Source organism: Scyliorhinus torazame, chromosome 18 (assembly GCF_047496885.1).
Source record: "Scyliorhinus torazame isolate Kashiwa2021f chromosome 18, sScyTor2.1, whole genome shotgun sequence".
NCBI classification, from domain to species: domain Eukaryota; kingdom Metazoa; phylum Chordata; class Chondrichthyes; order Carcharhiniformes; family Scyliorhinidae; genus Scyliorhinus; species Scyliorhinus torazame.
In genome coordinates, this window is record NC_092724.1 from 161,437,660 (window position 1) to 161,672,861 (window position 235,202).

The window sequence follows — 235,202 nt, forward strand, 5'->3', positions numbered from 1 at the left end:
GGTAAAGGGATGTTCCCGCACAGAAAGAATAAGGCGGGAAGACAGGCGCAAGGCGGATGGGAGTTCCCCACATGGGGGGGGTCGAGGAGTGAGCAGGAGTAGCCGGGGTCAGTTGAAGTTAGCTGACTTACGGAAGTAATATGGGGGGAGCAATCAAGCTAGAAAGAGATCTAGCGGGGAGGGGAGGAGGGAGGGAGAAGGGGGGGGGGGGACAACTGGGTTTGCTGCTGCGGAAATCCAAAAGGAAATGGCTAAAGAGTGGGTGGGCGGGGATGGTGTGCGACGCTGGGGGAGCGAGCGGGGAGCGCGGAGGCGGGATATGGGACTGGCCTAGAGAAGGTAATGGCTAGTCGACACGGGAGGGGGGCAGGTAGCCCCCTAGTGAGGCTGATCACGTGGAACGTGAGAGGCCTGAACGGACCGATAAAAAGGGCCCGAGTGCTCGCGCATTTGAAAGGACTAAGGGCAGACGTGGTTATGCTCCAAGAGACGCACCTAAAGGTGGCGGACCAAGTTAGGCTAAGGAAAGGATGGGTGGGACAGGTGTTCCACTCAGGACTGGACGCAAAGAATAGAGGGTTGGCCATTTTGGTGGGGAAACAGGTCGCATTTGAAGCAAAGAACAGCGTAGCAGATAGCGGAGGTAGATATGTAATGGTGAGTGGCAGGCTGGAGGGAATGGAGGTCGTGTTGGTTAACGTGTATGCCCCAAACTGGGACGATGCGGGATTTATGAGACGGATGCTGGGGCGTATACCGGACCTGGAGGTAGGAAACTTGATTTTAGGAGGGGACTTTAATACGGTGCTGGACCCGGGGCTAGATAGATCCAGCTCAAGGACCGGAAGAAGGCCGGCAGCGGCCAAGGTACTTAAGGGGTTTATGGACCAAATGGGGGGGAGTGGATCCATGGCGATTTCTTAGACCTAGGGCTAGGGAGTATTCCTTCTTCTCCATGTCCATAAAGTGTACTCCCGGATAGATTTTTTTGTTTTGGGAAGGTCGTTGATCTCTAGGGTGGAAGAAGCTGAGTACTCAGCCATAGCGGTTTCGGATCATGCCCCACATTGGGTGGACCTGGAATTAGGAGAGGAAAGGGAGCAGAGAACACTCTGGCGATTAGATGTGGGACTGATGGCGGATGAGGGAGTGTGTGCAAGAGTGCGGGGGTGTATTGAGAGATACCTGGAGGTCAATGACGACGGCGAGGTCCCGGTGGGAGTGGTATGGGAAGCACTAAAAGCGGTGGTCAGAGGAGAGCTGATCTCCATTGGGGCCCACAAAAGGAAAACAGAGGCCAAGGAAAGGGAAAGATTACTGGGGGAGATTTTAAGGTGGATAGGGAATTTGCAGAGACCCCGGAGGAGGAATTGTACAGGGAGAGGAGACGACTCCAGACGGAATTTGACCTTCTGACCACCAGAAAGGCGGAGGTACTGTGGAGGAAGGCACAGGGAGGAGGTATGAATATGGGGAAAAGGCGAGTCGCCTGTTGGCTCATCAATTGCGAAAGAGGGCAGCAGCGAGGGAAATAGGAGGAATTAGAGACGAAAGGGAGACACGGTGCGAAGGGCAGGAAAGATAAATGAGGTGTTCAAGACCTTCTATGAGGAACTGTATAGGGTCTCAACCCCCAGAGGGAGAGGAGGGGATGCGGCAGTTCCTGGACCAATTGAGGTTCCCGAAAGTGGAGGAGCGGGGGGTGGTAGGCCTGGGGGCACCGATTGGGGTGGACGAGGTTATTAAGGGACTGGGAAGCATGCAAGCAGGGAAGGCCCCAGGACCAGACGGGTTCCCGGTGGAGTATTACAGAAAATATGTGGACTTGTTGGCCCCGTTGATGGTGAGGACGTTCAATGAGGCCAGGAAAGGGGGGACTCTACCCCCGACGATGTCGGAGGCGACGATATCGTTAATTTTGAAGAGGGATAAAGATCCGTTGCAGTGCGGGTCCTATAGACCATTTCATTGTTGAACGTGGACGCCAAATTGTTGGCAAAGGTACTGGCATCGAGGATAGAGGACTGTGTCCCGGGGGTGGTGCACGAAGACCAGACAGGGTTCGTAAAAGGGAGACAACTGAATGTTAACGTGCGACGACTATTAGGGGTGATAATGATGCCCCCAGTGGAGGGGGAGGCAGAGATAGTGGCGGCAATGACGCAGAGAAGGCATTTGATAGGGTGGAGTGGGAGTATTTATGGGAAGTGTTAAGGAGGTTTGGGTTTGGGAACGGGTTTATTAGCTGGGTTAGACTTCTTTATGGGGCTCCAACGGCAAGCGTAGTTACAGGTCGACATAGATCGGAGTATTTCCGACTATATAGGGGAACAAGACAGGGATGCCCGCTGTCTCCATTGTTGTTCGCGTTGGCAATTGAACCTCTGGCCATGGCGTTGAGAGACTCCAGGAAATGGAGAGGGGTGATTAGAGGGGGAGAAGAACACCGAGTCTCGTTATATGCGGATGACCTATTGTTATACGTGTCGGACCCAGCGGGGGGAATGATAGAGGTTATGCGAATTTTGAGGGGGTTCGGGGATTTCTCGGGGTGTAGGCTAAACATGGGGAAGAGTGAATTATTTGTGATACATCCAGGGGACCAGAGTAGAGAGATAGAAGGCTTGCCTCTAAGGAAAGTGGAAAGAAACTTCCGATACCTGGGGATTCAGATCGCTAGGAGCTGGGGAACCTTGCACAGACTTAATCTGACACGGTTGGTAGAACAAATGGAGGAGGACTTCAAGAGGTGGGACATGCAGCCTCTATCGCTGGCGGGCAGGGTGCAAGCAATTAAGATGATGGTCCTCCCGAGGTTCTTATTTGTATTTCAATGTCTCCCTATCCTAATCACTAAGACCTTTTTTAATAAAATAGACAGGAGCATCACGAGCTTCGTGTGGGCAGGGAAAGTTCCGAGAGTAAGGAGGGGGTTCCTTCAGCGTAGTAGGGACAGAGGAGGATTGGCACTACCGAACTTGGGCGATTACTATTGGGCCGCCAATGTGGCAATGATACGTAAATGGATGATGGAGGGTGAGGGAGCGGCGTGGGAAAGACTGGAGAGAAAGTCCTGTAAAGGGACGAGTTTAGAGGCGCTGGTGACGGCGCCGCTACCGATCTCACCTAAAAAGTTTACCACGAACCCGGTGGTGGCGGCAACATTAAATATCTGGGGACAGTGGAGGCGACAGAGAGGGGTGCGGGGAGCCCTGGTGGGGTCCCCAATCAGGAACAACCATAGGTTCGCCCCAGGAAGAATGGATGGAGGATTTCAGAGCTGGTTCCAGTTGGGAATTAGGAGGGTGGGAGATTTATTTATAGATGGGACTTTTGCGAGCTTGGGAGCATTGGAGGAAAAGTATAAGTTGCCCCGGGGAAATTTCTTGAGATATATGCAGGTGAGGGCATTTACTAGACAACAGGTGAGGGAATTTCCATTGCTCCGACGCAGGGGATACAGGACAGGGTGCTTTCAGGGGTGTGGGTCGGAGAGGGCAAGGTGTCAGAGATTTACCGAGAGATGAGGGAAGAGGGGGAGGAGTCGGTGGGCGAACTAAAGGAAAGTGGGAAGAAGAACTAGGGGAGGAGATAGAGGAGGGTATGTGGGCTGATGCCCTAAGCAGGGTAAATTCCTCTTCCTCATGCGCCAGGCTTAGCCTGATTCAATTTAAGGTGCTACATAGAGCACACATAACGGGAGCAAGATTGAGCAGGTTCTTTGGAGTGGAGGACAAATGTGGGAGGTGTGGCGGGAGCCCGGCAAACCACGCACATATGTTTTGGGCATGCCCGGCACTGGAAGGGTATTGGAAGGGAGTGAGGGAGTGATTTCGCGGGTGGTGAAGGCCCGGGTCAAACCAGGCTGGGGGTTAGCTCTATTTGGAGTTGCGGAAGAGCGGGAGTGCAGGAGGCGAAAGAGGCCGACGTTGTGGCCTTTGCGTCCCTAGTAGCCCGGCGCAGGATCCTACTCATGTGGAAGGAGGCGAAACCCCCGGACTGGAGGCCTGGGTAAATGATATGGCGGGGTTCATTAAACTGGAGCAGATAAAGTTTGCCCTGAGAGGATCGGCTCAAGGGTTCACCAGGCGGTGGCAGCCATTTCTCGACTACCTAGGGGAACGTTAGAGGGAAGACAGATGACCAGCAGCAGCAACCAGGGGGAGGGGGGGGGGGGGGGGGAGAGGGGGGGTTTAGTTTAGGTCAAAGATAAAGGGGTTTTGTTACTTGTGTATTGTTTAAAATTTCTGTATTGTTATTGTTGCGTTTGCTTTGTAAGAGGGGAAAAATTGTTGTTTGGGGAAAAATTTTCAATAAACATTATAAAAAAAAAAAACGAATACAGTGTAAAATATTGAAAGTACAAGTTGTTACAATTCGGTTAGGGGCAAGTAAATTTGTGTTTCAAAGTGGACAAAATTGTAGTCCCTGGTACTCAGAGAATGAAGCCACAAGATTCTACTGGTTTAAACAAACAAAAAATTACACGAGTTAAAAAAACAATCAACACTATAAAACAAAATTGTTTTTGTTTTATCAAACAAAACAATGTTTATTCTATGAACTCAAGTTAACCTTTCTAAAACAAACAGTGAACATCTTAGCAACCAGTAAATCAAATACACACCCCAAAGAATACAACACTAAATAACCTGTATGCTGAACTTTTACCATCCAAAAGACTTACCAAACCTCCAAACAGGAGCACATCAGGGTTTACATTCAAGACTGAAAACATTTATACTTCTTCTGAATTCACCAAATGATCCATAGATAGTTTTTGGATGGCAGAGATCAACAGCAGTGCAGCTCACAGACACCCCCAAGTTCTTTCTCAAACTGAAACTAAAAAAGCAGAAGTAGAGCTCAGCTCCACCCACACTATGACATAGAATCATAGAATCATAGAATTTACAGTGCAGAAGAAGGCCATTCCGCCCATCACTCCAGTAACATGAGCAGCTGAATTTCTTAAAGGTACATTTCTTAAACACCCATTTCTTAAAGGGTACTCTCACGTGACAACTCTCCCCCCCCCCCAAGAAAAAAAAATAAACCATCAACTTCAAGATGGTTTCATTTTTCACCTTTTCACCATCCTTTAAGAAATGCACACAGTAAATATACTTTTCGTTTCAAAAAAACAACACACGCAAACAGGTGCAATAATATAGTCCATTTCGTTTTTCGTTCCCCTTCCTCCAACTGAAATCCTTCTCAATTGACAGTCTCTTTGAACAAGAAGGTCTCTGCACGATCTGTCCATTGCTCTACGCCTCGGCATTTCTCTTTGAAGTCAGATACTTTAGTTCAATCTGATCACAGAGTCCCTTGCAATACTCCAACACAGGAGCATTGGTTATCACAGTTTTCAGGCAGTCCAATGCCTGTCGAAAGTCTGCTGTCCATTGAAATTTTTGACGTTTCTTCAGCAAGTCCATCAGTGGAGCAATCACGCTACAAAACATTTGCACAAATGATCGATCAAATCCACTCATGCCAAGAAATCGCATGATTTCCCTTTGTCTCGAGGGTATCGAAAACTCCTCAAGGAAAGTGATTCGGGCTTTTCCAAATTCACTTTTGGCTAGGTTTATCACCAAACCCGCCTCCAGAAGTCGATCAAATAACATCATCAGATGTTTCAAATGGTCTTTCCATGTCTGGCTGAAAATTACCAGATCGTCAATGTATACCCCACAATTGGGGAAGCCTGAAACGACTTTGTCAGTTAACCGTTGAAATGTGGCTAGGGCGTTTTTCATGCCAAATGGCATAACTTTGAATTGGTATATACCATCTGGAATCACAAAAGCTGAAATCTCCTTTGCCCTTTCGGATAAAGGTACCTGCCAGTAACCTTTAAGTAAATCCAATTTGGAAATAAAAACTGATTGTCCCACTTTCTCAATGCAATCCACCAAACGTGGGATAGGATAAGAGTCCATTCTTGTAACTGCATTAACCTTTCTATAGTCCACACACAACCGTTCGGTACCGTCTGGATTTGGTACCATCACGATGGGTGAGCGCCATTGGCTGCAACCCACTTCAATTATGCCATTTTTAAGCACACTCTCAATCTCTTTGTTAACCTGTGCCAATTTTAAAGGGTTAAGTCTGTCTGGATGTTGTTTGATTGGAACAGCATTTCCCACATCTACATCATGTATAGCCATTTTAGTACTTCCCAATTTATCTCTACAAACTTGCCCATGTGATATCAATAACTCTTTCCGGTCAGTTCGTTTTACCTCTGGAAGATAACCCAACAATTTATCCCAATTTTTAAGAACATCCTCATTTTCCAATTTAATTTGAGGTATGTCAAATTCACAGTCATCTGGATTTGGTTCCTCACTTTGAGTTAGAATCATTAAAACCTCCTTTTTCTCTCCTTCCCTTTCAAAGTACCTATTAAGCATATTCACATGACACACTCGGTGAGTCTTCCTTCTATCTGGTGTTTTTACCACAAGATTCACCTCACTTAATTTCCTTTCAATCTGATAAGGTCCACAAAACCGTGCTTTTAAAGGTTTACCTACCACTGGTAACAACACTAAAACTTTAGCTCCACTGGCAAAACTACGAACTTTGGATTTCTTGTCTGTGACCCGTTTCATCACATTTTGTGCAACTTTCAAATGCTGTCTAGCCAATTCACCTGCTCTATTTAATCATTCCCTAATATTTGACACGTAATCCAATAGTGTAATTTCCGATTTCTCACCCACCAATTTTTCCTTAATCAATTTAAGTGGTCCTCTTACCTCATGACCAAAAATTAGTTCAAAAGGACTAAATTTGGTTGACTCATTAGGTGCATCCCTAATTGCAAACAGTGCGAATGGAATTCCTTTATCCCAATCCTCTGGATAATCGTGACAATAAGCCCTCAACATTGTCTTTAATGTCTGATGCCACCTTTCTAATGCTCCCTGCGATTCTGGATGGTACGCAGTTGATTTAAATTGTTTTATTCCTAAGCTATCCATTACTTCTTTGAATAACCTCGAGGTAAAATTTGATCCTTGATCTGATTTATTTCTGTGGGTAGTCCATATCTCGTAAAGAATTTAACAAACTCCTCCACAATCTTTTTAGCTGTAATATTACGTACTGGAATGGCCTCTGGAAACCTAGTAGACACATCCATTATCGTCAAAAGATATTGATTCCCACTTTTTGTTTTAGGAAGCGGTCCTACGCAATCAATTAGGACCCTTGTAAAAGTTTCCTCAAATGCTAGAATGGGTATTAAGGGTGCTGGTTTTATCACTGCTTGAGGTTTCCCTATCACTTGACATGTGTGACATGATTGACAAAATTTAACTACATCTTTATGTAGTCCAGGCCAATAAAAATGTTTCTGGATTTTAGCTTGAGTTTTCCTTATCCCCAAATGACCTCCCACTGGTACCTCATGTGCAACTCGCAACACCTCCTTTCTATATCCTACTGGCAATACTACTTGATGAACTTCTGCCCACTTTATATCCGCTTGCATGTAAAGGTCTCCATTTTCTCAAGACATCACTTTTACGGTAATAACACTCTGGTATACACTCAGGTTCCTCTTCCGTGTATGCTTTCTGATACATCCGTTTTATTTCTAGATCTTTTTAGTTGTAACTCCGTCAATTTTCCTGAACTAAAAATATCCGCCTCATCCTCCACCTGTTCTTGTTCTTTTTCAACCATCTGATCAAAAATCATTTCTGACAATTGCACTTCAATGTCATCTTCACTCTGATTTCGCCTCTTGTCTTAACCTGTGACTTTGAGACCTTGTTACTACACAAACCAGAAAAATCCCAGGATATTCGTCCTTCAACACTTCAGTTGTCTGATTTTCCACTGGCTTATCAACCACAGTAGGCATCACTCCCACTTGCGATCCAGCTGTATCATTGCCCAAGATAAACTGTATTCCTGGGCAAGATAGTTTCTTTATTACTCCTACTACCATTTCACCGCTCTTCACTGGACTTTCCAACCTTACCTTATATAATGGAACACTACTCCTCTCACCCTGAATTCCACATAGGGCAGCACGGTAGCATTGTGGATAGCACAATTGCTTCACAGCTCCAGGGTCCCAGGTTCGATTCCAGCTTGGGTCACTATCTGTGCGGAGTCTGCACATAATCCCCGTGTGTGCGTGGGTTTCCTCCGGGTGCTCCGGTTTCCTCCCACAGTCCAAAGATGTGCAGGTTAAGTGGATTGGCCATGATAAATTGCCCTTAGTGTCCAAAATTGCCCTTAGTGTTGGGTGGGGTTACTGGGTTATGGGGATAGGGTGTAGGTGTTGACCTTGGGTAGGGTGCTCTTTCCAAGAGCCGGTGCAGACTCGATGGGCCGAATGGCCTCCTTCTGCACTGTAAATTCTATGATAATCTATGATAATCATATTACCACCTTTTCTGGCAACATTCTTCCCAAACCACATAACTCCTCATCTCTTACCATTAAAGATTGACTAACTCCCGTATCTCTTAAAATTGTGATTTCTTTACCTGCTCCTCCTGATACACATGAGTAAACTTTACCCACACAAGTAAATTCTTTAAAGACATCTGGCACCTTCTTCACAATTACAGCCTTCCCAGTGCTTTTCTTCAACCACCAACACTGTGACTTTACATGGCCTAGTTTATTACAGTGAAAACATTTGAAACTTTTCATTTCTTTTCCACCCTCCTGGATTTCTTTCTTAATCTGAGGTACACTCTCCTTATTATCTCCCATCAGATCACCTTTACCTTTACCACTTGAGTATTTCTCATGTCCCCAGTTTCTATCCCTCACAGGCTGAAACTGATGTAAGAAACCAAGCTTTCATTTATGAACTAATTCATAATCATCTGCCATTTCTGCCTCTAACCTCGCAGTTTTAACCCTCTGCTCTTCCACATGATTTCTCACTGCATCAGGAAATGAATTTTTTAACTCCTAAAAAAAGTACAATTTCTCTGAGAGCTTCATACGTTTGGTCTATTTTCAAAGACCTTATCCACCTATCAATATTACTCTGTTTGAGACTTTCAAACTCCATGTATGTTTGACCAAATTCTTTCCTTAAATTTCTAAACCTTTGTCTGTTAGCTTCAGGCAGTAGTTCATATGCACCCAAGATGGATTTTTTTCACCTCCTCATACGACTCAGATACCTCCTCTGGTAGTGACACAAACACTTCACTTGCCCTGCCTACCAGCTTTGTTTGAATCAGTAATACCCACATGTGCTGTGGCCATTTCATTTGTTTAGCTACCTTCTCAAATGAAATGAAAAAGGCTTCCACTTCCTTCTCGTCAAACCTTGGCAATGATTGGACATATTTAAATAGATTCCCACCAAGCCTTCGACTTTGGCGCTCTTTCACACTGTCCTCATCACTATCATCCAACTGTACGTTTCCCTTTGCGTCTGCCAATTTTAACTGACTGTCATGTTTCATGGCCATTTTCTGAAGTTCAAACTCTCTCTCTTTATCTTTTTCCCTGATCTGTATCTCCCTTTCTCTTTCTTTTTGTTCTGATAGGGCTATTCTTTCTTTTCTCCTTTCTTCTCTCTCCTTTTCTTTTTACTCTCTCTCTCTTTCTCTTTCCGCTCTCTCTCTTTCGTATTAAGCTGCTTTAATTCTTTCTCATGTTCCATTTGTTTAATTTGCAACTGAATTTTTGCCATTTCCAATGAGTCAAACTGTATCTCAGGCAACTTTAAATGCTTAGCCATCGCCATAATTACCTCATCTTTTCGTATTTTGTCAGGTAATGATAACTGCAATGTTTTTGCCAAATCTAACAGCCTGCTTTTAGTCTCTGTCCGTAAAGTACTGTGTGTGACCGTCTCCACCCCCAAAAAATTTCTGAGCCTCTGAAAGAGCCATTGTCCACAACACACACCCCACTTAAACTAAAATACCACACCTGAAAAGTAACCACAATATGCTCACCCCTCACTGTCTTTAAGTTCACTAAGCCAATCCAACAGATAGACTTTTATCCCGGACGAGCCTCCAAATTGTTATGGGCCAGGGTTTAGAGAATCCCAAAGTGTATCATGGAGTTCACCTGACCCACAACTTTTAATAGATTGTGGTATGGGGAGCACCCGGCTCACTTTACAGGTGTGGTACAGCAGAAAATGGACCAGTGGTTTTTAAAATAAAACAATATTTATTCTATGAACTCAAGTTAACCTTTCGAAAACAAAGTGAACATCTTAGCAACCAGTAAATCAAATACACCCCCCAAAGAACACAATGCTAAATAACCTGTATGCTGTCCTTTTACCATCCAAAAGACTTACCAAACCTCCAAACAGAAGCACATCAGGGTTTACATTCAAAACAGAAAACATTTATACTTCTTCTGAATTCACCAAATGATCCATAGATAGTTTTTGGATGGCAGTGATCAACAGCAGTGCAGCTCACAAACACCCCAAGCTCTTTCTCAAACTGAAACTAAAAAAGCAGAAGTAGAGCTCAGCTCCACCCACACTCTGACATCACTCCAGTAACATGAGCAGCTCCATTTCTTAAAGGTACATTTCTTAAACACCCATTTCTTAAAGGGTACTCTCACGTGACACCACAAATATTCTGATCAGCCCACCCAGAAGTCAGTGATCACTGAGTTACAAATTAAATCCTCTAAATTCTAATTTCCTCACAATGGATTTGTGCTCTTCTCCTTCAAGGATTTTGCCACTGATTTCCTTTCTGCACCAGCTCCAAATCAGCCTGGATGCCTTCTTGCTTCTTCTGCCTGAAACTGGTTGTCAGGCAACAGGGCTGCAACTTAGACTGTCCAATGACTGCTCGCCTCCAGTTGCTTAATCTTTTCTCCCAAAGCTGTGTCCCACTGGATTTCCAAACGTCGTTAGATTTGGGAATGGTGCCATCCGATTGGAAGTTAACACTTATCAGGGAAGGAGGGAGTGAGAAAACAGTGAACTACAAGCCAGTTAGCCTAACATTGGTTGTTGAGAAAATGCTGAACTCCACTATTAAGAAAGTTTTAACAATCCACTTAGAAAAGCATAGTATAATTATTCTATAACCCCCACAGAGGTCACAGTATAAGGACAATCCGATTCCCTTTGATCTCCATGGAATATGAACTTCCCCAGTAATGGGGGCGGGGCTTTCCATTAACTCAGGGAACCCTAACTTTTATCTTAACCCCAACCCGAGTGCAGGTTGAGGAGGGAGATCCTTCGGGGAATGGAGATTGATTGTATAACCTAGTTATTGTTTTCTACCGGCTGGTTCATTTGTGCTACTTTGGCTGTATCTACATTCGCGACAAGAATAAAGTGGAGCTGCCTTCAGCGCCAAAACTACGCACCGAAGAAACTTTGTCTCGGCCTCAGGAAGTCTCTCATGAAACAGCCTAAATGCTGCACATTGGAAAACTCGAACCATTTCAGGCAGGTATAGATAACTTGGGACAGTATGTGGAAGGCATGCAACATTTGTTTCAGACTAACGGGACCTTCAGGGATGAATGGCAAATACTGGCACTATATGCGGCATGCAGGGAGCCCACTTACAGCCCCATAAAATGCCTCACCCACCCGGAAGCTTCGGATGCTCAGTTATTCAACGCTTTGGTGACCGTGGTAAGGGAACACTTCGACCCAAAGCCACCATTGATCATCTGGTGCTTCCGTTTTCATACCGCCGCCGAGGCCCAGTTCGAGTCCATCCGCGACTTCCTGGCCTGCCTCAGAAAATTAGCCGAAACATGTGAGTTTGATGCTGCACTCAACGAGTCCTTGCGAGACCGGTTTGTATGAGGAATCCGCAATACCGATACACAGTGAAAACCTTTGGCTGTGACTGACCTAACCTTGCAGCGCACTGTTGAAATTGCCATTTCCTGCGAGTGCACGGAACAAGGGGTCCAGAAACCATGAGCCTCGGCTGCCAAACCATACGCCGCTCAAATCCCACCTGCGACACAGGCCCCCAGTAGTGGGACGCCCTCCACGGAGACGTTGGCCACCAGGCCCAGAGCACCACCAAGTGTTATCCCAACCGCAACAACCCGGAATACGGGTACCGCCCAGCGGCCACTGGCCGCAGAGCCCAGGAGGGTAGTCAGCCACGCAAGGAACCGACCGCCCCGCCAGGCGCAACAGCCGTCCTCGGGATCAGACCCACTACATGGAGGGAGACGACATTTCCTATCATTAGCTACACTGCATGGTCTCACCATGGGTCGCTCTGATACAGTTTTTGCTGCAGGTAAATGGGCATTCCATTCACATGAAGTTAGACACCGGAGTTGCGGTATCCGTACTCAGCCACCGTACCTTCAATCGGATCCGGTCCGGCCCCCAAACGCTGACCTTTCAGGACACCAACGCACACCTCACCACGTATATGGGGAAATTCTGCCAATTACGGGTACCTTGATGGTCCCGGTCGAGTATGGACAACAAGTGACAAATCTACCTTTGCTAGTTGTCCAGGGAAGCGGACCACGTCTGTTGGGGCGGGATTGGTTGTGCCACCATTGTTCGGACTGACAGTAGGTTTGCCAGATTCCAGGAGGGTTTGGGCACCATAAGAGGGGCAAAGGCCCCCATTAGTGTTGGCCCAATAGCACAACTGTGATACCTTTGTGCCTGGCCAATCCCATATGTCTTGCGGTCAAAGGTGGGCGCAGAACTGGACCGTCTGGATGGCTTGAAAATCATGTGGCCCGTTCAATTCTCCGACTGGGTGCACCTTGTCATGCCTGTTATGAAACCTGATGGCTCCATCTGCCTATGTGGCGACAATAAACTGACGGTCAACTGTGCCTCGCGATTGGATCACTACCCCGTCCCTCGTATAGAGGATCCATACACCAAGCGAAGTGGCGGATGCTCCTTTTCAAGACTAACTCTTGACTCCATCGCATTTGCATCTCGGACATTGGTCGATGCTGAGAAAAACTATGTACAGATAGAAAAAGAGTGTTTGGCCGTAGTTTTTGGAGTAAACAAATTCCATCAATATGTCTACCGGCATCCTTTCACTGTTTTCACAGTGGATCAGTCGCAGAATGCTGGAATGCAGAGACAGCAGACGGTGAGGAAAGCTAATGGCATGCTGGCCTTCATTGCGAGGATTTGAGTAGGGATGTCTTGCTGCAGTTATACAGGGCCTTGGTGAGGCCACACCTTGAGTATTGTGTGCAATTTTGGTCTCCTAGTTTGAGGAAAGACATTCTTGATATTGAGGGTGTCCAGCAGAGGTTCACCAGACTAATTCCTGGGATGGCAGGACTGGATATGAAGACAGATTGGATCGACTGGGCTTGTACTCACTGGAGTTAAGAAGAATAAGGGGGGATCTCATAGAAACATATAAAATCTTGATGGGACTGGACAGGTTAGACTGGACTGGCAGGAAGAATGTTCCCAATGTTGTGGACGTCCAGAACTAGGGGTCACAGCCTAAGAATAAGGGGTAAGCCATTCAGGACTGAGATGAGGAAGAGCTTCTTCTCTCAGAGAGTTGTGAACTTGTGGAATTCTCTACCACAGAAAGCTGTTGGGGCCAGTTTGTTGGATATATTCAAGAGGGAGCTGGTCGTGGCCCTTGCGACTAAAGGGATCAAGGGGTATGGAGAGAAAACGGGAGTGGGAGACTGAATTTGCATTATCAGCCATGGTCATATTGTCTGGTGATGCATGCTCGAAGGGCCAAATGACCTACTCCTGCACCTATTTTCTATGTTTCTATGTGACCCAGTGACAGGATTAACGCTGGCAAATTTGATTAATTTAAATTTATGATATGATTCACTCAAGCTTTTCTTTCCATGGAAACAGGTTGAAAGTCGAGAAAAGTAAATTACTGGGGATGCTGGAATCTGAAACAAAAACAGAAAAAACTGGACAATCTAAGCAGGTCTGATGGCATTTGTGAAGAGTAAAGGGAGCTAAGCTTTTGAGTCTGGATGACTGTTTGTTAAAGTAGAGCTTTAAACTGCAAGCAAACAGCTCTCAAGTCTTTGCCTTTCTTTCATTATACATAGACCTGACTGACTCAAGGTCCTCTGCATTTTCTTCATTGTTGTGAAGAATTTTGCTTCTATTTGAGATCTCTCTGGTACACGCTGTTTGATGTTGGGAATTTACCTTCTGTGGGAATGCAGGCACCCAGTTCTGCCATGCTGGTTCATTGTTTAGTGACACAATTGTACTCCCTGAAAATAGCTGCTGGGAGGTTCTTATTAAAACTATATTGAAGGACTTCCGGTGACGGCGGGCGGGAGGCGGCCGCACAATGGAGAGCCCCCGCTCGGGAACGGCAATTTCGGGACTTTAAGCCCGGTCCCAGGGTCCGCGGAGGCGGCAGAAGAAGGGAGAAGGCACGGAGGAGGCACTGAGAAGACACAGGAGAAAAAAAAAGAACAAAGAAAAATGTCGAGGGTGAGCAGAAAAACGGCCGGAAAAAAGTCAGCTGGAGGTCCGTCGGGGAGTGGAAAGGTCACCGCGGGGTCACCAGAAAAAATGGAGGCTGGAGCACCAGGGAAGGCCGCACTGCTTACGGCTGAAGAAATAACCAAGGTGATGGCTGCGGAATTTGAAAAGCAGTTGGCGCAGATTGCGAAATGCATGGAGACGGCGAGGAAGGAGATGAGGGAGGCTTTGAGTGTGCTGGTGGAGGAGGCGGTTTCCCCGGTGAGGACGGAGGTGGCGAGCGCAGTGGCGGAGGTGCGAGAGCAAGGGGAGGCGCTGAAGGAAGTGGAGGAGACGTTATTGCAGCACGGTGATCAACTTGCCTCGATGGGGAAAGAGATGCGGAAGGTGATGGATACTAACAAGGATCTGCGAGGAAAAATGGAAGACCTGGAAAATAGATCCAGGCGACAGAACTTGAGGATTGTGGGGCTGCCCGAAGGAGTTGAAGGACCGAAGCCGACTGAGTATTTTGCCGCGATGCTGGCAAAACTACTGGGGGAGGGGGAGGACCCCTCCCGATATGAACTGGATCAGGCTCATCGGTCGTGGAGGCCTGTACCAAAGGCGAGTGAGCCGCCAAGGGTAGTGACTCTGTGCTTCCGTAAGTACAGGGTGAAGGAGAAGGTCCTGAGCTGGGCCAAGCAGAAGCGGGTGGTGCAGTGGGCTGGAGCTGGTATACATGTATACCAGGACTTTACGGTGGAGCTGGCAAGGAGGCGGGCTGCTTTCAACCGGGTGAAGAGGGCACTGTACATTAGCAAGGTGCGGTGCGGCATTGTATATCCAGCGAAGCTGAGGGTGACTTACAAGCTCAGGGACTTTTATTTTGGAACGGTGGAAGCAGCGGAGGAGTTTGCGAAAGCAGAAGGACTGTGGCAGAACTGACAAACTGAGGAATGGCCATGTGCCGATGTAACCTCATGACTGTATTTTCTTCTTTTTTGTATCACTGCGCGCGGGTGTAGAGATTAAAGGAGCCAAGGTGGTATATATTTGGACGAGGGAAGGGACGGGACTTTCACTCGAAATGAGAGTTCTTTGGGGTGTAGGTGGATAGGCGGGGTTTGTGTGCTCAAAGGGGATCTTTGGGCTTTCCTGGGGCCGGGCAAGTGGGAAAGGGACCCGGGCGGGGGCCTCCACGCTGGCCGGTGTGTGCCGGCCAGTGAACGGGAGTGAGGTGGGGGGAGGGGCTGCGGCCATCGGAGCCTGGCAGAACAGGGTCCGAGTGGTCTAGCCGGAGTGGAAAGTTGGGGGGGAAGGAAGCGAGGGCAGGGGGAGGAGTTTTACAAGAGGCAGTGGACGGGAGGAGCTGGAGGTCTGGGGTGGGGGGGTGGGGGGTGGGGAGCTGTGTAAGATTAAGGGTGACTACGGGTAATGCCTGATTTATTTTTGTCATTTGTTTATGTAAACATGCGGGTTGAGGTTTGGGGGTTGGTGGGTAGATGGGATCGTTGTTGTTATTATGGGGACTGACATATCTTGCTGATTATTGTTTATTGTTGATGGATGTAAATGTGGGAGAAAATGTGAAAATGGAGAATTTTTAAAAAATTTTAAAAATAAAAAAATAAAATTATATTGAAGGATCATTGTCCTTGTAAAAGAATGTTGGAGGGCGGAACGATGGCACAGTGGTTGGCACTGCTGCCTACGGCACTGAGGATCCGGGTTCGATCTTGGCCCCGGGTCACTGTCTGTGTCGAGTTTGCACATTCTCCCCATGTCTGCGTGGGTCTCATCCCCACAACCCAAAGATGTGCAGGTTAGGTGGATTGGCCACGCTAAATTGCCCCTTAATTGGAAAAAAATAATTGGGTACTCTAAATTTTTTTTAAAGTAAAAGAATGTTGAGCATTTTTTTCATATGTGAGGGAGAAGACGTTTCTTCATTTACATTACACTGATGACAGATGCAAGTGACATAATGGTTTGTCTGAATATAATTTACATTGTTGCATTGTGTGTATTGTTAGGAAAACTATACTTGTTGAACTCGGAGGTCAGGAACTTCAACTCCTGACAAATGTTGGGATTTCCTGCACATGCGCAGACTGGGAGCAAACTGCACATGTAAATTCAGCAGATCTACATCTTGAGGCCCAGGGCAGACCCAGCATGCCTGTACATAAAGAGAGAAAGGAAACAGTGCAAAAACCCAGCTCAGGTGACTGGGGTCAGAAAATCATTAAAGACTAGTGTCTCAGGTAGGGGACAGGGAGAGGTCCCAAAAGTGAACTGAAACAGGTCTCAATTAAGAAAGGAACACGAACAGGCTCCTAACAGAAAGAAAGTTGTGGAAAAGGCAGCCAAAGGTTAGTGAATCTGTGCTGCAGGCTGTTGGGGCACTACTGACATCTGAGTGGGTTGTTGAGAAAGCCATTGAATCTGTTTGGCCTTGTACCTCATGCTTATCCTGAATGTTAAAACTATCAGATAGATATTGTAAACTGATTTATCTTCCTGACCTTGTAAACTAAAGTTTACTAAAGTGTGGTAAAAGTTTGAAATGTTCTCCAACAAAATGCAGGCGTGAGCTCAATTGATCATTTTAAATCTCAGTGACAGTAATCAAAGTTTGTTCCAGTATTTCCTAGACTATCTGAACAATGTGTTGTCAGTTCACATTACCGCAAAATTACCAGGAAATGTTTTCGTTTTGTTTACGGACTGTGAGTGATGGTGAAGAAGCCACATTTATTTCTCAGCCCTAATTGCTCTGAAAACACATTTGTGGATGGATCTGCTATTTGATTGCGCACTTCCTGATCTTGCTCACAGAACACAGGGGTGTGTTTTTTACCATCAATTATTGGGCAATAATCTGATGCAGTGGATCTCCCACATTTCAGTGGTTAGCACTGTGGCTTCATAGCACCAGGTTTGATTCCCGGCTGGGTCACTGTCTATGTGGAGTCTGCACATTCTCCCCATGTCTGCATGGGTTTCCTCCAGGTGCTCCGGTTTCCCCCCACTAGTCCCGAAAGACGTGCTGTTAGGTAATTTGAGCATTCTAAATTCTCCCTCCGCGTTACCGAACAGGCGCCTGAATGTGGCGACTTGGGGCTTTTCACAGTAACTTCATTGCCATGTAAGCCTACTTGTGACAATAAAGATTGTTATTATTTTACAATCCCTCCTAATTTGTGTTTCTTTTTTTTTTAATAAACATTTTATTGAGGTATTTTTGGTATAAAAATAACAACAAAATAGACAATATACATGAAACCATAAACATAGTGCAAAAACCGTTTACCTTTTGTACAGGTCCCACCCTTATTACCCCCCCACTCTAACCTAAACTACTCCCCGCCACCCCGCCCCCCCGCCCCCCCCCCCCGCCCACCCCGTCTGCTGACGATTAATTTTTCCGCAAGGAAGTCAACGAACGGTTGCCACCTCCGGGTGAACCCTAACAGTGAACCTCTCAAGGCGAACTTAATTTTCTCCATACAGAGAAAGCTAGCCATGTCCGATAGCCAGGTCTCCGACTTCGGGGGCTTTGAGTCCCTCCATGCCAAAAGTATCCGTCTCCGGGCTACCAGGGAAGCAAAGGCCAAAACATCTGCCTCTTTCTCCTCCTGGATTCCCGGATCTTCCAACACCCCAAAAATCGCCACCTCTGGACCCAGCGCCACCCTTGTTTTTAAAATGTTGGACATGATGTCCGCAAACCCCTACCAAAATCCCCTAAGCTTTGGACATGTCCAAAACATTTGGACATGGTTCGCTGGTCCTCCCGCGCATTTTGTGCACCTGTCCTCCACCCCAAAGAATCTGCTCATCCGGGCCACTGTCATGTGAGCCCGGTGCACAACCTTAAATTGCATCAGGCTGAGCCTGGCACATGTTGCGGACGCATTGACTCTACTCAACGCGTCTGCCCATAAACCATCCTCTATCTCACCTCCCAGCTCCTCCTCCCACTTACGCTTCAGCTCCTCGATCTGTGTCTCCTCCGACCCCATAAGCTCCTTATAGATGTCCGAGACGCTCCCCCACCCTCTGGAAATTACCCTGTCCAGAATCCCCCTCAGCGGTAGGAGTGGGAAGGTTGCCACCTGTTTACAAAGGAAGTCCCACACCTGCAGATATCTGAATTCATTTCCCCTCGCCAGCCCAAACTTTTCCTCCAGCACCTTCATACTGCTCCCACATGCCGCCTCCACTGCCCCAAACTCTCAGGGCCGCCACCACGACGGGGGCAGGTGCAGTACCGCTCCAGCGGGAGGAGCAGAGGCGCAGTTACCAATGCCCCCAGACTGGAGCCCTTACAAGAAGCCGCCTCCATACGCACCCACGCCAATCCCTCCCCCACCACCCACTTCCTGATCATGGCTATCTTAGCCGCCCAGTAATAATTGCTCAAATTTGGCAGCGCCAGCCCGCCCTCTCCCCAGCTCCACTCGAGCATTACCTTCCTTAGCTGCGTATCGCCCGCCCAGACGAAGCCCGTGATCACCCTGTTGACCCCCTTAAAAAAGTACTGTGGAATAAAAATGGGGAGACATTGGAATACAAATGGGAACCTCGGGAGGACCGTCATTTTCACCACTTGTACCCTCCCGACCAGCGACAACGGGAGCGCATCCCATCTCCAGAAATCGTCCTTCATTTGGTCCACTAGTCGGGCCAGATTCAATTTATGCAGCTGGTCCCATTCCCGCGCCACTTGGATGCCCAGGTACCTAAAACTACCTCCTGCTGACCTAAACGGCAGCACCCCCAGTCGCCCCTCCTGTCCCCTCGCCTGAACCACAAACATCTCACTCTTATCCATGTTTAGCTTATACCCCAAAAACTGGCCGAATTCCCCTAAAATTTTCATGATTTCCTCCATCCCCTCTATTGGGTCCGAAACGTTCAGAAGCAGATCATCTGCATAGAGCGAAACCCTGTGCTTCACCCTCCCCAGACCAGTCCCCTCCAGCCCCTTGAAGCTCTCAGAGCAATTTCCAACGACTCTATAGTCAGCGCAAACAACTGTGGGGAGAGGGGGCATCCTTGTCTCATCCCCCGGTGCAGTCTAAAATAATGGTCACAGGAGCCTGATGCAGTAACCTGACCCAGTCAATAAAGCCCCGCCCGAATCCGAACCGTTCCAGTACCTCCCACAGCTAATCCCATTCTACCCAATCAAAAGCCTTTTCTGCACTAATTTGTATTTCTAATGAAAATTGAGTGAGTTGCATAACAGATAGATCCATTCTACCAGTTAGGAGATAGTGGCAATTATTTCTCTGGTATTCCACACACTTGTTTTCTTGAGTCCTTTTGTCTTTACATAAGCAAAAGTACGTGCACAAATTGTTCTGTTTTTACTTCCAGGTCTTGCACCATAGTATTTAATTGTCTTCTGCAGATATTTTTACCTAATAGTTGCAATAAAATTGTTCCTTGTTTGCTCAGTGGGTAAGGGTTATTCAGACTGTTATAAATCTTTGGATATCTCCACCCCAGCGGGCTGTGGGTGCTCAGTCATTGAGTTCAAGGCCGACACTATGGACTCTAAGGTAGTCATTTTCAAACTCAGGGTCGTGAGCGGGTGTCGGGAGGGTCACGGGGCCATGCGTCACGGCGTTCCCGATCGAGGGGCCATGCAATTACCGATCGTGGGAAATGGTGCCCAATGGCACAACCAGCTTTTAAAAATGCCGGCTACAACCGGTTTTCAGAATGCTGACCATTCTGCGCATGCGTGCCCCCTCAGCAGTGTGCAGGCCCGCAGCCCAGCGGGACAGAACGTCTCCAGAAGTCAGCGTGCTGACCCAGGAGCAGATTTTATTTTTAATTGCTGGCGTCTTCCTGCCTGGAGCAGCGGGAGAGAGCAGGTCACGCGCCTCTTACGCTGACGTTACTGTCATGATATGCAGACATGCAGATAATGATATACAGACAGGCACAGACAGGCAACTAACGAACACAGAGAACAGGAAATGATCAATGAGCAGGCAGGACACTCAGGGGTGGTATCTCACTATTAAAGGCACAAGGCACTCACACTCCGCCTCTTTCCACTGATGAACATCTACAGAGTGAGTCAGGGTGTATGTACTGTATCACGCCTCCAGCACATGGCTAAGAGCTAGTCTGGTTCAGTCAGACAGAGTAACCACCCTTAGGTTAGCAGAGAGTCGAACTCATAGAGAACTGTGCTAACTGTGCTACTGGTTCAATAAATCAGATTGAACTAACTTCAAAGTCTGGAGTATCTTTGGGTTACAGCTGCATCCAGTTGCAGCCTATGTTATCCCAGAGTACATAACACATCATGCTACCAGGAGACTGCTTAATCTAGGTGGTTGACCTCAGTCCATTCCATGACGATCAGCGAATGTATCCCGGCACCATGGAGAAGATTCAGGCTCCTCACCAGCTCAGGACCTCTGGCAATCTCAGTGCCAACTGGCAGACATTCAAGCAAAAGTTTCTGCTGTACATCGAAGCTTCAGACCTCGTGGGCGCGTCTGATGCAAGGAAGATCACGCTTCTCCTCTCAACAGCAGGTGATCAAGCCATCAAACTCTTCAACTCTTTTCACTTCACCGAAGGCCAGGACAAGACAAAGTTTCAGACCATCCTGGACAAGTTTGACAGTCACTGTGAAGTGGACACCAACAAAATCTTCGAACGCTACATATTCAAACAGTGTCTACAAGGTAAAGATGAATCTTTCAACTCCTTCTTAACTAACCTCTGCCTGCTAGCGCTTTCCTGCAACTTTGGTGATATTGCTGACTCCATGATCAGAGACCAAATCGTTTTTGGAGTTCACTCTGATCCTCTGAGAGAGCAGCTACTGAAAATCAAGCATATGACCCTGCCAGTCGCGATTGAAACATGCACAGTGCATGAGCACGCCAAAAATCGCTATGCCCAGTACAAATCGGCTGAAAATGAGAAACTTGCCTCCCACGAGGCAGAGAGTGTGCAGGCCATCTCCCGGATGCAGTGCCTCAGCATTGATGAAAGCGGCCATTTTGCGCGCTTTTCCCGGGGCCCCACGCATGCGCGATGCGAACGGGATAACGAAGCGGCCGACACCCGCACTGCGCATGTGCGATGACGCGCGGAGCGCCAGGACGCCAACGCATGACGTGCTTGAACTGCGGCAACGCCCACTTAAAGAAACACTGCCCTGCAAGAGGCAGGCGATGTTTAAACTGCGGAAAGCCTGGACACTATGCAGCCTTGTGCAGGTCTGCACCACCAGTCAGGGGCCAGCGCTCCCAATTCCGACGACGGCACGTTCAGAGTGTGCAACAACGATTACAGGATTCTGATCCTGGCAGCACAACGGATCCAGAGGAAGAATGCCTGGACTCCGTCTACTGCATGGGCATCATTACCAAATATGAATATGCCACATCCAACTCATCACAAATTCAATCCATCCTCGCTGTGGATTCTGCGGACGAATGGTGTGCAGTGATGCAGGTCAACCACTGCTCCATCCAGTTTAAGCTGGACACAGGTGCTTCAGCCAAACTCCTCTCACAGGCAAATTTCAAACGATCAAGAAGCCCCCCCAAGGTCCTTCCAGCAGCCTGCAGGTTCCTGGACTACAACAGAAATGCCATCACGGCACTGGGATCCTGCCATCTACTCGTCTCCAACCGGAGCACTCATGCACGGTTACGTTTTGAAATTGTCAAGCCAGACAGCATCCCTACTTGGCGCGCATGCCTGCAAGCAGCTGAACCTCGTGCAGCGGGTTTACACAACGACATCCTCCAATGTGGATTTTCAGGCCGGCATTGACAACATCCTCACTCAGTATCCGGATATGTTCGACAGGATGGGCACGCTGCCATATCGATACAAGATTCTGCTCCGACCTGATGCCAAGCCAGTGGTGCACGCACCACGCCGGGTCCCGGCTCCGCTGAGGGAGCACCTGAAGGCACAGCTCAAGGATCTTCAGCAACAGGGCATCATTTCGAAGCTAACCGAACCGACTGACTGGGTCAGCTCGATGGTATGTGTTAGAAAGCCTTCGGGAGACCTGCGCATCTGCCTTGAAGGATCTCAATAAGAATATAATGCTTGAACACTACCCCATCCCGAAGTGGGAGGAACTCACCAGTGAGATGGCACACGCACGTTTTTTCGCCAAGTTAGATGCGTCACATGGATTTTGGCAAATCCAGCTGGATGAGTCCAGCAGAAGACTCTGCACCTTCAACACACCGTTTGGCAGATACTGCTATAATCGCATGCCGTTTGGCATTGTCTCAGCATCGGAGATCTTCCAATGCATCATGGAGCAGATGATGGAGGGCATTGAAGGGGTTCGTGTGTACGTGGACGACATCATCATATGGTCCACGACCTCTGAAGAGCATGTTTCCCGTTTCCAGCAGGTATTCCGCCATGTCCATGCCAATGGCCTGAAGCTGAACAGGTCCAAATGTTGCTTTGGCATGTCAACACTCAAGTTCCTAGGTGACCAGATCTCTCAGCAGGGCGTGCGCCCGGACACAGACAAGGTCAAGGTCATCGAAGCCATGAAGATCCCTGAAGACAAGAAGGCGGTGTTGCGCTTCCTGGGCATGGTCAATTTTCTGGGCAAGTTCATCCCAAACTTGGCCTCACACACCACGGCCCTACGAAACCTGGTGAAAAAGTCCACTGCCTTTGAGTTGAAGGCAGCACATCAGGCAGAGTGGTTGGAGCTGAAGGCCAAGCTCACCACTGCACCCGTCTTGGCATTTTTTGACCCAGACAGGGAGACGAGGATCTCGACAGATGCGGGCCAGGATGGCATCGGTGCGGTGCTGCTTCAACGCGATGACACTTTGGTAGCCTACGCATTAAGGGCCATGACACCCACCAAAACAAGGTATGCGCAAATAGAGAAGGAATGTCTGGGTCTTCTCACTGGCATTCTCAAGTTTCACGACTATGTCTACAGCCTGCCGACATTCACTGTCGAGACGGTCATAGGCCTCTGGTCCACATTATCCACAAGGACCTGAACGACATGACGCCTCGGTTGCAGCGCATCCTCCTCAAACTCAGAAGGTACGACTTTGACTTAAGTGTACATGCCTGGCAAGGAGCTCATCATCGCTGATGCATTGTCCCGCTCCACCACATTGCCGAGTGAACCGCTGGAAATCATCCGGCAGATTGAATCACAGGTGCAGCTGTGTGCTAGCATACTCCCGGCGTCTGATGAGAAGGTGGTTCGTATCGCGAGGAGACAGCCAAAGACCCCCTCTTGCAGCGTGTCATGCACCACCTCGCCAATGGCTGGCAGAAAGGGCAGTGCCCTCAATTTTACAATGTAAAGGACGACCTGACGGTGATTGATGGTATCCTCCTCAAGCTGGACCGGATTGTCGTTCCACTGTCTCCAGAGCTTGGTGCTCCGCCAAATCCATGAGGGACACCTGGGCATCGAGAAGTGCAGACGCAGAGCCAGGCAGGCTGTCTACTGGCCCAGTATTAGCCAGGACATCTCGAACATGGTCCTCAACTGTGCAACCTGTCAACGCTTCCAGTTGTGCAGAGCAACAACTCTGTGCCGGCACACACCGGCCAGCGTGGAGGCCCCCGCCCGGGTCCCTTTCCCACTTGCCCGGCCCCAGGAAAGCCCAAAGATCCCCTTTGAGCACACAAACCCCGCCTATCCACCTACACCCCAAAGAACTCTCATTTCGAGTGAAAGTCCCGTCCCTTCCCTCGTCCAAATATATACCACCTTGGCTCCTTAAATCTCTACACCCGCGCACAGTGATACAAAAAAGAAGAAAATACAGTCATGAGGTTACATCGGCACATGGCCATTCCTCAGTTTGTCAGTTCTGCCACAGTCCTTCTGCTTTCGCAAACTCCTCCGCTGCTTCCACCGTTCCAAAATAAAAGTCCCTGAGCTTGTAAGTCACCCTCAGCTTCGCTGGATATACAATGCCGCACCGCACCTTGCTAATGTACAGTGCCCTCTTCACCCGGTTGAAGGCAGCCCGCCTCCTTGCCAGCTCCACCGTAAAGTCCTGGTATACACGTATACCAGCCCACTGCACCACCCGCTTCTGCTTGGCCCAGCTCAGGACCTTCTCCTTCACCCTGTACCTACGGAAGCACAGAGTCACTGCCCTTGGCGGCTCACTCACCTTTGGTAAAAGCCTCCACGACCGATGAGCCCGATCCAGTTCATATCGGGAGGGGTCCTCCCCCTCCCCCAGTAGTTTTGCCAGTATCGCGGCAAAATACTCAGTCGGCTTCAGTCCTTCAACTCCTTCGGGCAGCCCCACAATCCTCAAGTTCTGTCGCCTGGATCTATTTTCCAGGTCTTCCATTTTTCCTCGCAGATCCTTGTTAGTATCCATCACCTTCCGCATCTCTTTCCCCATCGAGGCAAGTTGATCACCGTGCTGCAATAACGTCTCCTCCACTTCCTTCAGCGCCTCCCCTTGCTCTCGCACCTCCGCCACTGCGGTCGCCACCTCCGTCCTCACCGGGGAAACCGCCTCCTCCACCAGCACACTCAAAGCCTCCCTCATCTCCTTCCTCGCCGTCTCCATGCATTTCGCAATCTGCGCCAACTGCTTTTCAAATTCCGCAGCCATCACCTTGGTTATTTCTTCAGCCGTAAGCAGTGCGGCCTTCCCTGGTGCTCCAGCCTCCATTTTTCCTGGTGACCCTGCGATGACCTTTCCACTCCCCGACAGACCTCCAGCTGGTTTTTTTTCGGCCGTTTTTCTGCTCACCCTCGACATTTTTCTTTGGGGTTTTTTTCCCTCCTGTGTCTTCTCAGTACCTCCTCCGTGCCTTCTCCCTTCTTCTGCCGCCTCCGCGGACCCTGGGACCGGGCTTAAAGCCCCGAAATTGCCGTTACCGAGCAGGGGCTCTCCATTGTGCGGCCGCCTCCCGCCCGCTGTCACCGGATGTCCCCACTCACTGTCATGAGTGACAATGGCCCGTGCTTCAACAGTCACGAGTGGTCTATGTTTGCCAAGATGTGGAGATGCCGGCGTTGGACTGGGGTGAGCACAGTACGAAGTCTTACAACACCAGGTTAAAGTCCAACAGGTTTGTTTCGATGTCACTAGCTTTCGGAGCGCTGCTCCTTCCTCAGGTGAATGAAGAGGTATGTTCCAGAAACATATATATAGACAAATTCAAAGATGCCAAACAATGCTTGGAATGCGACCATTAGCTTGATACAATTCACACCTCTTTAACCTGGGGTTACCCCATCTCTGGATCTGTAAAGATTTAATCACCTGCTAATGGTCACATTCCAAGCATTGTTTGGCATCTTTGAATTTGTCTATATATACGTTTCTGGAACATACCTCTTCATTCACCTGAGGAAGGAGCAGCGCTCCGAAAGCTAGTGACATCGAAACAAACCTGTTGGACTTTAACTTGGTGTTGTAAGACTTTGTACTATGTTTGCCAAGTCATACCATTTCAAACATGCCACTTCCAGCCCACACTATCCATAGTCCAATGGGAAGGTTGAAAAAGGGGTGCACATTGTGAAACAGCTCATCCGCAAGGCCGCAGATTCTGCTTGACATCTACCTTGCGCTGCTTGCATACAGGGCGACCCCACAGTCCACTGGCATGTCGCCGGCTCAACTCGATGAACAGGGACCTGGGGTTGACACTTCCAGCAATACACTTGCCCAACCTGGAACACCTCAAGGTGCTGCAGAAGGTGCAGCAGCTCCGAAACCACCAAAAGCAGGGCTATGACGCTCATGCCACCGATTTGCCCATGTTATCCCCGGCAGACACTGTCAGGATCAAGATACCAGATGGTGGCTGGTCTGCTCCAGCTGTCGTTGTTCGACAGGCTGCGCCCCGCTCGTATGTTGTACGTATGGCTGATGGATCTGTTGTGCAACAAAACAGACGGGCACTGCGCAAAGTTGCCTGCCCGCAAACGCTTTCTTCTCCGTTTCCGTCCGTTGTTTTGCCACCTCCAGATACCTTGAACTACAAGGCAACCAGTCAGGCTTCCTTTCCGCCTGTCAAGGCGCCGTCATCCCCAACACCACCTCTCCGGTGGGCGACAAGGATCAGACGCAAGCCCCAGAGACTGGATTTATGAACATTTGTTCTGTTAACTCACATTAGACAGCTGTCTTCACATGTAAATATCTTCACATATGCCACCGCTTGTAAATATGTTAATATATGCCACCACATGTAAGTACGTTCCCATATGCCAACAAAACATTTAAAAAAGGGAGGTGTCATGATATGCAGACATGCAGATAATGATATACAGACAGGCACAAACAGGTAGCTAATGAACACAAAGAACAGGACATGACCAATGAGCAGGCAGGACACTCAGGGGTGGTATCTCACTAGAAAAGGAACGAGGCACTCACACTCCGCCTCTTTCCACTGATGAACATCTAGAGTGAGTCAGGGTGTATGTACAGTATCATACCTCCAGCACTTGGCTAAGAGCTAGTCTGGTTCAGTCAGAGAAACCACACTTAGGTTAGCAGAGAGTCGAACTCATAGAGAACTGTGCTAACTGTGCTCCTGATTCAATAAATCAGATTGAGCTAACTTCAAGGTCTGGAGTATCTTTTGGTTAAAGCTGCATCCAGTTGCAGCCTATGTTATCCCAGAGTACATAACACAACAGTTGCATGATCTGGGCGCGAAAGAGATTCCTCCATTTTGCAGCTGCCAGAGGTGCTGGTGTGAACTCCAGGGCCTCTGGTGAACAACCCATGAAGAAGAAGCTGAAAACAGGAGCAAAGCAGCAGAAAGATGATTACGTGAGGTGTGGATTTATTAATTGTGCTGACGCAAATCAGGATTCAAAGCTCATGTGTGTTATATGCAGGGAACCACTGGCAAATGAAAGTTTAAAACCCTCACAACTGCAAAGACATTTGAAGACCAATTCGAGGACAAACCTCTTGATTTTTTTTCAACAGATGCAGTGAGATCTTAAATCAGAGGAAGTCATTTTCAGAAATGTAACATTGAATGACAAAGCCCGTGAGATGGTGAGGAGCGAACAGGCTCACCTGTCACATTAAAGGCCAGTGAAAATGGTTGGGTCGCGAAGATCGCCCGGCATTGATCCCGAAGGTCGGCCGGTTGGTAAAAATGGGTCCCGGGCGAAAAAGTGTGAAAACTGAGGGAATCAAACATGGGGATCCAGTGAGGGAGTGGGAATTGAGATCGACGACCTGCCATTGATCCGACTGAACAGCAGAGCAGGCTCCAAAGACCGATCGGCTCCTGTTCCTGGCGTTCCACGTTGACCTAAACCGGCCGTCAAGTCGGAGGAGGTTGACCGCGACGAGCAGGCTGCTCGGGCGGACGGGCTGCCTCGCACCTCGGGGCTCTGACGGGGCGAACGGCCCTTGGTGGGGTTGGGGCGCGCGGGCAACGGCCGTTGGTGGGTCTCGCGCGTGCGTGGGGAGCGGCAGGGCGCGCGGGGAACGGCCATTGGTGGGGTCTCGCGCGTGCGTGGGGAGCGGCAGGGCGCGCGCGCAGGGGAACGGCAGTTGGAGCGCGCGCGCGCAGGGTACAGCAGCCGGGGGCGCGCACGGCGGGGGCGGCAGCGCGGCGGGGAGAGGCGCGCGCGCGCGCTAGTGGGTGGGAGCGCATGTGCGGCGTGGCTGTCAGCCGCGTCTCTGAGGCTGGAGAATGGCGTGAAGAGGAGCCGGGCCGCTCGGGGGGGACGTTTCATCCGTGAGGGAGGCCCGACAGTCATCCCGAAATACCGCCGCCGGCAGGAGACCTTCCCTCGGCCCCGGAAGGTGGAGGAGCAGCGCGGCCTGTGCCGTCCTGACTCCCTGGGCCTAACCCCCACCGCCGGGAGACACCCCCCCCCCCCATCCGCAGCTCCGCTCTCTCCCTCACTCGGGCCGGCACCGGAGGCAACGATGAGGAAAGATGTGAGGATCCTGCTCGTCGGAGAACGTAAGCCTGGCTGCGCCGGGGAGGGAGGGTGGGGAATGTGCAAACGGCCCCCGCCCGCCGGGCCGGCTGCACTTGTCGGGGGTGAGCAGCCTGAGGCCTAGGCACGGGCTGGAGAGTGAGTGCGGCCCGGGGCTGGGGTCAGGGAGACAGGCCGCCCACACTCGCTGCACCTCTGCCGCTTCGTCAGTTGTCGTCTATCCGAGAATATTGGCCTATTGGCACTTCATTGAGGCGGCGGCGACCGCGTCTGAAATGTACCCGCTGCCGTGACCTTCCCACTGGAGGGTGGGAAAGGACCGGGACTGGGCTGCAGCTGGGTTAGTGTCTGAAAGAGGAAATAACATCTGCTTCCAGTGGGATTCAACAGAAATCACGGATGCTTCTCGCGTTGTGGCCGTCGCCTTGCAGCGGTTAACATAGAACTTACAGTGCAGAAGGAGGCCATTCGGCCCATCGAGTCTGCACCGACCCACTTAAGCCCTCAACTTGTGCCTGATTATTTCTCTCCCCCAAATTCCTTTTAATCTCCAGTTTTGTTTTACCCACCGAGTGCCTTCTGCTTGATCCCGGTGTCTTCCACTGTGTGTGTTGCACTTTCTCTGCCATCCAACTTGATTGATCAGGCGTTGAAAAGGTGAATGGTGTGGTGGTACTCGAGGTTGCCCTCTCTTGAATCTTGTACTATCCCAAGTAAGAAGCCTTCCAACACCCTATCCCAAGTAACTGCACGGCTGCACAGTCCAGCTCTGAACTCTCCAATGTTGCAAGCCAGCCCAACTCTCATGAATTCTCAGAGATAGTTGGCACGGCTTTCCACTTTAATGGTTGGAAAACCGACAGATCTTAACCAGTGGCTCTGTGAGGAAGGACATTCATACATATTTACAGCACAGAATTCGGCCTATGCTGTCCTCACCAGTCAACAAAGATCTGGCTGTAACTAATCCAGTGCTTGGCTCATGCCCTGGAAATCACAACAGCGCAAGTGAATATCTAATATAGAGCATTATAGAATCCACGGCATGGAGATAGGCACTTCTCTTAAATGTTACAAGAGTTTCTGACTCAATCAATCCAGACCCCACCACCCTCTGGGTGAAAAGGTTTCTCCTCAACTCCCCTCTGAGCCTTCTACCTCTTAGCTTAAATTTTGTCCCTGGTTATTGACCTCTACTAATGGAAAACATGCCTTCCTATCCACCCTATCTATGCTCCTCATAATCTTATACTAGGTACCCCTTCAACCTTCTCTGCTCCCAAGAAAATACAGCCCCAGCCTTTCCAATCTTTCCTCATAATTCAGACTCTCCAGCCCAGGCAACATGCTGGTAAATCTCCTCTACACCCTCTCCAGTGCAATCACATTCTTCCAATAATCTGGTGACCAGAACTACACACACTGCTCCAGTTGTGGCCTAAACAGCCAATTCAAGCATGACCTCCTGCGCTTATATTCTCTGCCTCGGCTAATAAAGGCAAGTGTCCACTAGACCTTAGCCACCTTATCTGCCAGCCTAGCCACGTTCAAGAACCTGTGGATATGCATTCCAAGGTTCTTCTGATCTTTACAGAGTCCTATCATTGATAATGTAACTTTTTGCCTTGTTAACCCTCCCGAATACATTACTTCACACTCTGGGTTGAATTCCATTTGCCACGCTCTGCCCACCTGACCAGTCTGATATCCTCCTGGCAGTCTATGACTATCCTCACTATTTACCACCCTACCAATTTTCGTGACATCCACAAACTTCTTGATCATACCCCTGATACTTAAGTCCAAATCATTAATGCACACCACAAATAGCCCTGATGGAAACAGACTTCCAGTAACAGAAACGTTCCCTCTACCATCACCTTCTGCTTCCTGCCCCTCAGCCAATTTTGGATCCAATGTGCCACTTTGCCTTGGATCCCATGGGCCCTTACTTTCTTGACCAGTTTGTCATGTGGAACCTTACGAAAAGCATTGCTAAAGTCCATGTAGACCAGATTAAATGCATTGCACTGATCTATATTACTGGTTACCTGCACAAAGAAAATTTGATTAGATTTGTCAAACACGGCCTTCATATTCATTTTTATTTCGAAAATATTTTATTACGGCATTTATAATTTTAACATTTTTAAATAAGGAGATCCAACAAACACAAAAAAAACATAATGCCTTGATATTCATGAGATACCTCCCTCATCCTTCTAAACTCCATCGAATACAGACCCAGAATCCTCAACCGCTCCTCATATGACAAGCTCTTCATTTCCGGGATCATTCTTGTGAACCTCCTCTTGACCGTCTCCAATGCCAGCACATCCTTAGATACGGGGCCCAAAACTGCTCACAATATTCTAAATGGGGGGGGGGGGGGTCTTAGCAGAGCCTTATACAGTCCTCTTGTATTCTGGTCCTCTCGAAATGAATGCTAACATTGCACTTGGCTTCCTAAATGGCAACTGAACCTGCGTGTTAACCTCAAGGGAATCCTGAACGAGGACTCCCAAGTTCCTTTGTGATTCAGATTTCCAAAGCCTTTCCCCATTTAGAAAATAGTCTATGCCTCTATTCTTCCAACCAAAGGGCACAACCTCTCACTTTGCCACATTGTCATAGAATAATCATAGAATTTACAGTGCAGAAGGAGGACATTTGTCCCATCGAGTCTGCACTGGCCCTTGGAAAGAGTACCCTACTCAAGCCCATGCCTCCACCCTATCCCTGTAATCCCACTTAACCTTTTTGGACACGAAGGGCAATTTATCATGCCCAATCCACCTAACCTGCACATCTTTGGACTGTGGGAGGAAACCGGAGCACCCGGAGGAAACCCACGCACACACTGGGAGGATGTGCAGACTCGGCACAGACAGTGACCCAAGCCGGAATCGAACCTGGGACCCTGGAGCTGTGAAGCAATTGTGCTATCCACAATGCTACCGTGCTGCCCGATGTAATTCTCTTCATCCCCCCCCCCCCCACACACACACACACAAACAAACAAATGCCTTTGCTGCATCCACCTTCTGTTTGTCTTGTTGGTTCAGCTAAGGTATCAGTTAAAGTGCATGCACTTGAAGGTCATAGGTTCACACCCCACTCCAATGACCTGAGTACACAAACTAACTGACATTTCTTTCGGGAGTCCTGCACAGAGTCCTGGTCTTCCCTCTTGGGTTAACACAGGCTATCCCATGGCACTGTTCAAGGAAGAGCAGGACGTTCACTCTTTTTAAAAAATAAATTTAGAGTACCCAATTATTTTTTCCCAGTTAAGGGGCAATTTAGCATGGCCAATCCACCTGCCCGGCACATCTTTGTGGGGGTGAGACCCACGCAGACACTGGGAGAATGTGCAAACTCCACATGGACAGGGGGCTGGGATTGAACCTGGTCCTCGGTGGCGTGAGGCAGCAGTGTTAACCATTGCGCCACCGTGACGCACCCACTCAGTATTCTAGCCAGTATTTATCCCGAAGGATCTTTCAATAATCTTTATTATTGTCACAAGTAGGCTTACATTAACACTGCAATGAAGTTACTGTAAAAATCTCCTAGTTGTCACACTGGGGCCTGTTCGGAGGGAGAATTCAGAATGTCCAAATTACCTAACAGCACGTCTTTCGGGATTCATGGCAGGAAACCCATGCAGTCAGTGACCCAAGCCAGCAATCGAACCTGGGGCTGTGAAGCAACAGTGCTGACCACTGTGCTACCGTGCCGCCCTCGACCAACTCCAGTGGAATAACAGTATAAATTCTCTGAACCTTCTTCCCTTTTCCTGGATTTGGATTTGATTCATTATCATGTGTACCAAGGTACTGTATTGTTCTGCGTACAGTCCAGACATTGTTCCATGCATGAAAAAACATAGGACGTACATAAAAACATGATGTAAATACATAGACACAGGCATCGGGTGAAGCATACGTAGTCTGGTACTACTCAGTAGAGACAATGTGTGAAGAGATCAGTTCAGTCCTTAACAGGGTCATTCAGGAGTCTGGTAATAGCAGGAAAGAAGCTGTTTTTGAACCTTTTAGTGAATGTTCTCAGACTTTTGTACCTCCTGCCCAATGGAAAAGGATGGAAGAGAGACTAAGCCTCGTGGGAGGGGTCTTTGATTATGCTGCCCGCTTTCCCAAGGCAGCAGGAGGTGTAGACAAAGTCAATGGATGGGAGGAGGTTTTGAGTGATGGACTGGACTGTGTTCACAACTCTCTGTAGTTTCTTACGGTCTTGGGCTGAGCACTTCCCATACCAAGCTGTTTGCAGCTAGATGGGATGCTTTCTATGGTGCATCTGTAAACATTGGTAAGAGTCAATGTGGACATGCTGGATTTCCTTAGTTTCCTGAGGAAGTATAGGCGCTGTTGGACTTTCTTGGTCGTAACGTCGACATTGGAGGACCAGGACAGATTGTTGGTGATGTGCACTCCTAGGAATTTGAAGCGGTCGACCAACTCCACCTCACCACCATTGATGCAGACAAGGGTGTGCTCCCTGAGGTCAATGACCATCCCCTTCGTTTTTCTGACGTTGATGGAGCGATTATTGTTGTCACACCACGCCGCTAGGTTCTCTATCTCCCTCCTGTACTCTAACTCATCGTTGTTCGAGATCTGACTCACTACAGTCATCTCATCAGCAAACATGTAGATGGAGTTGGAGCCAAATTTTGCCACACGGTCAGGTGAGTATAGAGAGTATAACGGGGTGCTGGTATTGAAGTCTATCGTGGAGGAGGTGTTGTTTATCCTTCCTGACCCATAGACCGCAATCAGTAAGTCGAGGATCCGGTTGCAGTGGGAGGAGCCAAGTCTTAGGTTTTGGTGTTTTGCTATGAGCATGGCTGGGATTGTGGTGTTCAAGGCGGGGCTGTAGTCAATGAATAGGAGTCTGAATAGGAGTCCTTGTTGTCAGATGTTCCAAGGATGAGTGTAGGTGTTAGGTAATGGGTTAAGAGACATTGCAATTAGTTGTCTCATTTATGTTAAGTATCCATTAATTGACGCTGATATGTAAAGGGGCTTCATGTGGCCTCTGTCAGGTGGTGTTGTTAAGAGTTTTGTGCAGAGGCTGTGGAAGTGAAATAAATGGTGTTTGGTGAAAAGGAACAAGAACTTTAGACTCTTCATTTCACAGCAGTAAAACGTCTAACAATGGAAGCAGAGGATGGTTGCTGTGCAAATGTGAAAGTTTGAAAGATACAACTTTTCCTGATCAAATCAAGGAGTGTGTGAGAAGAAAAAAAGATACATGGCTGAACCCAGGATAAAGATGACTGGATATGATTATCCTCCCTTATTTTCTGAAAGGGAATCGTACGACCAATGGAGAAGTGCAGTAGTTATGTGGACTAAAGTAACTGCTTTGGGAAAGAGAAAACAAGGTATGGCATTGGCTCTTTCTCTACCTTATGACAGTAAAATCCGAAACAAAGTGCTTTCTGAGCTGGAATTGGAAGAGTTAGACCCAGAAGGAGACTTTATTACATTATATGGATAAGATTTATAAGAAAGATGACTTGTTAAGTGCGTATGAAGCATGGTCGGATTTTGATAAGTTCCGGAAAATGGGGGATATCTCCATGGAAGACTATATAATGGAATTTGGCAGACTATATAAAAGGCTGCAGAGACACAACCTGGAATTTCCACAGTCTGTGTTGGCCTTTAAATTACTTGACTGTGCTAGAGTGAGCAACATGGATAGGCTCCTGGTTTTGACAGGAGTTCAGTTTACTGAGAAGGATACCTTATTCGAACAGATGACAAAAGCTTTACAAAGTTTCTGGGGAAACATTCGATTCTGATGGCTCTGATGACCCAAATAGGTCAGCCTACAATAAGGCAGAATATGGAAGATACACTAGTAACAGGATGGCGAAATCGTATGGCTACGGACAGGGCTCAAAACGATAGACCGAGACAAGGAAATCCTGAAGACAGAAACCCAGTTAGAACCTACAATAGGAAGATGAACCCCAGAAATGCACAGGGCATAATAAATCAATGTTTTCGATGTGACTCTCAATACCATCATGCTTTCAACTGTCCAACTCGTTATGATAGTGTTTGAAGCGACACATGACACGGAAGAGTCAGAAGAGGAAAAAGATAGTGACCAGAAAGAAGGCATTGTCCTATTGACGAGCAGTTTTACGCCGGTAATGAAGATGTTGGTTGCAGAATCCTTCAACTGTGCTGTATTGGACAGTGGCTGCACATCTACTGTGTGTGGAATTGACTGGTTAAAATGTTACCTGGACTCTTTGAATGCTGAAAATCGTAACAATGTTAAGGAATTTGAAGTTTCAGGTTTGGCGATGATAATACTCTGAAGTCGCTGAAAATAGTGGTGATCCCTTGCAATATTGCCGGAGTAAAGCATTTCATTAGAATGGATGTTGTATCAAGTGAGATACCTTTGCTTCTGAGCAGACCATCGATGAAGAAAGCACACATGAAACTGGATATGGAACAGGATAAGGCAACAGTTTTTGGAAAGACTGTGGACTTACAATTTACACAGTCGGGACACTATTGTATTCCATTACTGACAAATCATTTTTCAAGTAGAGTGGTTAAGGATGTGTTAATGGCAGTTGAAAATGGGACTTTAGCTGATAAAAAGCTTGTGTTAAAACTGCTTAGGCAATTTGCACACCCGTCTCCTTGGAGGCTGAAAAATGTATTAAAGGATGCAGGGGTAAGGGATGACGACTATACTAAACTGATAAAACAGGTTAGTGACCACTGTGAAGTTTGTAGGAAGTACAGAAGGACACCAGCACGACCGATAGTAACCCTACCTTTGGCCAGGGATTTTAACGACATTGTGGCCATGGACCTTAAGATCTGGGATAAAGCCAATAATATATTTATTTTACATTTTGTAGCTTTAGCAACCAGATTTAGTCAATCAACGATTGTACGAGGTAAAGAAAAGAGTAATTCTGGATCAAATCGTGGAAAAATGGATAGCGACAGGATTGGGTCCAGCGGCAAAATTCCTTACGGACAATGGGAGAATTTGCAAATGATGAGTTTAGGGATATGTGTGAAAACGTGAATATCAGAGTTATGAATACGGCTGCAGAAAGCCCATTTAGTAATGGTGTCTGTGAAAGAAATCATGCTGTCATCGATGCCATGCTTCGGAAAATGTTGGCAGATCGACCAAATTGCAGGCTAAATTCAGCTTTAGAATGGGCAGTACATGCAAAGAATTCATTGCAGATGGTTGGGGCTATAGTCCTTATCAATTAGTGTTTGGTAGAAATCCTAAAATTCCGTCCATTTTGGATGACCAGCCGCCAGCTTGGGAGGGGACTACAATTAGCTCTGGTTTTGCTGAACATTTAAATGCATTACATAGCAGTAGAAAAGCTTTTTTGGAAGCAGAAGTCTCTGAAAGAATTCGCAGAGCTTTAAGACATAACGTACGGCCATCAGATGCCGTTTTTCAGCAAGGAGACATGGTATACTATAAGAGAGACAGTTCTAATGAATGGAAAGGCCCAGGGAAGATCATAGGCATAGATGGCAAAACAATTATTTTGCAACATGGTAATCAAACTGTTAGCGTCCATTCATCAAGGATAATGGGTACAGATTACAAATTTTCAAATTTAGACAGAGCGGACAGACATGACGAGGAGCCAGAGTCATCTGGTACGCATGTGTTACAGAACTATGAGGACCAATTAACTGATATAGACAGGGTTTCTGTGGAGGAACACAACACTTCTGGTGAATTAAAACAGGCCATTTTTCCGAAAGGGCAACTGCCAAAAGTTGGGACCAAAGTGACATACTTGCCTGAAGGGTCTAGTCAATGGAAGGATGCAACTGCTATTAGTAGAGCAGGGAAGGCCACTGGAAAGTATAAACATTGGGTGAATGTACAGCATTCAGGGGAAGGAGTCAAGACAATGGATTGGGAAAACGAAGTTCAAAAATGGAGGGCACAGAAACGCAGTGCCAGTTCAGATAGTACATCGGATCGGATAGTGAACAGGTGCAGGAAAAGGTTGAGAACTATTGAAAGGACATCCCACAGCAGAAGGGAAGGATCAAGCAGTAGCAGTACAGAACAAGATACCAGGCGGGAGAGGGGACGTAGTTTGTCAAGATCTCGGAACATGAGTAAGACTACGAATACTAATAGGAGTAGAAGCCCACATGCACGTGAGATTTTGGTGGCTTAAAATAAATTAGATGAAAAAGTTATTAAAGAAGCTAAACAGCAAGAATTGCATAGTTGGAGTGAATTTAGGGTATACACAGAAGTACCGGATAGGGGACAAAGAGCTCTATCCCACAGATGGATTTGCACGGAAATTGTTCTTCCAGTTGGAACTTATAAGGCAACGGCCAGGCTCGTGGCAAGGGGATTTGAAGAAAACTTAGAAGATCAGGATTTAAGGGTAGATTCACCTACAGCAGGAAAGGTTATTTTAAAGATCTTCTTGGCTCTATTAGCCACAAAAGCATGGGAATGCAAATCTATAGATATAAAAGCTGTCTTTTTGCAGGGGCATCAGCTCCAGAGAGACATTTTTCTCTGTCCTCCTAAAGAAGCAGCTAACACAGAAGGGGTACTCTGGAAGTTGAACAAATGTGTATATGGATTAAATGATGCATCTCGAGTCTGTTATTTTTCGGTAAGGTCAGTTTTGTTATAGTTCGGCTGTTGCCAGTTGAAAGCAGATCCTGCAATGTTTTACTGGCACTATAAAGGAAATCTTTCTGGCATTTTTATGATGCATGTCGATGATTTTTTGTGGGGTGGGACTAGTGATTTTGAAGGTATTGTAATTTCTGGTTTGAGGAAAGAATTCAGGGTTGGAAGTCAGGCTTCCGGTGCATTTAAACATATTGGACTGGAAATTGGACAGACTAAGTTAGGGGCAACTTTATGTCAGCAATCTTATTTGGAAAGCATCACCCCAATAGCAATTAGTCGTGGCCGAGTTTCACAAAAAGACGCAATGGTTTCAAAGATAGAAAAAGAGCAACTGCGAAGTTTAATTGGGCAACTGAACTGGTTAGGTAGACAGACCAGACCGGACGCGGGTTTTGATGTCTTAGAGTTGAGTACAAAAATGAATGATCCCAAAGTGGAAGACATAATAAGAGCAAATAAAGCATTGGCCAAACTAAAAATGCAGGAGTGTATAGTGATGCGTCCTACGCAAATTTATGTGATGGGGTTTCAAGCGCAGGAGGTTTTATAATTTTCCTTTTGGGGAACAATGGTAAATGTTGCCCACTTGTGTGGGAAACAAAGAAAATAAGGAGAGTGGTAAAAAGCACTTTGGCTACTGAGACGTTAAGCCTTGTAAGGGCGGTGGATATGGCTTTTTATATAAGTATGATATTGACAGAAATTTTGGGATTAGGGTAATATACCTATTGACTGTCACATTGACAATAAATACCTGTGGGAAAATGTGCACTCTACAAAAAGTGTCAATGAAAAGTGGTTACGTATAGACATCGCAAGTTTGAAGCAGATGTTGGACAGAGGGGAAATAACAAAAATTAAACGGGTCGACAGGAGCTATCAACTGTCAGACTGTTTTACGAAAAGACGGGCAAGTTCACAGAAACTTTTGGATATTGTTAATGAAGGGCGCTTGTTTCTGTGACTTTTCTTTCTTCTCGTCCAACAAAGAAAAGTGGGGGACATCATGTGTGTGTTTTTGAGTTTCTTGAAATTTTGTTTTCACCTAATTTTTTTTCTCCAAGGAAGGGGAGACTGTTAAGTAATGGGTTAAGAGATATTGCAATTAGTTGTCTCATTTATGTTAAGTATCCATTAATTGACACTGATATGTAAAGGGGCTTCAGGTGGCCTCTGTCAGGTGGTGTTGTTAAGAGTTTTGTGCAGAGGCTGTGGAAGTGAAATAAATGGTGTTTGGTGAAAAGGAACAAGAACTTTAGACTTCATTTCACAGCAACTAAAACGTCTAACAGACCACTTATTGGAAGGATTTTTCATAGGTGGACTTGTACGCTGCAATCTACAGTAATTTTCCTCAAGTGTTTTGTTTGAAAAGTATGGCGGAGTGGAAATACCAGCAACTTTGTAAGCAGTGTTATCATTGGAGAGTATTTGTAGTTCAGAGTGTTGCAGTTTAAGCTGTCTTGATTTCTCACACTCTACCCGTCTGTAAGCATGTGTTTCTTGTTTTTGATTTTCCCCTTAAATTTGGAATGTCCCTATGTTAACCTACACAGCAAATATGAGGTAAGGTGAAATGAAAAGGCTTGGTTTATTTTCATACACACGCACTTGAGAGGAGTTTTGTTTTGTCCACCCCATTTGCGCATTCACAATAAATAGGGGATAAGGAAGAGGATTCCGGGCACGTCCACAATAAGATAAATGCTGGGATTTTACATGTATCTAGAATCCCGAATCAAAGTCGACTAGACATGTTCCTTCTGAGGAGAGGTTGACTGATTGTAGAGCGATCTATCTTTCGGGTGGCACGTTAGCACAGTGGTTAGCACTGTTGCTTCACAGTGCCAGGGACCCATGCTCGGTTCCCAGCTTGGGTGACTGTCTGTGCGGAGTCTACACGTTCTCCCCGTGTCTGCGTGGGTTTCCTCCGGGTGCTCTGATTTCCTCCCACAAGTCCCGAAAGACATACTGTTGGTGAATTGGACATTCTGAATTCTCCCTCAGTGTACCCGAACAGGCGCCAGAGTGTGGTCACTTGGGTTTTTTAACAGTAACTTCATTGCAGTGTTACTGTAAGCCTACTTGTGACACTAATAAAGATTATTATCATGAGCGAGACTTCCAGAATGGGAAGAGCCGTGTAGAGTGAGGTGGTCTGGAGGCACGAGTTCCAAGGATCCAGCAGTTGGCAGATCTGATGAGGGCCATGGTTTTTTCTGCTGCCACCGGCTTGATGGTAAACAGCACAAGCTGTCAACTTATTAATGAGCACTGCGGTTCCCCTTGTCTTCATGTCAAAGCTCAAATGGAACACCTGTCCCACCCCTTCCTCAACCTAATTTGATCCAGAACTCTCGGATGTGTCTCCTGCAAGAAAACTACGTGCACCGTCAAGCTTTTTAAATGGGGAACACCCGAGATCTATTAACCGGCCCATTTAACCCCGTTAGGTTCTGTGTGACCAGTCCGGTCTGGGGCCTCTGCCCCCCACACCCCCAATCAGCCATATCTTATACGCAAGAAAGTCCCAACAGGGCCCTACCTCGTCCAGATTCCAGGCCCGCCACTCCCCTCCACCCAGTAGCTCAACAAAGAAACCTTCACTGACCGCAGCCCGCTACCCAAACCAATTGTCCATCACCCTCCCCCATCCCAAGCAAAGAAAAGCCAACCGTTACCCCAAAAAACAAAACAATCCCCCCGCCCAGATAACTAGAGTCTCTGCCAGCAGGGTTACCCCCACCTGGGAGAAACGCAAATTATATACTCAAAAATCCCATACACAGCCCCCCTACCCGGCCCCAAATTTAATCTTGAATCACACAAATCCAGCTCGTATTCATTTCCAACCATGCTTTAAAATACTGAAAAGCCCATATCCCAAATGTAGGGTTACAAATATAACAGAAACATGAAAAATATAAGGGGAAAACCAAGAGAAGAAAAAAACCAAACCCAAATCCAAAACTTCACCACGGTGATGAAACCATCCATTACATTCAAATGTCCCCCCGTATATGCTCCTTGACAAAGTTGTTCGCCTCCTCCGGCATGTCAAAATAATGGTCTCCCTCCATGACCCACAGGCAAGTTGGATTTGCCACTCCAAATTTCACTTCGCTCTTGTAGAGAGCCAACTTGGCCTTATTAAATCCCGCTCACATTTTCACTAGTTCCGCTCTCAAGTCATGGTAAATTGTAACGTTGTGACCTTTCCATCTGCACTCTCATAGAACATGCAGTGCAGAAGGAGGCCATTCGGCCCATCGAGTCTGCACCGACCCACAAGCCCTCACCTCCACCCTATCCCAATAACCCCTCCTGACCTTTTTGGTCACTAAGGGCAATTTATCATGGCCAATCCACCTAACCTGCACGTCTTTGGACTGTGGGAGGAAAGCAGAGCACCCGGAGGAAACCCCACAGACACTGGGAGAACGTGCAGACTCCGTACAGACAGTGACCCAAGCCGGGAATCGAACCTGGGACCCTGGACTGTGAAGTCACAGTGCTAGCCACGTGTGTTTCCTTCACCCACCTCAGGGTTGTTTCTTTGTCTAACTACATGTGGAATCGACTATGATCACCTGTGACGGCTCCCCAAAACTGGGCTTCCTTCTCAACGACCAGTGGGCCCAGTCCGCCTCGGGAAGGTGTGCAAATACCCCCTCTTTCCCCCCCCCCACCAGCTGCCTGAATATTTTTGCCACACTCCCTGTGGCTGTCGCACCTTCTATGTCCTCCGGCAACCCAACGATCCTCAGATTTTGGCGTCGAGCAATTCTCCAGGTGGTCGATCTTGGCCTTCGTTGTTTTTGCCCCACCGCCAACATCGTCACTTCTGCCTCCCAAGGAGGCAATCTGACGATCATCACGATCCAAGATTATCATTTCCACCTTCTGGATTGGCGACTTATGCGCTTCTAACCGCTATTCCACGTTTTCCAGATTGCCCGAATTGCCTCAGTCACTTTTGCCAGATTGTCCATGACAGTCTGTCGCCGCCTTCTGCATTACTCTGTCAAAACTCCACCAACCTCTGTCGGCCACTCAGTGGGCAACAACAACACTGATTCATCGGCCATGTTTTCCCTTCCTGCGCCACACATGTCTTTTGAGTTCGATGAGGGCCCTTTACTCGACACACTACTCATATGGTAACCTTTAGACATCTCACACCAGAGGAGGACTCCAAACTCTTCACCTATATCACTTTTCACCTGCACAGCACCCATTAAACAGGCAAAAGGGGCCAAGAACCAAATCCTCAGGCAGGAGCTACCTTATGTCCCACTGTTCACTTCATGGCGTTTTCAAAAGAAGTAGCCTTAAAAGCTTTTATTTTGTCCAGTTTTTTTGGTGAAGTGGGCATTGTATTTGGTACTTTGTGGATGAGGCTGCATGGTTGACAATGTATTGCCTTGACTTTGTTTTGTGATTATTTCAGTCGTGCTTGTGTGCGCAACAAAAGAACATGCAATCTAGAACAAGAAAGCTCATTCAGTTTATTACTTGTACCTGGTCTAGAATCTATGATAATTCTATAACGGACTTCCCTTGTTTTAAGGAATAAGATTTCTTGATTTGATTTATTATCACGTGTACTGAGGTACAGTGAAAGGTATTGTTCTGTGTACAGTCCAGACAGATCATTCAGCACATGAAAAAACCTAGGACATGCAAAAATGCACAATGTAAATACATAGACACAGGCATCGGATGAAGCATACGGAGTGTAGTAGTACTCAGTAGAGAAGATGTGTGAAGACATCAATTCAGATCATGAGAGGGTCTTCAGGAGTCTGGTACAATGGGGAAGAAGCTGTTTTTGAATCTGGCTAGTGTGTGTTCTCAGACTTTTGTGTTTCCTGCCCAATGGAAGAGGTTGGAAGAGAGAATAACCTGGATGCGAAGGGTTTATGATTATGCTGCCCACTTTCCCAAGGCAACGGGAGGTGTGGACAGAGTCGATGGATGGGAGGCGGGTTTGTGTGATGAGCTGAGTTGTGTTCACAACTCAGTAGTTTCTTGGTCTTGGGCCGTGCAGTTGTCATACCAGGCTTTGATGCAGCCAGATAGGATGCTTTCTATGGTGCATCTGCAAAAATTGGTAAGAGTCAATGTGGACATGTCTTATTTCCTTAGTTTCCTGAGGACATATAGGCACTGTTACACTTCCTTGGTCTTAGCATTGACGTGGGTGGACCAGAATTGTTGGTGATGTGCACATCTAGGAATTTGGAGCCGTCAACCATCTCCACCTCGTCACCATTGATGCAGACAGGGGTGTGTATGACACTTCGCTTCCTAAAGTCAATGACCAGCTCCTTAGTTTAGCTGACGTTGGGGGAGAGATTGTTGTCATTACACCACACCACTAGGTTCTCTATCTTCCTCCTGTACTCTGGCTCATCGTTGTTCGAGATCCAACCCACTAAAGTCGTGACATCAGCAAACTATTCAGTCATCTACATAATCTAACTCAAATAATGATCTAGTTCCTTCTCAAAGCTGCCAATTGGTTTCACAATGGGTGCATTCTCTGGGAGTTTGTACCACAAATAACCATGAACTGTAGTTGGGGATTTCTAATTTCCAACCTTGCTCAAACTTTGTGAATTTTAGATTTGCGTCCCCTAGTCTTATACCCATTGTCAAAGAAGTTCAGCTCATATACATAATCAGTTGAAATCCATCTGCTCAATAATTACCTGCTCACAGTGGTTTGTTGTCAGCAAGTTTAATACTACTGCTACAAAGTAGAATCCTCTAACTGCCTCATCCACAGATGTTGCAAATAGCAAAGGGCACAGAAAAGATTCCAATGCTACAGCACTGGTTGCCTCCTTAGTATTTGGGCATTTTTATTTGGTCACTGCCCACTGTATCCTGTTGCAAAGCCACGTTTTTACCAACATTAAACTTCCTTACTAGCTCCACATTAGGACCTTGAGTTTGGAAAATATCCTCATCTATTAACTGAGAAAAAATCCAGTAAGTTTCTAACACTTAAATGTGTTACTTCTGAAACTTGTGCTGACTGCCCCCACCAACTAAATGTCCACTTATGGCATTCCCTAGTATTCCCTTCAGGCAGTTTTAACATCCCAGATGTTCACCAACTGGCCTATAATTAACAGTCTCTTGCCATAATCTTTGTATCTTGATTGACATTTCCATTCTTCTGTCTTTGGACTTTCTGTAGCATTTTTAGAACCCTGAAAAATATCAAGCAACGCACAAGTTAATTCTGCAAGTGTCCCAGGATGTTTCTTCGAACGTTTTGTCAACCAATCTTTCAAGCATGGTTTCCTCTTTGCTCAGTCACTGATACATTCCCAATTTATATAGAAACAGCAATATTTCATTCCCAATTTATATAGGAACAGCAATATTTCATTCCCAATTTATATAGGAACAGCAATATTTCATGAGTGTTTATTCACAACAGTGTGTAATATTTTACTTGTTTATATCAACTTTAGAGTCTAAAATCATAGATACATTTGCTTGAAGCAGTTTTAGACATGTGTTTTATCATTTTGTTGACATTCGGTCTTTCAAGGTCAATTCAATACAAACACAAATGGATGAAGCATATCAGTTATTCCGGTAAGATTGCGAGGGAGCATAACAGCTCCTGGACTGAATTTAAAACCTTTTTCTAGGGGTGACAAGACAGAACTGTGTCACATAGTTGTACAGTTTAAAGCCTTTTCTTGTTACAAATTGAAAATTGCTGACCTTGTGGATTTTTGTTATAAATTATTAAACATTGATACCAAATAATTGATATTTGCATACCATTGACAGCAGTGGCAGGCTTGTGGCAGCCACTTAGTGATATATTTTAGAAATTTGTGTAGGAGATTCACTTGAATATTGAGCATACCAGCCTGTGAATCAAGGGAATGTAAAGAAGCTAGATTTTTATGGAACTATTTCTGTTCTACTGAGTGACTGAGGTTTCACAAATCCTGGAATGGCTTAAATATAGGCTGTGTTCTATACTGACAGACAATATAGATATGGGTTGTGTGGAAACTATTAAAAATCTTATAAAGTCTGCATTAAGCTACCACTTATGGTGCCAAAGTGGTTCTGGATCCGCAATATAATTCAAAGACTACTGGGCTCACCTGGGAGATCCTCATACTGGTTTGAATTTCCAAAGGTTCAGTGTCAATCTGGTCTCAAGAAAGAGAGAATTATTTTGTCCACAAATTAGGAATGGCCTTGTAATTCTTTTCTTTGCAGTTCTTTGACTACTGGGCGGCACAGTAGCACAATGGTTAGCACTGTTGCTCCACAGCTCCAGGGTCCCAAGTTTGATTCCTGACTTAGGTCACTGTCTGTGCGCAGTCTGCACGTTCTCCCCATGTCTGCGTGGGTTTCCTCCCACAGTCCAAAGATGCGCAGGTTAGGTGGATTGGCCACGCTAAATTGCGCCCTTGTGTCCAAAAAGGTTAGGTAGGGTTACTGGGTTAGGGTGGAGGTGTGGGCTTAAGTAGGGTGTTTTTTCCCAAAGGCCAGTGCAGACTCGCTGGGCCGAATGGCCTGAGCTGTAAATTCTATTAAGTAGGGTGTTTTTTCCAAAGGCCAGTGCAGACTTGCTGGGCCGAATGGCCTGAGCTGTAAATTCTATGATTCTGTGAAATTTGCATCGATTCACCAACAGACGTTCGTAATTTTCAAGTTGGCAATTCATTCTCTAAGAAAGATTAGTTCACTGTGGTGGTAAAGTTAATTCCGAATTTAATCCATAATTTTGCGAGCTGCCAGAGTCAAATTAATTAGATTCGGCAGATGCAAGGGAAGAGGGAAAAGGAGTAGGCTTCTGGGCCACCTGAGGAATCACCAAGGAAATTGAAGATGGATTGTATAATGGATAGTGTCTTGGAGAATGAAGAATTAAGCCATATCCTGCTTTAGACAGAGTAATAATGTATATATCACCCATTTGGAATTGGGATAATGCTGAGGGAAAATTGAAAGTCTGGTTTTACTGCAATCGTTTTGAGGGAATGCATTCTTGCATTCATACAATTAGGGGCAGGAGTAGCCACTCAGCCCCTCAAGCCTGCTCGACCATTCAGCATGATCATAGAATCATCAGTGAACAATGTTCAGCACCATTCATGACTCCTTGGATACTGAAGCAGCCCATGTCCACATGCAGCAAGACCTGGACAACACCTAGCTTGGGCTGACAAGTGGCATGTTATACTCGCACCACAAATGTACCAGGCAATGACCATCTTTAACAAGTGTTATAGGCCAGGGTTTAGAGAACCCCAAAGTGTATCATGGCGTTCACCTGACCCACAACTTTTAATAGATTGTGGTATGGGGAGCACACGGCCCACTCTACAGGTGTGGTACAGCAGAAATGGAAAAGTATTTTTTAAAGCAAAACAATGTTTATTCTATGAACTTACGTTAACCTTTTTAAAACATAGTGAACATCTTAGCAACCATCAATTCAAATATAACCCCCAAAGAATACAACACTAAGTAATCCTTAATAACCTCCCAAACAACATCCAGAAGACAAAAGAAACACCTTTTAACAGAAGCACATTAGGTTTACATTCACTACTGAGAACATTTATAATTCTGAATTCACCAAATGATCGAGATAGTTTTTTCATGGCAAAGAGATCAGCAGTACACCTGCTCTGTCTGGCTTCAGCTCCAACACTGAAAAAGAAACTAAAACACACCCTGCAGCAAACAGCCTAAAACGAAAGTAAAAAGCTGACAGACCGCCCAGCTCCACCCATACTCTGACATAACTGATAAACACCCATTTCTTAAAGATACATTTCTTAAACACCCATTTCTTAAAGGTGCATTTCTTAAAGGTACTCTCACATGACACAAGAGAGAATCTAACTCGCCCCCCTTCCCATTCAAGGCATTACCACTGCTGAATCCCCCACCATCAACATCCTAATGGTTACTATTGACTAGAAATTGAACTGGACTAGCCATTTAGATATTGTGACTAGGGCAGAGGCTAGGAATCCTAGACCAGAAAGTCACCCCTGACTCCACATAGCCTGTCCACCGTCTACAAGGCACAAGTCAGGAGTGTAATGGAGTACTCTCCACTTGCCTGGAGCGTTGTAAGAGTGCAGGACAAAGCAGCCCGCTTGATTGTTATGGCTTTTACAAACATCCAATCCCTCCACCACTGACTAACAGTGGCAGCTGTGTATACCATCTACAAGATGCACTGCAGGAACTTATCAAGGCTCCTTGGGCAGCACCTTCAAAACCCACAACTGCTGCCTCCTCGAATAACAAGGGCAGCAGACACATGGGAACACCACCACTTGGAAACACCCTTACAGGTCACACACCGTCCTGACTTGGAAATAGATTGTCATTTCCTCACTGTCGCTGGGTCAAAATCTTGGAACTCCCTCCCGAACAGCAATGTAGGTGTACCTACACCACAGAGACCTTCAAGAAGGCAGCTCACCAACACCTTCTGAAGGGCAGTTAGGGGTGAGCAATAAATGCTGGCCTAGCCAACGACACCCACATCCCGCAAAATGAATATATAAGAAAGTAACCTTTGATACGGCATCTTACCAAATGTTTTCTGAAGATTTTAGTACAACACATCCAATGGTTCCCTGTTATACAAGTTGCTCGCTACTGCCTCAAAAATCAATAATTAATCAAACCTGTTGGCTCTGTCTGATTGCAGATTGACTCTTCGTAATTACAATTAAGTGCCTTTCTTTAGATTTTAGAATGGTTCAGATTGGCCATTATGGCCAGAAAATATTTAAGGACTGAAAGAAATTGAATGCTTAAAATAAAGACAAAATTGTTTGATACATAAAAGTGGCCTCCCAGCATTGGAGATAGAAAACTATGTGAATGCCTTGAATTTAGGTCCATTGTCGGAACCAGGGGAAAACATTTTGTTTTATATTTGAAAGTGACAATTTAAATGAGGTTTGTGGATTTATTTCAATGTTGATATATTTTAAAACTTGCATCCAGTATATTTTCTACATTCCAATCAATCTCTTGTGGTGCTGTTGAAGTAAAATCAGAAGATATATTTTGGAAGAACACCCAAGTAGAATATAGATGTATGACCAATTCAGGCTAAAAGGTTCAATGATTCTGTGCACTTATGAATAGTCGGGTCACATTGTTGTCAAGTTGCAGGTGATGTTGGTTTGTTTGGCAGATCAGGTAGCAAACTGGATACAGTGTGGAAGTAGATTGGAAAGAGGGAGCTGAAACATGAGATGTTTGTGCACTTGTCAGAACGTCAAGTGTTGGACGTAGAAAGTATAAATTATCCTATTGTAAGGACAGGGCTAAAACAACAATGTTCTATTTGTACCTAGCTTGACTGTACTATAGCTTTTTGTTTATCTTTGGACTTCTATGAAGTCTGCTTAGCTCTTGAAAGTGATTGTCAAGTTTGGGAGTCAATCACATGGGCAAACCAACTGAATCATGGGTGATTGGATAAATTCACCAGTGGTTATTGTTACAACAGAAAAGGTTCTGCATCAAGTGCATGATGCCCACTCAGACTTCACACTTTACTAATACAAAATAAGTTCATGCTTGGTATTTTGGATCTTGAGCCAAGATTAACAAGCAGCTACAACAGCTCAAATTGACTCTCACGTACGTGTGTTTGTGCGTATAATTGTCCATATGTCAAGTTTCTACTTCCTGGCCGATCACTGGGTAATATTGAAATCAAATCTAAACTGTTCACGTGAAGGGGAGAGAAACTGGAGTTAGTCATGCAGCTGCATTTAGGTTCAGATACCACTAGTTATATTCTCAGTAACCTGGTGACCGAATGGCAATGTGTCTGCACCATCAGTATTTTTCACCTGTGACATTGCATTTGCGGGTAAAGACCAAATATAGTTTCATGGGGAAGCTAGTGGGGAGAATGTGCAAACTCCAAATGGACAGTGGCCCAGAGCCGGGATCGAACCTGGGACCTTGGCGCCGTGAAGCAGCAGTGCTAACCGCTGCGCCACCAGAACAGAATTCATTATAGAAAGATAGAAAGCAGGAGTAGCCCATTTGGGCCATCGATCTTGTTCCGCCATGCAATGTGATCATGGTTAATCCTCTATCTCAATGCCACACTCCAGCTGTCTCCCCATACCTTTGTCGCCTTTAGAGTCCAATGGTAAAATTGAGAGATTTTGAATATATTTGATGTTAATGACAACTGTTACCAACCCAATTGATGACTGGACGGGAAGATCCCAGAACAGAACCCTAACTCAAAAATCATACCTTTTATTTATTTAGAAAATGCGAAGGAACAGAGTAACTGGACCGCTAATTAGCTTTTTAACTAGAAAAAAAACATTTATTAAACATGAAAGATTGGATTATGATACTATACTCCTTTACTTCTCTCGCCCACCCCCACCCCCCAGCTTCACAAATGTATACAGATTTTAAGGCTAACACTGATTACAAAGCAAATCTTAGAATGGTCTCAGTAACACAGTCCCTTTAAACACACACTGGCTGTGTCAAACCACATACTCCATTCTAAACCTAAGTTAGTATCTGTGGATTTCTCCTCCAAAACTCTTTCTCCCCCCCGCCCCCCCCAACAGATGATGGTGACATGAGAGTTTCAAAACTCCCTTCCCAGAAAAACAAACTTTAAAGTTTTCTTTCATAACACTGCTTTCCATCAACGGTTTGCATTTCGAAATCCAGTCCAGGTTTTCCAAATGACTTCTCTGCTCCACTTTTTTTTAGGGGCAATTGAGCGTGACCAATCCACCTACCCGGGACATTTATGGGTTGTGGGGATGAGACCCATGCAGATTTGGGGAGAATGTGCAAACTTAATATGGGCCGGGATCGCACCCGGGTTCTCCACTGTGCTGTCCTTTCCACTTTTTTTTTTTTGAAAATCTTTTTATTGACTTTTCTATTCCGGTTTATTTTTAGCAATGAACCTAGCATCCAGGATATTCAACTCTCCCTTTAGGATTTTTTTTGTCCTAATTGCTTTAACTTTAGATTCCCAGACTCTATTAAATTGGCATCAAACCTTTGATTTATCTCTGAAGTCTGCTTTCCCACTTTAATTCTGGTAACTGCAACTGTCTCTTTAACTCAGAACACTTTGGTTACTCTCCCCTTAAATCCTCCTGAGCAATACCCTGTTTTCTGTTCTCTGGACTTCAGTCTTCGTGAGACATTCTTTCTGTCCCAATCCCTGATATCTGGGTCTTTGGGATGTCCTGTCCAGTCTGTCTTCTCCTGGCAGAGTTGAGAGATGTTAACTCCTTGGTGTACTATCTTCAACCACAAACAAATTCAGCCAAACTAAGAACAAAAAACCCTCCTACCTTAAAAGGCCCCCAGTTGCTAAGCAACACTGCTACTTCAGCCAGCCTCTATTTACTCTTCATGCCATAATCCTCTCTATACACCTCAAATTGAGGTATTCAAGATAATAAAAGATATGGATAAAGTAGACTTGGAGAGCGGATGCTTCCTCTTGTGGGGCATTCCAGAACGAGAGGTCATAGACTTAGGATAAGAGATTGAAAATTGAGTTGAGCAGAAACTACTTCTCCCAAAGGGTTCCGAATCTGTGGAATTCACTACCCAGAATGTGGTGAATGCTGGGACAGTGAGTAAATTTAAGGAGGAGTTACATATTTTTAATTGGTAACGGGTTTAAGGGTGATTGAGAACTGGCAAGACGATGGATGAGATCAGCCATGATCTAATGGTGGAGCAGACTCGATGGGCCAAATGACCTAATTCTGCTCCTATATCTTATAAACTTTGTCCAGCATGAATCTAACTATAGGTTTTGCCCTTCCAGGCACACACATGTTAAATTAAACCTACTTAAAATTATATTAAAATTAAATTATTTATTTCTAATGTTTAGCAATGCAAATATAAATCCCTTAAAATTGCCTGTGTTTTCTGAACTGGATTGCCTGAAAAAATGTGGATAGTTCCCTGGTGCTTGAGACACAAATCTCTATTATGTTATTTGCATGTTGGTTAAGACTTCTTCACTAAGCTCATGCCTAACTCCTTGTGTCTGATTTTTGACACTCATTCCAGACGTGCCAGTGGTTCTTCAATTTGACAACACCTCATTCTTTATTTTTTTGGGGGGGAGGGGGGGTGTTAGGGAATATATTTACAAAATAACTTACTTCAAATCCCCAATTACAATATTGTCCACTAAAAAATTCTTCACACAGGGCAGCACGGTAGCCTTGTGGATAGCACAATTGCTTCACAGCTCCAGGGTCCCAGGTTCGATTCCGGATTGGGTCACTGTCTGTGCGGAGTCTGCACATCCTCCCCGTGTGTGCGTGGGTTTCCTCCGGGTGCTCCGGTTTCCTCCCACAGTCCAAAGATGTGCGGGTTAGGTGGATTGGCCATGATAAATTGCCCTTAGTGTTCAAAATTGGCCTTAGTGTTGGGTGGGGTTACTGGGTTATGGGGATAGGGTGGAGGTGTTGACCTTGGGTATGGTGCTCTTTCCAGGAGCCGATGCAGACTCGATGGGCCGAATGGCCTCCTTCTGCACTGTAAATTCTATGAATGCTGACTATGATTTCTTATCTAATGTATATTGAAATTGTATGGTTCTTATCCAGCATGTTGGGTAATAACAAATCAAAGAGCTCCTGGAGAACACCCTTATGTGTTAAAAGATGGTCGTGAATCTGTAATAAAGCTGTTTGTTTTCTATTCTACAGCTAAGGTTGGGAAGACATCTTTGATTATGTCTCTGGTCAGTGAAGAGTTTCCTGATGAGGTAGGTCATTTCTTTCTATCAGATATATTTTGTTTGTCTTACTTTTATTTTGCCAAGATTGATTTCAAAGGAGAAAAGATGCTTGCAATTTTGGTATTCTGTAGAATTTACTTTAGATTTCAGCATTTGAACACCTAACTATCTCACCATAAACTTGGGATGGGGCGGGTAGTGGGTTTGCAACTGAACAACTCTTGCTTATTGTGTTTGTTTTTTCTCTTTAAGTTGGACTAGTTAATTCTCTGACTCTTCTTTCAAAAGTTCCATGGTTTCACTTATTTCTATGTTTCCCTCTTCTGCATCACTTATAATTGACCTGCTTCCAGGTCTCTACCAATTTATTTCTGTGACTGTCCTTCAGCACAAATTGGGAGCAGCTCAATGTCCTCTCGCCTCCAATTCACTTGCATATTTATGTTTAGAATGCGCCAAGCTGGAATATTGTGGCAGATATTTCAGTGAATTATCGTGTTGCTGAAATGTGACATTGACAATAAAGATGTGATATTTATTCAGAGTGTACATTGGAACGAAATGGCAAGCAGCAGACCAGAAGAGGGACAATCTTATCTGTTTCAAGTAAAGAGCACAGTATGATAAAGCTGTGTACTGACGCCAAAATTATTCAATCTATACAGAACATGTATTCAGTGTTAGATGTACTTCCAGAGGTATTCCAGGGGAATTCGGGACTTTGTCTCCAGAATGGCTGGTGATTATTCTTAGTAATACGGCCATGGATAAATGCATCTGTGACAGGTGGCTTGGTGAAAATGAGGTCAACGCGGTAGCACAGTGGTTAGCACAGTTGCTTCACAGCTCCAGGGTCCCAGGTTTAATTCCCGGCTTGGGTCACTGTCTGTGTGGAGTCTGCACGTTCTCCCCGTGTCTGCGTGGGTTTCCTCCATGTGCTCCGGTTTCCTCCCACAGTCCAAAGTTGTGCAGGTTAGGTGGATTGGCCATGCTAAATTGCCCGTAGTGTCCAAAAGATTGGGTGGGGTTACTGGGTTATGGGGATAGGATGGAGGTGTGGGCTTGGGTAGGGTGCTCTTTCCAAGAGCCGGTGCATACTCGATGGGCCAAATGGCCTCCTTCTGCACTGTAAATTCTATGATATAAATATTAGAGACAACTTGTGGTATGCTGACAACACCACTACTTGCAGAATCAGAGAGACCCTGCAAAATATCGTAGATCAAGCAAAATCTAGAAGTTTAGTGTATGAATGATAATGAACACCAAAAAGATAAAAACAGTGGTAGTTGGAATTAATACATTGGAAGAAACCAGAGTGAAGATTGAAATGGATAGTGTTACTACTGAGTGAGCAGAAGAGACATTGGTTTAACATCTCATCTGAAAGACAACTCCTCAGATACTGCAGCATTCCTTCAGTGCTGCAATGAAGTCTCAGTCTAAATTTATGAACTTAAATTTATGCCTTTGGGACTTGAACCCATGGCTTTTGACTTAGGCGAGAAGTTTATCAACTGATCTCTGAGCTGACACAGAAAATAACTTGAAAATATAATACCTCACAGTGGATGGGAATTTCAATGTTTTCTAGCGTTGGGACTAAAAGTACTTTGCCTAATTTTTTTCTTTCAACCTTCTCTCCTCCAAAATAAATCTGTGTATTTATGACTATTTTCTGCAGAAAATCTGTTTGAAGATACAACATCCTAGAATTGCAAATGTTTGTTTTAAAACTGTTTTTCCTACAATTATTTTCACAATCTTAGGAACGTGCTTCCCTGCAAATGAAGTATTTTGGAAATATATTTATTGTTCTAATGTGGGAAGCATTTATTAACTAAGTTACATTAGGTTCGATCCTTGCCCCCCTGGATCACTGATCGTGTGGAGTTTGCACATTCTCCACATAACCACGTGGGTCTCACCCCCACAACCCAAATATGTGCCTGGTAGGTAGATTGGGCATGTTAAATTGCCCCTTAATTGGAAAAAAAAAAGAATTGGCTACTCTCAATTTTAAAGAAGAAACTAATTTACATTGTTTTTTATCTGTGCAGTGCTTAAATGTCTGCTGAAAACTACTGGTCAGTGGCTCCAATGAAAGAACATAGACCTAAAATGTTACCGGCCTGACTGGCCAAGTGGCAGAGGAATTTTTTTCTCTTATCAATTCTTTCTTTCTTATCAAATTAAGGAGCAATTTAGCATGACCAGTTCACCTGCCCTACACATCTTTGGGTTGTGGGGGTGAGATCCACACAGACATGGGGAGAATGTGCAAACTCCACATGGACAGTGACCAGGTGCCGGGATCGACCCAGGTTCTCGGCGCCGTGAAGCAGAAGGAATAAATTTTGATGTGGAGTATGTGAATTAATCATTACCTCTGGCTGCATCTCATTCTGCAATTGTGCTTTGTTTTGTTAAAGGTTCCTCTGCGTGCAGAAGAAATCACTATCCCCGCAGATGTCACTCCTGAGAAGGTCCCCACGCACATAGTAGACTATTCAGGTAAAGAATAGTGCATCTTCAGAGTTGGTTTTAATCCGAGCGAATGAAGTGTTATCTGAAGCGAAATTCCTTTGAGGAAATTGCTGCTCTGATCTGTAGGTGACCATGTCTACAATATGAACAGTAAGATCTCGCTAACGCAAATGACTTTAGTTGTCTGATAGCCCAGAACTTGAGTATTTTTTTTTAAAAAGCAACATTTTGTCAAATCGTTTCATCTTGCACTCATCAGGACAATTCGCAAGAATACAATGTAAGGGAAAACAACAACTTTGTACCTTGGGAGAAGAGACTGCTGATTAGGTGGCAAGTGAACTCTGGTAGAGGCATTGCCGTGGAGAATGCACCAGTTGATGGTGACTGACAGTTAACTGCCGAGCATTGTTTGAAATTTAAAGCATGCAGCTTGATTCTGATTGGTCACGACATTGCCCAGATGAATGAACCAGCGAATGGCTGTCAGCTATTTTGATTAGCTGAAAAAGGTGCAATGTGTGTACATGTTCTGTTTGTCTGCAAAGAACAGAACCCTATATGTATTATATATGGGCAGCACGGCAGCATTGTGGATAGCACAATTGCTTCACAGCTCCAGGGTCCCATGTTCGATTCCGGCTTGGATCACTGTCTGTGCGGAGTCTGCACATCCTCCCTGTGTCTGCGTGGGTTTCATCCGGGTGCTCCGGTTTCCTCCCACAGTCCAAAGATGTGCAGGTTAGGTGGATTGGCCATGATAAATTGCCCTTGGTGTCCAAAATTGCCCTTGGTGTTGGGTGGAGGTGTTGAGTTTGGGTAGGGTGCTCTTTCCAAGAGCCGGTGCAGACTCAAAGGGCCGAATGGCCTCCTTCTGCACTGTAAATTCAACGATAATCTATGATTAATCTAGGACAAAGGTTCGGCACAACATCGTGGGCCGAAGGGCCTGTTCTGTGCTGTATTTTCTATGTTCTATGTTCTAATACAGCATATATTTGTTATTTTTCCTTGTATTGTATTCTTGTCAATTATCCTGATGACTGCAGGATGAAAAGCTTTGACAAAATGTCTCTATCAGCAATGCTCAAGTGAATCTTTTAATTGGTATAAACTTAGCCAGTGGAATTTCTTTTACACCTCATTGCATCTTATGGGTTCCTTCTGCATCTAAATGTTGGTTGTGTGAGGGAGAGAGTATTTTGAGCTATTGTTCGAAAGAACAACATTAGTGTTCGCATATATACTGACTGCTGAAACAACACCCAATACGGATGAGAAGAAATTTCTCCTAATGAAATATTAGGAAGAACAAAAGTCATTGTTTTTTGGCCCGTCCTTAACTCTATTCCTCAGCTCCCAGTTCCATCCCTGTCCCTGATAACTGTCTGAGACAAAACCAAACTGTTAACAACTTTGATTATATGTTTGCCCAACAATACACTTCTGACCACCTATTCACGCCAACATGAAGACCCACCTATTTCCATCCCCTGTAATATATCTGGCTTACCTTTGCAGGGATGAGAGATGTCCACTAAATAGTGAATTTGTATTATTTGCCAAGCTGGTTTTCCAGTGGCTCTGCCTGATGCTGTCTGTTCCTCGTTCCTTCATGCTGATAGATCATCTCGTAAAGTATTTTGCTTTGTGTGGAAAATTGAATAAGATCAGCAAGTGTATGTGTACTGCTGAGGCCTTTCTTTTGAAGCTGTCATGTTCTCTTCCCTTGAAATTGCTTTATGCTTGTTGAATCCAATCCATTGGGGAAACCAATAAGACATGACAATGCTATGCATTCAGTATTGAGGTTAGCTATTGCAATCACAGGTTCCACTTTTTCTAATCTTTCCACTCTTCAAGAGACAGAATCTGTTTGGAGGGTAGCAAGGGCAGGAGAGAGGGAATGCATGTTGGAGGAGCTGGACTAGTTATTCTGGTCTGTTCGACTGCTGTCACCAATCACTCTTCGACTGAGGCACAGCCTCCCAATCAGTTTAATGGTGATGAACCTGAATATGTAACAGGAGCAGGCTGGAAAATGGTCGCACTCGCCAGAAGAGCGAGGCTGCTAACGAGGTCTTCACTATCAAGTTACAAAGAGGACCTTGTGGTCTGGGTCTGGTATTAGTGAGTGAACTGAGAACCCTGTCAAATGAGCAAATGTTGCATAAAATCCCTGGCAGTGGTACTTGCTGAGGAAAAACCACCAACCACCTACTGTCATGGCAGCAGTAATGAATGAGGAGCTGAGTCTGAGGAAGTGGGAGAAGTTCCATTTGGGTGGGAGAGGGTTGCGAAAGGAAGGGATGAGTGAGTCAGTCTGGATGGAATGGGCGGAGATGAGTCAATGGGGAGGCTGTGGAGGGAGGGCATGAATGGCAGATGGGCTGAATAGAGAGGGAGGACATGTGTAAGTGTGTGTTGAGCTGATTCTAACATGTGTCTGAGGAAGGTGATACACTTGAGTCTATTTGATTAAATAAAATGATAACATTTTTACAAAATACTTAAACATGGATTTTCATATTTATGTTATGTTGATCTAGAATATGTAAACTTTAATAATAATACACAATGCTACTATGCTCTTTTATTGTTTAGTTTATTTTTGCTAGCATTAGGGCCTTGTATATATTTATGGGATGTGGGCATATCTATCCCTCGAGAAGGTGGTGGTGAATTAAAATTGGGTCACATTGAAAATAGTTTGCAGATCACTGCCAAAATCTGTTGTTTCAATTCACATGTGCATAATCCAGCATTGTCATGTTCTGTTGTTAGTATGGACTTCATCCTGTATTACATGCGCTAACTGCTTTAAATACTGAAATGCTGATGTCATGAGACAGAATCTGTTTGTAGGGTAGCAAGAGCAGGAGAGAGGGAATGTGTGATTGGAGGAGCCCCCTGGGAGAGGGACAGTTTTATTCCCATGCAATGGACACGGCCTTGACGAAAATAGATAGTAAACAGAAAACAAATGTTTCTACGCACTTAAAGTCTAATAATTCCACCCATTTGAAGTGGCCTAGAACTTTTTTCATTTTATAAAATTAGATGATTCTTGGTCACAAAGAAAATTTCAAACATTTTTTGTCCTCCGCCCCCTAATTTTCAGACTTTTTTGACTCCCCTCTACTTTTGTCTTCTCTGAACGTTACTATTCTTCCACATTCCTGGCTGGTGTCTCATGAGCTACCCTCATCTGAAACTCTTCCCATTGTCTAACTCTCAAAAGTCCCATTCCCCAATCACCCCTGTGCTTGTTGATCGATGTTGGCTCCCAGTCTTGATTTTTTAAATTCCCATCTTTGTCTAAATCCTTCATGGCCTCTCCCTGCCCTCCTATATCTCTAATCATCTCGAACACCACAACTATCTTAAGTTATCTGCGCTCCTCTAATTTGGTCTTTTGAGCATCCCTAATTTTAATTGCTCCCTCATTGTTGGCTGTGCTTCCAGATTCCTTGGCTTTGGAATTTTCTCCCTACGTTGCCACCTCTACTACACTTTAACTCTTCTCAAAACTCCTTGACTAAGCTTTTGGTCTGACCTAATATCTCCTTTTGTGTCACGTTTTGTTTTTATAATACACCTGTGAAGCGACTCGGGGCACTTTATTATGTTACAGTGCTACATGAATACAAGCTGTTGTTGCTATAACACCTGACATTACTGATCTGTTCGCCTTGCTTGTAATAATTGAGTAATTTGAACTGATTAATTTCATCACAACAGAAGAATGTTGGCTTAAGTTCATTGTGTGCTTGTTATTGAGTATTATAGAAACAATAGGAATTGCTACTGTGGTATACTGATAGTTACTACACTTCCTTTCTGATTTTATGATAGTAATATAATCGGACCTTTTAAGTTCACACATGGAAGTTTTTAATACAAATGTACACTGCATCTCTTTGTTTTTTAAAAAAAAAAAATTTAAATACCCAATTTATTTTTCCAAATAAGGGGCAATTTAGCGTGACCAATCTACCCTGCACGGGGATGAGACCCACGCAGATATGCGGAGAATATGCAAAGTCCACACAGACAGTGACTTGGGATTGAACCCGGGTCCTCAGTGCTGTGATGCAGCAGTGATAACCATTGAGCCCATGCCATCTCTTCGTAATATAAGTAATAATCTTTATTAATGTCACAATTAGGCTTACATTAACATTGAAATTAAGTTACTGTGAAAATCCCCAGTCGCCACATTACTGCGCCTGTCCGAATATACTGAGGGAGAATTCAGAATGTTCAATTCACCTAACAAGCACGTCTTTCAGGACTTGTGGGAGTAAACCAGAGCACCCCGAGGAAACCCACGGAGACATGGGGAGAATGTGCAGACTCTGCACAGACAGTGACCCAAGCGGGGAATCGGACCCAGGACCGTGGCGCAGTGAAGCAACAGTGCTACCTTGCTACCCCAAAACCTCTAATTCTTTCTACCACAGTGTTTTAAAATGTTTTAATTTTATTCAATTTTGGATATTGATTTTTAATATAATACAATGGTTTGTTTCCAATGCAAATCAGCCAACCAGATCTGATTGGTGAATGGATGTGATCTGAATGTATTTACAAGCTTTCTAGTAAATAGTTTCACATATCCGATCTCTAGCCATTTTACCAATGTGGTGTGTTCAATAAGTGATTGCCATTGTTACATTTGAGCAGTTTAGTTACTCTTGTGTGATGAAGTAGGTTGGATATTTTCTCAAACTGGTTGATTTAACATACATGTACTTTGAGGTGGAGGTTGGGGTAAAACGGTCTTGGACTAGATTGCATGGTATGGCTGGGCACACAAGAGTGTTTATATCTGAATGTAGATTATCAGTTTTCCCAAAATGTTTCCAATTCATTCGACTTCTACAACAGTGATGGTGAACACAAACTTGTTGCATGGTTTATTGCTTAGTCCAGAAGACTGGCATAGCGATAATGTCAGTGGACTAGTGAATCCGAGACGCAAGCTAATGCTCTGGGGATTCGGGTATAAATGCCACCACAGCATCTGGTGGAATTTAAATTTAATTAAGTGAAAGCTATTCCCAGAAATGGCTTTTGTATGGTTTCTCCCAATTTTTACTCCTTTCTGAAATTAGAGAAATAATTTTAAATAATCTTTCTAGAAATGCCTTTTGCACACTCATGGAAATTCTGTAGCCTTAGCCTAACAGTCTTTTCTCACCAACAGAAGCAGAACAGACCGAGGAACAACTTCACAATGAAATTTCCAAGGTGGGCTGGAAATAGATATACTTCGTGCAAAAGATCGCTATAGAATCCAGTGTTTGTTGCACTTTCTGGTTAGGTTTGAAAAACCCTCATTCTTGAGATTTGTGGGTTTTTTTTTTATAAACACATTCTAGCAGAGTGTATTACAAATTTTGACTTATTTCAGGCATTATCTCGATTCTTTGATTCATTGTTACGAAGGTGGGAAATATTAAATAATTAAAGCACACCCGAGTGTGCCAATTTATAATTTGCTCTGATGCGATGCTAAAGGTGAAATTAATACTCGTCTAATTTTCAAAAACTACACGTACACAAACTTTGTAGTTTTCAAGTTTGCCCTCTGAGTTTCCCTTTGTTTGTTTTGCATATTCATTCATGGATGTGGGCATCACTGGCAAGGCCAGTATTTATTATCTGTACCCAATTGCCTTTGGTGATAGTGAGCCGACACCTTAAACTGCTGCAATCAGAGTGACGGAAGGACTTCCGCATTGTTGATGGGGAGAAAGTTCTAAGAAAGTCCCCGGAGGGGGACTCTGATTAAATGATTTGTGGACGGACTGGACTTCTCAGTGGTCGAGGGGACCAGGACTGGAAGCACCGCTGGGTCTGGAGGAGGTCATGGAGTGCATCAATTCCATGCAATCAGGGAAGATGCCGGGACTGGATGGCTCCATACTCACTGGGAATGTTCAATGACTCGCTGTCGTGAGGGACTTTTTGGTTGTACAGGGGCACAAGGCAGGGATGCCCACTGTCCCCGCTGTTGTTCACTCTGGCAATTGAACCACTGGCCATCGCGCTCAGGTCATCAGATGGGTGGAGAGACATCAAAAGAGGAGGCAAAGAGCACAGAGTGCCCCTCCATGCAGACAATCTGTTGCTGTGCGTCTCTGACCCACAGCCAGCACGGAAAAGATAATGGAGCTACTGAGGGAATTTGGAACTTTCTCAGGATACAAACTAAACTTGAGTAAGAGAGAAATCTTCCCGATTAATCCCAGTGGAAGGGAGACGGAGATGGGAGCATTGCCGTTCAAGTTGGCCCAAACTAAGTTTAGGTACCTAGGGATCCAGGTTGCCCATGACTGGGCCCGGCTCCAGACATTGAACCTGGCCAATTTGGTGGAAGGGATGAAAGGGGACCTGCGAAGGTGGGATTCACACCCACTCTCCCTGGTGGGAAGAGTGCGGACAATGAAAATGAATGCCCTGCCGATGTTCCTGTTTGTATTTCGGTCGCTTCCGATCTTCCTCCCAAGTCGGTCTTCGCTAAGGTGGATAAATTGATCTCTGCCTTTTGTGTTGTTGTGGAAGAATCCTAGGATTCGGAGAACAGTCCTGCAGAGGGGATGGCACTGGGTGGTCTGGCATTGTTAAACCTAATGTATTGCTATGAGCGACGAACATGGAAAAGGTGTAGGGATGGCTTGGAGAGCCCGGATTGAAGTGGGTGCAGATGGAGGTAGAGTCATGTATAGGGTCAGCCTTGGTTACTGTCCCTTTCCTGTTCTCCCCGGTCACGTTTGCAACAAGCCCGGTGGTTGTGGCTTCATTGAAATCTGGAATCAATTCAGGCGCCATTTCAAGCTGAGGGGCAAGGATGGGCGCTACTTAGAAAACTTGGAAGAGGAAAGAGGCAGTGCGGTTTAGCGACATGGAAGTGGACGGTAGGTTTGAGAATCTGGAGAAGCTGACCGAGAAATTTCAACTACCGAAAGGGAGCGAGTTCAGATACCTGCAGATTCGGGACTTTCTCTGCAAGAAGGCCTCTCTGTTGCCAAAGCACACTCTGCTGGGCAGAATGCTATCACAGGATGTGTTGGGAGAAGGGAACATTTCAGACATATACGGGCGGCTGCTGAAGGAAGTAGGGCCCCGTTGAACAAAACAAGGGAGAGGTGGGAGGAGGAATTGGGCCTCGAGATAGAGGGAGGACTCGAGTGAGATTCTGTACAGAGTGAATTCCTCCACCTCTTGCGTCAGGCTGGGCCTGATACAACTGAAGGTGGTACACAGGCCATATCTGACCAAAGCGCGCACAGTGGGTGGGGACATGGAGGAAGGGGCTTTCTCGAAGGGATTGGGGAGGAGGGGGCCTGGACATTGCCATTTTTGGTATATCAGAGTTAACAAACTGCACCACATTTGCCCGTTATACTGCTCGTGAGTTGTATTGTCTTTGTTTTGCTACGTTTGGAATAAAAATATATTTTGTTTTAAAAATTAGAAATCTTGTGGCCTAATTTTTTTAGTTAATAACTGGAAGTTCAGGGCGACATGGTAGTGCAGTAGTTAGCACTGCAACCTACGGCGCTGAGGACCCGGGTTCGATCCCAGCCACTTGCGGAGTTTGCACTTTCTCCCCGTGTCTGCGTGGGTTTCACCCCCACAAGCCAAGGATGCGAAAGTTAGGCGGATTGGCCACGCTAAATTGCCCCTTAATTGGAAAAAATAATTGGATACTCTAAATTTATTTTTAAAAATAACTGGAAGTTCATTTTTAAAATTAATGGTCTCCCTTGAAATAATTTTTTTTTAAATTTAGTGTACCCAATTATTTTTTTCCAATTAAGGGGCAATTTAGCGTGGCCAATCCACCTACCCTGCACATCTTTGGGTTGTGGGTGTGAGACCCACGCAGACACTGGGCGAAAGTGCAAACTCCACACAGACAGTGACCTGGAGCCGGGTCCTCAGTGCCATAGGTGGCAGTACTAACCACTGCACCACCGTGCCGCCCTCCCTTGAAATCATAACAGTTGTCAGTGAGGACCGTATATAATTTACTTTAATAATCCAAACTCAATTTACTCTTTGAGATGCATCTGTAAACTATGTTCTCCTAAACTGTATCCTTCAGTGTCATGATAACAATTTATATCTTAAAAACAAGCTGACTCATACATTTTTCTGCAAGCTGATTTAAGCCTACCTGATTTGTTTTATACTTTCTCTTGCAGGCTAATGTAATCTGTATAGTGTATGCAGTCAACAGTAGAAATTCCATTGAGAAGGTGGGTGTAATTCAAATGATAAACTAATCTCAAATATTGGATTGAAAAAGTATTGTAATACGTGAATTTCATAATAAACCAGTTAGTTAGATATGTTTGGTTGCTGGCCAAATTTGCATCCTAGTTGCAACAAAAGTTTATATTTAACTATTGCAGGTAACGAGCCGATGGATTCCATTAATAAATGACAGGACTGATAAGGATAGCAGGTACTGTGAAGTTAGTTAAGTACTGCAATTTGTATTGGAAAGTGGAATGATTAAAGATAATTATTGCTGTTGAACTTGTATGCAGCTAGCTGGCAAAAATTATCTTGCTGTCTGTCTTCCATTTATGAAAAAAGATTCACCTAAATTACTGTAGAAAATCAATTTTTTATCCGCGGTTAATCAGATGTGTGGGTCAAAATTAATTTCTATAAATATATCCTTTATTCCAGAATGCCCCTCATACTGGTGGGAAACAAATCTGATCTTGTAGAACATAGTAGCATGGAAGCTATTCTTCCCATAATGAACCAGTACACTGAGATAGAGACCTGTGTTGAGGTAGGTCATGCTTTCTGAAGGACTCTTGATTGATTTGCAATGTTGAATTGCAGCTGTACTTGGAAGGGCATTTCAATTGTTTTAATATATAAAGTTAAGCAGGCAACCTTGAATTAGTATGCAAGTCCCGCTTTCTCTTCCCCTGACTGACGATATTTCGAATTGTTGCTGCAAGTGGATACTGTTCCAATGCCGTCCCAAAGTCCGTGCTGCTTTTACCATAGTTCTAATGTTAGTTTCTGATGAATACACTTTTGTTTCAATGTCGGTCTTTTTGAATCTTTTGTAATTTCATGCTCTGCCTGCTTGGCAGATTTAGACAGAAAGTGTTCTTTTACTCCAGGGAATCACTTTTTTTCAACTCATTCATGGGATGTGGGTGAGTGTTGCTGATAGAGTGGGGGGATATTACGGGCCATGAGGTTACACATTGTGGTTAAATACAATTCTGATCGCCCAAAGAGCCTCATGGTCGCCTAGCCTTGCATTGCTAGATCTGTTTGAAATCTTTCATGGTGGCAGTGCCACTCAACACGAAGGTCATCTGCAATGGGAATTCGGGACTTTGTCTCCATAACGGCTGGTGATCACTCTTACTAATACAGTCATGGATAAATGCATCTGTGAAAAGTAGGTTGGTGAAAATGAGGTCAAGTATTGGTGAAAATGGGGGCAGCACAGTTGTTTCACAGCTCCAGGGTCCCAGGTTCAATTCCTGGTTTGGGTCACTGTCTGTGCGGAGTCTGCACGTTCTCGTGTCTGCATGGGTTTCCTCCGGGTGCTCCGGTTTTCTCCCACAGTCCAAAGATATGCAGGTTAGATGGATTGGCCATGATAAATTGCCCTTCGTGTCCAAAAAGGTTAAGTGGGATTACAGGGATAGGGTGGAGGCATGGGCTTGAGTAGGGTACTCTTTCCAAGTGCCAGTGCAGACTCGATGGGACAAATGTCCTCCTTCTGCACTGTAAATTCTATGATTATTCTATGACAATGTGGCAAAGTGAGAGGTTGTGCCCTTTGGTTGGAAGAATAGAGGCATAGACTATTTTCTAAATGGGGAAAGGCTTTGGAAATCTGAATCACAAAGGAACTTGGGAGTCCTCGTTCAGGATTCCCTTGAGGTTAACACGCAGGTTCAGTTGCCATTTAGGAAGCCAAATGCAATGTTAGCATTCATTTCGAGAGGACCAGAATACAAGAGCAGGACTGTATAAGGCTCTGCTAAGACCCCTCCCCCCATTTAGAATATTGTGAGCAGTTTTGGGCCCCGTATCTAAGGAAGGATGTGCTGGCATTGGAGACGGTCAAGAGGAGGTTCACAAGAATGATCCCGGAAATGAAGAGCTTGTCATATGAGGAGCGGTTGAGGATTCTGGGTCTGTACTCGATGGAGTTTAGAAGGATGAGGGAGGTATCTCATTGGAACTTAAAGAATACTGAAAGGCCTAGATAGAGTGGACGTGGATAGGATGTTTCCACTAGTCAGAGAGATTAAAACCCAAAGGCACAGCTTCAGACTGAAGGGACGATCCTTTAAAACAGAGATGAGGAATTTCTTCAGCCAGAGGGTGGTGAATCTGTGGAACTCATTGCCATAGAGGCTGTGGAGGCCAAATCACTGAGTGTCTTTAAGACAGCGATAGATAATTTCTTGATTAATAAGGGGATCAGGAGTTACGGGGAGAAGGCAGAAGAATGGGGAAGATAAAAGTGTCAGCCATGATCGAATGGTGGAGCAGACTAGATGAGTTGAATTACCTAATTCTATCTCTGTATCTTATGGTCTATGGTCTAACATCTGCTGTAGCCATTTAATTATTTTTAAATATATACAAAATATGAATATTACTGTTTATTTTTCTAGTGCTCAGCAAAAAACTTGAAGAATATCTCGGAGTTATTTTACTATGCACAGAAAGCTGTTCTGCACCCAACAGGTCCACTGTACTGCCCAGAAGAGAAAGAGGTAATGGGGTAAAGACCCTGAATAAAAGAATATCGATGTGCTAGTATCTTAACCCTCATACACACTGTCTCTATTTGCATAATCTTGAACGTAAATCAGTCCCTGAACAATTTTGTGCAGGGTAACCTGTTCTGTGGGGTCTGTCAGGGCCACTGTTGAGTCATCTGTTAAACTGGTGCACAAAAGCAGCTAAATTATAACAATGACTATCTTTTAAAAGGATTACATAGATTGTCAAAAGCTCTTTTTGCCCAACATGCAAGTTGCTCTGTAGATGCACTTTTTTATTTAAAAGCTTTCTCACAGTCTCTTTTGATCTGATCTTAACTTTCATTTTCTGGCCCTGTAGAGATTGCGACATTGTGCAAAAAAACTTTGGGAATCAATTTCAAGCCTGGCAGTCAGACGAGTTGTGGCATTGTTTCCACTGGGTCTTAAAGCCTTAATTTGAATAATTTTGTCCTCCTTGTTTTGTTTCTTAATTTGACGTTAAGTAGGAAAGACTATGGCCTGTGGGACCTAACTTGGCTTGTTTGTATACTTACAGATGAAACCTGCCTGTGTCAAAGCCCTCACTCGCATTTTTAAGATATCAGACCAGGATAATGATGGGATTCTCAACGATGCAGAACTCAACTTTTTCCAGGTAGAAAACTAGTCTGTGCACATACCTCAAAATAGTATTTCTAGTTAGAATGGCCAGTTATATGAACTCATTAAGGAATGTCATGGCTGACTAACTTTTTTTAAAATATTTTATTCCAAACATAATAATACAAATAAATATCACCAAATTTCAGTTTGTCATTTTCCCTTTTTTCTCCCCTAAACTACACCAATATGCCCCTCCCCACACCCACTGGCGGCAAACAGATCTTCAAATAGAGACAGCAAGAGCCTCCAACTTGCAGAGAAGCCCTCATGACCCCTGAGAGCGAACTTAACCTTCTCAGAAATTCTGCCATATTCCCCCAATCACACCGATACCTTTGGCGGCGCAGCCGACCTCCACTCCAGTAAGATTCACCGCTGAGCAATCAGTGGTAAAAGCCTCGACACTGGCCCCCTTCCCCATTCTGGTTAAGCTCCACATAGTCCTTTATCACCAAGGCAACCTTCTCATCGACCTTGTTATACATCAGGAACACTGAATCAAACCTCCACGCGGGTCTCTGAGCCCGTATCTGGTCCATAAACAGCCCCAGGGATCTCCTTTGCCGTACCCGAACTGGCCACTGACCTGGGACTTGACCTATTCATCCTAGGATTTAACATGCAATTGAAATTATCCACCATTATCGGCTGATGCGAATCAAAGTCCGGGTTGGAAGCTAACATCTTAACAAAGTCCACATTGTCCCAGTTGGGTGCATACAAATTTACTAAAGCAACCAAAACCTCTGCCAAGACTCCACCCACCACCACGTACTTAGAGTCAACCCCCAAGTGAAATGTCTGCCTAATGCACCCCTTTCTTTAGCTGCCTTTGGTCCTTCACCCGCATTTGTGTCTCCTGAAGGAGGACCACATCTGCCCTCAAACTTTGTAAGAGCGCAAACACACAAGACCGTTTACCGGACTGTTCGACCCCCACAAACTCCACGTTACTACCCTCACCAAGGGTTTCTGAACCCCCTGTCTATTTAGGTCCAGCATCCCCGCCGAACCCAAATCTTGCCACCTTGCTCCCCACTAGTCCAGCCTATACAAAATTGCCTCCCCTTCCATCCTCTTCTGCACCCGACCACAAAATCACCTGCGCCACCAGCACCCCCCCCCCCCCCCCCCCCCAAGCCCCCAGTACCCACTGCAGACCTCTCCCCCACATTTGTTTACTAGCAACTACTGCTCGCATGGCAGCTCCTGCCTGGACATCACAAGAACCCCGCCCAAACTACCCCTCACCCCAACTCTACTTTCCCCTACCTCCATCCTTCGGAAAGCTCCTACCCTGTAAATTAATGTTCTTTGCCCTTGAAAGTCACCCAGAGTTTGGCCGGATAGAACACCCCAAAATGTGCCTTGCTCCAATAGAGCATTGCCTTGGCCTTGTAAAAACCTTCCTGCCATTTGACCAGGTCGGTCCCAATGTTCTGGTAAATTTGTGTCTGATTCCTCTCCCAGCTAAAGTTAAGCGCCCACCTCAAAATCCTCTCCTTCTGAAACTTGTGAATCCAGATAATCACCGCCCATGGCAGCACCCCAATTCTTGGCCTCTGACGTCGTGATTGGTGGGCATGATCTCCGGGGCCTTATCGAATACCCCCTCCTCGACTAGCTTCGCTAACATCCTCGACATGTAGTCCATGGCACTCATTCCCTCCACCTCCTCCGGCCACTCCACAATTTGTAGAATCTGCCGCCTAGGCCGATCTTCCTGATCGTCGACCTTCATCCTCAGCACCTTGCAGGCCTCACCCAGTATCGGCACCTCCCCAACCAGTGACACAATCCGGTCACTGTGGTCTGACACCGCCCTTTCCCCCTCTCGGATCGTCGCACCTTGTGACTCCAGGCGTTTCTCCCACTCAAGTCCCGCGAAGAGGAGCTATCGATCCCTCAGTCTCCCCGAACCATTTCTCATGCATCTCTTTCCAATGATGCAGAAACTCCCTTTGGTAAAATCCATCAACTGCTCCACAGGCAGTGTGGTACGCGATGACGACGCACCCAATGCCGCCATTCTTTCAGTTGCTGTGCCACACGGATCCTCCACTTCCTGAGCCAAAGCTTTATTCAATGTTTTTTAAAATAAATTTCGAGTATCCAATTCATTTTTTCCCAATTAAGGGGCAATTTAGCGTGGCCAATCCACCTAACCTGCACATCTTTGGGCTGCGGAGGTGAAACCCACGCAAACACAGGGAGAATGTGCAAACTCCACACGGACAGTGACCCAGAGCCGGGATCGAACCTGGGACCTTGGCCCCGTGAGGCAGCAGTGCTAACCACTCCGTCACCATACTGCCCCGCTTTATTCAATTTGCAAGCTGTTGTAGCCTGCCAACATTCCACTTTGGAGGAGAGACAGACTCCCTCCACTCATTCTGCACTTTTTACAAGCAAACTGCCCATTAACTGGACAGAAACGGCCAAAAATGAAGTTTCCAAGCAAGAGACACCTTGTGTGCGACTGATTAGCTCATGGTCGCCATCGGTGTCATGGCTGACTAACTTGATTTAATTTTTTAAGAAATTAAGAAGGATGGGTAGCACATTCGATATAGTCTACATGGATTTTGACAAGGACCCACGTTTAAACTGGTCAGTAGATTAAAAGCTCATGAGATTCAAGGGAAAGTGGCGACCTGGATCCAAAATTGGGTCATTGACAGGAAGCAAAGGGTTACGGTCAACGGGTATTTTTGTGACTGGATGGCTGTTTCTAGTGGGGTTCCTCAGGGCTCAACACTGTGTCCCTTACTGCACATGGTATATATTGTTATGACTAAATGAGATTGGGTGCAATGACTCCCCTGTTCTACTGTACAAGGTCTGAGCATGACACATTTTATTTTGCGAATTTATAAAGATGAAGGTGTAACTCAATGTCTGTGCTTAACCATTTAAGTGCTGATTTCAAAGAAAGCAGTCTGGCAGATGTCCTTGACGTTAAACATTTTTAAAATTTGAGTTAAAACCCACCTAGGTAAAGATATAAATATATTTAAAAAGCTAAATCCATGTCCTGACCTTCGCAACGCACACACACATGCAACATTCCAAGTTGTACAGTTGGAAGTTACTTTCTGGCCCAATTACAGCTCAGTGTTATAAGATTTTTTTAAATCAGCGAGCGTTCACTGTTTGAGTTCTCTGGTATCTGTGGCAGAAGCTGGATTTTCCACTGTGTTCTTCAAAATTCAGTTTAGTTGAAGCCCACATAAACTGCAGTTACTGGAGATGAATTTTTAAATTGAATCCGTTCTTTTCAAAAGTCAATTATTTTTGTTCCTGATCCTTTTTGAAAATTCTCTATCTCTTTTCTGGATTTCAAATAGAGACATTAGAGATAGGGTCTTGAACTTAGGAGAGAAATTGTTACTGCTCCACTGGCAGCTTTCTTCCACATTCCTGCTTAACTTGCATGTTGTGATAAAAGACATTCAGAAATGGTCATTCTAGTCAAATGACCTTTCTCCATAACTATTTCAGATGACAAATTAATTGGCTCATGCTTTGATAGACCGTGACTGTTGTTTTATGGCATAGGCGATTAGACTCTGTAATGCCTCAGCCATTAATTCCTGAGTGATCCATCCACTACTTGAGAGGTAGCTTAATAGAGATGAAAATTCAGAGGTCCAGTACAGTTTTAGTAAATCTTATGAAGTAGTTCTTGGCCTCTGCCGTTATGAACTTCCACAGGTTGTCTTAATGTGTCTTTATCAGAACCTTGCAGAAACTGGCCAACTTGTATTGCCAGATGCCTGGTGACTTGGACCAGCCATGTTAAGTTAGTATCTGCTTGCGTTTTAAAAAGCAGTTCAATATATTTTGATGAGCTGATAAAATTAAAGATTAATATCACACATGCACAAGTCATTTAATTATGAAAATATAAATGTATTGCTCTTGCATGTAGGGGGCATGATTAATAATGTTGGGTGGCACAGTGGTTAGCACTTCTGCCTCACGCGCCGAGGACCTGGGTTTGATCTCGGCCCAGGGTCACTGTCCGTGTGGAGTTTGCACATTCTCCCCGTGTCTGCGTGGGTCTCACCCTCACAACCCAAGGTGTGCACGGTAGGTGGATTGGCCACGCTAAATTGCCCCTTAATTGGGGGAAAATAAATTGGTCACTTTAAATTTATAAAAAGAAATAATAAAGATGTTATGATAATCGATTGTGTGGTTGATAATGAAGAAAAAAACTAGACTGCAGGAAGTTCCAAAGGACCGGTTGACTGGGCAGAAAATTGACTATCTCATATTGGCCAAGTGGCTAACTCACCATAAATCATGTATTGAAGAATGTAATAGGAACACTGCATGTGGCTCTGGACCACCTTAGTGTTACAAGAGAGCACCATTTGAATTTGAATTTTATACCGCTTGGTGTCTTCGGTTTGAGGCTGTATAAACTTAAATTGAAGGCTGTCGTGTCGGTGTGCTGTCAGTCACTAACATGAGTCATCCTGTTCGAACTGTATGAGAATCCCAACAATTTGTAAGACTGAGGGAAGACTACCAAGCCACAGGAGTGATAGCACTGACCAATAGGTAGCTTTTATGGTGAAACAAACTTAAACTTAAACACAGAATTAACCATATTAACAATTAAGAAACAGATTTACAATTAACAGTTAAAACCGTTCTTAAATAAAAGGGGGGGGAAACTTTAACTCACCATCTAAACCTGCCAGTAAATATTCAAATTAAGCAACCCAATACAGTTCAAATGCCACTTATAAAGTTAACACACAAAGTTAATAATCAATCTACTTCTCTTTGCAGCCTTTAGAGAGAGACCCTTTCAGCAACAACCTGAAAATCCTTCTGTGTGGTAATGCCAAAGGCCAATGGCAAACTTCTGTTCGACTTAAACTCGTACACCAGACTGCGCAACTACAGAGAGACCTGGCCCCTCCCATTAATTATATTGTATGTATCCTAAACACATTGCCTCTAGTCTCCTCCCACTAAGTTGTCCCATGACCTTCTTAGCTATGCCTACACACAATCCCCCATAGCTGATCTACAGCCCAGGGAACATCCAAACATGAACTATATTCCATTATCTATCCATTTGTAAACAGGTGAGTGGTTAAAATCAATGATAACCTCACTTTTACAACTCTTTAATCACAGCTTTAGCAGGCACACAAATGAATGAAATTCGCTTATTGTCACAAGTAGGCTTCAAGTGAAGTTACTGTGAAAAGCCCCTAGTCGCCACATTCCGACGCCTGTTCAGGGAATATACTGCTTGTATGTATTTGAACCCTTGGCTTTTAATAACATTGTTACAATAAAATATAATATATAACAATTTCTTGCATTCATCACAACCCTGCCATCATTCTTTCAACATATTAAAGAGTCCAAAATCCAGTATCCGACCATTTCACAGATCTAGTAAATCTCATGATACATTAAATCTTCACTTGCAATCTTCACTTGGAAGTTGCTGTTTTCTGATCAGTTGAAGAAAAGATAAATAGGAAGGAAGATAATTATGAGCATAACAGATGGAGGTCATGGGTCTTGTTTGATGGAGATACCCTGGGCATTGTGAAATCATCCTTCCAACCCCCTACTGTTAATCATCACCCAACTGTCTCAGTTAGTGGACTTGCTCCGGTATGTAAACTTTATGACCTTTATTTCATTCAGAGAACCTGTTTTAACACCCCACTGGCACCTCAAGCCCTAGAAGATGTGAAGAACGTAGTACGGAAGAACATGAGTGATGGTGTTTCTGATAACGGGCTGACGTTGAAAGGTAAACCTTTATATTTGTAAAATGCTTAGTTGGTTCTTGGAAAATTGATGTTTTCTCCTCCAGTAAGTGTAATTCCTTTCAGAAAGCTGACGTGTTTGCCCAAATTTAGTATTGCCTTAACAACAGTGTGCCTTCTAGTCCCATGGCAGATAACTGTGCCGAAACTTGGACACACGAGTGTTTTACTTATGGAGGTATGAGCTCTTTTTTTTCCAAGCAGCAAAATGTGAAAAAGCTGAAACTTTTAATTTTAAAAAAGGCTGTAATGTTTGAGGCAGCAACCTGCTTTGGGCATCTGGATGAGTGACAGCCACTTGACTTTCACTCCGACTTTAATTCTCTGGCGAGTGTAATCACAACCATCTCTTTCAAAGCTATGGAGAAATTGCAAGTTTTAATTCTTGTCAGCATGAGCTTTTACTGGCCTAGCCACAAGAGGGAGTGCTTCAATGAGGAGACTTCTGCCTGACCTTGCCACAAGAGGGGAGTGCATTCGCGTATATGTATTCGTAAATTGTCTCCAGTAAATGCATATACTATCTTTACTATTCGAATTCTCCTTTGACTGAGCAATTAAAGTATTTCTTTTTTTTATAAATTGAGTACCCAATTAATTTTTTCCAATTATGGGGCAATTTAGCATGGCCAATCCATCTAACGGGCACATCTTTGGGTTGTGGGAGCGAAACCCACGCAACCACGGGGATAATGTGCAAACTCCACACGGGCAGTGACCCAGACCCGGGATCGAACCTGGGACCTCGGTGCTGTGAGGCTGCAGGGCTAACCCACTGCGCCACTGTGCTGCCCCCAATTGAAGTATTTCAACTTTAAATTTTACTGAGTGTTCTCTTTTCCTTTCCCCTGTTGTTCCTCAGTTGACACTATATGCAGCTGCTGGGGCAACAGAGTGACCTGCTCTTCGGTATTCTGTGTATGTGATCGCAAGAAGTGTTACAGCACGAAGGAGGCCATTCAGCCCATCATGCCAGCACTAGCTCTCCGAATGCACAATTCATCTAGCGCTATTCCCCTGCCCTCTCCCTCTAACCCTTCACATACGTCCTTTTCAGGTAACAGTCTAATTCCCTTTTGAATACCTTGATTGAACCTGACTCCACCATACTCCTCGCCAGTGCATTCCAGATGTTTACCACTGGCTGAGTGGAAATGTTTTTTCTCTTGCCTCATTTTTGCTTCTTTTATCAGTTAGTTTATACCTGTGCCCCCTTATTCTTGATGCTTTCGCGAGTGGGAACAGTTTCTCTCTATCCTCCCTGCTTAGGCCCCCTCGTTACTTTGAACACTTTTATCAAACCTCTGCTCAGCTGCCTTTTCCCAAAGGAAAAACAGCCCTAACTTCCGCAATCTATCTTCATAGCTGAAGTTACTGGATCCTGGATCCACACTTGTGATTTTTTTTTCCCTGCACACTGTAGTGCCTTCGCATTTTTCCTAAAATGTGGCTCTCAGATAGGATTCTATATACCAGCTGATGCCTAACTAGTGTCTTATACAAATTCAGCGTAACATCCTTCCTCCTGTACTCTAGTGATGATTCCTATCTCCCGCTGTGTTTGGTGCCTTGTTCGCAACACCAAGTGCAGTTTATACTGAATATGCCTGTTTCAGATGCTGCAAATGTATGCAGGTATGGGTTCAGATCTGTAGTTTGTTGTATTTCTAACAGACTTTGAAAGTTAGAGAACAAAAGGCATTTTTATGACTGGAAATGTGAGGTCACAATTGCCAATTGAGTAGTCCTTGATTAGGTTTACTGCTAACTCCCTTCAGTGGTCCAGTTTCATACAAGAAAATGTATAAAATAGCCACAGTATGGCATTAATAACAATTCCACAGGAAGACTCCACTAGATTGAGCTGATCACTATCCCATCCATCTTCCATGGTGCACAATTCCCAATAAAATGGAGATTTCCTTTTCTTATTGTTGGTTCATAAACAAAGTGCTGAAAGAACTAAATTGCTAGAATTATTGCATTCATTTAATGAATCCAGCAATTGAAAGTGGTGTTTACTTTGAATGTTTACTTAGGAAAGTGCCACCCAGAAAGTCCCTTAAATCAGTAGTATCAGAAGAAACTGGCCAGGCTGAATCATGTATTGGGAAGCAATTCATTATTCAATAGTGTTCTGTGCCTTTTGGCCTAAGATGAGCTTGAGGTCTGGTGTAATGCCTGGATCTGGCATGTCTCTCTTGTGGGGGCCATGAATTGGATTCAATTTGAATTGGTTTTTGAAGCAGGCAAGGAGTTGGATTAGGGGTTTGCCCCTGTCCACACTGAACTCTGGCTTTGTAACTCTGATAAAGTAATTAAAAAAAGGAACATCTAGCTGAGGACTGGCTCACAACTTGAACTGTTACATCCAATGGCTGAGACTGAGTTTAGGAGGAACTTCTTCACCCAAAGGGTTGTGAATCTATGGAATTCCTTGCCCAGTGAAGCAGTAGAGGCTCCTTCATTAAATGTTTTTAAGATAAAGATAGATAGTTTTTTGAAGAATAAAGGGATTAAGGGTTATGGTGTTCGGGCCGGAAAGTGGAGCTGAGTCCACAAAAGATCAGCCATGATCTCATTGAATGGTGGAGCAGGCTCTAGGGGCCAGATGGCCTACTCCTGCTCTTAGTTCTTATGTTCTTATGAGACCACAAGTTGAGACTACAATCAAATGATTGTTAATCATAACTGTTTGTGACTTTTTTTAAAGTTTCTGTATCTATGCAAAACTATGCTTTGTATTGCTCTCTCCTGCTCCTTGCATGCACCCTGATTTCTCAAAGGGTAACATTCATTTGCACTTCAACCACAATAGCAATTCTCCATTTATGAGCTCAGATAACATGTGGATATACTGTTCAATGGTGGGAGGGCATCACTAATCTATAAACATAATAATTAGAACCCTTACAGTGCAGAAGAAGGCCATTCAGCACATCGAGTCTGCACAGACCATCTGAAAGAGCACCCTACCTAGATCCACTCCCCACCCTATCCCTACAACTCCACCTAACCTGTACATCATTGGACACTAAGGGGAAATTTAGCAGGCCGATCCACCTAACCTGAACATCTTTGGACTGTGACAGGAAACTGGAGCACCCGGATGAAATCCACACAGACACTGGAAGAATGTGCAAACTCCACACAGTCATCCAAGCCAGAATTGACCCTGGGTCCCTGGCAGCAGTGCTAGCCACCATGCCATGTTAGTTACTTTAGGGACTATGTTTAGTTACAGAATCTTATATCCGGCAAACCTGCAAAGACGTGAACAATGATGTCCCTTTCTAAGCTTCATCAAAGGCCTAAGATTAGCAGTGAAAACTATGACTTTTTTTATCTCCTTGACCCAGGTACTAAAGTCATAGCTTATATACATTTATGCCTCTCAAATTAGAATGAATTGGTGTGAAGAGCAGTGATTTATGAAGGCAAATACAGTGGCCACTTTACTATTTCTATTTTTTGGTTGTTGTATTCAATGAGACAAAAAGACAGTTAATCTCTTGGTGGTGATGTTCCTCAAGAGCCGAATATTGGCCAGGGCACCAGGAGAATCCCATGCATCAAATAGTGCCATAGACTGTTGGGTAATCAGAGTCAGTTTAAAGTCTCATCCAAAGATTGACAGCTTCAGCAATGCAGCACTTGGTGTCAGTACTGTGCTGACAAATCAGCAGAGATTGTACACTCTAAAATGTCACTAAAACTCAGAATTCTCCTCGTTTACCAGATGGAATTGTTTTGCTGTTGGAACTGATTTGATGGAAGTTTCCATTTGCAGGCCCATTTGCTGTAGATAGGTGAATTTAGGCTCTTGAAAAGGAAATAATTTTCCAGGTATTAATTGTTCTGCTCTGTGTTGCAGGTTTTTTATTTTTGCATACCTTATTTATTCAAAGAGGGCGACATGAAACGACGTGGACAGTTTTGCGTCGGTTTGGATATGATGATGACCTGGAACTCACGCATGAATATCTATTCCCGGTGTAGGTATTGGACCTAAGTATTCTCTGTGGCACTTCAGAATAGTGGTTTATAAATGCTGCATATATGTGCGACGTAAAAGATAAAGATAGTGCTAAGTAACACGGGACTAAAGTGAACAAAAATAATTTGTTCTTCATCCGTGGACGGCACTAGCATAGTGGTTAGCACTGTTGCTTCACAGCTCCAGGGTCCCAGGTTCTATTCACGGCTTGGGTCACTGTCTGTGCGGAGTCTCCCCGTGTCTGCATGGCTTTCCTCCGTGTGCTCCAGTTTCCTCCCACAGTCCAAAGATATGCAGGTTGGGTGGATTGGCCATGCTAAATTGCCCTTGAGTGTCAAAAAAGGTTAGATGGGGTTACTGGGTTACAGGGATAGGGTGGCGGTGTGGGCTTAAGTAGGGTGCTCTTTCCAAGGGCCGGTGCAGACTCGATGGGCCGAATGGCCTCCTGCACTGTAAATTCTATGATCTTATACTAAACAGCAAGGAAGATATTCTAAAATTGGGGGCTGGTTTCGCTCAGTTGGCTAGACAGCTGGTTTGTGATGCAGAACAAGGCCAGCAGCGTGGGTTCAATTCCTGTACTGGCTGAGGTTATTCATGAAAGCCCACCTTGCCCCTCACCTGAGTTTTGGTGATCCTCAGGTTAAACCACCACCCGTAAGCTCGCCCCCTCACAGAGGAAAGCAGCCTGTGGTCATCTGGGATTATGGCGACTTTACCTTTATATTCAAAAATTACTACTCTGGCGAAGAGTCATCCAGACTCTGAACGTTAGCTCTATTCTCTCTCCACAGAGGCTGTCGGACCCGCTGCGATTTCCCAGCATTTTCTGTTTTTGTTTCAGATTCCAGCATCCACAGTAATTTGTTTTTATTGTAAAAACTCTTCTGGATGAACCATCCCTCGTTGCCTTCAGTTTCTGGGTCTACAATAAAACGTGCAGTTATAAGAAAAGCAATAACTTGAATCAAAAATTGAAATATAGTTTATCTGAAAATGGGTTTGGGGTTGAAGAATAAATATGTATTTGTCGCAATTATTTTTAAACCTCATATTTAAATACTATCTTGGTCTGTTTATTTTTCGAACATCTATCTCAAAGCACTTCATCTGCAATGAATTACTTTGATTTGTAGTGACTTTATTTTGTGCAAAATAAAATGTTTTTCTTAAAAATGCATATTTTAAGTTCAATCTTCAGTGAAAAGTATCCATTGCACAAGATCCCCCCAAAATGTTTGTGAACCCTAATATATCATATGTTAAGTGGATGGTCAAAACCTAGACCATGTGTGAAATTTGTTCTCTCGGGGATCTAAAATTGCTTTATGACTTTAAGTTGCTGCACCCTCTTGCTCCAGAATTTGCACAGCAGTTCAAAATAGTTTTGAGTAACTGACTGGAGTTTCTCCGAGTGAATCCAATATCCTTGATACTCCTATTCCTTTTTTGTAAATGAACTTGCGAGTGGTATAGGAACGTAGAAAATTGATGGAAAGGAAAAGATCAGCTATCACCATGCACCATGATGGCTAAACAATCATGACTAAAGACTACCCCTACAGCCATGTAACCTTTGTACTTTTTCAACTTCAATTTTGTTTAAACGTAAAGAACTGATCACTTTAACACCAAGCTCTGAAGATCCATTGGCTATGAATTGTTGAGAGTGAGACAGAGCTCATTTCTCAAAGCCAGTTCCACTATTGAAGCATTTTGTTTGAAGTATAGAAGTCTATTTTGAAAACATAATTTCAGACATTTGATTACAATTTTTTTTAAAGTTACAATCTAAAATAGAAGTTGTACCACATTGTATGATTTTGACCTCTGTACATTTAATGGTATAATTTATGTCTGTAGATAACCGAAATATCGACTATCCAAAAATTAGTTTTGGTTAACATTCACAATATGTAATCTGCTAGCAGTACTGGGTGCATAGGAGTACAATGGGCTGCAACTGAGGGAAACCAGGTTAGCTATGGTCCTTTACTTGCTCAGTGTGCCTATGTTCCCCAATTGTTCATTGCCGCCCACACCATTGAAAGCTAAAATTGGTTGCTGGATGCCATTCAATTTCAGCTCGATGCATTGAAATACAATACTTGAAATTGTGGGTAAACGTATGCTGGTTTCATCCAGAACCATTTTTTATTTAGTTGGGAGGGGAGAATCAGTTTTTAAAAAAATAACTTTGCTACTGTTGCAATGTGCTAAAGCATGGAAGGATGTAGGATTCCTACCCATGCTTTTCAAACTGATGAAAGGGGGAGACAGTGAGATAGAACAAAAGTGATTCACGAAATGCTCTTTTTTTTCACCCTATCTGGAATGATAATGGCCAATTAAAAATAATTGATTAAATTACTCACTCCCCTGAGAGAGCAAACAAAAATCAGCCAAATTGATTAATGGTGCTGCTTGATCCTTTAAATTAAGCACAATCTTACTGCTGCTACTCAGCTCAATTTTTTAAAATTATGGTGAAAATTGAGGGTATTTAGTCATATTGTTCAAAGTCACAAGATTTGCAGTAATGGAATAATTGGGTTTGCTTTGCAGTTCTGAAGGAACATTAGACGGTAATAATCCTGTTACATTGTATGACTTCATTTGTGATCAAAAGACTGATTAAATTTTCTCCCTCCTATTCACAGATTTAAAATTCCTCCGGACTGCACAACGGAACTGAATCACCATGCGTACCTATTCCTACAAAGTATCTTTGACAAACATGACTTGGTGAGCTGCATCTGCAAACATTTTGATAATTGATAGCGTTTTGCTGATTTTGGTTTTTCTTTGTTTATGCAGCTTTTAATGTACCCAACCGTGCCTTTGACCCCAGTAAAACTCTTACTTTTTACTTCCTCGTCTTTATTCTCGCCTGTCTGCTTGAGCATAGACCTTTTCATTCATCTGCTCCACCTTGGCAACCATCAAAAAGAATATGGCATCAATTTCCCCACATGCACAGTGATGCCCATTCTATTCTCTCCACCACCCATGTTGATTCTTTCCATCCCAACTGTGTTGTCAGTCTGCTTGTCTACTAACATTCATTCTTGGATGGCCTTCAGTTGTCTTCAGTTAAACTTTGGGAGATTCAAAGCCATTACATTATCCACTCTTACAAAATCAATTCCCTCACATTAACTTAATCAACCTTCTTGGCCACTGTCTTACACCGAAGCTGACTGTTCATGCTGTAGCATCCTAGTAACCTCAAACCGAGTTTCTAGCTCGAGAGCCTTTTATCACAGAGGCCACCTAATTCTGCTTCCACAACAAAGTTTGTCCGCATCACTGCCTCAGCTCATTAACTTCTAAAAACCCTCCTCTGTAGTTTTTTTCTTCATCAGGCGGGCATTCCATCCTGCACAAATTTGTACTCATCCAAACTCTGCAGATCGATCCAACCCCACGTCACATCCTGTGCTCAAGCACATATTGGCCTCCATTTAAAAATTCCCATCCTCATGTTCAGGTTCTTCTTGGCCCCACCCCTCTGTAACCGCCTTTCGTCCTACAATCTCCCCACAAATCTGTGCTTTCTGAACTTTAGCCTTTTACATATACTCAATTCCCTTTTCCCCTCCAGTGACAGTGATGCCTTTAGCTGTCTAGGCCTCCCAAGTTCTTCCCTCCCTCGATTTCTCCAAAACTCCATTTACCTTAAGACCCATTTTAAAACCTACCTCTTCAAATCCAGCTTTTAATCATCTCTTCCAGTTTCTCCTCTGGTTCAGTGATCATTTTTTTGATTATGCACCTTGGGACAAAATATCCTGTTGAAGGCACTGTATAAAAGCCAAATTGTTGTTTAACTGGATTCGTCTGGGTTGTTTTTCAGGACCGGGATTGTGCATTGTCACCTGATGAATTAAAAGACCTATTTAAAGTGTTTCCTTACATGCCTTGGGGTCCAGACGTCAACAATACTGTTTGTACCAATGACAAGGGATGGGTCACTTATCAGGGTTATATTTGCCAATGGACGTGAGTAATTTTCGTTTTGTGATTTTTCGAATAATGTTTTCTATTTATCTGTTTTCTATTTAAAGTTTTTAAAGTTTTTTGAACAGCTGAATATTTGTGTTTTGAATCAGGCTGACCACATACCTAGATGTTCAGCGGTGTTTAGAATATTTAGGTTACCTAGGATACTCCATTCTAAGGGAACAGGAGTCTCAGGCAGCAGCTGTCACTGGTAAGCAGTGGACTTTTATTGACCTTTTATGGGGAAACTTTGATCTGAATCTCCAGATTGCTCTTTTTGGCTAGGTCCCAACATTAGTAGAACAGTCCACCATAAGGGGTAATAATAGCAACAAACCTATCCCACTTGTGACCACCATGAATTTTGCTGAGATCCAAAACACTATATAACATATTACACACCAGGAAACCATAGTAAAGCGGTTTGTCACATCCATTTTGTGTCTGAATAATTCAAACAGGCTTAGAAGACCAGTTTAAATTGCTTTGCCCTCCCAGTTAATTTACAAAGTTATTAAATGAGCCATATACACCAAGAATCTGCAACATTCAATCTTCAGTCTCTGATGAGTTAACTGATCTGCGCTGGGTGGCAGGATTCTTTAGTTGGTTTCCATGCCTCTAGGTTAGACAGCGGAGAATCACTTGTTGCGTTTCCACCCCATGGTGCTGTAACAGCCCATATGCAAACTTTTGGCGAGGACAGGATCAGCTATGATACCCCTGCAGTTGTATAGGCTACTGACCCTTACGATGCTTGTTTATTGATAATGTACTTTGGGGCAGCTGGCTCCCACAACCAATTAAAAGTGAGCAATGAGCACTGTCCGTGTGAAGTTTGCCTATTCTCCCCGAGTCTGCGTGGGTCTCACCCCCACAACCCAAAAGATGTGCAGGGTAGGTGGATTGGCCCTTAATTGAAGAAAAAAATTGGATACTCTAAATTTGCTTTTAAAAAGTGAGCAATGAGGTAATGGCTTTCAGTGGAATAATAAGTAGAAAATTGGTGTAGGTAAAAGGTTTTTTGTAAAAAGAGATGCCATTAGAAATGTGTAAAATAGCTTTAAATTTCACTTCAGTAAAAAAAACCAGACCATTTGGCCCAATAGTTCCATGCCAGTGTTTATACTCCGCAACAGGCTCTGTAAACCTTCTCCATCTGACCCAATCAATATATGCCATTCTTTCCTCCTTCAGTGTTTATTTAGCATCTTCTTAAATGCCTGTGTTATTTACCTCAGCCACTCCTTGTGATAGTGAGTTGAATGTTCTTACATCTACCCCGCAGCCTCCTCTTTTCCCCAGAAAATAGGGAAAAATTAAGAGTACGAGAAAAAGCTAATCAGAAATATAAAAACAGACAGAGGGTTTCTTTAAATATTTTTAAAGCAACAAGTTTAAAAAAAGGAGTCTTGGTCCTATTGAAAGCGAGTCTGGAGAATGGAAAACAAGGCAATGGCAGATGAACTGAACAGATAGTTTGCATCAGTCTTCACTGAGGGGGAAAACATCTGGCAAATGGAGTTTAATGTGGGAAAATGGAATGGTCCATTTTAGCAAAAAGAATAAAAGAAGCTTATTATCTAAATGGTGAGAGATTACGGAGTTCTGAGATACAGAGGGATCCGGGTGTCTTAGTGCATGAATCACAAAAGGCTAGAATGCAGATACAGCAAGTAATCCGGAAAGCTAATGGAATGTTATATAATGCATGGGGAATTGAAAATGTGGAGGTTATTCTTCAGGTACACCGAGCACAGCTGGAGTACTATTTATAGTATTGACGCCTTATTTAAGGAAAGATGAAAATGCATTTGAAGCTGTTCAGAAGAGATTTACCAGACTAATACTTGGAATGGGCGGCCTGTGTTATAAGGAAAGGTTGGACAGGCCATGCCTGTATCCACTGGATTTCAGAAGAGACTTAATTGAAACATATATAGGATCCTGAGGGGCCTTGGCAGGCTAAACATGGAGAGGATGTTTCCTCTTGTGGGAGAATCTAGAACTAGGGAGGGTCACTGTTTAGAAGTAAAGGGTCGCCCTTTTAAAACTGAGATGAGTGAAAAAAAATTCTAAGGGTCGTAAGTCTTTGGACTCACTCCTGAAAACCCTCTTCCTGAAAAGACAGTGGAAGCAGAGTCTTTGATGATTTTACGGCAAACGGGGATAGATTCTTGGTAAGCAAAGATTATTGCGGGTAGGTTTGCAGATTTGAGGTTACTATCCGATCAGCCATGATCCTATTAAATTGCAGAACAAGTTCAAGGGACTGAATGGTCTACTACTCTTCGTATGTCCCAACCGGTTGAATCTATCATGATTGGTATAACCCCTGAATTATGATATCCCAGTAAATCTTCTCGAGTGCCTCAATATAATTTACATGATATGGAGACCAAAGCACTTTGTAGTAACCACGACAATCTATACAAGTTTATCATAACTGCTCTGCTTTTATGCTCTATCTAGAAGTAAACCCAGTTCTTAGTTTACTTTTTTATTGCCTTACTACCACTAATACTACTAGTGTGTAGCCCCAGATATTCTGCTCCTCCATTTAGACACCTGCTTTCCAAGGCGTATGTGGCTTCCACATTCAACCTCAATTGAAAACATAATGCTACATTAGCAGAGCATTTATATTCTGTGCGAAAAAAACGGGAATTGCATTTACTTTGAGCATCTGATAAGTGATTCATAAACCATGCTTTTTGCCCTTCAGTAACGAGAGATAAAAAACTAGATCTGCAGAAAAAACAAACACAAAGAAATGTTTTTCAGTGCAATGTTATTGGCATGAGAAATTGTGGCAAGACTGCAATTCTGCAAGGCTTTCTGGGCCGAAACTTAATGGTGAGTACCTCAGAGGTTTTTTTTTAATGTTGCACTGCTCTTGTTTTGTATTTTAGTACACGCAGGACCTAAAAGTCATTAAACAATTGCCTAGTTTACTGTGTTGTAAAGAATTAGAATAAAGTAATGTGTTCTATCAATTATTACAGAGAACGCTATAAAAATAAACAGTGGGAATTAAATGCTTATGTAAAATTACTATTTTCTGTAACATTGTAATGTACTTGCCTCATGGATCACTTTACCAGTCAATATAGTGATGTGCAAATAGTGTAGTTTTTGTAAAAATGTGCAGATTTTTGTACTCTTCTATATTGAGAAAGGGATAAACTATTTATGACATGTTGGGGTATTGAGAAGGTTAGCTATAAATGCCTGTACTCTGAATGGGGAATGTCTTAATTATAGATTTTCTACCCATTAGATCACTTTTGTTTTCTCCGATTCACATCAGCTGATCTTGCAACTTTTGGTCAAATGTTAAATGGAGATTGAACCTCCCCTAATTTCTTATCTCTCTGCCTTTGATATTTTTAATCTGAACCTGTGCATTCTGCAAGTTAAAGGTGTTAACTGTTGGGGCGGAATGGTGAAGGAGATTTTTTTTCCCTTATGAACCCGGAGTTACAAGTTTCCTGTACCCTACCCCCAATCTAATCTTCAGCAAAGCACAATCAATGAGACATTTGTACTACACACATCAGTCACTTGGTCTGCGAATAATTTAGTTCAGTCAATTTCTGGACACTTTTAAAAAATATAAATTGGATTTTCTAAGTTTCTGGCAGTGTTGGAAGTGTCCTTTTAAACCCACAGATTTAACACCAGGTCCCAGAGTTTAAACATCTGGGACATCATTGTTCACGTCTTTGAAGGTGTGCCTAATATAAGATTATGTAACTAAACATAGTCACTAAAGTAAATAACATGGCACAGTGGTTAACACTGCTGCCTTACAGCGCCAGGGACCTGGGTTAGATTCCAGCCTTGGGTGACTGTGGAGTTTGCACGTTCTTCCCGTGTCTGCAAGTGTTTCCTCACACAATTCAAAGCTGTCCATGTTAGGTGGGGTTGCAGGGATAGGGTGGGGGTGTGCGCCTAGCCTGTGTTCTTTCAGAGGGCTGGTGCAGATTCGATGGGCTGTATTGCCTTCTGCACTGTAAGGATTCATTGAACACATACATAGATAACAAGCCTCAAATGAGACATAAGTTGGAGATTTCTTCCACTTGTTATTAAATATTGTAAAATAATTTTATTTTTTTAAATAAACTTTGACTTAGGAACAGAATTGGATCTTTGAACGACAAACATCTGATCAGCTCTGGCTAATTAGATACAGAATATTATCCCTGTGCTGGGACCAAAGAAATAACGCTGAAATGCAATTAGTTTAAGTTGAATTGGGTAGATTGTAATGTTCATTTAATACTCTGGAGTTGCCAAGTTTGGTGTGGAGCTCTTTTTAATACTTCATCTTCCTGAATATTTGCTGTGAGCTTTTTCACTTCCTTCAGGAGACCTGAAGTACACAATAAAAATGATCATGGTCTGCTTGATTTGTTGGGTAATTCATTTTTCATATTTGGTTCTGTATACTCTAGTTTTTAATTGGCGTGTTTCATAATTGGTTTTGTGTCCTTATTTCAGAAATTATAAATATAGTCATGCTGTGTAAATGACTGTTTTGTTTCCCACCCCACAGAAACAAAGACAAATAAAAGAGGAACACAAATCACTTTATGCCATAAACACAACCTATGTGTATGGACAAGAAAAATATTTACTGGTAGGTACCGCAAATGTTCAGCATATTTATGCCTTTTACCTTCTGTGATCCATATTTGACCTGTATGATCTTTCTTCATGTGCAAAGTTATCATTCTTCACTCCTCTCTTCGGTCCCTGCACTCATTTTTGGCCAGAAACATTTTGGGAAGAGAATATTAAACCTATTGAATTATGAATTTTCCTCATCGATTTCAAAATGAAAATGGTCTCATTCACTTTTTTGTTGTTGTAATGTTGGTTGTTAGACTTGAGTGCCTAAAAGGAGAGTAATGTCATAGTTCTAATGTTCACTACCTTTTGAATAAATGTTCCTGTGGAGGGAGTAGATTGGAATTAAGTTGCCATTGTTTGAAGCAAGTTTGACCAAGTAACTTCCATCTTAATGTTTGTGACCATTTGTTGCAGAAGTACTTACTTTCAGGCCAGACAATATCGAAGATGATAACCTCATCTGTTTTTGGATTTGTATATTTGAGGACAGCTTGTGTCGTGGTTCCCCGGGACGACAATTCGTTTACACCGATTAAAACAGAGAGTCTGAGCAGCGATCTTCCAAGCAGTAGACTTTATTCACCTAGCACAAGAGAATAAAATCGGGATGTCCGGAACAATCCGATGAGCCCTCAGGCTTACAGTCTTTTTATGTACATTTCAGCTCCGTATCTCAAGATTCTTATCTTTATTATCTTACTTTACAGCCGGACCTTGCTTTGGCCACCATTGTTTTTAGTTGCCTTTTATCTGTCTTATTCAAGATTGGTCGCTTCCTTTTTCCTCTCTTTGTCTCTTAAACCATGGTGGTTATAACTCTTGCCCTTATCTACACTTCTCTACTTGTGCAACAATCGTGGTTTAGCTGACTTAGGCCGAATGTGTGGAAACACCTGCTCACTTTATTCTCTCTTTTTTATTATGGTCAACTACTAAAGTGAGCCACTGAGCAGTATTCATTGTTCCCTCAAGTGACTATTGTTTGCCTTCGTTAATTAGTGACTGCTATACTACTTTTCTGGGTCTTCTGCTTTGATCACATCAACTATACTTGATTACATTAGGTCATCTATTCTATGTTTGATTACGTTAGGTCACACGAGGTTACTCTAAATTACATTAGGTTACATAGGTTACATACCCATTTCACTACTCACCTAAATCTGCTTTATCATTTCACTAAAACCTATGATTCTGAATTCCATACCTAGCTCATACAATATCCAGTACAAATTCCCAACATGTCCCCCCTTTGAGGCTATTTCCTAGCCTCATCTCAATTACCAAGCTCAAATAACCCCCTCGCTTGATCCCATTCACATTTTTATTTTAATCACTCTTTGCAGGCAATGTGGAGGAGCCGAATACTTTGGTCAGGGATCAATGCCCCTGTTCTAACTTTATCATAATGTGTTTATCCAGGTTCTGATTCTTGGGTTGCTCCCCCAGATTGCCTGCTCCTGACAGTCATCAGCCAAAAACCTTCCCACCCTTGTCGAGGGAAGGGAAAAAGACTGATTCCTGTGTACAGACTAAGTTCTCTTGGTCCCCCGCGGATTTCAGCAAGGTGCTTATCGTTGTCACCAGACGACCTTCCACTATCGTAGTTAGGTTACAGAGTGACGAGTTTAAACTTCGACCAAGGTCATGGTAAATTCACTCAGCGGGGGTGGCTCAAAGTTTCCCCATTCCTCTGTTTTTCCTCTTGAGCGAGAATTGCGTATCACCCGAGTCACCATCTGCCGTGCTGCCACCCTGGTAAGGAAGGATCTCAGGACGGGTAGAAAGCAACAAAATATTAATCCCAGAATGATTATTGTTGTGATTGCTACAGCTCCAGCCTTGGCAAACCATGCCCCCCATCTTCCGAACATTCTATCCAGCCAACTCCATACCCCCTGTCCAAACCCAGCATTTTCTTTCATTTCTTTCGCAAGATTCTTTAACTTATTCATGGCTTGTGTAAATGACCCCTCTGGACTAGTGTTATTAGGGATAAATGTGCAACACTGATCCCCAAACATAACACACACACCTCCTTTTTCTGCCAGGAGCCAATCTAATGCCTGTCGATTTTGCCACGCCATTTTGCTGGTCGCATCCAACTGCTCTCCCAAGGCCTCCAGGGCAGCATTTGAATAATTAATAAACCTCTGCTGATTATAATAGATGTAATTGATCCACTCAGTATTCTTGTTGGGTGTGATCCAAAAAAAGATGGATTCAAACCCTGCGGCTATTTCGCTTCTAGCTTTGAACTCATTCGGGATGCCTCGGGGCTGTCCGATTGCGTCCATTTGTACGTTAGGGTCAAGGGTATATGCCCTCTTAACTCTTTGTGATTTAGTTTCGTTTTCCACCGGCAGTATCACAGTGCTCTGGGCCAGCATAACTCGGGCACATAGTCCCGTCCAATTCAGTGGTAATCGAGCCAGCAGCCCTTTTTCCGGGCCACAAAGCCACCAGAGATCGGCCAGTTGATTTACTTGATATTCTAATACATAAGGAGAGGGTGGCGTTCCCCCTGTCCGGGCGGGAACAGCAGGGTTGAGCAGACCACGGATGTCGGATATATCCCAAATCCTTTCACACTGTCCTGTGTAGTTTCCCAAACTACTTCCCGTGCTGCCTTCCCTCCAATAGCAATCTTGGATTTGTAAGTTGGGCTCCACCCTCCATTCCTCTGGGGCCGCGTCCATTGCCGTCTTTGGCCATATTGGACAATCGTGGGCCACATGGTAGGTGCGCTTTTTTACCCCAGCACGCAGGATACATTCGAATGGACACCTCGGCATTTTCCCCTTACAAAGGTTATCACACGCGGATCCTGAACAGTTTATCGTCTCATACGTGTATGTCTGATTCTTATGCGTATATGTCTGTGTGTATGTGTTATATGTACGGCAATTTTCCTTTTTCCATTTTAGCAGCATGGTCCAACAGTCTCCTGATCCCCACGGTATATCAGTTACTTGGGTGCGTGGTCTTTCTGCCGCACATATCACACAGTCTTTCCCATCACTGTTTTTCTTACCAGTATACTCAGCCCATTTCCACCAGATGTTTTTCTGTGCTTTCTCCCAAATAGTATCTGTGCTCACTGATCGTTTACGTCTTTCTTGTCTTAATACTCCACCTTCCTGATTCTGCACCCTTATGTCCTCTGCATCCCACTTTCCTTTGTCACGGGTCAATGAAGTCCTCAAAGGAAATAGTTTCCAAGTCCCAGGTGGGGAACGAGGCCCCCTCCCTGTTCTCACCTCCCCCGGCACCTTGACTAACCGGCCCAGGCTGGGCATTTGTATCATCAGCCAGCTCATGCACAGAACTACTTTCATCATCCTCTACTCTTTCTGTTCTACTTTGGCTCTGTTCCTCCTCCCCACGATTCTCCCCGTGTAGTTCTATCTCTTCCTCGCTGCTACTTCTATCCGCACTGCCACTGTCTTCAATCTCCCTTCTCTCCCCTACCCCTGTTATCGTTCTGGTACAATGGTTCAAGTGATACCACAGTGTACTGCCTTCTACTTGCAACGCCGTGGGAGACACTTTGGTGACTTCAAACGGTCCTTCTCGTCTCGGTTCGTTCCAACGTCTCCGGAACTTCCTGATGTATACTTGATCTCCAAGTTTGATCTGGTGTTCCGTTGCAGGGCTCTCCTCCTCCTTGGCCTTTTCCTGTTCAAATATAGTTCTATGTATAATAGTTAATTGTCGTACATACTCCCTTGCGTCCTGATCTAAACATTCCAGCGCGGGGCCCCCTGCTCCCCTGATCTTTGGCACCGGCATTACTCTTCCTGTCATCATTTCATGTGGGCTCAAATGTGTGATTCTGTTTTCCTGGCTCCTGTATTGCATTAGAGCCAATGGCAGAGCATCCATCCAGTTTTTCCCTGTCTCGCTGCAAATTTTGCTTATTTTAGCCTTAAGGGTCCCGTTTGCTCTCTCCACCATTCCTTGGGATTGAGGATGATACACACATCCAAACTTCTGCTTTATTCGGAGCGCTGAGAGCGTCTCTCTCAGTGCCCTTCCTATAAAAGCAGATCCATTATCTGAACTTAATTGCATGGGTATGCCAAATCTTGGGATAATTTCTTTTGACAGGAAGTTAATCACCGTTCCAGATCCTTGATCTTTGGATGGTGTTGCTTCTATCCATCTGCTGAATCTATCAATAATCACTAGCATGTATCTTTTCCCCCTCACCACCTTTCCCATATCTACATAGTCCATGCATAGATGTTTAAATGGTCCTTCGGGAATGGGTATATGCCCTATTGGGGCAGTAATGCCCTTCCTGATATTATTCTGAGCACACACCTCACACTGACTTAGTATGTAGTCAATTGAGTTTTGCAGGTATGGTGACCAGAATCCTTCTTTCTTGATCTTTCTAGCCACCTCTCCTCTGGCACAGTGGTCCACTCCATGTGCTTCGCTGATTAGTATGGTTAGTAATGATGTGGGTGCTATGACCAATCCCTCCCCATTTCTCCATATTTTGTCATGTTGTCCCTGTATTGCTCCTCTATCTTTCCACATTGTCTTTTCAGCTACAGGGGCTTCCTCCTGTAACTGTGCCACATCGTCTAATGTGATTTGAGGTTCGATATTCCCCACACCTGGCCCTGGGTGTGGCCTTGCTATTTCTACTGGGGCTATCGTAGCCTCAATGCATCCTGACGCTTCTTTAGCTGCTTTGTCGGCTTTGGTGTTTCCCTGTGTGATGCTATCCGTTCCCTTTTTATGCGCCTGACACTTAATTATGGCTAATTCCCTTGGACCCATCATGGCCCTTATTAAAGCCCTGATTTGACCTTCGTGGTGTATTGGTCCTCCTCCACTTTTCATAAATCCCCTCTGCTTCCATATTGCCCCAAACAGGTGACAGACCCCGTGGGCATAGGCCGAATCAGTATAAATTTCCACCGCTTCCCCGTTTGCTAACTCACATGCTCTGGTCAGTGCTTCAAGCTCCGCTAACTGGGCTGAGCATGGCTGCTCACATTCTTTTGCCTCTATTACCTCAAATGATTCCCCTCTCTGTTCAACTACTGCATAGCCAGCATGATTTCCCCTATGATCCCTATAACACGAACCATCAACGTACAACGTCCTCTTCTCTTCTGTGCTTAATCTATCTGCCTTCAAGTCTTTCCTCAGTTTCATAAACACTCTTGTCTCTTTTACACACTCATGCTCCTCTCCCTCATGTGGTAATGGCATATAGTCAGCTGGGTTGGCCCTATTACACTTCACTATCGTAATGTCCGGGAATGTGGTCAGCATTTGAAAATGATGAATTCTAGCCGGCGTCAGAACAAACTTCCCTTTTTCAATCAATTCAGCTACCTTATGGTACACATGTATGTTTATCGGATATCCCATTGTGACTGTAGCTGCCTTTTCGTACGCCCACCAAGCTGCTGCCAGGCCTTGATAGCACGGCGGATATCCCATTGCTACGTCGTCTAGCTTGGTACTGTAATATGCTACAGCCTGCCTTCGTCTACCCTTGCAATTTTCCTGCGTTAACACTGCTGTAGCAAATCCGGCTTCTCTGTTACTCACAAATAAGTCAAAGGGTTTGTCATAGGTCGGTAAAGCCAATGCTGGTGCCTGTGCCATCTCTTTCTTTATATTCTCAAATGCGTCTGAAGCATCTTTATCCCATCTTAGTTTGGTTCTTAATTCTTCGCATCCTGCCTCCTTCATTACCTTTCGTAGTGCCTGCGTTTTTTCCGCATAGCTTTCCACCCATTCTGAACTGAATCCTGTCATTCCCAAAAATGTCATCATTTGTCCCACCGTCTGTGGTTTCGGAACTTTTAGTACAGCTTCTATCTGCTGAGAAGCTATCCCCTTCTGCCCTGCTGATATTTCTCTTCCCAAGTACTCTACTTTTTTCTGGCACAGCTGCAGCTTTTTCCTGGATACTTTATGGCCCCCTTCTGCTAGTCTTTCCAATAGTTTTAAACTATCCTTCCTGCATTGTTCTTGTGTTTCTGTGCATAATAATAAATCATCCACATATTGTATCAGTGTTCCTTCCAACTGCACTCCTTTTAAATCTGCTCTCAACACCTGATTGAATACATGTGGGGAGTGTTTAAATCCTTGGGGCATCCTATTGTATGTGTATTGTTTCCCCTCGAACGTAAATGCAAAGAGATACTGACTTTCTTGAGCTAACGGCACACTAAAAAATGCCGAACATAGGTTTATCACAGTAAACCATCTACTTTCAGGTGGTATATTTGTCAACAAGGTGTAAGGGTTTGGAACCTCTACTGGCATATCTTCCACTACCTCATTAATTGCTCTGAGGTCATGCACCAATCTCCATTTTTCTCCGTCCGCCTTCTTTACCGGTAGCAGCGGTGTATTACACCTGCTCCAGGTTTCTTTTAATACCCCTGCTTCTATCAATCCCTTAATCGTTCCTCTAATTCCTTCAATTGCTTCTGTCTTGATTGGGTATTGTGGCCTATAAGGCCCCTGGCGTCCTGTCTTTAATCTGACTTCAACTGGATTAGCGGTTTTGACCCTCCCTACATCCGTGTCCTGTCTGGACCACAACTCCTGCGGGAGGGAGTTCAAATCCTGCTCTAAACTTTCTCTCCACTCCAGTTCCTGTTTCTCAATTTGCACTCCTATTGTTATTTGCTTTGGTTTCCCAAGCATCTTAACATCCAAAATTATTTTCATCATTTGTCCATCGCTGGACGTCCAAATATCTGCATTGTCTGTCTGGACAAATTCTAAGTCTTGTGCTCTCAACACCATTGGTCCTAGGTCTTTTGATCTATATCCCGGATTCACTTTCAATGTGACATGTGGCTCCGCTCCAGATACAGAGAACCATTTGTCAACCCATTCATTCCTAACGATTGTGAGGGCCGCTCCCTCTAGTCCGATTAAAATACTTCCTGACTTTATTTCCTGTTCTTGTCCCGCCTCCCTTTCCCATTTCTCCTGTACCTCAGGTTCCTGCTTTTCGTCAAATATCATTGTACTGTGTAATTCTGTTCTTGGCCATTTGGCTTGTGGAACCCAGGCGTCTATAAGTTTTCCCCAAACTTCCCATATCTGTTTTTTAACTTGTTCCTCTATATCTCCCAACCAATATACATTAACCCTTTCTTTTCCTGGTATTTCAAGTGGATACATTCCCATGAAATCAATTCCTTGTTCAGTGCATTCTAATTTCAGTCCTAGACCTAGGATTGCATCCCTTCCCAATAGATTTAAAGGAGTTTTATCACATACTAAAATAGGTACATGGGTAGTCTTATTTCCAATGGTAACAGGCACCGGCGTCGTCATTCGAGCTAATGTTACTTTCCCCGAGAACCCCACAGTTTTTACAAACTGGTTTGACAATGGTAAGTGATCCGCATATTTCGTTTGTATGCACGTACATGTGGCGCCGGTGTCTATCATCATGGGGACCTCGATCCCTCCTACTCTAACGTTAACTATAGGTTCCTGCTCTGCGGTTTCTGTTATTTGTACGTACTGTCCTACCATTTTGGGGTTCTCTGGGCCTCCCTATGGGGAACTCTGATGGTTTACCGGCCCTTGAAACATCGGGATGCTGTTCGGCGACACTTGGATCAGTTGCTGGCCTGTCTGCTGCTGGTTTTCTCCCTGCCTGTGGGAATTCCGCGGGCAATTCCTTTTTATGTGCCCTGCCTCCCCGCACCCCCAACACACACCTGAAGGGCCAGGCAATGGTCCCTGTCTCGGAGTCTGATGATTAACCTGTCCCTGTCCTCTCTGATTCTGATAGGGTGGCCTACCACCTCCCTGTCCTTTCCCATTTCTATTCCAGTCAGTCTGACTTTGCAGGGCGTATGGGTTTTGATAATTTAGGCCATAGGCTTCTGGGTTCATAGACAGTGGGAAGGCAGAAATGTTATAGGTTATGATGGGCCGGCCTCCATCTCCGCTCCCCCCTAATATTGGTGCAGGTATTTCCTCTGACTTTTGCTCCACCATCATCGGTGCTATTTTTCTGGGTACGAGATCCTCTTTTGCCTTTATTTTATCCTTGCTTTTGATTTCCTCCAATTGTGCCTGAAGGAGTTTACGTTGTATCTCCTTCAGCTGTTTGTCTGCATTCTTTTCATCTTTGCGATGTCTTTCTACTGCATGGGCAACATAATCCACAAACTCTCGGTAGCTTTTTGAGTCCAAGCCCACTACTTCCTCCAGTCTTGTCTTAGCTGAGACTGGCAAGCCCTCTAGGATTGCAGCCCGGAACATGGAGTTGGTCAGCGGGTCTATTAGAATGTCCCTTTCCGTGTCCCTTCTCCATCTTTTTAACTGCTTTTCCACATACACAGCTGCATTCTCCTCCTCACCCAATGGCTCTCCCCTTAGGGTTTTTACATCCATTCGGTTGGGGTATATATCCCGCAGTGCCTGCCAGATGTCGTGGCGATACGGGTCCATGAGTGTCCCGTCTACCTCTGGGTCATAAGCTGCGGTCGGGATGCCAGCACGTCTCATTACTTCCGCCATTTGGTCCATTCCTAGCACCTTTGTCAGGAGAGCTTTGATGTCGCCCAGTGCCATCCTTTTTCCCACCATTCCTGCCTCCAACTGTCCAATCCACCTTCCAGCTCCATCCAAAATACTGGGTAATTCATTAATTAAACTAGGCAAATCCTGACCTGACCAAGGGATATACTGCAGTCTGCCACCCTTCAGAATCACCGGGAGCATCCTTTTCTCTCTCCTATCCTCAGCTGGAAACTTCACAGGTTTGTGTTTTTCCCGCGTTGATTTTCTTTGTTCCCCTAACACTGATTGTCCCCCTTCGTCTTCACTACTTTCTTCTGTCTCTCCTTCCATCTTTCCCTCTATTCTATTTTTCTCTGGGTGCTTCCACATCCATGGTTTCCCCAATCTTCGTCTGTCTGCCCCGTTGTGCACTCCCCAGCATATTTCCTCCATGCTCTTTTCTCTTTCTTTTTCCTCTCTGTTCACTCCGACTCTCTTTCCTTCTATTTTTCCCTGTGATGTCTCACTTCCACACTCGGAGGGATCATCTTCTGTTCTCCCCTCATATTCTTTTCTAACATTCTTTCCTTTCCCTTCTCGTTCCTTATCCACTTTCATTACCTTCTTTGCCCATTTCAAAAGTTCTACCATATTTACTTCTTCCTCCAATTCCTTTCTCCTTTGGCTCAGCCCATCCAAATCCTCTTCTGTTTTCCTAGCCGCTTCTTCTATGCCTTGTCTCTTTTCTCTCTCCCTTTGTGCCCATTCCTCCTTCGTCATCTGTTCTATGTCATATTCTCCCTCAAAATTCATTGTGCCTGATATAACTGGGTACAGTCCCGTGGAGCTCTGTTCCCCTAAGTATGGGGGCGGGGCTACGTTTGGATCTTCCAATTCTGCTTTTTCCTGAAGTTGCACTGGCATCTGCATCCTACCTCCCCTCCATACCCTTCTTCTCTCTTTCCCCTCTCGTTCGAATAGTGCTAGTATCTCTAACTCCTTTTCTCGCTTCTCCCTTCTTTTGCTCGACCTATCCTTAATTTTATAGTTCTTTATCATTCCCTTCTGGTCCCCACACCTCTCTATGTCCCATGTGCCTTCCTCCGGCCACTGTGTATTGGTCTTACTTGTTCTTTTGGCCCATTTTTTAGAGACGTGTTCTATATCTCCCCTGAGGGCTGGGAACTTATCCCCTAATATCTCCACTGGTGTTTTAACTTTGTGTGCCATTACTCGTCTTTTCGGACTACTGTCACAATTTTTATCACTTAGTCTGTCAGAGTTAGGTATCACAGTGATTATTACTCGCTGTATTATTTTTCCGTGCTCAGTCCCCTGTTTACCTTTCTTTTGGGTTTCCCTTGCCAATATCTGTAACTCTAACCGGGGTCCCGATATCCACTTCCCCGTAGTCCCCTGTCCCGGCACTATCTTCCTCTCCCGGGCTATAGGGTAGTAGGTTTTCACTTGCTCGTCTATGTGTATAGAAACCCTGTATCGGTCGGATTCCTTTATTAATTTCTCTAGAGTTTCCAATTTTATTTCGTCTATCCAATTCCTATCGGCTATTCCTTCCCAGTTTACATACGGCCACTCATTCTTTATCTCCTCTAAGTTAGTTATATGTGTAATCTTTTTCCAATCCAGTGTTGCTTCCGTTTTTGTTATTATCCTTTTTAATCCCCTGACTTTTTCTTCTCAACCGGTTGTACCAATCTCGCCACTAGGCGGTTTTGTCAGTGTAATTTTTCCAAGTTGTTAGTTATTACCCTACCTGTGTTCCGATTCTCCCTCTTATTTCTGTCCTCCACGCCGCTACCTCAGATCAGTTTGTTCAAATTGGTCTTTTACTTCCTCTATTCTAGCTGCTAATCCCCTTCTCTGGGTTAGATTCCACTCCTGTGCTTTTGACTACCGTATTAGGTCAGAGAGCGATCTCTCACTGATCTCTCTCCCTCTCGGTTGACGTCCCTTACCCGAGGCCCTGGGTAGGTTTGGACTGGCAGATTTTCCCACACTTACTCTCTTCTGGGCAAGTCGTAACCTGAAAACCCGCTCCAAACCGCTTGACTTAACCTAATTGCATTACTTTAGCGTTCGGCCTTTTTCCCGTCTCACTTTTTACCCATTCACAGACAATACAGTATTCTCAGCGCGCTTTTGCATGCAAAGCTCTACTCTTCAGATCAGACTCAGTCTCTCAAAATATTTTACACAATTTAGTTTTACCTATGCAGGATATCTTTTGGGTTGGGGAGATCCAGGACCAGTAGAAAGCCGGGTGCGCCGGGCCTCGAGATCCCTTTTCCGACAACAAGGATTTACATGCAATACAAATCTGCTCACCTTGCTGTCAGAATGCCGGCTTTGGGATGTCCAGCCCCGGTCGGACCTCCGCCTCCGCCACTCCTTCCAGATGTTTTTCTGGGCGATCATACACCAACCCTGCTCGCTGCGCCAATTTTGTCGTGGTTCCCCGGGACGACAATTCGTTTACACCGATTAAAACAGAGAGTCTGAGCAGCGATCTTCCAAGCAGTAGACTTTATTCACCTAGCACAAGAGAATAAAATCGGGATGTCCGGAACAATCCGATGAGCCCTCAGGCTTACAGTCTTTTTATGTACATTTCAGCTCCGTATCTCAAGATTCTTATCTTTATTATCTTACTTTACAGCCGGACCTTGCTTTGGCCACCATTGTTTTTAGTTGCCTTTTATCTGTCTTATTCAAGATTGGTCGCTTCCTTTTTCCTCTCTTTGTCTCTTAAACCATGGTGGTTATAACTCTTGCCCTTATCTACACTTCTCTACTTGTGCAACAATCGTGGTTTAGCTGACTTAGGCCGAATGTGTGGAAACACCTGCTCACTTTATTCTCTCTTTTTTATTATGGTCAACTACTAAAGTGAGCCACTGAGCAGTATTCATTGTTCCCTCAAGTGACTATTGTTTGCCTTCGTTAATTAGTGACTGCTATACTACTTTTCTGGGTCTTCTGCTTTGATCATATCAACTATACTTGATTACATTAGGTCATCTATTCTATGTTTGATTACGTTAGGTCACACGAGGTTACTCTAAATTACATTAGGTTACATAGGTTACATACCCATTTCACTACTCACCTAAATCTGCTTTATCATTTCACTAAAACCTATGATTCTGAATTCCATACCTAGCTCATACAATATCCAGTACAAATTCCCAACACTTGCAAAGTCATATCTTCACGAACTGAAATTAGCCAAATACTGTAGAATCTGAAACAAGAACAGGGGATGCTGCAGGCCTGGCAGCATCTGTAAGGAGAGAAAGTGAAGTTGGCGTTTCAGGCCTGCGGCAGTGCTCATGTGATGCACAGCGCAAACTGGAGAAGCAGCATCTCATCTTCATTAAATGTTGCAAACAGATTGGAGGTCAACGTGAAAGACCACCTGGGGGATTTTACAGCATGCCCCCACCCCACCTCCGATTGTACCAGCAAGGGTAGTGTTGAATTCTGCCCCATGCATCAGTGCGTTGCAGCCCTCGGGACTCGACATTGAGTTTGGCAGCTTTAGATTGTGACCTTTCTCCTTCCTTCTTTAAACCCCTTTTAAAAAATTTCCCATGCATTTATTGCCTCAGTGCAACCCCCCTTCACCCCCTCACACCAGGCCATCTGTCTTTTGTTAAAATTTGCAATCTTTCACAGCTACACTTAATATCTAACATATCATGGGTGGCACGGTAGCATAGTGGTTAGCACTGTTGCTTCACAGCGATACTGGTGTGATTCTCGGCTTTTGTCACTGTCTATGCGAAGTCTGCACGTTCTCCCCGTGTCTGCGTGGGTTTCTTCCGGGTGCTCCGGTTTCCTCCCACGAGCCCCGATCATGCTTGTTAGGTGACTTGGACATTCTGAATTCTCCCTCTGTGTACCCAAACAGGCACCGGAGTGTGGCGACTAAGGGCTTTCACTAACTTCACGCAGACACGGAGAACATGCAGAGTCCACACAGACAGTGACCCAAGCTGGGAATCAAACCTGGGACACTGGAGCTGTGAAGCAACAGTGCTAACCACTGTGCTACAGTGCCACCCACTAACTATATTTTTCTTTTAAAATCTGGAGGATGTTGTATTATTTTGACATTTAGAGAAGGTCATAAGTTCACTGTGGGCTGTCAACAGGCATGCCTCATCCAGGAAATCACACAATTTCAGCTACCTGATCAGCATGGTCCTGGAACGGAGTGTGCTGTTTGTTTGAACTGCAATTATTTTAATTGTTATGGGGGGGTAAACACTGGTTTCAAGGCAGAGGCCTGGTGGTCAACTGGAAACTACCTGACAGAGGAGCTTTAAATTTGAACCTGTTGTCTTTGAACTGGATTTTGGTGAATAAGCTGCGATGAAAGACTGCCTAACTCGCTCTCCATGCCTTGCCTGAAGTTCCACGTATCGTTATCAACCTACAGCCAGAGAATCCTCATCTGAGTTTAACTTGTCTGTATTTGGAAACCTGCAAAGCTGAGACAAGAAGCATTGATCCAACTCTATATTCTCCTCCACGCTAAAGCTCCGTTGGCGAGAACTTCCTGACATCTGGAAGTTTAAACTTCCCCATCAGGCCCATCAGGGGCTGGTTTAGCACAAAGCTAAAGAGCTGGCTTTTAAAGCAGGCCAGCAGCACGGTTGAATTCCCGTACCAGCCTCCCCGAACAGGCGCCGGAATGTGGTGTCTAGGGGCTTTTCACAGTAACTTCGTTTGAAGCCTCGTTGTGACAATAAGCGATTTTCATTTCATTTAATTTCATCTACTCAGACAAGCTTCACACAAGGGAGCTGTAATCGACAGCGCCGAAACCTTGTGAATTTATCCTTTACTTTATTAAGCCTATCCTCCAAAACCCATCTCTGCAAAGATTGGCTGTGTGTGTTAAATTGTGTTACCCAGTTCTTGCAACTTGTTTTAATTGTTTTATAATAAATCAATCTTTGAGTTTATTGAAATCTCTCTCATTCTGGGTCGAACAGCAGCGAAGGTAAATAATTGCCCATTTTGGTGGGTAAATTAAACTTTTAAAGTATTGGTGCAACCTGTGCTGTAGTGGGGCTGGATAAACTGCGTACTCCTCCCATCCAAGTCATAACACCTCCAAAACATTACCGTCAGATTATTGTTCCGAAAACAGGTGTTGCTATCTGAATTTGTCAGTTTAGGTCAGTGGTAGAATTTTGATCTCCAAAGCAGATGATTGTGGTTTTAAGCCCCACTCTAGTCCTTGAGCAGTTAACCTGCACTGAAGTCCGAGTGCACATTTCAGGTGGCAGAATAAAGCAAGATTTAGGTGGGTGTAAAATTGTGGCACTTTTCTGAGAAGTTCTTTTCCATTGCAACGTACGTCTCCATCTTATTCTCTATTTGTGGAACTTTCACAAATTGACAGCATGTGCAATTTGATTCCATCTATATGCTATCAAGAAACAACACTTGCACTTGAAACTGCCACAGATATGGGTGCCAACAATATTCCAGCTTTACTGCTATCAACCTGCATTTCAAGACTAGTTGCACCCTTAGTTTAAACTGTGCAGTTGCAGCAGCAACACCAGCATTTACGCAACAAGGTGGACCGTTTGCTAAGTATGCATGGCCAAGGCCCAGCAATCAACTTGGTCGTCATCTCACCCACTGTCTTGGGCATCATCTTCCTCTGCCATCAATGTACTGTGGTTACTGTGTGTACTATCCACATGAGACATTGCAGTCATTTGCCAGGACTTCTGCAGCTTCAAATCCACCACCAAGGAAGACAAGGCTAGCATGTTCATTGGCACATCATCATCTCCAAGTCGCACACTACTCTGACTTTGAAATATATATATATTCTGCTAGTCCTTCATTATCACTGAGGCAGAATCCTGGAATTCCCTATCTAACAACATTGTGGAGCACCTTCACCACTTGTCTGCAGTTTTTCAAGAAGCTCACCACCACCTTCTCAAAGACAGCTAGAGAGAGAAAATACAACTGGCCTTACCAGTATCCTTCTTCCCCATAACCAAATAAGCCACCGATATTCACTATGAAGTTATGACCCTAGGATGGTCACTCTAGAAATCTACCAGAAGACAGTAGATGACAGTGAAACTCCAATTTGCATCATCAGAGGAAAACACGGGTTGGGGAAGGTGACTTCTAGGAGGAGCGTGAGGAGTATTTCAATCTTATGAGCTCCGCATTACCATTTACTGTAAGGTACCTGTATTTGAACATGTTACAGTTGCAGATAACTTTGTTCAAGTTACCTGTTGTATTGAAAAGTGTCTGATGCTGCATTAAGATAAGTAATTGTTTGCAGAAGGAAAATTCTGCTTTCTTTTGTTAGGGTGGAGGAGGTTCCAGTTCAGAAGAGGATTGTAAGGGTCCTTCCCGTTCAGTCCCTTATTTCCTATTTCTTTTAATTTGTGATTATCGGTCTTGGTCCATGGGTCTTTAATGAAGACCTACCTTTGAGTCGAGCAGAGGAAGTGAAGAACTCAAAAGTTGCAAAATAATACACTGCTATGAAGATTTAGATTGTGAACAGAAGAACTCAGACTTTCTGGCACCCAAGAGATTGGAGGGGTTCGATTGGTTAGCTGGCGGCCGATGGATTGGCCAGGGACTGCATCTGCCTGGCAACAGACAGCGATCGGGTCCTGCCAGGTGGAGATTTCAGAAAATCTATTAGAAGCAGCTCCTCCTTTTGCTTCCAAATGGTTCCTGCCTGTTGTTTCCGAGTGTGCAGAGAAACCTCGAGACCCTGGTGAGTCTACGATTAAAACTGTTACAGACTGAAAGCACAGACATCATCCAACGGGAGGCCTAGACTGAAGAAAAATCTAACTCAAGACGTTACTGTGTGTGTGCGTGCCTGTGTTTTTACATTTACAATTACAAACCTGGTGACTAATTATTGGGCAGCCAAATGCACTTCAGGTATTTTTAAAATTAAGTGTTCATTTCAATTGTGTTGCGAATTTGGGTCAAGTGGGGCTGGAATTGATTGTGCACTAGCCCAGGGTGTCGTAACAATATTAAATGGTGCTAACCTCGTATTGAAATGGCATTTTTCTGTTGCTTGCTACGTGTAAGGTATATTCCCCAGTTAGAAGTTAACCAAGACATTTATGTCAAAACGGTCATGATATAATGGGTTTATGCAAGAGGTCTATGAATTTTCCATGAAACCTATTTTGTTTCAAAACTAAGCAGGACATTGTTGTGCTGTAATACTTCTGGAATGTGGTTGAGAAATTCATATATTCTGTACCACTGATTCCATTTTGTGTCTGTTTCACCTTGCTGGGACAGCATACATGCACTTTCGTCATTGCAGATCTTGAACAACAATTGCTAAGCATCAGGATTTTCTGATTTCTAATGCTATCCTGGTAGGAGACAATGTACCTTAAATTCTATTCTTCTCTTTGGTTGCCCTCCCCACGCCGACACAAAAATATCCTTGAAACAGTTTTGTTCAAAACTCCTAGCCTGACTCCTATTTTTAAGTGTAAAAACAACTTTGAGTCTGATGTATTCGCCTCAAGGCCTCTATTTACTGCCTAAATAAGAAAGTGCAGTCATTCATAACTGGAAGGCAGCTTTGGAGAAAGTCCAGGAAAAAGAAAGGGCCATGACAGCTGTCCTCATTTCTGTGATATTATAGTTCCTTTATTCCAGCATTCAACTGCATTTCCGGTCTTCCTTTGACTCTATTAACCATACCAGCATTTAAGGGAAAGTTAGATAAACCTTTGATCGTAAAAGGAATAGAAGGGTAATTGATGGGGTTAGTTGAAGAAAGATGGGAGGAGGAGGTGGAACTGTTAGGTCAAATGATTCCAGTGCTGTAAATACTTAGCAATTTTATATGTGGTGGATTATTCCAAGTGCTTAGTGAAGTTTTATTTTGAGCTTGCAAATATCTTTAATTTACTTTTAATTTAAGCTCATGTCCTGTGGCCCCATGAACCTAACTTATCTTGAAATATTCTGATTTCATTTACTATGGAGACCTGTGAAGACTGTAAAGTACTTTAGCCTTAGGGTAGACTTCTCTTACATTTTGAGTCATTTTGTTATCATCAATATACAAAAATCGGTTTGAAGCATGATGACCAACTTTGGTCAGACAGTAAGGCAAACAGTAAATTAGATATGCCTTGATACCAAAGCATTGAAATACTACGCGTTCACTAACCTCATGCCTGAAAAGTATTTCTCACACCCATAAATGTTAAACCTTGGTGTTGTGTAATAAAGGTCTCACTATTTTAACTGTCATTGTGCCAGATGTACCAATAAATGGCATCAGACTTGCCTATCAGTAAAAATGCACAAACACTGTTTATTGTTAATCCTTTATTTGATAGGTGCCCTGGAATTCTAATTTTGGCAGCTGTACCACTGATGTACAATTTTTTTAAATCCTTTTCAATTTGCCATTTTGGGTCTTAAACTTTTATTCTGTTTGAACAATCTTTAAATATAAGGAACAACTCTAAATTTGTTTTTTTTTCTTCTTTCAAGCTACATGAAGTTTTGTCTGACTCTGAATTTATTACTGTCTCTGATACCACTTGTGATGTTGTTTGCTTGGTATATGATGTCAGCAATCCCAAATCATTTGATTATTGTACAAGAATCTTCAAGGTATTTGTGACCTTTTAGTATAATAATTTGCGCAGTTTTTTTTGCTCAATTTATTTTATGATTATGACAATGTTTTCCTATTTACAAAACCTTTACCAGTGTTTTTGTTTTTAATTGTGAAAGATGGTTGTGAAATGTAATGATTATCAGGCTTTAAAATGTTTGGTCTGTTCAGTAAGCTTGCTGGTTTATGCAACTCTCACTTAATCTTGCAAATGGATACCCTGCTCAGTGCAAAAGACCCACCCTCATTTGTCCTTTCTAACTGGCACCCCACCTCCAAAGTTCTAGAACATGCTACCACCCAAATCAGTCCTCCACTCCTTGTTGAAATTCTGTTAGTCCAGCTCACGACCCGACCTAGTCAAAGTCACTTAATGAAATTCTGTGACAGGAACCATGGTGCATCATCTTCTCCCCTTGAAAAGATGAAATGAAATGAAAATCGTTTATTGTCACAAGTAGGCTTCAAATGAAGTTACTGTGAAAAGCCCCTAGTCGCCACGTTCCGGCGTCTGTTCGGGGTGGCTGGTACGGGAATTGAACCGTGCTGCTGGCCTGCCTTGGTCTGCTTGGTGGCATGGTGACGCAGTGGTTAGCACGGCTGCTTCACGGCGCGGTGGTTAGCACTGCTACTTCACGGTGGTGCAGTGGTTAGCACTGCTGCCTCATAGTGGCGCAATGGTTAGCACTGCTGCCTCATGCGCTGAGGACCCGAGTTCGATTCCGGCCCCTGTACAACTGTAGCAAATATATTGTGGAAAATATGACTATCTTTATGCATTTGAACAACCTTTATGCAATGGGGTTCTATTTCAGTATGTGGAATCTTAGGGCACATTTTATATCTTATCTCAGTATCTGATTTCCACTGCTGTTGGAAAGCACCAAGTGGAATTGTGCACTTGTTGTCCAGTGACCCTTATTGAAAAATGTACATATATGGTCATCAAATGAGGAGAAATTGGGCTCAGCGGTGACCACAGAATCAAAAGCCTGCTGAGACTTGCTGGCTAGTTTCCTCCTAAGTATTGACGCCTGTCTTTGGCAACGCTCCATGGAATCAATTCCCAGCATATGTGAAGAGAGAAGCAGAAAGGAAAATTGGCAACGTTATCACATTGAAACCATTTTTGAAACTTTAATCCAGTTCAATTTGAAAGCCATTTCTAAACTTAGCATAAAGATTGGTGACAAATATTAATTAATTCCTATCATCATAGCTGATACTGCAACTGATGATTTTTCTTTCATGATTATAGCAACACTTCATTGATGGCAAAACACCATGTATTATTGTCGCTGCAAAGTCTGATCTGCACGAAGCTAAACAAGACCACAGCATTTCTCCCGCTGAGTTCTGCAATAAACATAAAATGCCACCACCTCAAAGTTATACCTGCAACAGTATCGGCACACCAAGCAAAGACTTCTTTGTCAAAGTGACAACCATAGCCATGTATCCGTAAGTATGGGACATCAAGTCACCGCAGTGCTGCACGAGTCATGTTGAGATTTGCATGGATCAACATCATTAGCTACAAATTGAAGCAATGTTTTAGAGGTTGATCTGAAATAATAGGGAGAAATTCTGCAAATCTGAAAGAAAAACGAACATAAATGAATAAATTGCAGATATGTAATCATCGAATGTTTGCAGTACAGAAGGAGGTCATTTGCCCTGTCTGTGACTACTCTCTGGAAGAGGAACTCAATTGGTCTACTCCCCTGCATTTTCCCCTTGGCCTGCAAATGTTTTCATTTCAGATAATCATCTCAGAAAATGTTCTTTTGGGGCGGCACGGTGGCGCAGTGGTTAGCACTGCTGCCTCACGGCACCGAAGACCCGGGTTGGATCCCGGCCCTGGGTCACTGTCCGTGTGGAGTTTGCACATTCTCCCCGTGTCTGCGTGGGTCACCCCCACAACCCAAAAAGATGTGCTGGGTAGGTGGATTGGCCACGCCAAATTGCCCTTTATTTGGGAGAGAAGAAAATTGGGTACCCTAAATTTAAAAAAAAAAAGATTAGAGTACCCAATTCATTTTTCAAATTAAGGGGCAATTTAGTGTGGCCTATCCACCTACCCTGCACAACTTTGGGTTGTGGGGGTGAAACCCACGCAAACATGGGGAGAATGTGCAAACTCCACACGGACAGTGACCCAGAGCCGGGATCGAACCTGGGAGCTCACCGCCGTGAGGCTGCTCTGCTAACCACTGCACCACCGTGCTGCCTGTCAGTTAAAAATGTTGTTAGTGCTGTAGTGAGAGATGAATGTAGCTCAAACGAATAAGATGTAGATTCAGCTTGGATTGAGATAAGAAATAGGAACGGTTAGAGGTCACTTGTGGGACCTCGGCGCCGTGAGGCATTAGGCTAACGCACTGCGCCACTGTGCTGCCCAAGATAATTTTATGTTGAAGGCCTCAATTTAATCATCCTCCACCGCCCTTGTAGTCAGAACCTAACCATGCTCTGCGTAAAAATGTTTTTCATCATGTCACCTTCTTCTGCATTGATTTGTGTCACTTTAGATGGAATTTTAGTGCGTACCAACTTTTTCTTAAAATTTTAGAGAGCCCAATTTTTTTTCCAATTAAGGGGCAATTTAGCGTGGCCAATCCACCTATTTTGCACGTCTTTAGGTTGTGGGGATTCTTGTGTACCAACTTTTAACAAGTTTAGAAGAATCACATTCTAGAAGAATATTAATTACTTTTTGTCTTATTTTTAACACCTGGAGGGAAATTGGAATGGACAAGCATTAGCACAAGGCCAAAGGGATGGTATCGATTTTATACCTCCGAGTTGCACTCATCTCCTTGTTGCAGTGATTGTTTTAATGGTGGAATGATTGTTAATTGGAATATTGTTCTTTCAGTTAGGCTGTTCAGCTCATCACAATGTCAGGCTCGTGCCTCTTCCCAGGTACCTCTTGGTACTTGCTGCTTAAACATTTGCAGAGGTAGTCAGACAGACTGTCTTTTGAAGTCACTTTTTTAGCTCTGTTGTCCATAACTCAATTCTGACTTTTTCTGTTCATGCTTTGCTTTATAGTGCAAGATCCTAGAATGAAGAGAAACTGCCTTATTATATTTGCAATTATTACTTCTGGTGGTTTCAGTTAAGCGGGGGAAAGCTAAACCTCCTTTTCATGGAGGAGAGTTAGCTTTTTATTGCTCATGCATTCTACAATTTATGGGGATGTGGACTAAAATTCCAATTTTTAAAGAACTAGAATGGTAGCTGCAAAATTGTTCTTATTTCCACATTACAAAAAAATGTTTCATTTCAAGTCTGGTGTATGTGAAAAGCAAATCCTCTTTTCACTGTCGGTATTGCCTGAAGTCTGTCTCAGAACTGAACTTTCTCTAATGTTGTCCTTACTGTGGGTATTTACTCAAAGGGAAATTTTAGACCCTTTATTATTGCACCAAAGGGGCAGCACGGTGACGCAGTGGGTTAGCACTGCTGCCTCACGGAGCTGAGGTCCCAGGTTCGATCCCGGCTCTGGGTCACTGTCCGTGTGGAGTTTGCACATTCTCCCCGTGTCTGTGTGGGTGTCGCTCCCACAACCCAAAGATGTGCAGGCTAGGTGGATTGGCAACGCTAAATTGCCCCTTAATTGGAAAAAAAATAATTGGGTACTCTTTTTAAAAAAAAAAAAAAAAAAAATGTTTAATTTTAAATTATTGCACCAACGGTAATTGTTTGGAACTACAAATGAGCCTGAGGTGCAGGTCTGTATCAGTCAAAACACAGGCCAACCTAATGGAATACACACTGCGTTGTACGTAAACAAAATTCAGGAATCTTAGTGATATGAAGCAAAATATGCTGTCATGGGCATTCCGTTGTCCTGGAATATTTTCTCTCAATCCAGTTTGTTTGCAGAAAGCCTGTATTATTAGGATAATCTAAAACATTACTTCCTTTAAGAATTAAGAGCATGCAAGGTGACTTCTGAAATGTGTAATAACTGCAGGCTGTTGACAGTATGACAGCTAGCATCCAGTTTCAATCAGAATTGATTAACTTGGATTCATCCGTGATGCAAATTTTTCACTTATTAAACAATACAATTTATTAAACTCAGCAAAACTTTGTAAAATAACTCTTGACTTCAACTGAGGAAGATTATTACAAAGTAGATTATTACAAAGGCTTGGTATTTTGTTTTGTATCCAGGATATCTGGAACTGCTGCAGTTGCATAACATCTTTTAAACACAAAAAACAATGTTGTATGAGCGAGTGCTTTTATTTGTATTGTTTTGTCATCATTGTATCCATCCTTACTTGTAAGATTTATTTCCTCCGTTCATGTAGGATTGCCGCATGTTGTGTGTTCTTCCTATGGGGACTTGCTGAGATGTGTTCAGAAATGACATTGGACCTTTGGTACCTTTGCAATTGATTTACGAGAATGGTGTGAATCTGCATTTTTTATTACTTTGTAAGCAGAGACTCAACTGCCTTACTTCTGTGTGTTTTCGCAGCCATGCCCGGTTACGCTGTTTATGCACCTGCAACAGGTGTACATTTTGCATCTGTCAGAACCTCCTCAACTCAGACTTGCTGCAATCTGTAAAGGCCAAATTCTTCACTGCAGTACTTAACAGGTTCTTCATTTTATTTACTGGGTTTCAGAAGGTTTTTGAAATTGTTTTTCAAGGGTGGGCGGAGAGTAATCTTCAAAAGTCAGCTTCACACCGCATATCCACTGAATTATTTAAATTTTCACTGTTTTAATTTTGTGGGATTCATTTCTAAATTATTCATTTTGGGGAAAAAAAACCTTTGAAGCCCTTGACTTCACATGCAATAATAATGTCGGCCGTTGAAATGATGCATTTCAACAAGATTACTGAATGCTGTTCTTTAAACTTGATTAAGTGTGGTCCAGTCATTATCTGATTATTTTACCAATAATTGGCTGGCAAGTCTGGAAAAAATATCGGTTGAAGGAAGGATATTAAATATATTGGGTAACGGCCATGTCAGTAGGAAGTTAGTTGAATGGATTCTGTCACCACAATAGACATTGATGAAATAAGATATTTCATACCTCATTTATGTGCGCAAAGTAATGTTCCTTTCTCATAAGTTGGTAGGTAGACAACCTTGAGATGCTTTCTCTGGCAGTATATTGACCAAAATAATGCGCAGTTAAGTTTATAAAGATTTAAAAATCTCTGCTCCACTGCCGTCCTTCAAATCTCTCATGATCCAAGTGTCATGTATAGGCATTACTTAACTTTGTGTGGTGCATTATTCTCCTCAATTCAGGCGTGCTGAATTTTAGTTATCATTTAAAAGATTGTAAATGATGAATCTGTATCATTATCTTGGTCAAAACTTGTTACTTGCTTTATAGAGATTCCACTTCGAAGCAGAATGCCATTCCAAAATCTGAGGTGCTAATTGTCAATTTAAAGGAAGTTTTGATCGATAATCCTTTTCCTGGGTCGTACCTCAGGAAACTTATCCAAGGTATTCCCTTATCAGGCATTTTTAAATCTCCCAAGTGTTTGATCCATAGGGAGCTCTGTAGATGAGAATATTTGTAAATTAAGTATTGGTGATGTGTCTAGTGGTCTTTATCACATCTCATTATGTCAAAGTGCTTCATAAAAAGTAAATTACTTTGAAATACATTAATTGCTATATGACAAACTTAATCATTTTGCAAGATCTCATAAACAACAAGGTAAATAACTAGTTGATCAGTTTGGCGGTGTTGATTGAGGGTGAAAGGTTGGCCAATTTTGCTCTTAAAATATTGCGGTGGGATTTTCAATGTCTTCCAAAACCACAGTAACAGGCAAACAGGCCCTCAGCCTTGAATCCCCTCTGAAGTTCTAGACTTGAAAATGAGCCGATAGCATGTGCTGAAGTATTGGAATGGAATTTGAACTCAACCTTTCTGACTCCGTACTTCCAACACAACACCCTCAAACTGGAGTAGAGGGTAAAAGACAGAGTAAAATTTCTCCATTATTCCATTTAATCATTAGTTTTATAGCTTAAAACCACCTATCAGATACATTTTTCTTCTTTTGTAACTCTTGAGATTATTTGTTACATCAGAGCAGAATTAAATTTGGTATATTGAATATTATTTGTCTCCAATAATGCACTAGTCATCATGTTCATTTGGAAATGTGTTGCAGACAGGATGGCTGAATGACCTTCTGTGCCAAATCTTGTCTGTCATACGGTAAAACAGCTTTTCAGTGACTGCTGTATAGAGGCTAATCAAATGTAATCTTTTATACAACCAAATTCTGAATACGTACTTTAATTTGACACTTGACTTTTATTTGGTACCATATAGTTCTTGTACATAAATGCAAATTAGATAAAGTGATGGTCCACTGAAACACAAGGTGCAGTGTACTAGTGATAAAGGAGGTGTCGTTTACTTGTCTAGCATTTTATTTGAGTACAGGAACCATATAAAAGGCATATTTCCAATGTGCAAAAAAAGTACAATTGAAAAGATGTGCTGGCATGATGCATGTACCTTCAGTTTTTTGTGTGGGGGGGGCGTGCGTAGGGGGAGGGGTTGTGTGTGTAGGGGATTGGGATCATAGAATTTATAGAATCATAGAATTTACGGTGCAGAAGGAGGCCATTCGGCCCATCAAGTCTGCACCGGCTCTTTGAAAGCACCCTACCCAATCTCTCACCTCCACCCTATCCCAGTAACCCAACCCAACACTAAGGGCAATTTTAGCATGACCAATCCACCTAACCTGCACATCTTGGACTGTGGGAGGAAACCGGCGCACCCGGAGGAAACCCACGCACACACGGGGAGAACGTGCAGACTCCGCATGGACAGTGACCCAAGACACATCTGCTCTTGACTGCTTATCTCTATACTTGACTATTCCAACTCTCCTGATCAGTCTCCCATTTGCTACCTTTTGTGAACTTGAGGCCATCCAAAACTCTGCCTATATCCTAACTTGCATCATCCCGTTGTACTTGCTGACCTATGTTGGCTCCCATGTCTGGCAATGCCTTTATTTTAAATTAACCCTGGTTTTTGCATATTTCCATGGTTTCACCCTCCTATCTCTGTAATCTCCCCCATCTTCACCACCCTCCATGATGCATGCACTTCTCTAATTCAGGCCTCTTAAAACATCCCTGATTTTAATCGCTCCACTATTGGCCATGCCTTCAGCTGCTTGGGCCCTAAGCTCTGGAATTCCCTCCCTAAATCTCTCCATTTCTTTACCTCGTTTAAATTACTTTGTGTCACATTTTGTTCAATAACGCTTTGATGAAATGCCATGGGACATTTTATTACGTTAAAGGTGCTATATAAATACAAGTTGTGTAATAAATCCAAGCTCCAGCGAGTGTAAAATGCTTAGCATTTCTGATGGCTCTTTCTCAGTTCTGCTTTGAAGTCTCAAGTCGAACTCGTGCTTAAATCCTAGGCTGGAACTTGAATATTACATTGATTTTGAAGAGAATGCTACTAACACTGAAACTGATTATTGTGGCCAGTAGGATTGTTTGATCAAATCTTTGCACATCTGTGATCAGCTGAGACCAATCTGATTATTTCTGTTCATTTGAATTTTGTTTCTCATTTTGTAGCAAATTTGTCAGCCAGTTTGCAGCACCCTGAGCTTTCACTGAAAACCTAGATTGTAGGAGGAAGGGCAGAAGCTAAAGAGTTGAGTTTTAAGGAACTAAGACCATGAGTTAAAGATGCTACAATGAGTCTTGACATCAACATAGGGAGAAGGAAGACAGGAGGAAGAGTAAAATATGGTATGGGATATGTTGGACCTTTTCAGAAAGTTGAGAGATGTCAACCATGTTTATAAACCTTCAATGTTAAAAGATTTGAGTGCTTTTACACACTGACTAAACTTCCACGGGCTTGGATCCAGATCCACGCGTCGAATAGATATGCTTCAATACTTGCACTATAGAGATTAAATTAATAGCCATATAATTTCTAGGGTAATGTTTCTAGCATTATATAAAGCTTAGAATAGTGTCAACTATTTTATTCTGTTAAAAGTCCTAGCTTCCCACAAGAGCCCTTTACTTTCATTTTATACTCACGTGAAATAACAGCAACAACTCCTAATTTGTTGCTGCAGTTGCTCTTCTTTGTAAGTCTGTCTTAGTGCATTGCAGATTTTTACCATTAGTCCCAGCCCTTGGCCCACATTCGCCCTCAATTTCATACTCCACTTTGCCATTTTGTACAAGAGAGATCTAGCTTTAAATAATGAAGCTATCAATTCATTACATACAACCTATTAATCTGTGGAGAATAGGAGATAATTCACTTGTGACCTCTCTGAAAAGCTGGCTTACAGCTTTGGTACATTGCGAGTCAGTCGTGGGCATTTATCTTTTGATAGTGAGATGCCCTGCAGATATTTATCCTCAATTCACAACACTTTTAATACCAGCCTTTGCCCACAGGATCAATGATCAACTGCTGCTCTACTGTAGAGCTGGCTCCTGTTCAGGGAAAAATGAGAGCAGTGCCTCATTTAGTCCAGTCTTTCTGCAAAATCATGTAACTAAAGTTAGGATCTCAAACCCATGAAAGTGTCTGTATTTTGGAATTTGATGCAGTATCCAGTATGTACCTCCCTAAACTATGTTCAGAGATCATGTACAACCACTTGGGCTTGCAGGCTATTTTAAAATATGTGGAATAACTTATCCTTCCTTCAGGTAAGTGTGCAAATTGTAAATTGGAGCCATAAAAACAGTGGATATGCCGTGAATAAGGCTGCTATTGAAGAATCTTGAATCAAATGCAGAACTCCAGGGTACAACCAACTTGTTCAGGAATGCTGAAATCTTGATCAGTCCCATTACAAAGATTATGCATCTTTAAGGTATTCAGTTTATCAATATCTTCCATCCGAAATTGCATTTATGTATTTACAAACTTAGACACAGACTCTGGGATGTGTTGTGGGCGAAAAAGGATTCTTATGAAAATACTGTAGTTCAGCAAGTGCAGAGTAATTCTTCAGTTAGCTGACCTTACCGAAGTGCAGTGGAATACTACTGCATATTGGTTTTAAAATATAATAAATCAATACCAATCAAGTTTCAGTATCGGAAAAAATAGTACTGATTATATTGCAAGTAGGGATGCCTTTATATTTTGTTAAAAACGTGTTAATTTACATTGGTCCAATGGAAGTTGTCCTTGGTATATCTGAAAATTACCTCTAGTTCAGTTGGTTGTACTGTTTGATTTCTGTCAACGATGCCTTTTGCTATTAACAACTAGGGGTAGTAAGCTTTTCTCAGCTCTGGACCTGTTTTGGGAGTTCAAACCTTCATGCGAACAGTAATAAAAAGAATCCTCTCTGTCGTAGAAACATAAGGGTACAGGCAAACTATCTGTTTTCATTTGAAGCTTGCATTCAAGTTAGTCTCCTTCGAAATTTGGTATTCTCATTTCTTCCATCTCTTCTATCCTCCACCTCAGGTCTGTCCTATCTAAAGACTTGTTGATGGAGCGTAGGATTTTCTTTTAAAACTTTTTTGTATAATTGTAAAGTCAATGTGTAGCACGGTAGCATTGTGGATAGCACAGTTGCTTCACAGCTCCAGGGTCCCAGGTTCGATTCCGGCTTGGGTCACTGTCTGTGCGGAGTCTGCACATCCCGTGTGTGCGTGGGTTTCCTCCCACAGTCCAAAGATGTGCATGTTAGGTGGATTGGCCATGATAAATTGCCCTTAGTGTCCAAAATTGCCCTTAGTGTTGGGTGGGGATACTGGGTTATGGGGATAGTGTGGAAGTGTTGACCTTGGGTAAGGTGCTCTTTCCAAGAGCCGGTGCAGACTCGATGGGCCGAATGGCCTTCTGCACTGTAAATTCTATGATAATCTATGAATATGTGTTGATGAGCAAATTTTAGATTTGCATAAATATATTAAACTGGAGAAAATAGCTAATTTACTGACTCAGTTGATAGAACATGCAGTGCAGAAGGAGGCCGTTCGGCCCATCAAGTCTGCATCGACCCACTTAAGCCCTCACTTCCACCCTATCCCCGTAACCCAATAACCCTTCCTAACCTTGGACACTATGGGCCATTTAGCATGGCCAATCCACCTAACCTGCATGACTTTGGAATGAGAGAGGAAACCGGAGGAAACCCATGCAGACACTGGGAGAACATGCAGACTCCACACAGATAGTGTCCCAGCAGGGAATCGAACCTGGGACCCTGGCGCTGTGAAGTCACAGTGCTAGCCACTTGTGCTATCGTGCTGCCCAGAGCCTGTATGTAACAAGCTCATGCTGGCAGATGCTGGGTTCAGTTGAAAGCCCATGCTGAGTTAACTGAATTCAGCCATGAGGGCAGCACGGTAGCTAAAATTGCCCCTTAATTGAAAAAATAATAATTGCATACTCTATTTTGTTATTTTTTTTTTATTTTAAATTTTTTTTAATGAATTCAACCGGAGTAATGCAGAGCCACTGCGATTGTCCTAAGTGTCGACAGGCTAAAGAGAGAAAAATCAGCCAGATCTCACTCTCCTGATCAGTTCGTTCTAGCAGTGCCATTTTCTGGATATCAATAATAGCACTATTGGAAATTATTTTGTTACTTTTTAAAAAATTTTAATATAAATTTAAGAGTATCCAATTTTTTTTCCAATTCAGGGGCAATTTAACGTGGCCAATCCACCTACCCTGCACATCTTTTGGGATGTGGGAGTGGGACCCACACAATCACGGGGAGAATGTGCAAACTGCACACTGAGAGTGATCCAGGGGTGGGATCGAACCTGGGACCTCGATGCCCTGAGACAGCAGTGCTAACAACTGCGCTACCGTGCCACTCTGATACTTTTTTGATGGAAAGTCCAGTATTTCTAAGTTACTAAACTAGACTGTACGCAGAATAATACTTTTCACTGTAGCTCGGAACATGTGCCAATAAAATCTATCTAGACATTTTTACTTGGCTTTTTGATAATAAGTCCTGCCCTGTGGAATAAACAACTGCTCAAATAATACATCAAATTAATTACCAACTCAGGGTGGCATGGTGACTCAGTGATTAGCACTGCTGCCTCAGGGCGCCGTACACCCAGGTACGATTCCATCCCAGGTCACTGTCCGTGTGGAGTTTGCACATTCTCCCCGTGTCTACGTGGGCCTCGCCCCCACAACCCAAAGATGTGCAGGGTATGTGGATTGGCCACGTTAAATTGCCCCTTACTTGGAAAATAAATAATTGGGTACTCTAAATTTATATTTTTTTAAATTAATTAATTCCTAACTTATGAGATTATAAAGTGTGAAATCTTTTCTGTTTTTCAAATTGCCAGTTTGTATTCCTTATTAAAACTAAAATTAAAATTTCATAATGTTGAATCTTTTTCCTTTTCATATTGCTGGAGTTGTCAGCTTATCTTATTTCATAAAGACGCTGACTGGATAATATAATTGAATGGACAGCTACTGCAAAACAAGCAAATTTCTTAACTCCTATTATTTGAATTGGCTGTTAGAATGGGAGGCAGAAAATAAACTTAGTTCAGGTACAAGTTTATAGTTTTGATTTAAATCTTTTTCTATTGAGGGCTTTATTATCAGAATTTTAATTGTAATTTTAGATTTTCAGGTGAATGTGAATAATTTGCCTTGTACTGTACAAGGAAGTTAACTACAAAAGTAGTTAACTACTCCCAAAAGTTAGCTACTCCCAGCCCAACATTCCATTTCAGTTTTTTTAATCGCAAAGCTTGATGGTTTGAACTACTGTTATTACCTTCCCATTGTTGCATGTACAAGTGAAGACAAACTGGATAATTTAGTGTATCATAACATGTACTTTTTCTTTTCTAATTTTCTGTCTTTTAGGTGTCCATTTTCATTTTGTGTTTGCATGTAGGCACTGTCTATTCCTCTTGCATCATATCACTCTTATTAACTATATTGCATCTTCTATGATTACCCATCCTTCCTTCTCTCCTCACCTCCAGTGTTACTTTAGAAAGATTTGACTTTATTCTTGGAGATGGAAAACAATAGTTCATCTACTTTGGATGTGTGTGTTATGTACAGCTAATGGCTTCTGTTTAATTTGTCTTGGCTCCCATTAGCAGAATTTCACTTTGGTGGTACTTGAGCAATATTGATGACTTTCAGGTTATTAATACAACAGATCTCATGACAGTTCTGAATATGTCTAAACTAATTTCGATCTAATGGTATCTGGATTCATTATTGGAAGGATCACTTGTTTAATTGCTAATGACCCATTCAGTCTTGTTTGTGTTTATTGAATACAAATGCTGCAATATATTATTTTAATCTCATACAAATATTTTTGTGACTAATTCTTCCTTCATGTTCAATAGCCATTTCCATCAACATGTTCCTTATTTACATACTAGAAGACCTGTTAAAGCAATGTACAAAGAGATTTGCGTTTTTCCTATTTCATCTCTTTATGTTCCTACATCCCAAGCCCTCTCCCTCCTCCTTACCGTCTGCCAAGAGTATTGCAGTTGTTGTCCATTGTGAAAATCTGAATATAAATTGCTGTTGAGATTGATATTTCGACTTGTGTATCCTGGTTGAGACCTCCAACTTGTTGGTCATCTATTGTCCATGTTCAATGTAACTGCCCTCAAAGTGAAATATTGGTGTAACTACCTTAAATATGTTGCCGTTGAGTCTGAGTTTTTACTATCCTTAACTTGGAGCTGTTGCTTACTGTGAATAAATTCTTCACTAATGTGGTTTACCAGATAGACATCGAGTCTCTGCATTCGCATTTGCAATTTCTTCTTCTTGCTGCTCTGCCCTCAGGAGGCCTGTTTTTTCCTGAATGTCTTTGTTGCTGCTATTCACATCGTTGTCTGCTGGTGTTTGAGGCCCACTGCACCAATAACCTCCAAGCCGTAACCAGGATACTTGTTAACGCAAGATGATATCTCTAATTTGTATTGATATTTCCTAACTTGAATTAACTAGGCATGAGCATGCTCAGTTAGCAAGTAACTGCAGCCACTTAGTCCCCGATAGACCATTGTATTGATATAAGCCTCGGTTTTCATTAGTCATTTGATACAACAGAGAAAAGATTACTTGTGATCAAAATAGCAGGTGACTGAAAAATGTGGTATTGAACTACTGTCTAAATAGTTTTGGCATCCTGATAAAGGGGCAGTCCTGTTAATCAAAATCCATTTAAATTTAGTAATATTAATCATAAGTTTATGCTCTAATCTTTAAAGCAGAGCAAAGTCTACTAGCTGTTTCTTTTAAACATTGCTAGTCAATTTTTTATTCTAAGTATCTTCATAAAAATTAACTTTGTGTACTTTTAATACCAAATCTTTACTTAAACTGGCAAGCAGTCTGCAACAATTATTTAGGTAATTTTTACTTGACTCCAGAACAGAATGAATTAGGATTTATGGATTTAAATCTTTTTCGTAGTTTATTAGTTCCGCTGCTTATAATAATCTTGCATGACCTTCCCAGCATAATCCAGTGATTACTCAGTCCCTGCATTCTCACTGACCCTACCTAGTTTGCGGCTGGTTTCTCTTGTCTGACAGCAGCAATTTCACTTACCTTTGGGCCTTTTGAACCCACCCTGCGACTTGCCAGTTTTCTTCCTTTTGCTGGTTTTAACCATCCTTAAGGCCTCTTTCGCTTATTCCCTTTCAACTATCAGCTGTTTGTAAACTCATCGCTCTGTTACAACAACTAAGCATTTACCTTCTAATTGGGATGAATATTCTGAGCTACCCAAGATTAGAAAAGAATACTGACTCTGCAACCAGAGGAATTGGTTTTCTGCTACCCATGCTACCACTCCTTTTGGAGTCTCAAAAACCTTAATTAAGTCATGTCCTCCTTCTCTGCTACACAAAGTAAACTCTCAGTGTAACTGTGGCTTCTCTCTTCCTAGTCAACTTGTCCTGTATGCTGTCTGGCAGTAATATTCTTTCTATAATTCTGGCACTCGCTTCTGAATCGACTCTTCCATTGCCCCCCCCTCCCCCCCATCCTGTCTTCCAAATCATCTGCTTGAAATTAAACAGATGTCTCTATGGCAAAGATTTAAACATTGTGATTAAGGATTCAAATTCTTTGGTTCACTTAATAAATCCTTGCTTTATACAGGACTGCTCCTTGAATCAAACCATTAACCAATCAAGTTGAGATTTTTACTAATATACTGTTCGGTTGCCATTCACCCTGTTTTGTACCATATTATGAACTGCATACTTGTATGCATGTGTGTATATATAAGGTTAAAAGACCGAGTAGACGAGGTGGGTGCTATGCTGTTGGCGAATGATGAAGGCAGTCTCGTTCATCAAGTACACGCCGTGAGCTTTGTTGAAGATTCTATCTTCATGGAGTCTTCTGGTACTCGCAGTTTACAGCATGAAGACAGGTAACTGCACATAGTAAACTCTCCTCCTCCAGACTCTGGCAGTCATTTGAAAACACTTCCTGATGGTAGTGGTAATATTGGTGAACACTTTTTCCACATTCCAGTGACTTTATTGGCAGTTCGTAATCTTCTGACTATATCAACTTTTATTACAATACACTCTTTCAAGTTTTTGTTCCTTACATTTTATATTTTTGTCTCCACACACATCATATCCAGAATATGGCAACTGAAAATGTCCTCTTAAAGGCATGTAACGGAGAGGAGACATGTACATGTTTGATTTTTAATGTCTGTGGAACATAAGTTGAGACTAAAAGAATGAGTTTTTATTTAATGTGGGATGCTGAGCTTTGTAAAAATACTATTATGTTTTTAATGTAATGTCCGAGGTTTGTGACCATATTGCATTGAGTGCAATGTATCCAGAAAGTTTGTACATCTCCTATAAACTAGCGAGGTTTAAAGATGGCTATAGAATGTTATTCCAGGTTTGTGTAAGTGTTGGGAAGAGCTTGTCTGTAAAGTAAATGGCAAAGTCTGAATGCCTCTGATAATGTGTGAAATGGACAACCACTAAGAGCAAGCTAAGCGTTGGCCGATTGGGAGTGTTCATGCACTATCTAATCCACAACCTACATAGCAAAACCAACCTACATAGCAAGTACATTTTGATAGAAATATTAGCTCTTATGATTTTTGCACCAAACTACAGCATCTGTTTGTATAAACAATATATTAGAATGTTCTTTACGGTAAGAATAATTAGGCCGTCTTCAAAGAAGAAAGTCTGGAAGCTTTCTATTGAAGGTGTAGTGTGACACCTTTTGTTTTAGGACAATTTCTATTTATCTTTAGGTATGATGCACATAATTTGGTTTTAATTCAATCAAAAAAAATCTTACTTGAACTTGTGAAAATGCAACAATAGTTTTTAGCTAGCTGTGTTAGTGCGCTGATTGACTTTTTCTGGATTATTTAATCATCTTGTCCTCCATTGTCTGCAAATTAAAACATCTGCTGTAGTTGATTTGAATTAAGCCTGGAGGTTTTGTGCAAATTGCAAGTGCTTTCATGTACAGTCAGAACTTAAATTGGACCTGGTCCCCTAACTGCTAAGAAAGAGAAAATGCTGGAAAATCTCAGCAGGTCTGGCAGCATCTGTAGGGAGAGAAAAGAGCTAACGTTTTGAGTCTAATGACTCTCAAAGCTTACCCCTTACTGCTAAAATTGCCTCAATTATAGAGAATGAAGGTGAAAAGGAATAGGGCAACATATTTTTACCAAATGTAGCTGATAGACTGCATCACTCAAATGCCTTCTCTGAAATTGAGCAGGGGGACTTTTCACATGTAGTTTTAATGAAATGAATCGTTGTAATGTAGGCAGTTGTTGTCCAGAATGTGGACATTCAACGAAAGAAGTTAGAAAGGTGGAAGCAAAAGGAACCAAATGCAGGATTTAGTGCCAGATATTTTACCATGTAAATGCTGTCATAATGTTCGATGAATGCAACAAGTGCACTTGGATTGCTGAGTTAATGCTACGTCAAGATAGTAGCATGTGTCCCTGAGTGGCTAACATAGAATTGGATGATGAGTAGAGAGAAACCGAAGATGATGAAAAAATAAAAAATGCTCGATACACAGCACCACTCTCAGCATATGTAAAAGCACGTTGTATTTCAGTCTGTACTCTAAATACTAACCTATCCTTTCTCTGCATAACTATTTATTCAGTACATTTCCAGTATTTTCCGACTATGCTGCACAAATATTATTTCCGTATGTTCTAATTTAGCCTTTATTGTAATCTTGTATCACTAACTTATTCTGTGTTTAACCCTGTCTTGCGTCCTGTGGAACAGACAAGATAACGTCTTTAAAAACTGGTATTTAATGATTTTTAAATATATTTTGATAGATCACAATTTTTGCAGCCAAGTTTATTAAATTATATTCTCTACAAGCAACTAACTTGGGGATATTAAACCTACTTTAACTAATGTGCTCAGCTGTCGTACTGTGAGGAGTCTGGCTCAGTGCTTAATTGAGCATGCTCAGTAACCACCTATTGTGTCTCGTTCTACAGTGTGGACTCATTTGGCTTTATTGTGGCCCACATCCTATGTCTTTACAAGTGCACAGTATGGCCTCAAGTGCAAAGAGCATGTTTACCATACTTGTCTTATCACTGCTTTGTTTTATCCTGATTTGTTGTTGTGTATTTGCATATTCAAAATCAACCATATCCAAAAGGCCATGCTCACTAATATGTCTTTTTTAAATACAGCTTTGTGTTTGAACTTGTGCACATGTTCAAAACAAGCGCTGACCCTTTACTTTGATGTCAAACTGTGTTGCTTTAATATTTCAACTCTCTCACAATAAACGTTTCTTCCTTTTAGACACACAGCGCAGGCAGACCTGAAGACCTCAACCTTCTGGCTTCGAGCAAGTCTTGGGGCCACAGTGTTTGCTGTCCTAGGATTTGCTGTGTACAAAGCATTATTGAAACAACGATGATCAGAACAGGAGTGAACCATTCTCACACAATTTAAGTTTTATATACAATTTCAAGAAGCTGCAATGAATATTGAGTGTTTTTATTTTAATATGCAAACTTATTTCTTCAACGGATAACGGTGCAGAAGAACAGAAAAATATTTAAGGGTCAAGCTGACTAACTGCTCCCATGTCATATGAAAGGACAATGCAAATCTGTTACAACACTATTGCAATTTCAGAACCTATTTCTGTTTTGCCATGGGTACCAGTAGTGTTGCTATCTTTAGGATCCTGTAAAGCAAGAATAATTCAAAGCTGCCAACATCAGAGACCCAAAAGGGACATCATTTTGTAAATAATGTATATATCTGCACAATCAGCAGAATGGCATTGTTGCCCTCGGATGCCTGATACAGTTATGAAGTCTGCTCTCAGTTTATCGTGCAGCAAGTTACATGTCGGAGTGATTGTTTCATGTGGATATTTCGAACGTTATCCCACAGCCAGACTTGCCTGGTGTTTAAAACATTTGAGGGTGTTTTATTTATTGTTTAGGTTATATTTTAATTTCAAGGAAGCACGTCTGCACAAAGTGGAGTCATCGAGAGAGTTAGTTCTCAGGGTATCAGCGTACACAGAATAGCAATCATTTTTATCTCGCAGTATAAAATTTCCTTATATACCCAGTGACCTAATCACTTATCAGAAAAAATATACATTATTTGTCGTCTCGTTCCCCTCCTCCAGCCCCCAGTTTATTATTTCTTTTTTTTTCAAACCAGGCAAGATGTCAACGGTTGTTTTGCAATCTTTGAAGGATGCAAATCTATAGGTCCCCATGATCTTAACACTCACAAGTAAATAATGTAAGAGACTTCTTACTCCTATAACCTGTACTGTGTTGCAATGCAAAGACAGTACAGTTATCGCTTTTTAGAGTGTAGTAATTGCATGGTTCACAGTATCTCTTCTACAGTTAGCTCTAAAATACCATATCGAGCATCCTTGCAATTTTCTGTTACAATGAATTTGCATTCTTCCTGTATATTGAACCAATAACTTGCATCACATTGATTTCATCCTTGACTTTTTCAAACAATTTCAATAAATATCTACGTGCTGTATCGTACGTCCTTGTAGTTAATTTCTTTGTGTCCAAAAAAAATGTTTTATTTTAAAGACTTCCAGAATATTTTTGTCAAACATCCTGTGCTTGTTTAAAGTTGTGGGTTTGAGAACTGGAATCCGGTGTTTTTACTTCTGGTACCAGAGTTAATCCCATCAACCAAGAATGAAATCAGGGAGTGTTCTCGCAGGCTGTAAAATCCTATAAAGAATAAATTCAGATAGTCTCAGACCAGTTTTGGATGGTTGTGGTATTCAGTACAAACTCCTGCAATCTATAACTACATTTTCAAATTCTGTAATAAGACTAGTATGTAAAATGGAAAATTTAAACTAGCTACACCCGCAGCCTCAATAAGGAATCATAAAATATAGGCCTTGCTGCCCTTATGCCACTGGTTTTGTAGTACTCAACCAACTGACCTAACGTTTCTACTTGGTGCGTCAACGGGCAGGTGCAAAGATTCCATGGCATTCAATGAAGAGTAAGGGATTTCTCCCTAATTTGCTGTTAAATACCTGGATTTTGGGATCTTGTTTGCAAATTGACTGCCACCTTCCCTACATTATGAGTACCCAATTCATTTTTTCCAATTAAGGGGCAATTTAGCATGGCCAATCCACCTACCCTGCGCATCTTTGGGTTGTTGGGGCAAAGACTATGCACACACTGAGAGAATGTGCAAACTCCACATGGACAGCGACCCAGAGCCGGGATCGAACCTGGGACCTCGGCGCCATGAAGCAGCAGTGCTAACCACTGCGCCACCGTGCTTCCACAACCTTTCCTACATTATAATAGCCAACTACATTTCAAAAGTACTTCATTGGCTTTGAAGCACTTTGAGATGTCCTAGCATTGTGAAAGGTGCTTTATAAATACAAGTTCTTACTTTCTTTGCAGAATGGCAAGATGACTATGAAATGAAAAAAATGTGGGGGGGGAAATCTTTCACCAGTATCTTATTACGCAGCACGGGAGCACAATGATTAGCACTGTTGCTTCACAGCACCAGGATCACTCTCTGAGCAGAGTCTGCACGTTCTACCCGTGTCTGCATGGGTTTCCTCCGGCTGCTCCGATTTCCTCCCACAGTGCAAAGATGTGCAGGCTAGGTGGATTGGCCATGCTAAGATTGCCTGTAGTGTCCAAAAAAGGTTAGGTGGGGTTACGGGGATAGGGTGGAGGTGTGGGCTTAAGTAGGGTGCTTTTTCCAAGGGCTGGTGCAAACTTGATAGGCTGAATGGCCTCCTGCACTGTAAATTCTATGATTTACTTGATTTGCCATTGCCGCGACTTCCAGCTAGCACTTGACAGATAGTTCTGACCACCAGGACAGGCTAGACCTAAAAACAGAAAGTGCTGGAATTACTGTATTTTACAGATCAGATAGCATCTGTGGAGAGAGAAGTTGTTAGCATTTCAGTGTGAAGACTTATTGCCATTTTGCCTTGAAACATAACTCTTTTTCCGTCTGCACAGATGCTGCCAGACTTTGAGTATTTGCAGCATTTGTTTTGTTTATATTTCAAATTTCCAGCACCTGCAGTATTTTGCTTCCATTCCAGATCCAATATGGTTATGGAAGTGGAAACAGAATCTTGGAATCTTTTTAAGGCAGAACTAGATGAACAAGGGGGTGAAAGGGTTATCTGGGGTCGGCAGGAATGTGGGGTTGACGTTTCAATCAGATCAGCCACGCAGGTCCGAGTGGCAGACCCCTGCTCCTAATTCGTATGTTATTCCCAGCTCAGTTTCAGCTTTCTCCTCCCAGATGATGCAACAGTGAATTAATTTGTGAGAAGCTGAGTTGTTAATGAGCCAAGCACACAAGATCTTTTGTTTATAGAGATGGTAGGAGACTTTTCATGGACAAAGTAGAAGAAATCTTCCAGAAGGAATCAGAAAAAGAATAGCAGTGTCGAGATACTTTTTTCTCAAGCTTCCTTGCAAATGACTATAACTCTGTACCAAGTTCAGGAGAACTGTTTTCTTTGTTTAAAAAAACATTGTGCAAACTCTGGCACTCATATAGTACCTAATACATTGTTAACACAGCCCAAGGCTTTAGACCGTTATAACATTCCAAATCACATCGCTTTGATGGCAGGGGAAACATCTAAAACCTGAGGGAATTGATTCTTTAGCACTCAGATTATCACATTTCTGCACCCTGTCCAGACCTCAACATCCTTTCTCATCTGTTCACAGAATTAAACACAGTACTCTTTCCATCCAGGAACCTACTTGGGAGACTGCTGACCCAAACCCTGCTGGTCGCTCCAATAAAACAAAGGCACCTGATGTCTTTTGAGCATACTTGAGCCCTCGTGAGCAGGACTGTAGTCAATGCTTCACAGCATTCCTTCCCTCACCCAACCTGCCCAGTTCTTCCTAAGATATGGTCAAAATGTAGATCAGGTATTTGCTGCCTAAAAGCACAGAAACTAATACATGCTCTCAGCTCTCAAAAGTGTTCTTTCAGACTGGGAAAGTGAACCAATGGCTCCAATTCCTGTTACTTTGTGATCCCAAAAGTACCAAAGAGTCCGTGACCCCGCTCTGAGCTTAGGCACACAAGCAGGTACCTGATGAAGTCAATTCTTGTGTTTTACATGGAAAGGGGTTTCAAAGTTTGATGCCACTGCAGCACATCGCTTCCTTCTGCCTCTTTACTAAACAGGTGTTTACTGGACTGTTGACAACTCTGTAAAGGAGCACTTTTAAAATAAAAGTGACACCAGAAATTACTTCATAAGTGATTGTCAATTATAGTGTTTACCTATAGTTATCTCTTTAAATGTTTGTTCTTGGGATGACTAGTACTAAACAAATTAAATAACAATTGAGAAGTATCTTTTGCCAGTACAATGGAAGCAATTCTGGCTTAATCTTGCCTTAGTTGAAACACGGTAGCTTAATTATTTTAGTTTTTAAATTCTGTATGATAGAAGCCATTTTATTCTATGTACTTCCCCATTGAAATTAAATTTGCCAGTTTACAGGAAATAGCTTCTCCCAGTAGGGTTTTACCCATATTAAGATTCCCCGTCAACAAATCTGTACAACTGACTTTTCTCTTTGTTGTTCCCCTTCTCGTGTGAAATAACAGCACTAGGCTGTTTGCAGTAAAAGGATTTAATTGGAGAATGAGATTTTCAACGTTCCACCATGGATACCTGTCTTCGGTTTCCTGGATCATAAACCAAAGAAATCCCCCCCACCTCCGCAACCTCTCTACCTCTCATCTCTTTGATCATCTGCCCTTCTATTTCCTTGCGTATCGCTCTATTGAATTTTGTTTCATGTTGCTGTGAAGCACCTGAGGACACTTTACCACATTAAAGGTGTTTTATAAATGCATGTTGTTGTGTTGATCTGTGCTCTAAAAAAACATAGAGTAAATAGGGGTGAGAAAGTAACAATTACCCTGGACAGGTGCCAGTTTCCCTACACCTTCAAACTATACCAGCTTTGTTTGCCAAAACTAGCTCAAAGTTGGATTAAATTTTTTGCATGTTTAGACAGACAGAAATGAGAGTAACTTCACCCTTGAGTGAGAATTTGATATGTGAGCAATTATTGTTTTGAACAGAAATTGCTGCCACAGAATACATCTACTCATTAGAATCTGTTCTTTCTTGTAATTGATGTTACTTTATGGGCCTCTAGTGGCTTGTGTCTATGTCGGACAAGATTTCTTCTGCTGAGCAGGAACATTTAACTTCTTCCAATCAACAGGTTAGGTTTGAATGAAAAAGCGATGATGAGCAGCACAGTGGCTAGCACAGTTGCTTCCCAGCTCCAGGGTCCCATGTTCGATTTCAGCTTGGGTCACTGACTTGTGGAGTTTGCACGTTCTCTCCATGTCTGTGTGGGTTTCCTCTGGATGTTCCAGTTTCCTCCCACAGTCCAAAGATATGCAGGTTAGGTGGATTGGCCATACTAAATTTCCCTCCGTGTCCAAAAAGGTTGGGTGGGGTTGCTGGGTTACGGGGACATGGTGGATGTGTGGGCTTGGCTCTTTCCAAGGGCCAGTGCAGACTCGATGGGCTGAATGGCCTCCTGCACTGTAAATTCTAAGAAAGCAACCTGTTGAATCAACCCCCAAACATAATACCACTCCTGTTTGTGACCTTATTCTCTTTCAAGAAACCATGAAAGCAATCATATACTCTACAAAATGTCATTTCTGAACACTTAAGTGGTTGATGTAATCTTCAATTGTAACTGCTCTCCAGGTAAAACCATGTCCAACCCTCTCGGCTTTCTATTGCTTGGTTATTCTCAAGCCTTTGATTATTGGACTTCATTACCTTTTGGCTTATAAAATTATTCCTAAATTTCAAGTTTATTTTTAACTTCTGAAACCCGTAGTTGTAATTATGTTCCCTTTTCCTACGGAGGTATAATTCCTTTGCACATCCTTGAAAACAACCTTTCTCCATTTCTTTGTAATTCACTTCTTCCCATCCCAATCATATCTGCTATTCGTCTTTCACTGGCAGGCACTTAAGAGCTTCTATTGACACCTCTGCACATCACCTGCTGGGAGAGGTCTTGAAATGATTGGTTTCTCCCAGCCCCTGAATGCAAGGAAGTAATTAAGTCTAGTCTGTTTCTCCCCACAGCTGTGTAGCGGAACGTGGGTATTGATAATCTGATCGTTTATTAAGTATCAAAAAATGAACCAGCTTCATCGTGATGTGATCTGTGCAACTTAAAACAGCCCTGGAATATTTCCTGTTTTCATTCAGCATTCTGTCTTCCCGCTTACCCTCCCAGTACGTTCTTCATGGTTCCAAAGTTAACTTTATTCAATGTGTTATGCACCAGTGTTTGTGGCTTTGACCTTCGCTTGAGTTCACAGTATCCCTGTGGATTAACCAATGTACGTTTTCACCCAAAATACTCGAGGTCTTGTAGAGCATGGTTCTTGGGGGCTAAACATTAATCTAGTCAGAATGTTATTCTGTAGCTAGCAAGAGAATAACAGTTGCATTTATTTTTCCTTCCACGAGGTGAAAGGCTGCAATATTTTGTCCAAGGTGAATTATGTCAGAGACTGATAACTGCAATATGGCACCTAATCCTAAAAGACTGGAACAGATTTTTGAAAGTGCGCAGCTGTAGCATTTTACATGTAAAGGGTTAAATGATTTTGATGCCTGTAGCAAAGTGCAGGGAAGTGCTTTGGCAAGCTAACCTTGATTGTCTAGTTCTATTGGGGGTGGTGATATCACACCATACACCTGTACTAGGTCACAGAAACGCTGATGCTTTGTAAGAAAAGCAGAAGTGTCGAGAAGAGAGGAACTTCAACTCCAGATCACAGTCTCACCAGCTGGTAAATATTTGTTAGACAGCGATTCAACAGCAAGCTAAACGCTCGTTATGATGGCTTCTGAGGAGAATGTCAAAGACCTGGTTTTTGAAGGATATTTGAAAAAGCGAAAAGATAAAATGGTAAGCTGTTTTCTTTTCAATTACTTTCCCTGTTTTTGTAAGTCCATTTATAAGTAAGGTTGAAGAAAACTGCACGAATGCAGTATTCTAAAGAGAGTGACTAATTTCTCTTTCTTTTCCTTTGCAGAAGTTTGCTTGGTCAGAATACTGGTTTAGGCTCCAAAATACCACCTTGTTTTTCTACACCAAAAAGGATTGTGCGGCAGTAAGTATTCCTTTAAAAAAGGCCCATCTCCTTTACTGCTCTGGCATAATTTCCTAGCTCACAGAACGCCCAAAATAACACTCTCATTTTTATTTCTTCATAGTGTCACCTCCGGGGCCAATACTACATCTACACGGTGAGTCATGTTTCGAATGTAATGAAAATGAGTGTATTATGACCAGGGGTAGAAAGTTGTGTTTGGGTGATGCAGAGAGGGTGATATTAGATTATCGCCCTTCATAGGCAGCATGAACTGCAAAGGAACTGTATGCACTGCGTACAATGGGCAGTGATCCAATTTCACATGTTTTACATCACCCCACAAGATAGATTTCTACTCCCAAAGTATCTTGGTGTTGCTGTGTGTCATGATTAGCTGGTTTCTCAATAAATTCTGCCACAGGACTTCTGGTTACGGCTATGCGGAGCTAAGTCGCACATTCACAGCTCCCGCAAAAACTGACTTTTTGGCTCTTTTCATGTTCCCCAACGGCACTTTTTGCGACGTTTCCCGGTGTGGGAAGGAGTTTATAACAGCTCCCCGATAGTATATGGCTTCTACTAGGAGCAGGGCGACTAAAAAGATGGTGGACCCGAAGAAGGTGCGAGGGAAGAACAAAATGGCGGCGGGCGGAGACCAGGCAGCGTGGATGCAGTGGGCGGAGGAGCAGCAGGAGGGTATCCAGCGCTGCTTCAGAGAGATTAAAGCGGACCTGCTAGAGCCAATGAAGGCTTCTATTGATAAGCTGCTGGAGACACAGACGGCCCAGGGGGTGGCGATCCGTGAGGCTCGACAAAAGATCTCCGACAGCGAGGGCAAGGTCTTAGGCCTGGCGGTAAAGGTGGAGGCGCTCCACAAGAAATGGCAGGAGCTGTTCGAGGAGATGGAGAATCAGTCGAGGCGGAAGAATCTGCGGATTCTGGGCCTCCCGGAGGGGCCGGACGTGGGGGCCTATGTGGTCACCATGTTGAACTCGCTGATGGGAGCGGGGTCCTTCCAGGAGCCCCTGGAGCTGGAAGGGGCCCACAGAGTGCTGGCGAGCAGGCCCAAGGCTAACGAGCCTCCGCGGGCGGTGCTGGTGAGGTTCCATCGGTTTGTCGATCGGGAGTGTGTGCTCAGGTGGGCCAAGAAGGAGAGGAGCAGCAGGTGGGAGAACGCGGAAGTTCGAATATACCAGGACTGGAGTGCAGAGGTGGCGAAGAGGAGGGCCAGGTACAACCGAGCAAAGGCGGTGCTACACAGGAAGGGGGTGAAGTTTGGCATGTTAAAGCTGGTGCGACTGTGGGTCACCTACAAGGACCGGCACCATTATTTTGAGTCTCCGGAGGAGGCGTGGGCCTTTGCTCAGGCCGAGAAATTGGACACAGATTGAGGGTCGGGATGGGCGATTGGGGACTGCGGTTGATATGTTATTTTAAATTTTTTTTTGAGGGGGGGGGTGGGGGGCCTTTGCTTTGCTCCTGGTTTCTTTTACTCTGTGTTTTTCTCTTTCGGGTCGGTGAGGGTGGTTGGGGCGGGTTGGGCACTGTTTTGGTTGGGTTGGTCGGGGGGGGCTCTTGGCGGGGGGTAGGTAAACCGAACAGGGGTGGTGGACGGCGGTGAGATGGGGCCCCGCGGGGGAGGGGGAGACCCGAGTCAGGGGTGAGGGGACCGGGCTTGTAAAAGGAGCTGCGTCAGTGGTGGCGGGGCCGGGAAGGTGGAAAGCGCGGGCTTTTTCCTGCGCTGAAGACTGGAGGGGCCAGGGCGGGGAAGCGAGGGTTGTTTCCCGTGCTTAGAATGGAATGGGGAGGGGGGGAGAGCCTATAGATGGGAGAGGAGGGTGTGTCACACAATGGGAGGAGTCGAAGGAGAGGCGGGAGTGGCCGGGATCAGCAGGAGTCAGCTGACTTGCGAAAGTGCAATGGGGGGAGTAAATCAGCTAGGATGGGTCCTAGCCCGGGGGGGGGGGGGGGGGGGGGGGGGATCGTGTTGCTGCTGCCATGGTCAAGGGGGGGTTGGAGCCAGTTGGGGGGATCGAGACGGGGGTATGCCGCTTTGGGGAACGGGCCAGGTGTGGGGTGCGGGCGCGTGGCTGGCCGAGGAGTGGTCATGGCTAATCGGCGGAGGAGGGGGGGGCGGGTAGCCCCCCGATCTGGCTGATAACCTGGAATGTAAGGGGACTGAATGGGCCGGTTAAGCGGGCCCGCGTGTTCGCGCACCTGAAGGGGCTCAAGGCGGATGTGGTTATGCTCCAGGAGACACACCTGAAGGTGGCAGACCAGGTAAGATTGAGGAAGGGGTGGGTAGGCCAGGTGTTTCACTCGGGGCTGGATGCCAAAAATCGAGGGGTGGCGATCTTGGTGGGAAAGACGGTGTCATTCGAGGCATCGAGCATTGTGGCATAGAATGGCGGTAGGTACGTAATGGTAAGTGGTAAGTTGCAGGGAGAGACGGTGGTACTGGTCAATGTGTATGCCCCGAATTGGGACGATGCGGGTTTTATGTGGCGGATGTTGGGTCGGATTCCAGACTTGGAAGTGGGGGGCCTGTAATGGGGGGAGACTTTAACACGGTACTGGATCGCTCCAGGTCTAGGACGGGTAGGAAGCCGGCGGCGGCTAGAGTGCTGAGGAGGTTTATGGACCAGATGGGAGGGGTGGACCCTTGGAGATTTGCAAGGCAGGTGGCTAGGGAATTTTAATTCTTCTCACATGTCCATCAGGCTTATTCCCGACTCGACTTTTTCATTTTGAGTAGGGCACTGATAGCGAGAGTAGAGGATACTGAGTATTCGGCAATAGCCATTTCAGACCACGCCCCGCATTGGGTGGACTTGGAGATGGGGGAGGAGAGGGACCAGCGCCCGCTGTGGCAGTTGGAGGTGGGGCTGTTGGCAGATGAGGAGGTGAGCGAGCGGGTCCGAGGAAGTATAGAGAGGTACTTGGAGACCAACGACAACGGGGAGGTCCGAGTGGGGATGGTATGGGAGGCACTGAAGGCGGTGGTGAGGGGAGAGCTGATCTCCATTAGGACCCGCAAGGAGCGGAGGAAGAGGGAGAGGCTGGTGGGGGAGATGGTGAGGGTAGACAGGAGGTATGCGGAGGTGCCTGAAATGAAATGAATGAAAATGAAAATCGCTTATTGTCACGAGTAGGCTTCAATGAAGTTACTGTGAAAAGCCCCCAGTCGCCACATTCCGGCGCCTGTTCGGGGAGGCTGGTACGGGAATCGAACCGTGCTGCTGGCCTGCCTTGGTCTGCTTTAAACGCCAGCGATTTAGCCCAGTGTGCTAAACCAGCCCCAGAGGAAGGATTGTTGAGGAAGAGGCGCAACCTCCAGGCCGAATTCGACCTGGTGACCACCAGGAAGGCGGAGGTGCAGTGGAGGAAGACCCAGGGGGCGATTTACGAGTATGGGTCAATGGCAAGCTGGATGCTGGTGCATCGGCTTCGGAAATGGGACGCAGCTAGGGAGATCGGGGGAGTTAAGGACAGGGGAGGGAGTGTGGTGCGGAGTGGGGTTGGCATCAATGGGATCTTCAGGGACTTTTACGAGGAATTGTACCGATCCGAGCCCCCACGGGAGGAGGGAGGGATGGGCCGCTTCCTGGACCAATTGAGGTTTCCAAAGGTGGAGGAGGGACTGGTGGCGGGACTGGGGGCCCCGATTGGGCTGGAGGAGCTGACCAAAGGGATAGGAAGCATGCAGGCGGGGAAGGCACCTGGGCCGGATGGTTTCCCGGTCGAATTCTATAAAAAATATATGGACCTGTTGGGCCCGTTGCTAGTCAGGACCTTCAATGAGGCAAGGGAGGGGGAGTGGGCTTTGCCCCTGACGATGTCCCGAGCACTGATCTCCTTGATCCTGAAGCGGGAAAAGGATCCCCTGCAATGTGGGTCTTACAGACCGATTTCCTTGCTAAATGTAGATGCCAAGGTACTGCCGAAGGTCTTAGCCACGCGGATTGAGGATTGTGTGCCGCAGATTATCCATGAAGACCATATGGGGTTTGTGAAGGGGTGGCAGTTGAACGCGAATGTGCGGAGGCTTTTGAACGTTATCATGATGCCAGCGGGGGAGGGGGAGGCGGAGATAGTGATGGCGATGGACGCTGAGAAAGCCTTCGATAGGGTAGAGTGGGGGTACCTGTGGGAGGTGCTAAAGAGGTTCGGGTTTGGGGAGGGGTTTGTCAGGTGGGTTAGGCTGTTGTATGAGGTCCCGATTGTTGTGACCACAAACAGGAGGAGGTCCGAGTACTTTCGGTTGCACCGAGGGACGAGGCAGGGGTGTCCCCTGTCCCCCTTGCTCTTCGCACTGGCGATTGAACCCCTGGCTATGGCACTGAGGGAGTCGAGAAACTGGAGCGGGTTGGTGCAGGATGGGGAGGAGCATAGGGTGTCGCTCTATGCGGACGACCTGCTACTGTATGTGGCGGACCCGGTGGGGGGAATGCCGTAGGAATTGAGGATTCTTAGGGAATTTGGGGACTTTTCAGGGTACAAGCTCAATATGGGGAAGAGCGAGCTGTTCGTGGTTCACCCTGGGGACCAGGAGAGGGGGATTGGCGAGCTCCCACTAAAAAGGGCGGAGAGGAGCTTCAGGTATTTACGGGTCCAGGTGGCCAGGAGCTGGGGGGCCCTGCATAGGCTTAATTTTACAAGGCTGGTGGAGCAAATGGAGGAGGAGTTCAAGAGGTGGGACGCATTGTCTCTGTCCTTGGTGGGTATGGTGCTCCCAAGGTTTTTATTTCCTGTTCCAGTGCCTCCCTGTGTTTATCCCGAAGGCTTTTTTTAGGCGGGTTAACAGGAGTATAATGGGGTTTGTGTAGACGCGAGGGACTCCGAGGGTGAGAAGGATGTTCCTGGAGCGGAATAGAGATAGGGGGGGACTGGCGCTGCCCAACCTCTGGGTACTACTGGGCCACCAATGCGACAATGGTGCGCGCAAGTGGGTGATGGAGGGGGAGGGGGCTGCATGGAAGAGGCTATAGATGGCGTCTTTTGTGGGTACGAGTCTGGGGGCGCTGGCAATGGCGCCGCTGCCGCTCCCTCCAAGGAGGTATACCACTAGCCCGGTGGTGGCGGCTGCCCTCAAAATTTGGGGGCAGTGGAGGCGGCATAGGGGGGAAGTTGGGACCTCGGCGTGGACCCCAATAAGGGGGAACCACCAGTTCGCCCCAGGGAGAACAGATGGAGGGTTTTCGGGGTGGCACAGGGCAGGGATACGAAAGTTGGGGGACCTGTTTGTGAACGGGAGGTTCGCGAGCCTGGGTGAGCTGGAGAAGTACGGGCTCCCCCCGGGGAACACCTTCAGGTACTTACAGGTAAGGGCGTTTGTCAGACGGCAGGTGGTGGAATTCCCGCGGCTACTGCCACACGCAGTACAGGACAGGGGGGGGATCTCGGAAACTTACCAGGTGATGCAAGAGGAGGAGGAGGGGGCCTCGGTGGTGGAGGTTAAAGGTAAGTGGGAGGAGGAGTTGGGAGAAGAGATTGAGGAAGGGATGTGGGCAGATGCCCTAGGGAAGGTGAACTCTTCCTCATCGTGCACGAGGCTCAGCCTCATACAGTTTAAGGTGCTGCACAGGGCACACATGACTTGGACAAGGATGAGCCGGTTCTTTAGGGGTGAGGACAGGTGTGTTAGGTGCTCAGGGAGCCCAGCAAATCACACCCATATGTTCTGGGCATGCCCAGTGCTGGAGGAATTTTGGAAGGGCGTAGCGAGGACGGTGTCGGGGGTGGTATGATCCAGGGTCAAACCGGGCTGGGGGCTCGCAATATTTGGGGTGGCAGAGGAGCCCGGGAGTGCAGGAGGCGAAAGAGGCCGGTATTCTGGCCTTTGCGTCCCTGGTAGCCTGGCGAAGGATTCTTCTTCAGTGGAAGGATGCGAGGCCCCCAAGCGTGGAATCCTGGATCAGCGATATGGCGGGGTTCATTAAATTGGAGAGGGTGAAATTCGCCTTGAGAGGGTCGGTACAAGGGTTCTTTAGGCGGTGGCAACCGTTCTTAGACTTCCTGGCAGAACGGTAGACATTGGTCAATGGCAGCAGCAACACCGGGGGGCGGGGGGGGGGGGGGGGGTGTATTTTATTTTTGTTTTTGTTATTTACACTGAACGGTCTGAGGTGGTGTATATACCTGTTGTGTTAAGTCGGGGTGTTAATGTTAATTTATTATCTATGTACAGGGGGGAGGTGGGTGTGGAGGGTTGCTTTTCTAGACTGTGTTTTGTTCTTAACCCTGTTGGGTTCTTTCTTCATTTTGTTATTGATATTTTATGAAAACCTTAATAAAAATTATTTTAAATTTTAAAAAATTTAAAAATTCTGCCACAGAATGGTCGGAGTAGCTTAGCCTTGAAGTTCCCCATGCACTGATTTCCCAATTTTAGCCATAGTCAGAAGAAACTCTGTCTGTTTCTCTGCCTTAGGAGAACTACCTCTACCTTTGGCTTTTTAAATAATAAGACCATAAGACATAGGAGCAGAATTAGGCCACTCGGCCCATCGAGTCTGCTCCGCCATTCAATCATGGCTGATATTTTCTCATCCCCATTCTCCTGCCTTCTCCCCATAACCCCGATCCCCTTTTAATCAAGAACTTATCTATCTCTGTCTTAAAGACACTCCGTGATTTGGCCTCCACAGCCTTCTGTGGCAAAGTGTTCCACAGATTCACCACCCTCTGGCTGAAGGAATTCCTCCTCGTCTCTGTTTTAAAGGATTGTCCCTTTAATCTGAGATGATGTCCTCTGGTTCTAGTTTTTCCTGCAAGTGGAAACAGCCTCGCCACGTCCACTCTATCCAGGCCTCGCAGTATCCTGTAAGTTTCAATAAGATCCCCCCCCCCTCATCCTTCTAAACTCCAACGACTACAGACCCAGAATCCTCAACCGTTCCTCATACAACAAGTTCTTCATTCCAGGCATCATTCTTGTGAACCTCCCCTGGACTCTTTCCAAGGCCAGCACACCCTTCCTTAGATACAGCGCCCAAAACTGCTCACAATACTCCAAATGGGGTCTGACCAGTGCTGTATACAGCCTCAGAAGTACATCCCTGGTCTTGTATTCCAGCCCTCTTGACATGAATGTGAATGGGCACCATCAGGGTTCCACTGAGACTAGTGTGGCATTTAACTTCAGCATGGCGGGATTGTTTTCATGAGGGGAAATCTTCAATCCAGTCTTCTCTGCGCTCCAGCATTGCAGAGTGCACTAAAGCTTAAAAAGTCTTCGCTGTTTTCTAAACCATAGGATTATTTACCCAAGTAGAGTTGTTTGGACACCACACAACTGGAGGGGCTAGAAACAGGTGAAACTTTGCACTCTGCTGTAACAGGATGTCCTGAAGTTGCCAAAGATATGTTTGTAGAATTACACTTGTGCTGCCCATCAGTCCCTTGCAAGTATTTGCTGTGCACAAATTAACTGCTGCATTTCCTACATTACATCATTGACTACGTTTCAAAAATACTTAATTGGCTGTGAAGTGTTTTGGGACATCCCGAGGTCATGAAAGGAGTTATAGCTATTTTGTGCTTTGTAGAGAGAATGGGAGGAGCTGTTTTTGATGGCACAACTATTGTGGGAAAGTACTTTAGAAAAGAGATTTGTCACTGGCACCAAGTGTGGGAAATTTAGAGAGTAAACTACCCTGAGGCAATTTCACACATGATTCAAGCAGAAACATTGACACCCAAACAGCAGGTCTCCAGCGCACCTGCCAGTCACTGAATGACTCATAGCACAGGTACAATCTACATAGGTCAGCTATGTGTGGAAAAAGTACATCAGAAAATACTGAAGTATCATTTTCCTTTGCTCTTTGTGTATTTTGGGTGAAGATGTTGCTCAAGCTGTTCTTATTCCTTAAACTACCTGTTCTGTAACAGTTGGGAACATGAGTCATCTGGCCCCTTGAGCCTTTCCTGCAGTTCAACAAGATAATGACTAATCTGTATTGTAGCTCCATATACTCACACAGGTTCCATTTCCTTATGGAGTCTTAACTCTGAAATAAGAACAGAAAATGCTGGAAAATCACTGCAGATCTGGCAACATCTGTGGAGAGAGAAACCGAGTTAACGTTTAGAGTCTGTATGACTCTTGAGTCGTATGGACTCAAAACATTAACTTTGTTTCTCTCTCCTTTTATAGTCTCGTTTGATCTATTGATTTCAGATCTAGAATTATTGATCGAGCCAGCATCTATTATTCTTTGTGGGAGTGAGTTTCCACATTTGTGTTTCCTAAATTCTCTTCTAAATTACTTGGCTCTGGTTTTTAAAATTGCGTCCCCTTGTCCGAAACTTCCTCACCAGCAGAAGAACGTTATTTCTATCCAATCCATTTATCTATTTTTTTTAAGGTGACAGGACCATGTGACTATTTCTCATCCATTTTGACCATGTCCTGTTTGCAGCAAGTAAGTAAAGTGGCCATCGTCTCAAATGACCACAGGCTGCTTTCCCCTTTGAGGGGGAGAGCTGACTGGTGGTGATTTAACCTGAGGCTCAGCACACCTCAGGCAAGGGGCAAGGTTGTGGAGGCAGGGCCTTCATGAATAACCTCAGCTGGAGCAGGAATTGAACCCGCGCTGCTGGCCTTGTTCTGCATCCCTCCTTCTTCTTGGACAGTCCCTCAGGGTCGCGGATGAGTTGCTTCCACTCCGGGAGGTGGGTTCTGTGGTGGCTGAATAGCCCCATCCTGGATCCGCAGACTCTGTCACAGGTTTGACAGGTGGTGTTTTGATGAGGTGGGTGTGACGCTCTGGATTCTGCACTCTCTGCTATTTATGCTTGGCCTTGCCGTGCTCCACCCTGTGAGGCTTTCAGAGTGTCCTTGTAGTGTTTCCTCTACCCCCCCCCCCCAAGTGATCACTTGTCATTGCGGAGCTCGGAGTAGAGCACTTGTTCCGTAAGTCTTGTGTCGGGCATGCGGGCAATGCTGCCCGCCCATCACAGCTAGTCAAGTGTGACCAGTGCCAGGGCAGCACGGTGGCGCAGTGGTAGCACTGCGGTCTCACGACGCTGAGGTCCCAGGTTCGATCCCGACTCTGGGTCACTGTCCGTGTGGAGTTTGCACATTCTCCCCGTGTTTGCGTGGGTTTCGCCCCCACAACCCAAAGATGTGCAAGGTAGGTGGATTGGCCACGCTAAATTGCCCCTTAATTGGAAAAAATGAATTGGGTACTCTAAATTTTTTTTTAAAGTGCCTCGATATGGGGATATTGGCCTGGGCAAGGATGCTCACATTGGTACGCCTAGCCTGCCTCCCGTACCGGCCTCCCCGAACAGGCGCCGGAATGTGGCGACTAGGGGCTTTTCACAGTAACTTCATTTGAAGCCTACTTGTGACAATAAGCGATTTTCTTTTCATTTTCATTTTCATTTCATTTCATTTCCAGTGGAGCTGCAGGGTTTTGTGGAGGCAGCATTGGTGATATCTCTCCAAGGATTTGAGGTGTCTGTTGTGCATTGTCGATGTTTCTGATGCATACAGGAGGGCGGAGACCACGGCTGCTCTGTACACCATCAGCTTGGTGCTGGGTTTGAGGTCTCGGTCTTTGAACACTCTGTTCCTCAGGTGTCCAAAGGCTACACTGGTGCATTGGAGGCGATGCTGGATATCATTGATGTCTGCTCACACCGTGAGGAGGCTTCCGAGGTATGGGAAATGATCCACATTGTCAGGGGCTCACCATGGATCCTGATTGTTGGCAGACAGTTTTGTGTGGCAGGTGCAGGCTGGTAGAAAATCTTTGATTTCCGGATGTTTACTCTGAGGCCCAATCACTCATATGCCTTGGTGAATGTGTCCATGATATTTTGTAGCCCGGCCTCGGAATGTGTGCACACCCTGGCGGCGTCTGTGTACTGCAGCTTGATGACTGAGGTTGGGGTGATGTTGGCTCTGGCCTGGAGGGATAAGATGTTGAACAGTTTCCCGCTTCTCTGTTAGGTTAGCTCCATTAGAGTGGGAAGCTGCATGGTGATGGGGTGTAGTGTTGCTGCAACGAAGATGGAGAAGAGCGTTGGTACGATGACGCAGCCCTGCTTGACTCCAGTTTGCACACCTATTGGGTCTGTGGTGATTCCATTGGTGAGAATCACGGCTTACATGTTATTGCGGAGCAGGTGGAGAATCATGACGAATTTCTCGGGCAGCCAAATTTGAGGAGGATGTTCCACAGTCCCTCACGGTTCGAGGACCTTTGTGAGATTGAGGAAGGCCATCTACAGAGGTTGCTGCTGCTCCCTGCACTTTTCCTGGATTTGTCACCTGCTGAAGATCTTGTCCATTGAGCCTCTTGATGGGAGGAGCTCTTCAGCCACTGGGAATAGGCAGTTGAAGAGGATTCTTGTGATGACCTTTCACGTGGCGGAGAGCAGGTCAATCCCTCTGTAATTTCCGCAGTTGGACCTGTCTCCTTTTTTGAAGGTGGTCACAATTAAGACATCTCTTGAGATCATCCGGCATGCTCTCTTCCTTCCAGACAATGTTGATGCAGTTGTGGATTCTTGTCAAGAGTGCATCTCCGCTGCATTTTGGTACCATTGCGGGGATTCCATCTGCACCAGAGGCCTTGTTGTTCTTCAGCTGTCGGATGGCCTTTTCCTCCTCATGGCGAACTGGCTTGCACTGAGACGATGGCAGGTAGCACGTTGCGGGATGGTGTTAAGTCCGCTTGCGCGAAGGTCGTGTCTTAGTTGAGGAGGTCCTCCAAGTTTTCTCTCCAGTGGGTGTTGACTGCCACTCTGCCTTTGATTAGTGCTGAAGGAGCCACACACATTGTGGTTGTCGGCGAGTTGCTGAGTCTCCTGCGCTCTTTGTACCCACCGTCTGTTACTTAGGTCGTGGGTTATTTGCTGCACCTCGGACTTCAGTTGTTTCCTCGCACTCGAGCTTTGGTGTAGTTGCCAATTCAGGATTGGCTTGCACTTGCGCTCAAGAATATCCTGGATCTCCAGATCGTTCTCGTCGAACTAGTCTTGGTGTTTCCTGGTCGAGAACCTGAGTGTCTCCCCGCGGATGCTGACTATGGTAGCTTTTAAGGCGGACCAGGCGCTGTGGGTGTCCTGTGGCTCTGGCACGTTCTCGTCGCCAGGTTAACTGTGAGGTGCCGACTGCGCAGCTCTTTCTTCTCGGGGTCTTTGAGTCCAGCGATATTGAATCTACTGCAACAGAGTTTCTTCTGCCTCTTTCGGTTTGGGGCCAGGGTGATGGGGATGGTAGAGCGGATTAGTTGGTGGTCAGTCCAACAGTCGTCCGTTCCGGTCGGTCGTGGTCGTGATGCGGACATCTTTGCGGTCCCTTGCCCAGATGATGATGTAGTCCAGTAGGTGCCAGTGCTTGGAGCGAGGGTGTTGCCATGAGGTCCTTTGCTGGTCTCTCTGCAGAATAGGGTTTGTATGATGACGTGGTCATGTTCTAAACATTTTATCAGGAGGAAGAGTCCGTTGGCATTTATTTTTCCCCTCGCCTTCCCTGTCTAACGCGACCTTCCAAAGATTTGCGTCCTTCCCGACTCTGGCATTGAAGTCGCCGAGAAGAATCCGCTTGTCTCCCTTTGGGATGTGGGACAGCGATTGGTCGAGGCTGGAGTGCAATGCCTCTTTTTATTAATATAAATTTTGAGTACCCAATACATTTTTCCCAATTAAGGGGCAATTTAGCCTGGCCAATCCACCTACCCTGCACATCTTTGGGTTGTGGGGGTGGGACCCACGCAAACACGGGGAGAATGTGCAAACTCCACACGGTCAGTGACCCAGAGCCGGGATCGAACCTGGGACCTCGGCGCCGTGAGGTAGCAATGCTAACCACTGCGCCATCGCGCTGCCTAGAATGCCTCTTTTTGACTCGTCTACTGCATCTAAGGTTGGGCGTAGGCACTGACGGCTGTGATGTGCTGTTTCTGGGCCAGGGTCAGCCGTAAGGTTATGAGCCCCACCCCCGGGGAGTTCGTTGAGACGTCCGAAGAACTCTTCTTTTACAGCGAAGCCGACCCCGTAGAGACGGCGTTCTTCTTCTGGTTTCCAGAAGAAGGTACACCTGGTAACATGTTCTATAAGCTGGCCGTCTCCTACCAGTCGTGTTTTGCTCAAGGCAGCAATGTCAATGTTTATAATGTCAACGTTGTGGCGTCGGAGGTCCCGGGCTGTGATGGCGTGTGATGTTCGGGTCTGTTGCTGTTGGTGTTGTCCATGAGGGTCCTGACGTTTATCAGCTCTCCAGCCAACTGAGCTAATCCAGCCCTACTTTTAAAATCTAACCTCTGAACAAATTGTTACCTGTATCAGAGAGACCGTAAAATAAACTCAGCACTCAGTACTAAAAATAGAAGCTACTGGGTAAGTTCTTGAGAAAGTTTGTGCAAGAATCACCTGATGGTAATGTAAGTATATCCCTACTCGGATCAAGTGATTTACTGAACTGTATAAATGTGAATATTTTAGTCGTTATTCACTAAAGGGTATTTTTCCTTTCACAAAGAAGGATTACAGAGAATGTCACTAGATTGCAGTGGGGCTAAAATCTGGAATCTAATCAAGGGATTCAAAGGGTTATGAAGGACCAGGAAAAATGAGAGGCAGTAAAGTTTTCAAGGGTGTGCAGGGTCAGGGAGATCTGGGGGTTGTCATACACACACCTTTGAAGTTGGCAGGACAAGCTGATAAACCTGTTTAAAAATGCACGCAAGCTTTATAAAAAGAGGCATAGAGTACAAATGCGAGGAAGTAACGCTGACCCTTTATGTATGATTGGTTAGAGCGCAGCTATTGTGTCCAATTCTGGGAACCACGCTTCAGTAAGGTTGTCCAAAGTATTTGTGAGGGAAAGGCAAGATAGCGAATTTAGTTTACTCAGCAAGTTATCATGATCAGGAATGAACTGTCTGAATGGATGGTGAAGTCAAATTCAATAATTATTTTCAATATTTGAGAATGAAAAATTTTCAAGGCTATGGAGAATGAACAGGGGACTAATTGATGTCTCATTCAAGCAGAGACACAATGGGCTGGAAGGGCCCCTTCTAAGCTGCATATGTTATAGTGCAGAAGTGAGTTACAGGCTTGAATCTATCTGAGCACTTTATATGGCTCGTAGCTAATGGATACCACGGAATCTATTGGATACCAGGTAGCACAAGTGAGGTCCCAGGTTCGATTTCCCGCTGGTCACTTTGCGGAGTCGGCACATTCTCCTTGTGGCTGCGTGGGTTTCCTCCGGGTGCTCCGGTTTCCTCCCACAGTCTAAAGATGTGCAGGTTAGGTCAATTGGCCATGTTAAATTGCCCTTGGTGTCCAAAAGGTTAGGAGGGTTTATTGGGTTACGGGGATAGGGTGGAAGTGAGGCCTTAAGTGGGTCGGTGCAGACTCGATGGGCCGAATGGCCTCCTTCTGCTCTGTGTGTTCTATGAATGAGTTATTAGCTGGAACTAATTGAGGGGTTCAGAGATTTTGTTTAAATATAGAATAACTGATACCAGGAGTGAGTTGTAGGCTAGAATCGAATTGAGAGATTTAGGTGGTCTAAATATAGAATAACAGTTACTAGACAACAGGTGAGGGAATTTCCGTTGCTCCCGACACAGGGGATACAGGACAGGGTGCTTTCAGGGGTGTGGGTCGGAGAGGGCAAGGTGTCAGAGATTTACCGAGAGATGAGAGATGAGGGAAGAGGGGGAGGAGTCGGTGGGCGAACTAAAAGGAAAGTGGGAAGAAGAACTAGGGGAGGAGATAGAGGAGGGTATGTGGGCTGATGCCCTAAGCAGGGTAAATTCCTCTTCCTCATGTGCCAGGCTTAGCCTGATTCAATTTAAGGTGCTACATAGAGCACACATAACGGGAGCAAGATTGAGCAGGTTCTTTGGAGTGGAGGACAAATGTGGGAGGTGTGGCGGGAGCCCGGCAAACCACGCACATATGTTTTGGGCGTGCCCAGCACTGGAAGGGTATTGGAAGGGAGTGACGGGAGTGATTTCGCATGTGGTGAAGGCCCGGGTCAAACCAGGCTGGGGGTTAGCTCTATTTGGAGTTGCGGAAGAGCCGGGAGTGCAGGAGGCGAAAGAGGCCGACGTTGTGGCCTTTGCGTCCCTCGTAGCCCGGCGCAGGATCCTACTCATGTGGAAGGAGGCGAAACCCCCCGGACTGGAGGCCTGGGTAAATGATATGGCGGGGTTCATTAAACTGGAGCAGATAAAGTTTGCCCTGAGAGGAACGGCTCAAGGGTTCACCAGGCGGTGGCAGCCATTTCTCGACTACCTAGGGGAACGTTAGAGGGAAGACAGATGACCAGCAGCAGCAACCCAGGGGGGAGGGGGGGGGGGTTAGTTTAGTTTAAGTCAAAGATAAAGGGGTTTTGTTACTTGTGTATTGTTAAAAATTTCTGTATTATTGTTGCGTTTGCTTTGTAAGAGGGGAAAAACTTGTTTGGGAAAAAAAATTCAATAAAACATATTTTTTAAAAAAAATATAGAATAACAGATACCTGGGACTGAATTACTAGTTACAATCTATAAAGATTAGCTAATGTGTAGAATGTATATATGTATGTAATACAGCAATGAGTTAAATGCTGTCATTTAAGTTTGGATAGTTTGCATTAACAATGGATACCTGAAGTAAGCTACAAACTAATCTACTTGAAGGCCTCAAACGGTTAATATTTTCTTTATAAATTTAGAGTATCCAATTATTTCTTTTCCAATTAAGGGGCAATTTTAGCTTGGCCAATTCACCTACCCTGCACATCTTTTTGGGTTGTGGGGGTGAGACCCATGCAGGCACAGGGAGAACGGACACTGACCCGGGGCCACTGTGCCTCCCTTCAAACGATTAATATTTTGAATGTTAGTTTCCCAAAATTGGAACACAAGCTGGAATCAGAAACTAGAAAGACGATAGGAAGAATTTAACATTTCTAAAGCGACTTTCATGACCTCTGAACTTCCCATAGTCTGTGACCGTTTTAAAATGTAGTCACTTATACAATGTAGGTGCATGGCAGCCAACTTGTGCGCAGCACGGTCCCACAAATGGGATGAATGGCAGGATCATCTGTTTTAGTGACTTATGATTGAGTGATAAATTTGGCCAGGATACCGAGGAGATATAGCCAACGCCTCTGCAAAGATCAATAGTACCTTTTACATCAACTTGAGTGAGCAGCTGGTGCCTTCGTATAAAACCACATCTGAAAGATGTTGGAGCAATGCTCTCTCAGTACTCACTGCTGCATAAACCTGGATTATGTGCTAAACTCTCTGGAATGGCATGCGGAGGAGAGAGTGCATTTTCATGGTTTCTACTTTAGGGTGAGTTGGAAATTGGAATCAAATTCAACTCCTTTTGGTTTGTATTCAAATGTACACCAGTTGCATAAGCCTATTGGCTAGACTTGACATAAAAAATGGCTGCTTTAGTAAGGTGGTGACCAATTCTTTTGGGGTTGTATTGCAGCAAGAGTTGAGGCCTTCAGGAGAAGAAGGAAAAACGGCAAATGAATATAATTACAAAACGATCAAATGCACTAATCACAGAACTTATCCAATGACAGGTTCAATCAGTGAGAGAAATCAAAGCCACAAACCACGAGTATCCATTTGAAATAGTCATGAAAAGCGGGAAAAGAAAATTGCTGGTAAGTAAGACAGCAAGTTTAGCCAATGTCTGTGCAGATTAGATATGGCTATTGCACTTATTGCATTATATTTCGCAGCCAATGGCTTAAACAAAGGTTTCCATGTTCTCAACTGTCGAGTTTGCCCCTGTGACCTTTACATTTTAGTTCCTTAAATAAAAACACTCCTAAAACACTGTGGGCAGCACGGTAGCATTGTGGATAGCACAATTGCTTCACAGCTCCAAGGTCCCAGGTTCGATTCCGGCTTGGGTCACTGTCCGTGCGGAGTCTGCACATCCTCCCCGTGTGTGCGCGGGTTTCCTCCGGGTGCTCCGGTTTCCTCCCACAGTCCAAAGATGTGCAGGTTAGGTGGATTGGCCATGCTAAATTGCCCTTAGTGTCCAAAATTGCCCTTAGTGTTGGGTGGGGTTACTGGGTTATGGGGATAAGGTGGAGGTGTGGGCTTGGGTAGGGTGCTCTTTCCAAGAGCCGGTGCAGACTCGCTGGGCTGAATGGCCTCCTTCTGCACTGTAAATTCTATGATAATCAATGCCCCAGCTGAAAGACTGCATAGGTGGGGTAGGTAAAGCAGTCTGTATCAGAAAGTTGGGTTTACTTGAGGAATACTGGCAGGTTCTCTTGACAGCCCGCGCAAAGGAAATCTCCACCTTTGTAACTCCAAACAGGTTATACCAGTGTCAAGTTACGCTCTTTGGACCCGCTGACTCTCTTCCAAAGGCTGATTAACCAAGTAGTCCAATTGCATAGTGTATCTCAACAGCCTCCTAGCGTACAACGACATGTAGGAAAACCACTGTTATAACCTGCACGGGTCTTGAGGAGTAGGGATGATTTTCTTTAAAAATGCATTTTATTACAAACATCTATCAAAACAGGTTACAGCGACTAAACATCCTGGAAAACATACTTCCCAACAATCAACTATGCAGTCCGTACAGATTTTTCCCCTTTTTCACCCCCCTCCCCCTCGACAAACAGCCCCTCAAACAAGGTCACAAACACCCCCCACCTTTCCTCAAACCCCCCTGAAGAGCCCCTTAACTCATACTTTATCTTCTCTAATCGCAGGAAGTCGTACAGGTCACCTACCAAGTCGCTACCCCCAGTGGCGATGCCGACCGCCACTCCAGCAAAATTCGCCGCTGTGCAATCAGAGATGAAGGCCAAGACATCGGCCTTCCTCCGCTCCATGAGCTCCAGCTTCTCTGAAACCCCAAATATCGCCACTAAAGGGCATGGGCCACCTCCTCCTCCACTATCCTGGTTAAGACCGTGAACACTCCCGCCCAGAATCTTCCCAATTTTTCACAACCCCAAAACATGTGCGCATGATTCGCTGGCCCCCACCCACACCTCTCGCACTCATCTGCTACCCCCTGAAAGAACCCACACATTCTGAACCCCCTGAAAGAACCCACAGGGGCTGGTTTAGCACACAGGGCTAAATCGCTGGCTTCTAAAGCGGACAAAGGCAGGCCAGCAGCGCGGTTCAATTCCTGTACCAGCCTCCCCGAACAGGCGCGGAATGTGGCGACTAGGGGCTTTTCACAGTAACTTCATTTGAAGCCTACTTGTGACAATAAGCGACTTTCATTTTCTTTCTTTCGTTCTCGCCCGAGTCATATGCACCCTGTGCACCACCTTAAACTGTATCAGGCTCATCCTTGCACAAGAGGAGGCCCCATTTACCCTCGCAGTGCGTCGCTCCATGCTACCCAATTGATCTCCCCTCCCAACTCCGTTTCCCATTTCTCCTTGATCTTCACCACCCGCTCGCCTCCCTGCTCCCCCAGCCACTTGTATATATCCCCAGAGGAGTAGGGATGATTAACTACCCCAGAACAACACAAACCCCAAAATATGAAAATAACATTTACTTCACAGGTGAGAAAGGTGGACTGTTCTGTGCTCTAAATACAGCTCCGATCCAGACTTGTACTACTCAATCCCCACTTTCAATTACTCTGCTTCATTACATGGATTAAGAATGCTGACATTCTTCTACTCCTTCTTCACTCCAGTCTCCTTGTTTTGTGTGTCAGGCTGCAGAAAGGTCGGACCTGCGTGCCGTGTGGATGGAGTTTCTGTGGAAAGCCATGCAGCTTCCTGGACCTGGGAAGAAGAATTCTGCCTGCACATGGTGAGCCTTGCCAGTATCAGGCACACATTTCCTGATATCCAGAATATTACTTCAGAATAATAATAATCATTATTAGTCACAAGTAGGCTTACATTAACACTGCAGTGAAGTTACTGTGAAAGTCGCTAGTCGCCACATTCCGGTGCCTGTTCGGGTACACACAAGGAGAATTCAGAATGTCCAATTCACCTAACAGCACGTCTTTCGGGACTTGTGGGAGGAAACCGGAGCATCCGGCGGAAACCCACGCAGGCGCGGGGCAAACGTGCAGACTCCGCACAGACAGTGACCCAAGCCGGGAATCAAACCCCGTCCCTGGCGCTGTGAAGGAACAGTGCTAGGGCCTGTGAAGGAACAGTGCTAACCACTGTGCTACCGTGACGCCCATTAGCCAGAAAGGATCAGACTTTTCAAGCTCTTTAAAAGAACTGTCCAATTTAGTCCCACAATGTAGCTTTTTCCCTGTAACCCTATTCAGGTACATGTCTTATTGCCACCACACTTCCTGGTAGTGTGCTCCAGATCATCATAACTGCCTGTGTAAAACATTATTTTCCTCAACCCCGCTCTGCTTTTTTTTTTTACCAATTACCTCAATGCAGAGAAACTTCCCCTCTAGTTCATATGCCGATTATGTAAAATCTGTGGCCCTTGGTTACTGATCCAGTGGCCAGAAGAAATAATCCCCACTCACCGAGTCCAGAGTGAATTCAAAATTGATTTTGAAAAATCATTTATTTGAAATGTTGAATTCTTGGAATACTCCTACATACCGAGCAATAGAGACAAAGTTTAAAATATTGTTGCATGCTGTGATGGGAAGCTTGGGGCACCAGAGGAACCACTGATACTTTATAATGTATCACCAGCACACATGGAAATGGATGTTGACAGAATACATGAAAGATATTCCAATAAAAATAAATGATTTGTTTGAATTGAAAATGCACATAGGAGTAGAAACATTGCATAGGACCTGTTGTCTGTTCCAGAATGAAAGTCTAATGACATCGGAATTAACGGGGCAGCAATAAAGTGTTTGCAAAAGGGTAGGTACAGGAACCAGCTTACCTGTAACTTTTATAATGTGCACTTTTCATCATGCATTTATCCTCCGAGAATCAGGGAATATTTGTGAGCCTTGGAGATTGGTACAGAGTTTGTCCCCATGTGAAAGAAACGTGTGTGATAGAATATTTGTATGAAAGTGAGACATTGATGGAAAGCAACTTGAGTGTTATAAAAACGCAGGTTATGTTTGAGAACATGAAAATTCTCGGCAGAGTTGGAGTGTAAGAATGTTTAAACGAGTGTTTCAAACTACCTGCTTGTGAGAATATCTGTGTGCCTCCAAATGCTGAGGGAGCAAGCACGTGAGACAGGTTGTGTATAAGAGGAGTGAGATACCCGATGTGATTTGTACTGTCCTTTATTTTCCCGATAGTGGAAAATTACTCTGAAAATGCCTTCACTTTGTAACTCAGAATTCCTTCCCTAGGCACGACATTCCCTGCCTGATTGAACGAGCAGCATCACTGCGTCAGGACATGGCCAAGCAGGAACATTCCTCCGTATTGTTCAGATCCTCAGATACACAGAGTCAGGACTTCACCTCAGATGCAGCACATCTCCACAAATCTCCTGTTGCATCTCGGGAGACTTTGTTTAAGTCTTTCAACAGTTTAGGTCAGTAACAAAGTTCTAATGGCGGAATTGGGTACTTCTATTGGCAGTCTGATTTGCTCAGTGCTACATTTGACTATGGTCTGATGTCTAATTGCAGTTGAACCATACTATGTGAGCTCCAGTAGCGTAACATCATCCAGCACAGGGGAGGAGGATGCGGATAATGAAACCCTGTTTAAAGGTAACATTGTGAATTTCTGGACTATAGCCTATACAGTATTTGTTTATTTAATTCAATTATTCTCATTTTTAGAGTTTCAACTTCCTTAATTTTATTTTGCTTGGTTCCACTGGTTTATGAGAGTGGTCATCCTGCTCTCGGGCATTCTTAGAACATAGAACATAGAAAAATACAGCACAGAACAGGCCCTTCGGCCCACGATGTTGTGCCAAACCTTTGTCCTAGATTAATCATTGATTATCATAGAATTTACAGTGCAGAAAGAGGCCATTCGGCCCATCGAGTCTGCACCAGCTCTTGGAAAGAGCACCCGACACAAGGTCAACACCTCCACCCTATCCCCATAACCCAGTAACCCCACCCAACACTAAGGGCAATTTTGGACACTAAGGGCAATTTATCATGGCCAATCCACCTAACCTGCACATCTTTGGACTGTGGGAGGAAACCGGAGCACCCGGAGGAAACCCACGCACACATTTGAGATGCCACAAACTCTGCCTTAGAAACCTTACACCTTACACCATGAACCCAACAGATTAAGGAGATAGAGCCCCATGTGGCAGCAAGGGGAAGCTCGTGCTTATCCCGCTGTGTGGCTACTTCATTTAATGTTGATTTGTCTTGATCTTTCTCACTTCCAGATATTGCATGTAACCAGCTCCCAAATAAACAAGGGACAAAGACAGATGTTGCTCAGAGTCCATGGCCTGAGGTTGCTGGCAGAGGTACAAGTATTAACATATCTCTGTAAAGAGTTAAACATTTGTTGCAGCCTTATTACAGGTGTAGGATTGAACCCTAGAAATGCTGTTCCAGCAATCTGAGTAGGCAATGAAGACCTATACCCTTTGTAGAGCCTGTACCAGTCTTAAATATGATGTATCATCGTTCAGTGTATTGTACTAAACATTCAAAGGCCCTGTACATCATAATTAAACGCAGTACAGACCTTTGTAAAAGTACATGTGAATTTCTGTGCATCTTGCCTAGATGTACACATTTGATTTGATTTATTGTCACATGTACCGAAGTACAGTGAAAAGTATTTTTCTGCGACCAAGGGAACATACACAGTACGTACATAGTAGACAAAAAATAATAATCGGAAGCAGCACTGTGGCGCAGTGGTTAGCACTGCTGTCTCACAGCACCGAGGTCCCAGGTTCGATCCCGGCTCTGGGTCACTGTCCGTGTGGAGTTTGCACATTCTCCGTGTTTGCGTGGGTTTCGTCCCCACAACCCAAAGATGTGCAGGCTAGGTGGATTGGCCACGCTAAATTGCCCCTTAATTGGAAAAAATTAATTGGGTACTCTAAATTTTTTTTTTTTAAAGAATCATCGACAGAGTACATTGACAAATGGTACATCGACAAACCGTGATTGGTTACAGTGCAGAACAAGGCCATGAGTCTCTGTATATCTTATCCAAGTGTACACTCAGATCTCTGGATATCTATTCTAAATGTATGCAATGGTATCTGGGCAACTCCTCTGAATGTCACATGAACATACATTCGAATTAGGAGCAGGATTACCATTTGGCCTCTTGAGCCTGCTCCGCCATTTGATAAGATGATGGCAAACCTGATTGTGGCCTCAATCCCACTTCCTGTCTACCCGCCATACCCTTTCACTCCCTTGTCCATCAAGAATCTCCAGAATCAAAAGTCTCTGATATTCCATCTAAATTTGCAAATGGAGCTTTGTGTATCTGATCTGAATGTGCATATAGATCTCTTTTTAAAATAAATTTAGAGTACCAATTTTTTTTTCCCAATTAAAGGGTGTCGTGGAAATCATAATAAAGACAAATTCCTCGAGGTTCGATTTCAGGAAATTTATTTACACAAATATATTTGCAGAGAGAGAGTGTTCTAGCTGCAAAGCCAGGCACCGCACTGAGTTATACAGCCAAAAACCATTATATTTAGTGTGAAATAAACAACTTTGAAGAGATAAAGCTTGGGAACATACGCAAGAGGGAATATGAATATTTTGCCCTTGGTTTAAAAACAATTCAAGTACGCATTTTGTTGTCCTTCGGAAGAACAACTTATTATCATAATAAGGCTGAGTACAAAATACTAAGCAGTATTTAGTTTACATTACTTGACCTACTTATTTTCGCTCAAAAGTAGTGTGAAAATATAGTCAATATTCCCAGCATGCTTCTAAATTGGTAACTCATTGACTTCCCTTCCACAAGGGGCAATTTAGAGTGGTCAATCCACCTACCGTGCACATCTTTTTGGATTGAGAGACACGGGAGAATGTTCAAATTCCACACAGACAGTGACCCGGGTCCGCAGCACTGTGAGGATGCATACAGTACTCTGTGTTGTATTTAAACTCTGATGCACCGTTCTGTTCATGAAGCTCTACAGTTTCCCAAGTCTCGAACGTTGCTATTTAGTCTCAGCTACCAAGGGACTTGTACAAAGTCAGCCCTTCTCAGCTGTTCACCCATTCTCACCTTCGTCATGTCTTTCCCACAGCAGGATGGTTGAGATCAGCAACTTGGCAGAATAGACAAAGAAAGAATTGGGTTTCCACAGCAATGTCAGTCACTGCTTTTGTCACTGGTTCATGTTTGAACAGGCTGTGTTGGAATAAGCAGTGCTGCCTCCGAGAGAGAGAAAGAAAGAGAGTTCTGATATCCCTGGGCAAGAGAGAGAAAGAAGATTCTGATATCCCTGCACAAGAGAGAAAGAAGATTCTGATATCCATGGGCAACTCAAATACCTTCCTCAGCAGAACTTTGCAGTGATATTGCCTTTGGCAGGGAATAGTGTGGCTGGGAAAAGTTTGGTGGTGGGGAGAGGAAGAACGAGAGAAATGATGGAATCTGCAGTTAAGATTTTCAGTCTCTGATGAATATAAATGATTGTTTTTTTCTTGTTAGTAAACTGTCAGAGTGGGCTCTATGATGTTCCCAAATCCGTTGAGAAGTTAAAGATCGTTTCAAGTAAGTAGTTGTGTTTTTTCCCACCTCCTTATTTATATCTTAAAGGCAGCGATTTCTCATTTTGCTACAGTCCCAGCATACTGTCTGTGAACCTCGACAGTGAATGCGAGTAAGCTGTTCCAACATGGAAGTCTTCACAGCTGAGGCAGATCCCATCCATGTTCACTTGTCATTGACCTCTTGGCACTGCTACATCAAGGTCATGCTAGTCGTCTGGCAGGATGGGTCTAGCGCAGCGGATCTGGCATGGTGCTGCCAACTGATGAAATGTTGGCCTTTATCTCAAAAGGCTGCATTACGGGGGCAGCACGATGACTCAGTGATGAGCACTGCTGCCTCACAGCGCCAAGGACCCAGGTTTGATCCCGAACCCGGGTCACTGTCTGTCTGGAGTTTGAACATTCTCCCCGTGTCTGGGCGGGTCTCACCCCCACAACCCAAAGATGTGCAGGATAGGTGGATTGGCCCTTAATCTGGAAAAAAAAAGAATTGGGGACTTTAAATGTTTTAAATAGGCTGGATTTCAATATTGAGGGGGCGATGGGGAATATTGCTTCAGTTGGTCGAACCCCACCAGGAGTAACTGTGCCAGTTTTGGATAACCAGACCTCAAGAAGGATTTATTGGCCATGGGGAAGTTGCAGCACAGATTCACCAGAATATTACTGGGGCCTCGACACCCAGGTACTGCTCTGCAGAGATGCATTAATGAGAGGTGGATGAACTGCATTCTAGAGCCAAACACATTGTGTCCTGCTGTTGAATTCCCTATCTCAGCTATGTTGGTGGAAGGGAAATGAATTTACACAGATCACTCGCGTGCCACCAGCAGTCAGATCAATATCATCATCAGTGTTGATCCAAGAAGAGACTGCCCACTCTCCGTCTTGAGGCTCTGGGTTTGGGGGTGCACGTACATGGAGCAGGAGAAAACAAGGGAAAATTTTGATGAGGTAACGGAAAGGGTTGATAAGAGCAGATTGGTGTGCAAGGACTTGTAAAATGCATTTGATAAAATGTTACAAAATCTCCAGCAAAGTTGAAACCCAAACAATAAAAGGGGAACAGCAGCATAGACATGAAGTATGTAGAGTGACAGGAAACAGAGTATTGATGAGCAGTTGTTTTTGCTCAGTCTTGCTCGGGATGCTGTGGCTGACTGCAATGTCCCTGTTGCCACCTGGTGGAGCTCAGGTTAACTCTACATGCTACAGTGAAAGCAAACTGCTACAGCTACTAAAATAAAAACAAAGTGTTGAAAATACACATCAGGTCTGTGGAAAGAAAAACATAGTTAACATTTCATGTTGATTATGACTTGAATATGAGTCATATTCAACTCGAAGCATTAACTGTTTCTCTCTCCCCACACGCTGTCAGACTGGCTTAGTATTTCCAGCATTTTCTGTTTTTATACCAACATGCTTCAACCTGATATTTCCTGGGCTAGATTCCTCAGTGCAGTTCCCAACTGAATCTCATGGAGGAGCATCTTTCTTATTCAATTTGCCACTTAGTCAGAGTGGTTGGGTAATCACCATCTCTTTATTTCAGACATTCAGTCTTGCCCTGCTGAACTGTTCACCTCCAGCTCCACCGCAGGACTATTGGGTGAAATAATTTCAGACTGCAGAGTTTCTGCATACCACTGGCTGGATTCCACTGACTCACAGTGAGTACACAAACTCCTACTCATTACCCAGTGCAGGTTAGCAATTAACTAGAAAGTTACCTGCATTGGTCAGTACCGATCTACAGGCTGTTACTCTGCTAATAAAAATAATACAAATGAGCAGGAAATATCCATCTAATATTCTCTGCTCTCTCAATCTGACCTTTGTTCAAATATTCATACAGTCTATTTTAAATTTTCTCCCAGCTATAATGGCATTGGTCCCAATAACATCTCTCATACCAGTGTTTCTTATCACCGGCATCACCCCTGTGCTCCTTGACCTGCATTAACTCCCAATCCAGCAACGCCTCCATTTTAAAATTCATATCTTTGTTTTCAAATCCCTCCCTCTCACTGTCATCTCCTCCAGCCTCACAACCCTCTGAGATATCTGAGCTACACTAATTCAGACCTTTTAAGCATCCCCGATGTTAATCACACCACCATTGGTGGCCGTGCCTTCAATTACCTGGCCCTAACTTTCCTGTAATGGGCTTTGGGACATTTCACTCTGCCCACAGCACTAGAACTAACAGAGGTCGACTGAACTTGGGAACTTCCTATATGTGTCTCAGCTACAGAGAAAGCTCCCTGTGGCACTGTAACTTTAAGTAATGATTGTTATAACCAGCCTACTGTGTGTGTTTTTTTCCCTGTCAGGAATGCATCTATTCCATCCTAACACCAGCTACAGAACACTGGCTTGAAAGGAGCTCTTGGCAAAGCACTAAAGCAATTACACAAAAGTATCTTCCATATCATTTGATTGTGTTCCTGCTTGGTTACACACAGTCGTGTGTTTTTTATCATCTTTGTTACAATACTGAAATGGCAGAAAATGTCACCCAGGTAACCACTTGAGTGCTATGTCACTCCAGCAGACATGGAAACGCTGTAAATCGGGAACATTTAAATAAAGAATGTTTAACGCAATTTGAGACTGCCGGCACATGATTGATTGTGAAACTTGAAGTGAGCATGGCAAAATACTAAAATGAAATGGAGAATGTACATTAATGTGACTGTGAACCTTCTGGTTTATGATGTGGAACTCATTGTTTGATGTTCTCATGCAACAGGGTGCTATTTCAACCAGGTGTAAAGGAGAACTGTGTCTGTCTTATACAAAGTACCATAAAATCCAAACAACCCGTTGCATCCATGTATACACTGATTCCTCTTTTTAAAATAAATTTAGAGTATCCAATTCATTTTTTCCAATTAAGGGCAATTTAGTGTGGCCAATCCACCCACCCTGCACATCTTTGGGTTGTGGGGGCGAAACCCACGCAAACACGGAGAGAATGTGCAAACTCCACACGGCCTGTGACCCAGAGCCGGGATCGAACCCGGGACCTCGGCGCAGTGAGGCCACAGTGCTAACCACTGCGTCACCGTACTGCCCCACTGGTTCCTCTTTAAAATAACTTCATATTGAAGCCGGGCTGGTGTGCAAGTCACTGCCCTTTGTAATCTGCAGCATACAAAGGATTTCACTAATGCACGGAATTCTCCCTTTGCATTCTCTTTTTTTTTAAATATATTTATTAAAGTTTTTTAACACAATTTTTCTCCCTTACAAACAATAACCCCCCCCCCCCCGCCGTAACAAAAAAAGACGAGAAATCGCGCAGAACAAGATATATACATGGCAAAATGATATATTTACACAGCTTCGTACACTGGCCCTCACCCGTACATGCCAGTTTCCCCAACCCTTCATGTTATCTCTTGCTCACCCACCCTCCCAGGCAGTCCCCCCCCCCCCAAGGTTGCTGCTGCTGCTGACCGACCTTCCTCTTAACGCTCCGCGAGATAGTCTAGGAACGGTCGCCACCGCCTGTAGAACCCCTGCGCAGACCCTCTCAAGGCGAACTTAATCCTCTCCAACTTTATGAACCCAGCCATATCATTTCTCCAGGCTGGGGGGCTTCGCCTCCTTCCACATTAGCAAGATCCTTCGCCGGGCTACTAGGGACGCAAAGGCCAGAATGCTGGCCTCTTTCGCCTCCTGCACTCCCGGTTCGTCCACTACTCCAAATATTGCTAGCCCCCAGCTTGGCTTGACCCAGACTTTCATCACCTGAGATATTGCTCCCGCCACTCCTCTCCAGAACCCCTCCAGTGCCGGGCATGACCAAAACATATGGACATGGTTCGCCGGGCTCCCTGAGCACCTTCCACATCTGTCCTCTACCCCAAAGAACCTACTCAACCTCGCCCCTGTCAAGTGCGCTCTGTGGACCACCTTAAATTGTATCAGGCTGAGCCTGGCACACGAGGAGGAGGAATTAACCCTACCTAGGGTATCAGCCCACAGACCTTACTCGATCTCCTCCCCCAGCTCCTCCTCCCATTTACCCTTCAACTCTTCTACCAGCGCTTCCCCCTCTTTCAACTCCTGGTGTATTTCCGACACCTTGCCCTCCCCGAGCCATACACCCGGGATCACCCTATCTTGAACTTCTTGTGCCGGGAGCAACGGGAATTCCCTCACCTGTCCCCTTTGCATTCTAACCATTCTTCCGTACTTTCCGAAAGGCGCTGGTCCCAGCCTGAAAACAGTTCTGCCTGACTCCTAACTCCCATGTCAATTGACTGATCTTTCACTCCCTCATTCCAAGTACAGGTTCAGCTCAGACAGGTAGAATCCAAATATTGTTTTACCTTCTAACTGTAGGGGGTCCAATGTAAAAGATTTTTCTCAATCGCAGATCAGACGCAATTGCCCAAGTCACCAGAGTGTGGGAAATGTTGTCTGTGCAGTGGAAGCAGTTGCTCGGAGGATAGAGTTGAACATCTTCTTGGAGCAAAGTAGAGTAAGATTTACTCTGCATCTGACCACAAAAATAACAGACCTGGGGGATGTTGATACATATGGGCACCTAAAAAGGCCATATGTTTCATTCCCAGTACAAACTGCACAAATAAAATAAGCTAACTAGGTGTCTGAAATGAGATCTACCCTTGATTGTACTGTAACATTATTCAGACTTTGTATATGAATCTTACTGTCCTGTGAAATTTGTATTAACAGATTTTGTTTAGTTGGTAGGAATTGGTTATGTATTGTGCAGTATATTCATAATAAAACATATTTCAGAACTATCTACTTCAGAGCTGCAACCTGAAGATGGATTTCTTGCAACACCAGCAGTTTAATAACTGAATTGTTCAGGAGAGAATCTACCATTTATAATGCATTGAATGTTCACCTCTATCTGTGTCTCTTCTCTTTGTCTATCTCTGTCTCTGTTTCTCTTTTTACTATCTGTCTCACTCCGTCTTTCTCTTTCTCACTGTATATCTCCCTCTAAGCTTGTTCTCTGCCTTCTGCCCCTGCTCTCTGCCTTCTTTCTTGGTCACTCCCTCTCTCGCTCACACACTTTGTCTCTCAACCCATGTTTCTTTGCGACGCTGTCCATACCAACTGGTTACAAATCACATCTAGCATTGTAACCAGTACAGGTAGTTTACCATTGGTCAGTTCTGTCCAGAAGCCAGTACTTCAATGTCCCCTCAAGACCTTTTAATGAAAACCTGTGACTAAGCAGTAAATCTCCCTACATGTGTGAAGTGGTGACATTCACGGAGTTGTTTACAATATATCCAACACCCCTAACTATGGACTTCCAAATTCAAACCAATCACCACAGCATTAAAGGAATTCTTCTATCTGCGCCATTGTAAAATGGAGGTGAAGAAGGGAACTTGTGTGTCGATGCAAAGGCTGTGGGAAGGGTTTTAAATAATATTTTGTCTCCGTTTTTATAAAGGAAATTGATGATGCAGATATAGTAGTCCAGGAGGAACACTGATATTGGATGGGAGAGAGAGGAAATACTTGAAGGGTTGGAATCTTTAAAGTTGATAAGTCGCCAGGGCCAGATGCGTTGTTTCTGAGGCTTATGAAGGTGGTCAAGGAGGAGATAGCAGATGTTCTGAGGATGATTTTCCAATCCTCACTAGAATTCCGTACCGGCCTCCCCGAATAGGCGCCAGAATGTGGCGACTAGGGACTTTTCACAGTAACTTAATTGAAGTTGTGACAATAAGCTATTATTATAAGGCGAGTATCAGACGATTGGAGAAATGTAAACGTGGTTCCATTATTTAAAAAGAGATCGAAGGAAATGCCGAACAATTTTAGGCCAGTTAGTCTTACGCTGGTGGTGGGCAAATTGATCAAATCCATCCTTTTTTTTAAAATATATTTTATTGAAAATTTTTTCCAAACAACAATTTTTTCCCTCTTACAAAGCAAACGTAACAGTAAAGAAATTTTAACAATAAACAAATAACTAAACCCCATAATCGTTTAAAATAACCTAAACTAAAACCCCCACCCTCCCCCCCCCCCCCCCCCGGGTTGCTGCTGCAGGTCGTCTGTCTTCCCTCTAACGTTCCTCTAGGTAGTCGAGAAATGGCTGCCACCGCCTGGTGAACCCTTGAGCTGATCCTCTCAGGGCAAACTTTATCTGCTCCAGTTTAATGAATCCCGCCATATCGTTTACCCAGGCCTCCAGTCCGGGGGGTTTCGCCTCCTTCCACATGAGTAGGATCCTACGCCGGGCTACTAGGGACGCAAAGGCCACAACATCAGCCTCTTTCGCCTCCTGCACTCCCGGCTCATCCACAACTCCAAATAGAGCTAGCCCCCAGCCTGGTTTGACCCGGGCCTTCACCACCTTCGAAATCACTCCCATCACTCCCTTCCAATACCCCTCCAGTGCCGGGCACGCCCAAAACATAAGTGCGTGGTTTGCCGGGCTTCCGCCGCACCTCCCACATTTGTCCTCCACTCCAAAGAACCTGCTCAATCTTGCTCCTGTTATGTGTGCTCTATGTAGCACCTTGAATTGAATCAGGCTAAGCCTGGCGCATGAGGAAGAGGAGTTTACCCTGCTTAGGGCATCAGCCCACATACTTTCCTCAATCTCCTCCCCTAGCTCCTCTTCCCACTTTCCTTTTAGTTCGCCCACCGACTCCTCCCCCTCTTCCCTCATCTCTCGGTATATCTCTGACACCTTGCCCTCTCCGACCCACACCCCTGAAAGCACTCTGTCCTGAGTCCCCTGTGTCGGGAGCAGCGGAAATTCCCTCACCTGTTGTCTAGTAAACGCCCTCACCTGCATATATCTCAGGAAGTTTCCCCGGGGCAACTTATACTTTTCCTCCAATGCTCCCAAGCTCGCAAAAGTCCCATCTATAAATAAATCTCCCACCCTCCTAATTCCCAACTGGTGCCAGCTCTGAAATCCTCCATCCATTCTTCCTGGGGCGAACCTATGGTTGTTCCTGATTGGGGACCCCACCAGGGCTCCCCACACCCCTCTCTGTCGCCTCCACTGTCCCCAGATATTCAATGTTGCCGCCATCACCGGGTTCGTGGTAAACTTTTTTGGTGAGAACGGTAGCGGCGCCGTCGCCAGTGCCTCTAAACTCGTCCCTTTACAGGACTTTCTCTCCAGCCTTTTCCACGCCGCTCCCTCACCCTCCATCATCCATCTACGTATCATTGCCACATTGGCGGCCCAATAATAATCTCCCAAGTTCGGTAGTGCCAGTCCTCCTCTGTCCCTACTGCGCTGAAGGAACCCCCTCTTGATGCTCCTGTCTATTTTATTGAAAAAGGTCTTAGTGATTAGTATAGGGAGACATTGAAATACAAATAAGAACCTCGGGAGGACCATCATCTTAATGGCCTGCACCCTGCCCGCCAGCGACAGAGGCTGCATGTCCCACCTCTTGAAGTCCTCCTCCGTTTGTTCTACCAGCCGTGTCAAATTAAGTCTGTGCAAGGTTCCCCAGCTCCTAGCGATCTGAATCCCCAGGTATCGGAAGTTTCTTTCCACTTTCCTTAGAGGCAGGCCTTCTATCTCTCTACTCTGGTCCCCTGGATGTATCACAAATAATTCACTCATCCCCATGTTTAGCCTATACCCCGAGAAATCCCCAAACTCCCTCAACATTCGCATAACCTCTATCATTCCCCCCGCTGGGTCCGACACGTATAACAATAGGTCATCTGCGTATAGCGAGACTCGGTGTTCCTCTCCCCCTCTAATCGCCCCTCTCCATTTCCTGGAGTCTCTCAACGCCATGGCCAGAGGTTCAATTGCCAACGCGAACAACAATGGAGACAGCGGGCATCCCTGTCTTGTTCCCCTATATAGTCGGAAATACTCCGATCTTTGTCGACCCGTAACTACACTTGCCGTTGGGGCCCCATAAAGAAGTTTGACCCAGCTAATAAACCCGTTCCCGAACCCAAACCTCCTTAACACTTCCCATAAATACTCCCACTCCACCCTGTCAAATGCCTTCTCTCCATCCATTGCCGCCACTATCTCTGCCTCCCCCTCCACTGGGGGCATCATTATCACCCCTAATAGTCGTCGCACGTTAACATTCAGTTGTCTCCCTTTTACGAACCCTGTCTGGTCTTCGTGCACCACCCCCGGGACACAGTCCTCTATCCTCGATGCCAGTACCTTTGCCAGCAATTTGGCGTCCGCGTTCAATAATGAAATAGGTCTATAGGACCCGCACTGCAACGGATCTTTATCCCTCTTCAAAATTAACGATATCGTCGCCTCCGACATTGTCGGGGGTAAAGTCCCTCCTTCCCTGGCCTCATTGAACGTCCTCACCATCAACGGGGCCAACAAGTCCACATATTTTCTGTAACATTCCACGGTGAACCCGTCTGGTCCCGGAGCCTTCCCTGCTTGCATGCTCCCCAGTCCCTTAGTAACCTCGTCCACCCCAATCGGTGCCCCCAGGCCTACCACCTCCTGCTCCTCCACCCTCGGGAACCTCAATTGATCCAGGAACTGCCGCATCCCCTCCTCTCCCTCTGGGGGTTGAGACCTATACAGTCCCTCATAAAAAGTCTTGAACACCTCATTTATCTTTCCTGCTCTTCGCACCGTGTCTCCCTTTCCGTCTCTAATTCCTCCTATCTCCCTCGCTGCTGTCCTCTTTCGCAATTGATGAGCCAGCAGGCGACTAGCCTTTTCCCCATATTCATACCTCCTCCCCTGTGCCTTCCTCCATAGCACCTCCGCCCTTCTGGTGGTCAAAAGGTCAAACTCCGTCTGGAGTCGTCTCCTCTCCCTGTACAGTCCCTCCTCCGGGGTCTCTGCAAATTCCCTATCCACCCTTAAAATCTCCCCCAGTAATCTTTCCCTTTCCTTGGCCTCTGTTTTCCTTTTGTGGGCCCCAATGGAGATCAGCTCTCCTCTGACCACCGCTTTTAGTGCTTCCCATACCACTCCCACAGGGACCTCGCCGTCGTCATTGACCTCCAGGTATCTCTCGATACACCCCCGCACTCTTGCACACACTCCCTCATCTGCCATCAATCCCACATCTAATCGCCAGAGTGCTCTCTGCTCCCTTTCCTCTCCTAATTCCAGGTCCACCCAATGTGGGGCATGGTCCGAAACCGCTATGGCTGAATACTCAGCTTCTTCCACCCTAGAGATCAACGACCTTCCCAAAACAAAAAAATCTATCCGGGAGTACACTTTATGGACATGGGAGAAGGAGAACTCCCTAGCCCTAGGTCGAAGAAATCGCCATGGATCTACTCCCCCCATTTGGTCCATAAACCCCTTAAGTAGCTTGGCCGCTGCCGGCCTTCTTCCGGTCTTTGAGCTGGATCTATCTAGCCCCGGGTCCAGCACAGTATTAAAGTCCCCTCCTAAAATCAAGTTTCCTACCTCCAGGTCCGGTATATGCCCCAGCATCCGTCTCATAAATCCCGCATCGTCCCAGTTCGGGGCATATACATTAACCAACATGACCTCCATTCCCTCCAGCCTGCCACTCACCATTACATATCTACCTCCGCTATCTGCTACGATGTTCTTTGCTTCAAATGCTACCCGTTTCCCCACCAATATGGCCACCCCTCTGTTCTTTGCGTCTAGTCCTGAGTGGAACACCTGTCCCACCCATCCTTTCCTTAACCTAACTTGGTCCGCCACCTTTAGGTGCGTCTCTTGGAGCATAACCACGTCAGCCCTTAGTCCTTTCAAATGCACGAGCACTCGGGCCCTTTTTATCGGTCCGTTCAGGCCTCTCACGTTCCACGTGATCAGCCTCACTAGGGGGCTACCTGCCCCCCTCCCGTGTCGACTAGCCATTACTTTCTCTAGGCCAGTCCCATATCCCGCCTCCGCGCTCCCCCAGCGTCGCATATCATCCCCGTCCACCCACTCTTTAACCATTTCCTTTTGGATTTCCGCAGCAGCAACCCAGTTGTCCCCCCCCCCCCGCTAGATCTCTTTCTAGCGTGATTGCTCCCCCCATATTACTTCCGTAAGTCAGCTGACTTCAACTGACCCCGGCTACTCCTGCTCACTCCTCGACCCCTCCCCCCGTGTGGGGAAATCCCATCCGCCTTGCGCCTGTCTTCCCGCCATATTCTTTCTGGCGCGGGAACATCCCTTTACCTGACCCGTCTCTTATGGCGCAGCTCCCTTTCCCCTCCCCCTCCCCTTCCTCATTCTCCATCTATGTCCCGTCTTTCCCCCTCACCGGCGCCCACATTTCCCCAATGTCTCCCCCCTTCCCAATTTACTTCTCAATTAACATCAACCATAACATTAACAATAACATTTCCTGCAGTATCAGTCCCTCAGTTCCGATCCAATTTCTCCTCTTTAATAAAGGTCCATGCTTCCTCCGCCGTCTCGAAATAATGGTGTCTCTCCTGATACGTGACCCATAGTCTTGCCGGCTGCAGCATCCTGAACTTCACCTTTTTATGCAACACCTCCTTGGCTCGGTTAAAACTCGCCCTCCTTCTCGCCACCTCCGCACTCCAATCCTGGTACACCCGTACCACTGCATTCTCCCATCTGCTACTCCGCACCTTTTTAGCCCATCTCAGGCCCTCTTCTCTATCCTTAAGGCGGTGAAATCGCATGATTATCGCACTGGGTGGTTCTCCCGCTTTTGGTCTTCTCGCCGGGATCCGATGTGCCCACTCCACCTCCAAGGGGCCCATAGGGGCCTCAGCACCCATCAGTGAGCTCAGCATCGTACTTGCATAAGCTCCACAGTCCACTCTTTCCACACCCTCCGGGAGACCCAGTATCCGAAGGTTCTTCCTTTGCGCTCCGTTTTCTAGGGCCTCGATCCTTTCAGTACACTTTTTATGAAGTGCCTCGTGCGTCTGTGTTTTGACCGCCAGGCCCAGGATCTCGTCCTCATTATCCGTCACCTTCTGCTCCACCACGCGGAGCTCTGTCTCCTGGGTCTTTTGTGTCTCCTTGAGCCCCTCAATTGCCTGTAGCATCTGGGTCCGCACCTCCCTCTTTAATAGCTCCACACACCGTCTCAAAAATTTGTCCTGCTCGGGCCCCCATAGTCGCCTGAGCTTTCTCCGCCGCCATCTTGTGCTGGTCAAAAAGAAGAAGGAGGCATATGACGTACATAAGCAACTGGGATCAAGTGGATCCCTTGAAGAGTATAGAGATTGTCGAAATAGAGTTAAGAGGGAAATCAGGAGGGCAAAAAGGGGTCATGAAATTGCTTTGGCAAATAATGCAAGGGAGAATCCAAAGAGATTCTACAGATACATAAAGGGGAAAGGAGTAACTAGGGACAGAGTAGGGCCTCTTAAGGATCAACAAGGACATCCATGTGCAGAGCCACAAGAGTTGGGTGAGATCCTGAATGAATATTTCTCATCGGTATTCACGGTGGAGAAAGGCATGGATGTTAGGAAACTAAGGGAAATAAATAGTGATGTCTTGAGAAGTGTGCATATTACAGAGGAGGAGGTGCTGGAAGTCTTAAAGCGCATCAAGGTAGAAAAATCCCCGGGACCTGATGAAATGTATCCCAGGATGTTGTGGGAGGCTAGGGTGGAAATTGCGGGTCCCCTAACAGAAATATTTGAATCATCGGCAGCCACAGGTGAGGTGCCTGAAGATTGGAGAGTGGCGAATGTTGTGCCCTTGTTTAAGAAGGGCAGCAGGGAAAAGCCTGGGAACTACAGACCGGTGAGCCTAACGTCTGTAGTAGGTAAGTTGCTAGAAGGTATTCTGAGAGACAGGATCTACAAGCATTTAGAGAGGCAAGGACTGATTCGGGGCAGTCAGCATAGCTTTGTGCGTGGAAAATCATGTCTCACAAATTTGATTGAGTTTTTTGAGGGGGTGACCCAGAAGGTAGATGAGGGCAGTGCAGTAGACGTTGTCTACATGGACTTTAGCAAGCCTTTGACAAGGTACCGCATGGTAGGTTGTTGCAGAAGGTTAAAGCTCACGGGATCCAGGGTGAGGTTGCCAATTGGATTCAAAATTGGCTGGACGACAGAAGGCAGAGGGTGGTTGTAGAGGGTTGTTTTTCAAACTGGAGGCCTGTGACCAGTGATGTGCCTCAGGGATCGGTGCTGGGTCCACTGTTATTTGTGATTTATATTAATGATTTGGATGAAAATTTAGGAGGCATGGTTAGTAAGTTTGCAGATGACATCAAGATTGGTGGCACAGTGGATAGTGAAGAAGGTTATCTAGGATTGCAACGGGATCTTGATCAATTAGGCCAGTGGGCCGACGAATGGCAGATGGAGTTTAATTTAGATAAATGTGAGGTGATGCATTTTGGCAGATCGAATCAGGCCAGGACCTACTCAGTTAATGGTATGGCGTTGGGGAGAGTTATAGAACAAAGAGATCTAGGAGTACAGGTTCATAGCTCCTTGAAGGTGGAGTCGCAGGTGGACAGGGTGGTGAAGAAGGCATTCGGCATGCTTGGTTTCATTGGTCAGAACATTGAATACAGGAGTTGGGACGTCTTGTTGAAGTTGTACATGACATTGGTACGGCCACACTTGGAATACTGTGTGCAGTTCTGGTCACCCTATTATAGAAAGGATATTATTAAACTGGAAAGAGTGCAGAAAAGATTTACTAGGATGTTGCCGGGACTTGATGGTTTGAGTTATAAGGAGAGGCTGGATAGACTGGGACTTTTTTCCCTGGAGCGTAGGAGGCTTAGGGGTGATCTTATAGAGGTCTATAAAATAATGAGGGGCATAGATAAGGTAGATAGTCAACATCTTTTCCCAAAGGTAGGGGAGTCTAAAACTAGAGGGCATAGGTTTAAGGTGAGAGGGGAGAGATTCAGAAGGGCCCAGAGGGGCAATTTCTTCACTCAGAGGGTAGTGAGTGTCTGGAATGGGCTGCCAGAGGTAGTAGTAGAGGCGGGTACAATTGTGTCTTTTAAAAAGCATTTAGATAGTTACATGGGTATAGAGGGTTATGGGCCAAGTGCGGGCAACTGGGACTAGCTTAATGGTAAAAACTGGGCGGCATGGACTGGTTGGGCCAAAGGGCCTGTTTCCATGCTGTAAACTTCTATGATTCTCCCTTTCTGTCTCTTTGGTTGACGATTCCTCACGCTGCAGCCGCCGCTGCCGGTATTTTCCTCCTTCGTTGGGGGGGACGGGGGGGGGGACTCCCTTCTCACTCACCCCACACCGGGTTGCGTCGCCCCAAAATTTCCCGTTGGGGCTCTTAAAAGAGCCCAAAGGTCCGCTGGAGCCGCCGAAACGTGCGGCTAGCAAGGCATCACCGCAACCGGAAGTCGATCAAATCAATCCTGAGAGATAGGATTAACTGTCACATAGAAAAGTATGGACTAGTCTGAGAACAGCATAGATTTGTTAAAGGAAGGTCTTGCCTTGCAAATTTGATTGAATTCTTTGAGGAAGTGACAAGAAGGGTTGATGAAGGTAGCGCAGTGGATGTTGTGTACAAGGATTTTAGCAAGCCGTTTGACAAGATCCCATATGACGGATTGGTCAAAAAAAATAAACGCCCATGGAATACGGAAATGTGGATAAAAAGTTGGCATGGTAACAGGCGACAAAAGGTAATGGTCGATGGCTGCCCTTGCAAATGGAAAATTGTTTCAAGTGGTGCTCCATAGGGCTCGGTGTTGGGACCCTTATTGTTTGTGTTATATATTAACGATTTGGATATGAACATGGGGGCACAACTGGGAAATTTGCAGAAACACAAAGATTGGCAGAGTGGTGGACAGTGTCGAGGCTAGCTATAATCTCCAAAATTATATAGATGGGTTGGTGGAGTGGGAGATAAAGTGGCAGATGGAATTTAACATGGACAAGTATGAGGTCATGCATTTAGGGAGGTTAAACAGTTATAGGGAGTACACAGTAAATGGCAATATACTAAAAAGGGTAAATGAAGTGAGATCTTGGTGTATTAGTATACAGATCCTTAAAGGCAACAGTTCAAGTGGACAAGGTTGTAAAGAAAGCATATGGAATGTTCTTCATTGGCAGAGGTATATAAAAGTAAGGATATAATGTATAAAACACTGGTGAGGCCATAACTGGAGTATTGTGTGCAGTTCTGGTCACCACATTACAAGAAGGACCGTAATGGCTCTGGAGAAATGAAATGAAAATCGCTTATTGTCACGTGTAGGCTTCAAATGAAGTTACTGTGAAAAGCCCCTAGTCACCACATTCCGGCGCCTGTTCGGGGAGGCTGGTATGGGAATTGAACTGTGCTGCTGGCCTGCCTTGGTCTGCTTTAAAAGCCAGCTCTTTAGCCCTGTGCTAAACCACCCCCAAAGAGTGCAGAAGAAGTTTACAAGAATGTTGCCAGGGCTAGAATAGTGTAGCCAGGGGTTACGTTCGATGGTCTGAGTGGGTTTGGACCAAAGAAGGCTGAGGGGTGACTTAATTGGAGTGGTGAAATGAGGGAAAGAGACACAGTGGAAAGAATAAAATTTATTTTCCCTTGGAGAATTCTAGAACCAGGGGACATAGATTCAAAATAAGTGGCAGAGGGGACATGAGGAAACACATGTTCTGGGGGGGTTTCAATAAAGTCCCTCATAAACGACTTACTTAAAGTTGACATTAATTAATTGAAAGCAAATTGTTGACCTGGTTAGGAAAATGACCATCTATTCTAACTGGCAGAATGTGAATAGTAGTATCCAACAAGCCTCCTTGTGGGGATCTCAGCTATTTACTGTATCCATTAATGATCTGGATGAGGGGAGAGAAATTCACATATTCAAACTTATCAATGTAGTGTAGGTAAAAATGCAACATTAAAAAGATATATTGGTAGGCTAAGTCAATTAGAAAAACTGACATTGATTTAATTTAGGCAGATTTGAGGTCAGGCACTTTGAGGATAGAAGAGTATTTTCAAGTGGATAAAAACTAAAAACAGTGATGGTCCAAAGGGACTCGGGGCTGAATCTTTCAGCACTTCCGACCTGCTGGATCTTCTGGTCCTGCCCATGGAGGGTTCCCCAGCGGCACAGCTGGCAAACAACACAAAAGGCCATGGACATCAAAGGGACCAGAAGGTCCTGGCACCAGCCAAGGGCGAGCTGCCTACGCGGTGGGGAAACGCACCTTGGGGAGGCAGACAATCCCGCTCTTGGGGTCCAGATCCATAGTCCTTTAAAATGTCTGCACAGGAAATAATCAAAAATGCTAATTGAATGCTGCCTTTCTTGCTAAAGGACTAGAATACAAGGGGGTAGAAGTCAAGTTTCCATTATGCAAAGCCCTGGGCACCACATCTTAGGAAGGATAGGATTGACCTTGGAGGGAGTGTAGTGTAGTTTTGCCATAATGATATGAACATACAAATAGGATCAGGACTAGGCCACTTGGCCTGACACGCAGAGTCTCACCCCATCTGCACGTTGCCCTCAATGTGACCATGGTGGGGAAGAGACTTGTCCACCTCCTTGTGGAATGTGCCTTTGCAAAGATGGTCTGGAGAGAGTGCAAGTGTTTTTTGTCTAGGTTCATCCCAAGCAGCTCTGTGATGCAGGGCTCTGCTCTACGGGTTGTTCCCAGGGACGGACACCAAGACTAACATCAACTGTTGCTGGAGGATCATCAACTTGGTGAAAGACGCTCTGGTCTGCCTGAAACCTGTTGGACTTTAAGTTCACAGAATTGTCCACGGCCGAGTGTTGTAGATGGGCACATGCCAAAGGCCAGGACAACATGCTGAGGGACACACTAAAGCTTGGGGCAGCTGCTACAAAGGTGCAGTGGGAAAGGTCACTGACCTTTCAGCCACCTTGAACTAAGGGGAGGAGAATTGTATAGAACCCCCTCGGGCTATATGACTCATATCGATTCTAGACTGTGAATAGTGCATATATCACAATTGTTTTGAAGCACCTCAGAGTGCAACTTGATCTATAGAGACAACTTAAATACCTTTGCACCATTTGTAATGTCCATTTCAAAATGTCTAATGTCATTGGCTGTATTGAAGCACCCAGAGTGCAACATAATGGCCGGGATTCTCCCTTCCGGGGACTAAGACCCCACGCCGGCGAAAAAACTGGCGCCAACGACTCCGGCATCAACGGGCCCCCAAGGTGAGGATCTCTCATCTGTCTCGGGGGCTAGCTGGACACCAGAGTTGTAGGCGCTGCTCCAGCCGGCGCCGAAGGGACTGCGCGAGTTCGCGCATGCGCGCGACGGCCGTTGTGATCTCACACATGCGCGGAACCACCGTTGTGGTTCCGCGCATGCGCAGACCGGTCGTCGTATTTTTGGCGCATGCGCAAGGGGTTCTCTTTGCGCCGGCCCATGGCAGAGCTCTACAGGGGCCGGCGTGGAAGGAAGAAGTGCCCCCACAGAACAGGCCCGCCCATCGATCGGTGCCCCCCCCCCCCCCCCCCCCCGAGGACCGTCCACGCTGACTTACCTGCCAGGCCCCGCCGTGTGGGACCATGTGTAACCCACACCAGCGGGACTGGCCAAAAACGGGTGGCCGCTCGGCCCATCGGGGCCTGGCGAATCACCGGGAGGGCCGCTGCCAACAGCCCCTGACCGGCGTGGAGTGAGAACCGCCCCCACCCGAAAAAAGGCACCGGCGAATACGGCGGCGGGGCGGGATTCATGCCGCCCCCCCCGGTGATTCTCCAATCCGGCAGGGGATCGGAGAATCTCACCAAATGTGTGTAGAAAACCTGAATATCATTGCGCTTTGTGTGATGGCCATTTTGAAATGTTTGTGATGTTCCTCTATCTATTTTACAAATATAGTATATTTTTGTAAAACAAAAACAGCCCATCGAACCTGCTCTGACATTTAATGAGATCATGGCTGATTTGATTGTGTCTTCAACTCTGTAGTCCCACCTACCCCTGAGAACTTTTCACCTCCTTGCCAATAAGGAATCTATATTCCACTGTCTTAAAATTATTGAAATACTTTGCTTCCACAGTCTTTGATGGAGAGAGTTCCAAAGACACTCAACCCTCAATCTCCGTCCTAAATGGGTGCCCTCTTATTTTTAAACAATGGTACTAGATTCTTCCACAAGAGGAAATATCCTTTCCACGTCAACCCTGTCAAGACCCCTCAGGAACTTGTTTGTTTCAATCAAGTCGCCTCTTACTCTTCTAAACTCCAGTGGATACATTTCTGGCCTATCCGACCGTTCCTCATATTCCAAATATTAGACTGGTAAGCCTTCTCTGAGCAGCTTTCAACACATTTACATCTTTCCTTAAATCAAGTGACCAATACTGCACACACTACTCCAAATATGGTGTCAACAATGCCCTGCATAACCGAGGCATAACCTCCCTACTTTTGTATGAAATTTCCCCCTCAATAAATTATAACATTCTATTTGCTTTCAGAATAACATGCGGGACCAGCATACTAGCCTATTGCAAATCATGCACAAGAACTCCAGATCCCTCTGCCTCTGAGAGCTCTGCAATCTCACCATTTAGATAATTTTTAACAACTTTTCCTGCCAAAATGTACAGTTTCACACTTCCATCCATTAAACTCAATTTGCCAGATCTTTGTCCACTCACTTATCCTATCTGTAATCCCCAGAACATAGAACATTACAGCGCAGTACAGGCCCTTCGGCCCTCGATGTTGCACCGACCTGTGAAACCACTCTAAAGCCCATCTACACTATTCCCTTATTGTCCATATGTCTAGCCAATGACCATTTGAATGTCCTTGGTGTTGGCGAGTCCACTACTGTTGCAGGCAGGGCATTCCACACCCTTACTACTCTCTGAGTAAAGAACCTACCTCTGACATCTGTCTTATATCTATCTCCTGTCAATTTAAAGCTATGTCCCCTCGTGCTAGACATCACCATCCAAGGAAAAAGGCTCTCACTGTCCACCCTATCCAATCCTCTGATCATCTTGTATGCCTCAATTAAGTCACCTCTTAACCTTCTTCTCTCTAACGAAAACAGCCTCAAGTCCCTCAGCCTTTCCTCATAAGATCTTCCCTCCATACCAGGCAACATTCTGGTAAATCTCCTCTGCACCCTTTCCAATGCTTCCACATCCTTCCTATAATGCGGCGACCAGAACTGCACACAATACTCCAAATGCGGCCGCACCAGAGTTTTGTATAGCTGCAACATGACCTCATGGCTCCTAAACTCAATCCCTCTACCAATAAAAGCTAACACACCGTACTCCTTCTTAACAACCCTCTCAACCTGGGTGGCAACTTTCAGGGATCTATGTACATGGACACCGAGATCTCTCTGCTCATCCACACTGCCAAGAATCTTATCATTAGCCCAGTACTCAGTCTTCCTGTTATTCCTTCCAAAATGAATCACCTCACACTTTTCTGCATTAAACTCCATTTGCCACCTCTCAGCCCAGCGCTGCAGCTTATCTATGTCCCTCTGTAACTTGTAACATCTTTCCGCACTGTCCACAACTTCACCGACTTTAGTGTCATCTGCAAATTTACTCACCCATCCTTCTACGCCTTCCTCCAGGTCATTTATAAAAATTACAAACAGCAGTGGCCCCAAAACAGATCCTTGTGGTACACCATTAGTAACTGGACTCCAGTCTGAACATTTCCCATCAACCACCACCCTTTGTCTTCTTCCAGCTAGCCAATTTCTGATCCAAACTGCTAAATCACCTGAATCCCATGCCTCCGTATTTTCTGCAGTAGCCTACCATGGGGAACCTTATAAAATGCTTTACTGAAATCCATATACACCACCTCAACGGCTTTACCCTCATCCACCTGTTTGGTCACCTTCTCAAAGATCTCTATAAGGTTTGTGAGGCACGACCTACCCTTCACAAAACCGTGTTTGACTATCTCTAATCAAATTATTCCTTTCCAGATGATTATACATCCTATCTCTTATAAACCTTTCCAAGATTTTTCCCACAACAGAAGTAAGGCTCATTGGTCTATAGTTACCAGGGTTATCTATACTCCCCTTCTTGAACAAGGGGACAACATTTGCTATCCTCCAGTCTTCTGGCACTATTCCTGTAGACTAAGATGACTTAAAGATCAAGGCCAAAGGCTCAGCAATCTCCTCCCTAGCTTCCCAGAGAATCCTAGGATAAATCCCATCCAGCCCAGGTGACTTATCTATTTTCACACTTTTCAGAATTGCTAACACCTCCTCCTTGTGAACCTCAAGCCCTTCTAGTCTAGTAGCCTGAATCTCAGTATTCTCCTCGACAACATTGTCTTTTTCCTGTTTGAATACTGACGAAAAATATTCATTTAGCACCTCTCCTATCTCCTCAGACTCCAAGCACAACTTCCCACTCCTGTCCTTGACTGGCCCTACTCTTACCCTAGTCATTCTTTTATTCCTGACATATCTATAGAAAGCTTTAGGGTTATCCTTGATCCTACCTGCCAAAGACTTCTCATGTCCCCTCCTGGCTCTTCTTAGCTCTCTCTTTAGGTCCTTCCTAGCGAACTTGTAACTCTCGAGCGCCCGAACTGAACCTTCATGTCTCATCTTTACATAAGTCTCCTTCCTCTTGACAAGTGTTTCGACTGCTTTAGTAAACCACGGTTCCCTCACTCGACCACTTCCTCCCTGCCTGACAGGTACATACTTATCAAGGACACGCAGTAGCTGTTCCTTGAACAAGCTCCACATTTCCATTGTGCCCATCCCCTGCAGTTTTCCTCTCCATCTGATGTATCCTAAGTCTTGTCTCATCGCATCATAATTGCCTTTCCCCCAGTAAACGTAATCGAATTGTGGTCACTATCACCAAAGTGCTCACCTACCTCCAAATCTAACACCTGTCCTGGTTCATTACCCAGTACCAAATCCTATAAGGCCTCGCCTCTCGTTGGCCTATCTACATATTGTGTCAGGAAACCCTCCTGCACACATTGGACAAAAACGGACCCATCTAATGTACTCGAACTATAGCGTTTCCAGTCAATATTTGGAAAGTTAAAGTCCCCCATAACAACTACCCTGTTACTTTCGCTCCTATCCAGAATCATCTTTGCAATCCTCTCCTCTACATCTCTGGAACTTTTTGGAGGCCTATAGAAAACCCCGAACAGGGTAACCTCTGCTTTCCTGTTTCTAACCTCAGCCCATACTACCTCAGTAGACGAGTCCTCATCAAACGTCCTTTCTGCCACCGGAATACTGTCCTTGACTAACAATGCCACCCCTCCCCCTCTTTTACCACCTTCCCTGAGCTTACTGAAATATCTAAATCCCAGCACCTGCAACAACCATTCTTGTCCCTGCTCTATCCATGTCTCCGAAATGGCCACAACATCGAAGTCCCAGGTACCAACCCATGCCGCAAGTTCACCTACCTTATTCCGGATGCTCCTGGCATTGAAGAAGACACACTTTAAACCACTTTCCTGCTTGCCGGTACACTCCTGCAACTTTGAAACCCTACTCATGACCTCACTACTCTCAACCTCCTGTATACTGGAGCTACAATTCAGGTTCCCAAGCCCCTGCTGAACTAGTTTAAACCCTCCTGAAGAGCATTAGCAAATTTCCCCCCCCCAGAATATTGGTACCCCTCTGGTCCAGGTGCAGACCATCCCGTTTGTAGAGGTCCCACCGACCCCAGAATGAGCCCCAATTATCCAGAAATCTGAAACCCTCCCTCCTGCACCATCCCTGTAGCCACGTGTTCAACTCCTCGCTCTCCCTATTCCTCGTCTCGCTATCACGTGGCACGGGTAACAACCCAGAGATAATAACTCTGTCCTAGATCTAAGTTTCCACCCTAGCTCCCTGAATTCCTGCCTTACATCCCCATCCCTTTTCCTACCCATGTCGTTGGTACCTATGTGGACCACGACTTGGGGCTGCTCCCCCTCCCCCTAGGATGCCTCCTTTTGTCCTCTTCACATCTTACTATCCTACGTAGCTTTCTGTCATCAGAAAATTTAGCAGCCAGATCTTCAGTCCCTACATCCAAGTCATTTATATAAATTGTAAAATGTTGAGGCCCCAGCATTGATCCCTATGGCACACCACTCGTCACATCCTGCCAACCAGAAAAATGACCCATTTATGCAATCTGTTTCCTATTAACTAACCGACCTTCAATGCATGCCAATATGTTTGCTACCCCGTACACAATGAGCTTTTATTTTTTGCCCGAGCTTTTGATGTGGCACCTTATCAAATACCTTCTGGAAATCTAAATACAGAACATCCACTGGTCCCCCTTTATCCACAGCATATGTTACTTTTTCAAATCACTCCAATAAATTGATGTTACAATCCCAGACCAGACCCCAACAATGGCTAGGATACTGGACAGAAACCCAATATTTTATTTAAATTTTGTAAGACTGTGAGGAAAGGATATTCACTCCAGGAGTGATTTCACCCAAAATAGGGATATCATTTTTAAAACACACTTTATTACTAACACAGTTTTCAAACACCTTTAACATCTCACAAGAATCCATGTGAAGTTTGCACATTCTTCCTGTGTCTGCGTGCACTCACACACAGAATCCAAAGATGTGCAGGGTAGGTGGATTGGCCACGCTAAATTGCCCCTTAATTGGATTTTTTTTTTAATCACACAAGAAAATAACTTACAATTACAGCTTAAACATTACAATCAGTGACAGAATAACCCTTAAATGCTATCTTTATTCCCATTCAAACAACGAAACCATCTCCTATCCCAATTCACTTTTGAATACAATTAGCACTCAAGAATTCTTGTTGTATGAAGATGACTTAAATACCCGCTTGGGAAAGAGATATCTTTTGAGACTGCTTTAAAGAAAGAGACCTAACTCACTGTCAGAATAATGCAAAATCTCTGGCGGTATTGCTTCAGAAACCTCAGCTCACCTTCCAGCCACAAACTAAAACTCTCTGAAAACCCTTAACACCAAACCCCTGGCTGCTCCCATTAACTACCTTATCTTAATGAACTGAACACACTATCTCTAATTAACTGCTCGGCAGGGAACTCCCTTATATCAATAAATATCTATTAACCCAAACGTTTACAATGCTTTAATTGCGCCGCTGGCTCCAAATAGACTAGCTGTCTTGCAAACCAGGATTTTTTTAAAACCCTACTGCAGCAGTCATACACGCATTAACCCAGGCTTTTAACTCTTACTGTACCAAATACATTTAATACAATATATCTGAAATTCCTACATTCATCACATTGGTTAAAATGATTTCCTGTTCACAAAACCATGTTGGCTCTGCCTGATTACTCTAGATTTTTCCGAGTGCCCTGCTGTAACAACTTTAATAATACTGTTGTAGGGAAAAATCCCTTGTACCAGTGCATTCAAGAGGCCGAGTCTCAAGGCAAGGTTCAAAGCGTTGTTCTTTATTGTACAATTACTGAAGCCTTCAGGGAGACCCACGCAGCCAGCTCAGAAACAGTGGCTTGGCCACGTTGATCTCCACAATTACACATTCGCTCTGGATTTTTATAGGAATCCAAATTCGAGCGGGAACATTTGCTCAGACATAATAGTTAAAAAGTGGCGGGTAGTTTTGATTTAGATCTCTCAGACAGGTTTAAACTGAGAATATGCATCCTATTTGGCCAGGAAGCTCCCTGGTAGACTTTGTCAATTTGCATCTGTATGGTGTGTGTCCGTGTTGATGAGATTGTCTGTGCTCGCTCCGGTGTCCCTCCCTTGTCTAATGTGTTTTCCATTATCTCCCTAATGTGTTTTCCATTATCTCCCTGATGTGTCTCCTTAACTAAATCGACCTCCGATGTCTGTGGCTGTGCTATGCTTTTGTTTCTGTGTTTGCTAAATGAGGTGTTAATGTCATCTTTGTCCTGCTGTGTGTGTAGGGGATGCTAATCTAATCTATACATTTCTTTTATTCCTTCTATTCTGGTTTCTTTGCCTGCCTTGGCGAAGAAATAGGAAATATCCTATTTCATTCTTTCATAAGTCTTTGCAATACAGTTGTGCCATATATCCCACTGCCAGGGTCTTGACTCGCAGATATCCCGATCTCCTGGCCATGGGGCCGTTTAAGATGCAGCTTCGTGCTGTTGCTGGGCAGAACAAGGGTCTGCTATCAATTTCGAATTAAAGGTCTCTCAGCTGTGCAGAAGGGGATTTAAACGAATGTCCATCCGGGTGTCCCCTTCTGCATTGTGGGCACATTATAAACGGTGCCAATCAGTCCAATAAAACAGTCCAATAAATGAAGAATGTTTGATGAGATGAGATAAAAATATGGTCTTGGAAAATGGCCTACTTCAATACCTTCTAACATTTTACCTGTAACAGATATTCAGCTAACTGGCCTGTAGTTTCCTGTTTTCTGTCTCCCTTTTTGAATAAAGGAGTTTTTTTTCACTATTTTCCAAACAAATGGAATCTTCCCCGAATCTACGGAATTTTGGAAAATTAAAACCGACAGATCAATTATCTCACAAGTCACTTCTTTAAGACCCTTGGACAAAGTCCATCAGGACCTGGGGACTTGTCAGCTCACAGCTCGACGGCTTTCCCAATACCACTTCTCTGGTGCTTGTAATTGGCCCGAGTTCCGCACATTCTCCCCGTGTCTGCGTGGGTCTCACCCCCACAACCCAAAGATGTGCAGGGTAGGCGGATTGGCCACGCTAAATTGCCCCTTAATTGGAAAAAAAAATGGGGTACTTGAAAAAAATAATTAATTTCCGGAGTTCCTCCCTTCTTTCCATTTCACGCTTTACAACTATTTCTGGGAATATTACTTGTATTCTCTATAGTGAAGATTGATGCAAAAGACTGGTTCAACTCATCTACCATCTCCTTATTTCCCATTATTAATTCCCCAGCCTCACATTCTATGGGACCAACGCTCATGATGTTAACTTTTTCCTGACCTGCCACCCATCTTTGCACAATTGTATGCTTTTTCTTTATGTTTGGTACTATCATTAACTCTTTTAGTTAACTACTTATGGCGGATCCTCCCCTTGGATTTTTTCTTTCTTGCTTAAATGTATCCATTCTGTATATTCTGAAATATCTACTTAAATGTCTGCAACTGCATCTCTATTTACCTACCCCGTAACCTAAATTGCCAGTTCACCTTAGTTGGCTGTGTTTTCATGCCCTCATAATTACCTTTATTTAAGTTTAAAACACTAGTCTTGGACCCATTCTTCTGTCCCTCAAAGGAATGTAAAATTCAATCAGATTATGATCGCTGCTAGCTAGGGGTGTCTTCACTGTATGGTCATTAATTAATGCTATCTCATTGCATCTCGATACCTGGACTCAACTACGAGGAGAAATTAATAGAAGATTTAATATCCTGGAATTTAGTAAGTTAATCATTGATTTCATTGGCGTTTGCAAGATAGGAAGAAAAACAGATAAAGTAAATGAAGAAATGTTGGCTCCACTAGTTGCAGAGGGAGTCTAGCACTAGGGGGCAAAGATAAAAGACGAGAGTCAAGCAGGTGGAGGCATTCACCCCGGCCTAGGCCTAGCCAGTGGGTTGCTAAGGTACCGGAGCGGCAGCGTGGTGGAAATGAAGGTGAGTTGTTCATTCAAATCCTTGAGAGATCTTGAAGAATGTTTGTTGATCCTGCCTTGGAAAGTCAGCCTTCTTGAGGAAAATGGATGGTGTCATCATCCTGCAATTCTTCTCTAATCATGGACATCATTCCCTTGTGTTTATGTTGCTGATTTATTGTTTTCTTTTCTCCTGCAAGGGCATGCGAGGTGTGAGGACGAGGGTGAGAGCCAGTTCTAGCAAAATCATATTGAGACAATTATGTGGAATGTGTGCAGTTTTACTCCTTTTTGTCATTATTTCTTATAATCCTTGTGGTTATGGGAGGGGAATGTTTTTTTAATAATCTTTATTAGTGTCACAAGTAGGCTGACATTAACACTGCAATGTGCACAGTGGTTAGCACGGCTACCTTACAGCACCAGGGTCCAAGGTTCGATTCACGGCTTGGGTCACTGTCTGTGCGGAGTCTGCACGTTCTCCCCGTGTCTGCGTGGATTTCCTCCGGGTGCTCCGGATTCCTCCCACAAGTCCCGAAAGATGGTGCTGTAAGGTAATTTCGACATTCTGAATTATCCCTCTGTGTACCCAAACAGGCGCCGGAGTGTGGTGACTAGGGGCTTTTCACAGTAACTTCATTGCAGTGTTAATGTAAGCCTACTTGTGACACTAATAAAGATTATTATTGTATAGATACTGTGAAAATCCCCTAGTGCTAACCACTATGCTGCCCCATTTATTCTTCTGTTTATCTGGGTGAGCAGTGTTCAGTGGTCCACGGGGTTACCCCTTATTGTACTGGGAGAAAGGAGTCGGCCCTCCCTCCCCAGGGCTCCTAATTATTGGGTGTCTTGGCAATTCATCTTCTCTTTGGTGATGCAGTCTCCCTGATTGGGGCTGGCATAATCTTTTATTTTAGTAACAGTGGGGGAGGTGCACTGCCCTGGATGTGTACTGGAGGTCCAAGGGGTGCTGATTTATTTTCACAGTAACTTCATCGCAGTGTTAATGTAAACCTACTTGTGACACTAATAAAGATTAGTATTATTTTGTGTGTCAGACTGTGCAGGGCTGGGCCAGGTCCGGTGCTGTGGTTGGTCACCTGTTGCCCTGGAGCTTGGGATGTCCCTCCTCGAAGGCACTTATTAGGGACATCCTGAGAGGACTTTTCCTTGCGGAGTCTGCATGTTCTCCCCGTGTCTGCGTGGGTTTCCTCCGGGTGCTCCGGTTTCCTCCCATAGTCCAAAGACATGCAGGTTAGGTGGATTGGCCATGCTAAATTGCCCTTAGTGCCCAAAAAGGTTAGGTGGGATTACTGGGTTACGGGGATAGGGTGGGGGTGGGGGCTTGAGTAGGGTGGTCTTTCCAAGGGCCGGTGCAGACACGATGGGTGGATTCGCCTCCTTCTGCACTGTAAATTCTATGATTCTATTCTATGCACAGGGCCCTGGGGTTGAGCCGGTATCCTGTTGCCCCCTGTGGTCAGAACACTTCTTATTTGATTGAGCATTTTTTTTTTCCCCTTTTACATCAACGATAGTGACCGTGCACGGGGAGGGGGAATACAGCCCCACGGTCGGGTCCTGACCCTTTGTTATCCTGTGATCCGCCCTTTTTGTTGGGAGGCATTGATAGCACTGATCATAATCCGAATATCGAGCTGCCGGTCCTCTCTGTATAATTGTGTGGAATGATGGTCCTGTACTGGACATGAGACTGGGGTTATGTTGTGTAACATCCCCTTAGAACAGGGGTGCTCACAAATTGTCATAGTTTTGTTTTATAATAATAATAATCTTTATTGTCACAAGTAGGTTTACATTAACACTGCAATGAAGTTACTGTGAAAAGCCCCTCGTCGCCACACTCCGGCGCCTGTTCGGGTACACTGAGGGAGAATTCAGAATGTCTAATTCACCTAACAAGCACAGGGGCTGGAACTTTCCACATCCCATATAACACCCCCTCCCCTTTACTTCTAAGGTTCAATACAACAAATAACGACAGTATTTTTCTTTATATGGGTGAAGATAACGAATCTGTGATTGGATCCTGTGGGATGCAGACGGATGTGGTACCTGAGGGAAGGAGGTGGGGGTGAATCATTGCCTCTGGCGCTGGAATTGAGGGTGATGTATATTGTATGATTGTTGTGTGGTGTATGTTGTGTGGTGTATGTTCAGCCTTTACTTTTTCACGCGGTGCTATATCATTTCTGTGGTTTTGTGTTTTTTGTTAAAATGTAAAATGTATACAAAATATCATTTTAAAAATCAACAGCCAAATCTTTCATGAATAAAATTATGAAACATTCCTCCACAGAAAAAAGTGTTAGAAGTTGTACATTCCCTTCTGCAAACTGCAAACTACAATAGATTAATTGTTAAAAATCAAATCAAGGTGTGTGGATTTCTGGGCAACACGGTGGCGCAGTGGTTAGCACTGCTGCCTCACGGCGCCGAGGACCCGTGTTCGATCCGGGCCCCGGGTCACTGTCCGTGAGGAGTTTGCACATTCTCCCCGGGTTTAAGTGGGTTTCACCCCCACAACCCAAAGGTGTGCAGGTTGGGTGGATTGGCCACGCTAAATTGCCCCTTAATGGGGAAAAAAAAGATTGATGGATTTCTGTGAGTTAAAGATGTTAAGGGCTATGGGGCAAAAAGGTGAGTCTGTGGAGTTATATCACAGAGTAGCCGTGATCCCATTGCTTGTAGCACATTCTACACCCCGCACACGAAGTTTCAGGTCAGCCAGAATCCAGCTCGATGATGAACACAGGCTGTCATTTCCATTGAAGTCGCGTAAAATGTACGGTGACCAAACTCAAAGCTGAACAACTCAAAACTGTTACAGCCTGAAGTCAGCCTATCATCTGCTTACAGAAATGGAGTGTGATGAGGAGAGACGGTCCTTCCCTCAACATCCGAGCTATAAACAAGTTCATTTCTCTGTTGCTGATAACCTGTTGTATATTTCCTGTTTCCATTCAAAGCTGCAGCAGGATACAATTCGCTTTTTCTTTTTTCATGAGAGTTCATCGACCTCAAAGTTTAACGATGTTTCTCTCTCCCATTTGCTGTTTCCAGCATTCACTGCTTTTATTCCATGTTTCCGGAGTTCTGTTTTCAGTGTTATCATCTTTATTGTGCACAGCTCTGATTATAAATAAGGAAAATTAAATAGAATAGAATGCATTGTACCGGAATCGTTATATTGCAGATTCCCGACTGATAAGCGGGTTGTTTCCCCCTGTGTGCAGGGTGACCTCACTCTCAGTTGCAGAGTTTATCTCTGTTAATGTGGACACAGCCTTTGTTAATTCAATGGGCTTCAATCTGTGAGTTTGTGATTGTACAATCTCAACGTTGGCAGTGACTTGACCTTTGTGGGAGGGGTGGGAGGAGGAGAGAGATTTGCTGCTGTAAATCACAGCTTTTCACAGCTGATAATGCTCCAACAATCCCAGCAAGAGTTTGTCCATTTCCCTCTTCACTGACCGCACGTGGCGCGATTGAGCTAAGAAGCTGCATCTGGGAATAGAGGATGTGGAGGAGCCACAGGCAGAGCTGATCAGGGACATGCCGAGCCGAGCTGGGACAGGCCGAGCCGAGCTGAGCTGGGACAGGCCGAGCCGAGCTGTGACAGGCTGAGCTGAGCTGGGACAGGCTGAGCTGAGCTGGGACGGGCTGAGCTGGGACAGGCCGAGCTGAGCTAGGACAGGCTGAGCTGGGACATGCCGAGCCGAGCTTGGACAGGCCGAGCTGAGCTGGGATAGGCCGAGCTGAGCTGGAACAGGCCGAGCTGAGCTGGGACGGGCTGAGCTGGGACAGGCCGAGCCGAGCTGGGACAGGCTGAGCTGGGACATGCCGAGCCGAGCTGGGACAGGCTGAGCTGAGCTGGGATAGGCCGAGCTGAGCTGGGACAGGCCGAGCTGAGCTGAGACGGGCTGAGTTGGGACAGGCCGAGCTGAGCTGGGACGGGCTGAGCTGGGACAGGCTGAGCTGGGACAGGCCGATCTGGGACAGGCCGAGCTGAGCTGTGACAGGCCGATCTGGGACAGACTGGGCTGGGACAGGTGGAGCTGAGATGGAAAAGGCTGAACTGAGACAGGCTGAGCTGGGGCAGGCCGAGTTGAGACAGGCCGAGCTGAGCTGGGACATGCTGAGCTGGGACAGGCCGAGCTGAGCTGGGACTGGCCGAGCTGGGACAAGCTGAGCTGGGATAGGCCGAGCTGAGCTGGGACAGGCCGATCTGGGACAGGCCAAGCTGGGACAGGCTGAGCTGGGACAGGTGGAGCTGAACTGGGACAGGCTGAACTGAGACAGGCCGAGCTGGGACAGGCTGAGCTGGGGCAGGCCGAGTTGAGACAGGCCGAGCTGAGCTGGGACATGCTGAGCTGGGACAGGCCGAGCTGAGCTGGGACTGGCCGATCTGGGACAGGCCAAGCTGGGACAGGCTGAGCTGGGACAGGTGGAGCTGAACTGGGACAGGCTGAACTGAGACAGGCCGAGCTGCGTCAGGCCGAGCTGAGCCGGGACAGGCCGAGCTGAGCTGGGATAGGCTGAGCTGGGACAGGCTGAGCTGGGACAGGCCAAGCTAGGCTTGGACAGGCCAAGCTGAGCTGGGACAGGCTGAGCTGGGACAGGTGGAGCTGAACTGTGACAGGCCGAACTGAGACAGGCTGAGCTGGGGCAGGCTGAACTGGGACAGGCCGAGCTGAGCTGGGACAGGCCGAGCTGGGCTGGGTCAGGCCGAGCTGGGCTGGGACAGGCCGAGCTGGGACAGGCCGAGCTGGGACAGACTGAGCTAGGCTGGGACAGGCCGGGTTGGGTCAGGCCGAGCTGGGTCAGGCCGGGCTGGGACAGACTGAGCTGGGCTGGGACAGGCCGGGCTGGGGCAGGCCGAGCTGGGACAGGCCGGGCTGTGGCAGGTGCCGCAGTTTTAACGCTTTCGGGGAAGGGCGGATTCCAGTTTTTAACAAACCCTCTCCAGGTCCAGACTCGATGGGCCGAATGGCCTCCTTCTGCACTGTAAATTCGATGAGGTTAATGACAAGTCCAGTTTCAATGTTGAGAGTTCTCCACCCAGAGCCACAATTCAAATATCCAGTAAATATTCCAGTGGAAAGTATTTCATTAATAATTAGTTGATCAACGCGGTCGTGAATTCCTGTTTTCTTTGGCGGGGAACTTTGATTAAAATAAACTTGACAAAACACGTTTCAGATGTGATTTTAAGGATCCCTCTCCGATGCGAGAAAATTACCCAATTCAAACCTAGTCCCCGCTCTGCCCCCGGGCGGGATTCCCGCTCTGCCCCCGGGCGGGATTCCCGCTCTGCCCCCGGGCGGGATTCCCGCTCTGCCCCCGGGCGGGATCCTCGCTCTGTCCCCCGGGCGGGATCCCCGCTCTGCCCCCGGGCGGGATCCGCGCTCTGCCCCCGGGCGGGATCCTCGCTCTGCCCCCGGGCCGGATTCCCGCTCTGTCCCCCGCGCGGGATTCCCGCTCTGCCCCCCGGGTGGGATCCGCGCCCTGTACCTCAGGCGGGATCCTCACTCTGCCCCCCGGGCGAGATTCCCGCTCTGCCCCCCGGGCGGGATCTGCGCTCTGTACCCCAGGCGGGATCCACGCTCTGCCCCCGGGCTGGATTCCCGCTCTGCCCCCGGGCGGGATCCTCGCTCTGCCCCGGGCCGGATCCTCGCTCTGACCCCCGGGCGGGCAGAACCTGTGGGCGTGGGGGTGCGGGGACCTCACTGTGGGTGGGGAGGACACACTGGGGGAGGGGAGGACAGAAAGGGGGGGGTACGCATGGGGAGCTGGGGGGGGACACACACTGGGGTGTGGGGGTCTCACTGGGGGGTGGGGGTCTCACTGGGGGGTGGAGGTCTCACTGGGGGGAGTCTCACTGGGGGTGGGAAGGACACACTGGGGGTGGGAAGGACACACTAAGGGTGGGAAGGACACACTGGGGGGGGGCACTGGGTGGGGACACACTGGGGGGTCACCCTGGGGGTGGGGGTCTCACGGGGGTGGGAAGGATACACTGGGGGGGGGAGGACACACTGGGGGTGAGGGGGCAATGGGGGTGGGAAGGTCACACTTGGGGGGGTGGGAAGGTCACACTTGGGGGGGGGGAGGTCACACTTGGGGGGGGACACTGGGGGGGGGTCTCACTGGGGGTGGGAAGCACACACGGGGGGGGGTCTCACTGGGGGTGGGAAGCACACACACGGGGGTGGGAGGACACATTGGGGAGAGGGGAGGACACATTGGGGAGAGGGGAAGACACACTGGGGGGTGGGCTGTCTGACTTGCTGCTCATTCCGCTCTCCCAGATGCAGACAGGCGGGATGAGGAGCGGACACTGAGGAAGCTCCTCCCGAGGGAGCGGGGCTGATCCCGGGGCGGCGAGAGGCGGAGATGGAGGAGACGGAACGGGAAACCCGCCGGGGCGAGGCGGCAGAGCCGGAGAACGGGGAGGAGGACGGCATCGTGGAACTGGAGAGCCCGTGGGGTCAGCAACTGGAGAGCTCCGGGGGGCTTCCCTTGGGGGCTGAGGATGTAAGTTTAACCCAGTGTCCGTGTGTGTCTCTGTGTAACTCTGTGTCAGTATCTATCAGTGTCTGTGTGAGTGTCTCTGTGTAACTCTGTGTCAGTATCAGTGTCCGTGTGAGTGTCCCTGTGTAACTCTGTGTCAGTATCTATCAGTGTCTGTGTGAGTGTCTCTGTGTAACTCTGTGTCAGTATCTGTGTCCGTGTGAGTGTCTCTGTGTAACTCTGTGTCAGTATCTGTGTCCGTGTGAGTGTCTCTGTGTAACTCTGTGTCAGTATCAGTGTCCGTGTGAGTGTCCCTGTGTAACTCTGTGTCAGTATCTATCAGTGTCTGTGTGAGTGTCTCTGTGTAACTCTGTGTCAGTATCTGTGTCCGTGTGAGTGTCCCTGTGTAACTCTGTGTCAGTATCTATCAGTGTCTGTGTGAGTGTCTCTGTGTAACTCTGTGTCAGTATCTATCAGTGTCTGTGTGAGTGTCTCTGTGTAAATCTGTGTCAGTATCTGTGTCCGTGTGAGTGTCTCTGTGTAACTCTGTGTCAGTATCTGTGTCCGTGTGAGTGTCTCTGTGTAACTCTGTGTCAGCATCTGTGTCCGTGTGAGTGTCTCTGTGTAACTCTGTGTCAGTATCTGTGTCCGTGTGAGTGTCTCTGTGTAACTCTGTGTCAGTATCTGTGTCCGTGTGAGTGTCTCTGTGTAACTCTGTGTCAGTATCAGTGTCCGTGTGAATGTCTCTGTCTAACTCTGTGTCAGTATCTGTGTCCGTGTGAGTGTCTCTGTGTAACTCTGTGTCAGTATCAGTGTCCGTGTGAGTGTCTCTGTGTAACTCTGTGTCAGTATCTGTGTCCGTGTGAGTGTCTCTGTGTAACTCTGTGTCAGTATCTGTGTCCGTGTGAGTGTCTCTGTGTAACTCTGTGTCAGTATCAGTGTCCGTGTGAGTGTCTCTGTGTAACTCTGTGTCAGTATCCGTGTGTCTCTGTGTAACTCTGTGTCAGTATCTATCAGTGTCCGTGTGTGTCTCTGTGTAACTCTATGTCAGTATCTATTAGTGTCTGTGTGAGTGTCTCTGTGTAACTCTTGTGTCAGTATCAGTGTCCGTGTGTGTGTCTCTGTGTAACTCTGTGTCAGTATCAGTGTCCGTGTGAGTGTCTCTGTGTAACTCTGTGTCAGTATCAGTGTCCGTGTGAGTGTCTCTGTGTAACTCTGTGTCAGTATCTATCAGTGTCCGTGTGAGTGTCTCTGTGTAACGCTATGTCAGCATCAGTGTCCGTGTGTGAGTCTCTGTGTAGCTCTGTGTCAGTATCACTGTCCGTGTGAGTGTCTCTGTGTAACTCTGTGTCAGTATCTATCAGTGTCCGTGTGAGTGTCTGTGTGTAAATCTGTGTCAGAATCAGTGTCCGTATGAGTGTCTCTGTGTAACTCTGTGTCAGTATCAGTGTCCGTGTGAGTGTCTCTGTGTAACTCTGTGTCAGTGTCCGTGTGAATGTCTCTGTCTAACTCTGTGTCAGTATCAGTGTCCGTGTGAGTGTCTGTGTGTAAATCTGTGTCAGAATCAGTGTCCGTATGAGTGTCTCTGTGTAACTCTGTGTCAGTATCAGTGTCCGTGTGAGTGTCTCTGTGTAACTCTGTGTCAGTGTCCGTGTGAATGTCTCTGTCTAACTCTGTGTCAGTATCAGTGCCCGTGTGAGTGTCTCTGTGTAAATCTGTGTCAGTATCTATCAGTGTCCGTGTGAGTGTCTCTGTGTAAATCTGTGTCAGTATCAGTGTCCGTGTGAGTGTCTCTGTGTAACTCTGTGTCAGTATCAGTGTCCATGTGAGTGTCTCGACGTAACTCTGTGTCAGTATCAGTGTCCGTGTGAGTGTCCCTGTGTAACTCTGTGTCAGTATCTATCAGTGTCCGTGTGAGTGTCTCTGTGTAACTCTGTGTCAGTATCTATCAGTGTCCGTGTGAGTGTCTCTGTGTAACTCTCTGTCAGTATCAGTGTCCGTGTGAGTGTCTCTGCGTAACTCTGTGTCAGTATTAGTGTCCGTGTGTGTGTCTCTGTGTAACTCTGTGTCAGTATCAGTGTCCGTGTGAGTGTCTGTGTGTAACTCTGTGTCAGTATCAGTGTCCGTGTGAGTGTCTCTGTGTAAATCTGTGTCAGTATCAGTGTCCGTGTGAGTGTCTCTGCGTAACTCTGTGTCAGTATTAGTGTCCGTGTGAGTGTCTCTGTGTAACTCTGTGTCAGTATCAGTGTCCGTGTGAGTGTCTCTGTGTAACTCGGTGTCAGTATCAGTGTCCGTGTGAGTGTCTCTGTGTAACTCCGTGTCAGTATCAGTGTCCGTGTGAGTGTCTCTGCGTAACTCTGTGTCAGTATCAGTGTCCGTGTGAGTGTCTCTGTGTAAATCTGTGTCAGTATCAGTGTCCGTGTGAGTGTCTCTGTGTAACTCTGTGTCAGTATCAGTGTCCGTGTGAGTGTCTCTGTGTAACTCTGTGTCAGTATCAGTGTCCGTGTGAGTGTCTCTGCGTAACTCTGTGTCAGTATTAGTGTCCGTGTGAATGTCTCTGTCTAACTCTGTGTCAGTATCAGTGTCCGTGTGAGTGTCTCTGTGTAAATCTGTGTCAGTATCAGTGTCCGTGTGAGTGTCTCTGTGTAGAGACAGGTAATGTCCCTCTCTCTGTCAGCGTGTGGGTTAATGTACCTCTTTCTGTCAGTGTCTGGGCTAATGTCTCACTTTCAGTGTGTGAGTTAATGTCACTCTCTCTGTCAGTGTGTGGGGTAAAGCCCCTCTCTCTGTCAGTATCTGGGGTAATGTCTCTCTGTCAGTGTGGGTGGTAATGTCCCCCTGTCAGTCTCTGGGGTAATGTCCCTCTCTCTGTCAGTGTGTGGGGTAATGTCCCTCTCTCTGTCAGTGTCTGGGCTAATGTCCCTCTTTGTCAGTGTGTGGGGTAATGTCCCTCACTCTGTCAGTGTGTGGGGTAATGTCACTCTGTCAGTGACAGGGTTAATGTCACTCTCTCTGTCAGTGTGTGGAGTAATGTCCCTCTCTCTGTCAGTGGGTGGGGTAATGTCCCTCTGTCAGTGTCCGGTGTAATTTCCCTCTCTCTGTCAGTGTGTGGGGTAATTACCCTCTCTCTGTCAGTGTGTGGGGTAATGTCCCTCTCTCTGTCAGTGTGTGGGGTAATGTCCCTCTCTCTGTCAGTGTCTGGGGTAATGTCCCTCTCTCTGTCAGTGTGTAGGGTCTTGTCCCTCTCTCTGTCAGTGTGTGGGGTAATGTCTCTCTGTCAGTGTGTGGGGTAATGTCCCTCTCTCTGTCAGTGTGTGGGGTAATGTCCCGCTCTCTGTCAGTATCTGGGGTAATGTCCCTCTGTTTATCAGTGTGCGGGGTAATGTCTCCCTCTCCCTCAGTGTGCGGGGTAATGTCCATCTGTCAGTGTCTGGGGTAATGTCCCTCTCTCTGTCAGTGTGTGGGGTAATGTCTCTCAGTCAGTGTGTGGGGTAATGTCCCTCTCTCTGTCAGTGTGTGGGGTAATGTCCCCGCTCTGTCAGTGTCTGGGGTAATGTCCCTCTCTCTGTCAGTGTGTGGGGTATTGTCCCTCTCTCTGTCAGTGTGTGGGGTAATGACCCTCTCTCTGCCAGTATCTGGGGTAATGTCCCTCTCTCTGTCAGTGTGTCGGGTAATGTCCCTCTCTCTGTCAGTGTGTGGGGTAATGCCCCTCTCTCTGTCAGTGTGTGGTGTATTGTCCCTCTCTCTGTCAGTGTGTGGGGTAATGACCCTCTCTCTGTCAATGTGTGGGGTATTGTCCCTCTCTCTGTCAGTGTCTGGGGTAATGTCCCTCTCTCTGTCAGTGTGTGGGGTATTGTCCCTCTCTCTGTCAGTGTGTGGGGTAATGACCCTCTCTCTGCCAGTATCTGGGGTAATGTCCCTCTCGCTGTCAGTGTGTGGGGTAATGTCCCTCTCTCTGTCAGTGTGTGGGGTAATGTCCCTCTCTCTGTCAGTGTGTGGGGTAAAGTCCCTCTCTCTGTCAGTATCTGGGGTAATTTCCCTCTCTCTGTCAGTGTGTGGGATAATGTCCCTCTCTCTGTCAGTGTGTGGGGTAATGTCCCTCTCTCTGTCAGTGTGTGGTGTATTGACCCTCTCTCTGTCAGTATCTGGGGTAATTTCCCTCTCTCTGTCAGTGTCTGGGCTAATGTCCCGCCCTCTGTCAGTGTGTGGGGTAATGTCCCTCTCTCTGTCAGTGTGTGGGGTAATGTCCCTCTCTCTGTCAGTGTGTGGGGTAATGACCCTCTCTCTGTCAGTATCTGGGGTAATTTCCCTCTCTCTGTCAGTGTGTGGGATAATGTCCCTCTCTCTGTCAGTGTGTGTGGTAATGTCCCTCTCTCTGTCAGTGTGTGGGGTAATGTCCCTCTCTGTCAGTGTGTGGGGTAAAGTCCCTCTCTCTGTCAGTATCTGGGGTAATGCCCCTCTCTCTGTCAGTGTGTGGGTTAATGTCCCTCTCTCTGTCAGTGTGTGGGGTTATGTCCCTCTCTCTGTCAGTGTGTGGGGCAATGTCCCTCTCTCTGTCAGTGTGTGGGGTAATGTCCCTCTCTCTGTCAGTGTGTGGTGTAATGTCCCTCTCTCTGTCAGTGTGTGGGGTAATGTCCCTCTCTCTGTCAGTGTGTGGTGTAATGACCCTCTCTCTGTCAATGTGTGGGGTAATGCCCCTCTCTCTGTCAGTGTGTGGGGTAATGACCCTCTGTCAAGGTGTGGGGTAATGTCCCTCTCTCTGTCAGTGTGTGGGGTAATGCCCCTCTCTCTGTCAGTGTGTGGGGTAATGTCTCTCTCTCTGTCAGCGTGTGGGGTAATGACCCTCTCTCTGCCAGTGTGTGGGGTAATGTCCCTCTCTAGTCAGTGTGTGGGGTAATGACCCTCTCTCTGTCAGTGTGTGGGGTAAAGTCCCTCTCTCTGTCAGTGTGTGGGGTAATGTCCCTCTCTCTGCCAGTATCTGGGGTAATGTCCCTCTCTAGTCAGTGTGTGGGATAATGTCCCTCTCTAGTCAGTGTGTGGGGTAATGTCTCTCTTTCTGTGTCTTGGGTAATGTCCCTCCCTCTGTCAGTGTGTGGGGTAATGTCCCTCTCTCTGTCAGTGTGTGGGGTAAAGTCCCTCTCTCTGTCAGTGTGTGGGGTAATGTCTCTCTTTCTGTGTCTTGGGTAATGTCCCTCCCTCTGTCAGTGTGTGGGGTAATGTCCCTCTCTCTGTCTGTGTGTGGGGTAATGTCCCTCTCTCTGTCAGTATCTGGGGTAATGCCGCTCTCTCTGTCAGTGTGCCGGGTAATGTTCCTCTCTCTGTCAGTGTGTGGGGTAATGTCTCTCTTTCTGTGTCTTGTGTAATGTCCCTCTCACTGTCAGTGTGTGGGATAATGTCTCTCTCTCTCTCAGTGTGTGGGGTCATGTCTCTCTCTCTGTCAGTGTGTGGGATAATGTCTCTCAGTCAGTGTGTGGGGTAATGTCGCTCTCTCTGTCAGTGTGTGGGTTAATGTTCCTCTCTCTGTTAGTGTCTGGTGTAATGTCCCTCTCTCTGTCAGTGTCTGGGGTAATGTCCCTATCTCTATCAATGTGTGGGGTAATGACCCTCTCTCTGTCAGTGTGTGGCGTAATATCCCTCTCCCTGTCCGTGTGTGGGGTAATGTCCCTCTCTCTATCAGAGTGTGGGGTAATGACGCTCTCTCTGTTAGTGTCTGGGGGAATGTCCCTCTCTCTGTCAGTGTGTGGGGTAATGTCCCTCTCTCTGTCAGTGTGTGGGGTAATGTCCCACTCTCAGTCAGTGTGTGGGGTAATGACCCTCTCTCTGTCAATGTGTGGGGTAATGTCCCTCTCTGTGTCAGCGTGTGGGGTAATGACCCTCTCTCTGCCAGTATCTGGGGTAATGTCCCTCTCTAGTCAGTGTGTGGGGTAAAGTCCCTCTCTCTGTCAGTGTGTGGGGTAATGTCCCTCTCTCTGTCAGTGTGTGGGGTAATGTCCCTCTCTCTGTCATTGTGTGGGGTAATATCCTTCTCTCTGTCAGTGTGTGGGGTAATGACCCTCTGTCAAGGTGTGGGGTAATGTCCCTCTCTCTGTCAGTGTGTGGGGTAATGTCTCTCTCTGTCAGCGTGTGGGGTAATGTCCCTCTCTCTGTCAAGGTGTGGGGTAATGTCCCTCTCTCTGTCAGTGTGTGGGGTAATGTCTCTCTCTGTCAGCGTGTGGGGTAATGACCCTCTCTCTGCCAGTATCTGGGGTAATGTCCCTCTCTAGTCAGTGTGTGTGGTAATGTCCCTCTCTCTGTCAGTGTGTGTGGTAATGTCCCTCTCTCTGTCACTGTGTGGGGTTAAGTCCCTCTCTCTGTCAGTGTGTGGGGTAATGTCTCTCTTTCTGTGTCTTGGGTAATGTCCCTCTCTCTGTCAGTGTGTGGGGTAATGTCTCTTTCTCTCTCAGTGTCTGGGGCAATGTCCCTCTCTCTGTCAGTGTGTGGGGTAATGTCTCTCAGTCAGTGTGTGGGGTAATGTCCCCGCTCTGTCAGTGTCTGGGGTAATGTCACTCTTTCTGTTAGTGTGTGGGGTAATGTCCATCTCTCTGTCAGTGTGTGGGGATATGTCCCTCTCTCTGTCAGTGTGTGGGGTAATGTCCCTCTCTCTGTCAGTGTCTGGGCTAATGTCCCACCCTCTGTCTGTGTGTGGGATAATGTACCTCTCTCTGTCAGTGTGTGGGGTAATGTCCCTCTCTCTGTTTGTGTCTGGGGTATTGTCCCTCTGTCAGTGTCTGGGGTAATGTCCCTCTCTCTGTCAGTGTGTGGGGTAATGTCCCTCTCTCTGTCAGTGTGTGGGGTAATGTCCCTCTCACTGTCAGTGTGTGGGGTAATATCCCTCTCTCTGTCAGTGTTTGGGGTAATGTCCCTCTCTCTGTCAGTGTGTGGGGTAATGTCCCTCTCTCTGTCAGTGTGTGGGGTAATTTCCCTCTCTCTGTCAGTGTGTGGGGTAATGTCCCTCTCTCTGTCAGTGTGTGGGGTAATATCCCTCTCTCTGTCAGTGTGTGGGGTAATGTCCCGCTCTCTGTCAGTGTGTTGGGTAATGTCCCTCTCTCTGTCAGTGTGTGGGGTAATGTCCCTCTCTCTGTCAGTGTCTGGGCTAATGTCCCACCCTCTGTCTGTGTGTGGGATAATGTACCTCTCTCTGTCAGTGTGTGGGGTAATGTCCCTCTCTCTGTTTGTGTCTGGGGTATTGTCCCTCTGTCAGTGTCTGGGGTAATGTCCCTCTCTCTGTCAGTGTGTGGGGTAATGTCCCTCTCTCTGTCAGTGTGTGGGGTAATGTCCCTCTCACTGTCAGTGTGTGGGGTAATATCCCTCTCTCTGTCAGTGTTTGGGGTAATGTCCCTCTCTCTGTCAATGTGTGGGATAATGTACCTCTCTCTGTCAGTGTGTGGGGTAATGTCCCTCTCTCTGTTTGTGTCTGGGGTATTGTCCCTCTGTCAGTGTCTGGGGTAATGTCCCTCTCTCTGTCAGTGTGTGGGGTAATGTCCCTCTCTCTGTCAGTGTGTGGGGTAATGTCCCTCTCACTGTCAGTGTGTGGGGTAATATCCCTCTCTCTGTCAGTGTGTGGGGTAATGTCCCTCTCTCTGTCAGTGTGTGGGGTAATATCCCTCTCTCTGTCAGTGTGTGGGGTAATGTCCCGCTCTCTGTCAGTGTGTTGGGTAATGTCCCTCTCTCTGTCAGTGTGTGGGGTAATGTCCCTCTCTCTGTCAGTGTGTGAGGTAATGACCCTCTCTCTGCCAGTACCTGGGGAAATGTCCCTCTCTCTGTCAGTGTGTGGGGTAATGTTCTTCTCCCAGTCAGTGTCTGGGCTAATGTCCCTCTTTCTGTCAGTGTGTGGGGTAATGTCCCTCTTTGTCAGTGTGTGGGGTAATGTCCCTCACTCTGTCAGTGTGTGGGGTAATGTCACTCTGTCAGTGACAGGGTTAATGTCACTCTCTCTGTCAGTGTGTGGAGTAATGTCCCTCTCTCTGTCAGTGTGTGGGGTAATGTCCCTCTCTGTCAGTGTGTGGGGTAATGTCCCTCTCTCTGTCAGTGTGTGGGGTAATGTCCCTCTGTCAGTGTCCGGTGTAATTTCCCTCTCTCTGTCAGTGTGTGGGGTAATGACCCTCTCTCTGTCAGTGTGTGGGGTAATGTCCCTCTCTCTGTCAGTGTCTGGGGTAATGTCCCTCTCTCAGTGTGTAGGGTAATGCCCCTGTCTCTGTCAGTGTCTGGGCTAATGTCCCTCTCTCTGTCAGTGTGTGGGGTAATGTCCCTCTCTCTGTCAGTGTGTGGGGTAATGTCTCCCTGTCAAGGTGTGGGGTAATGTCCCTCTCTCTGTCAGTGTGTGGTGTATTGTCCCGCTCTCTGTCAGTATCTGGGGTAATGTCCCTCTGTTTATCAGTGTGCGGGGTAATGTCTCCCTCTCCCTCAGTGTGCGGGGTAATGTCTATCTGTCAGTGTCTGGGGTAATGTCCCTCTCTCTGTCAGTGTGTGGGGTAATGTCTCTCAGTCAGTGTGTGGGGTAATGTCCCTCTCTCTGTCAGTGTGTGGGGTAATGTCTCTCAGTCAGTGTGTGGGGTAATGTCCCTCTCTCTGTCAGTGTGTCGGGTAATGTCCCTCTCTCTGTTAGTATCTGGGGTAATTTCCCTCTCTCTGTCAGTGTGGGGGTTAATGTCCCACTCTCTGTCAGTGTGTGGGATAATGTCCCTCTCTCTGTCAGTATCTGGGGTAATGCCCCTCTCTCTGTCAGTGTGTAGGGTAATGTCTCTCTTTCTGTGTCTTGTGTAATGTCCCTCTCACTGTCAGTGTGTGGGATAATGTCTCCCTCTCTCTCAGTGTGTGGGGTCATGTCTCTCTCTCTGTCAGTGTGTGGGATAATGTCCCTGTCTCTGTCAATGTCTGGGCTAATGTCCCTCTCTCTGTCAGTGTGTGGGATAATGTCTCTCAGTCAGTGTGTGGGGTAATGTCGCTCTCTCTGTCAGTGTGTGGGTTAATGTTCCTCTCTCTGTTAGTGTCTGGTGTAATGTCCCTCTCTCTGTCAGTGTCTGGGGTAATGTCCCTATCTCTGTCAATGTGTGGGGTAATGACCCTCTCTCTGTCAGTGTGTGGGGTAATATCCCTCTCCCTGTCCGTGTGTGGGGTAATATCCCTCTCTCTATCAGTGTGTGCGGTAATGACCCTCTCTCTGTTAGTGTCTGGGGGAATGTCCCTCTCTCTGTCAGTGTGTGGGGTAATGTCCCTCTCTCTGTCAGTGTGTGGGGTAATGTCCCACTCTCAGTCAGTGTGTGGGGTAATGACCCTCTCTCTGTCAATGTGTGGGGTAATGTCCCTCTCTGTGTCAGCGTGTGGGGTAATGACCCTCTCACTGTCAGTGTGTGGGGTAATGTCCCTCTCTAGTCAGTGTGTGTGGTAATGTCCCTCTCTCTGTCAGTGTGTGGGGTAATGTCCCTCTCTCTGTCAGTGTGTGGGGTAAAGTCCCTCTCTCTGTCAGTGTGTGGGGTAATGTCCCTCTCTCTGTCAGTGTGTGGGGTAATGTCTCTCTTTCTGTGTCTTGTGTAATGTCCCTCTCACTGTCAGTGTGTGGGATAATGTCTCTCTCTCTCTCAGTGTGTGGGGTCATGTCTCTCTCTCTTTCAGTGTGTGGGATAATGTCCCTGTCTCTGTCAATGTCTGGGCTAATGTCCCTCTCTCTGTCAGTGTGTGGGATAATGTCTCTCAGTCAGTGTGTGGGGTAATGTCGCTCTCTCTGTCAGTGTGTGGGTTAATGTTCCTTCTCTGTTAGTGTCTGGTGTAATGTCCCTCTCTCTGTCAGTGTCTGGGGAAATGTCCCTATCTCTGTCAATGTGTGGGGTAATGACCCTCTCTCTGTCAGTGTGTGGGGTAATATCCCTCTCCCTGTCCGTGTGTGGGGTAATGTCCCTCTCTCTATCAGTGTGTGGGGTAATGACCCTCTCTCTGTTAGTGTCTGGGGGAATGTCCCTCTCTCTGTCAGTGTGTGGGGTAATGTCCCTCTCTCTGTCAGTGTGTGGGGTAATGTCCCACTCTCAGTCAGTGTGTGGGGTAATGACCCTCTCTCTGTCAATGTGTGGGGTAATGTCCCTCTCTGTGTCAGCGTGTGGGGTAATGACCCTCTCTCTGCCAGTATCTGGGGTAATGTCCCTCTCTAGTCAGTGTGTGTGGTAATGTCCCTCTCTCTGTCAGTATGTGGGGTAATGTCCCTCTCTCTGTCAGTGTGTGGGGTAAAGCCCCTCTCTCTGTCAGTGTGTGGGGTAATGTCCCTCTCTCTGTCATTGTGTGGGGTAATGTCCCTCTCTCTGTCAGTGTGTGGGGTAATGACCCTCTGTCAAGGTGTGGGGTAATGTCCCTCTCTCTGTCAGTGTGTGGGGTAATGTCTCTCTCTGTCAGCGTGTGGGGTAATGACCCTCTCTCTGTCAGTATCTGGGGTAATTTCCCTCTCTCTGTCAGTGTGTGGGGTAATGACCCTCTCTCTGTCAGTGTGTGGGGTAATGTCCCTCTCTCTGTCAGTGTGTGGGGTAATGTCCCTCTCTCTGTCAAGGTGTGGGGTAATGTCCCTCTCTCTGTCAGTGTGTGGGGTAATGTCTCTCTCTGTCAGCGTGTGGGGTAATATCCCTCTCTCTGTCAGTGTGTGGGGTAATGTCCCTCTCTGTGTCAGTGTGTGGGGTAATGTCTCTCTCTCTCTGTCAGCGTGTGGGGTAATGACCCTCTCTCTGCCAGTATCTGGGGTAAAGTCCCCCTCTAGTCAGTGTGTGTGGTAATATCCCACTCTCTGTCAGTGTGTGTGGTAATGTCCCTCTCTCTGTCACTGTGTGGGGTAAAGTCCCTCTCTCTGTCAGTGTGTGGGGTAATGTCTCTCTTTCTGTGTCTTGGGTAATGTCCCTCTCTCTGTCAGTGTGTGGGGTAATGTCTCTCAGTCAGTGTGTGGGGTAATGTCCCTCTCTCTGTCAGTTTGTGGGGTAATGTCCCCGCTCTGTCAGTGTCTGGGGTAATGTCACTCTTTCTGTTAGTGTGTGGGGTAATGTCCCTCTCTCTGTCAATGTGTGGGGAAATGTCCCTCTCTCTGTCAGTGTGTGGGGTAATGTCCCTCTCTCTGTCAGTGTCTGGGCTAATGTCCCACCCTCTGTCTGTGTGTGGGATAATGTACCTCTCTCTGTCAATGTGTGGGGTAATGTTCCTCTCTCTGTCAGTGTGTGGGATAATGTCCCTCTCTCTGTTTGTGTCTGGGGTATTGTCCCTCTGTCAGTGTCTGGGGTAATGTCCCTCTCTCTGTCAGTGTGTGGGGTAATGTCCCTCTCTCTGTCAGTGTGTGGGGTAATGTCCCTCTCTCTGTCAGTGTTTGGGGTAATGTCCCTCTCTCTGTCAGTGTGTGGGGTAATGTCCCGCTCTCTGTCAGTGTTTGGGGTAATGTCCCTCTCTCTGTCAGTGTGTGGGGTAATGTCCCTCTCTCTGTCAGTGTGTGGGGTAATATCCCTCTCTCTGTCTGTGTGTGGGGTAATGTCCCTCTCTCTGTCAGTGTGTTGGGTAATGTTCCTCTCTCTGTCAGTGTGTGGGGTGATGTCCCTCTCTCTGTCAGTGTGTGGGGTAATGACCCTCTCTCTGCCAGTATCTGGGGAAATCTCCCTCTCTCTGTCAGTGTGTGGGGTAATGACCCTCTCTCTGCCAGTGTGTGGGGAAATGTCCCTCTCTCTGTCAGTGTGTGGGGTAATGTCTCTCTGTCAGCGTGTGGGTTAATGACCCTCTCTCTGCCTGTATCTGGGGTAATGTCTCTCTCTCTGTCAGTGTGTGGGGTAAAATCCCTCTCTCTGTCAGTGTGTGGGGTAATGTCTCTCTTTCTGTACCTTAGGTAATGTCCCAATCTCTGTCAGTGTGTGGGGTAATGTCTCTCTCTCTGTCGGTGTGTGGGGTAATGTCTCTTTCTCTCTCAGTGTCTGGGGTAATGTCCCTCTCGCTGTCAGTGTGTGGGGTAATGTCCCTCTGTCAGTGTCTGTGGTAATGTCCCTCTCTCTGTCAGTGTGTGGGGTAAAGTCCCTCTCTCTGTCAGTGTGTGGGGTAATGTATCTTTCTCTCTCAGTGTGTGGGGTAATGTCCCTCTCTCTGTCAGTGTGTGGGGTAATGTCTCTCAGTCAGTGTGTGGGGTAATGTCCCTCTCTCTGTCAGTGTGTGGGGTAATGTCCCCGCTCTGTCAGTGTCTAGGGTAATGTCACTCTCTCTGTCAGTGTGTGGGTTAATGTCCCTCTCTCTGTCAGTGTGTGGGGAAATGTCCCTCTCTCTGTCGGTGTCTGGGGTAATGTCCCTCTCTCTGTCAGTGACTGGGGTAATGACCCTCTCTCTGTCAGTGTGTGTGTTAATGTCCCTCTCTCTGTCAGTGTCTGGGGTAATGTCTCCCTCTCTGTCAGTGTGTGGGGTAATGTCCCTCTCTCTGTCAGTGTCTGGGCTAATGTCCCTCCCTCTGTCTGTGTGTGGGATAATGTCCCTCTCTCTGTCAGTGTGTGGGGAAATGTCCCTCTCTCTGTCGGTGTCTGGGGTAATGTCCCTCTCTCTGTCAGTGACTGGGGTAATGACCCTCTCTCTGTCAGTGTGTGTGTTAATGTCCCTCTCTCTGTCAGTGTCTGGGGTAATGTCTCCTTCTCTGTCAGTGTGTGGGGTAATGTCCCTCTCTCTGTCAGTGTCTGGGCTAATGTCCCTCCCTCTGTCTGTGTGTGGGATAATGTCCCTCTCTCTGTCAATGTGTGGGGTAATGTTGCTCTCTCTGTCAGTGTGTGGGGTAATGTCCCTCTCTCTGTTTGTGTCTGGGGTATTGTCCCTCTCTCTGTCAGTGTCTGGGGTAATGTCCCTCTCTCTGTCAGAGTGTGGGGTAATGTCCCTCTCTCTGTCAGTGTGTGGGGTAATGTCCCTCTCTCTGTCGGTGTGTGGGGTAATGTCCCTCTCTCTGTTTGTGTCTGGGGTATTGTCCCTCTCTCTGTCAGTGTCTGGGGTAATGTCCCTCTCTCTGTCAGTGTCTGGGGTAATGTCCCTCTCTCTGTCAGAGTGTGGGGTAATGTCCCTTTCTCTGTCAGTGTCTGGGGTAATGTCCCTCTCTCTGTCAGTGTGTGGGGTAATGTCCCTCTCTCTGTCAGTGTGTGGGGTAATGTCCCTCTCTCTGTCAGTGTTTGGGGTAATGTCCCTCTCTCTGTCAGTGTGTCGGGTAATGTCCCTCTCTCTGTCAGTGTGTGGGGTAATGTCCCTCTCTCTGTCAGTGTGTGGGGTGATGTCCCTCTCTCTGTCAGTGTGTCGGGTAATGTCCCTCTGTCAGAGTGTGGGGTAATGTCTCTCTCGCTGTCAGTGTGTGGGGTAATGTCCCTCTCTCTGTCAGTGTGTGGGGTAATGTCCCTCTCTCTGTCAGTGTGTGGGGTAATGTCCCTCTCTCTGTCAGTGTGTGGGGTAATGTCCCTGTCTCTGTCACTGCCCATGTGTCTTTCACATTTCTATCTCAATCTTTTTCTGCACCTGTCTTCAGTATTTTCCTGTTGTCTGGCTGTGTAGTCATTCGCTCGCTGAGTTACTCCTTTTCCACCCTGTTTACGTTTTCACCTCCGTCTCTGCTGCGCTGAGGGTTTCCAAACAGACTGCTGGTCAAACTAGTCCCTGACCCCCCAGGTAACACAGCCAGACTTAGATTGGAATTTACACACGGCCCTGACTTGTTTGCTTTATGGGTCTGGAAGTCTGAAATTGGGCTGCTTTTAGTGTCGGTGCACCATTGACAGATAAATCTTTAATAAAACATCAAAATCAGTTGGAATAATTGAGTTACGATACCTGGGAATTATTGGGCCAGCAGTCTTTTGTTGCGTCTTTTGGAAGCAAACGGAGCTCATGAAAGGCAACAGGTTCTGATGTCCTGCTGTCTCCAAAGTGTTTTTATGTTTTCCTAAACCCTTCTCGACATGTGTACCTGAGCCTGGTGCCTTTTAGTCTCCCTGTTCCTGTTTTAATCTCTTATAAATCTCTGTGTATCTTTCACTGTTTTCATGTTTAGGAATCTCCGTGCATGGGTTTGTATTCTTGTGCGTACCAATTTCTGTATCTGTGTTCAATCTCTCCCTCTGTCCACAGCTGTCCCTGTGTATCTTCTATTTAGAAGAATGCTGGAGTCATCAAAGGTTCTTTGGCAATCACTTTTTTTTTGCTAAGGGAGCCAGCAGAACTATGTGTGATTTTTGGCTACAATGTCTCAGGGAACAATGTGCTTGAATGCAGCTAATGCCAAATGAACTAAAGTTTACCAAACATTTTAATGAGGAATGTGGCTCTGTAACAATATTTAAAGGCATTCAAAGACACCGGTTGCACCATAAATCCTTAAATTGAGCAAAGTTAGATTTTAAAAGTCGCAGAATTGCGGCACAAAAAGCAGCCAATCATAGAATTTACAGCGCAGAAGGAGGCCATTCGGCCCATCGAGTCTGCACCGGCTCTTGGAAAGAGCACCCTACCCAAGCCCACACCCCAACCCTATCCCCATAACCCAGTAACCCCACCCAACACTAAGGGCAATTTTGGACACCAAGGGCAATTTATCATGGCCAATCCACCTAACCTGCACATCTTTGGACTGTGGGAGGAAACCGGAGCACCCGGAGGAAACCCACGCAGGCACGGGGAGAACGTGCAGACTCCGCACAGACAGTGACCCAAGCCGGAATCGAACCTGGGACCCTGGAGCTGTGAAGCAATTGTGCTATCCACAATGCTACCGTGCTGCCCCAAAAAACAGCACTCCAGCCACATCCCACTTTCCAGCTCTTTGTCTGTAATCCTGTTAAAGCAAAAGTGCACATTTAAATATTTTTTTAATGACCCTTTCAGGTGAGGATTCAGACACCCTCCAGCATTTCTGGTTGTGGGGGTGAGAGCCAAGCAGATTCGAGTAGAATGTGCAAACTCCACATGGACAGTGACCCAGGGCCGGGATCGATCCCGGGTCCTCGGCGGGTGAGGCAGCAGTGCTAACCACTGCTCCACTGTGCTACCCTCTGCTCCACCGTGATACCCTCTGCTCCACCGTGCTGCCCTCTGCTCCACCGTGATACCCTCTGCTCCACCGTGCTGCCCTCTGCTCCACCGTGCTGCCCTCTGCTCCACCGTGCTGCCCTCTGCTCCACCGTGCTGCCCTCTGCTCCACCGTGCTGCCCTATGCTCCACCGTGCTACCCTCTGCTCCACCGTGCTGCCCTCTGCTCCACCGTGCTGCCCTCTGCTCCACTGTGATACCCTCTGCTCCACCGTGCCGCCCTCTGCTCCACCCTGCCGCCCTCTGCTCCACCCTGCTGCCCTCTGCTCTGACCGTGCTGCCCTCTGCTCCACCGTGCTACCCTCTGCTCCACCGTGCTACCCTCTGCTCCACCGTGATACCCTCTGCTCCACCATGCTACCCTCTGCTCCACCGTGCTGCCCTCTGCTCCACCGTGATACCCTCTGCTCCACCGTGCTGCCCTCTGCTCCACCGTGCTGTCCTCTGCTCCACCGTGCTACCCTCTGCTCCACCGTGCTGCCCTCTGCTCCACCGTGCTGCCCTCTGCTCCACCGTGCTGCCCTCTGCTCTGACCGTGCTGCCCTCTGCTCCACCGTGCTGCCCTCTGCTCCACCGTGCTACCCTCTGCTCCACCATGATACCCTCTGCTCCACCGTGATACCCTCTGCTCCACCGTGCTGCCCTCTGCTCCACCGTGCTGCCCTCTGCTCTGACCGTGCTGCACTCTGCTCCACCGTGCCGCCCTCTGCTCCACCGTGCTACCCTCTGCTCCACCATGATACCCTCTGCTCCACCGTGCTACCCTCTGCTCCACCGTGATACCCTCTGCTCCACCGTGCTGCCCTCTGCTCCACCGTGCTACCCTCTGCTCCACCGTGCTGCCCTCTGCTCCACCGTGCTGCCCTCTGCTCCACCGTGATAGCCTCTGCTCCACCGTGCTGCACTCTGCTCCACCGTGCTGCCCTCTGCTCCACCGTGATAGCCTCTGCTCCACCGTGCTGCACTCTGCTCCACCGTGCTGCCCTCTGCTCCACCGTGCTGCCCTCTGCTCCACCGTGCTGCCCTCTGCTCCACCGTGCCACCCTCTGCTCCACCGTGATAGCCTCTGCTCCACCGTGCTGCCCTCTGCTCCACCGTGCTGCCCTCTGCTCCACCGTGCTGCCCTCTGCTCCACCGTGATAGCCTCTGCTCCACCGTGCTGCCCTCTGCTCCACCGTGCTACCCTCTGCTCCACCGTGCTACCCTCTCCTCCACCGTGCTACCCTCTGCTCCACCGTGCTACCCTCTGCTCCACCGTGCTACCCTCTGCTCCACCGTGATACCCTCTGCTCCACCATGCTACCCTCTGCTCCACCGTGCTACCCTCTGCTCCACCGTGCTACCCTCTGCTCCACCGTGCTACCCTCTGCTCCACCGTGCTGCCCTCTGCTCCACCGTGCTGCCCTCTGCTCCACCGTGCTGCCCTCTGCTCCACCGTGCTACCCTCTGCTCCACCATGATACCCTCTGCTCCACCGTGCTACCCTCTGCTCCACCGTGCTACCCTCTGCTCCACCGTGCTACCCTCTGCTCCACCATGATACCCTCTGCTCCACCGTGCTACCCTCTGCTCCACCGTGCTGCCCTCTGCTCCACCGTGCTGCCCTCTGCTCCACCGTGCTGCCCTCTGCTCCACCGTGCTGCCCTCTGCTCCACCGTGCTGCCCTCTGCTCCACCGTGCTGCCCTCTGCTCCACCGTGCTACCCTCTGCTCCACCATGATACCCTCTGCTCCACCGTGCTACCCTCTGCTCCACCGTGCTGCCCTCTGCTCCACCGTGCTGCCCTCTGCTCCACCGTGCTGCCCTCTGCTCCACCGTGCTGCCCTCTGCTCCACCGTGCTACCCTCTGCTCCACCATGATACCCTCTGCTCCACCGTGCTACCCTCTGCTCCACCGTGCTACCCTCTGCTCCACCGTGCTGCCCTCTGCTCCACCGTGCTGCCCTCTGCTCCACCATGATACCCTCTGCTCCACCGTGCTACCCTCTGCTCCACCATGCTACCCTCTGCTCCACCGTGCTGCCCTCTGCTCCACCGTGCTACCCTCTGCTCCACCATGATACCCTCTGCTCCACCGTGCTGCCCTCTGCTCCACCGTGCTACCCTCTGCTCCACCGTGCTACCCTCTGCTCCACCGTGATACCCACTGCTCCACCGTGCTGCACTCTGCTCCACCGTGCTGCCCTCTGCTCCACCGTGCTGCCCTCTGCTCCACCGTGCTGCCCTCTGCTCCACCGTGCTGCCCTCTGCTCCAACGTGCTGCCCTCTGCTCCACCGTGCTGCCCTCTGCTCCACCGTGCTGCCCTCTGCTCCACCGTGCTGCCCTCTGCTCCACCGTGCTGCCCTCTGCTCCACCATGATACCCTCTGCTCCACCGTGCTGCCCTCTGCTCCACCGTGCTACCCTCTGCTCCACCGTGATACCCACTGCTCCACCGTGCTGCCCTCTGCTCCACCGTGCTGCCCTCTGCTCCAGCGTGCTGCCCTCTGCTCCACCGTGCTGCCCTCTGCTCCACCGTGCTGCCCTCTGCTCCACCGTGCTGCCCTCTGCTCCACCGTGCTGCCCTCTGCTCCACCGTGATACCCTCTGCTCCACCGTGCTGCCCTCTGCTCCACCGTGCTACCCTCTGCTCCACCGTGATACCCACTGCTCCACCGTGCTGCCCTCTGCTCCACCGTGCTGCCCTCTGCTCCACCGTGCTGCCCTCTGCTCCACCGTGCTGCCCTCTGCTCCACCGTGCTGCCCTCTGCTCCACCGTGCTGCCCTCTGCTGCACCGTGCCGCCCTCTGCTCCACCATGCTGCCCTCTGCTCCACCGTGCTACCCTCTGCTCCACCGTGCTACCCTCTGCTCCACCGTGCTGCCCTCTGCTCCACCGTGCTGCCCTCTGCTCCACCGTGCTGCCCTCTGCTCCACCGTGCTACCCTCTGCTCCACCGTGCTGCCCTCTGCTCCACCGTGATACCCTCTGCTCCACCGTGCTGCCCTCTGCTCCACCGTGCTGCCCTCTGCTCCACCGTGCTGCCCTCTGCTCCACCGTGCTGCACTCTGCTCCACCGTGCTGCCCTCTGCTCCACCGTGCTGCCCTCTGCTCCACCGTGCTGCCCTCTGCTCCACCGTGCTGCCCTCTGCTCCACCGTGCTGCCCTCTGCTCCACCGTGCTACCCTCTGCTCCACCGTGCTACCCTCTGCTCCACCATGATACCCTCTGCTCCACCGTGCTGCCCTCTGCTCCACCGTGCTACCCTCTGCTCCACCGTGCTACCCTCTGCTCCACCATGATACCCTCTGCTCCACCGTGCTACCCTCTGCTCCACCGTGATACCCACTGCTCCACCGTGCTGCACTCTGCTCCACCGTGCTGCCCTCTGCTCCACCGTGCTGCCCTCTGCTCCACCATGATACCCTCTGCTCCACCGTGCCGCCCTCTGCTCCACCGTGCTGCCCTCTGCTCCACCGTGCTACCCTCTGCTCCACCGCGCTACCCTCTCCTCCACCGTGCTACCCTCTGCTGCACCGTGCCGCCCTCTGCTCCACCGTGCTGCCCTCTGCTCCACCGTGCTGCCCTCTGCTGCACCGTGCCGCCCTCTGCTCCACCGTGCTGCCCTCTGCTCCACCGTGCTGCCCTCTGCTGCACCGTGCCGCCCTCTGCTCCACCGTGCCGCCCTCTGCTCCACCGTGCTACCCTCTGCTCCACCGTGCTGCCCTCTGCTCCACCGTGCTGCACTCTGCTCCACCGTGCTACCCTCTGCTCCACCGTGATACCCTCTGCTCCACCGTGATACCCTCTGCTCCACCGTGCTGCCCTCTGCTCCACCGTGCTACCCTCTGCTCCACCATGCTACCCTCTGCTCCACCGTGCTACCCTCTGCTCCACCGTGATACCCTCTGCTCCACCGTGCTGCCCTCTGCTCCACCGTGCTACCCTCTGCTCCACCGTGCTGCCCTCTGCTCCACCGTGCTGCACTCTGCTCCACCGTGCTACCCTCTGCTCCACCGTGCTGCACTCTGCTCCACCGTGCTACCCTCTGCTCCACCGTGATACCCTCTGCTCCACCGTGATACCCTCTGCTCCACCGTGCTACCCTCTGCTCCACCGTGCCACCCTCTGCTCCACCGTGCTGCACTCTGCTCCACCGTGCTACCCTCTGCTCCACCGTGATACCCTCTGCTCCACCGTGATACCCTCTGCTCCACCGTGCCGCCCTCTGCTCCACCGTGATACCCTCTGCTCCACCGTGCTGCCCTCTGCTCCACCGTGCTGCCCTCTGCTCCACCGTGATACCCTCTGCTCCACCGTGCCGCCCTCTGCTCCACCGTGCTGCCCTCTGCTCCACCGTGCTACCCTCTGCTCCACCGTGCTACCCTCTGCTCCACCGTGCCGCCCTCTGCTCCACCGTGCCGCCCTCTGCTCCACCGTGCCGCACTCTGCTCCACCGTGCTGCCCTCTGCTCCACCGTGCTGCCCTCTGCTCCACCGTGATACCCTCTGCTCCACCGTGCTACCCTCTGCTCCACCGTGCCGCCCTCTGCTCCACCGTGCTACCCTCTGCTCCACCGTGCTGCCCTCTGCTCCACCGTGCTGCCCTCTGCTCCACCGTGCCGCCCTCTGCTCCACCGTGATACCCTCTGCTCCACCGTGCTACCCTCTGCTCCACCGTGCTACCCTCTGCTCCACCGTGCTGCCCTCTGCTCCACCGTGCTGCCCTCTGCTCCACCGTGCTGCCCTCTGCTCCACCGTGCTGCCCTCTGCTCCACCGTGATACCCTCTGCTCCACCGTGCCGCCCTCTGCTCCACCGTGCTGCCCTCTGCTCCACCGTGCTGCCCTCTGCTCCACCGTGATACCCTCTGCTCCACCGTGCTGCCCTCTGCTCCACCGTGATACCCTCTGCTCCACCGTGCCGCCCTCTGCTCCACCGTGCTGCCCTCTGCTCCACCGTGATACCCTCTGCAACACCGTGCTGCCCTCTGCTCCACCGTGCTACCCTCTGCTCCACCGTGCTGCCCTCTGCTCCACCGTGCTACCCTCTGCTCCACCGTGCCGCCCTCTGCTCCACCGTGATACCCTCTGCTCCACCGTGCTACCCTCTGCTCCACCGTGCTACCCTCTGCTCCACCGTGCTGCCCTCTGCTCCACCGTGATACCCTCTGCTCCACCGTGCTGCCCTCTGCTCCACCGTGCTGCCCTCTGCTCCACCGTGCTGCTCTCTGCTCCACCGTGCTACCCTCTGCTCCACCGTGCTGCACTGTGCTCCACCGTGCCGCCCTCTGTTCCACCGTGCCGCCCTCTGCTCCACCGTGCTGCCCTCTGCTCCACCGTGCTGCCCTCTGCTCCACCGTGCCGCCCTCTGCTCTACCGTGCCGCCCTCTGCTCCACCGTGCTGCCCTCTGCTCCACCGTGCCGCCCTCTGCTCCACCGTGCTGCCCTGTGCTCCACCGCGCCGCCCTCTGCTCCACCGTGATACCCTCTGCTCCACCGTGCTGCCCTGTGCTCCACCGCGCCGCCCTCTGCTCCACCGTGATACCCTCTGCTCCACCGTGCCGCCCTCTGCTCCACCGTGCTGCCCTCTGCTCCACCGTGCTACCCTCTGCTCCACCGTGCTGCCCTCTGCTCCACCGTGCTACCCTCTGCTCCACCGTGCTGCCCTCTGCTCCACCGTGCTGCCCTCTGCTCCACCGTGCTGCCCTCTGCTCCACCGTGCCGCCCTCTGCTCCACCGTGCTGCCCTCTGCTCCACCGTGCTGCCCTCTGCTCCACCGTGCTACCCTCTGCTCCACCGTGCTGCCCTCTGCTCCACCGTGCCGCCCTCTGCTCCACCGTGATACCCTCTGCTCCACCGTGCTACCCTCTGCTCCACCGTGCCGCCCTCTGCTCCACCGTGCCGCCCTCTGCTCCACCGTGCCGCCCTCTGCTCCACCGTGCTACCCTCTGCTCCACCGTGCCGCCCTCTGCTCCACCGTGCTGCCCTCTGCTCCACCGCGCCGCCCTCTGCTCCACCGTGATACCCTCTGCTCCACCGTGCCACCCTCTGCTCCACCGTGATACCCTCTGCTCCACCGTGCCACCCTCTGCTCCACCGTGCCGCCCTCTGCTCCACCGTGATACCCTCTGCTCCACCGTGCCACCCTCTGCTCCACCGTGATACCCTCTGCTCCACCGTGCCACCCTCTGCTCCACCGTGCCGCCCTCTGCTCCACCGTGCCACCCTCTGCTCCACCGTGATACCCTCTGCTCCACCGTGCTGCCCTCTGCTCCACCGTGCTGCCCTCTGCTCCACCGTGCTACCCTCTGCTCCACCGTGCTGCCCTCTGCTCCACCGTGCTACCCTCTGCTCCACCGTGCTGCCCTCTGCTCCACCGTGCCGCCCTCTGCTCCACCGTGCTGCCCTCTGCTCCACCGTGCCGCCCTCTGCTCCACCGTGCTGCCCACTGCTCCACCGTGCTACCCTCTGCTCCACCGTGCTGCCCTCTGCTCCACCGTGCCGCCCTCTGCTCCACCGTGCTACCCTCTGCTCCACCATGCCGCCCTCTGCTCCACCGTGCCGCCCTCTGCTCCACCGTGCTGCCCTCTGCTCCACCGTGCTACCCTCTGCTCCACCGTGCTGCCCTCTGCTCCACCGTGCCGCCCTCTGCTCCACCGTGCTACCCTCTGCTCCACCATGCCGCCCTCTGCTCCACCGTGCCGCCCTCTGCTCCACCGTGCTGCCCTCTGCTCCACCGTGCTACCCTGCGAACAAACAAACATAGTGTCGGAAAAGTGGGTGAGGGGGAAAATTAAGTGCTGTCATGTTTTGTGATGTGTTAGTGTCTCCAGCTTTAGGTAATGTGACAGAGTTGGTGTAATGATTCTGTGGACAGCATTGCAACAAAGGAATGGGAATAATTTCACCCTTATTGTTTTGGTGACACAGTGGTTAGCACTGCTGCCTCACAGCAGGTACCCGGATTCAATTCCGGCCTCGGGTGACTGTCTGTGTGGAGTCTGCACATTCTCCCCGTTCTCTCTGCGTGGGTTTCCTCCAGGTGCTCCGGTTTCCTCCCACAGTCCAAAGGTGTGCAGGATAGGTGGATTGGCCATGATAAATTGCCTATCAGTGTACAAAAGGTTAGGTGGGGTTGCAGAGGTTTGGGGATAGGTGGGCCTAGGTAGGATGTTCTTTCAGAGGGACGGTGCAGACTCAATGGGCCGAATGGCCTCCTTCTGCACTGTATGTTCTATGTTCTAGGTGACAAGTCTCAGAATAGATGCCCCCTCTGGTCAAATAGCTAGCCACCATTCAGAATCAAGGCTCATATGCGGAGAGTGCCCACTGGGGGGGAGGCAGGCTGAGGGATGCCTATGGTGCAGTTCGCCCTCCCCAACCCCAGCATCTCCACTGCAAGAGAACAAAATAATCATCAGCAATATTTTGGTTAATCACATTGTGCATTCCACACAGTAAATGTTATCACACAACATGTGATGCCCTGACCTTCACATTTGGGACATGAGACATTGCTGTTGTATTATCAGCTCAGTGAGGAGAAAACTAACTTACCCTGAGATCTTTTAATATATCTGTCTTCCACCTGATTTCAGGCCTATGAAATTGCTCCACAGGATAGCCTAATCGTTTTTACAGCACCAAAAGAGGCCCATCGTGGCCATACTGGCCATCAAGCACCTATTTACGCAAATGTGGGGGCTGGTTTAGCTCAGTGGGCTGGGCAGCTGGTTCGTAATGCAGCACAAGATCAGCAGAGTGGGTTCAATTCCTGTATCGGCTGAGGCTATTCGTGAATGCTCTGCCTTCTTAACCTTGCCCCTCGCCTGAGGTGTGGTGATCCTCGGGTTAAATCACCACCAGTCAGCTCCCCCCCCTCCCCTCAATGGGGGAAGCTGGGACTGTGCTGGGACTTTACCTTATCTTACTCGAATCCCGGTTTCCAGCACTTGTCCGCAATGATGTGTGTTACAGGCAGCACGGTAGCATTGTGGATAGCACAATTGCTTCACAGCTCCAGGGTCCCAGGTTCGATTCCGGCTTGGGTCACTGTCTGTGCGGAGTCTATACATCCTCCCCGTGTCTGCGTGGGTTTCCTCCGGGTGCTCCGGTTTCCTCCCACAATCCAAAGATGTGCAGGTTAGGTGGATTGGCCATGATAAATTGCCCTTAGTGTCCCAAATTGCCCATAGTGTTGGCTGGGGTTACTGGGTTATGGGGATAGGGTGGAGGCGTTGTCCTTGGGTAGGGTGCTCTTTCCATGAGCCGGTGCAGACTCGATGGGCCGAATGGCCTCCTTCTGCACTGTAAATTCTATGAGTCTATGAGTGTGGAAGCTTTCTCATTTAATATCCCTACTCTGACTCATGCTGACCTTTGCTTTCACAGACTGTTGTCATCACTGCTGGGGACGTTTGCGACTGACGATGACCAATGATTATTGGCCTGTTCAACCCATATTGTCTACACAGCATAGTCTGGCCCCATCCTTAGTTGATATCTGCCTGTGTGTCGCTCTGAGCAAGGCTGATGGGCCGTTTCGACCTCTCCGTCCTGAGCTTGGGAACCCTGAAGCCAGTTGTCGGCCACATTCCCCCACCCAAGCTGAGACTGACGACTTCAGCTTCAAGAAGGAATGCACAAATTTGCATTTATAAAGCACCTGTCACAACCGTAAGCATTTTACAATCTACTGGCATCACTGCTGTGATACTGCGGCCAATTTGTGCACAGCAAGCTCCCACAAATAACAATGAGAGAGATTACCAGATAGAACTTAGAACATACAGTGCAGAAGGAGGCCATTCAGCCCATCGAGTCTGCACCGACCCACTTAAACCCTCACTTTCACCCTATCCCTGTAACCCAATAACCCCTCCTAACCTTTTTGGTCACTAAGGGTAATTTATCATGGCCAATCCACCTAACCTGCACGTCTTTGGACTGTGGGAGGAAACCGGAGCACCCGGAGGAAATCCACGCAGACACGGGGAGAACGTGCAGACTCTGCAGAGACTGTGACCCAGCGGGGAATCGAACCTGGGACCCTGGCACTGTGAAGCCACAGTGCTATCCGCTTGTGCTACCGTGCTGCCCAGATAGTCTGTGTTTAATGATATTCCTCAAAGGGTAAATATTGATCAGGGCATCAGGCAGAATGCCCTGTTCTTCAAAATCACGCCCATTTGAAATTGCAGGCCAAGGCCTCAACTTAATACATTAAAGGCAGCAACACCTTTGCCAGTGCAGAGCACCCTTCGTGAAGTATCAGCCTGGATCACATTCTTAAATCTCCTGAGTGGGACTCAAATCCACACCCTTCTGATTCAAAGGCAAGCGTGCTGCTCTGTGAATCACAGCTGATATCCCTGAGTACAGCCGAGCATTCATACCCTGACTGCTAGTTTATTGGAATCTTTTTAACAATAGCGAAGTGGAGGTTTTGGATAACCAGAAGTGGAAGTTTTGGATATTGATCTTGATTGAACAGCAAGGAACTCTGATACAGCTCAGAAACTGGAGTGAGTGTCACCACCTGCAGCTTAATGGGTCTGAAAGGGACTGAGACAGAGAACATGAGACATCTGAAATCCATTTTCTTTCATTATTGAGAATGCCGCAGATGGGTCTGATTTGCTGATGACAGAGCAATGACTACTGTCGATGAGAGGCTGAGATAGATCTTCAGGGACATGGGGATAGGCGAGGATTTCTGCTGTTTCGATGGGGAATGTGGTGCTACTGACCAGATTAATAACCTCGTGGCCTCAGGCTGGTTATTAAAGAGGTGGAGGAGGCGTGGGCGGCATGGTGGCAGAGTGGTTAGCACTGCTGCCTCACAGCACCAGGGACCCAGGTTCAATTCCGGCCTCGGGTGGCTGTCTGTGTGGAGTTTGCACTTTCCCCCGTGTCTGTGTGGGTTTCCTCCGGGTGCTCTGGTTTCCTCCCACACTCCAAAGATGTGCAGGTTAGGTGGATTGGCCATGATAAATTGCCCCTGGGTGTCCAACAGTTGAGTTAGGTGGAGTTACGGGGATAGTGCAGGGGATTGGGAGTAGGTGGGGTGGTCTTTCAGTGCAGACGCGATGAGCCGAATAGCCTACTTGTGCAGTGTAGGGATTCTAAGAATCATTAAGGCTACTGGAAGCATTTAGATCAATGAAACTTTCATCAGTGTGAGCTCTCTGGCGGATTCAACCAACTGAGGTAGGTCAGGAGGGGCTCATATTGTGAGGCACATGGTAAAAAGTGACCAGCTATTTAACCACAGAGGCATCACAACTGAGACTATTTATCTCACTCTAGTCTGATTTGCACAACAGGAGATGGACCTCATTGAGTCCAAGTGTAAACAGGAGGATGCAGTTTGAAAATGAGAAAGTGGAAAATGAATAAAATGGGACATGGCTTGGATGACTTATAAAGTTAGAGATGCGGTATAAATGTACGTTGTTGTTGGCCAGTATTAAGGGGGCAAGGTGTCCAGAGCACTAATACCAGGTAGTTCAGGTAGAAAATTTATGTAACCACCTAAGAAGGTTGATGTGATTATAGTTGCCCAAACTAACAGTAAGTTAAACATTGTCAATCTGTTTTACCATATCAATTCCATCTTCTTTAAATCAGCACATTGCTACAGAATGTATTTGCATTAGATATATCAGCGTATGTCATATACGAGCTAGACCAGTATGTGTGATCTATATTAGGTAAAGCAGTATGCATTATATATACTGCTGTGTGCTGAGTCTTATTCTGCTTTTCCTTTCCATCCACATGTACATCGCTGCTTCCTTCTATAGAACTGGAAAGCTTTCTTTGACCAGGTAAGTGTACATTTAAACAAGACTGCAAATGTTTTCTGTTTGAGTTTTTGACCAGTTACTGAATTTGTCCAATCAGTAATTATAGGGAGACATTTCTGGAAAACTAACTCCAAAAATCAAACACTGGTTTAAAAGTTATAAAAAATATCTGTTTTAGCATTTCTGTATTACATTTGTAAATAGACTGGGATAGATTTCTCTAGACTGTGTCATAGCCTTTGTTGGGTTCCCCTCAATTCAAGGATGGTGCCTAATCAGAGTCAGAAGAACATATGAACTAGGAGCAGGAGTAGGCCACCTGGCCCCTCGAGCCTGCTCCACCATTCAATGAGATCATGGCTGATCTTTTGTGGACTCAGCTCCACTTTCCCGGCCGAACACCATAACCCATAATCCCTTTATTCTTCAAAAAACTATCTAACTTTATCTTTAAAACATTTAATGAAGGAGCCTCTACTGCTTCTCTGGGCAAGGAATTCCATAGATTCACAACCCTTTGGGTAAAGAAGTTTCTCCTAAGCTCAATCCTAAATCTACTTCCCCTTATTTTGAGGCTATGCTCCCTAGTTCTGCTTTCACCCGCCAGTGGAAACAACCTGCCCACATCTATCCTATCTATTCCCTTCATAATTATATATGTTTCTATAAGATCCCCCCCGCATCCTTCTAAATTCCAACGAGTACAGTCCCAGTCTACTCAACCTCTCCTCGTAATCCAACCCCTTCAGCTCTGGGATTAACCTAGTGAATCTCCTCTGCACACCCTCCAGCGCCAGTACGTCCTTTCTCAGGTAAGGAAGCCAAAACTGAACACAATACTCCAGGTGTGGCCTCACTAACACCTTATACAATTGCAGCATAACCTCCCTAGTCTTAAACTCCATCCCTCTAGCAATGTGGGACAAAACTCCATTTGCCTTCTTAATCACCTGTTGCACCTGTAAACCAACTTTTTGCGACTCATGCACTAGCACACCCAGGTCTCTCTGCATAGCAGCATGTTTTAATATTTTATCATTTAAATAATAATCCCTTTTGCTGTTATTCCTACCAAAATGAATAATCTCACATTTGTCAACATTGTATTCCATCTGCCAGACCCTAGCCCATTCATTTAACCTCTCCAAATCCCTCTGCAGACCCAGTATTCTCTGCACTTTTTGCTTTACCACTCATCTTAGTGTCGTCTGCAAACTTGGACACATTGCACTTGGTCCCCAACTCCAAATCATCTATGTAAATTGTGAACAATTGTGGGCCCAACACTGATCCCTGAGAGACACCACTAGCTACTGATTGCCAACCAGAGAAACACCCATTAATCCCCACTCTTTGCTTTCTATTAATTAACCAATCCTCTATCCATGCTACTACTTTCCCCTTAATGCCATGCATCTTTATCTTATGCAGCAACCTTTTGTGCGGCACCTTGTCAAAAGCTTTCTGGAAATCCAGATACACCACATCCATTGGCTCCCCGTTATCTACCGCATTGGTAATGTCCTCAAAAAATTCCACTAAATTAGTTAGGCACGACCTGCCCTTTATGAACCCATGCTGCGTCTGCCCAATGGGACAATTTCCATCCAGATGCCTCGCTATTTCTTCCTTGATGATAGATTCCAGCATCTTCCCTACTACCAAAGTTAAGCTAACTGGCCTATAATTACCCGCTTTCTGTTTTTTTTAAACAGTGGTGTCACGTTTGCTAATTTCCAATCCGCCGGGACCACCCCTGAGTCTAGTGAATTTTGGTAAATTTTCACTAGTGCATTTGCAATTTCCCTAGCCATCTCTTTTAGCACTCTGGGATGCATTCCATCAGGGCCAGGAGACTTGTCTACCTTTAGCTTGCCCATCACTACCTCCTTAGTGATAACAACATCTCAAGGTCCTCACCTGTCATAGCCTCATTTGCATCAGTCACTGGCATGTTATTTGTGTCTTCCACTGTGAAGACCCACCCAAAAAACCTGTTCAGTTCCTCAGCCATTTCCTCATCTTCCATTATTAAATCTCCCTTCTCATCCTCTAAAGGACCAATATTTACCTTAGCCACTCTCTTTTGTTTTATATATTTGTAGAAACTTTTACTATCTGTTTTTATATTCTGAGCAAGTTTACTCTCATAATTTATCTTACTCTTCTTTATAGCTTTTTTAGTAGCTTCCTGTTGCCCCCTAAACATTTCCCAGTCCTCTAGTGTCCCACTAATCTTTGCCACTTTGTATGCTTTTTCCTTCAATTTGATACTCTCCCTTATTTCCTTAGATATCCATGGTCAATTTTCCCTCTTTCTACCGTCTTTCCTTTTTGTTGGTATAAACCTTTGCTGAGCACTGTGGAAAATCACTTGGAAGGTTCTCCACTGTTCCTCAACTGTTTCACCATAAAGCCTTTGCTCCCAGTCTACCTTAGCTAGCTCTTCTCTCATCCCATTGTAATCTCCTTTGTTTAAGCACAAAACACAAGTGTTTGATTTTACCTTCCTACCCTCTATCTGTATTTTAAATTCCACCATATTGTGATCACTCCTTCCGAGAGGATCTCGAACTATGAGATCATTAATCAATCCTGTCTCATTACACAGGACCAAATCTAGGACCGCTTGTTCCCTCGTAGGTTCCAGTACATACTGTTCTCAGAAACTATCGCGGATACATTCTATAAACTCCTCCTCAAGGCTGTCTTGACTGACCTGGTTAAACCAATCGACATGTAGATTAAAATCCCCCATGATAACTGCTGTACCATTTCTACATGTATCAGTTATTTCTTTGTTTATTGCCTGCCCCACCATAATGTTACTATTTGGTGGCCTCTCGACTACTCCTATCAGTGACTTTTTCGCCTTACTATTCCTGATTTCCACCCAAATGGATTCAACCTTATCCTCCATAGCACCGATGTCATCCCTTACTATTGCCCGGATGTCATCCTTAAATAACAGAGCTACACCACATCCCTTACCATCCACTCTGTCCTTCCGAATAGTTTGATACCCTTGGATATTTAACTCCCAGTCGTGACCATCCTTTAACCATGTTTCATAGCCACTAAATCATAGTCATTCACGATGGTTTGCGCCATCAACTCATTTATCTTATTCCGAATACTATGAGCATTCAGGTAAAGTACACTTATGTTGGCTTTTATACCTCTGTTTTGAATCTTAATACCTTGATCAGTAACCTCTCCTAAGTTATTTTTCCTCTTAACTTTTCTCCTAATTTTCCTTGTCGTTGAACCTATATCTTCATGTAACAACCTGCCGCGTCGCTTTCCATTTATGGTTTTACTTCCCGTTTTGTTCCTTTTAGTATTACTGGGCCTATTCACTGAGCTCCCCTCAGTCACTGTACCTTGTACTGTCGCCCTTTTTGATTTTTGACTATAGCTTCTCTGCCTTGCACTTTCTCCCTTCCTGCTTGCGGAGTCTGAGCCTGCGGTGTGACTACCTCTCTATACGTGCTAACCACGATGCTCTCCGACTCGCGGATGCTCCACAGTGTCTCCAGCCGCCGCTCCAGCTCTGAAACTCGAGCTTCCAGGAGCTGTAACTGGAGACACTTCCTGCACACATGCTGACCCTGGGGACTGGAACTGTTCCCAGCCTGCCACATGGAGCAAGAGGAGCAACCACGCCTTGGAGCTGTCCTGCCATGGTTTATTCCTTTAAATGAAACTTTTGAAATTAAAGTTTAGAAAGATGTTTTTGTGTCGGATTATATCCAATCTGCTGTATACTATTTAACTAGCTTTATCCCTGAGTATTTATCTTGCTTAATCTGACAACAAATTAAATAGATATTTAATTGAAATTTAAAAAGTTATTTAAATCAACTTAAAAATAGTAATTTAAATCAACCCAAAATAGTTATTTAAGTGAGATTAACAAATTAAAAATAGTAATTCAAATCAACTTAAAAATAGTAATTTAAATCAAGTTCAAACTCATAACTCCACAAATATTCAAATTTAGCCCAGTCTGCCTTTCAGCCAATCAGGTCACAGTCTCCTGTGACGTCACTTTATTGGGTTTTTTTCAATTTGAAATAAACAAACAGACAAGCAGCTGTCCTACCCGCAGCGCAGTGTTCCGCGCAGTGTTCCGCGCAGTGTCCTGCGCAGGTCCGCTCCTCTCTGCTCCCGGAAGGTCATGTGTTTCTGATGGCACAGTGGTTAGCACTGTTGCTTCACAGCGCCAGGGTCCCGGGTTTGAATCCTGGCTTGGGTCACTGTCTGTGTGGTCCCCCCTCAGCCTTATCTGCTGTAAGGAAAACAACCCCAGCCTAACCAACCTCTCTTCAAGACTGAAACGCTCCCAGGTAACATGGTAGTGAATCTCCTCTGCACCTTCTCTAGTGCAATCACTTCCTTCCCATAGCGTGGAGACCAGAACTGCGCACAGTACACTAGCTGTGACCTAACGAGCACCAGTTTACACACCTCCTTCATAACCTCCGGGCTTTTATATCCTATGCCTCAGCTAATAAAGGCAAGTATCCCATGTGCCTTGTTAACCACCTTATCTAGCTGTCCTGCTACCTTCAGGGATCTATGGACATGCACCCCGAGGTCCTTTTTGTCCTCTGTACTTCCTAGCGCCCTATTGTTCATTGTGCATTCCCTGGTCTTGTTGGTCCTCCCAAAATACATCACCTCTCACTTTTCAGGGTTAAATTCCATTTGCCACTGTCCTGCCCATCTGACCAGCCCGTGTAAATCTCCTTGTAATCAAAGGCTTTCCTCCTCCCTGTTTACCACTTCACCAATTTTCGTGCTCAGAGCATACCAGAGTCTCCCCTTCGGCATGTATGGGAGGTGGAATATTTGGCCGACCAGGTTTGGGTTGATATGAGTTTTGTTTTGGCAACATTGAAGAACAGGTCGAGTTCCTCGTATGACGGGATTGTGCGTGATTTGGAAATCTGAGTGCAGTGTGGGTAACTGCAGGGCAGTCCCATTCACAAACTGCAGCTCATGTATGTCTGTTTTGGTCAGGTGAGATGAATGACAGGCCAGTTAAACCATTTCTGGTGATGTTGGTCAGGGCAGCGGGAGACACTTTGAAACAATACGATAGGATGGGTAATGTGCCACTCAGCTGGCAGATGGCACTGCATTCAAAAGATAGTTCCTCTGACACTGCAGCATTCCCTCAGTGCTGCGCTGATAGGCCAAGTGACTAAATCTCAGTGATGCACGATCAATTACGATGAGACGAGAGTAGAGAGTAATCGAGGCTTCATTACGCAGAGATGTGTGGCCTCCTACAGCAGCTGCTGAAATGGCTGCTGTTCGGAGAGCACACACATTTATACTCCACCTCCTGGGCGGAGCCAGCATGCAGGGATCTACCCCCGTACCTGTAGTACAGGGGCCTTACCGTAATACCTATATATACAATATAATACAACAGTGGTGACTACCACACTCAGCCTGCAGTCTGACTTGAACTGATCACTTTCTGAAGAGATATTTGCCCCACTAAACCGTGGTTAATACTTGTTGCTTTCTTGTTTAATTATTTAGGTTTATTAATATACATGCAAATATATTGTCTAATACATTTTTAATTAATTCTGGATGGCAGGAAGGGCTGAGCATGGGTTTTGTGCAGCAAATAGATGAGTGAGGAGGCTGTAAAATAGTACCGTCACCATCCTTCCAAAAACACAGCCCGCGGTTCAACTGTTAATCTCACTCACATCAGCTTCTTTTCCGGCTGCCATTTGTTTCAAACATTTTCTTCTGGGTTTTTTTCTGGAGGAGAAGCATCTTTCTGCTCAGTTCCATTCTAATTTATTTATCTACAGTAAATGGTATGACTCATGATGTGTAAACAGTAAAGTGAGTTCCTGTTACCCATGCAGTAATTTCCATTTCTTTCTTTTAATATAAATTTAGTGTACCCAATTCATTTTTTCCAATTAAGGGGCAATTTAGCACGGCCAATCCACCTCGCCTGCACATCTTTGGGTTGTGGGGGCGAAACCCACGCAAACATGGGGAGAATGCGCAAACTCCACACAGGGACCCAGAGCTGGGATCGAACCTGGGACCTCGGCGCCGTGAGGCAACAGGGCTAACCCACTGCGCCACCGTGCTTCCCGGTAATTTCCATTTCTTGGCATTTCGGAGCCTCTGTGTTCCTTCTTCCAATCTGGACATTCACGGGGGCCCCAGGTTAAGGCCAGGTTACATAGTCAGTTAGAACCTGGAATCTGACAGAGTAAAAAGAAAAGATTTGCATTTTTATATGGAGCCTTTCCTGACCTCTCAATACAACAAATGAAGTGCTTTTGCAACTTACAGGAAATGTATTAGCTGATAGATTTAGATTTATTGTCACCTGTACCGAGGTACAGTGGAAAGTATTGTCCTGCATACAGTATAGTTCCATACATGAAAAACATAGGACGTACGATAAATATACAATGCAAATACATAGACATAGACATCGGGTGAAGCATACGGAGTATAGTGTTACAACAGTAGAGAAGGTGTGTGGAGAGATCAGTTCAGTCCATAGGAGTGTCATTCAGGAGTCTGGTACCAATGGGGAAGAAGCTGTGTTTGAACCTGTTAGTGCGTGTTCTGAGGTTTCTGTATCTCCTGCCCAATGGGAGAGGTTGGAAGAGTGAATAACCCAGATGGGAAGGGTTTTTGATTATACTGCCCGATTTCCCAAGGCATCGGGAGGTGTCGACGGCGTCAATGGATGGGAGGTGGGTTTGTGTGATGGACTGGGCAGTGTTCCCGACTCTCTGTAGTGATGTACACAGTAAGCTCCCACAAATATAAGATCAATAATGACAGGGGGTGGGGGGGTTTGGTTGAGGGGTAAATATCAACCAGGACAAGAGTAGGTCTTCATTTCTGAATCCCAGTGAAGCACAGCTCAATCTTTAACCTTTTGAGAATGGATAATTCAGGCACTATGCCTGAGGATATGGAGGAAGGGACAATGGAATAAGAAGAGGCAGCAGAGAGAATCCAGAATGAATTGGACAGAATTAGGGAAGCCGAGAAGTTGAGTTGATTTGAGATTTGGAGGCACCGCAGCGTGACCACTGGTGGGAGGATGCAATAACAGTAGTAATAATAATGTGATCTGTTTACACAGAAAGTTGATTGATTGATATTTATTGTCACGTGTACCGAAGTGCAGTGAAAAGTATTTTTCTGCGGCCAAGGGAACGTACACAGTACGTACATAGTAGACAAAAGAATAATCAACAGAGTACATCGACAAATAGTGATTGGTTACAGTGCGGAACAAGGCCAAACAAAAGCAGCATAGGGCGTCGTGAATAGTGTTCTTACAGGGAAAAGATCGGTCCGATGGGGGGAGTCGTTGAGGAGTCTTGTAGCTGTCAGGAAGAAGCTGTTCCTATGTCTGGATGTTGTATGGGTCGTCAGACTCTTGACTGAGTCATTGGATGTATTTGAGGCAGCAAGGTAGCACAGTGGTTAGCACTGTTCTTTCACAGCGCCAGGGTCCTGGGTTCGATTCCCAGCTTGGGTCACTGTCTGTGCGGAGTCTGCACGTTCTCCCCGTGTCTGCATGGGTTTCCTCCGGGTGCTCCAGTTTCCTCCCACAAGTTCTGAAAGACGTGCTGTGAGGTGAATTGGACATTCTGAATTCTCCCTCCGTGTACCCGAACAGGCGTCGGAGTGTGGCGACTAGGGGCTTTGCAAAGTAACTTCATTGCAGTGTTACTGTAAGCCTGCTTGTGACAATAATAAAGATTACTAAATTCCTGAACTAGGTAGTCGACGGTTGTAAAAACGGTCAGGAAGTGGAGTTGGGGTCAGGATTATATCAGCCACATTCTTATTGAATGGCTGTGCAAACAAGAGGGTTGAATGGAGTACTCCTGCTCCTGTTTCTTATGTTTTTACATTGAAGAAAATAAAACAACCACAATCTGCTTCATGTTGCTGTGATATTCCTCTTGTGTGCTGCTTACAACAGCGTCCTGCAGTCAACCAGGAATTCGTGGAGACTGTTGGACAATTCTGGGGATCAGGAACCCCAGGATCAAGTATTGACCTTGTCCGTATGCCTCACCTTACATCTCACTTAAGGACCTGTGAACAAAAAATACTCGAATAAGAGCTTCCTGTTCCCAGCATCTAGCGTAGATTATTTTGGGGTTCAAGATTTCTCTTGGCTTTAGCTTTGTGTTTTCAATATAAAAAAGCAGACAGTAAAATGGATTAATTAAATCACGGTCTCTCACACCGGGTGCAATTCTACAATGTGGAACTTGTTACATGGAAGAAACGAGAGAAACTGTGGTTCTCCTCGGAGCAGCGAAGGTGAGAGTTAATAAAGAGAAACTGTCCGCAGAGTCAGCAACCAGAGAGACACAGGTTTAATCTGATTGGTAGGGTGGAAACACAGAAACAATTTCATAGAATCATAGAATTTACAGTGCAGAAGGAGGCCATTCGGCCCATCGAGTCTGCACCGGCTCCTGGAAAGAGCACCCTATCCAAGGTCAACACCTCCACCCTATCCCCATAACCCAGTAACCCCACCCAACACTAAGTGCCATTTTGGACACTAAGGGCAATTAATCATGGCCAATCCACCTAACCTGCACATCTTTGGACTGTGGGAGGAAACCGGAGCACCCGGAGGAAACCCACACACACAGGGGGAGGATGTGCAGACTCCGCACAGACAGTGACCCAAGCCGGAATCGAACCTGGGACCCTGGAGCTGTGAAGCAATTGTGCTATCCACATTGCTACCGTGCTGCCCTTTTTTTTTTGCGTGGGTTTCCGCTGGGTGCTCCGGTTTCCTCCCACAGTCCAAAGATGTGCAGGTTAGGTGGATGGGCCATGCTAAATTGCCCCTTAGTGTCTAAAGGTTAGTGGGGTTACTGGGTTACGGGGATAGAGTGGAGGTGTGGGCTTCAGTACACTGCTCTTTCAAGGGCCGGTGTAGGCTCGATGGGCTGAGTGGCCTCCTTATGCACTGTACATTCTATGAATTTATTTAGAACAACAAAAAGAACAAAGAAAAGTACAGAACAGGAACAGGCCCTTCGGCCCTCCAAGCCTGTGCCGACCATGCTGCCCGTCTAAACTAACAAAACAGTGTGTTGTTGTGATCTGGAAGGTGCTGCTCGATGAGGCTTTGGAAGTAGATTCATTTTGTAAGGGCCACGAAGAATCCAGCACGAGTTTTAAGGATACAAAGTAATAACGTTTATTTACTATAATAATATATACATAACAGTAGCAGTAACTTCCCTTGCTACCTTCTCCTTCCTGCTGGTTCCTGAACTGGCCAGCTTATTTATACTAGGAGTTTCTCCGCCCCCCTCATTGGGGAAGTTCATACTCCCATAGGATTGTGGGATAGTCATTAGTCCCCAGCCAATCGTAAGTAGGCAGGTTATAACATCCCTCCCCCCCAAAGTCCAAGGAATCCACCGAAGACCCTGGCGAAGGAGGGCGTCGGACTCGTTTTGCCGCCGGCCGGACACCATTTGCACGCGGCGCTGGATCAGGCGGCGTATAACGAGACGGAGACCGGCGCTTCCATGATGAACGGCGTAACGGTTGTACATCCACGGCCCGTGGACCCGAGGATTCCCCCTCTGATGCATCCTGTGTCTCCATCTCGGAGTCAGAGTCTGCTGCCTCCGTCATGTCAGCGTCTCTATCTCCATTCGGTCTCGTAACGACCTGCGCAGGCTTCGAGTGAGGCACCAGTGGAAGATTTTGAGGACGACCTTCCCTTGTCTCTGGTCTTTGCGGCTGTTGAAATGAGCTCCGGGGGCGGGGAATCTTTTGAGGGGATGATCTTCTGGACCGGACGTGGTCTACGTGTTTTCGCTGGAGACGACCCTGGGCTTGCACTTGGTAAGATTACACCAGGAACCCATTGGGCACCACCAGCAAAATTCCGCACGAATACTGGGTCACCGGGCGCAAACTGCCGAATCGGACGATGCCGAGACAATCCCTGTCCCTGCCGTTCTTGTGTGCGGCGTACTTTTGTGCCAATGTCTGGGAAGACCATACTAAGGTGGGTGCGAAGTCTCCGGCCCATTAGGAGTTCTGCTGGGAGCTACCCCAGTCACTGTATGGGGGGTGGTCCTGTACGTAAACAAAAAGCGAGCCAGTCTCGTGTCCATTGATCCGGAAGACTGCTTCTTTAGGCCTCTTTTGAATGTTTGCACTGCACGCTCTGCCAACCCATTTGAAGCCGGGTGGTAAGGGGCAGTGCGGATATGGCGGATGCCGTTCATCTTTGTAAACCTAGCAAACTCCTCACTCGTGAATGGAGTGCCATTATCCGTGACCAGCACCTCGGGGAGGCCATGCGTACTAAATGATAAACGCATCTTTTCAATTGTTGCGCAGGACGTTGTCCCCTGCATCTTATGCACCTCCAGACATTTGGACTGGGCGTCAATTAGTAGAAGGAACATGGATCCCTGAAAAGGGCCTGCGAAATCTGCATGTAAGCGTGCCCAAGGCCGCCCTGGCCATTCCCAGTGATGTAGGGGCGCGGCCGGCGGAAGCTTCTGATGCCCCTGGCAAATGGAGCAGTTTTGGGCCACCTTCTCAATGTCGGTGTCGAGGCCTGGCCACCAGACATAACTCCGGGCCAACATTTTCATCTTGGTCACGCCCGGATGCCCATTGTGCAAGTCTGATAATATCAGCTCCTGGCCTTTTTCCGGGAAAATCACACGCGTCCCCCACAAGAGGATGCCGTCTTCCACGCTGAACTCTGACAGCTTGGAGGAAAATGCCCGCAACTCGCCTGGGAGCTGTCTATGCTGCCCACCATACAGGACTATGTGCCGAACCTTTGACAAGACTGGCTCCGTCTGGGTCCACTCACGGATCTGTGATGCCGTGACAGGCAAGGTGTCCATAAAATTTAGGGTTGCAACCACCTCACCGGTCGTGGGTGTCGACATGGGGCCGGTCGATAAAGGCAATCGGCTCAGTGCGTCGGCATTTGCTATCTGCGTTCCTGGTTTGTGCTCCAGAGAATACTCGTATGCAGCAAGCAACAAAGCCCAGCGCTGGATCCGTGCAGAAGCAATGGGCGGTATTGGCTTATCCTCTCTGAAAAGTCCCAGCAGGGGCTTATGATCAGTCACGATAGTGAAATGGCGGCCGTACACATACTGGTGGAAGGGTTTCACCGCGAAAACCACTGCCAGGCCCTCCTTCTCGATCTGCGCGTGCTTTTTCTCCGCTGCAGTCAATGTGCGGGAGGCGAAAGCTATCAGTCGCTCGGCCCCGTTCTCCATCTTGTGGGACAGGACGGCCCCAGTACCATACGGGGATGCATCACATGTGACGAGCAAAGGCTTTCCCGGATCATAGTGGGTTAGTAACCCAGACGACGACAATTGTTGCTTTACCCGCCGGAAAGCGGTTTCTTGCGGCTGACCCCAAACCCAGGTGTGATTTTTCTTTAGCAGCAGGTGTAAGGGGGCCAGCGTAGTTGCCAGATTGGGGAGGAACTTCCCGTAATAGTTTACGAGACCGAGAAAAGAACGAAGATGCGAAGTGTCAGTCGGGGTGGGGGCATGTTGAATTGCACGCACCTTCTCTGCGACAGGGTGCAGACCCTCGCGGTCCACCCGATAACCTAGGTAGACTACTTCTTTTGCCTGAAATACGCACTTTGTGTGACGTAAACGGACTCCAGCCTCCGAAAGGCGTCTAAGGACAGCCTCCAGATTTTCCAAATGCTCTTGCTCCGACGTCCCTGTAATCAACACGTCATCTAGGTAGACAGCCACACGTGGTAAACCTCTCAAAATGCCCTCCATAACACGTTGAAAAATTGCGCAGGCAGAGGATACTCCAAAGGGCAACCGTGTATATTCATACAGGCCCCGGTGTGTGGTAATGGTTACATGTGGTCGGGAGGCAGGGTCCAGCTCCAACTGCAGGTAGGCGTGACTCATATCTAATTTTGTGAATGAGAGTCCACCTGCAAGTTTCGCATAGAGATCCTCTATGCGAGGCATTGGATATCGGTCGAGTCGGGAAACTGTATTCACTGTAAGTTTATAGTCGCCACACAAGCGAACTGTGGCATCTGGCTTCATTACTGGTACAATTGGTGCTGCCCAGTCAGCAAAACGGACGGGCCTGATAATACCCAAACTCTCCAAACGAGTGAGCTCCCCTTCTACCTTCTCGAGCAAAGCGTAAGGCACTGGGCGCGCCCGGAAATAGCGCAGCGTGGCTCCTGGTTCAACTTGGATACGGGCTACGGCCCCTTTTATTTTCCCCAAACCAGGCTGGAATACCTCTGGGTATCGTCCTAGCACCTCAGTCAACCCTCCAGAAACTGTTTGGAGGATGTGCTGCCATTGCAACCGCAAATGGCGCAACCAGTCCCGACCCAACAGGCTGGGCCCATGGCCACGCACTACGATAAGTGGGAAACGCCCCTCCTGGCGTCCATAGACAACAGGGGTCATTGTAGTTCCTGCAATGTCCAGTGGTTCCCCCGTGTAGGTGGCCAACCTGGCCTGTGAGTCGGTTAATGTAAGGGTCTGTATACCCTGCTTGATGCGGTCGAATGTCCTCTGGGCGATCACGGAGACCGCTGCGTCAGTATCCAACTCCATCTCCAGCGGGTGGCCATTGACCCGTACTGTCACCTTAATGGGGGCCACACGGGGAGCTGCCACACAATGCAGCTGCAGGCAGTCGTCCTCCGTCTCCACGTCCTCAGGAGTGGTCGCCGCAGGTTCATCCACATGGAAGGTACGGCCTCTGGGCTGGTCCCAGTTACGGCCCCTGGGCTAGTCCCAGTTTCGGTCGGAACGACGGCGCCTCTGGCGTCCCCAAGACCGCCGTCCGCGATGGGGTCGGCGCCTACAAGTCTGACACGGACATGGCTCCTCATCCATTGGCTCTGGAGAAGGCTCCCTTCGGGGAGGAATGTCCGATGGCCACTGGCGTCGGTCCGGTCGTTGCCTCGCCCAAGGGACCGCAGGAGTGCGGGGGGACGTTTTTGGGCGGAAAGGGTTGCGCCCCAAGGCATGCACTTCCATTCCCTGTAGCTCCTGTACTCCTCGCTCTGCGCTCTCTCGGGACAAGACTATTTGTATTGCCTGTTGAAAAGTCAATGTTGGCTCCGCTAACAACTTTCTCTGGGTTGCTGCATTGTTAATACCGCAAACCAAACGGTCGCGTAACATTTCTGACAAGGTCTCACCATAGTCACAGTATTCCGCAATCCCGCGTAGCCTGGATAAAAAAATCGGCAAGGGATTCTCCAGGGGTCCTCTCAGCGGTATTAAACCGGTAACGCTGGACTATCGTGGACGGGGTTGGGTTAAAGTGTTTCCCCACTATATTCACAAGTTCGTCAAACGTTTTGGTGTCCGGCGCAGCTGGGTACGTAAGGCTCCTAATCACCCCAAACGTATGCGGCCCGCAGGCGGTGAGCAATATGACCACCTGGCGCTCGTTTTCGGTGATATTGTTTGCCCGGAAATAGTAACGCATCCGTTGTGTGTACTGGTTCCAGCTTTCCAGCGCAGCATCAAAAACATCCGTACAGAGGCATGGTACAATAGAAAACAACTTCCAACCTGTATCCAACAAAAATCCAGGGAGGTGGCTTCAGCAGTGTAGACAGCTATTCACTTTAACCCTCATCGCCAGTTTTGTAAGGGCCACGAAGAATCCAGCACGAGTTTTAAGGATACAAAGTAATAACGTTTATTTACTATAATAATATATACATAACAGTAGCAGTAACTTCCCTTGCTACCTTCTCCTTCCTGCTGGTTCCTGAACTGGCCAGCTTTATTTATACTAGGCGTTTCTCTGCCCCCCTCATTGGGGAAGTTCATACTCCCATAGGATTGTGGGATAGTCATTAGTTCCTAGCCAATCGTAAGTAGGCAGGTTATAACAATTCAATAACAACTTTCAAAAGGAAACTGGACACATTTTTATTTAATTTTTCATTAGTGGGGATTAGTGAGAGCTGGAACAAGATGGATAATCATGGCTCAAGAGTGTTACAGCTAGACAGAGCCGTGAGGCAAATCGACCAGGCTGACTTTATTTCAGTACAGAGTAGATTTTGTTCCCCCACTTGACTCTTGGTCAATTTGCTAAGTCAGAAAACCAAAGAAAGGAACTTGTACTTACACAAACTCAGAATGTCCCCAAGTGCATTGCAAAGTTTGAAGTCATTTAAGAGCTGTTGGAAGGTAGGAAATAGAATTCCCTTCTCCAGAGAGTAGTAAAGCCTGGGTCATTGAATTGACTTCAGGCAGAGTTCATCAGATTTCTGATACACTGGGGAGTCGAGAGTTGTGGGGGCAGTGCAGGAAATTGGGTTTTGAGATCTCGATCAGCTCAGCCATGATTCTACCGAATGGTGAAGTGGAATCGAAGGGCTGAATGGCGTGCGTCTGCTCCCAAGTCCTATGTTCCAATTTGTGCACAGCAAGATTTCACAATCAACAATGTGATCATCTGCTTGAGGGATAAATATTGGCCAGGATAAAGGAAGGTTTCCCCTGCCCTTCTTTTAAATGGTGCCTTGGGATCTTTCTGTGCCCATCTGAGAGAACTGACAGGACTCTGTATTGCACGGTTCTGGTCTATGAAACGACCCTCATCATTATAGCCATATTATTGTGATCACCGGTGTGATGAACGGTTACTGCCTTATTATCATGTAAGGTGATGTCCCCTTTAAGACCGGGCTTGGAACCCTGGGGACTCCGCCTCTGGCTCCGCCCATCTGTGAGCCATATATAAAGGGCTGCCTCATGGGCTGTGCAGCAGTCAGCACATGCTTCAGCTCTAGCATAGTTCTTAGTCTAATAAAGCCTTCTTTACCATTTACACTCTAAGCGTCGTTATTTTTTTTAAAAAATATTTTATTGAAAATTTTTGGTCAACCATCACAGTACATTGTGTATCCTTTACACAATAATATAACAGTATAAATAACAATGACCTGTTTTATAAACAAAGAATAAATAATATATAACAAAAACTAAAACTAAAACTAAATGGCAACTGCCTTGTCTCAGATAAACACTCTCCAAAAATGTGATTTAACAGTCCAATATACAATTATTTATAGCAACGACCTATACATATTATACATATATATTAACAACCCTGAGAGTCCTTCTGGTTCCTCCCCCGCACCCCCCTGGGCTGCTGCTGCCTTCTTCTTTTCCATTCCCTCTATCTTTCTGTGAGGTATTCGACGAACGGTTGCCACCGCCTGGTGAACCCTTGAGCCGATCCCCTTAGGACGAACTTAATCCGTTCCAGCTTTATAAACCCTGCCATGTCATTTATCCAGGTCTCCACCCCCAGGGGCTTGGCTTCCTTCCACATCAACAGTATCCTGCGCCGGGCTACTAGGGACGCAAAGGCCAAAACATCGGCCTCTCTCGCCTCCTGTACTCCCGGCTCTTGTGCAACCCCAAATATAGCCAACCCCCAGCTTGGTTCGACCTGGACCCCCACTACTTTTGAAAGCACCTTTGTCACCCCCACCCAAAACCCCTGTAGTGCCGGACATGACCAGAACATGTGGGTGTGATTCGCTGGGCTTCTCGAGCATCTTGCACACCTATCCTCTACCCCAAAAAATTTACTGAGCCGTGCTCCAGTCATATGCGCCCTGTGTAACACCTTAAATTGAATCAGGCTTAGCCTGGCACACGAGGACAATGAGTTTACCCTACTTAGGGCATCCGCCCACAGCCCCTCCTCAATCTCCTCCCCCAGCTCTTCTTCCCATTTCCCTTTCAGCTCATCTACCATAATCTCCCCCTCGTCCCTCATTTCCCTATATATATCTGACACCTTACCGTCCCCCACCCATGTATTTGAGATCACTCTGTCCTGCACCTCATGCGTCGCGAGCTGCGGGAATTCCCTCACCTGTTGCCTCGCAAAAGCCCTCAGTTGCATATACCGGAATGCATTCCCTTGGGGCAACCCATATTTCTCGGTCAGCACTCCCAGACTTGCGAACTTCCCATCCACAAACAGATCTTTCAGTTGCATTACTCCTGCTCTTTGCCAGATTCCAAATCCCCCATCCATTCTCCCCGGGGCAAACCTATGGTTATTTCTTATCGGGGACCCCACCAAGGCTCCAGTCTTTCCCCTATGCCGTCTCCACTGTCCCCAAATTTTCAAAGTCGCCACCACCACCGGGCTTGTGGTGTATTTCTTCGGTGAGAACGGCAATGGGGCCGTCACCATAGCTTGTAGGCTAGTCCCCCTACAGGACGCCCTCTCCAATCTCTTCCACGCCGCTCCCTCCTCTTCTCCCATCCACTTACTCACCATTGAGATATTGGCGGCCCAGTAGTACTCACTTAGGCTCGGTAGTGCCAGCCCCCCCCTATCCCTACTACGCTGTAAGAATCCCTTCCTCACTCTCGGGGTCTTCCCGGCCCACACAAAACTCATGATACTCTTTTCGATCCTTTTGAAAAAAGCCTTCGTGATCACTACCGGGAGGCACTGAAACACAAAGAGGAATCTCGGGAGGACTACCATTTTAACCGCCTGCACCCTCCCTGCCAGTGACAGGGATACCATGTCCCATCTCTTGAAGTCCTCCTCCATTTGTTCCACCAATCGCGTTAAATTTAACCTATGCAATGTACCCCAATTCTTGGCTATCTGGATCCCCAAGTAACGAAAGTCCCTTGTTACCTTCCTCAGCGGAAAGTCCTCTATTTCTCTGCTCTGCTCCCCTGGATGCACCACAAACAACTCACTTTTCCCCATGTTCAGTTTATATCCTGAGAATTCTCCAAACTCCCGAAGTGTCCGCATTATCTCTGGCATCCCCTCCGCCGGGTCCGCTACATATAACAACAAATCATCCGCATACAGAGATACCCGGTGTTCTTCTCCTCCTCTAAGTACTCCCCTCCACTTCTTGGAACCCCTCAATGCTATTGCCAGGGGCTCAATCGCCAGTGCAAACAATAATGGGGACAGAGGGCATCCCTGCCTTGTCCCTCTGTGGAGCCGAAAGTATGCAGATCCCCGTCCATTCGTGACCACACTCGCCACTGGGGCCCTATACAACAGCTGCACCCATCCAACATACTCATCTCCAAAACCAAATCTCCTCAGCACCTCCCACAGATAATCCCACTCCACTCTATCAAATGCTTTCTCGGCATCCATCGCCACCACTATCTTCACTTCCCCCTCTGGTGGGGGCATCATCATTACCCCTAGCAGCCTCCGTATATTCGTATTCAGCTGTCTCGCCTTCACAAACCCAGTTTGGTCCTCATGGACCACCCTCGGGACACAATCCTCTATCCTCATTGCCATTACCTTGGCCAGAATCTTAGCGTCTACATTTAGGAGGGAAATAGGTCTATAGGACCCGCTTTGCAGCGGGTCCTTTTCCTTCTTTAGGAGAAGCGATATCGTTGCCTCAGACATGGTCGGGGGCAGCTGTCCCCTTTCCTTTGCCTCATTAAAGGTCCTCATCAGTAGCGGGGCGAGCAAGTCCACATATTTCCTGTAAAATTCAACTGGGAATCCATCCGGTCCCGGAGCCTTCCCTGCCTGCATGCTCCTAATTCCTTTCACTACTTCCTCTATTTCAATCTGTGCTCCCAGTCCCACCCTTTCCTGCTCCTTCACCTTGGGAAATTCCAGCCGGTCCAGAAAGCCCATCATTCTCTCCCTCCCATCCGGGGGTTGAGTTTCATATAATTTTTTATAAAATGCCTTGAACACTCCATTCACTTTCTCCGCTCCCCGCTCCATCTCTCCTTCCTCATCCCTCACTCCCCCTATTTCCCTCGCTGCTCCCCTTTTCCTCAATTGGTGAGCCAGCAACCTGCTCGCCTTCTCCCCATATTCGTACTGTACACCCTGTGCCTTCCTCCACTGTGCCTCTGCAGTACCCGTTGTCAGCAAGTCAAATTCTACGTGTAGCCTTTGCCTTTCCCTGTGCAGTCCCTCCTCCGGTGCCTCCGCATATTGCCTGTCCACCCTCAGAAGTTCTTGCAGCAACCGCTCCCGTTCCCTACTCTCCTGCTTTCCTTTATGTGCCCTTATTGATATCAGCTCCCCTCTAACCACTGCCTTCAGCGTCTCCCAGACCACTCCCACCTGGACCTCCCCATTATCATTGAGTTCCAAGTACTTTTCAATGCACCCCCTCACCCTTAGACACACCCCCTCATCTGCCATTAGTCCCATGTCCATTCTCCAGGGTGGGCGCCCTTCTGTTTCCTCCCCTATCTCGTAGTCCACCCAATGTGGAGCGTGATCCGAAATGGCTATAGCCGTATACTCCGTTCCCCTCACCTTCGGGATCAACGCCCTTCCCAAAACAAAAAAGTCTATTCGCGAATAGACTTTGTGGACATAGGAGAAAAACGAAAACTCCTTACTCCTAGGTCTGCTAAATCTCCACGGGTCTACTCCTCCCATCTGCTCCATAAAATCTTTAAGCACCTTGGCTGCTGCCGGCCTCCTACCAGTCCTGGACATCGACCTGTCCAGCCCTGGTTCCAACACCGTATTGAAATCTCCCCCCATTACCAACTTTCCCACCTCTAGATCCGGGATGCGTCCTAGCATACGCCTCATAAAATTGGCATCATCCCAGTTCGGGGCATATACGTTTACCAAAACCACCGTCTCCCCCTGTAGTTTGCCACTCACCATCACGTATCTGCCCCCGCTATCCGCCACTATAGTCTTTGCCTCAAACATTACCCGCTTCCCCACTAATATAGCCACCCCCCTGTTTTTCGCATCTAGCCCCGAATGGAACACCTGCCCCACCCAACCTTTGCGTAGTCTCACCTGGTCTATCAGTTTCAAGTGCGTTTCCTGTAACATAACCATGTCTGCCTTAAGTTTCTTAAGGTGTGCGAGTACCCGTGCCCTCTTTATCGGCCCGTTCAGCCCTCTCACGTTCCACGTGATCAGCCGGGTTGGGGGGCTTTTTACCCCCCCCCCCCCTTGTCGATTAGCCATCCCCTTTTTCCAGCTCCTCACCCGGTTCCCACGCAGCTGTGTCCCCCCCAGGCGGTGCCCCCCCGCCCATCCCACCCCATGCCAGCTCCCCCCTCTCCCCAGCAGCAGCAGCCCAATAATTCCCCCCTCCCACCCCCCCCCCGCGCTAGATCCCCCACTAGCGTAGTTACACCCCCCATGTTGCTCCCAGAAGTCAGCAAACTCTGGCCGACCTCGGCTTCCCCCCGTGACCTCGGCTCGCACCGTACGACGCCCCCTCCTTCCTGCTTCCCTATTCCCGCCATGATTATCATAGCGCGGGAACTGAGCCCGTGCTTCCCCCTTGGCCCCGCCCCCAATGGCCAACGCCCCATCTCCTCCACCTCCTTTCCTCCCCCCACCACCTCCTGTGGAAGAGAGAAAAGTTACCACATCGCAGGATTAATAACATAAAACTCCTCTTTCCCCCCTTTTTACCCCCCTCTTCGCCCCCCATACTCGCCCCACCACTTTGTTTCAAACGTTCTTTTTTTTTTAATAACCCGCTCATTCCAATTTTTCTTCCACGATAAAAGTCCACGCTTCATCCGCCGTCTCAAAGTAGTGGTGCCTCCCTTGATATGTGACCCACAGTCTTGCCGGTTGCAGCATTCCGAATGTTATCTTCTTTTTGTGAAGCACCGCCTTGGCCCGATTAAAGCTCGCCCTCCTTCTCGCCACTTCCGCAATCCAGTTTTGGTATATGCGGATCACCGCGTTCTCCCACTTACTGCTCCGAGTTTTCTTTGCCCATCTAAGGACCATCTCTTTGTCCTTAAAACGGAGGAATCTCACCACTATGGCTCTAGGAATTTCTCCTGCTCTCGGTCCTCGCGCCATCACTCGGTATGCTCCCTCCACCTCCAGCGGACCCGCCGGGGCCTCCGCTCCCATTAACGAGTGCAGCATCGTGCTCACATATGCCCCGACGTCCGCTCCCTCCGCACCTTCAGGAAGACCAAGAATCCTTATGTTGTTCCTCCTCGCGTTGTTCTCCAGCGCCTCCAGCCTTTCCACACATCGTTTATGGTGTGCCTCGTGCATCTCCGTCTTCACCACCAGGCCCTGTATGTCGTCCTCATTCTCGGCTGCCTTTGCCTTCACGACCCGAAGCTCCCGCTCCTGGGTCTTTTGCTCCTCCTTTAGCCCTTCGATCGCCTGTAATATCGGGGCCAACAGCTCCTTCTTCATTTCCTTTTTGAGTTCTTCCACGCAGCGTTTCAAAAACTCGTGTTGTTCAGGGCCCCATATTAAACTGCCACCTTCCGACGCCATCTTGGTTTTTGCTTGCCTTCCTTGCCGCTGCTCTAAAGGATCCACCGCAATCAGGCCACCTTCCTCTCCTTTTTTCATCCGTATCCAGGGGGGATTCCCTTCTGGTTCACCGCACAGTACTTTTAGCCGTTAAAATTGCCGTTGGGGCTCTTCTTAAGAGCCCAAAAGTCCGTTCCACCGGGAGCTGCCGAAACGTGCAACTCAGCTGGTCATCGCCGCACCCGGAAGTCCTAAGCGTCGTTATTGAGGGTACCTCAATTTATTAGACTAAATTAGATTCAGGATGGACGCAGGCCTAGAACCAGAGAAGCTCAATCTGGAAGCACGGACACCGGAGGCGAAGGAAATTTTTAAATACTGGCTGCGGTGCTTCGAGGCCTACCTGGACTCCGCAGAGACTCCCATCCTGGGGCCACGCAAGCTGCGTCTACTCCACGCCCGGGTGAGTCACAGAATCTCCGCCACGCTCGAAAAGGCGACGACTTATGAAGAGGCGGTCGAGTTACTCCGCAAGCGGTTTGTCAAACCCATCAACGAGGTACACGCCAGGCATCTGCTCTCTACCTGCCGGCAGCGCTCGGGGCAATCGCTAGACGAATTCGTCGAGAAACTCACCGCGCTTGCCAGGGACTGTGACCATCAGGATGTGACAGGGGAAGTCCATATGAACCTGCACGTCAGGGGCGCTTTCGTGTCCGGCATCCGCTCGACCTACATCCGGCAGCGGATGCTCGAAAACGGGGCAAAAGACCTCCAGGACACGCTAACGCTCGCCTCCTCGCTGGAGGTGGCCCGACATAACTTGGGTACGTACCCCGCGGACTCTGCGAGCCCCCCCCGGACTTCCTCAGACTCAGCCTTATTACAGGCCTGCGCCACGCGGCGACCCGCTCACCATGGGGGCACATCGTGCTACTTCTGCGGGCAGGGCTAGCACCCACGCCCATGCTGCCCAGCCCGCTCCGCGATCTGCAGCGACTGCGGGAAGAAACGGCACTTTGCGAGGGTCTGTCTGGCCAGACTCAGGGTCCAGAAAAACAAAGAACAGCCGGCCCGAAAATCAGGCTCTCAGGCCCGCAGGCCTCGCAATGCTGCTGCACACGTACCCGACACGCCCCCTTCTGACCCGTCATCAGCCTAGTGCGAATCATGGGAGCGGCCATCTTCTCGACCCGACACGTGCGACCGACGGCGGCGGCCATTTTACGAGTCCGACTCGGCTGAGGGCTTCGACTACCCGCGAGTGGGTGCGATCACCCTCAGCCAAACTCGGCCAAAACACCTGCAGAACTCTATGATGCAGGTCCAGGTCAACGGGCGCGACACTGCATGCCTCTTCAACTCCGGGAGCACGGAGAGCTTTATCCACCCTGAAACGGTAAGGCGCTGCTCCCTACGCACCTATCCCGCATCCCAAACCATAGCCCTCGCATCCGGGTCCCACTCGGTACAAATCAAGGGGTACTGTATTGCGGATCTCTCGATCCAGGGTGCCAAATACAGCCGTTTCAAATTTTAGATCCTTCCTCACCTCTGTGCCCACCTGCTGCTCGGACTGGAATTCCAGTGCAGCCACCGAAGCCTGACACTGAAGTTCGGCGGACCCTTGCCCCCCCCTCACGGTGTGCTGCCTTGCGACACTGAAAGTTGCACCCCCCTCGCTATTCGCGAACCTCACTCCTGACTGTAAGCCCGTCGCCACCAGGAGCCGGCGCTACAGTGCCCGAGATATGGCTTTTATCAAGTCAGAGGTCCAGCGTTTACTGGGAGAGGGGGTCATCGAGGCTAGCAACAGCCCTTGGAGAGCGCAAGTGGTGGTAGTCCGGTCCGGGGAGAAGAAACGGATGGTCGTGGATTATAGCCAGACCATAAACCGATTCACACAGCTTGATGCGTACCCCCTTCCTTGCATCGCGGAAATGGTAAATCGGATCGCCCAATACCGAGTCTTTTCCACGGTCGACCTCAAATCCACCTACCACCAGCTCCCCATCCAACCAAAAGACCGCCCCTATACTGCCTTCGAAGCAGCCGGCCGGCTCTTCCACTTCCTCAGGGTCCCCTTTGGTGTCACAAATGGGGTCTCCGTCTTTCAAAGGGCGATGGACCAAATGGTGGACCAGTACGGTTTGCGGGCTACATACCCGTACTTGGACAATGTCACCATCTGCGGCCATGATCAGCAGGACCATGACGCTAACCTCAAAAAGTTCCTCCAGACCGCCCGAGCCCTTAACCTGACCTACAACGAGGACAAATGCGTTTTCCACACCACCCGGCTAGCCATCCTCGGCTATGTCGTGGAAGACGGGGCCCTAGGTCCCGACCCCGACCGCATGCGCCCCCTTAAGGAATTCCCTCTCCCCCGCAGCCTCAAGGCTCTCAAACGGTGCTTGGGGCTTTTCTCTTATTACGCCCAGTGGGTCCCCAAGTATGCGGACAAAGCCCGCCCACTCATAAAGACCATCATTTTTCCCCTCTCGGCTGAGGCTCAATTGGCCTTCAACCGCATCAAGGCCGCCATGCACGCGGTGGACGAAACCATCCCTTTCCAGGTAGAGAGCGATGCATCAGACATCGCCCTGGCTGCTACCCTCAATCAGGCAGGCAGACCAGTAGCGTTCTTCTCCCGAACCCTCACCACCTCCGAGGTTCGACACTCTGCAGTCGAAAAGGAGGCACAAGCCATTGTGGAGGCTGTGCGGTGCTGGAGACACTACCTCGCCGGTAGGAGGTTTACCCTCGCCACCGACCAACGGTCGGTCGCCTATATGTTCGATAACACGCAACGGGGCAAAATAAAAAAACGATAAAATTTTGAGGTGGAGGATCGAATTCTCCACCTACACGTACGATATCAAGTATCGTCCAGGGGAGCTCAACGAGCCCCCAGATGCCCTGTCCCGCGGCACATGCACTTCTACCGGCCAGACAAGGTTCGGCTCGTGAAGGCCTCAGGTCCCTTTGAGCGACTGAGCATGGACTTCAAGGGGCCCCTCCCGTCCACCAATCGTTATGCCTATTTCCTCACCGTGATCGATGAGTTCTCCCGTTTCCCATTCGCCATTCCCTGCCCCGACATGACCTCAGCCACGGTGATTAAGGCACTGCACAGCATCTTCACCCTGTTCGGTTTCCCCGCTTATATCCACAGCGACCGGGGTACATCGTTCATGAGCGATGAACTGCGTCAGTATCTGCTCAGCAAAGGCATCGCCTCGAGCAGAATGACCAGTTATAACCCGCGGGGAAACGGGCAGGTGGAGAGGGAGAACGCGACCGTGTGGAAGGCTGTCCTTCTGGCCCTGCGGTCGAGAATTCTCCCAACCACCCACTGGCAGGAGGTCCTACCTGATGCCCTACGCTCAATTAGGTCACTCCTCTACACGGCCATGAATGAGACCCCTCACAACCGATTGTTTGTCTTCCCCAGGAAGTCTACCTCCGGGGTCTCGCTTCCACCTTGGCTGATGGCTCCGGGACCTGTTCTTCTCCGGAGGCACGCGAGGAGCCATAAAACGGACCCCCTGGTCGAAAAGATCCGACTGCTCCACGCCAACCCCAGTTACACCTACGTGGAGTACTCCGACGGCAGGCAAGATACGGTTTCCCTCCGGGATCTGGCACCCGCTGGTTCCCCCACCACAGACGCCTCTTCCCACGGCGCTCCCCTGCAGGACCCAGCGCCCCCTACAACACACCCCCTTCCGGCCCTACCCCCCCGTTGGTGAGCACCTACCGCACGCCCCCCCTTGCGCCCCCTTTACACACCCTGCCGGCACCGGCACCGCTACCCCCGGCCCTGCCTAGTCCCCCTGCCCCGACCTGGACCGAAGCTCCGACCACTGTGCTCCCGGATGTGCCCTCAACCGGGACCTCCGTGCCTGACGCACCACCGCTTGAATTGAGGAGGTCGATGAGGATGATTCGGCCACCGAGACGGATGGACCTATGATGGCACTTCACCCCCGCCGGACTCTTTTTAAACAGGGGGTGAATGTGATAAACGGTTACTGCCTTATCATCATGTAAGGTGATGTCCCCTTTAAGACCGGGCTTGGAACCCTGGGGACTCCGCCTCTGGCTCCGCCCATCTGTGAGCCATATATAAAGGGCTGCCTCATGGGCTGTGCAGCAGTCAGCACATGTCTCAGCTCTAGCATAGTTCTTAGTCTAATAAAGCCTTCTTTACCGTTTACACTCTAAGCGTCGTTATTGAGGGTACCTCAACCAGGCTTTCAGCCGCCGAGAATGAGGGCAGCCTAAACCATTAGCAGTGAACTACCCTGTCTGACCCTCTGATTTTCACACTGTACTACTGGAGAGGTTCATCGGTGAATCACTGAAGTGATGGGGGACTAGGTGAATGGCGCATGGCCCATCAGAGCAATTCTTTCCCACTGGCAGAAAGTAAGACATCTATTCTGAAGTTATTTGTCATTATTTTAAAGTTTCCACCTAAAGTATTGGAAGGAAGTTGGTCGCATTCACCAAAAGAATCTGCCCTGGTCTCCCCTCACCATGCTGGGGGGGGGGGGGGGGGGGGGGGGGGGGGGTAAGTGGTGACATAGACTCTTACTGCGGATAAACCTTATCCTCCGCTTTAAAAACTCCTCCAAAATCAATTTGCAAACGTCTCCGACTTTATTTTGGGCAGAATTGACGTGGCTTCCAGAATCTTTCTGAGAAAGTGCCAGAAGTCACAGGTACAGCTGAGGATTGTCAACAGCAAATCCACAACATGCAGCGAGGAAACAGCTTCACTTCATACAAAAAGCAGCACCGACAGTATTGACGGGAGAGGCAGAATGGGGACAGGAGTTTACACATTTCACAATGTGCTCAGCAATCTGACACCTCACTGTCGCACTGACTAGACTGAGTGTTACATTACTTATCGACTCGCCCCCCACACCCACAGGCTATGATTCTACAATTAAGTCACAGCTCTTCTGATATATTATTGTATAAGTCATTCATATATGCAAATGTTCCTGTGTTGCAGAAGCATTATTTCTGCCCCCTCTGATGGGCCAGTTTACCAGCTGTCGTAACCATCAGTCCAGAGTGTGATTCCTGCTCTGACAAATCTGAGATAGTACGAAGTCTTACAACACCAGGTTAAAGTCCAACAGGTTTGTTTCAAATCACTAGCTTTTGGAGCACTGCTCCTTCCTCGGGTGAATGAAGAGGTAGGTTCCAGAAACATATATACAGACAAAGTCAAAGATGCCAGACAATGCTTTGAATGCGAGCATTTGCGGGTAATTAAGTCTGTACAGATCCAGAGAGAGGGGTAACTCCAGGTTAAAGAGGTGTGAATTGTCACAAGCCAGGCAGTTGGTAGGATTTTGCAGGCCAGATGGTGGGGGATGAATGTAATGCGACATGAATCCCAGGTCCCGGTTGAGGCCGCACTCATGTGTGCGGAACTTGACTATAAGTTTCTGCTCACCAATTCTGCGTTGTCGCGGGTCCTGAAGGCCGCCTTGGAGAACGCTTACCCGGAGATCAGAGGCTGAATGCCCTTGACTGCTGAAGTGTTCCCTGACTGGAAGGGAACATTCCTGCCTGCCGATTGTCGCACGATGTCCGTTCATCCGTTGTCGCAGCGTCTGCATGGTCTTCGGGACATCCTTTCCCGCAGCGTATGAGGTAGACAACGTTGGCCGAGTCGCACGAGTATGTACCGCGTACCTGGTGGGTGGTATTCTCACGTGTAATGGTGGTATCCATGTCGATTTTCTGGCACGTCTTGCAGAGATTGCCATGACAGGGTTGTGTGGTGTCGTGGTCACTGTTCTGAAGGCTGGGTAGTTTGCTGCAATGGTTTGAGGTTGCGCGGTTGTTTGAAGGCAAGTAGTGGGGGTGTGGGGATGACCCTGGCAAGATGGTCGTCTTCATCGATGACGTGTTGAAGGCTGCGAAGAAGATGTCGTAGTTTCTCCGCTCCGGGGAAGTACTGGACGACGAAGGGTATTCTGTCGGTTGTGTCCCAAGGAGGAGGTTGGTGCGGTTTTCTGCTGTGGCGCGTTGGAACTGTCGATCGATGAGTCGAGCGCCATATCCCGTTGAATATCCCGGCATATCCATATTGATTTTCTCCTGGTACATATCCAGGTCTGCTGCCAGATTTGGGAATAACCAATGGAAATGAACGCTGAGCAGCTGCAACCGGTCTTTCCCATCATTCTGACTTGTCCCGTCCATGGGAATCAAGGTCCTCGTGTGTGGAAAGCCCTTTCTGTTCTCCCCAAGTGGAAGATTGGAAAATAAAGCAAAGCTTGAACGATGGGTAAAGGACGTTAATGATGGCTTCCAGTGTCAGCTTTGCTCTCATTGGCAGCATTCACATCTCCAAGTCAGGAAGTTCAGGGTTCAAAACCACCGCAGAGCACAAAATGTTGACAGGCACTCGAGGACGTACAACACTGTCGGAGGTGCTGTCTTTCTTTCTTTTTGTTTTTTATAAATTTAGAGTACCCAATTCATTTTTTTCTAATTGAGGGGCAATTTAGCGTGGCCAATCCACCTACCCAGCACATTTTTAGGTTGTGGGGGCGAAACCCACGCAGACACGGGGAGAATGTGCAAACTCCACACGGACAGTGACCCAGAGCCGGGATCGAACCTGGGACCTCAGCGCCGTGAGGCAACAGGGCTAACCCACTGCGCCACCGTGCTGCCCTAGGTGCTGTCTTTCTAATGCAATGAAGGTTGAGGCCCCGGCTGCCTCTCAGGTGAATGTAAAACATCCCATAGTGCTGCTTACAGGAAAGTAGAGCAGTTCTGGTCCTGTGCCCTGGCCAATATGAATAATTTCAGAGGGGCTGGCTCGCTGCGTGTCGGAAGAAGCAGAGCTTTTGCACAGGCTTGTTTCGACAAGAGAGAATTCTCTCCTTGGCTGAGCCCGACTTCTTGGGTTGTCCAGTGCGCTGATGGTAAGATGTCGCAGAGCTTGGTGAGGGAGCAACTGCATCATGCGCTTGCTGACAGAATGGTGACAATTAAGCCTGCACCCCATTGTACCAGTGTCTGCCATGCCTTCACCGAGGACTGACCAAATCTGAGACGGTTCAACTCAGAAGCCTGGGTGTCCAATTGGAGACCCGATTCTGTGTGCACAGGCACTGATGGGGTGGTGGGGAGTATAAAGGGACCCCACCAACAGATGTTTCAGCGTCTGGAAGCCGCACCTGACCATGACTATGATAAATTCGGCCTTTCAGATGCTGGTGACATGGGTGGAGATTTAAGGAGTGTGCGTGCTGTTACTGTGTAAATGCAGACTCTCTGAGCTGAACATTTGGACAGACATTGGGATCATTTGCCTCTGGTTCTCAGTGATCTGTCACGGTGTCTGTGATATTGACCCCCACCTCAACCAAACTCTGGGAGTGCTCTGAAATTTCCCCTTCCTGTCAATCTCATAGTTTCTGACACATCCAAAAACCTTCTCAGAATTTGTCTGTATTGGTGGCGACCCCCAGTTTACCCACCTGGTCACCCCTCGACTCCTCCACACCCAGTGGGAGTGCCCTCTACCCTCCCACCACTGGCATCAGGGTGGTAGTTCTGAGGAGCAGGGTTGCCAACTCTGCTTAGCTGTATTCCTGGAGGATCCTCCCATTCCCCAGCCAGTCAAACAGTTTCCCCACCTCCAACATTTTTTATTTTTTTTAATGGAACACTTCAAGAATTTGCGTGTCACCCTTGCGCAGGGGCCATGCTAATCTTCTCTGTATTGTTCCAATTTTAGTATATGTGCTGCCAAAGCGAGCACCACCTCCAACATTTTAAATAACTCATTCAACTAAATTTAATTCTGAGAAAATGACAAACAGGCACTAAAAAAGAATTGTACGATTTAATGATTTTTCTCTGGGTTTGCATTGCTCGAAGCTGAGAGATCCTAGGGCTCCATTCCTGTCAAGGCCCCAAGCGAAGAGAGAGAGAGTCTGAATATCATTTGCATTTACACAGTAACAGCATGCGTGGCCCTTAAATCTCCTTCATGTCGGCAGCGTCCCAGGTTACTGGCAGCAGAGATTTACCCTATTCAGAAGCAGCCCTTCCAACTTGAACTGCTTTGACAAATGGTACTCTCTGATGAGCTGACATATGGCATGGATTTTGTTGGGGGGGGGGGGGGGGGCAGGGGGCGCTGTTCAGCTCCAGCTGGCCCCTTCACCAGCAAACAACAGCTCCAAGATTTAAAGTCACGCCATCGCGGAGATTCAGGGCAGCCCAGCATTGTCTTCTTCTGGCCTCGCTCCCTTTAATCTCAGCTCCATTATTAGTGAAAATGCTCAGACAACCATAACTGTCCCCTTTCTTCCCCCCCCCCCCTCTCTCTCCCCCCCCCCCCTCTCTCCCCCCCCCCCCATCCCCATCCCCAATCGGGCTGCAATAACCATTTGCTGTAAATACAAGATTAAGTGTAAAATCAGTCCCAGGTTAAGCCCAGCCCACAAGGTTGTGTGTGTGGACAGACAAGGTGGCAACTCAGCTGTACTACCCTGAAACTCGGCCTCACTCCCCCACCTCCCGCGTGACAGACAACCACCTGCTCAAGGTACATTTTGGCACATTTACTTTGAGTGTGTCGGTGATGGTGAGTTCTGCTCTCACACTCTCCCTGTTACATTCAGCATTTTAGCAAATCTTTCCCGAAACAGCTGCTCTTAATCCACTTAAGATATCTTCCTAGGTCCAGATTTTCATGGGTTTTTGTGAGCGTTAATCGGGCAGGTGGCTGGCGGTATCCCCATATCTCAGAACTAAACTTTACTTCACATCGTTCAAACTAAAAGTACCTTTTCTAGTTTCTGTTTATTGGTGATAAAAGTCCCAACCTTTTTATTTCTCCTTTTCCCTTCTCTTCCCCTCTCCATTTTCCTTTAATTCTCTGCCTCTTGGGCAGCATGGTGGCGCAGTGGTTAGCACTGCTGCCTTCCAGCTCCGAGGACCCAGGTTCGATCCCGGCCCCTATCCATGTGGAGTTTGCACATTCTCCCCGTGTCTGCGTGGGTCTCACCCCCACAACCCAAAAATGTGCAGGGTAGGTGGATTGGCCACTCAAATTGCCCCTTAATTGGACAAAAAAAAAATTGGCTACTCTAAATATATATAAAAAAATAATTCTTTGCCTCTTCTTCACTTCGACTCTGTCTGTCCCACCCGGTCCCTCTCTTTCTCCCTCTATAGCTGACTCTCATTCCCTATCTCACTTTCTCTTTCCATCTCATACTGTCTTGTTTTTCTCTCTCTCTCTCTCTCTCGCTCTCTCGCTCTCTCGCTCTCTCTCTCTCTCTCTCTCTCTCCCTGTCTGATACTGCGGATGACCTGTTTGGATACAATTACCATGAAGCTTTAGAAATTCCTCTAATCCCATTCACAGTTGTCTGTTTGAGCTGCTGAATGGGACCATCTGACTGGGGCGTCAGGATATGAATAAGAAGCAGAGTAGGGGGGTGGGGGTCCGGGTGGGTGAGGCACTGTCTGTGGTCGGAATGAGTAGGACCAGTGTCTGTAGTGGGGAAGATCCTTGAACTGGTCCTGTTAGCCCCATCCCCCTCCCCGCCTGTGGTGTCAAAGGCAATTAATGAGAGTGAAGTAGAGCCTGCACTGGGCCGCACAGTGCAGGAGTTTACAAAATCCTCTTTTATTTTTCAATTTGAGCTGTGTCACATTGTATTTTTCAAGAGGGCTTTGGGTTTGCGTCAGACCCCTGGTCTGGCGTTAATGAAGTGTGCGTGTGTGTGTGTGGGGGGGGGGGTTTGCTGAAGGTTTGTTGACCCTCTTGTATAGCAGTTTGTTACACTTTACATCTCAAAACGGTTACAGCAAAACATTCGGCCGGCTTCCCAGAGCTGTACATTTTAAGAAATGTCCTTTGTACCTGGGGTTATTTGGCAATGGTGCCGCTCTCGGTTTTGAGTCAGAATCAAAACCTCACAGCGAAACACAGGTTAGAAGAAGGCCATTCGGCCCACCATGAGAACTATCTGCTTGGTCTCACTCCCCTGCACTGTCCCCAGAGCCCGGTCAATCTTTTCTCTTCTGAAAGTTGCTGTTGACCTGCTTCCCCTGATCTTCCAGACAACGCGTTCCCCATCACAACACCCGGCTGTGTGAAAATTGTTTCTTTGTGCCAGGCCAGGTTCTTTTATCAATCCTCTGGATCCTCTGGTTATCAGCTGATCAGTCAGAGCAACACGTTTCTCCTGGTTACTCTATCAAATCCTTTTATGGTTTTCAACATCTCTATCAAATCTCCCCTTGACCATCTCGAAGGAAGGTTCTGGGCTCTAGCGCCACTCCAGAGATTTGTCCACAAACTCCAGGCTGACACTTCCGGTGCAGCACTGAGGGAGCACAGTACTGTCAGAGGTACTGGGCGGGATTCTCCGGAATGGAGGCAGAGTGTCCGCGCCGTCGTGAACGCCGTCACCTTTCACGACAGCGCGAAACGGGCGCGGGCACTACCGATTCTGGCACCCACAGGGGCCAGCACGGCGCTGGAGCGGTACACGCCGCTCCAGCCTCCCCGGCACCAACTGGGCACCGCGCCAACCCGCGAATGCGCGGGGGACTTCCTCAGCGCGCCGGCCCCGACACAACATGGCGCGGGGGTTCAGGGGCCGGCCGCGTAACAAAATAGGGCCGAGGCTGGCCTGCCGATCAGTGGGCCCCCTATCGCAGGCCAGACCCCATCGGAGGCCCCTCCCCGGTGAAGGCCCCCCCCCCCCCACAGGCCACCCCCCCCGACCCTGCGCGCAGAGTTCCCGCCGGCTGCGAGCCGGTGTGGACGGTGCCGGCGGGACTCTGCCGTTTCCGTGCGGCCGCTCGGCCCATCCGGGCCGGAGAATCGGACAGTGGCCCGCGACCGGCGCCGCGCCAAACACGGCCGCGCTCCTCGGAGAATCGCGCGCCGGCGTCGGGGCGGCGTGGCGCAGTTGCGGTGATTCTCCGGCCCGGCGTGACGCTCCGAGAATCCCGCTCACTAGCTTTCCAAGGCCCTCGCAGGTGGATGCGAAAGATCCCACAGACGCAATTTCAGAGTAGAGCAGGGAAAATATTTATGTCCAGGACAATATTTATCCCTCAACCAACCTCACTGAAAACAGACTATCTGGTCAATGTTGAAACTTGCTGCGTGCAAATTGGCTGCCACATT

The 235,202-nt window shown here is 46.8% G+C and overlaps 4 protein-coding genes and 1 non-coding gene across 10 annotated transcripts in view; 4 read left to right on the top strand and 1 right to left on the bottom strand.

Annotated features, from left to right (window-relative positions):
• The window catches only part of LOC140394756 (mitochondrial Rho GTPase 1-like), a 64,381-nt gene extending 50,459 nt beyond the window's left edge, over nucleotides 1–13,922 (top strand). The window contains exon 15 of the mRNA XM_072481972.1: nucleotides 13,838–13,922. Coding sequence (XP_072338073.1) covers nucleotides 13,838–13,922 — 85 coding nt within the window. The remainder of the gene's footprint in view (nucleotides 1–13,837) is intronic.
• Nucleotides 13,923–28,052: 14,130 nt separating this feature from the next.
• On the top strand, nucleotides 28,053–118,510 carry LOC140395697 (mitochondrial Rho GTPase 1). 5 transcript variants are annotated; one of them, XM_072483776.1, is made up of 21 exons: nucleotides 28,053–28,384; nucleotides 50,834–50,892; nucleotides 53,298–53,379; nucleotides 58,562–58,605; nucleotides 61,569–61,622; nucleotides 61,779–61,831; nucleotides 62,062–62,170; nucleotides 64,035–64,136; nucleotides 64,684–64,782; nucleotides 70,473–70,581; nucleotides 74,472–74,592; nucleotides 77,255–77,339; nucleotides 78,451–78,596; nucleotides 78,707–78,807; nucleotides 81,322–81,452; nucleotides 83,158–83,241; nucleotides 100,311–100,433; nucleotides 101,696–101,898; nucleotides 104,933–105,055; nucleotides 105,811–105,926; nucleotides 117,282–118,510. In XM_072483776.1, the coding sequence occupies exons 1-21, from the start codon at nucleotides 28,348–28,350 to the stop codon at nucleotides 117,302–117,304; spliced, it is 2,004 nt and encodes a 667-aa protein (XP_072339877.1). In that variant the 5' UTR covers nucleotides 28,053–28,347; the 3' UTR covers nucleotides 117,305–118,510. The 5 variants fall into 5 exon arrangements, with proteins under 5 accessions (XP_072339877.1, XP_072339876.1, XP_072339878.1 ...); XM_072483775.1 differs by lacking the exon at nucleotides 105,811–105,926 and adding an exon at nucleotides 114,728–114,874; XM_072483777.1 differs by lacking the exon at nucleotides 117,282–118,510 and adding an exon at nucleotides 114,728–114,747.
• Nucleotides 118,511–118,633: 123 nt separating this feature from the next.
• On the top strand, nucleotides 118,634–151,567 carry LOC140395698 (uncharacterized). 2 transcript variants are annotated; one of them, XM_072483781.1, is made up of 11 exons: nucleotides 118,634–123,973; nucleotides 124,101–124,178; nucleotides 124,282–124,314; nucleotides 139,723–139,806; nucleotides 141,831–141,949; nucleotides 143,448–143,635; nucleotides 143,733–143,816; nucleotides 144,461–144,544; nucleotides 146,722–146,784; nucleotides 148,339–148,456; nucleotides 149,120–151,567. In XM_072483781.1, exons 1-11 carry the CDS (start codon nucleotides 123,902–123,904, stop codon nucleotides 149,139–149,141), a joined length of 945 nt encoding a protein of 314 aa, XP_072339882.1. In that variant the 5' UTR covers nucleotides 118,634–123,901; the 3' UTR covers nucleotides 149,142–151,567. The 2 variants fall into 2 exon arrangements, with proteins under 2 accessions (XP_072339882.1, XP_072339883.1); XM_072483782.1 differs by having other exon boundaries at nucleotides 141,852–141,949.
• Nucleotides 151,568–177,590: 26,023 nt separating this feature from the next.
• Nucleotides 177,591–235,202, top strand: part of rhbdl3 (rhomboid, veinlet-like 3 (Drosophila)) — a 116,592-nt gene continuing 58,980 nt past the window's right edge. The window contains exons 1-2 of the mRNA XM_072483783.1: nucleotides 177,591–177,837; nucleotides 203,681–203,704. Of these exons, the coding sequence (XP_072339884.1) occupies nucleotides 177,697–177,837; nucleotides 203,681–203,704 (165 nt within the window). The 5' untranslated portion in view covers nucleotides 177,591–177,696. The remainder of the gene's footprint in view (nucleotides 177,838–203,680; nucleotides 203,705–235,202) is intronic.
• On the bottom strand, nucleotides 231,700–231,806 carry LOC140395802 (U6 spliceosomal RNA). Its single transcript, XR_011936316.1, has one exon. It is a non-coding gene; the product is annotated as a U6 spliceosomal RNA (small nuclear RNA).

What these genes read in the sequence shown, in the direction of transcription:
- LOC140395697 (XM_072483775.1), top strand. Translation starts at nt 28,348, where the DNA reads ATGAGGAAAGATGTGAGGATCCTGCTCGTCGGAGAAC. An exon ending in GTGAAGAGTTTCCTGATGAG is followed by an intron (nt 50,893 to 53,297) that starts GTAGGTCATTTC and finishes GTTTTGTTAAAG; the next exon opens with GTTCCTCTGCGTGCAGAAGA. An exon ending in TTCTGGGCCGAAACTTAATG is followed by an intron (nt 81,453 to 83,157) that starts GTGAGTACCTCA and finishes CCCACCCCACAG; the next exon opens with AAACAAAGACAAATAAAAGA.
- LOC140395698 (XM_072483781.1), top strand. Translation starts at nt 123,902, where the DNA reads ATGATGGCTTCTGAGGAGAATGTCAAAGACCTGGTTTTTGAAGGATAT. An exon ending in AAAAGCGAAAAGATAAAATG is followed by an intron (nt 123,974 to 124,100) that starts GTAAGCTGTTTT and finishes TTTCCTTTGCAG; the next exon opens with AAGTTTGCTTGGTCAGAATA. An exon ending in GCCTGAGGTTGCTGGCAGAG is followed by an intron (nt 144,545 to 146,721) that starts GTACAAGTATTA and finishes TTTTCTTGTTAG; the next exon opens with TAAACTGTCAGAGTGGGCTC.